This window comes from Eubalaena glacialis, chromosome 7 (assembly GCF_028564815.1).
Source record: "Eubalaena glacialis isolate mEubGla1 chromosome 7, mEubGla1.1.hap2.+ XY, whole genome shotgun sequence".
NCBI lineage: Eukaryota > Metazoa > Chordata > Mammalia > Artiodactyla > Balaenidae > Eubalaena > Eubalaena glacialis.
Window position 1 is genome coordinate 34,757,644 of NC_083722.1, and position 275,183 is coordinate 35,032,826.

Genomic DNA, 275,183 nt, shown 5'->3' on the forward strand with positions numbered 1-275,183 from the left:
AAAGGAAGGGCCAGGGTCACAGCTAACCTGGAACAGGCGTGCTGCAGGTCACAGAAAGTTGAGGGTGCAGGCTGCTGGGAGGGGTGTGTTCATTGTTACTCTGGTTTCATTTCCCAGGAAGGCAGAAACTGTACCTAAACAAAGCTTGGAAACTCCCGGAGCATCAGGCACAGCACAGGACACATCACTATGTGTCAATGAGTGATTGGATACCACTGGGTGACCTTGGGTAAGTCCATTTCCTTCTTGGGCCTCAGTTTCCACATCAGTAGGATAGAGAAGGAGTGTTAGAAATAGATGCCACTTGAGTTCATTTCCAAACTTAAGAATCTGTTGTTTTATGAATGAATGATACTCAAAGACCTTCCCTCTGACTCTTAATCTCATTTTTCGTCTTATGTTCCATCCACACGTTCCAGGATTTGATGTTCGAACCATCCGATCCTTTCCTGCTCCTTCACTGTCCCTCCATCATTGTCCCTACCCCAATGTCCTAACCCCTTAATTCTGCTAAATCTAGTCCTTCTCTAATATCCTGGAATCTGTTAGTCAAACTAGAGCTCCCCAGCTATGGCTGGGGTCGGCGGCGGGATGCTGTGGCCCTCCCCTCTGTGCTATGTGCACAGTTATACACCTAGACCCATCTGCAAAATGCAATGAGCCAAAAGTCCCAAGAGGAACTCCAGCTCTTGTCTGAGTTAATAGGAGAGGGGATGAGAATAGACGGCCTGAATTTCAATCACAATATGATTATTGGACTTTTTGAAATTTTGCTGAGTTTTTTTTTTACCTGGTTGGCTTGATATCACTAACCAAATGCTTGTCTCACAAATCGGCTTTGGCTGCAATTCAAATTTAATTACATTCTAGCTAAGTAAAAGCAAGAAAGAAAGCAAGAGAGAAAGAGAGAGAGGAGGGAAAATATAACTTATGTTTATAGACCAGACAACTTGATCCTAAATCTTTAAATCTCCCCAAGTGCAACAGTCAATGGGAGCCAGACACAGATGGGTCAGTCCTGAGATAGAAATGAAGCAATAACAAGCGTCTTGTAATTTGAAGCTAGTGAACACTGCATGCCAAGGCTGGGAGAAAATTGGGAAGTTGGCAGAGTTGGCTCAAGTGCTCCAGCTACCTAGTTCTGTACCTGGGGGTGCCTCTTTATTCTCCATTTAGCTACCTTCTAAGGCACTCAGGCTTTTCCCTTGTGTCCCTTCTCATATTCTCCTATCAGAAAACTCATTGACACTAAAGTATAAATGACTAATGATAACTTGCCTTTTCCCTGCCTAGAATTGTATTTTACAAAGAATAAAACAAGGACAAACAGACAAATACACATACAAGCACCTAAAAATCAAATGAAAAAGCTTAACTGGCAAATAAACAAGTGTGTGTTGAATGGCCATAAGACTAGGTATTAGGTAACTACAGATGCATAACGTATGGAATGTTAGTATAGGAAGGTAAGAGGAAGGTGGGGAATGGAGTTAAGGGTGACTCAAATTCTTTGCTATAGAAAATAAGAGGAAAAAAAGCTACCTTTGGAGAAAAGTGTGATAATTTCTGTGGAGGATAGGATGAGTTTGAGGTGCTTGTGAGCATCCAATGAAGGTGTTCATAAGGACTTTGGATATTCGTGTCTGGCTCAGAGGACAGGGCTGTGCTGGGCCATGCATTTGGGAGCAATGAACTCGTGGGGGAGAAGCCCAGGAGCGTGGGTGGGTTTACCCAGCTAATTAATTAATTAATTATTAATAAATAAATAAATTAATTAATTTAAAAAAATTTTTAAAAGTGCTCAAGAGACTGAGAAGGTGTGATCCAAGAGGGAGGGGAAAAACCACTGCAGTCACAAATTTCAAGGAAGAAAAATGATTTTTTTTTTTTTTTAATTAACTTCTTATGTTTACTTTTTATTGACTGGCTCTCATTCTCTACATAAGCTCTTACAGACGGGGATTTTTGTTTTCATATACTGCTGTATCTATCTATTTATTTATTTATTTATTATTTTTGGCTGTGTTGGGTCTTCGTTTCTGTGCGAGGGCTTTCTCTAATTGCGGCAAGCGGGGGCCACTCCTCATCGCGGTGCGCAGGCCTCTCACTATCGCGGCCTCTCTTGTTGCGGAGCACAGGCTCCAGATGCACAGGCTCAGCAATTGTGGCTCACGGGCCTAGTTGCTCCGCGGCATGTGGGATCTTCCCAGACCAGGGCTCGAACCCGTGTCCCCTGCATTGGCAGGCAGATTCTCAACCACTGCGCCACCAGGGAAGCCCTGAAAAATGATTTTTAACGTACTCAAAAATGTGAATTGGTAAGGAAAAACTAAGTAAGAAAAGGATTGCAGGGGAGGGGTCTACTGGACATCGCAATTATGAGGTCATTTTTGTCCTAAACAAAGGTGGTTTTAGTGAAGTGATTTAGCGAAAGCCCATAGTGCAATGGGTTGTGGGATGATTGGAGTGAGAGAAATGTATGTTACTTTTTAAAGAAAATTTGGCGTTTAAAGTAAGGTGAGAGAGGAGATGATTAGTTAGATGGAGACTTTATAAAATGACAGAAACTTGAACCTGCTTCTGTGCTGAGAAGTGAGACTCAGTAGAAGGGAGAGGTAGATGGGGAGAGTGCCTTAGTGATGGGAAAAGTTCCTTAGAGAGGTTGAAGGAGAAAGGCCCTACATCACGCATAGAAGGGTTTTCCTTGGGCAGAAGAAGGAAACTTCCTCCTTTATGAGAGAAAGAAAGAAGGAACGGGTAATCTTGAGGGCAGGTGGAGTTTTAATGGGGTTGAGGGAATCCGTTCCTGATAGTCCGATTGTTCATTGTTACCAGGGAAGTGTTGTCATCTACTGAGAGGAAATTGGGGAAGTTTAAAGGTCTTCAGAAAAGTTGAGGAAGGGTAGAACAGCCACCATAGAGAGTGAAAAAAGGAGATCACCCAAGCCCTAGTCCCAAGGGGGAGAAGGGGCTAGATTGAGACATGAGATCCAAACTCTGGCCCAAGCTCAGTATGCACATTTTCTCCCCAGGGCTCAGCAGCAGAGGTATAGGGGAAGATGGTTGGATGGACCAAAGATGAAGGATTTCAGAATGCATCTGGCAGACTGCCAAGGAGAGGAGGATGCTGGAGATTCTGGAAAGAGGTGGCGGATATGATCCTCTTGAAACCATGCAGCGTGCGCACGTGTGTGTGTGTGTGTGTGTGTGTGTGTGTGTGTGTAGGGCAATGTTGCAAGACTGGTGAAGGAAATACATTTGTATTTGTGGAGTGGCTTGTTGTTTACCCCCATGTAGACTGACCACAGGGCATCCTTAACCCTAGGCTGGCTACCTCCTGACTTTTCTCCCTACGTTCTCCACCTTTCTGCCTCTTGCCTCATTCAGCAGGGCTCAACGTGATTACAAGAGCACACCTGCAACCCCTTCCCCTACCCAAATGGCTTTGAATTCAATCTACACTCAAAATAGAAATTATTTTGTATTACATGCTATTTGGAATTCTATGAGCTTCCTCTTCCCTTCCATTGACAGAGGTAATCAAAGCCAAGTTATATTTGATCTTCTTAAATAGCAGGTATAGTCATGCCATTGGAGCACTCCCATCCACCCTCTGGGTCTCACATCTCCCCCCTGTACCACAAGGGAGGTAAAATAAGTGATCACAAAGCTCCTGTTCAGCTCTGATGATGGTCTGAGCCTCTAGCCTCCAGCAGCCCAGTTCAGCTCAACACAGGCCAACCCAGCTTCCAGCACCAAGGCCAGCATTCAGCAGCGCCAGTGGCTGCTTGAAAAGGGCATACAGCAGCCTGCCAGGACACAGACACAAAGCTTGTTTTAACTTCTGTGGTTCTAAAGTCTCAGGAGAACTGTATAATTAACCTGGGTCGAGGCTGCAGATTCCTGCTGCACATAGCTAGCCAGAGAGGTAGAATGGTGTGAACTGTTGACAAAGTTCAGGGGTGAATCATAATGAGATTTATGGACTGCAGGTTTTTCTGCACTCATTCGCTCTTTCCCTACCATCCTTACTCCTCTTCCCAACCAGTTCTGCCAGTTCCTGGTGGTGTATTCACAGTGATATACGGCTGCCTGGTATGTGGCTGCCAGGGGTTGCAGGAGGGGAATCTCAGAATGGAATGGGAGCTGGACTAAGAGTTGGAGACATCTGTGGCTACAGCCCACCTCTACCAGGTGTGCCCTGTGCAGGTCGCCTCCCTCTCTGGGACTTAATTTAGTCATGAGATGGCTGAGCCAGATGACCTCTAAGATTCCAAGCTGATTGTCTTAGCTTGGCTTCCCCGAGAAGCAGACACTGAGTCTAGGATTCAAGAGCAAGTAGTGTATTTGGGAGGTGAGCCCAGGAAGTACCAGTGGCAGAATCAGGAAGTGAGACAGGGAAAGAAGCCAACACAAGGTCTGTATGAACAGTTTACCACTGTGGTAACTGGGGTTCAATCCCACTGGGAACTTTTGGGAGATGGTGTAGGACACATGTTCCAGTGCTGTCCCTCATGAGACGTGACAAGGTAATTGATCACAAAATTCAAATTTGTCATTGATTGTACACCTCTCTCAGGGTGTTAACTCCTTAGCATTTACAGCCTTCTCTGCGGGGCAGGTGGGGTGGGGTGGGGGGAAGCATGTTCTCGCTGCTAGAGAAAGTCCTCAGGCAAGGAGATGCAGATGTTCGCAATAAGAAACTCTCAGCACAGAACCACTGAGTGCTAAGGGGATATGAGCAGGACACTGACAGCATTTGCCATGCATATTTAACGTCCTTAAAATTCTACGACTTCCTTTGGCCAAACCAAGAGTGAGAAGAACCATTCATCTTGGAAGAACTAGTAGGGAAAGTGTTCTTCTTTTCACTTGGAATGACTCTAAAGATGAAAGCTAAAAGCTCACGCAGTCTGAGACTCTTTCCTGGATGAAGAAGGCTGATCGCCTGCGTTATAGTCACAGGCCAACTAGTTACTATGGGCAAATTATTCAGCCTTTGTGAACTTCAACTTCCACACCTGCAAAGAAGGAACACTAATACCTTGATGGGTTGTTATGATAATTAAATGCAGGGGGCAACTGGGCAAGAGAATGGCTGGGTTGGGCTGGAGCTGAGGGAACTGATGGGAACACGTCCAATTCCTCCAGTAGATTGTCCATTAGTCCACGTTACAGCATAGGGAGTGGTCTAGGATACTGCAGCTAGATCTGAACCAGCTACTACATCTAAGGAGACCAATGTGATGGTGGGACATGACAGTGGGCATTTGTGGTAATGGGGGTCACTGAGTTCTGTGGGGCGCATACTCTTGGCTCTAGATGAGACTTCTGCTTTGGAGTATCAGACATCAGACCAGATAGGCTGATATGGGAAACAGGGCTTAGACTGAGGCAGAAAGAACCATGCAAGTTGAGAAGCATGTTCCAGGACAGTCCTGGCAAGAAAGCCAAACGTAAGACATGGTCTGGGGAAAAGAACTGGGGAAACCCCTATGCTATGTGTGTAGGGCACACATCGGAAACTTTGCTTATAACTGAGCAGCCACAGAAATATTCATTCCAAACCTTACTTTTTGGAAGCAGGAATGTGGCATTAAAAACACAGCCATCATTGGTGAAAACTGGCATGACTTAAAAATCAGGTTCGTTCAAGGGAGTAACACAATGACTTTGTTTGAAAAAAAAAACCCGTCAGAATAGGGATAAAGGTTTCTTGTGCCTTCTAATCACATGCGTGGACTTGTGTGAACTTTGAGAAACTGGTGGCTTGCATGGAAGGGCCTAGAAGAGGGTCTCCATCAGAGTGATGTCTTGGATGAAAGGGAATGGTTTGGGTATTTGGAAATGGATATGTCTGTAGACTGCACAGTACTGATAACGATGTCCAAAGCATCAGGTCCATGAGAAGAGAGAAGAGAAGAACAGTAATGGGATACCAAGTGGTAGGTTAGCAAAAGAGTAAACTCGAGACAAACAATAGGGTGGAGGATGGAAGGACTCGGTATTTGCCGAGGAGTGAAGGAGTCTTGTGCATAGACCTCTGGACAAGAAGGCGCTGTGACCAATGCTGAGCCAGTTTGGCTGCAGTTACTGTTAAGGCCTTTGATTGTTACCTGAGTCCTGCTTTGCCAATCCTACCTCCTCAGCACCAAGCTAGCCCAAGCGTCATTGTGCTGGGGTCAAACCTCATTCCACCCTCACCATAATTTGTTGTGGTGAACAATCCAACTCCATCTCTTCAAGGACCTCCCTCATTAGCAGCAACTACAAAACCTCCCTCAGCACAGATGGCATCTGGCAGCTAGGGACAAGGAATGGAGTTAGGGGAAAAAAGAGGCTCTTTTTTGGGGAGTGGGGGGCATCAAAATGGAGACACGTGGATAAGAAAGGAGTGAGGGAGAACCTTGGAAAAAGAGGAATACAAAGAGAAGAGGATACACGGGAAGACTGTGATGCAGAAGACTAAGTGGAGGAAGCTCTTTCAGCAAGTCAGGTGTCCCCTGAGCTTCCACGATGAACGAGCAAAGCAATTGTCACTTTACTTGGCGGCGTGCTATGCACCACACAGATGGACAACTGTCCATGACACTGAGGAAACTGTGCATGAAGAACGCATGCAGCAGGCCCGTGAGAGTGACACACTGCCCACAGGTGACAGCCATCTGCCCCCCTGTATGAGCACACAGCCTGAGCCTGCGCACCTGGGCTGCTACTGCTCTCAGCTGCACACCCTGACGGGGGCCCTTTTCACTTGGTATTACAGTTAGCTGTCTGCCTGTCTGTCTTCCCTGTGAGAGTAGGACCTCTTTGAGAGAAACTGCTTTGTCTTACAGATTGTTTATCTTTCTTCGAGAAAACTAAGGTTTCCCCGGAACAGAATGAGTACTTTTAAAGTCTGGGTAATAAATAAGTTATTTTTGCACAGGATGCCTGGGGGTGTGTGTGTGTATGTTGCACAGATGTGAGGGTGGGGGATGTGAGGGCAGAGAAGTCATGGTGGGGAGATGGGAAAATCAGAACATCAGAGAGGTACTCCAAAAGCAATATTTTGCAAACTCCTCTGCGCTAATGCCTGCGGAAGAGGCTACCAAGATGCATGTTAAAAATAAACATTCTTGGGCTTCCCTGGTGGCGCAGTGGTTGAGAGTCTGCCTGCCAATGCAGGGGACACGGGTTCGAGCCCTGGTCTGGGAAGATCCCACATGCCGCGGAGCTACTAGGCCTGTGAGCCACAACTGCTGAGCCTGCGCGTCTGGAGCCTGTGCTCCGCAACAAGAGAGGCCGCGATAGTGAGAGGCCCGCGCACCGCGATGAGGAGTGGCCCCCGCTTGCCGCAACTGGAGAAAGCCCTCGCGCAGAAACGAAGACCCAACACAGCCAAAAATAGATAAATAAATAAATTAAAAATAAACAAATTAAAAATAAACATTCTTCTCAGCCTATCCCAAGCCTACAGAATCGGAACTCCACAGCTGGGTCTGAGAATGTACATTTTTAATCTCCCTCCACAGGTGGTACTTCCCCATTGCGCGTGCAGCCTTCGTGGTCCAGGTGATGCTGTTCCTCAGAGACGTCCTTATGCTTCCCGAAGCGCGCAGCGCGCTGTCCAGCACCTCGTGCTCTTGAAGCACGCCAGCCTGCGTCTGGGCGAACTGCCGTGTCCGGCACTGCGGTGAATTCAGCGACGGTGGGCGGCCCGCAGTGCAACCTGCTGCAGTGCCCGCCTGCAGTGCCCCCCCCACCCCGCCCCGCCCGCGCCCCGTCCCCTGCACCCGGCGGCCCGCCAATCCTGCTGCAGCCGCAGCGCGGGGCTTTCTCCCGCGCGGTGCTTCATCCAACTTCAGGCTGGTTATAAATGGCTATTGTGCAGAGATGGTGGCCTTTCATCCTCAAATCTCCTTCTTTGAGCTAGGAGAAATGGCTGGTCTTTCTCTGCTGTCCCTCAAACCTCCAACTGATTTCCTGGCCTCAGCAACAGGCCCCAGCCTTCTGTTTCTATTAGCATCCCTCTCACTTGATTGGGAGCCAAGCTTATAGGGGGTAATGTTAGATAAATGCCAAGTCTCCAGAGGCTTCAAATGGTGGTAGGACAGGTACTGGAGAAAAGAACTCAGTGTGTTGAAAAGAATGACAGCCAAAGAATCCCATTTAATTTGATGGCGCGATGAATATTGAAAGTTTTATAAAGAAATACAGGAAGGCAATCAGGCTTATTCAGGCGTGTGCTCCGGGGAACAGGGTACACTCCCCATGCGTTGGCAATATGGGGATGGGAGTTGAGGATGAGGGTGGGGTGGAGGACACACATAAATAGTCCATATTCTTCCCATTCTTTGTATTTGAGGTGAAAAAGACCTTACTAGTACAGTTCAAGGAGAAGCAGAGGGGAAAAATCCTCCCAGATAATTATCATAGCATACTGACACCCTAAACAGTTCCTTTTTAAAACGGAATTTCTAATATCATCCCTTTGGAGATTAAAATATTGAGACGTGAATCCCTTGGCAAATGATTCAGGAACCATACACGCTGTGATAAAGGCACCTGCCACAGAAACAGGAGGGGGCATAAATCTCCTACCGTGTGTGTGAAATGCCTAATGATGCCACCCCTCTGGCAGAGCGGGGTCATCAGAAACCTCCAAATGGCCACTCTGAGGGCAGTTAATTCGTTATAGACATGTACCAGATATTTCCGTTTTGTATCAGCCATTATGTCAAATCCTAGTATCAGAGACCTAGGGTGAGATACAACCCCTGCCTTCAAAGAGCTTCGAGTCCTCTTGGAGAGACAGATATGTGTGCACAGGATACTATAGTGCTAGTCTTGCACAGAGCAAAGAGGACAAGCTAAGGGGTTATGGGGCAGGGAGTGGGGACTCTATCAATGCTGATTGTGAGGACAGGGGAAGACTTCATATTAGTCACTGTAGCAGTTGCTATCATTGCCCTGCCGTTATCTCTTGAGCATTCACCTTTATACCACTAAATTGCTACTATAAATGACTGAAAATTTATGCCTGAGGGTTTTTCCTGGCCAAGGGAACCAGTTGTGTTGGAGAGTTAATGTCCCTGGAAGGCCTCAGGCAATGATATGCAGCAAGTAGGTGGATAAATACCCCACTCCCTCACCCCTGGAGGGGACAATTCAGAGTGTGCGTCACACTGTATCCCAGAGATCCCCAGTGGAATGAGCTCCAACGGAAAGTACTTGCTTTATTGGGTTACTCCCCTTTCTTTCTTCACTTCTCACCCCGCCCCCCCACTGACATTTTCTAGGTCACCTCCCAAATAAAATACTTGTACTGAAATTCCTACTGAAGGTCTGTTTCTGGAGGAACCCAAACTAGCTCAATTCCAATGGCTGACTTTTATTAAAAGTCACCCATGCCCAGCACTGTGCTGGCTTTTATGCTATTTCTAATCCTTATAATAATCCTGAAAAGTAAGAATTATTGTTTCCACTTTACAGATGAAGAAACTGAGTCCCAAGTGGTGAAAAATGGCTTTTTCAAAGTCACAGAAAAAGCTAGAGACCTTGAGCAAATTAAGTTCTAAGACTCATCAGGCATTGTTCTTTTTCTTCCTAGAACCACACCCAAGGTGAAGGGAACAAGGATCCCTTTGAAAGTGTGATAAATATGATAGCCTCTCTCTCAGGGAAAAAGAACAAAAAAGCCACATGCACATACATGTGAAATTAACTGTGCAAATTCTAACCCTTAGAATCCCCATGGGCTCCAGATTAAGAAATTATATTAAGGAATAAGACTTTCAAAAAACAGGGGACAAAATATATTCCTGGGGATTTGGGGAGGTGGGAAAACTATGAAGAGGATATAGTCTAGGAGGGAGTAGTGGGGAGAATGGATAACAAACATATCACAGTTTGATCAGTCAGTGGAACCCATGGGGTACAGAAGAAGATGTTAACTTCGGGAGGTGGGGGTAAGGATAGTGCTCTGGCTGAGTGAAAGTTGGGAAGGAATATTTGGGGGAATAGCCCATGATCCCAATAGAATTCAGAGCCCCGAGGAGGGTGTGAGAGTTCCTCTCTAGCCTCAACTATGGATTCTTATGCTGAGTTGTTCACTCCCTGATTTCTCAGTTATTTGACCTCAGAACTCCCCATCCCAAGCCCTTCATCTCCTCTTTACTCCAGCCATCCATATCATATGCCCAGTTACATCCTGGGCTTTCCAACAGGTAAAACTGTCTCATCTGGAAAACAGAAACCACCTTAGGTATTTCAAACAGAGGGGAATTCAATACAGGGAATGTGTGTCAAAGGAGTTTGTTGGATTTTAAAAGCAAGAAAGAGAAGATGCTATTACCCAGAGGTTGGTAACTTCATGAAGCCATTAGTGCTCATAGAGCTGAAAGAATGAAAAGGGGAAGGTGTCCAGATCCCAGGATCCTGCACTCCCTGACATGAGTGGAACCACTGCTGAAACCTAGGATCTCACATCCCTGCTAATGCTGTTACCACAAGCAGAAAAGAGCTTCCACCTTCTTTGTGCATTCTAATCTCACTTGAGTGCTTCCCATCAGTGGATTCGATGCAGAATCTAGCTGGCAAGGGAGTCTTGGAAATGAGTTTTTCAGGTGTCCAAACCCCTGTGGTACAGGGGAGGGTATGATAGAGCAGGTATGGGTCTCCTGCCAACAGGCACCATTCAGCACAGTCCCCCAAATCTGGAACTTCATTTTCTCCTTTGTTCTTGGCCACATGTTCTTATCCATCTTTCACTTTATGTCTATTGAACCCCAGTTCCCCTTCAGAGCAAGCCCATCCCACTCCCCACCAATAACCCCTGCCTATCTTCACTATCCTGCTTACCTAGGACTTCACAATCCATCTTTCACAAGGACTCCAAGTTCACTGCACACTCAGTATGTCCCTACTCCCTCCTGACTACCCAAAATCCTAGAGCACAAACATCCTGGTTCTTTCTGTTGTTCTCAGGTTGACAAATGGCAGGACAAAGTCCCATGACCTGCCTGAGTTTCCATCACAGCTTAATGAAAACAATGGGCATTGCTTCTGCCTGAAATACTCATATTCATCCCCTGACAGACTTCCAGTCTCATCCCCAGGGGGCTGCTCCAACCTTCCTCTCCCCTCAAATTCCACTTCCTCTCTCTGTACCACTCAACTTGCAAGATCCAGACCACATATCACTTCCTTCCAGACCACATATCACTTCCTTCCACCTCAAAATATCTGTCATCTCCTTTCCTTTGTTCCTTTCCTCTGGTCTCTGCAGAAGAAGGACCCCTTCCTCTTTCTAGGGTTCATGCCTGAACGCTTCCTGCCCCTCCCCTCCCCTCCCTTCCCCTCCCCTCCCCTCCCCTCCGCTCCCCTCCCCTCCTCTCCCCTTCCCTCCCCTGGAAGATCTCTTCTTGTTTTCTTTGTACGCTGGCTGCTTCACTCTGGCTTACACCCAAGTGTTTCCCACCCCCAATAAACTCTTTCCTCCACTCTGATTTCTCCTGAGCTTCCATCCCACCTTCCACCCTCCTTTCACAGCTAAACTTCTTGAAAAAGTATTATACGCTCACCGCCTCTACTTCCTCACCTCCCACTCAGTCCCAACCACTAGCAATCTGGTTTCCACACCCATAACACTGCAGAAATTGCTCTCTTAAAGGCCACAATGACCTCCGAATCACCAAGCCGGATAGCTCTGCTTTATCAGTCACCATCCTCCCAGACCTACTCCTCTGCCAGGTCAAATACACTATTTAACCAAATTCTAAGCCAGTGGTCCCAGCTGGTGTGTCACGGCACAGGGGTGTGCTGGAGATTGGTCACAGGCAGGCCTGGGATGTACCATTCAGCCATAGGGGTAATGAAAATATAGAAATATTTTCAAACCACTGCCAGAGTCCCCCATGTGTCTCTTTCTACCACCTTGCTGCCCAAGCCCCTGCTCTAGGACCCCAAGATGACCCTCCTCATTATGTAACAGAATGATGTTTGGTGTGGTAGGGGGCTTCTGCTCTTATTAGTGGGTATCTGGGTATACCTGTTGTTAGATCTTTTTCAGTGTCATCCCTGTTTAATGCTGTGCTGAGATATTGATTACTGGGACTAGCCACGTAGAGTCAGGGGAGTCTGGAGGGCAAGTTGTCCCCGGGGAAAATCAGCCTCTCTACTGACCCTCCTCCATGTGCTATACAGATATTTTCTATGTGAGCCCTGGCATGGGGAAATTGGGTAGCAAAGCTCCAAGCCCCCTCCCCTTCCTTGATTCCCATGATAAGAGCCTGTTCTTCTACCCCTCTGTGGGCTGCTTCTCTGTCTCCTTGTCTGGCTTCTCTAACAAGGTGACCCTGGACAAGCTACTTAATCTTGTTGAGCCTCAGTCTCCTTATCCATAAAACGGGGCCAACCAATTTCTGCTTTGCAGGGAGGATCATGGGTAATATGTGTAAAATGGCTAGTGCAGGGCCACAGGTGGAGTAAAGCCCAATAAGTGTAGGTTCCTAACCTCCACCTCCTTCTCACTCTATGCTTTCTCCCCTGGGGACTTCCTCCATTCCCATGACCTTCCACCTCCACTCTACCCTTATTTCTTCCTGACCCACTTATTCAATTAGGTCCTGAACAAGAGGACCTGGGTATCCCCAAGCTCTCAATCTCCAGACATGCAATGTGGAACTCATCATTCCCCATCTCCCCTCCCACTTTCTCCCATCTTCCCAGTATCTCTCAAGGACACCGACCATCCTTCTAGCTAAGTAGGCTTCGTAACATGAAGTGGGCTTTGACCACAATCATCTTCTTCCTCAGACCTCACAGCTAGGCATCTCTGAGGTCTGGTCCATTCTACTTCTCACATCCACCCCCTTTTATTGTCACTACTATAGACTTCATTGTGATGGTTTTTCCCCCTACCTGGACTATTTCAATACATTTATACATGCTTTTCTTTTATTCGAGTACTTCTCCCAGCAGTTTAACCACCAAACCCCTACATAGATCTATTCAAAGCACTTCAGTGTTACACAGTTATTTGCACAAAGGAACCTGGACCCAAGGCAGCGCCAAACTATTCTGTTCTTTTATTTCTCACTATGTTCTTGAATAATAATAATAGTAATGACAACTAACATTTCTTGAAAATTTACTATGTGCCACTTTATCTAATATTCTAAAGTCATTTATGTCATTTAATCCTCTCATCCAGACTGTGTTATTGTCACTATTATTAATCTCACTTTACTGATGAAGAGATGGAACTGCAGAGAGGCTCAGCAACTAGCCTAAGGTAACTTCTCTTACAGGTGGGGGACTTGAATTTAAACTGAGAGTCTGTATCCAACGCCTACATTTCTAACCACCATTCCTTCTTCTGTCCTTGCTTTGGTGACACAAGAAAACTCCCCATGCCTGCACACCCACTTTACTGTCCTGCCTCCTTGCTGTCACCTGTACTTTTAACCCCACCTGGACTGCCAGTTTCTCTCATCTCTTTACTCACCAAAATGCTGTTCATCCTTCAAGTGTCATTCAAATTTTAATGCCTCCTTGAAGTCTTGTCTGATTTTCTTGCTTGGAAGTGATCTCTCTATTCTGTAAATACAAAATTTTCCCAAACTTTTTATTTTTACCTAATTCCTTTATATTATAGTCATTTGCTAAACTAGAGCATAAGATGGGGCCACAGCTGATTTTTCCTTTAATCAGTCTCTGCATTTTTCACATGAAGCTTACAAAGGCAGTTTTATTAGATGAAATTGAATTATTGTCCTGCTTGGGACCAAGAATGGGTTGGTTTCTGCTCCGCTCTCCGAGTCCCTTTGAAAGAAAAGCCAAAGGCTTGATTAAGGAATGGAAAGAATTCTGTAGTCAGTCAATTCCTGCTGTGATAAATCTCTTGGGTGAAGGATGGTGAGGCAGGGATATAAATGACTATGGCTGTGCTTCCAGGTCGACTGGATTATAAAACAAACTGCATACTTATGACTATATGATCCAAACAATACATAAAAGAAGGCAGGGAGAGGTGAAGGAAGGCACTATGAGTTGGTATGAAAGGAGGGAATCTGCCTATCCATTTTGAGAGTGACAAAATGAATGAATGACAAAATGAATCCCTGCCTTGATTCTCCTTAAACAAGTTTACTTCACAACCAGTCACTTCGGGCGCAAGCTCTGGAGTTAGGGTGCCGGGGTTAGGAGTTTGGCTCTGTTACTCACCAACTCTCTGACCTAGCAAGTTACTCAGCCTCTCTATGCCTTAGTTTCCATATGTGTAAAATGAAGACAGTAATAGTACCTGCCTCAGAGGGTTTTGTGGGAATTAAATAAAATGGCCATTGTCCAGGGTGCAGAGGAGTGGCTGACACACGTGTGCCCTAAATGTTGCCTAGCACCCTTACTGGTATGTGCCTGATGGCAAGAGAGGAGACTGGCATCAGCAAGGTGGTCTGGTGAAGCACTGGGGGTGCTGCGACAGGTTACTGGGTGGAGCTAAGAGCTATGGTCCTTCCCAGATCCTCCTGGGCACCTACCCCAGCCCACAGTGTTATTCTGCTTCAATACCACCCTCAAGATTTGGGGATTCCCTGGCAGGAGGCAAAAGCCAGGGAAGTCATTGGCATCTGTTGCCTTAAGTCCTGCTCCTGATGGCTGATTCCTTTATTGCTCTTCACTGGCATCCTAGAGACCATTTAGCTCCAACTCTCTCTCTTTAAAGATGGAGAAGGTAAGGTCCAGAGAGAGGAAGGGTTGCCCAAGGTCACATTAAAGAGCCAGAATCCAGATCCTGTATCTTCCCCTCTGGTGCTCTTTCAACCACCCTACCCCACAATTCCAGGGTCTCCTAACTCTGTGCATTTGCCAGGGTGCTTCTCTCAAGCTGCAAAATATCCACCAAGTTGGCCCTAGTTGCCTTGGCCTTCTCTTCACTGGATGTCTACTGCACTTCAGGCGTACTTGGTAACTCACCACTTAGTGGCATCCAGGCTAGTATTAGAGAGGCTGCCTCATACACAGGGAGGAGCCTGGGATGTGGAGTCCGAAGACTGGGTTTGAAATCCAGTGCCATCCAACAAGAGCTCCAAACTCTTGGAGCAGCCATGTCTTTGTTTGTGAAACAGGGGTAATGATCTCTTGCCTGCGACTGCTATGACAAATTAGTGGGGCGGCATTTGCAAATGTTCTTTATAGACTGCAAGGCGCTGTGCTGATGTCAGTTTGTGTTCTTTCTCTCCAGAAAGAGACTCTGCCTTCTTCCTCCCTGTTTTCTCCCCTGCAGAGTGCTAGGTGGTATGCAGAAGATGCACAGTAAAGACTTCCTTGTTGATTGAATGTGGTCTTTCAGGATTGTCTGACATTTTGATGCATCAGGAACCCAACCCCAGACCTGGTACTGGGGCAAGAGAGTAAAGCTGTGAAGGGAACCCATGGGGCCTGGGGGAGGGGGAGAGACAAACAGAGGACTTGATGATGAAAAGCAAACTGGATTTAGAAAACAAACTCCAGCTAATGGCTGTAGGTGGTGTTAGTGGTTCTGTTAAGGAATTTGGGAATACATATGCATACTAATAGGAATTTATTTTGACTGCTTCTTACTCCAGCATTTGGGAAGGGAGGAGGGGTAGAGGGCACTGCAGGATTAAAAGACACTGGACCTGTATCTCTAGAAAGTACACTCTGGGGCTAGGCTCCTGAGGAAACTTTGCAAGTTCTACAAGGCCTGTGGGATAAACTGGGATCAGGCTGGCTGTTAGTCCTGTTGGAAGCAGAGAGAATGGGGCTAAGGATTTAGGAATGGCTCCTAGCTTCTAGCCATGCAGTAGACTCAGTGGAGGGAGGTCCCAAGGCCTTATGAGACCGTGCCCTAGGATCTCTCCGATTCCTGTGGTCCATAGAATCAGTCTTCAGGCCATGATGTGCCAAGGGGGACTCTAAGAAGCATCTAGTGCATTCCTGGGATTATAGACTGTTCTTTTATGGAGCAGCCTCGACAGTCTCCACCCTGTGATTCCATATCCTCAGGCACCTGGCTCTGACCTGTCAGCTCCCTGAACCCCTCACTGCTTTTTACACCCATTCCCTCTCTTTTTCATACTCAGTGGATACAGAGAGGCTCCTCATTGTCTTTTGCACAGGGGTCCTTCTATTGGTTATGAAGGCCCAGGCCGACTCGGCCTTCTCTTCCTCAGGCTGAATGCCTCTCCGCCTCCAGCCCCTCCCAAGAACTCTGCCATCCCATTGAGCAAGCGGGTATTGGGAGCCAACCACAAGTAGGGGGAAGGGGATTGGTGACTATGGTTCAGCCAGAAAGCCAGACAACAGGGTGAAGCCGGTCAGGAGTGCCCAGGAGAGCAGGGGAAGATGAGTCATGATGGCGGGCAAGGGGAGCTTGAGCTTTCTCCACATTGGGGTATTGCAGTCATCCCAATACCCCAAGGATGCAGCGTTGCCTGATGTGCAGTGTGAAGCACAAGGCACAATCATTCTCTGCCGCATAGAGACATGAAAAGGTGTGTGAAAACAGTCTTAAGCACCTGCTGGGAGCTCTCTGGGAAATCATTTATCTGCCCTGCACTTTAGTGCCTTGGCTCTAAAACTGAAACAAAGAAGTATGTACAAAAAGCCTTGAAAATGTTCATACCCTTCTGCCCAGTGATTCTACTTCAGGGAATCTAGCCCAAGCAAAGAAGCAAGAATGCAGGCAAAGACTTAGGTACAAAGATGTTCATCACAGGGTTATTTAGAAAAGTGAACTTGTGAAATCCAGAAGAATCCCAGTGCCCACCATTAGAATGGATTGTATACGAGCTTTCTCTCCTCGCTGTACCTCTCTCTCTCTCTCCCTCTCCCCCCAACCCCACCTCTCTCTCTCTCTCTCATGCAGGATGATAGTAGCACCTCTTTGGGAAGCCCCGGCCCACCTCTGTGGTCAGCAGTCAGTAAAAGCAGCCAGACAGCTAGGACAGCATTGCCCCTACCCAGGCCTTCTGGGCTTGCTCAAGGAAACAAGAAATCCACCATCCTTCACCTTTCCGTTACTGAAGTGTGGATTATCTTCTGGGGATTTTCTACCATGAATGGTGGCTGCAGACTGGTTTTCTCTTGGCCTCCCGAGGAGCATCTGGGTCCCCACCTTTCTCCATCTGCCAAAGTCACTCAGGGGTTCCTAGAGCTGGACAGGCCCTTAAAGCACACAGGCCAGCTCCTTTGAGGGGATGGGAATTGTCACATTGCTTGTTAGTACAAAGCCATGGTGAACATCCAGGCCACCTGACTCCTAGCCCAGTGCTGAGTGCTCAGGTGAGGCAAATAGTATTCAAAAAATAAGCCAGTTGTCCTCAGAATTACCCAAAGTGCAAGAAATGATCCAGGTCCTGGCTCTTCATGGGATATCCATTCCCTTCTCTGAGCTGGGACAACTTCTTGATGGGGTATTGGGTTCCCTTTGGAGGAGGGACTCGGCTATCTCTCCAGCATCCCTGGCCTTCATGCCATCCTAACGCCTTATTGGTTTCTGAGTGCAGCTCCATCTCTGCTCTGGTGCCAGCTTCATCCTATCCCTGCCACTAGATTCTGGTCCTCTCATGGGTGACTCTGGTGTAAGGAGATAATCTAGCCTGATGCCCCTGACCCTTGGGGGCAATTCAGAGACTTGAATCTGGGCTATAGCTCCTCCTTCCACTCTTGACCCCTCCCCTTGGAGTCCCCACCTATGGAATGCAAAACCAAAGGGTTAGCGAGGAAGAAAACCCTCTTCCTGCTGATCTTCCCCACTTCACCCCTTCCCCTACCTTCACGTCCTCCTGTTTCTACCCCCACCTCCTTCTTCTCACCTCCTCCTTCCTTCTTCCTTTCCTCATTTCTCCTCCCTTCCTCTATCCCCACCCCCTGCTTCAGCCCCTCTTTTCTTGTGTCAACCCACTCTGATGTACCTTGAATTTCATCCTGGCCATGCTCTTTTCCCCTCAGGCTTTCTAGAGTCCCCCCAGGGAAGGACTTGTCTTTCAGGGTCTGCAGAACACTGATCTAGCAGTTTCCCTGAGCGTACATGGGGAGGGTGCCCACCACATGGGGGTCTAGGTGCCTGGGCTTCAGCAGATTTTCACCCATTTATATGCACACAGAGAGGAGGCAGGGTTTTATATTACAGATTTATGCAGCTGAGCCAATCCTGTGGCTGCAGAGACACATCCATATGCCACATGTGCCTCCCTGTGGGTATCTGGGACAGGTGCATGGGAGGTGTAGCCAGTAGGAGAGAAGAGATGGATTGAGACATTCTCCCTGGATTTAGCAGCTGGAGTACAAGCAGGAATCTCAAACTTTCAGTTCCTTCAGTGGGAAAGGTACCCGTACCTCTTGGGAAGCCCAGTAAGGCAGAGCTTGGTCCTACCTTCCCAAGAACTGGTTGCTGATCCCAGTGGGCAGAGAGGAAAACCAAAGTTAGATGAGACCCCTGCCAGGCCCAGATCTTCTGATGCTAAGTCCACAGTAGTGTTGGAGTGGGGACTCAACTATGTGCCACGTGCCTCGGACAAGTCGCTTTACTCTTCGGAGCCTCAGTTTCCTCACACGTCAAATGAGGGTCGCTGGGAGGATCAAACAAGGGAAGGCGACGTGCAAACAGTTGGCGCCACTGCACACTTCACGGATTCTGGCGATACTCACGAAAAGTCTAAGCGTGCGTGCGCATGCGCCGGGCGCTCATTTGTCCTGGGTCGCCTCGCTAGGGTGTCGGAATCAGAACCGGGCCAGGGCTGGGTGGACGCGAGCCTCCCAGCCCCCACCCCCAGCACAGGGCCGGCGCTGTGGGGTTTTTCTCCGGCAGGCGGCGGGCTGAAGGCTGCACGGCGCGCTCTGCACGTGAGGCGGCAGCACCGGCTCCGGCCGCAGCGCGCAGCCCGGGCCACCCGGCTAGCCTGGCGCAGTGGCTGCCCGCGCCGCTGGGCCGCCGAGTCCGCCCTGTCGGCTCCCGGAGCGCGAGGCCCGCCTGCCGCCCTCCCCGGCCCCGCGCCGCCCCTCCGTGCGGGCCCGGCTGGCCAGCGGCTGCCCTCGCGCCACCCCCGCGGGGCCCCCGAGCCCTCCGGTTCCGGCGGCCGGGTGGGTCGGCGCGGAAGGGGGTGCGCCTCGCGGCTGGCCCGAGGCTGGCTCCCGGCTCCTGCAGCTCCGCCGGCCGCCTTTGGGGGCGGCCTCGCCGGGGAGCTCGGAGGAGACGGTGCGCACAGCCCGGGGTTCCGGGCGCCTCCGGCCGCTGGGCTCTCTCTGCCGCCGGCCTCGCGCGGCCGCAGCAGCCGGTCCGGCTCCCTCCCGGCTCCATGCGTGCGATCGCCGAGCGTGTGTGTGTGTGACGGGGGCGCGCGTGTGCGCGCGCGCGCGCGTGTGGGGCAGTGTGCTTGCGGGGCGTGCGGGGGGAGTGTGTTTGTGTGCGTGTGGGTGTGAGTGCCTGGCTCGTTCTCGCTGAGACACACACTCTCTCTTCCTCTCCCTCTGTCTCTCTCTCTCACGCACAAACCGGCTGGCTCGTCTGAACTTGAAGACGCCCCACATTCCAAGATGCCCGAGGTTCCTGGGGATGCCCGGGGTTCTTCGATCTGGAAAATCCTACCGGCGTCCTCCTAGGGAGGGATTATCTGGGTTTTTTTGCTTTTTTAAATCTGGAAGAGAACAAGTTGTGCTTTTTCCTCCCTTCTTCTTGCTAAATGCCGTGGATATAACTGAATAAACCGCTCAGGGCTCTCCCCGCGTGGACGTCCGAGGCCACCATCTGCCTACGTTCGCCGGAGCCGGAGGGCTTAGCTCGAGCCGGTCTTGGGCAGGGAAGGATGCGTGGCCGAGCCAGGGAGCCCGGGCGCCCTGCGGAGCCGGCCTCGGTGCCTTCCAGCCGGGGGTAGATGCTGCCTCGCCCAGGTGAGTGGTCGCCGCCGCTGCGTCTCAGCGATCTGGGTGTCCGCGGGAGCTCGGCGCTGCGCTGAAAGCACCGGGGGAGCCGGGAACTTTGCATCCCTTTCTTTTTCACTTGAGGACTTCCTCACCCGGGCAGTCATATGAATACCCTCTTCTCTTTTCGCCCATCCTTGTCGCGGGAGGTTTCCTTTTCTTTATTTCCTTTTTTTTTTTTTTCCGATAGTGGGGGGCGAGGAGCGGGGAGCGGGTCAGTGTGAGGCCAGAGAGCAAGAGGGAGAGACGGGAGCCGCAGGTAGACGGAAACGTTGAAACAGCAGGAGAACTTTGCCACCAGACCACTCTGTTGCATCTCTCCACATGCGAAGCCTGGCTAGAGCGATTGCTGGGGGCTGGGTCGGACGCCAGGGCTCCCTGCGCTCTGTGGGCTGGGTGGGGTGGGGTAGAGCCCGGTGCGGAAGGTTGACTCAGTGCTGATGGAGGGAAGGAAGGCATCATTGCAGTTTCGGGAGGCAGGCAGGTAGGGCAACCTCAGGGGCCCTGTCCTGTCTTCAGGTAGAAGGCAGGGAGATCAGGGAGATTGTGCGCGTGCAGCTTGGGGCATCAGAATGGCATGATGAAGCAATATGGAAACTGGCATTAGCCGTGCCTAGCTGGTAGGTCTATCTCCCACCCAGCCCTGCCCTGGTTCTAAGGTTGGCCTGGGCAGGGAGGAGGGAAAGCAGTGGACAGCTGCTTGGAGGCCGGCAGTGCCTTGCTCTGCACAGACCCTAGGGGACGACAGGGAGGTGTCCTGCCCATCTTTCCTTCACCCCAGTACAAAGGACATAGGCAGCGAGTTCGAGGGAGACAGAGCTCCTGAAAGCCAGAAACTGAAAGAGAAATAGGAGGGAGCCTGAGCAGAGACCGCAAAGGGACTGAGCCAGGCCAACACCAAGTGCCTGCTGAGATGTCCTCAGACAGTCAGAAACCCGCGGGGAGAGGGCGCTTGTCAGAGCCCGCATTCCGAGCTGGAGTTACAGGCACGGCTGTAGATGCTGACCCTCTGCCCCGCCACTGTGGAGTGTGTGTACGTGTCAGTGTGATTGTATGTGTGTGCATGCATGTGTCAGGGAGGGGGGGGCCTCTGTGGCTGCAATGGGCTGATTGGTCTTGTGGGGCTGGGGGAGGGGGCGGCTTCAGGAAATTGACCCCCTGTGGCTGGGGAGGAGCAAAGCGAGGCAGGAAACTGCCAGCTGTGAAGTTCCCAGGGACCAGGCTGAGAGGTTCTTGTTGGGCTGTTGTACGTGGATGGGGGCCAGCTTGGAACTCACGGTGGGGAGACCCAGGTGGGGAGATTGTGGGGAGACTGGGAGTACAGATCCCGGGTCTTGGGGTTGTGTGCTGGGCTGGTCGCTGCCCTCTACGAAGAGCTTTATGCAGCAGCTTGCAGTGGAGCCCAGCTGGCTGTGGGACTCGCTTGTGGGGTGCCTTGGGGGCTGAAGGGAATCAGGATTGTGCAGGGAGGACTCGGAAGCTCACGAGGGCCTGCACTTGGAGCCGGCAGCCTCTGCAGACCACACCAGCTGCCTCGGCCCTTCGGCTGACGCTGGAATGTCGTCTCTCCCTTCTGACTCTGGCTAGGGGTGCGGAGTTCCATCTCTCTCCTCTGGCTCCTCACATGCTTCTGTTCAGGCCCCCTGCCCAGCCCTCAGTTTAGAGCTTCTGGTCTAATTCCTGCCCAGGAATGTAATTACTTATCTTCCGCCCTTGCCCTGGGAATACAAACAGCCAACTTGGCATTTCTGTTTCACCCTCTGGCGGTGCTTCTCTGGGTGGTGGGCTCCCAGCTCCATCCCCTGTTGGGCTAGACCGGGTACCTGGCTGCCTGCTCTGGGGCTCAGGCTCCCAGCTTCTCTGAGATGCCAGTTCCTTTCCCAGGCCCCGAAATCTGAGAAGTTGGGGAGTGTGGCCTGAGAGAGGGTGAGCAGGGAGCTTCCAGGAGGCGAGACTGAGGAGGAGATGGAGGGTGGAAAGGGTGGGAGATGCAGACGAGGTAGGTGGGGCCACTGGGAGAATCAGGCAGCCTTTTGGCCACCCAAGCCCTGGTTTGGCTACAGTGGAAATCGCTTTTGTGTCTTGGCTGCAGCTCTGAAGTAAAATCAAGGATCCAGGGGGGTTTTGGCCTCCAAGTGTCAGGAATGTCAAGTCTCTCTAGCCTGTGGGGTGGAGTAGTTCTCTTTCAGAAAGTCCCCTGTCTTGAAGTGGAGATGAGTACAATATTGGTGTCTGGCGGTTTTCTATTCTGATGGGGGAGGCTTCTAGACTGAGAGCAGAGATGTAGAGCAGAAAACAACCAGAGATAGCCGAATGGAATGGGACCCTGGACAAAAGCAAGAACGATTTGGGTGTTTTGCAATTTTATTTTGAGTACAGTTAGAGTTTTAGGGTCCAACTTATTTGAAGGGATAGAGTTGTCATATACAGGCATACCTTGGAGATATTGCAGGTTCAGTTACGGACCACTGCAATAAAGCATATATCACAATACAGTGAGTGAAACGAATTTTTTGGTTTCCCAGTGCATATAAAACTTATATTTACATTATATTGTAGTCTATTGAGTGTACAAGAGCATTATATCTAAAAAAAACCCAATGTAATACCTTAATTAAAAAATACTTTGTTGCTAAAAATTCTAACCACCCTCTGAGCCTTCAGAAAGTCATAGTAGTAACATCAAAGATCACTGATTACAGATGACCATAACAAATACAATAAAAATGAAAATGTTTGAAATACTGCAGAGTTACCAAAATGTGACACAGAGACACGAAGTGAACGAATGCTGTTGGAAAAATGCTGTTGCCAATATACTTGCTCGATGCAAGGTTGCCACAAACCTTCAATTGGTGAAAAGCACAATGTCTATGAAGGGCAATAAAATGAAGCACGATAAAACAAGGTGTGCCTGTAATGGAATGGAACCTACACTTGAAAGGCCTGGGTTCAAATTCTGGCTCTGCCACATCTTTGTTGGTTAAGCACTGGAGCCTCTGTGCTCTCCTCCGGTGACAGAAAATAATAGTATATGCCTTGCAGATGTGTATGACCCCATATTTGTCTCAGTGCTCCCCAAACTCCTTTGCAGATCTGGAGGAGTGTTTGGGTGGAGGCGGAAGGTTTGGAGAGAGGGAGGGGCCCTCAGAGACATGGAGGATAGTGTCCCCAGCCTCCCCCGCCACGTAACTGCCAGGAGGGTTTGATGCCATCACATGTAAGCTGATCATTAAAAGACTCCAGGAAGCCCTCCAAGAAAACTTCGGGAATTGATATTCGAGAAGCAGGTTTCACCTCTGGGGCTGTGGCACCTGCTTCCCTCCCTCCCTCTTGTTTGCTTTGAATTTTTACAGCCATGCACATTTACTCAGGATGCTTGGACTCTGTGTTTTACAAGTGTCATCTATCACCCTTTGCTACCACAAGCTTGTGTGTGAAATATCTTCCAGAATCCAACCCCTGCCTTTCCTTCCCTGACTCTGCCTCTTGCTGCCCCAAGAGTGGCCTCACAGGGCTGGTGTCAGGCCCAGGCTAAGTGAATGGACACAGCTCCTGCTGGGGTCTGTGCAGGGCCTGTGATTGGACCTGGGTCCCGTGTGTGGAGTTGGGTGGCACATCCAGTCGGGAAGAGGGGCTCGAACCCAGACATGTATTTAGTGGGATCTGACTAATGAATCACCGGAACAGGAGTGGAGAGGTAGTCTAACCATCATGGTCAGGCCTAAGAAAAGGTATATTCAGGGAGCAGGAAGTCAGGTCTGGAGATAGGGACCAGGGAGAATAGCCATGTTCAGTATGCTCAGGGTGAGGGCAATCAGGATGGCTTCTTGGAGGAGGTGAGGATTTCAGGAACAGCAAAAGCCCATTGAAGTCCATAGAAGGCAGATTTTGTCTTCTTGTAAATTCTCAGAGGTCACTGGGAATTTGGGGAGTTTCGGGCATGGGGTACTGAACAAGTAGAATGAATGTTCTGAGAAATTTCTTAGGCTCTCAGGACCAGCTCCTTCAAACAATTTCTTGTTTGCTTATTATGCGCCAGGCACAGTGCTAAGAGCTTCACATTATTATCTCATTGAATTCTCCCAATCCTGTGAAATGGCCACTGTTGTTACCTCCACTTTACAGATGGGAAAACCGAAGTTCAGAGAAGTTGGGTGCCTGCCAGTTAGCTAGTAAGTGGCAGAGCTGTCACTCAGTTCTCATGTCTGTGTGAATTCAAAGCCCACACTCTTAACTCCTCTGTACTGCCTCTGTCCCAAGGTGAGGATCAGTAGGCACCATGGGTCAGCACCTCTGGAAGCCCTGCTGTCCTCCTGGCCTGACTGAGGAGGAGACTTCAGAGCCTCCATCACAGAGCCCTGCGGAGCTCAGCGTTCTCATGGGCGTCCCTGCCTGCCTTTCTCGCTCACACCTGCCTGTTTAAAACTTCCCATCAGACAGTCAGCATTGTCCTCCTGGGCAGGAGGGAAGATGGGATAGTAGGCTGAACACTGGACCATGAGTCAGGAGACCCGACTCTATCATGTGTGACTTGGGTTGGGAGCCCCTGAGGCCTGGTTTCTTTACTGATAAGTCAGGATGCTAATGTTGACTTCCCAACATTGATATAAGGGCAGGCCTGTGTGAATGCGCTTCATGCACTGAGCAAGCCCTTTAGCACTCAACCCCTTCCTAATTGTGACCCCTTCCTAATTTAGACCGAGTAACTAAAGTGTCAACGGCAATAATGCCCAGATATGAGGGCATTACATGTGGGCTTTAATGTATCAGTTTCATGTGGGACTGGAGTTCCCCAATAAGATAACAGGACAGGCAGGTAGACACTGTGCCTTCCGGGAAAAGGGATGCTACAGAACCTGCAGAGGAGGGGTCTTTGGTCCAGATAATTGGGAGGGATTGGTGGCAGGCAGCTAGGAAGGGACACACTGATACATATATCATTTACTTTTGTAATCAGGTGCCATTATTGAAGCTTTGGCACCAGAGAGGGTGGAGGGCATTAGCCTTCAGCTGGTATTTCTCAATCCTTCTTTCATTATTGCCCTCTCGCAGGAAATTTTTAGACACAATTTTTTATAATTGCACCCCCATGAAATTTTAATACCACAGATATACGTATATCTGTTTATGTACTGTAGGTACAGCTGTGCTTTGTATACAAAAAGAGTAAGCTGCTTTCTCACCCCCTCCCAATAACAAATTTTTGTCCCCTTGGGGGCGCTGTTGCCACCATTGCGAATGCAGGTTTTAGGGCTAACGGACTAGGATTAGAAAAAGAGGTAGATTGAGGCCGGGAGAATCCAGGAGACGGTGAGGATAGGTTCACCTCGGCATGTCGCTGCCAAGAGTGTGGTCCATGAGCCAGTAGCATCAGCATCACCTGGAAGCAGGCTAGTGATGCAAAACCCCATCCCACCCCAGACCTCCTGTATAGGCATCTCCATTTTATCAAGATGGGAGGTAGGGGAAGGGTTGGAGGCATGGTCCTGGAATACAAGGCTAGTCTGTGAACAGAAGGTCAAAGGAAAAGGCACGAGAAGCCAGCTCGTTAAGCTGAGTGCTGATGCACCAAGCACGTTTAAGCAGTGACACTATCTACCTGTGTTGTGATCTATTGCTCTTTATTTTTTTCCCGGTGATTCCTTGCATTGTAGCTGCAAGTTATGTAGAAGGTGTGGAGGTCCCGTGGAGGAGACGCAAGGCTGTGTATGGCCTTGCTTCTGCGCAACAGAAGGCCAAGCATCTAATTTGGACAGATCTGGGTCTGCTTTCTTGAATATCCCCAAGGGCCAAGGCTAATGGGGACCAGACCAACCCGAGAGACAGACTAGAACTGTAGACACAAGACTTAGGTGTTAAACTGTGTCAAGCTGGATTAAATAGCAAAACTGAGCTCTTGTAATTTTTCAACCTGCTTGGGGTTGTCTGCATGGAGTCTCGGTCTCCTTGCCGCAGTCCTGTATTTACAGGGCAGCCCCGAAACAAATCCCAAAGTTGGGCTCTTTAGAACTCTATGCATTTACAGTCAGCCCTCCTTATCTGTGGATTCTGCATCTGTGGATTCAATCAAAATTTTTCAGAAAAAAACAAATCTCAGAAAGTTCCAAACAGCAAAGCTTGAATTTGCCATGTGTTGGCAACTATTTACATAGCATTTACAATGTATTTACAATGATTTACAATGATTCACATTGTAGTAGGTATTATAAGTAATCTAGGGGTGATTGTAAAGTATATGGGAGGATGTGCATACGTTAGGTGCAAATACTATGCCATTTTATAAAGAGATTAGAACATCCATGGATTTTGGTATCTATGGGGGTCCTGGGTACTGGGGAGACAACTGTGCATGCCATACGTTAACTCACTCACAGCAGACACAGCATGGGAAGCAAAACGCTGAGTCTCTCTTAACTCATTTTCCCTCTGTATTTCCCTTCTGGGCCATCTCCCCTCAACACCCCACTTCGGTCTAGGCCAATACAGGGAGGTCTTCCCTTTCGCCTTAACTCAGGTCTCTAATAAAACTTCACAGGGATGCAAAATCTATTTGGTCCTCCCATCTCCCCTCCCTAAGACTTACTTTCTACTCTTTTTCCCCAAAGCTAGCACTCTCCTTCCTAGTTACCCTTCCTGATCTATTCCCCTGTTAAGGCAGCTTTAGTCAAATAAGCTGGGGGTGGGGATTTACTATGATCCCCAACTAATATTGGGAGTCTGTGCAGGCTCGTACTTCACACTAGTAGTAAACTAGGTCTTGCTGTTACATGACTCTCTCTGGTCACCCAAATGAATGACATATGGTCACTCAGCCTGCAGGACTTGGAGGAGCTTAGGGAGTGAGCTGGGCTCAGGTTCCGGCTTGGGTCTCAGTACCTGATGAGAAAGAGATGTGGGAGCTCCCCCTGGGTGATGGCAATGGAGGTGAAGGCATGCTTGGCTTTCTGAGCTCCTGGAAACCCTTGGAAATGCCCAACAAGGGCCATAAGATGAGGTCCAGTCATTCTAAAAAGGTATTTAAGATTCCTGGATGAGCAAGTTGATCCTTTGATTCAGTGTTGCCCTGTAATGAAGCCACTATAATACCCAGATAAATCTTCCTGGGGCAGGAGGGAGGGAGGATGGATGGCAACTTAAAGTCAAGGAGGTAAAAGGTTAGAGGTCGTCGTACAGCACAAGGCAACAGGTCCTGGAGGACTCACTGGGGTGCAGGGGAACCTGGAATAAGTTCTCTTTCAGCTTTGTCTGGAACTCACCAAGTGATCCACGCGCTAGGTGATGGAGCTGCACTGGAGCCCTCTGTCCTTCTCTGCTGGGACATGTGTGCACTCATGTGGCTGTTTGGTGATCATTCCTTCCTGGCTCTCGGTCTGCTCTCAGGAGCTTTGATTCACAGCAAACCTCCTGCAATTGAGAAATTCCACCCTAGGTCAGCCCCACCCCGGGACGTTCCAGCCCCAATTCTGCCTCGCTTCCACCGAGGTCTCCACCTAGGTGCGGGAGAAGATTGGACCGTTTCTGCCCTCACAGGGTGGAGGAAGCCCTGTCATGGCCATTTTTCCTGATGCTTGTTAAGGATCAAAGTGTGGTCATCATGATTTGCTGGCATCATTTTCATGGTCTCAGTCCACTCCACCTCTTGAGGCCATAAGTTCCGTACTTTGCTGCCCGTGTGGGAGTGAAGCGTCCTTTTACTTGTTCTAAAGTGTTCCCTCCACCCCATCAAGCTTTAAAGCCAGGAGAGCCTGTGTGTTTAGGATTTGGTGATCAAGCCCATGGTCCTTCATCCATCTCTTTCGTGACTAGCTGGTCAGCAGTCCTCACCGATTCAGTTTAATTCAACAAGCATTTATTGAGCGCCTACTGTGCACCACCCCGCAGGCCAGATGCTACAAAGACGAATCATCTCTCCGGTCTGTGTGTGCACACAGCCCTCCACCACCCCGATCATTTGATTTCTACTCCTGTATGTTTTCCAGCCCTGCCTGTGGACTCCAGGACTAGGTGGAGGTGGGAGTTGGGGTGGGGATTCCCAGCTCTGGCTTGTTTCTAGTGCCTTCCCTCACCTGCATTCCCATACAAGTGTGTGTGTGTGTGTTTGCTCAGGACTCAGCTAAAGGTCACACACAATTAACTACGTGATGTAAAGCCGACGATAGTGGTGATGATGGTGGTGGTGGAAGGGTGATGAGGAGGACCACTTAAGAAATGCACTCTCAAGCTGCTTTCCCAATTCCCTCCCTGCCCCACTACTTAGCTGACATCTTACCATCTCACCCAAATGCAAACTGACTGGATGAAGAGATTTGGGGGTTGTGGTCCCAGTTTAGGGGCAGCTGACCCTAAAGGAACCGCTTAATCTTCCTCCTGGCCTGGTTACGTGCGTCACAGGGGCTGAGCTGGGAGAAGGGGAACTAAGGAGAGAGTCTAGAATAGACATAAATCCCAGCCCCTCTGTCTAGTCACAGTTTCTAAGCACATGACACATGAGGGCCGTCACACTGGGGGCAGGACGGTTTCCCAGGCCTTAGATGGGCAATAATCTGGGCAGGGGGCTGCTGGCACAGAGAGGTCGCAAGTGAGCAAGGCAGGCTCCTTACTCTTGAGAAACCTTCCTCGGATGGGGAAAGGCCCGCTTTTTGTCCTTGGGAAGTTTAGGTCTAAGAGGAGGATGGAGGAGAGAAACATGCACATTATCCGGGAATGCTTAGGCACTGAAATATGTGGATGCAGATCCTTCTTATGTAGGGAGTGTGTGTGCACTGGACCCTCATTCCTAGGGCTTACACTGTGTTCTCTCTTCCTGGTCATGTGAGCAGATTACTCTCTCTCTGCCTTGGTTTCCTCATCTGCAAAATGGGGATAATAATAGTACCCATGGCATAGGGTTGTTAGGAGAATTCAGTGAATTGCTATAAGCGAGGTGCTGGGAGCAATGGCTGGTACGTGGTGAATGCTGTGTAATGTGTGCTGTTATTATTCGTGGTAGATAGACCAGTGGCATTTTCCTAAGCGAGGAGAGGAATGACCGTGGACCGGCTTAACTGATGGTCCTTTCCAACAACCACCCCCTAAATCGTATAGCACCTTGGGGAATTTCATAATACTCTCCACATGCTCTCATTGGACCCTTTGGACAATCCTACCAGGCAGGCAGGAAGGACAGATGTTATGATTATACCCATTATACATGAGAGGAAGCTGAGGCACTTAGAGGTCACTAAGTGGTTCCTGGTCCAGTTGGGTTCTTATTACACCTTACAACTACACTGTGTTCAACTGAGGGGTTGGGGGAATTTTGTGGAGGGGTTAGGTGAACATGGCTAATGGGTTCGGGATTGGACCTCCCACGTGGGCCTTATTCATGTAGGGGTCAGATCATTGGAGAAATATGCCACAGTGTGGGAGGGCGTTCATGGCATGTTCCAGATCAGCGTGCCTAGGCTGGATCTACAGGGCGCGTCACAGGGGAAAGCGCGACACGGTATCTCAGGGGATGGGAGTTAGTGGCAGGGCCACAGAACATGTTGCTTTGGGTCCTTCTGAAACCATTGTGCATGCCCTGGATGGGGTTGGGGGTGGGAAGGTGCTGGGGGCCCTAAGGAGGTGGGTGTAGAGCCTGGATTGGGGAACACCTTCTGTCAGGGAAGGAGGCATCTGATTCAGCCTGGTCTCTATGTGGAGAGAAGGCCAGAAAGAAACATCTCCCTGGGCCATGATTCCTGCCCACCCCCCAACACCCATTCCCCAGGGCTGATTCTGGTGGTGGGAAGAGGGACCTCCTGGCTCTTTTGGTTTGAAGAAGCTGGAAAAGCATCTGGGGCAAAAAAAATGGGCCTTGGGCCAGGACACAGAAGAGGGCATGAGACCTCCAGCAGGGAGAAAGCAGATCCAGAGGAATGCTGGGGGGTGGGGGCAGGGTTTCAGGAACTGGGGGCATCGGGTCCAGGAGTGGATTACGGGGTCAGTGTCTAGGTGTGACATGGGGTGATGATGGAGGGAGGGTGTGTAACCACAGGGAGGGGACAGGAGTCAGGGAGGTGGTGGAGCCACAGGAGGAGAGCTGGGATGGGAGCTAACTGGGGCCTGGACCTCCGGGTCACTCCTAGCACAAAGCCAGGCTGCCTGGAAACCAAGCCCCATCCCATTCCTCCTTTCTCTAGGGGAGAGGTCTAGGCTCCAAGCTCATTTCCAGGACTTTGAGATCAGCCTGTTCCATAAATCTCGGGCCGAGTGAATATGGCACATAATTGGGAGGCACTGCAGGTACAAGTGGCCCCAGACAGGGGGAGAGAGCAATGGCACATGAGTTACAGGGGAGGCTGGCAGGGCGCTGGTGGCTGGCCCAGCTTGGGGTGTGAGTTATCTCGGGTCGGGCCACCCTGCCATGCTGCTGCTCTGTGGCGCCGGGCTGATATTTACTGTATATTGGTTTTTAAATTACAGAACGGCATCAATTCCCTGCTCTTGAAGTTCAGCCCTCACTCGCTGTTCCTGTCTCGCTTGGCCTTTCTCTGCCTCTCCTCCTCTTTCTCCATCTGTCTTGTCTCTCTCTCAATTCAGTTTTTAATGCAGAGTATTATCTTACATTGTATCATGTTACCCCATAGTACTGTGTTTCTATTACCTTATATTTATTAGAGTATGCATTATTTTCATCCCTTTCACATATACAGCGCTTGATGGTTTTTAAAGCTCGACTCACGGCCATGTTTATCTACTTTGGATCCCATGACAGTGAGGAAGTAGGGCAAGCAGAGTTGTCTCCATTTATAGGTGAGGAAATGGGCTCAAAGAGGCTAATGGAATGACCAGGTCATGTTGGATTGAATTATATTATATTATACCATCAGAATAATAGCTACTGGGTATTGAATGCTTATAGTGGGCCCAACACTGTTCCAATGTAAGCTTTTTGTACTCATTTTATCCCCACGTTAGTTCTGTGGGGCGGGTACTTATTAGTTCATTTTACAGGTGAGGAAAAAGGCCCAGAGAAGTTAAGTTGCTTGCCTGAGGTCACACAGCAAGTAAGAGGGCAGAGGTTGCATGTGAACCCAGGGAGCCTGGCTCCTGAGCCCACACTCTTATCTACGATTCAATCTATCACATGCCGTGACAGGTAGTAGGGGTGAGAGGGTAGGGATAGAGGTGGGATGGCTTCCTGGTATACGAGAGGCTTTCTTATTCTTGTACACCTTCAATTTCTAGAATAGTTTTCCTGCACCCAAGGGAAAGGCTTGGGGGACCTCGTGGCAGCTGGACATGCCCCTAGAGTGGGGTTTAAGCTGTAATCACAGGCAAAGCTGCTTGGAGCTAGGCCTGGCTCCCAGGGGCCCAGCAGGTCAGCAGGCATCAGAGGAGGAGCTGGCGGTGCCTGGGGGCCCCACGTCTTCTGCTGGGTGCAGCCCCTTCCTTCCCTGGGGAACCCCTGCTGAGCATTGCCTCCCTGGGGTCGTGGTGAGTACGAAATGAGTGAACATCTATGAAGTGATACAGCATATGGCGTAATTTACATTCATTCTCCCATTTCGTTCCCCTACTATCTTTGCAAAGTAGGTATTACCTCCCTTTGTGCTGATGTGAAAACTGAAGCTCAGAATAGCAGTGGGATTTGCTCTGGGTCTCAGTTGACCAGCTGACCCTGTTTGGGTCTGAGGGGATTCCTGGGATGCAGGACTTTACGTTTTGAAACCAGGGAAGTCCCAGGCCAACTGGGATGAGTCCCAGGTCATACAGACACTGCATGGCTGAGCCAGGATTTGACCCCAGTCATGTCTGATTCCCACTCCATGCCCTTACCCACCACTCTAGACTCCCTTGGGGATGCTGCCTCTCTTAGCTGCCCACATTTGCTGAGCCCTGGCTGGCTTTAGAGATGCTGTCTGACTTCATCCTCACAGAACCTTGTGCAGTAAACATTCTTATCCAGAGTTTACCAAAGAGGAAACTGAGACACAGAGAGGTGAAGTAACTCGCTTGGGGTCACCCAGACAGGAGATGGGGATTTGTACCTGGCTATCTGGCACCAGTGCCCCACACTCCTGGTCACTTTGCTACGGCTCCCCTTGTATCTCTTCCCAGTTCCCTCCACCTTCATGGTCTCATTTCCTCATCCTAGTAGCTTGTGGAGTAGACAGGACAGGTACTTTTATCCCTGAGTACAGGTCAGAAAATGGGAGCTCAGAGAAGCCAAGTTACTTAGCTGATGGCACAGAGCTCATAAGTGACAAAAGCAGGAAAGGTTTTGCCAGGGGTTCCCAGCTGGTACTTCCCACTGTGCTTTCCTTGTTCGGTAACTGGGAGGAGGTCCCCGGCCCAGCCCAGCCCAGTCCTGTTCAAGCTCCTAGAGGCCTGAGGTCTCAGTCATCACTGGGTCCCCTGTGCAGAGGCTGGTTTCTGGGCTTGGGCTCTGGGTTGTCATCCTCTGATCCTCTCTCAGCAGGTAGAGGAGGGACCTGGCTGCAATGGATACACCTGCTGGCCTCACAGCTCCTCTCCTCCCACTGGCTGGGGACTGAATGCAGAACGGGCTGCATTTTCCTGGGAGGGCAGTAAAGGCTCTGTTAATGCCAGGCTTCCTTCTCAGGCAACGAAATAAAAGAGTTGGGAAGGACAGTGACAAGAGTCTATAAATTCTGAATGATGTTCAGGAAAGTAGCCTGGCCCCCAGGGCCCATAAAACCCAGGCAGCTGCTGGGTCGAGGGTGATTTATGGGCCCCTGCGTCTGCCACAGGGTCACCTATACATCACGCTTCCCACTTGTAAGGTACTTTTCTTTTTAACCTCCAAACTCTTTTCAGGGTTCTTGGCATTTCATGGTTGTCCTCAAGCCACTCATAGAGATGAATTACTCCCCATTTAACAGATGTGGAAACTGAGGCATAGAGTGTGTTGATGAATAGCCCAGGCTCGCATAGGGACCCAAGTCCCTTGAGTCTGTCCTGGGAAGTTCTCACTAACATTTATACTGATTAGACACTTACTACCTGCCAGGAATTGTTCTAAGCACTTTACACTTGTTAACTCATTTAATCTCGCCACAACCCTAGGACATAGGATTATTGTTGTCACTGTCATTTCTATTTTATAGGGAGGAGACTAGGCAGAGAGAGTTTAAGTCGCTTGCCAAGGACCACAGAGCTGGGAAGTTGCAGGACTGTAATTTGGACCTGCATGCTTAACCATCACGCCATTAGCAAAACGTCAAAGCAGAAAGGCCTGTGATGGTGAGCAGTGGCTACTGCCATCCCTGGGCGACCCGGCTGGCTGCCTCTTCTCAGGAGACGGGTGGGCCCCTCTGTTCCAGGTGCTCTGGGCTCTGCGCAGCTTCAACACAGCCAGATTAAGACATTCCTAAAGGAGCAGTGAGGGCAGGCAGGGGCTGTGAAGGCCGGTGGAGAAGCGGCCGGTGGAGAAAACCCTGGGCTGGGGGTCCGGAAACCTGAGTCCTGGCCAGCTTAGCCACCAACTGGCCATGTGACCTAGGTGACCCCTCTGAGCCTCCTGCCCTTTGCCTCTGCCCTCCTCTGATTTGACAGAGCATCTCTTGGTTTTGGGGGCCCACCTGGTGGTGGCAATGGCAGCAGAAGTAGGACCACAGAAGCCCCAACGCCAGGCCTGGCCCTACCTTCACTGTCAGAAACCCAGAGCAGCAGTGGGTGCCCAGACTTGCAGCTAAATGCCTGAGCTATTTAAAGCGTCAGTCACCACCGGGAATCTCGAGGTTCCACCGTTTCAGTTGGGCACTGGGCTGTGGTCACCTCCCTCCCCGTTGCCCTGCCTAATGGGGTTTGCTGGGGGTGGGGGAAGGGATGGGGCTTGGCTGCTGAAAATTGTTACAGCTCTACCACTGCTTTCCCGTCAGAGGCGGGTGCTCAGCCATGAGGGTGGGCTGAGGGGCTCTGCTGGGGACAGAGGCGGTGCCACATCCCTTTCTTCTGGCCAAGGTCTGTGAAACCCCCAGATCGATGGAGGAGAAAGCAGGCAGAGGGACCTCTCCTAGTTTCCTCCCTCTGAAATTCTTCAGGAAGCTGCCAGCCTGCCAGGCTTTCATTCAACTTTCTTGTGGATGACGGATGTTTACCAAGCACGTAGTATCGGTCAGTGGCTGGGTTTCAGAGGCCAATTAGATTGGTCTCTGCCCTCAAGGTGCTCCCAGTCTGGGAGGGGAGGCCGAGAGGCAAACGGCCAATTACAACACAGTGTGATGGTGCTACAATTGGAGGTGAGGAACTGAGGGAGCCTCGTGGAGGAGTTGATTCTCTCCAGCTCCACAGCAGGTGCCTCTCGCTAAATGGCTGCATTGGGTGCCTCCAGCCCACCCTCAGGTGGACACTGTGTGCCCTGCTGAAGACCTCATTCCTCTTCTTAGGTGGCTTGCAGAGGCACTGCCCCTTCAGCTTCTTTACTTGACTGTGCCCTCTCCCCACCCCGACCACTGGACTTCCACAGTTCCTAGAACACATCATGTTCTCTGGCCCCCTGCCTGGAACACCATGTCCCACACTCTGCCTGGTCCTTCTCATCCTTCGGGGCTCAGCTTAAATATTGCTCTTGGGGATGGCCTGACCACCCAGTCTAAAGTCAGCCCCTCGCTGCTGTCACTCAGGCAGCTTTTTTTCCCCCATATCCCTCTTTCTACTCTATTTGCTCATTTGTTTGTCGCTTCACTCTTGCAGCCTGTGAACGATGTGAGGACAGGAATTAAAAGCACAGACTGTTGCTCAGACTGCCTGCCTGCAAGTCCTGCAGCAATGCTCACCAGCTGTGTGACCCTGGGAAAGTCATTTCCCCTCTCTGTGCCCCAGGGGGGTAATAATAGTACCTACTCCATCGAGGTGTTGTTCCGGTTTAATGAGTTAATATACATAAAGCACTTGGGGCAACGTCTGGCATATGTCAGGTGCTCAATAAATATTAGCTATCATTATTATTTTTATATCCAGTGATTAAAATAGTGCCCAACTCAATAAGTATTTGATGATTAAATGAGACACCTGGGCTGAATCTTCAAGGGAGTAGGTTAGGGTTGCTTCTGGGTCCTAGATGCACACTGAGATCACCTGGGCGGTGGGGGGCGGGGGGGGCTTTAAAAACCAGTGGTGCCTGGGCCGCAATCCCAGGAGAGTCTGATTTAATTATTCTGGGTGTGGCCTGGGCATTGGAGTTTTTAAAGCTCTCCTGGGATTCTGATTCCAGGGTTGAGAACCATGGAGATGGCACTCACAACACCAAGAAAATCATGCAGCTGGAAGGCCTCGATGAAGGATGTCCTTGAAGAGGGAGCAGAGAGAGTGAGGCCAGGGCAGGGGAGTTGAATGGTAGCACAGAAAGGCAGGGCCAAGCCAGGAAGGGCCCCTACGTGCCCTGCTGAGGAGCTTAGGCTTTGTGGGGAAGTCAGTGGGGAGACTGGAAGGCTTTTAAGCTGGGAATGACATGGTCCGATTTGCCTTTAAGGAAATTGGCCTGGGTGGCTGTGTGGAGGAAGGATTACTGTGAATGAAATTGAAGGCTCGGAGATCAGAGGACAGAAGCCCTTCTGCCACCACAAGAGCAGTTCAGGACCTGGTTCAGACAGAGAAGGCGACTGGCTTGTTCCCTGTTTAATTACTTAATCCTCCTTGGCATGTCTGATCAGTGAAAGCTGGACAGTGCAGGATTCCTCCTTGCCACTCTGCCCCCAGCTGCATTTGAAACCCCTGTCACTCTAGGCTGATGTAAACCCTATCTTGTCCTGACCACAGAAGGGCTTTTCTGCCTGAGTTCTAAGCCAGGCTCCCAAGCTGCAGCAAAAATTCTCTATTCCACAGCCCTCTGGCCCTTGAGCTGGTTGTTTCAAGCTGGAAATCCCTCCCAGGTCCACTTCCTCATCTATGATGTCCTCCAGCTTGTGACCTAAATGTACGGATTTTCTCCAGGTTCCAGGCCGGTCCACCCTTGAAGCAACAGGCTCCCATCCCCAAGCCCTTCTCTCCCAGCAACAGCTGGAGTGTTTTCTTCATCTTTCCCTGCACCTGGTTTGTAGGTGAGAGTCGCACTTTCTGACTCCCAGGTCCCCAGCCACCAAGCTATTTCCATCTCATTGTTCAATCGTCCTAGATGTGGATGTGGGTCCAAGTGCTGCCTTTGAATGGCAGGGCTCTTGACAAAGTGACCCACGTCCTTCCCACCGTACTGCACTGTATACCACCCCTTAGAGGCAGTATAGATGCATGCTTCAACCTGCCTCTGTTACTTACGGGCTGTGTGATCTTGGGCAAGTCATTTGACCTCCTTGTGCCTTAGTTTCCTTATCTGTAAAATGGGGGTGAAAACTCAGAGACATTTACTTAGTCCAGTGCCACCAGTGATGGCCATGGGTTTGGATTGGCCATCTAATTCCGAGGATACAGTGGGCTTTATTTTACACCTTGTTTCTTAGCATTAGGGGAGCATTCAGGACAGAACAGGAAATAAAGCACACAAAGCATCTTCATTTTCATCTCATGGGGAGGTCCAGCACCTGCTCACCTAAACAACTTTTTGGCCCCTTGCTCGCACGGGGCACATCGGCTGCTGTGGATAAGAGCTGAGATGCATGGTGTGTCTCCTTGGTACAGAGAAGCTGAAGCCTCAATTTCCTGCCATCTGTACACCATTTTAGAGACCCAAGGCCTTCCTGCCAGCTCACGGTTCCCCACAGATAGGGGTTTCACGGCACACAGGGCAGACACCGCAGAGCACATGTGCCTTAACTGTTCTGTGGGGGGCCAGCCTGGGCCATTTCCCCAGGGCGTCCTAGGCCAGCCCAGGCTGCGTCAAGCCTTGACTCAGTTTCTCATATGAGGGGACAGTCAGTAGACTGCTGTCAACTAACAAAGGCAAAGACTGGATTTATAAGAGAGAGGAGAAGGAAGGGAGAAGCTGCAGACCATCTGGGAACAGTGAATCTTGTTTTTACATTTGGGGGAGGGGGTGAACTGATCAGCTGGCAGCTGGCAGTTGGTCTGGGCATTTCTGTTCTTGAGTGGCTGTCTAGGGGCATCAAAGAACACAATGGAGTTGTTAGGGACTTTCCAGAGGAATCTCAGGAGTTCTCCTGGGGGTAAAATCTCAGTAGGATGCCTGCCAGGGCCACCTCACCAGCACCTCTGCCTTAGCTAGGCCAGGTCTGCACCTTCCCCCTCAGAATTCCTCAGCAAGGGGCTGCTGTGGGGTTAAATGGGTCAGTGCATGCAAATTCCTCCAAAAAGTGAAGAGTAAGTGTTCATATTGGAAATAAGTTCACAGTGAATGTCTAGTAAGTTCTAACTACTAGTGCTTTCCTTCTCTGGGTTCCATCTGTTGGCCTCTCCAGCTGGCATTGCCTAGTGTCCCATCTCTCTTCTGGAACTGAGATTAGGAAGGGGAGAGGAGGAAGTTGGGGACCCAGAGAGGAAGCCAAGAACCAAGACAGCTTTGGAATAGTTGGTTTTAAGCGATAAAGTGGTGAGGTTGCTCCCCTCGGGCCCTTTAGGGTCTGGGGTTGAGGGGGGTATCTTTTTTCTTCTTTTAGCCAAGGCAGTATCAATCAGAAATGCCCCCATCATTCATAATTCCATCCTATTGGCTGGGATCCAGCTGTGTCCACCATTTTGTTTTTTTCTCAGCTGTGAAAGATAAGTAGAAGCCCAGAGAAAGCATGTCTTGTCCTGTCATCCATAAAGACCCTGGTAGCAGGAGGCTGTTCCCTTCCTGAGTGGCTTCCCTCTCTACTTCCTTTTCTCCAGGAAGCCAAGTGGGCTGAGGGACGGAGTCTCAGAGGCTGACTTGGATCCTGGCTGTCCCAGGGGCTTGCAGTATGATCAAGAGGGTCTCCTCTCTGGCCCTCTTCTGTTTCCTCATCTTTAACACTGGGAGACGGAAGAGCTACAGACATAATATCCTAAGGACTCTAGGGAAATGGGCCTGCCTCTTTCAACTTGAAGCCTACTCTTTGTGTTTGTCTTTAAGGCTGCTCTCAAAGGTCATCATCCCAAGGTTTGGCTGGAATATAAGTGTTAGGGGTCTTACAGTGATTTGTCTTGGGGTCCCAATCCTCTTCCAGATGGTCCTGGCTGTTATACATCCTGCCTCAGGGCAGGAAGAGCAGTGCGCCCTCTACTATGGGCTGAGAACTTTTGTTTTAGAGATGTGGGAAGGCTAGAAACTCCGCATCAGTCATAAGGCTTTTATTTGAACGGACGTGTGCCATGATGATGTGTTTCTGAGTCTGTGTCTCAAATCATCAGAGCTTTGATGGCAGGGCTGTCTGCCTCCATCATTGCACACAGCACCCGCTCAGCCACACACGAGGAGGGGATGCTTTATGAAGATTCATGCTTCTGTGATGGTGAGGACTGCAGTGGTGGTGGGGATGGATGTGGAGGAGGTTGGGGTGATTGTGTGGATGCAGGGTATGACTACAATGATGGTGAAGATGGTTGTCGAGGTCATGGTGTAGGGAAAGGCTGGGGAGACAGGGCATCATAGGCAGGTAAGAAGTATTTTTGCTAGTGGCAATGGAAGGGCATTGAAGGACTATTATTATTTTTATTGAAGTATCGTTGATTTACAATGTTGTGTTAATTTCTGCTGTACAGCAAAGTGATTCAGTTATACATATATATACATTCTTTTCATATTATTTTCCATTATGGTTTATCATAGGATTTTGAATATAGTTCTCTGTGCTATACAGTAGGACCTTGTTGTTTATCCATTCTATATTTAATAGGAAGGATATATATTGAAGGATTATAATTTAAAGGATGGGGAACCAGATTTATGTTTTGAAAAGCTTGCTTTAATTGCATGGTGGAAAACTACTTGGAAGATGGCAAGATTGAATGGATGTAGACCAGTTAAGAGGCTATTGGAATAGTCCAGGAGAGAGAGAATGGTGGCTTGGATTGGGGTGATAGAGGTGGGATGGAGAGAAGTGGGCAGAAGCTGGAGCTACTTAGGTGGTAAAATCAATGGGACTTGGTGATGATTAGCTAATACCTTGATCAGACTGCGGGAGCCGTGAGTGCAAAGGGTGAGAAGAGTTCATCTTATTGAAGATGAACCTTAAGTTTCTGGCTTGGGCAACTGGATGGATCATTAGAATGTAAGCTGCATGAGGGCAGGGACTTTGTTGTGTCCACCTGTATGCCCAGGCTCTCAAGCAGCAGCTGGTGCGTGGTAGACCCTTAGGGTATGTTGGTTGGATGACTGTTGCTGTTGACTCTTGGTTCTGATCACGATGGACACAGTATATTACAATTTTTGGTTTCCATGCCCATGTCCTCCACTGGACACCAAACAGTCTGGGAGCTGGCCCACAAATGGTTAATAGTTACAGAGCTGAACCTCAGACTCTGATGAACCCGAATTTAAATCCCAGGACCTTCCTTTACTGGCTGAATGATTTGGGGAAAGTTACTTAACTTCCCCGAGTCTCAGTATATTCACCTCTAAGATGGGGATAAAAAGAGTGCTTATCTCACAAGGTTGTTATATTGATTACATGAGGTAATATAATGCTGTAAAGCACTAAGCCCAGTTCCTGGACCATGGTTGTTGGTGGTAGTCATTTAAGAAAAATGAATCATCTGTATCTTGCATCCAGCACCATGCCAGCACGCAGAGGGTGTGTCTGCGGGGTGACAGTGAGGAAAGGAGTGGAGGCGGGGAAGCTATTGAAGACTTCGGGGACAGGGCTGGGGAGAATGGGAGATGATGCTTCCACATGCATCCTGTCACTTCCACCCTCATTTCCATTCTTGCTTCTCAGCAGTCCAGGAGATGAGACTGCAACGTAGCCCCCAAGGCTCATGGCAGGCCCTTGGTGCCGACGGGGAAAGCAGAATGCCTGGGGACTCAGCTGCTCCCACATCTACCTTTGCTTCAGCTGAATTCCAGCTTAGTCACAAAGAAGTGTGTTTTAAAAATAGCAACAGGTGATGTTCATCCAGATGGAAGCCCCTAAAAACCTCTGCTCCCTAATGGTCTTTGCTCCATGGTAAGTGACTGTGGATTGACAGGGGGCCCCCGGCAGCCGCTGCTCTCTGTGCCTTTCCTCCCTTTGATGGGAAAGTGAGGTCTCAGCAAGCCTGAGGACCCTGGAGGGCCTCCCAGAGAAGGAGGGGGAGGGAGCTCACTGGCCCAGCAGCTGCCCCTGCTGCCGTCCTCATGTGTCCACACTGGAGAGAGAGCGAGATATGAGTCACAGACACTGAGCTACTGGCTGGATGCAGAGAGGCAAATATTTTGAGAGCAGGACAGAGAGGCACCCGTCCACACCTGGGTCATCTGTGGGTACTGTGTATGTGTGTAGGGAGGGGTTTCTGCACGTGGTGCCCTTTGAGCCATCTGTCAGCTTAGAGTCAACCCTCAGGAAGATGTGGGTGGGACCAGAAGCCGCACTTGGTCAAAATCTGGACTCGGGCCTTAGGGAGACACCCATGTGACACACTCCTGCACAGACAGAGGCATAGGTCCTGACCATCACATCCTCTGTGGCCAGCCCTGCCCTCAGACTCACCTGCAGCCCCTTGAGGGGCACAGCCATGGGCAAGCCCCACATTGGGCCTCTTAGAATAATGCAGTGTGTGTGCGTGTGTGTGTATACACCCACGCGCACGCAAGTGCCTTTACATGTACAATGGAGCCTCAACAGTCAATTTCTAAGGAAGTCTTCACTTCCAAGTGGTGACAGAAATAGACTGCGTTTCTTTTGAGAGCTTTCTCTAGCTGGTTAATACAATATGTGTGTGATGGCAGGACCAGGAGGCCCCATTCCCGCTGCTTCTCCAGTGGCTAAGGTCCTTCAACTTGGGGGCAGCAGAGGGAGACTCCAGCAAGCTCTGCCTCTGGCTGGAACCACAGGGTCCTGGCTTAGTGGCCCGCTCTCCAGGCGGACCCCGTTTCCTGTTGGGGATGTGAAATTGGAAATCTTGTCTCTTCTCAGGCCCTTTTTCCCTCTTCCTTTTGTACCCCTTCCCTGGCACTCGCTGGGCCAGTTCCTAGTTTTTTCCACTCTTCCAACCCCAGGAAGCCCCCCAGTGCTCTCCAGTTCTGAATATGAGATATACATCCCTCCTGTGTCCCCTCTGGTGCCCTGTACTTCCCCAATCCCAGCACTACGATGCTGCCATGCCTCCTTCTGCCTTCCCTTAATTCCCACCTCCAGGAAGCCTTCTGAGATTGCTCCAGCTCCGCCTTGCCCACAGCACCCACCTCATTCACCATGTGTACCCTCCTCCGCCTCTCATCGTATGTTCATTTTTAAATGCTCTTTCTCTTTGTCACCGTCCTCATGCTCTAGCTGGGCTGTCATCCTCATTCATTCATTCATTCATTCTTCAGATACTCATTGAACTTCTTGTCTGCTATGACTAGGCCCTGGGGCCATGGAGGTGAGGAAGACTGACGGTTTTCTGCTTTGGGACTCCTTGACTCCAGGTCAGCAGGTGGAGGAGGGGGGATACCCGGGGTTCCCTGAAACCTGAGGTTGCAGAACAGCATGGGGAGGCCTCACTGGGGACGGGGGTGTCACCTGGAACCCGGGAAAGTGAGCAGTCTGGGTGGGCCACCCTGGCCTGCCACAGCCCACCCCCTTCCTCCAGCCCCTCTGGAGCTTTTCCTCGTTGGAATTCCCTCCTCATCCCACCCTCCCATCAGGGCCAAGTGTGGGAAAGGCGGGGCTCTAGTTTTTCTAGTATCTGAAATGGCCGTGCCTCTCCCTTTCCCTCATTTCTGAGCGGCCTCTTGTCAACCCCTTGAGCGAAGGTGCCTTCTTGTGGAGGTCCAAGGAGAGAATTAACAGTGGATGCAGCTGCTCCCGGGAAGCCCCTGAGCGGGCAGCGTCTACAGCAGCCAGCCCGCAGCAGGGGAGAGGACACTGCCTACGGCGTAATGTGCCAGCCCCCCTGGGCAGGCCTGGGCAGCAGTGGGAGCAGTGCCCATGGGGAGGTTGTAGGAGACATGGGTTCTACCCCGGGCAGCCCCAAGCCAGCCATCGGCCTCCCTCTGCAGGGGCGTCAGGTTCCCCAACTACAAAATGAGGGTCGCTGCTAAAGCTCCCTGGGGCCCCTTCCTGCAGGCCAGCTCTCCTGCAGCCATACAAACCTTGTCCTTTACTTTCTGTTCCTCTGAAGGCAGGGGGGCTGACTGCAGAGAGCTTCCAGGGGGCTGTCCCAGCTGCCCTTTCCCTAGGACCTGAGCTCCCGGCACCACCTCATGGTCTGGTGGCTGTGTGTCCCTGAGGTTCCGTTGAACATGCCTCCCTGCTGAACATGCCCTGCTGTGACACCTAGGTAGAGGATAGCTCCACACTAAGTCTAATCAATGATACCCCAATAAAATTTTTTTAGAAAAACACGTTATTTGTAAAAATGAGAATGGAAGTGTCCAAGAATAGGGGAAAGGATGTATTATGGATGGAAACAAGATAGAAGACTTAGAAAACTATTAAAAGTATTTTTAAAGAAAAAAAAAAGAGTCTGTTCAAAACATCTCTTCCACAGACGGACACACCACATAATTGCTGAATCAAATTATAGGGAGGGAGGCAGAAGTCAATTAGGTAGATTTGGTAGATTTGGGGGTGGTCTAGGTCACCTACATTAGTGGCTTTCAAACTTTTTTTGACTGGAACCCACAGGAAGAAATATATTTTACATCACAACCTAGTAGGTACATTTGACACATACAAATACCCAATGTGTGTATAATGGAAATTATAATGGAAACAAAGATATTGTGAAACAATATCCTTACTAAGTACAGTACTCCTATTCTCTTCTTTCCTCTTCTCTTCTCTTCTTTTTTTCTCTTCTCTTCCATCTAATCCTACCTTATCCTGTTCTCTTCTGTTCTACTAAGCATGCTGGTCATGATCTATTGCTTTGATTCCATCACCCACCAATGGGGTCATGAACTGCAATTTGATAAACACTGATCTGGAGTGATTGGGCAGATCTGCTGTGATGGGTACAGGGAGCTTCTGTCTGTTCCAATGTGTGTTAGTAAGAGCAGCTTTCCTCCTGGAGCATCTTCCAGCTGGCCAATCCAGAGGACTTTCACTCAGCAGCATGCCAGCAAATGCAGACCCTTTCCCTGTGGGAGTGAGGCATGCCCTCCGCCTGCCATCCCTGCCCCTATATTTCCCTGGTGCTGCCAAGGTATTTCTGAATATGTGAGGGTCCCTGGCCTCACAAGGGCTCCCCTGCTCAGGGATAGTGCCTGATGCATCACAGCATCCTGGCCTGGTCATGGGAAGAGCCTGTAGAGCCTGGAGTACGTGATCTCTGAAAGGTGGGAGGTGGCGAAGGCTGGAGACTTGTCCCAGACTCAGTGGGAGGGGGGGCCTCCTGGACTGGATTCCATTCAGTCCAAAAACACTCATTTAGTATTTTCTGTGTCCCCCGCGCTGTAATACATTAAGGCCACAGAAATGAAGAGATCTCTCAACAAATGTTTACTGAGCTTCCTCTGAGCACTTGGCCCAGGGCTAGCGGAGACAATGCTGAAATGAAGGAGATGCAGTCCTGCTCTCCAGGAGCTCGTATCTGGGGGAGGCGTGTGTGGACAGATGGTTAAAACTGTCCTTGGCTTTGGGATGGCCAACTCAGGACTGAGCCTGGGAAGTGGAAGAGGGAGGAAGGCCGGCCCTTGTGTACCAGCTGCTCCCCCATGAGTGGGATGTGGAAGAATGGCAGAGAAGGAGAAATGAGAATTTGTGAACAGAACTGGGGGAGACTGTCCAGGATGGGGAGGTGGGGGTCTGCAGCGTGGGAGAGGCGGAGTCAATGCGGCTTAATTTGGGGAGGGTGCTGGGCAGGGGTGGAGGGGTAGGTTTGAGTCACATCCCTCCTGGCCCTTGTGGGATCTCTGATCCCTTGCTAATCTCAGAGCCTGGATGACTTCTCGGGGTCAAAAGGCAGGTAATTACAGGTGGGACCAAGTAACCCCCTCAGGGGTTACTCCCTCTCACCCTCCCCTCCCTCCACCCCTCCCCCAGCCAGTGCCAGGCTCAGACAGGCTCCCCTGCTCAGGCCTGGAACAGTCCCAGCCAGACCCAGACCGGGGATTCCCAGGATGCGGGAGTGTTGCATCCAATGCCTGGCTGTGATCTAGGCAGGATTTACGAAAGCGGGAGTCATAAACTAAATTCAAGTAACGTCTCAAACAGTGACATCGGGCAATAGACTGAGCATTGGAGGCAGAGTAATGGCTTTACTTAGGAGCCCTGATTTACGGCATCATCAGGAAGCCTCGAGGCCCTGCTCTTCGCCAGAGGAGCATTTAGAGGCTGACCCCTCCCCACCGGCCGCCAGGCTCCCGTTCTGCACAGGATAAAGGCAGGAGAGCAGAGCAGCACTGCCTCACCCCTACTCACCCCCAACACAATCAGCAGCTTCGTCTCACCATCCTGACATGCTTCTCTGCTGCGATCCGCACCCCAGCATATGCTCCTTGCCCAGCCCCCCATTAATACTCATTGTTGTCAGAAATCACTCCTGTGGGTGCCTTCTCCTGATGCTGGCACACCTGTCGGGGTGTGCTGCTTGCACCCTCTGTCTTCCCCCACAGTTCAGGGTCAGGGTGAAGCCCGGCCTGCGGACCCTGAGCTGCCTCTGACCGCTGTGGACCTTGGGCAGGTTACGTAGCTTCCCCGTGCCTCCGTTTCCTCACCTGCATGACATCACCCACCTCATAGTGCGTTCTGTGGGGATTAAATGACAGGATGCAAGGAAAGTGCTTGGAAGAGCAGAGGGGGAGCTCTGAGTAATAGGAATAGGAGCTGATAATAATAACAATAATAATTATTATTATTATTGAATGATTCTAACATAAGTATAGTCCTCGCCTTCCCCACTAAACCCCAAACTCCACAAAGTCAGGAACCCTCTTTACTATCAGATAGAAGGCATCTCCTCCCACTCTGCCCGCCCCCCCCCGCCCCCCGCCTTCCTGTGACCCACTGGCCTCTTGCATTCAGCTCACTGATGGTCTAAGTCCCATAGGAGCCATGTGGCCACACCCTTTTCCCACCCCCTGTGCAGTGCCATCCTTGCAGACTCTGGCAGTGGGGCTGGAGAATAGAGTGGCGGGTCCTTCGCAGAGAGCACTGGCCGAGCCCTGCAACCATCCAGGTGAAGGAATTCCTGGCTCTTCCTCCACTGCCATGAACCAGTGGCCAGAAGAGAATCCATGCACTGTCCACTTGGGCGTGCAGAGGGTGTGGGCTGGGAATTTCCTCCTGTTACCAGGCTCCCCCGGGCGTGCCGCTCCTGCCTGGCTCCATGGACAAGCTGGGCTGAAGGAGGTGTGGTGTTGGAGGATCCCTCTGGGTCATCAGAACAGCTTCCCTGGGGACTTCGCTTGCTCAGGCTGGGGAGCACCAGAAAGCACCCATTAGCCAGAAGGCACCTCTTCTCCTCTCCTTTTCCCCTTCTCGTGGGGAGTCAGCAGGCACGGGGCACCCCATCAGGGATCTCCACCGCTCAGTACTGGACTCTGTTACTTCTTTCAGGTAAATGGGCAAGCAAATCCTTACCCAAAGTATAGAAACCAGGTAACAGCAAAACCACTGGGCATTCATTTAGAAAAGGCTTCCATGCAATGAAATAACATTATTATCATCAACACCAATTGTAATGATCACTCATATAGCACTTACTACATGCCAAGTTCTGTTCTAAACACTTTGTAAATACTCATTTAAATCTCTCAGAGATCTTATGAAGTAGGTGCTGCTCTCATTGCAATTTTATAGTTGCAGCACAGAAAGGGTAAGTAACTTGCCCGAGGTCACACAGCAGAGCCAGGATCTGCATACTTAATCATGGGTGTGTAGCACCTCTGCTGCCCCAGTTTCTTTCCCTGGGCACACCTCACTCTCATCTTTACTTGTAGATGTCCTGCTGGACCCTCAAGGCCGAGTCCTGTCCCTGACCCCAAGGCCTCCATGGACCCCTGCCTCTGGATCTTGTCTCTTTGTGGCTCTCCGGGGTGAAGGCCAGTAGTGGCAGCTTTGACCCCGCCACTGTCTCCACCATCCTTGCCCCTTCTCTGAACCACTGCACCTCTGCTTCCCGCCCTTTTCTGCCCTTTCCCTGTCATTTCTGTGAGACAGTCAGGACATCACTTCCATCGGCCAGATGTCAGTGCTTTGAGGGCAGGCTTATGTTCTCCAAAGGTCAGACATGTGCTGGACCTGTGGGGGCCTTGCCCCTGAGTGAAGGAGAGTCTGATGAATCATGGGCATCCTCTGTTGTGAGCTCACAGCCATCCCATCTTAAATCCTTCAGGGGTGCTAGGCTGGGGGGCCTGCACAGAATGAAGTGGTAGCATGATGGCAGAAAGGCTGTGAGGCATGCCAATGGGGGAAGGCCACCCAGGGGGGCACTGGCAGTTGAGTGTTGATTATGATCCTGGTTATTATTATGTCCCTTTGTCTTAAGGAGCTCTTGTCAGAGGTGACATAGATTAGGCAAAATTGAAGAATTCCTTGAGCTGGATTTGTATCTTAGGCGCTCTCAGCATCGGTGGCCATGGCCTCAGGAATTCTGGGAGTGGGCCAAACTTGGGATGACTCAGACAGGGAGACAGGAGTCCAAGAAATCAGCCATTCAGAAGAGGGCCCAGGGCATTAGTAGGGGAGTGTGTGTGTGTGTGTGTGTGTGTGTGTGTGTGTGTGAGAGAAAGAGAGAGAGAGAGAAAGCCACTGGGTCCTAGCTCCCTCTATATCACTAACCATCTGTGTGACCTTGTGCCCACCACCTCAGCTGGAAAACCATCCTGAGGATGAGAAGTGTGCTTTCTGAAGGCTGTAATGGTGGAATGTCCTGCAGAGTCAGGGTGTGGATGAGTGTCCTGGAGAAGGATCACATTCCAGGTATCTCTCCCCTCCCCTCCCCCTGCCCTTTCAGAAGAGCACGTGGCCTCCCTCCTTCCATCCTCACCGCTCTGCACCTTCAGGGCAGCTTCAGATCACATTAATCCTTTCAGGCAGAATGGCTCTGGCCCTGGGGTGAGAGGGGCCTGCTAGGGTGTCAGCATCCAGCCTCGGAGGGCCCTCTGATGGCTGTGGCTCCTCCCAGGCTCTCCAGACCCCAAGTTACAGCCACTGGGCCAATTCTAGACCCACCAGCTGGTGGGGCCCTTCCCTGGTGGCTCAGGTGGGCGGGGTGGGTGGAGCTTGAGGAGGGCAGGTCTGCTGACAGCGAGGGTCACGGTGCCCAGAACATGCTTGGTGCAGAGACTGGAACAGAGTACGTTCTCAGTGTATTATTATTGTTAAGGTTACCCTGTTTTTATTATACCCTGTGTCTTGTTCTTAGGGAGCTCCCAGTCTAAGGTGACACAGATGTAGGCAAAGAAGAAAGATGTAGCGCAGTAAAACAATTGTAGTTTCTAGGTAGGAAACTATATGGGCAAGATGGACGTCAGGGATACGTATAGGTGGGGTGGGTGCTCAGTGGTGGGCGTTCCAAGTCAGGGTAGAGAGGGTTGGACCAGAATCACCACTGCCTCTCATCTATTCCATGCAAGAAGGCTTCCTGTGGGAGGGGAGGTTTCTGAAGCCCTTTGGAGGAGGGAGAGAAACTGGCTGGAGAAAATGGGTGAGTACAAGGATGTGGGGCTGTGAGTACAAGTAAAGGATGTCTCTCACAAAGCCAGGAGCTACAGACTGCTTCCCCTGCCCCCTGGAGCAGGGCTGTGAGGAAGGGGCTCTGCATGTAGCTCTTATCTCCCGGATGGGGCCCCGACAGCGCATCAGTGCATCAGTTGGCTGCCACCCGTCCCTCTGTGATCAATACTCTGAGAAAGATTTCCTGCATCCTGCCGGCTCAGCTTCACGTGCGGAGGGGAGAGAAAGAGCAGGGAGGGTCTCCTGTCCTAACCGGCGGTGAGCTCATCTCCGCCAGCCTCCCCTCACCCCCTGCCCCAGGTGGAGATGCAGGCAGGAGGGGGCCCCCAGCAGAGTGCCTTCCATTGTCCTAGCCTTTCTAAGGCTGGCAAAGACAATGCCTTACATTCCTGGGGAAAAGAGAATGGGGGAAGTTATTTAATCAACTGTAAAGAGAAGGATGGAGTTATGTTAGATGTCAGGAAGAACTTTCCACCAGCAGGCAAGGAAAAGGCCTTTCTTATACGTAATAATTAATTATACATTATTGAAAATGGCTTTGTTAGAAACAGAATGTCGGCCTCACCTCCTGCTTCTGCTGTGGAGACCACTGTGCTCGTAGGTTGATTTACTGTGGGGTGACTTTGAACCAAGAAACTGGCTGGGGGCAGAAATAAAAGATAGGTGGAAGATATGTAGGTGAAAGGGCAAGAGTGATTTTTTTTCAGAGAGAAGGAGGGAAGGAGGGAGGAGGAGGAGAGAGAGAGATTGAGATTGAGAGATTGAAAAACAAAAGTATACAAAGCAAGCAGTGTTTGAGACTTTGGGCCAATCATCTGACCTCTTTGGGCCTCAGTTTGCTCATCTGTAAAAGGGGGCCCCATTTTAGCTTAGTCAGTGGTTCTGTGAAGCTGTGATTATGATTTGACAACCATTTGTTGGGTCCACTTTACCTTGAATTCATGATTGCTCTTGGGAAACAGGCAAGGAAAAGAGTAAAAATAACTACCTATATTTCTTTGGGACCTTTCTGTTTCCTGTCAGTTTGTCCATCCAAGCTACCTCCTATCATCTTGTCTCTCCACCCATCATCTCTGTATCTCTCCATCCATTCACACCCTCCCTCTGCCCCATTCATCCACCCACCCATCTGTCTACTTCATTCATCCGTCAGTCCACGCATCTCTCTCTCTGTCTTAAATTCTAGCTTACTCCTAGGTGGAACAAAGGTAGGGAAGACAGCGTTTTAGAAGGCCCAAGAAGAAAGACCCCGAGGAAGGTGTGAAATTAGTGCATTAGACAGAAGCCTCCAGAAGTGAGGTGATCTCATAAACTGAATCCCGGTCCACTCACATGTTCCTACCCAGACCTCTGGGCAGCCTCTGGGCAGCCCGTTCTTCTACAAACTCTCCGCTTTGCTTTCATGTTTCCCATAGACCATTCTTCTCCCTCTTAGGAGGGGATGGGGATAAGGGCAAGGAGCCTGTACCCAGTAAGGAAGCCCTGACTCTCAGGTGGTCGGAATGGAGGGACCAGTCAGTGGAGGGACCCAGGTGGGTAGGTAGGAGGGAAGAAGAGGGGGAGTTGAAAGGTGATTCCTTTTCTGAAGACCTTGAAAAGTCGGCTAAGAGAGGAGAGCCCTGCTAGAAGCCATGGGAGAGACAAAGGACACCTGTGCCCTTGAACAACACTATCCAGGGTGGATGGACCTCCATGGCCCAGAGAATTAACTAACTTGTTGAATAGCTGAGTATATTAATGCACTGATTAAGTATGGGGTTTTTACTGATTAAGATCAATGAGAACTGGATAAGAGCACTCCAGCACAGAATTATTCTAGTAAAGAAAACTCCAGAGTACATGATAGGAGCTGGTTTTATTTTATTTTTTAAGGGTATTTATGAACAAAGATTGGAAGGATTACACAAATATAAAAAAAATAGTTGCTGGGCTAGGGTGATTAGAGTATGAGTATTTTTCTTCCTTTCCTTTTCTAGAAACCTTTTTAATGATATTGCTGTTATAATGAAAGTTTGTTTTTAAGTGAGAAAGACAAGAAAAATAGGTTTTGGGACTTTAGCGACCTATGTTTTACATTTGAATTATCTAATGTCTTTAGCTATAAGTAGATCTTCTTTTACATGGTGTGTATGGTACTTCTCTGGGATTTTACTTTTTCTTTTCTTTTTTTTTTTTTTTTTATTACTTATTTATTTACTTCTGGCTGTGTTGGGTCTTCGTTTCTGTGTGAGGGCTTTCTCTAGTTGCGGTGAGCGGGGGCCACTCTTCATCGCGGTGCGCGGGCCTCTCACTGTTGCGGCCTCTCTTGTTGCGGAGCACAGGCTCCAGATGCGCAGGCTCAGTAATTGTGGCTCACGGGCCTAGTTGCTCCGCGGCATGTGGGATCTTCCCAGACCAGGGCTCGAACCCGTGTCCCCTGCATTGGCAGGCAGATTCTCAACCACTGCGCCACCAGGGAAGCCCGATTTTACTTTTTCAAGTCCAGCGTGGTTGTGTCTGCTCAGCTACCTCTGTAAGAAGTTCCAATTTCCACAGGTAATGGGGAGCGGATGCAAGACAATATTTTAATACAGAGACCTTTGCTACTCAAACTGTGGTCCATGGAGCATTGGCATCACCTGGGAACTAGTTAGAAGGGATAATTCTTGGGTCCTACCCCAGACCTATGAAATTTGAATTGGCATTTTAACAAGATCCTCAGGTAATGTGTATGCACCTTCAGATTTGAGAACCACTGTTCTAGAAGAGTGGTTCTCAAGCTTGAGCATACATCAAGATCACCTGGAGAGCTTGGTAAGACCAGGATTGCGGGGCCCACTTCAGAGCTTCTGATTCAGCAGGTCTGGGTGGAACCCAAGAGAAGTTGCATTTCTTATGCGTTCCCTGGTGAGGCTGATACTGCAGGTTGGAGCTCAAACTTTGAGAACCACTGTTCTCAGGATGGAGTAACATGTTACGGCCCCCAGTGAGGGAACAGTGCAGGAACTAGTGTGCCCTTCACCTGTGTAAATGGAGTGTCATACCTGTGGGACTTGGGTGGGTCTTGTCTTTTCTTTTGGCTTCAATTTCCTCATCAGTTAAGTGGGCGAATTGGACGTGTTGGACTAGAATCTTCCTTCCACCTCTGCTCTTTCTTAATATTTGATTCTATCACATTTGCATGTAGAAGCTGATCAGAATAATTATTTTTATAAGGCATTCTGCTGTTCGTATGGAGAATGCTCTGCTAATTCTTCAGCCACCCTCCTGAATTGCTAGGTTGACTGACTGCTTGTGTACAATCTTGGCATCATGGCCTCTATAGTTCCGTCTCGGAATCAGCCCTCAACAGCCACTTCTCCTCCCGTGTTTAATGGTTGTCGTATTTATTGATTCATTCAACATGTATTTATCAATCACGATCTAGGCTCCTGCCAGCGGGTTAGGTGCTATGATGGAATCCAAAGAAGTGAATTAAGCTCAACAGATTCAGGAGTAGACAGAGCAGGCCGTGGGCTCAATTTCTCATTGTGCGTCTATGTCTTGTCCTCTGTGTGCTGGCCTTGTTTTCCTTCGCCGACTTCCTTCCTGGCCTCACATCTGCATCCTTTGCTTTCTTGAAGAATGCAGGTTTCTGGAGGGCAAAGACCATGCCTCTGTTGTTCACTGTAGGATCTGCCATTGCCTAGAACGGTGTCTGGCACGCAGATGGCCTCCGTGATTACCTGTTACTGAGTGCTGTGTCCCTGAGAGTTACTCTGAATGGACAGATCTGGATCACAGTTTCCTCAGGAACTTGTCTCTGCGGCTCCGGTCATGAACCATCACTAACCGTCCTAGTCACGTACATGCCCCACCCTGGAGCTGGAAATTGAGTCAGCCTCCCCAGACCCACAGGAGGTCCTAATAGAATTTGGGAGCTTTAATGATGGATCCTTGGAAGGCAACCGTGAATGTCCACTGCAGTCCACCTGTTTGGCTGCAACACATACTCTTGTACCACCTGTACGCTTTTCAAAACACCCACCTACATACAATGCACTCACCTGTGCCCAGAGCAAGGCATTGTGAGATTTCACCCAGCTGCTGCTTACAGCTCCTGGTCATCCATCTTTCAGTGTTCACTGTCTTCTGCATTTAGTCCAGAGAAGACTGCTGCTGTTTCAGGCCCCGATTTGTTAAATGGAAAGCTATCTATGTCTCAACACACCCAGTATGCACTAGTGGAGACAGATTATGAGAATTGCAAAAATAAACAAATTAAGCAAACAAAAACATACCCCTTCCATTTGGAAAACAGTGAAATTGGAAAGCCACATTGCTGGCATTGGTATGTGGTCCATAGCACCTTCTTCTGGCAGTGTGCGCCTTCCTCGCTTAGCCAGTCATGGGTGGGAGGCTTTCCCTGGTTCATTGTCCTCTCTAGACCCCTCTGAGGTGGACATTGCAGAGGACCTCTCTTTTCTACTATTTTAGCGGTTGCCTCCTATTGGCTGAGGCTGGGAACTTGGGCACTGCCTTAGGGTTTAAGCAATCAAAGGCCACTGTCAGCCAGACTTGACAATGTAACTCTCTCTAAAGACTTTAGATTTCCAGTCTGTTTACTTCCCAGTCAATGCCATGTGCCAATAACAGCAGCCAAGAGATATTGCTGAGTAAGTCTTAAGTCTGAGAATTGTCTCCTAGCAACAGACCTCCTTGCTCTGCTCATTCCCTAGCCCTTAATTTCATAGCTTCTGCCTCCACACTGTACCTCCTGGGGGCCTCTTCCTTGGGAGAGGAAGGCGCTACTGATCTGCCCTTTGCTCACTGCCTACACCTCAGCTGCATCCTTACAACAGAAGAGATTGTCCTCATTGCCAGGAGGGGAGTTTATTTCAAAAGATGTTGTGTGTGGTTCAGGGATTCAGACTTCCTGTGGATCCCAATCTTATGTTCCACTATGGTTCCTACACTTACCTTTGCTCACACACAACAGCATCACTTTTCCATCCCTGGCAGGCTCCAGATTACCATCATCTCAAGAAAATTTGGATGATAAACCACAGGTGGCAATGATAGCTTCTCTTAGCAAAGCCATATTTTCTTTTTTCTCTGCTCTCAGAGGGTCACCTGGAACCAAAGTTTGTCTTTGTATTGTGGGACTCCACTTTTTATTGAAGGCCACAAGAAGCAGTCAGTATATTCCAGAATACTACATTTTTCTCACCCGCCATAGCCTTATCGGGCACACAGTCTGCGACCCCAGGAGATTGAGGCAAGGCTTTAACCACCCTCCTTGTTGTTACATATCAAGTGCTGACAATTTGCCAGATTGGGGAATGATAGCCCCACTGCTTCCCCAGTTGACATCATTGTGCCAATTTTAAAAAGTCTCCCTTCTTCTCAAGTCATTCTACTGCCATTTGCCAGAAAGACGTCTTGTGAAGATACAGATCTATGATGACTATGAAGGTCAGTGATGCCCCAGGGTTGTGAAGGGCTTTGTCCATGGTGGTCCTGGGATGGCCACATCTTTGTTGCTTGCCAGCACATCTATTTGGCATGGTGTAAACACCCTGCCTGACACTGTAGGATCAATTATGTCAACATCCCACTTCCGGTAGCAAAGTCTCAATCCACTAGATGCAATTGATTACAAGTAGACAAAAACCCAATTTGATCTGACTTCTAAAAATGAAGGTTATTGGCTTGTGTAACAAGAAAGCTGGATTCACCAGAGTTTGGCTCATTTCCCCAGTCTCTGTGAGTTGGCTTTATCCTCAGGATGCCTTCCTTGTGGTAGGAAGATGGCTGCAGCATGTGTAGTCTGCATGTCCACAGGTCAGGCCATCTAGAAGGAGAGAGAACACATTCTCCCAACAATCTTGGGAGGAATTCTTTTTTTTTTTTTTTTCTTTTCTTATTTTACCTTATTTTAATCTAGATCTAATTGACATAAAACATTGTACAACCTAATGATTTGATATACGTATATATCATGAAATGATTACCACACTAAGTTTAGTGAACATCTATCATCACACAGTTATATAATTTTTTTCTTGTGATAACTTTAAATATTTGCTCTCTTAACTTTCAAATATATAATACTGTTAAATATAGTCATCATGCTATACATACCATCCCCAGGGCTTATCCTATACTGGATGTTCATACCTTTTGACCACCTTTAAATATTGCACCCACTCCCCACTCCCCACTCCCCACCTCTGGCAACCACCAATCTGTTCTCTGTATAATTAGTTCTTTTTATTTTTTCAAAAATAGGTTCCACATATAAGTGAGATCATACAGTAATTGTCTTTCTCTGATTTATTTCACTTAGCACAATGCCCTCAAGGTCCCTGTATGTTGTTACAAATGGCAGGATTTCTTTTCTTTTTTATGGCTGAATAATATTCCAGGATGTATATATACCACATTTTCTTTATCCATTTATCTCTCAATGGACACTTAGGTTGTTTCCATGTCTGCGTTATTGTAAATAATGCTGCAATGAACATAGGGATGTGTATATTGTTCTGAGTTAGTAATTTCCTTTCCTTCAGATAAATACAGAAGTAGAATTGCTGGATGATATGTTAGTTCTATTTTTTGAAACATTTTTTGAGGAACCTCCATACTGTTTTCCATAGTGGCTGCACCAATTTACATTCCCACCAACCATACAAAAGGGTTCCCATTCCTCCATGTCCTTAACACCACTTCTTATTTCTTGTCTTTTTGATGATAGCCATTCTAACAGGTGTGAGGTGATCTCTCACTGTGATTTTACCTTGCATTTCCCTGATGATTAGTGATGTTGAGCATCTTTTAATGTGTCTGTTAGTCATCTGTATGTCTTCTTTGCAAAAATGTCTATGTAGGTCTTCTGGCCATTTTTTAATCAGGTTTTTTGATTTTGAATTGTATGAGTTCTTTGTATATTTTGGATATTAACCCCTTATAGGTATATCATTTGCACATATCTTCTCCCATTCAATAGGCTGCCTTTTCATTTTGTTGATAGCTTCCTTCACTGTGCAAAGCTTTTTAGTTTGATGCAGTTCCATTTATTTTTGCCTTTGTTTCCTTGGGAGGAGTTCTGAGTCCCACTCTGACTGCACCTGCTGGAGCCATATGGTCCTCTCATAACCAATCACTGTGGCCTCTGGAATTAAATGTACCGATTGGCACTGGGAGGGGGTGGAATCTACTTCACAGAACCACATAGCTCCCCAAACTGAAATCAAGGGTTTGGGGGAAGATAGCCATACATGCTCCTGATATAAATATAACACTAATAATGCTGATGGCTATCATTTATTCTGCTTTGTGCACTGGATCAAAATAACCTATAAAGTGGGTAGTATTTTTATCCCTAATTTTACTCCCATATAAAAATAGATGAGAAAACTGAAGTTCTTACCTAAGTCACAGGACTGGTAGGTATTAGAAGAAGATTTGCTCTAAAGTCTGCCAGACTTCAGTGAAAATGATGCTTTCCGGCTTCATATAGTTGAAGTCATCTGTCGGTCAGGTCCTATCAGGAAACAGATGGCACACTCTCATGGGTTGTTCAAAAAGGAGCTATTTCTAAAGATGCAGGCATGGCATTGGGGAGCCACAGGGATAATGCAGTATCATAGGGCTAGTTACAGTGGGGAGCTGTTAGCACCCCTAAACTTGAAGGGATAAAGGGTCGGGGTAGTTCCTGAAACCCAGAGAGTGTGTGACCTTTGCTTGAAGGTCACAACCAGACTCACTGGAGGGGTTGGGGGTGGGGATAAATAGCCCAAATCCACTCTCCCTTTCCTCTCCCATCTCCTGCTGGTCCTCCCAATTGACCTGCCCCAAGCAGAAGCAGAAAGCATGATGGCCATTGATTTCGGACCCACAGATCAGCTTCCTGGGCAGCAATCAGGGTGAAGAAGCCTGGACGGTTGATCTGGAGGGGAAACAAACGATTCTCAGCACAGGAGCACTGAGACATAACAAGCTAAATAAGAGGTATTATGGGGCGGGAGAGTCACCATAGTTTTGGGCCGTTTACTGACATGAATCAAGATTTACTTTATTGCCAGTTTTACAGCAGAAATACACTCTTAAATCAGTAAAATATAAGAGCTGCAGTTTATTGAACACCTACTTTACCAAGTACTTTATATATGTTATTTCAAATCCCCTCAGTAACTCTAAAAAGAAGATACTGTTATGAGGCTTGTTTGACAAATAGGGAAGCGAAGTCTCGGAGAGGTTAAATAGGTGTTGTAGAAGGTAAGAGCAAGGGCTGGGGAGGCTGACTGCCTGAGTTCAAATCTTAACTCTACCACTTACTCACTCTGTGACTCTGTGCCTCAGTTTCCTCATCTGAAAAATGGGATAACAGTACTACCTGCCACACAGGGTAGTGAAAGTATATGCATAACACTTGGAACAGTGCCTGGAACAGAGTAAATGCTCAATAAACATGAGCTTGTACTATCCGCCCAGTGCCTCAAGTTGCATGATTTGGAAGCTGCAGAGGTGGGGTTTGAATCCAGACTCCAAAGCCAGTGAGTGGCACTTTATCATCTGGTCCATATCACAGAGTTGGTCAAGCCAATGAGGGCATGTCATAAGGGGCTCCCATGGGCTCCCCACCAGCACTGGCCAGGAGGTGGTTTATGCACTTGGGCTTGGCTACTCATTTCTGCTCCTACTGAATCAGGGTCTAGCAGTCAGGGGGTTTACAGAGGCTGCAGGAAGACTCGGGGTCAGTATCAGCAGGTCACTGGGGTTGATCACTCCACCTTCTTCCCAGAAAGGAAGAGTTACAATGCACAGGGTTTGGCCCAAACCCTTTGGAACGTGTCATACCTTTAAGACCGAGTGGACACACCTGATCCGTATTTTCAGCTGTGTTCCAGGCCGTCTCTGCACTGTCTGTCCTGTGCTGCCTGCCAGCAAAACCACCTGTCACCCACTGCCTGTGGGCTGCTGAGCTGAACTCTCTTTACCTGCTGTCTCTCAGTCCCCTGCCCCAGCCAAGCTGCAGTCCTCAAAATCAGCCACTGGGATTCTCTGGAGCCCCTACCCTGTCTGTTCCTTAGTGCAGGGCAGAACCCACAGAAGCCGCTTGACTACAACCTGTTAGTTGATACCCTGCATGGAAATATTCTCATTCCCTAAGTGGTTATTGCATGCTTTCCTGGACAGCCATGTGTCTAGGACCTGAAGATACAACACTGAAAGAACAGTTAAAAAAGAAACAGTTAAAAATAGTCCCTGCCCTCATGGAGCTTCCATTTGAAAATAACTTTCTACTCACAGGCCAAAGGATGTCTGCGGCCTTTGGAATTGTGCTGTAGTCATCATTTCAGCTCAAGATACCGGGTCCTGGGCCTTCCCGCCTCCCCGCTAGCCCTCTGCATCTTTCCTCTTTCTCCCCGTTTACCTCTTGCCTCCTCTCCCCCCACCTCCCTCTTCCTCTCTTCCACCTTCTCAGTCTCCGCCCCCTCCCTCCTCTCCCACCCCCTCCTCCCTCTCCTCCCCCAGGGGCCTCCTGTGTCTCCTCCTCCCCTCCCCCACCCCCTCCTGTCTCCACCACCACAGATGGTCACCCACTTAACATGCTCCCGCCATTGCCCCAGTGCCTGGGTGTGGGAGATGGGGGAATGCAAATCATTCAATCAATGAATGTGTTTTCAGTGAAGGTGGCTCGTGCCCTGCCCCTTGTTGACCAACAGCACATTGTTGCAGCCCCACGAGCCTGCGGAGCCTGGCTCTGCAGTAGGAATGAGTGAGTGGGCTTGCTAGGTGCCTTGTTATCTGGTCAGTTTCCAAGAGGAGAAAATAATAATACCGTGTATTAAGCTCTCACTATGTACCTTGCTCCGTGCTAAGCATTTTGCATGAGTTAGCTTGTTGGATCCCACAACAATTCCATAAGATAGGCTCTCCTGTTACCCTCGATTTACAATGCAGAAACCCTGGCTCAGAGATGAGGAGTGACTGACCCTGGGGCATCTGCTCCTAACTGGGAAAGCAGGATTTGAATTCGGGGTGCTGTGCTTCCAACCACCATCCCAGGCTGCCCCCTCCATATCCTAACTCGTCACTGCTGCAAAAGGCCCTGCCACCCATTTGCTCTATCCTCCTCCCTAGAAAGATGCAGCTTTGGGGTCCAAGAGGGAAGGCAATTTGCCATGGGGCCAGTACTGAGCTGGGACTTGCTGTTCCTGGCCAGTACCGTGAACATGCAGGGTACCCTCAGTTCTGCAGGAACTGGGGCGCTGGGCCATCCCTGAACCTGCCGGGCTGTTTAGGGAAGAGTAGGGAGGGGGCAGGTGGTTGTCGCTCACCCTCCTTTGAGCCTGGGCTGGTTTTCTTCCTTCTCCTCCATCACAAGAGGGCACCGGGGCCAGTGACTCCGCAGCGTTCTCCAGCTCACACGTTCTGAATCGAGGGTTTGAGACAGGGAGGTCTGGGCTCCCAGACCTCTGGGGAGACAAGGGCGTGCGGCCCTGCAGGAAACACTGGGTTATACGTGGCTGTTGACTCAAATGCACGTGGAAATGCTCAACTGCAGGACTGCCACGCCTGGGGTTTTTATGGCAGCTTCAAGTCGATGCTGAAAGTTTGTGCTAAATTAAAAAAAAAGCAAGAGGTCTGAAACCATCAGCCTCACGTGGGACTTTCAGGTCTGGCGTTAGTGGGGGCGGATGAGACACTCTGAAGACTTTGGTGGGTTGGGCAGGTCGCTGTGCTTGCAGACCAGGTTGGAAGAGCACTTCCAGGCTTGGGTAGGACTGGCGAATTGTGCCCTCCTGTGAGAGCCTCTGGATGGCCCACAGTCTCGGGGTGGGGATTGTGGTAGCAGGTGGGGATGGTCCATACCAGCCATCGGAAGGAAGCTGGGGGTCAGCAGGGTGCTTCCCCAGGGTGGGACGAGGACGGGGTGAGCATGCCAGGCCCAGGGGCCTCTGTGGCTGATGAGCTGGGCATTTAGAACCGGCCACAGGCATTTGCTTCACCGAGGACAAGTTCAGGAGGTGATGGGAGCGTGGCATTTCACGAGAGCAAGAAATGGAGAGAATGGGAAGAGATGAAAACCCAGGTCATATCCCTCTTCAGCTCACCTCTAGGATGCCTGGCTCTTTGCTGATACAAAAGATGCCCAAGCAAGGGAAGCCCCCAGTGCTTGCAGCTGTTTCCTGCTGAGGACTTGACCCATAATTATAATCCCTTTTCTTTGATTTTCTCTGTGAAAACAGCAACATTCCGGCTAGACTTTGAGCTGAAAAAAAGCACCCTGCAGAGCTTAAGAGATTTATAAACACGGTGAAAAATCAGTCTTGTTTTCCCACAGCTTGTTTCCCTAGGTGAGTGGAGGGAGGAGGGGAGAGAGGACAGCAAGGCTAGGATGGGGGGAGTCAGGAGTAGGAGTGGGGGGGATACAGCTGTGCAGGACACCTGGGTTTGCAGGGACCAGAGCTGAATGGAAGCCAAGAATATGACTCAGCTCCCAAAAACCTAGCCAGTCATCTCTGGTGGCAGTGAGAAACGTACATACATACATAGGTGTGTGTACGTATAATATGCAGGTGCCCCAGGCTTCAATCTGAAGGCTTTATGGGACTGGTGTAACCAGAGAAGCCAGAATGAGAGGGATGATTGTCCCTCTGGACTCCGTGCTGACAAGGAGGGACTGCATAAGCCAGGGAGATGTCCACCTGTTGGAGGGGAAACAGATGTATAGTCTTTTCAATGTGCTGATGATGTCTGAAGGTCCATCATTCAAGATTAATTCAGAGTGTCCCAGCTTTTGGGGGCTGGCAGGGGCTCCACAAGTCATCAGACCCAACCACTTACTTTGGAAATGGTTTGCTGCCCATTTTGTGGGTAAGTCATGTAAGTGACTGGATGGGGGACCGGGAATTAGCACCCTGATCCGTAGCCCCCGTTCACTTTGCAACCCTGCCTTTGTCTATAGGGTGCTTTGGTGTTAGGTGCCCTTGGGGAAAATGTGGATATGTGGCTTTGGGGAGTCACAGCTCCTGCTGCATCCACAGAGACCTAGGGGACTCCTCCCAGGCAGGAAGAGCAGCTGGGGGTGCCCAGCCCTCTGGGGACAGGCTCAAGGTAGGTGCCTGAGGGACCCGAGTTCTGTCTGGAGCTAGGAGGGCCAGGGGTACCAAGGCGAGTGTCACCTGTGGGAAGAGACAAGGCGTGGTCAGAGTTGGGGGCAGAGCTGGATACAGAGGAGACGATGAAGAGGTCTTTTTAACATCTTACTTCTCTGCCCCCAGCCAGGCTCAGGGGCCAGGTGGTGCAGGTGTCCTGGGCGGAGAGTGAGGAAGGCTGCTGGCTGAGGCCGGGGTGCGGGGCCTGGAGGCTCAGTGCTCCACACCTGTTTGCAGAGCCTCTGAAAGTCCCTCCCCGGCTGCTGGGTTGCGATATGCAGTGCCTCCTGCCCACCCATCCGCCTGCCTGCCCCGTTCCTTCCTCCTCCCAGCCAGCACTGCCTGGGCCACATCCTTAATGACCCTCTGCTGCGGCCGAGCCTCTCGGGGCTCAGGTTTCCTAATTGGGAAACTCACAGCCTGCATCTCAGGAAAAGGCAATCACCCAGGGGCCTAGGAAGTTCATGGTGGAGTGTGTGGGCTTCCTCCTGGGCCAGTGCTCTCTCTCCTCGTGTTAGAATTGATGGGAGCACGCCTGCAGCAAGCATCCAGCCCGAAGCAGCAGCCTGCCTGGAGATGGAGTGTGTGCGTGTGTGTGTGTACACGTGTGCATGTGTGTGTTTGAAGGACCAAGTCTCTCCACATGAGCAAAAGTCTGTGTGTTGAAGTCCCTGCAGGTGGCTGGGATGACAGGCACCCTGGGCGTGGTGGTGTGTACCTGCGCGTAGCACTGCTTTGTGTATGTGCTTGCGGGCATTCTCGGCTGCGTGTTTGTGTCTCTGTAGATACGTGTGCCTCTCTGGCTTCCATGTACAGGTGGGGGTGAGCTTCTGGGTGCCCGTGTGGCACTCTGCATACTGCTGTGGTGTCCGATGGGAGCCCATGTTTGAATAACATTATGAGAATCTCTCTATGGGCCGGAAGCCCACTGTTGGGCGTGTGTCTATAGGGGGTGGCGCTGGAGGACTGGGGGGGCCGTGGCTGCCCTGGCCAAGGCCCATGTCCAGACGAGCCCTGTTTCCCAGCATCCTCTGCAAGTGAGACCATCCCTATTCACAGCGGCTGAGACCTGTCACCTACATCTGTGGTCAGCGTGTCTGGGACTTTGCCAGTGAGCTCAGTGTCTGCCCTGCAGCCTGAGCTTTCTCTCTGCCCTCTTCACTCTCTGGTTGGACAGGGGTGGCTCCTGAGGGCTCCCCCATGCCATCTGCACCAAGTGTCTGCCCCTGTCATTGCCCCCACCTCACCACATTCTCAGGGACCCTATCACTTCTTGACACCTCAGTGGAAGTGGGAGGTATGGTGAACAAAGACCTCAGCGAGTCCCCAGCTGTCCTCCAGGGGACACATTCTGCCTCGGGGTTCAGCTATGTGCTCCTTGAGGGCAGGGTCCGGCACAGATAGGTCCTTTGGGGAACATGAGGTAAATGAATGAATGGACAGGTGTTACAGACACACACAGGTGCTCAGGGAGGTGTCATCTGGCAGCGGTTGAGCTGGGAGATTATTTGGGGTACCCCCCTGTGCAATAGCATTAGTGGGGAGAGTCCACGCTGGACAGAACCATCCCAGGCTGAAGTGGCCACTCATCACAGGAAGCTTGGAGCCTGCCGCTGGCCGGCCAGGGAAGGACCAGGACCTGATGCTTCTACCGGCAACACGGGTCGCTGGTGGCAGAGTTAGGGCGCACGCATCCTGTGTCTGTGGCAGGTCTGGGTGCACGCAGTCCTGCTGCTGCAGGATAGGGTGGGGTGGAGGAGCAAGCCTCCAGGACATAGCTTAGGCGCCAGGCTCGAAGGCACCCCCCCCTCCTTTCCTGGGGAGAAATCTCTTACCCTCCTGATCCCAGTGGCCTCCTGCAGCCCCAGACAGGCCCCTTCTGGCCCCAAGAGGAAGCTGGAGAAGGACTTTATTTGCCAACTGCCCTCTTCCATCATGGAGAGGTTTGCCTTCCTGGGCACCACAGACCCCTGCTGTGCCCCTCAGGCCTCTGGAGGTCGAGTTGTCTATGTGTCCCCAGGACAGCACGCCATCTCCACCACCAGGATGATCTGCCCTCCAGGGAGGGAGGAAAGAAACATACATCTCTGCAGACGGTGCGGCCTCGCTCTGCGCTTCCCTTTCATAATGAAAATACCACTGTGGTGTTCCGCTCCCAACAATATCTTGGCAGAGGCAGCTGGCAGCCCCTCGGGCGACATCCTCCTCCCCCACACTGCCAGTCACAGCAGATCCACAAAGAAAACCACAGCATCCCGGACCGCTCTGGCTCTCTCCTCCTCCCTGGCCAAGGCACCTGGAGATGCTCCAGGCCTCTGTGCTGTTGGGGAGGGAGTAGGCAGACCCCAACTAAGGGTCTGGTGCTGGGGGTCCGGAGGGAAGAGGCTCTGATGCTTTACAAAAGCTTGTGATCCAGAGGGGAGCTTAGGTCCCACCTGTTCATTCTCCAGATGGAACACCTGCAACCCGGAGGAGGGATGGGCTGGCCCAAGGTCACCCGGCAAGCTCATGAGCATCCACACGTATACAGAACTTATTAAGTGCCAGGGACTGTTCTGAACGTTTTGTTCGTAGTAACACTATCAGGCGTGGGGTAGTATTTTCCGCATGTACCTGATGAGGAAACTGAGGCACAGAGGCTTTTCCAAGCTCGCGCGGCTAGGCAGGGTAGAGCTGGTATTGAACCAAGTCAAATTCAGCATCTGTTCACTCAGTTGCTGTGCTCCACGGTCTGTGGCCACGCTAGGAAGATGACCCTGACTCCTCCTGGTCTAGCACTCTTTCTGCACTGGGGGAGATGTGCCAGATTTCAAGTGTTACAGTGTCTGTCCTCTCCTGCTAGCTCACGATATCCCAGAGAGGGTGATGGAGGAGGGAGGGGAGGAGTGAGTATTAGCCAGTCCTGGCCACAGGTGGCGAAACTGAGTCAGGAATTGCCGTACCCACAGTGAATAGGGCAGGGGCCACGATCAAACACTGAGACCCCAGCCTCCCACCCATTTAAGCCTCTCTACCCTACACAGGAGTTTAGAGCTCCCTTTATTCTTTGCTCAAGACACAAAGACACACCAACCGATCATCTTGGGCTCCCCAGTGCCACGGGGCCCGCGAATCCTGTGCCAGTGAAGGCAGGTACAGTCTCTGTGTGGGGAGTCTGTGCGGGTGGGGTTGTGCCTCCCCCGTGGAACCCTAAACGGAAGCTCCGGAGGGCAGCGATTCTGTTTTGTTCCCTACTGTATCCTCGGCTCCTAGAACTGCACCTGCCACAGGATGGGTGCGCCCACGCTGTATTTACTGAATAAATGAACGAATCGAACCTGAAGCTTCCCCGAGCTGCTGAGTGGCTGTTGCTTCCATCAGTGAGAACGCCCCGTCTTTATTCATTCCTCTGTTCGCCAAACTGTTAGTACTGGCTTAACGCTGAACCCTTGTCAGTGGCTGTCAGGGAAGAAATATCAAAATGATTAAAGTTGGGGAAATGGTACCTCTGGGGCAGTGTTGACAGGATGGGGGTCAGTGACCCCCCCAGAAGGGAAGGCAACCTCAGCTCTGTTGAGGAAAGCTTGAGATATCTGTGCTAACAGCTGTTTATCAGCTTCTGCCCTCTGTTCCTCAGGTCTGGTCCCGGGAGGGGGGGAAGAGGGAGGGAAAGATGTCTCACTCTACAGGAGGGGTGATGGGTTTGGGGCTGGGGAGGGGTAGAGGGTGGGGTGAGTATCAGGCTGTCAGCTGCCCTGTGTCGCTAGAGATGGAAGAGACTGGAAAGAGTCTCAGACTGCCCCCAACCACAGGGAGTGAGTGCCGGGCAGGAACAGGGTTAAGTGCACGCCTTGGCCGCAAAATTTAAGGGGATGCTACAGGTAACAGATGAAAAATCTTTTAATGCAATATTTCTAAAAAAAAAAAAGAATGCATGCAGACATTTATGACGAACAAAAAAAGACGGGATCCGATACTATGTTTGCAGGACTTTCCTTGCTCGCTCCCTTCCCACTAGCCCCTGTCTCGGGCCTGACTCAGAACGGGTGTCACGGAATGGGGGGGCTAGGGTGGGGGTAGGGTTGTCACCTGGGTCAGAGACGGGTGTGGATGGGGATGGGGTAGGATGTGTCTTGGGAGGTGTCACTAGAGAGCTGTGATTTGAGGGGGGAGGTGATTGGGGTTTGTGGCGAATGGGGTGTCATCCTGAGAGGTTGTGAGCGGTGAGAAGAATATAGTGGCCGATTTGCCTGGTGCTGGAAAGGAGGGAAAGAGGGCCGTGGGTGTGAATGTTTCTCTTAAGCCAGCCAATCTCTAATTGGACCCATTGTGTTTATGGTAATTCACATTGGGGTGCAGGAATCCTGAGCTGGGGTGAGGCCGCCTTCTCCTCTGGAATGAGCTGTCAGCGGAAGGCAGTGGGTAGCTGGGGGCCACGCAGAGGGGAGTGCGGAACAGACATCTGGGAGTAGGGGCAGCTGGGGCTTCCCATCACCCCATTCAGCCCCAACCCCCTTTCCTTCCTTCTATGGCAGACCCTCACTTCCTGCCCCTCCCTAGAGCATCGGATGCCCAGGGCTCAAATAATTGTTTCTCCTGTTACCCTTTCTCAAAGAGTAACAAAGTAGCAAAGAGTAGCAAAGAGAGAACTGGAAAAGGCAGCTCCTCCTCTTAGCACCCAGGGCACAGAGTGGAGAGACCCGTGGTGGTGAGAAGGCTCCTGGGGATTCCCTCCCCTCCTAATCATCAAGCCTGACCAAGGTGAAGCTGGAGCCACAGGGAAGATGATGATGAGGCACAAGAGAGGGGGCTCCATGGGCCTGCAGGCCCCCATCAGACTCTGGGAGGTCCTAGGGTCTCGTATTTGCAGCTGGAGGGTTGTAGGAGTTGGGATGGGTAGTGTGGCCCAGCCCCTCCCCATGACCTCGGATGGGTGTCCATCTTTAACACTGAAGGAGTCCCCCTTTGTTCCTAACTCTACGCCCAGGCACTGGGGACGGGATGACACATGATACCAAGTCCCTGCCCCTGTAATGGAGCTTGTGGGTCAAGTGGGGAGGTGGCTCCCCCACATAGATGGGAATCAACCCCATCAGGTGTGGCTCAGGACCAGGGGGGAGGTGAAGGTGATGGGAGTCAAAGGGGGGCTGGACAGTCAGGGATGCTTCCTGGAGGAGGGGGCACTTGAGATGGGCCTTGCTTTCAGCTCTGCCCCTCAGTTCCCATGGCACTTGCTCCTTGGGAATTTCCTTGTTTGGGTTTCCATTCTTGGGGCTTTTTCTGGCCACATTATGTGTGACATGGTGAGGGGTACGACATAGAACCCATGGTTTTGCCCTGGTTGTGGCCCCAGGAGTGATGGGATGTGTACCCAGGGGATGTTTCTACTGGAAGATTCATTTCACAAATATTCCTGAGGACTATGTACCAGGCACTGTTCTCAGTGTTTAGGTTACTGTCGTATTGGACCTTATATGTCTAGGGCGATGAGCCTCTGCTCTGTGCTTCAGATAATGCTAGGAGGTGCCCTAGCAATAGCAGTCTTCAAGGTAGTGAGCTCCCAGTCCCTGGAAGTAATTAAGCAAAAAATGGATAACCACACTGTCAGATCCCCTCTGTCCAAATTCCAGCCGTGCCATGTGCTAGCTGTATAACTTTTGGCGGTAACTTATATTCTCTGTGCCTCAGTTTCGTCATCTGAGGAATAGGAATAATAATAATACTTACCTCCTAATATTGTGATGTTTAAGAAAGTTTATACATGGAAGGTCATGAAAACAGTGCCTGATACAAGTTAAGTACTCAATAAATGGTGCCTTTATACTAATAGTGGCAATTACTGGTATGATTATCCTCTAGGGAGTTCTCTTTCCCTGGGGACAGATGAGATTCAAGGCCTCAAAGGCTCCATCAGATCTGAGTCCCTGGCTTCTTAACTGCCCTCCACCTGGCAGGGCTTCGCCTGGGCACCTACGCTCTGAGATGACGGGCTTCTGGTTCTGTAGCGGAGGCTGCATCCTGGACAGAGCCCCTCCAGGCCAGCCCTCCTCCTGCTCTGTGGGACAGGTCTGGATCTCCCCAGGTGTTACCTACCTCCCAGTGGTTCCCAGTTGAGAGCAAGCTCCTCTTCATCTTCCCTGTACCTCTGTTTATCTAAACATAGACACAGGCCCTTCAGTTTCATCACTCTGGTTCTTTTCATTTACATAATTCAGTGCAGCTGAGGAAAACTCCATGTACCCATCTCATCATTCTGTTTAGTTCTGAACAAAGTCACATTCTGACCTCGGGGTATTGTTAATATCTATGTAAATTCCCTGGGTATCACTTTGGGAAAGGCAATACTTTGACTCTTCTCACACTAGAAGCTTTATGAAAGTAGAGGTTATTCCTTCTCCCTCAAGCTACATCTGAGGTTCCCCGAGGACAGGGCTGTGTCTCCCCTCAAGACTGGGGCTCCCTGAGGACGGGGCCGTGTCTCCCCTCAGACTGGGGCTCCCTGAGGATGGGGCCGTGTCTCCCCTCAGACCCGGGCTCCCTGAGGACGGGGCTGTGTCTCCCCTCAGACCGGGGCTCCCTGAGGATGGGGCTGCGTCTCCCCTCAGACTGGGGCTCCCTGAAGGCAGGCTGTGCCTGTGTGAGACTCCTTTTCAGCCTTCTCCCCACCTCACATGATCCTTTCCAGGTCTCTTTTCTGTGCTGCTTCTGCTTGAAGAGTTGCCTCTGGTGACTGGTCACACGCAGCTGGCACCTGACAGCCTCATTTGCTTCCATCTCTCCCCTACTCCCGGATCCTGGGCCTGTATAGTGTCTTCCTAGCATCCCAGCTCGGGTCAGACCATCTGCCTGTGCATCGCTGAGCCAGCTGCAAAACCAGGTCACCCTCCCTCTCCTTGTCTTTCTTGTCCCTTTTCCCTAATTGAATTATTTTTCCTCTGCATTGTGCATGTCAGATGACGCATCAACAGATGCAGGTTCTCTACACTCGCTGGAAACCCTGAGCGCAGTGATGAGATGGGCATAATGAGAGCTTTGATGCATAATCAGCAAAGTGCAGGGCCTTCGCACCTTCCTGCCCCCTCCTCCCCGCCTGCACCGCCACCACTGCTGGCTGCGGGGCTTCACGTGTGCTAACAGTTCTCGACGCGGGGCTGCAGGCGAGCCGGGGTAGGGCCCTGGCTCACAAGGCTGCCACTTGCTGCGGGGGTGACCGGATGGGGGAGGACAGGTCCAGGTGGTTAATGGAGTCACGTCAAAGCTGATGTCTGAGTGGCGCCGTGGGGATGTCTCCCCACCCCAGGTGGTTCCTGTCCGTCGCCAGGACACCAGAGCAGTGGCAGGGACAGTCCAGACCCCACTCCTCCCTCCTCTTTGGAACTTTGTGTCCAGGTCACAGCCTTGCCTTCTGGCTGCCCTAAGCCCTCCCCGAGCGTCCACGACACAGCTGTCCATCTGCTAACTTGGGGTGAACCATCATGATCGTCCTGATAATGATACTAATCACGCTGTCTAGTTGTAAATGCTCTCATGCCTGCCCAAGGGCACTCCCTGTCATCATCGCGTCTGACAGGCAGGGTGGCTGAGACTCAGTGATGTGGAGAGGTTTGTTTTATGATCACACAGCATGGTGACAGCACCAAGGCCCCTCTCCCTTCGGCCCCATTTTGCTTTCGGGGGTGACTGAGACCCAAGGCCTGACCCTTGGTAGCCCCAGGGAGATGATTGGAAGCCTGGGCTTTGGAGTCAGACAAACCTCGGTCCAAATCCCAGCCCTGCCATTCTCCGTCGTTGGCCTTGGGTAAGTTGCTTCATTGCCCTGAGCCTTGGGCACCTCATCTGTGAAATGGGGTAGTGGGCCTCTCGCCCAGGAATTTTAGAAGCAGCATGCAGGGTGCCTGGCACTTAGGAAGTGCTCAGTAAGTGGCATCTGTCCTGGTCTTGTCTGAGAGCTCCATTGCCCCTTCCTCTCCCTCCCAGAAAGGTGGCCCATAGCCTGTGCCCAGGGTCCCAAGGAGAGTGACCACAGAGGAGAGGAAGAGAATGAGTCCAGATGCTAGCAATAGCATTCCCAATGCATATCAGGCTCTTATTCTGTGCCAGGCAATGCCCTAAGCTCTTTACATGCACCTTCTCAGTAAATTCTCATAACATCTTTATGAAGTATCTATTGTTATGAAGCTCACTTTCCAGGAGGGGGGACTGAGGCACAGCGAAGTTACACAGTTGACTTCAGAGCCTGCCCGTCTCACAGTGCCTCACCCAGGGTCCACGGGGACAAGGTGACAGAGCTAACACTGGGCCTTGGGCCTCCCAACCCCCTCGACTGTTTAGAAAGTGGTTCAGGGCTCAGGCTCTGCAGCTCAGACTGCCTGGTCCATGCCATTTACCAGTTGTGTGACCATGGGCAAGCTCCTTAGTCCCTCTGTGCCTCAATTTTCTCATCTGGAAAATGAGGATGATAGTTGTAAGAATACTTATGATGTGAAACTTAAACGAGCTAGTCTATGGAAGGAAGTTAAAACAGTGCCTGATGGATTCTAAGTGCTCAGTGAATGTGGCTATTCATCATATTAGTGTAATAACAGTAGCATCATATTCGTGTAATAACATTAGCACAATGGTCCTGTGCCGATCCTGCATCTACCTTGCCTTCTCACTCCTTTTCACTCCTTCCTCAGTACAGGCCATCCTGAGGTCCACACCTTGGCTTCCAAATCCCCCTTTCCTCCACAACATGCTTCTTATGATTTAGCAACCCAGCCCCCTTTTCTGTGGGTGCAGGGCTTGTCTCCTTCATTAGGACATCAGGTTCCTACACCCAGGGGATGCATCTCCCCTTTATTTTTTGTCCAAAGAAGGGATGTTTTGTCCTTTGCTTTTGGGGCATTTGGTGCAGGCTGGCTGACCTGATGCCATCTAGGAAGTTGTACTTTGGTTTGGTTGGAGTGACCCAACCAAAGTACAGCTTGGTGTGTGTGTGTGTGTGTGTGTGTGGAGCAATAGAGCAGTAAAGTAGCAAACGTCCCACTCATAATACTTTTTAGAGCAGGAAACAGAAAAAAATTCAGTTGGTACAACAAGTAATAGAAAATATATTTTGGTTCTGTATTTTGTAGAGAAAGAGAGAGGAAGGAGAAAGAAAAGACAAGGATACAGAGAGAGGGAGAAAGAGAAGGGGGAGGAGAGAAGGAGAGAGAGAGAGAGAGAGGAAAACAAAATAGAGACCCAGTGGGTGAACCAAGAAAATGGTCACTAAGACATCCCAAGATGTTCTGAGAAATATCCTCCTCTTGTGGGAGCCTAAGACCCTGCCACTAAAGACCTTTAAAGGTTCTGTTGCATTTTTACAATCATAGGCAGCCTCTCACCTCTCGGTACTTGACCTGCGGTCCCGGTGAATTAAGCTGAGGACTTGATTAAGCCTGAAGGCTGGAGGCCTTCATTACTGTCTTGCTGTTATCATTCTTCTTTTTTTTTTTTTTTTGTTCGTTCATATGGTAGATCTATTTTTAGTCTTTTTTGTAAACATCTTTATTGGAGTATAATTGCTTTACAATGGTGTGTTAGTTTCTGCTGTATAACAAAATGAATCAGCTATATGTATACATATATCCCCATCTCCTCCCTCTTGCGTCTCCCTCCCACCCTCCCTATCCCACCCCTCTAGGTGGTCACAAAGCACCGAGCTGATCTCCCTGGGCTACGAAGCTGCTTCCCACTAGCTATCTATTTTACATTTGGTAGTGTATATATGTCCATGCTACTCTTTCACGTCGTCCCAGCTTACCCTTCCCCCTCCCCGTGTCCTCAAGTCCATTCTCTACGGCTGCGTCTTTATTCCAAAAATAATAATAATAATGGTGCTGTTATTATTCTTGCGTTGTGCTCAATACCCACCTGCCGGGGCTTAAGGTACAAAATTGACAGGGTTCCGCCCTTAATGAGCTCCCAGCCCAGTTGAAGAGACAGACAGGTAAATAATGATTATAATAAAAGTCAGGCTGCTATAATTACTATAATAAAAGTTCAGATAAACCACACAGAGGATAGATTAATTAATTCTAACTGGGAAATCTGGAACTGCTTTGTAAGGAATAACTGATGGGGCATCTTGGAGGAGGAGCAGGGTTTCTGTAGCCAGGGCGGAGGCAGCGGGGGTGGGATGGATTTTGCATCAGACAACTTAGATTTAATCTCTAACTGTGCCACTTCCTAGTTGTGTGCTTTTGGGCGGGTGACTTTACTTCTCTGTGCCTGTTTCTTCATCTACGAAGTGAGAATAACGGTCTATATCTCATAAGGCTATTGCAGTAAGAGATAAAGTCTGTGACTGTCTTATGAAATGTCCACTGTTGAACAAAAGTGAAAAATAATACTGGAGGGGCCTGGTTGTCATAAGGTGACTGTGACCACCAGGTACATTACCCTGATGTAAGACTACAAGCCTGGTGGCTGCATAGAGCTGGAGGCTGGGCAGCATTTGCCCACAGCAGTCCAGATTTCCTGGCCCTTGGGTACAAGAGGATATACAGCTGGCTAGGAGACCACCTGAGCAGGGTGGGGATTTTCTTTGGCCTTTGAAAAGCCAAAACTGGCCCTTTTGTAGGAGATGGGGAACTTTATGTACCTATGGCAGCTTGGATGGTTTGAGAAGTGTGTCAGCTTCTGTCCTGTTGCAGCTGGGCACAAACTACAAATCAGTCATATCACGATGGATGCCCCTTGCCCTGGCAATGGCCACGTCCACCCCTCCTAGCCACTTGGGAATGAACAAGGCAGTCAGTTCCTTCTTGGGTGGGTGAAGTGAGCTGCCATGAACTGGAGGTCCATCCCTGCCATCTCTGGGATCTGATGACCCCCAGGTAGGACTACACTGCTGCCTGCCTAAAACTATCCCCAAAGGGGAAAAGAATTTCAGGCCAAGGGAAGAGCACCTACCTGGCACATGGTGGGTATGCAGTAATACTTGGGCGACTCCATGGCTATGCGGTGGGCAGCCGTCTCTGGTCGGGGGGGTCACTAGGGGAGCTTCAGGGGATGAGATTGGAAGAGTAGGTGGGGCCGGAATGAGAAGTGGATCATCACATGTGCACTGAGCACAGAGATGCTCCAGGAGCTGTGCAGGTGCTGTGCAGAGACACGGCACTTGCCCACAAGGTGTCCACAAGTTCCGGCATGGCCACTTTGCTTTAGGCCCTGAGGACTGTTGGGGACCTTGAGCAGAAGGTAGCCGTGATGGGTGTGGAGGACATCCTGCTGAGATGTGGAGGATGGGGTGGGGGAGGAGGGCCCAGTTCAGGACTGGAATAGGGGATAGTCCAGCCAGGAGAGAAGGAGGACAGAATTAAGGGGATGGCAGTAGGGCTGGAGAGGATGGTAGGGATTAAAAAGCTATTGCATAAGAAGAACCAGTAGGATTCAGAGCCCATGGGAAGCAGCCTCAGAAACAAAAAACTGGCACACAGATAAGACAGCTGTAAATGCTCCTTGGAGACAAGGGAGAAGGAGGAAGGAGTCAAAAACAGCTTCAAGGGCAACTGAAATTCTTCTGTGCTGCTGGAAGGAAGGAGGCCATGTCAGGGCAGACGCTTAGAAAACCACTGGGCAGGATTGACTCCAGCTGTCTCTATGCAGAGTCTGTGACCTGGGAACTCCCTCCTAGATGTACACGCAGCAGAAACGCACACATATGCCCCCGAAAGATGTGTTCTCGGGTGCTCACAGCAGCGCCTTATATCCACAAGAGCCCCAGCGGGACGCTGCCCTTTAAAGGCTCACCAGCAGAGGAGAAGAGACGTGACTCAAAGAACACTGCCCGGTAAAGCATGAGAGTCTAAAATCACAGCACACGCTGCGTGACGATCTCATGAACAAAGTCTCCTGAACATGTGAAAAAAGCCAGACATAAAAGAATACAGACTGCACGATCCCATTGATATAAATTACAAAAACAGATGATGTATCTGTGGTGATACAAATCCGAACGATAGTCACTCGTGTCGGGGTGGGGCTTCTGCGGGGCTGGGTTTGTTCCCTTTCTTGATCTGAGGGCTGCTTCCACGTGTGTGTTTATTTCGTGGAAATTCATTGAGCTTATAATATGGAACTTTTCTGTATGCATCTTATATTTCCACAAACAACTTTTTTTTTTTTTTTTTTTTTGGCCGTGCCGCACGGCTTGCGGGATCTCAGTTCCCCAACCAGGAATCAAACCTGGGAGCCCAGCAGGCAGTGAAAGTGCGGAGCCCTTACCACCGGACCACCCGGGAATTCTCGCCACAAACAACTTTTAAAAAACATTCCCCTTCCCCATCTCCCCCAAAAGGACTGAGGTTTGGAGCAACCAGGAAAACAGTGATGAGAGTAACCAAGGCCCAGGAACAGGTAGCAGCAGGGCTGAAGCAGAAGAGACTTTGGTTTGGATTAGGTTGACTTTAGGGCGCCTGAGGGGCAGTAGTGGGAAGCCGAGAACTGGGACCCAGGCTGGGAGAGGAGGTGGATGTCTGGCAGTCTGGGGCGTGTGGAAGCAAGGGCAGGTCACCCGGGTGGAGCACAGACAGTGAGGAAAGAAGCCTGCAGAGAAAATCGGGTGCAGGGAACGCCAGGGTTCAGGGACAAGTAGAGGGGAGAATTTCAAAGGCAGCTGGGAAGGGGTGGCCAGAAAGAGAGGCTCAAACCCAGAAGGAGGGGTGGGATTCATGCAGAACATGGTCAGTAGGGTCACATGTTGGCAGAGAGGTCAAACCTGGTCGTTCTGACCATCCCCGCTGCCACCACCGCCTCCTGTTTCCTCCACCCCTACTACCTGCCTCCAAGTCTTTTCTCTCATGGTGAGCTACTTAGTCAGTTACCCACCCCCCCCCGACCCCGTTCTGAACATCACTGCCCACCCCCACCAACTTAACTTGGGCCCTTTTGCGTTCTTGGAACTGCTCCTGAGCCAGAGCTCGCCTATCCTCTGCCTGTGCAATCGATGGTTCCAACCCAAATGTGGAACTTTCCGTTTATCTCTCTTAGACTTCATCTGTCTGTCTAAGCCGCAGAGGAGAGTGGAGGAGGGTGAGGCGTGGATGTTGGTGGCCCAGAGTCCAGGGTCTGCGTGGAGCAGGCAGCTGGCATCCCAAAGAGACGGCCTGTCTGTGCTTCAGTTCCTTCTGTATCGCCTGCCCGGGCCTGCCGTTTCCCCATGTCACAGCAGGCATGTTGCCTAATTCATTCCCCCATAGGGGCCACATGTAACTTCTAACCAGGGAAAAGGGGAAGGTATGCAAGCAAGTAAAAACTTGTGCTTCTATTTGGGTGTCTGCAAGATGAAATTAGGTAGTTCAAAAAAACAACCACAAGAACCCTCCAATTTCAATAATAATAATAGCTACCATCTTTTGAACCTTACTGTGTGTCAGCATGCACGTATGTGATCTGATTGAATTGTCAGATTTACCCTGTGGGGTGTGTGCAATGATTACTCCCACTTTATGGCTGGGGAAATTGAGGCACAGAGAGGTTCACTACCTTGCCCAGAGTCACTCAGCTAGTAAGTGACAGAGCTGGGATTTGAATCCAGGCAGCTCATACTCTCCACCGTATTTCATGAAATATTTCTAGTGATGAGAACACAGGGAGCTGTGGCAGAAGCTATGCATAATCTAAATCCATAGACAACCCTCAGGCCCTTTATTTTGGGTTTAAAATGCAGTGCTTGAAGGCTTAGCAACAAATTTATTTCCTTTCTATATTCCATTTGGTTTAAGCAAATATTAAAGTGAGTTACATTTCCCTTAAGCCCACGTTGACTAACTGCAGGAAACAATGTGGATAGTAGGGTAGGCAGCTGGGTCTACAAATTTAGGTGAGCACTAAATATCACACTTTCTTGATTTTATTTCCATTGCCGTAAAACTGACCCTGAGTCCTCACCTCACACCTTCTATTGATGTGGAATTTCAGTTTCTATCATGATCGGGACTTCTCATTCCTACTCAGCCCAGGGTTGTGCAAAGGTCCTGGGGTCCTTTGAAGTGCTGGCTGACCTCCCATCTCTTCTCAGCACCTTCAGAGCTGCTCTGATTTTCCTGCTCCCCTTTAGAACACCTCAAATAATTTCCTCACCAAATTTACACTTTTTTTTTTCTAAAAAAGACAAAAGGGGCCATGACCTCAAGCATCTTTTATTTTCCATCCTGAGAACATCCTTGAGGCCTGGAAAAAAAAGAAGGAGATAGGGAGAGTTAAGACAAATTAGAACATGTGTGTCCGTGGGGACGTCCCTGCCTGCTGGAGGAGCAGGAGCTGCCCATGCACTGACTTCCCCAGACGCGCCAACGAACTGAGCCCAGTTGATGTCCTGGGGCGGTGGGAATAGGGGTGCCGGTGTGACTAGTTGGAGTGACCATTCTAGGAGGCTTCCTTAGAGAATCCGAGGGGACCTCGGGTGAGGATCAGACAGCCCAGAAGACTGCCCCTTGGAAGAGTGAAGGAAGGTGTATTAGGCTGAGCCCAGGGCCCCCAGCCTCTGGAATGAGCCATGCCTCCTGGCTTTGATGGGGTTCCACCTTGGAACCCCCAGTAGAGCAGCAGCAGGGCAGGCAGGAGGCATCTATTTCCCCCACAGAGGGGATCCCAGAGAAAAGTATGGAAGACAGAAGCATGGGCTCCCAACATCTGAGCGCTAGAGGGCTTTAGGGTCAGCTAGGTAAGCCTCCTCATGTTAAAGAACAGGTCTGTCTTTAAGAGCTGGGAAAGGTGTGCCTTCCCACTGGGTTCCTCTGTTGGGCTCATGTACCCACAAGGGTACCTGGAGTGCCTGCACATCCAGGAATTCCTGCCTTCAGCCTTGTCTCCCTGGCACAGCTGTGCAGCCCCACCTCAGCAAGTTGCCAGGGGGAAGATGGGTTCGTAGGTTGGCAATAGAAAATTAAAGGTTTCCTTTAAGATACCCCTTTAAAAAAAACAACTACGATATGCTATAGGGGCTATTTGAGCTCTGGCACCAGAGAAAACTGGGTTTGAATCCCAGCTCTGGCCCTAACCAGCTGTGTGACCTTAGGCAAGTTTCTTAACCTCTCTGAGACTCCATATTCTCCTCTATTATTCGGAATAACAACAGCCACTTCATAGGATTATATGATTTTGTGTGTTTAAAGCACTTGCAGTTAGTAACTTCATATTGTAGCTATTAGAGTTACAATTATTATTATGTCTGGTAGAAGGAGGTTTCTCCATCTCCTTTACATGACCCAAACTACAAACTGAACTTGGCCCCAAATCTAGGCTATAACTATGTAGTTTCAAATGCCTTAGCATGTTTTTGTTTTAATTAATTTAAAAACAGCATTATTAAGCAACCATGAATGGGTAGAATAATTTATATTATATCATTTTCAAACTCTTCTCAAGTTCAATATGGTACCTTTCTCCTTAATCACTTATATACTCACTATATCTCTAGCCAGGCATATATCCATTCTCTTTCTAAATGATCTGGAGTCTGGCTTTAATCTTCTTTCAGATTGACATATCATCTGTAGTGGCTCAGGCCTTTTCCTTCCGTAACTGGAGTCTCAGGGCACTGGAAAGAGTCCAGGCCTTGTGGTTAGACAGACCTGCTTTCCAGTTCTGCCTCTGCCAGTTGCTAGCTGTGTGGCTTTAGATGAATCTCTTAACTTCTCTGAGCCTCACTATCTCCATGTGTATAATATATGATGGGCCCAATTGAATAAAATAAAATCTGCAAGCCTCTGGTTTAGAATAAATATCAGTGGATGTTAGTCTCCTTCTTGTCCCTTTCCGTTCTTTCATCTTCATGCTTTTAGCTGTCCTGGAACATTGCCTTGTTGGAGAGGAGACCAGAAGAGGAGGCTTAACCTGACTGTGGCTCTAGGCTCTTCCTTTAGAAAGCTTCTGGAGAACTGCTCTCCAGTGCAGAGAAGGTCAATTTCCATTTCACTTTTAAGGGCAAGTGAAATACCCATCTTCCAGAAGAATTTCTAGAAGCACTGCAGGCAAACTATAACTGGTCCTGCATTCAGGGCCACTTCCCTTAGTCACCATTGGTCGTACAGCCACTAATGAACTTCCACTTGCAAATCCAGTTTCCGCCCTCAGTGGCACTTCTTAATACAAAACGTTTGGTTTTTCCTCTTGATGGAGATATAATGGGTTTCATCAAAACCCTGCTCGCCCTACCTTCCTGCAGCCCCTCCTTGCCGGGAACACATCACTTAATGCTGATGTTGAAGGAAACGGGATCTGGTAGATCTGCAGACCACTGGGGCCGGATCCTTGCCTTTGGTTACTGCTGTGGGGATCTGTAGGCTCTCAAAGATGATTCCTGTGGGAGAGGAACCCTGAATCTTTAATGGCAGGATATAAGGCAGGGAGGATGATGGACAGGGAAGATATATGGGGGTGTCCTTCTCAGCCCTTTTCAGGTCATCCAGCTTAGGCCTTTACCGACCCTGCCTAAGGATGGACCTGGCACTAGACAGACCTGGCTTTGAACCTGGCTGTGCCCTCGCCTGGGTATGTGATGCTGTGAATGCTGCTTCACCTCCCGGTCTCAATCTGCCAAGCCCCCAGTGTAGAAGAAACATCAATGGACGTTCATCTCTTTCTTGTCCCTCTCTACCAAATTTTATAGATTTCATCTATAAAGCATCGGCTGAGAGTGGTTCTTGAAGCTTGGGATTGAGGAGGTGGTGAATGTACAGGGAGAAGAGGGGCAGGAGAAGGGTGAGCGGGGAGGGATCTTCTGGCACATCTGATGGCTCCACACATTCATCTTCTGAGTACTGGGTGCTCTGGGGGCTGCCGATGGCATGGGAAGAGCTGACCTTGCCCTCACAATGGACAGGAGAGGTCAGACATGGAGAAAAATAAATGGAGAGAGAACACCTAGCTAACGTGACGAACTGATGTGCTAAAGATGGGCGGTCCACATATATACGTTAATATACGATATTCTAGAAAAATGGTACAGATGAACTGGTTTGCAAGGCAGAAATAGAGACACAGATGTAGAGAACAAATGTATGGACACCAAGGGGGGGGTGGGATGAATTGGGAGATTGGGATTGACATATATACACTAATATGTATAAAATAGATAACTAATAAGAACCTGCTGTATAAAAAAATAAAATAAAATAAAATTCAATAAAAAAAAAAAAAAAAGACGGGCGGTCATGCAATCCAGGCATGATGCTTTCCTGACGGGACAGGCTGGAGAAAGCTATCATTTTCTGGCTTTGCTAAGGTTTGTTTTGTGGCCCCTTTGAGGAATATTATAAAAGGGGTTTAATTTGGCTTCCATGGCTTGGAATGACCTTTTCTGCTCACTGGGAAAAGGCCATATTATGGTTTTGAGGCTAACTCTTGATGGCGCTGCCTGGAGTCAAACCCTGGCCCTGCCTGTCTGCACCTGTCTAGTAGGTAACCTCTCTGAAGAAGCATCGTTTTCAGCATCTGCACAGCAGGACAACAGCAGGCCCTCACCGCAGAGGATGCCCCGCAAGCCGTGCTCAGAGCAGCGCCTGGCACACAGAGGATGGAAACATTGCTGTTATTAAATCAGGAACGTATTGGGGGCTGGGACCTTTGATCCCTCCCTCTTCCCAGAATGGGTCCGTGCATGCATACTCAGTGTCCGCGCTGGCTAAAGATGGTGACTTTTAGCTGGTCCTTGGAGGGGGTAAATTTCAACACACAGAGATGGAGAGGGGAGAAATGCGTGGGTGGGGAGACTGTGTAAGGTGTGGTCTTGCGGGCAAAGTTCCGGGGTGAGAGGGAGGCAAGATTGTGCAGGAAGTAACAGCAAGGGCCTCTGGCTGGAGGCCTGGCAGTGTCCGAAGGCTAGAGGAGCAGGTGGGCTTCCTGGAGGAGATGAGATGGGTCAACTGGCATAAGGGAAAAGTGAGAGGAAGGTGGGGCAAGAGGAAGGAAGAGCCAAGGGGCAGAGGGTGGGCAGGAGCCGGTGTAAATCTCAGTTCCCCCTGCTCATAAAGTTCTGCAGATGTGTATTTCTGTCAGTTTTATATTAACATTTACATAACAAGTAGATTGAGAGATTGCATTATTTACATATACATGGAGGCCGGCTGGAACTGGGGATCCTTGTGCCTGTACATGACGTTTTATTGATTAATAAATTAGACACAGATCAGGCACAAATCAAATCTATCCATTTCAGACACCCATCAGGTGCAAATGAATGTAAATTGGTGGCTTCATTTACATACGGAAAACAAACCATTTAGTCGTCATAGGCACCCTTGAGAGGCTGTAATTTGCCTTGTGGAGCCAGCCTGAAGCAGGGCCGCCCCTACGCTCCGGTGATTTCTGAGTCTGGAAAAGAAGCACAGTGCCAGACAGGGTGGGACCCGTGGCCTGGGGACTGCTTCTGTCTTCAGCTTCCCGTCCACAGTCACCAGAATGGTCCCAGTGGGGTCAGTGGAGCTGAGCCGGGGCCATTTGCCTTGTCACAGAGTCCAGTGGCCAGAAATGGAGGACATCTTGAAGTCCATCTACACCAGCGCTGTGTTTTATAGAAAATGAACTGAAGTCCAGAGAGGGAAAGTGACTTGCCTAAGGTCACACAGCCAGGTGGGTGCAGTGCAAGACTAGAACCCCGTTCTCCCTACCCCAAGTACAGTACTTTATCTCTGATGCCACAATGGTTCTTTCTAATAGGAAAGAAAGGAACAGGGTCTGGAGCTTCTGGAACCATTGGCCCCTGACTCCGTCTCCGGGCTCAGGGCTTAGGAGTCGGGGTTCAGGATGAGGATGGGCTGGAGCTGCTACTATTGGGATGAACTTGTTCAGAAGTCTATATCATAGCCTGATTTCAGGGTGCCTGGAGGCCCCTCACCCCTGGGAATATCTCCTCCACCATCCCTCTGACTCCCCAAACTCCTTTAAGGACAGAAAGCGTTTTCATTTCATAAGAAAAGACACAGTCTAAAGGCTGGCTGGGTTGTGGGGAGACGGTGAGCAGGAGAGCCTTGGTCCCCTGCCTGGGTAAGCCAGGCCCCAGGAAGGATGGAAAAGGTGCCAAAGGGGGGAATACCAGAGGCCAAGCTCCGCCTACTTCACAATCAAAGAGAGAGGAGGGCTGCAGGTGTGTGCACATGTGGTAGGGTTTGGAGGTGTGATTCAGGGCAGAGGGAGGTGGCTGACCCATGATATGAGTTACCAGGACCAGAGCAGGTATCCAGCCGATCTGTCTTGCTATGGACAGGGGGATAGCTGAGTTGACCCCAGTGGGATTTTTCTTTGTTTTGAAATCTGCATGTGTTTTTGGCACGTTAGGGTATCAGTGTTGGGAGGATATTTTTTTTAAATTTTCTTTCTCTTGTGTGCTAAGAAAACAGGCAGAGGGGACATCATCCCCAGGTTTCCTGTACCCCTATTTATTGCTCATGATTGTAAGTAAAACAATGTGTGGTTATCCGGAACTGTGGGAAGTGACGCGAAGCCTGGGCTGGCCTTCCCAGCCCCTCTTCCTGCTTCATCCTCTTCATCTCCTTCATCCTACAATAACAGTGGGAAGACCCTTTCTGAGCCCCAGTTTGTGTCTAACCAACTCTGTGACCTGGGGCCAGGCAACTCACCTTTCCATGCTGTCCTAGAGACAGGAAGTACCGGAGCTCAGACAAGGCCACAGGTTTTGCCTCCCTGCCCTACTGGGGGCAGTCACGTGACTGCCCGGGGCCCTGGGTGTCCTACGTGGCCTCTCCAGCAAGCTTCCTCTGCTCCCTGGGAAACAGGGCTGACAAAGAGCTTAGCTCTCAGCACCTGGTCCCGGGCTGGCACACAGGAGGCGCACAGTGGACTGAACTATTATTCACAGTGTCTCTGGTAAAAGAAAGTCTTGTCGTGCCAACTTTCAAAGATTTTTGGTAATAAAGCACCTGAAGCCGCTTCAGCGCTAAAAGCAAGGGGAGTGGGGCACTGCTTTGGTTTAATGACTCTGTGATTATCCTTCTCTGCTTAGAGCAGTAGGGCTGAGGCCTCTGGTCAGGGCTCAGGCTGAACCCTTGTAAAACACGCTCTTGGTGAGTTCAGGGATGATGCCATCAAGGAGCTGTCTGAAGGGGCAGAACTGGAGGTCAGAGTCCTCAGTGGGCATTCAGAGGGAGGATGAGGAGGGGTTCAAATTCACCAATATTGAGCATTTATTGAGTGCCTACTGTGTGCTGGGCATTTGCACAGATATTATCACACTTGTCACCCTGGCCTTCAAAAGGTCCCTTGAGCCTCTGAAGCCATAAGGGCCACTGTGACGAAAGTGGTAACAGGTGTGTAAAAACTCACACCTGTGGAGACTTGCTAGGTCCTTGTGCACCTTGACGTGCTTGGTCTCTCCAGTGTCACTCTGACAGCAGCTTCGTTAGCCAATCCTGTGCCCACTTTCCCCTTGCACGCATCCAATGGGATGCCCACCCTGACACTCAGCTCCAGCTCCCAGCCCATCACACAAAGCATAGCGAAGCAAACAGGAGGCAGGAGGCAGATAAAGCATCAGATGCTTTGGTCCGCTACTCTCTCTTTTTCCTTTAAACACTCTGGGTTCCCATGTGGATGCTGCTGCCTTTCTAAGCCAGTGGTTTTCAAACTGTAGTGCTCATAGGACTCCTGGGGCTCGCCCTCAGGAGCTCTGAAGTAGTGAAGGACAGGGGCCCAGGAATTCCCATGCAGGTAGAAAATGACCTTCACATAGTCCCCTTGCCAGCCCCGTTTGCTTGGGTTTCACTCCAATACCAGCAGTGAAGTGGGTCGCCTATAGCTTTAGCTGGTGAGCAGGGGAGGCGGGGAGGGCGGTAGTCTTCGTAGGGACACTTGCAGCCAGGACCTCCCTGTTTCACCTCCTCGCTCCCCACACATCCCTTCTCAGCTCCCCCGTGAGATTCGGGGCAAGGTCTCAGATGCCTCAGGTGGTGGGCTGGGCTCTTGGCCTTATCTTCCAGCAAAACAGGCTGGACTGTCAGCCCTCTGGCTCTGCACCCTCTCTGAGCACCACATTCCCTTGGTTGTGGCCCCCACGCCCCCGTGACTCCACCTCCCTGGGCGCCCTCTAGACCCAGCCTGACTTGTACCTGGGCTCACCCCTCCTCCCAGAGTGGGCAGTTGGGCCACGGTTGCCAGTGAGTTTTTCCACGTGTCTCCCTGCACCAGGGTGGGCTGCCCCAGCTCCCTGCCGCACCCTCCCCCCAGGGTCTCCCAGCATGCCTTGCAGCTGGCAGCACCCACCACCCACTACATCTCGCTCTGCCATGAGGCCCCATCTGCTCCTGGAGGCTGCGGGATTGGCTGAGGAGCACAGTAGAGCCCCATAAAAACTCCCTCCCTTCTTTACGGTCTTGTGGGTGTGGCCTTCATCCCTGACACTCTCCCCAGCCTGCCCATTTCACACATGAAAAAACCTGGGCTGTGGGACAGTGGAACACGCCTTGTCTCAAACCCCACAGCGAGTTCAGTCTCATGAAGGGACCACGCTTGGGAAGGGGTGGAACTTTGCTAGCAGCCCTTCTGGAAGCTGTTTCCAGCTTCCCCAGCCCAGGAGGCCCCTCCCCTCTTCATCAGTGGCTTTATTCCTTTCCATCCGGGGGAAGTAAGAGATTGATAGGAAGAGGTGCCCGCCTGTGATTCAGCACAGCCGAACTTCCCTGTCCAGCACCTCCCTCCCCCGGCCCTCCCTGCCAAGACATCCCTCAGCCTCCACGTCCCTCAAGGGCAGAGCCCCAGAGCATCTTGTTGCTGTTTTGCAAATCTCGAGTGATAATTATATGTATAAAATTCGACTGCTTAAACCGTTCAGGATTAATCGACACCAACACACAGAAATGTGCCTTGCCTGTAATTAGCCATTCCCTGGCAAATGCAATTTGTAAAATAGCACTTGATTTTAATAACAGGCTGTTAGTATTAGAACGCTGTGCCCATTTTATTTCAAATTGTCAGAGAAGCCCCCTCCTTCTGGTGCCCCTGCCTCTGATCACAGGTGCCTTGGGCTCCGAGATCCTGGTTGGGAGCCCTGACGCCCCCTAAGAAGGGTGTCTATTGGTGTCCGCCGTCCAGGCCCTTCTAAGCATCTCCCACCCACCCCCCATCCCCTCAGGGTGCACCAAGATCTCAGCTGCTGACAGAGTAGAGGTGAGAATCCCAGCCCTTCTCATCAGACTACTTCTCCCCTCTTTCCTCTCTTCTCCCCTCTACTCCGCATCCCCCCACGCACTTTCCTGCCTACTCCTTTCCCTCTGGCTCCGAGGTCCTCCCTGACTCAAGTTCTGTCTCTCCCCAGCTGGACAGCTGGGGTGACAGCGGCTGCACATCTTTGAAGGCCTCACTGTCTGTCTGTCCCCACCTCCCTCCGCTCCTCACTGCCTTTCTAATTGCTTCTCCCTCCTGGTCTCTGTTGTTTCCATGCTGGCTGCAGGCAGAGGGGGCCGGGCTCAGGTGTGGTGGCTGCCTGCCCCTCCCTCCCCCTGCTGCTCCCCCGCCTCCGGAGGCCCCTCTCCTGGTGGGCACTGCTGTGTCAGCACAGAGCCAGCTGCCTGTCGTCGTAGTGCATGGACAGCACGGCCATTAGAGAGACCTTCTTGGTGGGGGGGCGAAGGCCAAGCCGCCTCTTGGTGGGTCAGAGAAACGGCCGGGTGATGGGGTAGGATCCAAGGCACAAGGAAGGTGTCCCTCTTGCAATGGAAGCATACCCCAGCTGTCTCTTCTTCCCCCCACCCCCGGAACTGACCCTCCTCCCATTTTCCCACAACCTCCCAACCCAGTTGCCCAAGCTGGAGATCAGGGCATCATCCTTGACTCCTCCCCACTGCCCTTCCCTCTTTAGTCCATTTCCAAAATCTGCCTGTTGTCCCTCCGTGCTCCCCGCTCCACCCCCTCCATCACTGCTCTAAGTCACAACTGCTGCAGTGTCTCCTCTTGGCTGGCCTTCCTGCTTCCTGCTAAGCAGTTCTCCTCATGGCTGCCAGAAGGTTCTGTCTAAAAACACAGGCGGGTCTCATTGCCACACTACTTAAAATCCTTTAAGGGGTCTCCATCACCTCAGCATAAGACCCAACTCCTCCACCTGGCCCTCCTGCCTTTGCAGCCTCATCTGCTACTCTGTCCCACATGCCCTTTCTACTCCAGACATGCCAGTCTGTTCCCAGGACCACCATACTTTTGTGTATGCTGTTCCCTCTGCCTGGAATGCCCTTCCCTATCTCTTCTCATCTGAAAAATTCCAGTGCCTAGAACAGTGCTTGGCACACAGTATGTGCTCGATTAGTATTTGTGAATGACTGATAGACCTTACTCATCATCTAGCCCCAGTTCAAATGTCTCCTCCTCCGGGAAGCCTTTTCTACCTGCCCTAGACTTATCTGCATCTCCTGTGTGTTATTAGGACACCGTTTATGTATCCCTTTTCCTACCAGAAATGAAAGCAGACCTATTGTATCTGTCAGCTGTTGCTGAGTAACAAGCCACACTCAAAGCCAGTGGCTAAAAGCAGCAATGTTAAGCTGGGCTGGAGTAGCTCTGCTCCCATGTCTCTCATCCTTTTCCTGGGACCAGCACCTAGCTCAGGCATATTCTCAGCATGGCAGTGGCAGAAGTGCAAGAAGGCAAGAGGAACTGTAAGCCCTCTTGAAGCCTAGCCTTGGAACTGAAACAGTATCACGCCACCCTGTTCTACTGGCCAAAGCAAGTCGAATAGCCACATTAAAGTCAAGAGTGGGGCAATATACGTACCCCTTTGTGGGAAGCACTTCAAAGTCTTATAGCAAAGAACATGAGTACGGGGGATTGGGTGGGCAGATTTGGGGCCCCATCAGTGTTTGAATCCCTGTTACCCTTCTTATCAGTATAGACAAGTCATTTCACCTGTCTGAACCTCAGTTTCCTTATTTTTCATAGGTTGTTACGAGAATTAGAAGAATTCATTCATTCATTTACTCAGTGCATATTTATTGAGCACCTACTGTGTGTCAAACACTGTTCTAAGTACAGTGGGGTCGTCAGTGAAAGACATTAGAAAATGATGCCCATGCCTTTCATTGAGCATTTACTAAGTGCTTACCCTAGAGTGGGCTCGGGTTGTATTGGGCCAGGTGTCTGCCCCCATTTGACATCTGCACTCAGTAGATCACCTAGGGAGGCCAGAAGAATAGGAAAGTGAGCTTGGCAAGTTATTTAATTTGCTGGGCATCAGTTTCTCCCTCTGGAAAGTGGGATTATAATAACACTTGCTTCATAGAGGTATTGGAAGAATTCATCAAATAAACAATATTTATTGGTCATCAAGTATGTGCCAGGCACTGAAGAGAGAGCAGGGAACAAAATAAAATCAGCACAGGATCAAATAAGGTACTACATGAAAACGCTTAGCACAAGACTGAGTTCATAGCACACACTAACTGTTCACAATTGTTCCTGTTGCCATCTAGTCCAGTTCTGTCATTTGACTGATGAAGAAACTGAGGCCCAGAGAGAGTGAGGCATTAACCCAAGTCACACAACGAAGACAGGATCGGGACTAGAAACCAGGTTGCCTGATGCCCAAGCGGGGCTCTTTGTATTTCACCACCCACTTCTACTTGGAAAGGGGTCAACTGGGAGATGAGTTGGCACAAAGGGGGTGGGAGGTGGGGGAAAGACCAGCCTGATCCACCCTTGCTCTCCTCTCGGCACTTGATTGAGTGAGGCAATTTCTGTTGTTATCACACAGTTGTATGCACTAATGGAGCAGAGATAATCCCCAAGTACAGCTAATCCCATAAACCATTCTCCCCAGCCCTGTGGCACTGTGCCACTGTGTGTGTACTGCTGCTTGATGTGTGTGTGCGAGGGGAAGTCGCTTACTGACCCCCTAATTAGGCTTTGCACATAGTGGTATTGAAATGAGCCTCCTTCTTGCAAGTGCACCTGCACAGGGGGTGGGGAGGCATCCTTGGCAGGGGATCCTGGTTGGGATAATGGTGCCCAAGATGAGCAGGGAGATCCACGTGGAGAGCTGGCTCTTCGGGTAGAAGGGAGTTTAAGAACTTTCTCTGCCCTTGTCCAGGGTCTGTAGCAGAGAGCAGGGCCTGACACTCTGCCCCGACTGAAACTCAAATGGGACAGTGTGAGTTTTGGCTTAAGAATCTGAGACTGGGGTCAGTGGGAAGGTGGGTACTTTAGGAGGCATTGGCCTCCCCATCCTGAGATTTCTGAGTCTTGAAGGACCTGGGTCCTCTACCTCAGAACCAAACCTTCATTCCCCCTACATCACAAGGTGGGGATAACATGGTCCTTCTACCTGCTACCGAGGTCTTGCAGACCACCTGTCAATTCAATTGAATAGGTTTAGGTTGGGACTTTGGGCACTCGGTAGTCTGGGGGTCTGGAGGGAGGGGGATGAGAGGAGTGGGGCCAGTTCTCTTATCAGAACACCTGGGTGACCAAGTCCTTTTGTCACAGGCGGGGCTGTCCTTCCCAGCAAGTGATGATTTCTAGAGCTAGAATATAAGCCCTGTGCAAGCAGGCACTTCTTTCTGGCTTATTCACAGTGTACACCCCGAGCGCCCAGAACAGGGCCTGGTGCACAGCGGCTGCACAGTAACAAATAGTTGAGGAAGGAGTGAAGAGCCCATCACAGAAGAGCACGAAAGGGCCCTTTTCCTGCCCTTTCCTCAATGACGAGACCCAGAGGGATAGAGGTGTCTTCCCAAGGCTCAGACTGGGTTCTCACCCACCCCTGGCCACTCGGGAGTGACTGTTCCTCTCCTGGCCACCCCTTAATCTTCCAGGAACCTGGAGATTTGAGTGGGAACAGCCTACGACTAGCATGGAGGGTGTGTGAAAGACAGCTGTGGGAGGGAGAGGTCAGGGAGGCCTGGACCGGCACGTATCAGCAAGATGGTAGGCAGATGCTGTGGAAGAAGCCCTTTAGTGGGTAATTTCCTAATTAGGAAAACAAGTGGCATCGACCAGTGATTCCCACACATTAGATCATGTGACCCCTTCTCGCTGCCCCATGGCGGCGTGTGTGCCGAGCTTCCCCTGTGCCTCCAGATGGAAGAAAGCCGCATCCTTTTGTTCACCAAGCATCCTTGTTCCTGTTTCTCTGTGAATATTTTGGTCCCTGTTTGGTGACCCTTCCAGGCCTGACTTGGTGTAAATGATTTTGGTGCAAATACTGACAAGGGCTCAGGATTATACAGCATCTGTGGGGACCTCCAGAACCCTCACAAGAAGTGGATGGAACAAGGCCATGCATCTCCTCCAATGCTTGGGAAAACCAGACTCACACCAGGCTGTGTCCAGCTCCCCCAGCCAGGAAGAGCTGGGTTTCTTAGTTCGCGTTCCCCAGAAGCAGACCCTGAGACAAGGATATGCGTGTAAGCAGTTTATTCGGGAGGTTGGCTCAGGAAACACTGATGGGTGGTGAGGGTGGAGGATGGCGAGACAGGGTAGGGAATGCAGCCAAGAAGGGTAGGGTTTGTAAGTCACTTACCCCTGGTGCCAACTGCAGCTTAATCCTGCTGGGGAATCCAGGAATCCAGCAAAGACGTAAGCCTCAGGATTGCACTGTCTGGGTGGTGAGTGAGCTGGGGTATTTATACCCTACTCCAGCAGGCATTGGTTGAGGACCTCTTTTTTTTTTTTTTTTTTTAATTTTTAATTTATTTATTTCTGGCTGTGTTGGGTCTTCGTTTCTGTGCGAGGGCTTTCTCTAGTTGCGGCAAGTGGGGGCCACTCTTCATCGCGGTGCGCGGTCCTCTCACTATCGCGGCGCGCGGTCCTCTCACTATCGCGGCCTCTCTTGTTGCGGAGCACAGGCTCCAGACGCGCAGGCTCAGTAATTGTGGCTCACGGGCCCATTTGCTCCGCGGCACGTAGGATCTTCCCAGACCAGGGCTCGAACCCGTGTCCCCTGCATTGGCAGGCAGATTCTCAACCACTGCGCCACCAGGGAAGCCCCCTGAGGACCTCTTGCATTGGGGATGGAGAGTGTTAATTCCCTGGCACTCTGGGCTTACCATGTGGGCAGGCTAAGTGGCTTTGGTACAAGAGAAGCCCTCAGGGAGCAAGATGCAGTTGGGCACTGTCGTGGAAAGGGCAAGGTCAGGGCAGCGTGATGTCTGCAGCACGGAGCTTTGGATCTCATTGAGTGAGACCCGCACCCCCACCCCACCACCCTCAACTAGTGCTTTTTGCAACAAATCTCACTGAACCACATGTTCTGCTCTTTTTTTTCTTTTTTTTTTCTGGAGCTGGTGTTTGCAGGGACCAGATCAGCACACAGTTTCCAATCTGGAGGTCTTTTCAACAGGCAGGTGAGGAAGGAGATACTAGCTCAATGTGTATGAAATTCCTCAGTGGCTTCCCCAAGCATCTCCCCGGGTCCCCTTCCCCCCTTCACTCAGTGTGTGTTCCAAAAAAGCAAGCTCGTTTTAGCATGTGTCTGAGGGAGGCCAAATTAGGAAGGTAAGGCTGAAGTAAAAATAAACTCACTTAAGCATACCAAGAATAAATGGCTTTTGGATTATCTGCTGTTTTGGATTATGCTATCTCTGTAGAGAGTGACCATGACTGCTGCGTTCATCTGCTGCAGGCGAGCAGGCTGGAGGCTGCCCAGATGGCCACCAGAGTGGGGCTGCCATTGAGGAGTTCTAGAAATGGACCTTCAGCCAGCGGCAGGATGGGGATGGGCTCCATGAGGAAACACACACACTCTGACAAATGGGGACTGTTTGGTAGCATTTGCCCCAGTCTGCTATTTCTCCAGGAGGTTCATAGGTATTATGATGGTGTGGGGAGAGACAGATGAAAAAGAGTTGTGTGGTCAAGTCAGTTTGAAAATGCTGGAATTGACAAGGTTGAAAGTTTATTTACTGCAGACCTTCTCCGATCCTTTACAATCCAAATCAGCCTTGTGATTTTCCAAAAAAGGAATGTGGTATATATAAATATAAACGTTTATATATATTTTGTTTGTTTGTTTTTGCCAAAACACTATGGATCATGAAACCCTTTCTTTCATGTAGAGTTCTTAGGACTTGTGTGAGTGCCCTATGGAACGTTCTTTGGGAATGCCATTTGGCATTTTTCCAGAGCTTTATCATACCCCATTCTCATCAAATCCTATTAAAAACAGGACACAGGACTGCATCGCTTCTCAGCTTCAGATCCTCAAGTTTCCCCAAGCCTGTTGGGCGATGCTCAGACTATCTTAGCCTGGTATCCTGGACCCTCATGACCTGGCCACTGTTTACCTCTCCCATCTCCGCTCTGGCCAGGCCCTCTACTCCTGGTAGGTCCTCAGGGTGGCTCTGAGCTTGCAGACTCCCAGACCTTTGCACATAGTGCTCCCTCTGTTGGGAGGGTCTTCCCTCTAACCCCCTTCTGCTTGGTGAGCTCCTGTTCATGTCTCAAGACTCAGCCCAGCCATCACTTTGGGGAAGTTTTCCTTGATCTTGTCACCAGCTAATGAGGCCTTCCTGATCATTCTTAAAACCACAGCCCCTGCCCCCAGAGTGACCTATTCCCCTCCCCCACTTTATTTCCCTCCTTGACTCTTATCACCTTTGCACAGACTGTGCCATTACCTTATTTGTTTTGTTTATCAGGTGTGATCTCTCTCTCACCTCCAGGATGTCGGCTTCAGGAGTCATGGATCACGGTCCGGTCCGTGCTGTTCTCTATTCACAGGGCCTCGCGCGTAGTAGATGCTCAGAAATATTTGTTAAATGACAGGATATGGTAAGCACTTCCCCAGCTGTTCTGCCTTAATCACTTCAATGCACAGTTGTTATACAATACTCGGGCTTGCAGACAAATAATTGCCACAGCTCCCTGGCTTCTCCGGGGCACCTGCTCTGAGCCCCGCTGCTGCATCCCAGCAGTTAATAAGTCCCTGCCACTACTGACATGCTGAACAATGGCTGTGATAAGCATCAGTCTTGATTTTTATAAACAGAGAAGCCAGCTCTCCTCCTGGCTGAGCTGGGAGACAGGGGACTGGATCTTGTGACCCCTGACCTTGTTCAGCTCAGGGCCTCTCTCTTTGTTTCTCTCTCATCTCCCTGGCTGACTGTTGTCCCACCACGTGAGCACGCTGCTACAGTTGATTTCTTCCTGGGCAGAAAGCTGCAGGCATTTTCTCTCCCTATGGGCTCTGCGTAAAGGGTGGGGTCCTGGCATACTCCAGGTGGGTCTTTCCTGACCCAGTGTGGCTCGGAAAGTGGGTCCAGGAAGCTGTGGGGCAATGATGAGGTCTCAGGAGGGATCCAGGGTCTGTTCTGTGCATTTTCAGTGCACCAAGGGGGAGAAACCAACAGGGCTGAACTGGGCCGAGAACCAGGAGTAGGGACCTGGTCTAGGGGTGCAGACAGTCTCTGCCACCAGGGAGATATTGAAGGAGATATGACAATATTTCATGGAATCTAAGACTCCTTTGATTAGAAGATGGACTGTTATTTTTCGTATGACTAAGAAAGTCACGTCGCTGCTGATTAAACTCGGACATGGCATTGATTGTAAGATGCATTCCAATTTCAGAGATGTTAAAATAAACATCTCCGGATTGATGAAATGGGGCACTGCTGTCCACGGGAAATGGGGGTGGCAGGAGGTTAAGTGCCCACCTGGGCATAAAAGGAGGAAGACTTGAGGTCTTGGGTTTTGCAGGAGGCACAGAGAGTTTGTTCTAATCTTCCCAGTCTCCCTGAAAGAAAAGTATGCAGGAGAGATCACGTCTGCTGACAGGGGACTGGAGACTTTGGTTAGTGCGCACAGGAAGCTGGGAGGGTTGGGGGAGTTCTGTGCCTTCATGATCTGGCTCCTAAGGGTCCAGAAGTCTGACATCAGCCAGAGTCCTCTTCCCTTTAGGGCCCAGTTGACTCAGGGGTTCCAAAGTGACTCTTAAAGGCCCCTCACCCACCCACTCTGCCCATCTCCTGTGTAGCCACCCCCCTCCTCCTTTCTCTCTGTCTCCACTTGTCCTTCCTTCCTGCCAGCGACAGTTACAATTATTTGAAACCTATACCCTTGTATTTCTCCTTTATAGAAACCCCTGCCTCTGGCTGGAAAGGATCATCGTATTAAAACCTTGGATCACGGTATCAGCCGTCCTTGCATCCCCTCATCCCCCTTCTCCTCTGCCAGGAGCTGGCCGCGTCACCACTGCCCCACGCCCGGTTCTCACAGTCACCCTCTCAGTGGCCTCTTCCTCTCCCATCTGCCCCATGTGCTTCCTGGAACACGCATCATTCCTCTTCTTGAAACCCCGCAGCCCCTCCCTGCTGCCCTAGCATCTCACAGACAGGAAGGAGGCTTGGGGCAGGACGCACGCTCCAGAGCCCGATGGCCTGGGTTCGAGTCCCCTCGCCCCTTATGAGTTGTATAACTCGGGTCAAGTTACCAACCCTCCCGCCTCCCCTACTTCCTGTGGATAACACGGCCACATTCCATCAAGGCTAAGATCTTTATTTTAACATCTCTGAAACTGGAACACCTCCTACAATCCATGACATGTCAAAGTTTAAATAGCAGCGAGATTTCTTTCTTGGGGATACCAAAATTAACAGTCCATTTTCTAATCTAAAGAGTCTTAGATTCAATGAAACGTTGTAATGTCTGCTTCAAGGGTTGTGAGGATTAAATTAGCTAACACGTGGAAAATTCTTAGCACAGTCCCTGGCACATGGTACGTGCCCCCCAAATGTTGTTGTTATTATTATTGGCACAAGAGTAAACTCCATCTGACCTTCGCGTTTTCTTCAAGGTCTCCCCTCGTTGTCCCCACTAGTGGGCACGATGACTCTGCCCTCTGTGCCCTCCTGCACCAGGTCCCCTTTGCCCATCTCCCCCCGGTCTCACCTCTTCCCCCGTGCTCTGGGATGCCCACTCGCCTCCTGCTCACTTATATTAATTAGCTCTGCCCTTCCTTCTTGCAAAAAGGGAATCCTGGCTACACTTGGGCTGGCCTTCTCTGATCTGTAGTTGGCCCCATCCCGTCCAGTGTTAACCTAGGTGTTTGGAAAGCTTTCCTCTATTTCTGCCGTGTGAATCTCATCTTCCTGATGCTCCTTGGAGCTGAGAGCCCTGTCATTGACATACACTTACTCCCGAACTCTGCCTGCCACCAGGCCGGGCATGAATAGACCATCAGCGCGGCTGCCCAATCTGAAAGAGAACCTCTGTCTACCCTTGACCTTGCTTTCATTTCCTGCAGCACGTTGACCTGCCTGGCATTCTGGGCATGTGTCTGTGGGTTTATTATTGGCTTCTCATGCTAGACTGTGAACTCCCTGCGGCAGTGGCCTGACTGTCTACTCATCATTGTGCCCCGGCACCCAGCCCGAGGCCTGGCATCATGCAGTTGCTCAATAAATGTTCGTGGGATCCGTAAGCACTTCTTTACTTACTGATTGGGGAGTGCAAATGTTTGCAGAATTGATACGCATATTCTTATCTTCTGACTGGTTTGTTGATCCCCTGAGGGGAGAGGGTTTGGGGGCAGAGGTAGGACTGGTGACTCAGCTTCTCGAGGACTGAGGCTCGTGTGTCAGGACAGAGACGGGGGCTCCTGAAAACCGTTGGGACCTCCAGCTTCGCCTGGCTTGATGCTATTCTCATTTTATCTTTACAAAATCCCTTCCTGGTAGATAAGGAAAGTGAGGGCTGGGAAGTCAAAATATGTGCTCTAGGTATGCGGCTTCCAAACTTCTTTGACCACGTGCCACGGTAATGCATGCAATTCACATCTCACGTGTACACTCGCCTCCTACTCCGTGGAGGACGCTTTATTTTCTGTGCCATTTTATTCCACCCTCTGCTCTTTCATTGTGTTTTAATGCCAGACACAACCCACTACACTGAGTTTATGACCCACAAATAGGTCATGACCCACACTCTGGGAAACATGGCCCAGTGTCCCTGAGCTACCTCGTGTGGAGGGTGACCGTCAACTCAGGCTTGCTGGACACAAAGCCTGTGCTCTTTCCAGTGGGCAGTCCCTCCTGGGAGACCAGGGACAGAAACTCACGCTTATTAAGAGAGCAAGATTATTCTTAGAAAGGAGGGGGGATGTTCCATCAGAGCTGGGGAAGGAAGTTCTGTGGGTGTAACGTTCCTGTCTGGGTCATTCAAGAACAGAGAGCCTGCTTTGCCTGTGGTAGGCACTCTAAAATGTTTGTTGACCAAATGAGTGAGTGAATAACCCTCCCCACGCCTCCAGTGCAGACCCTGCGGGTGGAGGGAGAATGTGGCACACTGGTTGCCGTGGTCCTTAGAAGGAGGGCATTTCAAAGTCCTGGGGTGGAAGGAGACCGGAAATCATCTTGATCACCCATCATGTCACGGCTGTGGGAACTGAGGTCCGGAGAGGAGCCGTGGCCTATCCGAGATCATGCTCGGGTCACTAGCAGGGCCGGAGCTGGGAGCTACCGTGTGCTGGCTCTCAGGCTGGTGCTGAGACGGTGTGGTGAATGGGGAGAGTCCAGACTTTAGGGTCTGGAACACGGTGCTTTTGCCATTACTCTTCCTATTATAGCGGCATCTTTGAGCATTTGTGGGGCACTAACTTCATGCCAAGCATGGCTTTAAATGCCTTACAAACATTAAGCCCTTTACTCCTCAGTCCAAACCTAGAAGCTAGGTGCCATTATAAAGCCTGTTTTCCAGGGAGGAAACTGAGGCACAGAGGAGTAAAGTGGCTTGCTCAAGGTTGCGCACTAGTTCGTGGTGAGGTAGAGATTTAAACTCATGCTGCTGGAGGCTTGGTGGGGCGAGCAGAGCCTCTCCGGGCACAGGAAAAATACCCGGGTCCTCTTGAGTGGATCCCCCTCCCACACTGTAGGTCAGACCCCTCCAGAAACCTCCATTCCTACCGCATGTACTAGCTGCAAAGGGAGAGGGTGCATGGCTGATGGTGCAGCTAAAAGTAGGAGGCTGTGGGGTGGCAGAGAGGGGGCCCTCGAATGGGGCAGGGCAGGATGGTGGGGCAGAAGACCCAAGCCTGGCTCCACCCCTTCCCCTGTGGTGTGTCCCTGGGCAGGAAAAACAATAGCTGTTAAAATTTATAGAGTGGTACTAGGTGCCAGCACTGTGCACGCATTATCGGATCCAAGACTCGGAGGAAGTGGGGACTCAGAGGGTGGGAAACTAGCCCCAAGTAACAGCTGGGGAAGGGACAGAGCCAGGTTTGGGCACCAACTTGACCCGACTCCTGAGCCTCTGCTTTCACCCCCGGTGCTGTACTGCAGTTTAGTGGCCTGATCCACACCCCAGCTTCCTCATCTTTCCAGTGGGGAGAAAGGCTCCCACCTTGAAGACTGTTATGATAGCCATCAGGTGTCTGGCTCGTAAAAGGCCCTTATTCATCTTGCTGTCGTCATGGCATCAGAACCAGCATGCCTGGCTCTGAGTTGTGGCTCGAGGTTTAATCAGATTCAGATAGAATCTGGAACTTTTCAGGGCCTGCGCGTTTCCTGAGTAGATCATTAAGCGTCTAGAGGCAAGACCAAAAAGACAAGTCAAAACAAAACAAGATGGCGCCAGCACTTCTGGGCAGGTGCAACGTGCCAGCCACTGGGTGAGGCACTTTCTCCTTTAAGTCCTCATTTCCTCTTCAGAGCGATAAGTGAGAAGCATCGTTCTGCCCAATTTTCAGATGAGAAAACTAAGGTTTAGAGGGTCTCAAGAAACTGCTCAGCCCTAAGAGAGGCCGTTTGGTGTTAAGGCCAAGAGCGGGAACTCTTTGAGGACCCCTTCCCCAGCTGGCTGTGTCACTTACCTTCTCTGAGATGGAGCCAGTCTCAGCAAACCGTCGTCAAGATTAAAGGAGATGCCGTGTGCTCAGGGTTTAGTACGTGTCTGACACAGAGCAAGTACTCAGTAAACGGTAGTAATCAAAATCCCATCCATGTTTCATTAGGGTACAGAAGACGGGGGGGGGGGCGGAGAAATCCCTCTTTAGATAATGAACTAAACCGAGCAATGTGAGTCTGACTCAGGGAATAGTTGGACGCATTGGTAAGCGATTATTAAGAGCCTACCGTGTGTGGGATGAGTCCATGCTCTTTGGGTCTAGCAGAGATGCTAAGCCAAACCAAGTAGGCATCAAACCCTGGCTACTGGCTCCAAATTCAGGGCTCAGGGTGTCCCCCCAACACAGGGAGCTGACACGAATCATTACCATTTAGACACCATCAACGGTCTTGTCAATGCCAGACTTTCTAAATGAATAGTGGTACCTTATCTGTTGAGTGTTTTATACTTGGAAAACAATGTACCCCTTCAAAGTATAAAACTTAAAAGTTCTGTGGTCTTTTCCTTTCAGATTTACATCCCCGCCAGACAGAGTAAGGACAGTTAGTCCTATCTGGCATCTGAGAAAGCTGAGGCTGAGAGAGTAGAAGTGAGTCTCCCAAATTCTTGAGGCCGGTCGCTGGGAGTGTGGGGGGCAAGCACTCTGATTTCCGGATCAAAGACTCCTCACTGCCCCATCCTGGTCTTCTTCTCAAAGGGAGGCATGGCTGACCCCAGCTTTGGGGTCGGTGACATCTTGGAAGAGGCATCTTCTAGTAGGGCTGGGACAGCATGACTCAACAATTCGCTGCGAACTGTCTGTTTTGCAGGACATTTAGGAACTGGCTTGGGGGTCCGCTAGCGTGCTGGCACCTTCCCAGAGACCAGACACACCTTGCTTGCAATCCCGAACACCAACTGAATGAAATGCCCGCTAAGCTCGAAGAACAGTTCTGGCCTCTCCTCTTGTCTTAGCTTCATAATTTTAGAATATAGGGGATGCAGGTTTAGGCTCCAGTGCACACTGTTTCTGGGGATATCTTTTTTTAAATAGTTCCATTCATGCTTCAGACAGCCAGCAGATTCATTCTGGTCAGAACTCTGCCTTCAGTTCAAGTTCCGGTGCACATCTCTGCGTGAAAAGAGAACGAAAATGGATCTAGATAGTTTTTATTCTACCTGGCAATTGGCTAGATAAAACCGTGGTGGACCGACAGTGTCCGTGGAACACATCTTATCCTCAGAGAGAGGAGGCTGGGTTTCCAAGCCCATTCTGCAGCCGAATACTTGTGTGGCCTTGAGTCAGGCATCTTGCCTTCATCCCGTCTCTGCACAGGATGCCCTCCAAGGTTCCCTGTGGCCCTGGTGTTGTAGAAATGCACACAGTTCTAAGCAGCATCCAGGCCCCTGGAAAGATGTGGGCCCTTCGTTGGGGGCCCCTCAGAGCTCAGGCCCAGCATGCAGGATCCTGGATGTTGAGATGGGGAATGACTTGGGGCCATTTGCTCCCGTGGCCATTTGGCTACTCCCTTTAAGGTCTGGGTCACTTGGGCCCCCTCACATATCTATGCATCTTGGGGCTCCCTGGAGAGTCACAGCTGGGACCCCTAATCCTCGTTAGGATGCATGAAGTTAAGACAGAGGGGGGGCGGGGAAGATGGATGATCCCTGTGCAAGATGAAGCCCACAGCCAGCCCCACTGAGGGCCACCCTGGAGGCCACCAGCCCAGGCCGCCTAGCCCGGTGATTCCATAACAGCACCTTGTCAATCAGGACCCCAGGGCATGCTACGTTCTCTTCCTTCTTCCCACCCAGGCAAGGGGAGGCTTTTGTGTGGCAACTTCCTGATTTCACATTTTAATTTTCAAAAAGGAAATAAATTCTCTCCAGACATAGCTGTAATTGACTTTGGAGTTGTGACTTTATCATGCAAATGGTTATTTGTGGACTTTTAGAAACCCGCGTCATGGAGCGAAATTACATATTTAGAGACTTCCGAAGCCATGGATTAAGGTCCCAACAGATCCTAATGATTCTGTAGGTGCCATTAGGGTATAACGTGAAAATGCATATTTAGAGGATGATTAAAAAGCAAATGAGCACGCGCGGTGAAATTCCTTGTGGAAAGTGGTGATTAGACTCACTGTGAGGCTATTTTCTCATGTTAGGGAACTCACTGACCACCCCTTGCCCTGCCCCCTGCCCCGCAGAGCCCTGGGAGGCTCTGCTGATAGGTTATAAACAACCACAGACACGCCTGAAGAAGGAGAGATGCCTGTCCCTTGCAGAAGGAGCCTGCTGGCCGCTTCACTGCAGCCACCAGAGAGCTCTGGGACTGTCCTCAAAGATCCAGGAGCATTTTCTGCCCGTACATCCTCTCCCTCCACCCTGGGCCACCATGATGTCACATACCCTGGAAACAGTACAGTGTGAAATCCCTTTGGCAGTAAGTGAGGGGCTCCCCCATCCAGGTCGGGAGGGCAGTTTGTAGGAGCTTTAGTCCTGAGTAAGGTTTGAGACCCTGGTTTAACGTCTAATGTGTGTGTGTGTGTATGAGATTTTGCTTTTTTTCACTTAACATTTTATGATGTTTATTTTCCCGTGACTCTAAATATTTTTTAAAATATCATTTTTAATAGTTGCACCTATATTATTAGTAACTTCTAGTCAGTAGAGTAATTTTTGCTCAGTGCAGAAAAGGCAAAAACCCTTACAGAAAAGTACAAAGGAAACAAACAACCACTGCCCATAATTCACATTTTCAAGGATAACGCAGTTGATATTTTTGTATATGTCCTTCACATACATGCTCTTTGCAAACCTGTAGAGATTACTTTTTGTTGCTATCAGGCTGTCCGTAGTCCTGATGGCCCACTGTTTTCCTGAGCGGTGTAGTGATTATTCCCCAGTATTGGGGAATATTTTTGTACTCATTGTTCTCAATAGCTGCAGTCCAGTGTGCTGTCTGGATTATTCACTCGATGCCTGATGGTTGGACCTCTAAGTTCCTTCCATTTTTTTTGTCATTATAAACAACACTGTGATGAACATCCTTGTGTGAAAATCCTTGTGTGCAGCCATGATTTTCTCCTTGTACATTGCTGCTTTCACTCTCCTCCAAAGTATTTAAGGAAGGGATCTTTCACAAAGGTGTGGGCAGACTTGACAGATCAACAAGGATGTCAGGCACCCAAAGACTAGCAGTGATAGGAGGCCATTAGTTACCTACCCCCAGCTGGACGTGATCAGGAGAGGAAACTGAAGTGAGGGGCTGAAGCCAGACGGAGTGTGGGCAGAAGTATCCAGCCTCGCTCTCCTCCTGTCCTCTCATTGGCCAAACCCAAGTGGAAATAGAGGGAAAGGGGTCTGGGGGATACAGTCTATAGAAGCCAGGCTCCTGGAGCACAAAGCTGGGTGAGGAAGGCTGCAGAGAGGATGCAGGGGCAAGCAGAATAGTCAGCTCAGCAGTGGCCTCTAGGCCCCAGTAGGGGAGGGCTCCACCCTCCATCCAACCCAAAGACTGGGAGCTAGATGCCACAGTCTGGAGAGAAGGGATAAGGATAAGGATGGGAGGATGACAAGAGCCGACATCCTCTGAGGCCTCACCGGGGCCTCCACTGGACCCCTGCACGCAGACTATTCACATAGTGAGGGTTAAACAAGGCTACATATCATACATTAAACTATTCTACAATACATACTTCATCATTATCATCCTCACAAAAGCCCTGAGGCACAGAGAGGTTTAAAAAAAGTCTTGCTCCTACAGCTAGGAGAAGGCAGAGCTGGGAACAAAATCTGGGTCAGTGGCTCCAAATCCACCACCCTGGACCCACTATGGGACCAGCGGCTCACTGGTCTCAGGCGGAACTGGCTGCAGACCCAGCTTTCTGACCATCTCTCTGCCTACTCTTTCTGCGGCCACTCTCTCCAGCAGGCGGATCAAGAGAAACCACACATACACTGCAACCTGGAGAGGAGCCCCACAAAGTCCTAAATCCACTCCAACTGTATTTTCTCTCTATGCCTTGGAAAATAAAAACTGCTGAGTGCCTGCTGTTTTCCTTGCAACTTTGTAGCAGAAATCTTCTCCTGGGCTCTGACCCTGGGAGTCAGCTTTCAGCCCAAAGCACATTTTTACTGCCAAGTTATTTCTGATTCTTTAAAAGCAAAAGCAGAAGCAAAAAAAAAAAAAAAAAAAAAAAGTCTGGAAGGAGCAGGCTCTGTTGTAATGCAACGTCTCAGCAAAAACCCCCAGCCTCTGGGCCGGTGCTTGGCTCCTGTCCTGACGGCGGGGCTGGGAGACGTCTCGAGCAGCAAGGGGAGAGCTCAAGGCTGCAGGCAGCCCCTGGTGCTATCATTTCAGGGACGGGAAAGGGAGGAGGGGAGAAGATGACGTGAGGTTGGAGGACAGGAACACACAGCCAGGGAGAGGAATGGACAATTTACAGATCTGACTTTGGACTTGGAAGAGCCCCACTCCTCATTCTGAGTGAGCTGCCTCCTGGGGCATCCTAAAAATGCCTTGACTCTGGATTTGTATTTAAACTCACCAAGAGCCGTGCATATGTGCACATACGTGCGTGCATGCAGGGTCCATGTGAAGTTGTTGGGCCCGTGTTTGTGACTATGCCTTTATGGGAGTGTCATGAGGGCGGGTACCATATTGGTTTTGAGATACCCACCTGCATCTCTTCAGCACCAAGCATGCTTCCTGGAACGAAGCAGGTACTCAATACATTGTTTGTTTGGAGTCACTCTGAGCACCTACATGTATGTGAATAGTCTGCGTGCAGGGTTCGAGGGGACATGTCTGTGCATCTCTGTGGATAGTGCCCCAGAATGTCACCTCCCCAAGGACAGGGATCTTGGTCGGCTTCATTCACCGACATACCCCAGTGCTGTGCTACGTCTAGCAATACCGCAGTGCTGTGTGCATCTGCATGTCTGTGTGGGGTCCTCAGTTGGCCTATGAGTGAAAGAAATGGGTGAGAATGAGTATCTTTGGATATCGAGGTGCCTGGGAGTATCCGGGTTGGATGTATCTGCATCTGGGAGCAAGTGTACATGCTTGTTTGTTATGGGAAAAGACCTAAGTGTAGATCGCGACATGGTTGGTGACTAGAAGCAGAAACACCAGAGAAATATCTAGAAATATCTTTATAAATATGTCACGCTCCTCTCTCATAGGCTCTGGCCTCTTTGCCCATGGCACTTCACGTGTCTGGATTCAGGTCTTAATTGTAGACTCTTCAGCCACAAATGCAGCTTAGATTCAGGTGATGAAGGACCTGAAGGCAGGAAACCGGACTGCTCAGCACAGACACTCGTTACTTACCTCTCTGGCCGTGACCACGCTTCCGGCTCTTTCTTGTCTCCCATTTACACTTTGTTTCCCTGTTCAGTCTCTCCAGGCTTCCCTGATGCTCTGGAAGAGTCTTTAGTGTGGACCCAGTTCTGTACACACACTGTCATCTGGTCTCTGTCCCCTCTGGACAGTCTGGACTTTGTCCCCCTTGCCTTGCTCCTCCAGTCTCCACCACACCCTCCCAGGCCCCGGGTCCCTCGGCACCCCGGTGGGCACCTCAATAAGTGATTATCTCCTTCCTCAAGGTCAGCTCCATCTCAGGATTCCCCCCCAACAGTAAGGATGATAAATGGCTGTTGTGGTCCAAGACTGGCGAGGTGACATTTCTCTAGCCTTCCAAGAATTCCCTGTGTGCCCACTGTTGTCCCGATCTTTTTTTTTTTTTTTTTTTTTGATCATCCTAGCTTCCTGGGGAGCCCAAGGCCTTCTCTGCAAAGGCCATGCATCAATCCTGAGGAAGACAGGAAGGCAGGGTGGAGGTGGGAGTGTGTAACAGAAAATCTAGGGCATCTGCTCTGCAGTCTCCTCCATGCAGACGTGGAAACTGAGGCATTGTCAGACACTCAGCTTCCTCTTCTCTCCCCTTCCTTGTCCTAGTGTAAGTGCATTCTTTTCTGTTTCACTGTGCATTCTGCGTAGCACAAAGGACTTCACAGATGCTAATGTGGTAATGAGTGACTCCCAGAAAGGGAGAAAATAAAGCCACCAGACAGGTTTGGAAGCAGGTGTCTGGGTCGGGGTGGGGGGGGCCAGGAAAGACCAGCAAAGTCCTGGGGACGATCAGGGATTGATGCGGACAGCAGGTAGAGTCCAGCGGGCTTGGAGGAGATGCTGGAACAGAGAGGTGCTGAGTCCTCAGTAGGTGGGAACTGGGGAGCAGTCTGCTTATCAGGGTCAGGGTTAGGGACATCCAGAGGAACTGCCGAGGGCGCTCTCAGGCTGGGACAAAGAGCAGAAGCAAAGGTGAAAACAAAAGCACAGACTTCTGAGCTAGACAGGCAGGTGGGCTTGGGCCCAGAGGGGTCTCACTTTGGGGTGCTATAAACTCTTCTCTGTTGCAAGCCCGTTTCTGCTGAGTCAGGTAGGGGACTGAAGCCTCTGCATGGTGCTTTACAGATTGTAAAGCTCTGTCACATCCAATAACCTTATACCAGCCCCTGGAGGCACATCAGGTATTAGAACTCTTACATTATAAATTGAGAAGGCACAGAGTGATTAACTGGCGTTTTAAGGACATTCAGCAAGGAATTGACGATCTGGGGCTATCAGGTCAATTAATAAGCACCTACTGTGTGCCTGATGCTTTTTAGGTACTGGGATTAGAGCCAGGAACCACATAGATGGAATCCCTGCCCTCAAGGATCTTATATTCCAGAGGGAGGAAGCAGAGAATCACACACAAACTCATCAGTAAGATGCTTTTAAGTACCTTTGAACAAGATGAAATAGGTTAATGTAAGGGAGGGTGGCAGTACAGTGGGCTTGGGGTTGGGGCCCTGTGACCAGGGTGATCAGGGGTGGCCTCTCAGAGGAGGTGGCACATGAAATGAGATCTGAATGATGAGGAGTGGGTGTGTGAAGACTGGGGCGGGGAGAAGAAGGGTCCGAGCAGAAGGGATAAGTGTAAAGATCTCAAGACTGGGATGAGCTGCAGCCAGGGAGTCTGGAGCTTCCTGTCCAAGAGCAGGGCTGGGGGAAGATGCGGCTGGAGGGGTAGGCAGGAGCCGGACCACACAGGGCCCGGTAGGCTGCAGTGAGGCTTTTATCTCCTGTATAGCAGAAACCTCTGAAAGGTTTTAAAACAGTGGGCTGACCTGACCTGATTCTGGTTTAGATAGATCCTTCCAGCTGCTCTGTGGAGGACAGATTGGAGGCGGGCCAGAACTACAGGATGGAGATAAATTAGAGGATAAATGTAGTGATCCAGGCGAGAGATGATGGTGACTTGGGCCAGGAAGTAGCAGTGGAGGTGGTAAGAAAGGATCAGATTCAGGATACATTTTGGAAGTTCAACCAACAAGATTCAGTGATGGGTGGGATATCAGGTGTAAGGGAAAGAGGAATCAAGAGAAGTTAGGTGGGTGTATGGTGGGGCATTTTAGAGATGGGGAAGGCTCCAAGGAGGGCAGGTTTGGAGTTGGAAGAGGGAGTTTACTGTTCTGTTTTCGTTCAAGATGCCAAATAGACATCCAAGTGGAGATGGCAAGTTGGTAGCAGGATGTGCAATTCTGGCAGATTCCAGGGGAAAGGTCTGGGCTGGAGGTAAAATTTCAAGAGTCTTCATCAAATAGAAGGTGTTGGAAGTTGTACAACTGGATATGATGATCTGGGAAGAGAGTGTAGACTTAGGAGAGAAGAGGACTGAAGGACAGAGCTGGGGCAATATGATGACTAGAGGCTTGGGAGCTGGCAGAGAAGACTGAGAAGTTGCAACATGTGAGTTTGGGGATAAACCAAGGGAAGATGAGATGGGGTCATCAAATGCCAAGGAGAGATGGGGTAAGGAGAAAACAGAGGATAGGCTGTTGGCTTTGAGACATTGGGAAGTCATTGGTGACCTTGACCAAAACCTCTTCCATGGAGATGTGGGGTTGAAAGCCCAAGTTGAGCAGTGGGGGTGAAGCAGTAGAGACAGTTAGCTAGTAAACCTTTAGCTGGGGGTGGGGAGCAGGACAAGGAAATAGAGGGGCTAAAAAGCAATGTGGAGTCAAGGGAATGATTTTTTTCTTTAAAGATGCGAACTAGTAAGACATGGCTGTTGACTGGGTTGATACAAATAGAGACAGTGCTGATGCAGGGGACAGAGGGAATCATTGCAGGAGAATCTTTGAGAAGATGAAACCAGATGGGATCCTGTTCATAGGTGGAGGGCTTGGTCCTAGAAATCAATGGGATATATACTTTTTCATTTTAACAAAAAGGGAAGCAGGGAATGTGAGGACGGACGTAGGTAGGTGGGTGACGTATGGGTAGGAAGAAGAGACAGGTCTTTGATGTCATTGATTTCTCTATGAAGTACACATCAAAGCCATCATCTGGAGAGGGTGTCAAGCAGAGATGATCATTTGAGAGATGAGGGAAATTTTTGAAATAATTTTCTTGGAGAGTTGGAAAGTAGATTTACTAGGAAAGTATAGAAACGTTACGTGGCAGAGTTCAATATTCTACAGAGAGAATTCCTAGAGGACAGTTGGCCAATGGGGTGCAGGTGCTGAACAAGTGGATGGTGGGGTTTAGCTAGGGTAGGGGTTTCTCCAGATGAGTATGAAGGAGGGAGAGGGGGCCAAGGACATCAAGAGTGCTAGGAAGGGGATGGTTTGGGGGCTGAAATCTGGGCTGAGTGATGAATGGATTGGGAGGTCTCAGTAGGTGGGAGTATTGTTAGCACAGGGGTAGTGGAATATTATAGGGGACGAAGTTAGACATGGGATCCTTGAAGTCAAGCATTCAGGGGTGAGGGAGTTATTGGTGATGATGAGGTCTAGAGTGTGACCATGCGTGTGGAAAGTGGAGAAGAAGGGCAGGAAAAGACCTTTGGTACTGGGGGGGGGGGGTGGGGGGAGCGGGGTGGTCAATGAACCGAGAGGCCAGGGTGTGGCACAGATCATCTGAGGGATACTAAAGGCGTTGAGAATGACTGCAGGAACGGTGGTGGAGAGGGAAAGAGAGAGACAGAGAGCTAAGTGCTCAGGTCATCAACTGGTGACTAATCCTTAATTCTTGAATTTCAAAGTCATCTAGTGAAGTGGTTTTAAAACAATGTGTCAAACTCTCAACTCTTGTTTACAGGAAGCATTCTGAGGCAGCTTGAAACAAATAGCAGAAGTGAAAGCATATCTACTATTGGAAAGGGGGTAGGGGAAACGGAGCCCCTTATTCTCATCTCCACTCTGAGGGGCCTTTTATTCTCATCTCCACTCTGAGGGGCCTTTGGGCGGGCTCCATGGAACCTTCCAGGGCACACGGTTAGAAAACCACTGATTTAATCCAATGCCGCTTATTTTTCGATTGAGGAGCAGGAGTGCTACTTATCCAAGGTCACCCTGGTAGTTAGGAACAGAGGCAAGAATGGAGTCCAGGCTTCCTGTCTCCCACTGGACCTGGGTTCCATAACTACTCCAAACCTGTTTTCCTATTCTGTGCTGTTTTCCCCTGAGGCTCCTAAAAATCTGTGCTGTAAACACAAGACTGACAACAGCAGTAGCAGGAAGCTCCCTAGCCTGTCCCTAGGGAGGTCCATTTCATTCTGTCTGGCCTTTTCCAGAACTATAGGACAACACTGTCCTATTACAGTAGGAGGCTAGGCTTAGGTGAAAGCCAGGCTGGGATGGCTGAGGGACTCACCCAGCTACAGGGTCTGCCCTTGGGGGTCCAGATCAGGGTCCAGAGATTAACTGCAACCTGGGACTTGACCATTTCTGGCCTCTTAGAGCCTTGGCCGGACATGGGTGAGGTCAGGACCCAGCTAAGTGGACTGACCAAGTTAGACATCAGCGTGGCTGAGAGGTGGAAGCCAGCGGCAAGGCAGTGGGACAGAAACCAGACCCCAAGAGATGGAGGAGGGTCAGGAGGAGGGGAAGAGACAAAGTTGGAGGGCTTTCAGAGATGCTGGAGAGCACAGGGGCTTTTCATAGGTCCCATGGGGCTTACTGGTAAGTGAGGTGCTGGATAGGACTGTATATCAGGGAGCATGTCCAGCCCCGTATGTCATGAGGGACATGGAGGCCGAGGGCAGTACTCAAGGCCAGCTGGGCATCGCTTCATGATTTTGAGCCATCTGTCCATGCACAGGTGACCCACCCAGCCTGGGATGTAGGAAATAGTGTCTGTGCCCCAGATGAGTCAGGGTACAAGTCAGGACTCCAAATACAGCAGAGCACCCACCAGAGAAACATGCAGAAGGCCTTGGCGGGCGGACAGGAGCAGGGGGCACTCTTTCCCCTGACCCCAGCCTTAGTTCAGGCCCAGTGCCCAGAGGACTCTAGGGTGTCCCCTCTGCCCTGAAGCCCTTCCCTCAATGTCAGCAAGACCCAGCTCCCTCACATGTCCCCTCCTAAGAGAGGGCTTCCCTGACTGCCCCCAGGCCTCATTCCTTTTTCCCCTCCCAGCCTTTAACCTGCTCTCTGTTCCTGGAAGCACATACTACGACCTGACATCTTAGAATGTACGTATTTACTGTTACTGTCTACCTTGCACACTGGCAGTGGACTGAAAGCCCCCAAGGCTGGAATTGGGTTTCCCTGTCATCCACATCCCAGGACGAGGGGCTGGCTCAGCAGTGAGTTGGGAGGGGTGCCCCTGTGGCCCCTCTCCTGCTTCTCCATCCCCAAGGGCACAGTTGAGTTGTGGGCATCCCTGCTCTAAATGCCTCACTGCCCTGTAGAGCTGTGTCTGGGTCTAGGTCTGCAGGGAGGCTGACCTCACTGTCCTGGCCCATCCAGCCCCTCCTGCCTGGGGGTCCTGTCCCTCCCAGCAGAGGAGGGGGCCCTGGCTGCCATGCTGTGATGGTCACCCCCTCCCTGGGAACAGGCCCTTACCTGAGGACGGGTGAGCAGCGCTGGGCCCCTGGAAACCCCAGGCTGGTTGTATCAAGGCCGATAAGCCTCAGTAAGTGGCTCTAAAGATAATCAATTGTTTTCATTCTGAGTGAAATAACCGGCTCCAAGGAGCCTCTATTTAAAAACTGCACACATACACTAGATCCATCTTTTGTTAAATTGTTGCGCATGCTGATCTGATTTGTCCTGGCATCTTCAATGTGCTTCCCGCTCAGTGCCAGATATGGGGCTGGGAGGGGAGCTGGACCAGGATGGATGGAGCAGAGGGGAGCTGCGGACTGGGGGTGGGCAGCTGAGCAGGAAGGAGAGGAGGGTCTAGAACAGACAAGGTGGGGGGAACCTCACCTCCCAGCTTTACCCACCTTTGGGACTCAGGTGAGGGCTCCTGTGGGAAATCCTTCCCTAATTGTCCTCCTCCTACTCTGATCCAGGAGAATTAGTGGCCTGGCTGGAAGGGACTTCAAACCACAGGGTTGGAACCCTGGATTTTCCAGAGAGGAAAATAGAGACTCAGAGAGGGTAAGTTGCTTACCCAAAGTCACACAGCAAAACAGTGGCAGAGTAGGGTCAGGGCCTGGGACGCCAGAGGCCCACCTGGTATTCTTTCTAGGCACTGCTGGGGAGGGAATCTTCTCTCTTCCACAAGGTGTTGGCCTTGACAAGGGCTGGGCACATCCTTCTCCTTCCCTGCCCTCTAAGCACACTCTGAGATGGGCCCCCAGCGAACATTGTTAAATGAGTGAAGAGGAGTCCATGGGGTCCCAGGGAGGGAGAGGGGATATTTTGGGGATGGAATGGAACAGATTGAATAGACGAGGCCCCAGAGAAAGGGTGAGCAGCAATCTTTGACCACATAAGGCAGATCATGCCCTCCCCTGCTCCAGATCCTGCCGTGGTTCCCCAGTTCAGTCAGAGTAAAAGCCAAGGTCCTTCCAATGGCCCACAAGGCCCTATGTGATCCCATGCTGACGTCGTTGCTACTCCTCTCCGCTCTCACCACCCTATGGCCACGTTGGTCCCCTTCCTGTCCCTCCTGCCTGCCGGGCTTGCTCCCCCATTTTACAGGTGAGAGCCATAGACTCTGAAGGAGTCAAGGCCATGAGGCATCACTTAAGGCTGAGCGAGATGGCAGCCAGGGAAGGTGGGAGGTCAGGCAGGATGCCAGGGAGGGCAGGTGGGCAGCAGACAGGGCCTAACACCTGTTCTCTGAGCCAGGGAGCAGGTCTCCTGCAGCGGGATCCTCTGGTGTCCCTGTCCTGGCAGGGCCAACCTGAGGGGTGGCTGCTGAGGGACCCCACAGCAGCAGCCAGGGCGAGCTCCAGAAGGACAGCCAGGAACAGGCAGTGTGGACAGGGGTCGTCAGGCTGAGAAGGGCCACAGTAGCAATTTTTTCATGTGACTGTCTTGAGAGTGACTTGGGACTCAGTCCCAATGAGGGGCACTTCTCAGAGGAGCTGCCAGTGACCTGTGGGAGCGTGGGGACTCCGGGGGTGTCTGTGATTGAACCCTGAGTCTGGGATGCAGCCGCTCCTCTCTCCACGGGGCAGCTGCGGCCGCTCTGCCCCTCTTCCGTCCCTCCACGCCGGTGCTGGCCTGAGGCACGGACGTGGCCATAAATAATAGTAATCACGAGAGAGTCCGTTCCAAGCAAGATGATTTTATGAAATTACATTTTTGAAAAGGTTAATTCTTCTATCTTCCCACTTGTACTCCAATCTGGAGAGGAAAATGTGGATTAATTGGTCCCATTTCCTCCCAGGCCTCCGTGGAACCCTGACAAGATGTTTGCTTCCGCCGGGGCCTGACGTCCCCTGCAGGCTTGCCGGAAGCAGCAGACGCTGGGCCCTGCTTCCTTCTGGAGCTGGCTGACCTCCCCGTCCTGGGGCAAGCAGCGGCCCTCCCTCTGCGGCCCACGCCATCCGGGACCAAGGGGTTGGCGTAAAGTCCAGCGGGCCGATCCACAGCTTGCCTGGGAAGTCCTGGCAGACGGAGTGGCAGGCGGGATGGGAGAGGATACCCGGAGAGGCCAAGGGGAAGTGGGCTCGGAGGGCAGCGTGCAGGAGGAGCAGATGGGGGTGAGGTGGTACAAGTGGGGACTGGAGCGGGGGCCCCCAGGCATATGTATGGAGTGGGCAGGATGGGTGAGTCAGAGAGAGGAAGTGAATGGAGACAGAATGACAGACGTGAGGGAGGAGCTGGTGGGCTGGCGGTCTCTCTGGTCTCTATTTTGCACCTTTTCATTGTTATTTTTCCCTAAATCAGGCAGAGGACAGACCCTGAGGGAAGGCATTTACCTCAACAGGAGGCGAGGAGAAGGGGGGAGGAGTGTTTCTACAGCTCTAAGTGTCACATGAGTCCCTCCCCCCACGTCTGCTCATTGCCTCCGCAGGGCAGCCCTCATCCGTCTCCCCACTGTCTCGCCAGCAGGAAGAATTGGAGGGTCTAGAACAGACAAGGCCGGCGTGGGGGGGGAACCTCACCTCCCAGCTTCACCCACCTTTGGGACTCAGGTGAGGGCTCCTGTGAGAAATCCTGCCTTAATTCTCCTCCTCCTCCTCTGATCCAAGAGAATTAGTGGCCTGGCTGGAAGGGACCTCAGACCACAGGGTCTAAACCGTTGATTTTCCAGAGAGGAAAAGAGAGACTCAGAGAGGGTAAGCTGCTTACCCAAAGTCACACAGCAAAGTAGTGGCAGAGTAGGGTCAGGGCCTGGGACGCCAGAGGCCCACCTGGTATTCTTTCTAGGCACTGCTGGGGAGGGAATCTTCTCTCTTCCTTGAGGTGGTGGCCTTGACAAAGGCAGGGGCACATCTTTCTCCTTTCCTGCCGTCCAGGCACATTCTGAGATGGGCACCCAGTGAACATTGTTACATGAGTGAAGAGGGGTCCATGGGTCCCAGGCAGTGCCTGTCTGAGATGGCGCAGCTAAGGAGTGGCAGAGCCGGGGACACAATGCAGACTCGCTGATGCCACCCCGGCTGAGCCATCTCAGACAGGCACGGCCCCACTCTGGGCCTCAGTTTCCACATCTGTGAAGTTAAGAGGTCGGGCAAGCTTATTCCAGACCCCCTTCCAGCTCTGCAGCGTGGAGATTATTTGACTGGAGTCCTGAGGAAAGGGGTTTGCTCCACTGTCTTGTTGTATTAAGGCTTCATGTTGGCAGGAGATCGTCAGTGGTTTTCAAGTACAGTAAAGTGGACCAGCAGGGCCCAAAGAGGGCAGTGGGGTGGAGGCAGGTTGTGCGGGGTGTCTGTCTCTGGCTGTGCTGTGAGGCGTGTCTGTGTGGGGGGCGGTTAGGGCTCGGGTTATGCCTGTATCTGTACAAGGTACAAGTTTACATCAGGCTGTGTGCTCTGTGCTGTGTGCAGTGTTTACCCCAACACCTTGAGGACAAAATAAAAGTGACCATAATTAATTCAGCGCTCCTCCAGCGGGTGCTTTTTGTATGGCTGAGTCAGTTCCCCTCCTTGGGTTTGCTCCTAACATGTCACACTTTGCAGGATGATCCCTAATCCTAGTCATCCCTAACCCACCACCCTGAAGCCCTGGGGGGGATACAGAGTGGACCTGCCCTCAAGGAGGCAGAGAAGGCGAGACACCTTCATACCAGGAGTGATGCACCTTCAGACCAGACCTGGGGACTTGTGCCATAACTAGAGTTACCCCAATGTGCAGTGGGTACAGGGAGGAGGCATTAAATCTACCTGATTGTTGTAGCGATCAGGGAGGGCTTCCTGGAGGAGGAGACATCGAAACAGATCAGTTATACTCTAAGGGCCATGGGAGGCTGGGCAAATGGCTCAGTCAAGGGATAGAGTGGTGGGCGGGTGCCCAGGGTGTGTGGGGACAGGTGGAGGGTTTGTCTGTTGTATGGCTGTGACTCAGTTGGTCTGAGAAGAGAGAGGTGAGGAAGGCTTCTACAGGAAGTGAGGCTTAAAGGAGAGGTGGATTTGTTTCAGTGGAGGAGATGACGCCCTGGCAGAGGTGTCAGGGAGGAGCAAGGCAGAGGGAATGGAGGACAGGTATGGATGGGGAGGGGACAGGCCAGCGGCCAGCACAGTGGGCCCCTGCTGCCTGGTGGTCCAGGAGAAGGAAAGTCTGGGCAGGAGAGAAGAGTCAGGCTCCCTGGAACCCTCTCCTTAGGGGCTCCTGACAGGGCCAAGCCACCTATTTCCTGGTGTAAGTCCCCTCCTGACAGGCGCTCTCCCTGTTTATTCCTGTTCAAAGAGCAGGGAACACCTATGTCCCTCCCAGGAGCCTATTTATTCTGCTTTCTCATTTTCCAATCCAGTGATTGTACGGCTTTTTATCGTTTGGTTTCATCCTCCCAACAACAAGAGGAGCCATTCCCTCTGCTTCTTGACCCCAGGCTGGGGAGGAACTGGGGACCACTGCTGTGACTGGGGGCCTGGGGCCTGCTATGCAGAGCCCTTAACCGTGCACCACCCTCCGCTCCAGGCCATTCCAGGCTGGCATTGGTGCTCATATCAGAGTTGCTGCTGTAGGGCGAGGGGGTGCAGAAGGTGGGTGGCTCCCATTGGCTTGTAGCCCGGGGGACGGGCATAAAGAAGTAGTGCGGGTAGGTTGAGGGGAGAGAGGAGCAGAGGTCAGAGAAGCAGGGAGTTGGGAGCACAGAGTAGGGCTCCCAGTGGGGCAGTGGACGGTGGGCCTGGGAGCTTCCTTTGGTTTGCTCCTATCATGTATCTTTCCACATTTCTGAGAGGGGTCTCTAATCCTAGCCATTCCCTAATCCACCACCCTTGGATTTGCTGGTAAAACCCAGTGACTTCTCACCATCTATGTCTGGGTTCCTTGGGCTCCCAGCCATCCTCTCACCTCCATCTTTCCAAAAGTAAGAGGTCCTGCATCTTTCACAGTGATCTGCCTACTTCCCCTCCTTTCTGTTGACTTTCTTGGGATACGTTCATGGTGCCCAGATGGAAGGACAGGCTCCATGGGGTTGCCGTTTCCTGAGATGAGGTAGGCTGCAGGAACGGTGGGCTCCAGGGGAAGCAGCAAGAGCTTGCCTGTGGCCCTGTTAGGTCTGAGATGCCTGTTAGACACCCCAGTGGAGATGTCCTGAGAGTCAGATTGTGAGTCTAGAGCTCAAGGTGAAGTCAAAGCTGGGGACTCAGGGGGACTCATCAGCATACAATGATATTTCCCCAAGGAAAAAGGAAGAAGGAAAAGAAAGGGCCAGGAAGGGCCTGGAACACTTCAGTGCTTTGCTGAAAGAACCAGCAGAAGAGACCGAGCAGGACAGGCCAGAGAGGAAGGGGAAACCAGGAGCATGTGGCATCCCTTTCCAGTGTCTTCCTATTGTGGCTGCACCCTGGTGGTTCTCAGGCCACTTCACACAGTGGGCTCGTGTCCTTAGGGAACAGACCAGAAAGAACAAAGATTGAATCAGAATCCCAGTCCCAGCCCTTCCCAGCTATGTGGCCTTGGGCAAACTTACTTTGCCCCTCTGAATCATACTTCACCCTGCATGCAGAAAATTCAGTAAAACCGATGTGTTTTATTTACCTGGCACCTAATAGCCACTCCATAAATGTCAGTTCTCCTGCCCCTCCTTACTCATCCTAAAATAAAACCACCATAGTGTGCATCGTCTCAGAAGGAAGTCCTGTAGAATTTGAGATATTGGTCTTTAAATACACTATCTTACACTTGCCCACACCGAAGCTCATCTGTCGCTTTTCTGCCCACTCACACACACCCTTGTGGGATTCTGTAGTGTATCCCCATTGGCTTGACATTTCACTTCCCCCAAAAAACTTAGTGCCATTTGCAGATCTCCAGCTCTCACTGTGTACTCCTTCTTCCAGATGATACATTAAAATTTCAAATGAGACTCACTGTCATAACGGTAGGGTGCCTCTGTTGGCCATTCTCCCCCCAGAGAAGAACCCAGCACATCTTCCAACTTCCTGCCCATTTCTAACCCAGGAACAGTGCCTCTGAGATGCCCTCCCGCCATCCCGGGGGACCCCCCTCTGTAAGCCCGAATCAATCCACCACAAGGGCTCGCTACCTGCTAATTCCCCAAGGAGCCCTTGTGCTTTGGGGCTCAGGGGTCTTGCTGTTTATAGAGATGCGTCCAATTCTTCTTACAGGGTCAGAAAGTGAAACTCCTTAGTCCATGGGTCCCCAGTCTCTTCTAAGATTACTCTTGTGGGGGTTATGGTCCTACCCCCAGTGGGTTCTACTCTCTGTCTATGCAGCCGGCACAATCCGCCCCACCAACCCCACCATCTCTGTTCACACCAGCTCCCGCCGCCTCCACCTGCATCTTTGGCTTAAGGGCCTTCTCTGGCTGCTGGAGCACGCTCTGCCCAGTCAAGTGTCTAGGGGATTTCACTGCTGGAGCTGTTCTCAAACACTGACTTTTGGGCACTCCTATCCCAGCACCCTCACCCCTCAGCAGGGAGAACCCTGACGTGGGTCCTCTGAGTTGCCCAGAGGTCCCGGTGGGACTGAGCTCCATTGCTTACCCTTGTAACTTGCTTGATAACACACTTATTTTGACTGCCTTCTGTTCTCCATCTCATTTCCCCTGCACCCCTCCCAGTGTTTTCAGGGACCACCTCCCAAGTAAACTATGTGCCCTCAAATCCTTGTCTCAGGGTCTCCCGGGGGAACTTAAACCAAGACACTCGGGCTCATCGGCCCATGATTACTAAGAGTCCTTGGGCTGCAGCTGGCCTGATTCACCCTGTATTCTTTTGGGGGTTGGAAGTCCAGCCCCTGGGTGTACTCCACATCAAGAGTTCTCCCCAGCATTGGTCAGCAGCCTGGCCTGGTCCAAGACCTTGCAGGATCCTGGGCCAGAAACTTCTCCTCTGGGTCAGGGCATTTCGAGCATGGATGTCGATGCTGGAAGAGTGTATCTTGTCACCATCTGCACTGTCTGCTGATTTATCTCTGTCTAGGGGAGGGGGCCCAGCTGCAGACAGCACACATACTGAGTAAATTCCTAATGAACTGATTACTCAGCTTAGCATTTTAACTGCAGCATTAAGCGTCCTCTCACCCTCATAAACATGTTGAACTACTGAAGGGATTATGGCTTCCAGGCTGGCCACCCTGTCACTGGGAAAAATTCATCTTGAGATTTAATCAAATCCAAAACCACAAACTGCAGTAGAGAAGGGGCTTTTTCTCTCCATGATGCCCAGGAGTTGGCAGGGAATTCATAGATTCCTCCAACTTGGGAGTGACCTTGAGATGTCACCTGGTTCATCCTCCTATGTCTGAATGCACACAGACCCTCTTGGCCTGATGCATGAGATCTTTTCTAGAAATGACCTGTCTGAGAAATACCCCTTTTATAGCTAGAAGAGTAAACCCAAGAGGAAGTAAGTTGTTGATGATCTTTCCTGAACAAGGTTGGAGTGCAATGCGGAAAGATGTGGGGTTCTTACCTATTCTTGGCCTCTTTTGTGAGTGTTTGACTGTGACTCTCAGGTCCTCATCTGGGGGCTTTTCTACTAGCCAAGACTACATCTGGACTTGCACTGTGTCTTCCCTGAGCTTTCTCACCTCTCCTGAACTTTGCCAGCTTCTATGGGATCAGACTGCGTAGTGAGTGTGGATGGCAGAGCCCTTCTTCACAGCTCTCACCTGGCCGTGCTTGTCAATGTGTGAGGGTTGGAGGGGTCTAAGGACCGCATTCCTCCAAGGAAGGGACCAGGTGTCACACTTCGTGGCTCAGAGGTGTGGTACTCCATGGCTCAGAGCTCATGGTCTTAGTTTGAAGGTGCTCACGGCCAGGCCTGTATGACTGGTAGGCAGCAGCTAAGAACAATTGTGTGATGTCTATTTCCTGAAGGAGAGATCCCAGAAGAAGGCCTTGGGAGTGGGCCATGTGAGGCTCTGGGGAGCCCTAGACCCTTGGCTCTCAAAGTCTGCTCTTAGGATGCAATCCTGAGTCATCTAGGCCCTCACCACTCCCAAGTAATCTCCAGACAGATAGAAATACAGCATCTCAGACCCCACCTGGATCTTCTGAATCAACAACTGCTCTTTTCTGGAGACCCCAGGTGGTCAGTGTGTGCATTTAATTGTGTGCAGCTCTGGCCCAGCCATCTAGAGAGGCGGCTAGGAGAAACTGCTTTGGGACTCAGAAAGTGGGGGGCAGGATCTGGCAAGGAGAGCCCTCCCTCCCCAGTTTGGGCCTGCAGTGGAGCAGGTGAGAATTAGAAGTGGCCAATAGCCAGAGAGCTAAGAAAAAACTGATGAGCAGCAACTGGACAGAGCCCTCCGGAGATGAGAGCTCTCAGCCAGCCCTGTTCCTCGACCTGTCACCACACTCTGTCCCTGTCAGGGCCTGCTGTCTGCCTGCTAGTAAATCCTTGCTCCTGGAATGAGATCATTTCCTTGACAGTGGGGAGGCAGCTGGCGCAGCCTCGCTGCTGAGAAGAGGTGGAGAGGCAGGTAGCCGGCCCCTGGCCCTACAGAGCTGCCACGGGCTGGCAGGATGGTAAAGGTTTTGCCAAAGGAGACTGAGAATTCTGCCCACTGTGCATGCAGAGATGGCCTCGCTCCTGGCGGGAGAGTGGACGGAGATGGCCACGCTCTCTGCGTGGGGCACGCTGACAGGCTCTGGAGGAGGCTGGTGGGATAGACTCTGTGGGTGACCTTAAACTTGAGCCAAGGATACTTTCAGGGATTCAGATGCTCCTTGGGAGTATCTGGGATATAATGGCAGGACCTAACTTCGACCTGACAAAAGGAAGGGCGGGAAGATGCTGCTTGTGCCTCTGAGCTGCCGGATCCCCTCTTCCTTCTTCCCTCTCATGTCCTGCGCTGTAGAATTGCAGCTCCTTCCTCGTTTCCTGCCACTGCTTGTTTTCTCTGGGCATGCAGTGGGGATGGCAATAGTAAATGCACATAGGGGCGGTGTGACAATTACATGAGCTGATTCATGGAAAGCTCCTCAAATAGAGTCTGGCACATTGTGAGTGCTGAATAAATGGTGTCCACCGTCATTGTTCTTGTGTTCTCACTGGCTTCCCATCGGAGGCCAAGGCTGTCCCTTCTGGAGGCTGAGCATCTCCCACCCCCACCTTCCCCAAGAAGCCCTATGACCCCAGGAAGAATGGATGACCTGCAGGCTGGAAGCTGACTGCATTAGCTATAATGCCTGGGGAGGAAGGGGTGGAGAGGAGACAGAGCAAGGAGGGCAGTGGAGAAGAGAGAAGAGCAAAGTGGGTTCATGGAGACAGAAGATGGAGGGGCAGGGGCGGGAGGGACGGAAACAATGGGAAACAGAGGAGGGAAGGAGCATTGCTCTAGCATCTGTTGTGTCTCTGGGATTTGCACACATTTCTCATTTACGCCCCACAGCAACCCTTAAGGTACGTCTTAACTACCCTTTGTGGATGGAGAAAGTGAGGCTCTGAGAGGTGAAATACCTTGGCCGGGATCAAGCCAATCAGTTTTCACAGGTTCTTTCTTCTTGACTACACTGGAGCCATCTGGGCTTTGGTGGAAGAAGAGAGATCCCAAAGGACGGAGGAGAGGCCGGGGGAACAGAGGGCACGGAGGTTGCAGCAGGGACAGGGAGCTGGCAGCAGAGTGTACCCGGCCCCTTGGGCAGCTCAGTCATGTCTGGGCGTCCCTGGCAGGCCTCTGCCACCCAGGAGCTCATTAGTGTCACTTACCTACCTGTGCTCTTGGTTCTTCTGAAGTCCTCTCCACCCCAGCCTGAGCCATCACCCACTCCACCCGTGGCACCTGAGCCAGCCTCCCCAGGAGGAATAGGAGGCTGGGCCTGGGGACCTGTGAGGGCAGAGATGGGCAGGGTGAGGGGGGGCAGAAGGGGGGTTCAGTGGGGGAGGCCGTTGGAGGGAGCTGAGCCCTGACCTCAGAGAAGCTGGCAGGTGTCACCATGGCAACCACAGACAGGCGACATCTTTGAAAAAGAAAAAAGACAACAAGTTTGGAGATTTTATTTGCTGTCTTTGCATCCTTCGGCAGGAGAAGTGGGGACCTTGGGGAGTGCTGGAGAAGGCTGAGCAGGTGGGTGGGTGAGTGTCAGAGGTAAGATCCCTCTGAGGAGAGAATGTGGTTTGATCCCTGAGGAAGGCTCCTCCATGTGGGCCTCAGCACCCCAGGCCTTGGCATCCTCTCCTGATGCTGGTCCAGCTAAATCTGCCTCCCAGATTCTGTTTTGAGAACTGGGGACTCCTTGGGGCTTGTCATCTGGGTCTGGCCAAGTGACCCACAGAGAAACCCTCTTCAGACTTGGGCCCACTAGAAAGAAGCAATTTCAGAAACCAAGATTTTCCCCGTCCTGTTCTCCCCATTCCAGCCTAAAAGTATGTCCTTCATCTACACGGCGCTTGACATGCATCCAAGAGGCACAGGGAATAAAAGTTCAGATCCCAGAGTCATACTGCCTGGCTCCACAGCCCCAATGTCCCTTCTAGCTGCTTGGGCAAGCTGGTTAACTATGGTGCCTCAGTTTCCCCACTGTGAAGCAGAGACAATAATAATATCCACCTCACTGGGTTGTTGGAAGGACTTAATGAGTTAGTGTAAGTAAAACACTTAGAAGAGTGTCATGGGTCTGGCGTAGGTCTGCAGGGTTTCTGTAGTCTCCAGCCTTTGGACTGTGGAACTGAGGCTTTGAATGGCTGGGTTGTGGGACTGAGCTCCTAGCCACCCCCATCTCCTGCCCCCCGGGAATAGGGACCTCTCAGACCTGGGCCCAGGGAGCCCCCAGCCTACTCCCCAGGTATGTGGAAGACAGAAGAGGAGAGCCCCCTCTTCTCAGGCCTGCTTCTCCAGGTACCCTGGGCCTGGCTATGCACCCAGATTCCCTGGACCTCAGTTTCTCCAAGCTGCTTGCCATCCCTGCCATTTCTACAATTCTGAGCAAGAAAAACAAGCAAACCCAAAACAAGCTGATTTTGATCCTTGGGAGGACCTGTCTGCATTGACAAGAGTCTGAATCAGACACTGCTTTTCAATAAGTAGTTTCCTTCCATCCAAACCCAAGCCTGAACAGACCTAGACACTTGTCAGGGGCCTGTTAGCTATTGGTGACTCACTCAAATTAGCATGGCAGTTGCAAATAACACATAAGTGCTCTAGAAAGGTTCTTTATGGATGTTTTCCCCAGAACTTTTTTTTAACCTTCTCTCCAGATGTATAGGTGACATTATTTTAGGCTCCATCTCAGTTACTATGAATTTCGGAGTAATTAGGCTTTGCAGTAAGTGCCCAGTCAGCAGTCTGATATTCCTATAAACCGCAAATAATGACACTTGGTGAGTGTTTATGTCCCACTAGGCCCCTTCTGAGACTTGGTGATATACATTATCAATAATTCCCAATCACAACTCTGCAGGGTGGACTGTCTTATCCTTATTTCCAGGGGTGGAATGTGAGGCCCAGAGGTCATGGACTCATTCAAGGCCACACGGTGACCTGGTCAAAGAGTCAGGCTTCAAATCTAAGAACACTCGGCTCTAAGACGTTCAGGCCCTAGGACGTGATCCCTGACTTACAGGCAGCCTAGATGGTGATTAGAACTGATCACCCACAAGACAAGAGGGACCGAATCCCAGCTTTCCCAGAATCTAGCTGTGTGAAATCACTTTTCAGGCCTCCATTTCCTCATCTGAAAAACAGAGATCATACTGCTAATCCGGTGCTGTTAAAAGCACTACTTACAACATCCAGGACACGGAAGCAACCTAAATGTCCAACCACAGAGGAATGGATGAAGAAGATGTGGCACATATAGACAATGGAATATTACTCAGCCATGAAAAGGAACGAAATTGGGTCATTTGTAGAGATGTGGATGGACCTAGAGTCTGTCAAACAGAGTGAAGTAAGCCAGAAAGAGAAAAACAAATATCGTATATTAACTCATATATGAGGAATCTAGAAAAATGGTACAGATGAACCTATTTGCAGGGCAGGAATAGAGACGTAGACGTAGAGAACGGACAGGTGGACGCAGTGCGGGAAGGGGAGGGGGGACGAATTGGGAGATTAGGACTGACATATATACACTACCGTGCGTAAAATAGATAGCTAGCGGGAACATGATATAAAGCACAGGAAGCTCAGCTCTGTGCTCTGTGACGACCTAGATGGGTGGGATGCGGGGGGCGGGGGAGGGAAGCCCAAGAGGGAGGGGATATAGGTGAACCAACATATAGTTGGTTCACTTCATTGTACAGCAGAAACTAATACAACATTGTAAAGGCAATTATACTCCAAAAAGACCCAAAACACTCACATTGGAATTGTACGTAAAGTCTTGAGGGAAAATAAACATCAGCCTGGAATTCTAGAAAAAAAAAAAAAAGTAAATGAGTTCATATATGCAAGGCTCTTAAAACAAAGCCTGGTACACAGTAAGCACTAATCTAGCGTTTACTTTTATCCTTTCTACTAGCCCCTGAGGCTTCCATATATGGACCTGTAAAAGGGGAGGAGATGCGTGTCTCTACCCAAACATCGATTTTCAAGAGTCCTTGAGGTTTTCCTAGAAGCAGGCCTTTAAAAAAAAATTCACAGGTTTTACGCTCAAACTATTTTCCCAGACTAATTTCACAGCAGCACAGATTCTTAGGGCTGGCAGGGCCTCACCTAGTGGAGGAAAGAAGGACTATGGAGCCAGATGCACTTGAGTTAGCATTCAGGCTCTACCCTTCACAAAAGTGGGATCCTGGCACATTCTTCATCCTCCCAGGCGCCCAGGGCTTTCTAGGGAGGCTCTGTGGTGAGGACAGAGAGCCAGCAGCCCCTACCCCGGGCCGGGCCTGCCACTGACTTGGCTGGGTTCCTGCTGTGCGTCTCAGCTTCCTTACCTGTGAATCGAGGACCTTGCTCCGTATGGTTTTAACAACACATACTCAGATTTATGTCCCCCCAATCCACGGTGCCTCTCAGAATCCTGGGTGGCAGCACCAGATGCTCATAGCAGGAAGGAGTCAGGAGAGAGCTCCTAGAAATTCCAGAAAGTGAGAGCTGGAGGGGATCTTTAAAAGTTACTTAGTACACTTCCCATTTTGCCAGTGAGAAAACTGAGGCCCAAGTGTGGGGGAAGTGCCTTGTGTGATGTCAGAGCTGGGACGAGAGAACCCGTGTGTCCTGTCTTGCAGGCCCAGCGCCCTTGACACTGTAGCCGCTGTGTCAGGAGTGTGAAGCCTGACCCCCCTCCTCTGGGTTTTTACCACTTGTCAGCTTGAGGAAAGAGAATCTTCTCAAGTGCGCTTTAGCACAAAGATAGAGACACATGTCCTATTAAGTGTAATGATGGTGATGATGACGATGATAGCTGTAATTTATTGCGTGCTAGTGCCTGGCATTGTTCTAAGTGCTTTATATTTATCTAATCCTGTGAGGGGGGAACCATCCTCATCCCCCTTTACAATGAGAAAGCTGAGGCCCAGAGAAGGTAAGCAGTTTGCCGGAGGTTTCCCAGCTGGTACGTGTAGGAATTTGGTTTTGAGCCAGGCAAAATTCTAGAGTCTGCCCTTCAACTATTTGTCTATACTGACTTCTTGGAATGTAATATTTCTACATCTCCAGTCTGTAGATGCTCGGGGAAGGGAATGGTGCTGGATTTGATGCAGTTTAACTCATCAGTAGATTTGTTGAAACCTACTATATGATCAGAAGGATAGCCAAAAACAGTGACTGGTTCTTAATTAAGTGTATCAGTATAAAGTAAATTTCAGATCTGGCCTCTCACATACTACACAGGTGCATGTGCACACATATACATACACATACGCTCACCACACATACACACACGCATGCATTAGAAAAGGCTGAGAGCTTGGTCAAGCAGAAAGTATACTGAATTCAGAGAACCAGAGCTCCTAGTTCAAGTCCTGGCCCCATGCTGTCCAGTCGAGGGATGCTCAGCAAGTTAATTTGCCTACCCTGTGAGAGATGAGGCTGTGTCTATATCATTTGCTCCAGAATTTCCATTTTTCTCACTCAACAGATGATTAGATTATTTCCTCACTTCTGCTTTCTAGCTGTGTGACCATTGGCAAGTTACTCAACCTCTCTGTTCCTCTGTTTCTCCCATCTGTAAAATAAGGATAATAATTGTACCTACTCATAGGACTGTTGCAAGGATTAAATGAATTGATATGGGTAAAGGACATAGAACTTAGCAAACAGTAAATATGCACAAATGTTAACCTTGATCGTGGTGATAATGGTGACAATATGATTTATTACTTTTTGCCTATAAAATGGGCCAATAATAGCATTTGCCTCCTAGGGTTATTCTGTGGACCAAGTAAGAGTATGAGGATCCACAAAGTATAGGTTCAGCCCCCCCACTCATGTCTCGGATCAGGGACAGGAGAAGGAAGGGTGTGCAGGGTACCAGGACACACTGTCCCTCCACCCAGGAGGAAGAGGAGGGGGCAGGGTGGGCCCTAGCCTGGAGTCTAGCATGGCAGCGGACAGGACACTTTGTCCCCTTATGTCAGCTTATGCCTGTGGCTTCCTGCCCTGATGCTGCCACTTTGCATGTGTGACCCAAGCTATCTCTTTAATTGTCACGCGGAGGAGGAGAAGCCGCAAACAGGTTTACGATATTCACGGTTTGCTGCATCTGTTACATTCCATGTGCATGTAAACTACTTCTTGTGGCATTGTCTGAGGAATTAAACATCTCTCCTTCCTGGGCTTGGAGAGGAGCGTTGGGTCCCCAAAGTGGGGTGTGGGTGTCATCTCCTGGGCCTCTTAGATCAAGTGCTCTGGAGGGGATGGGGAATGAAGAGTGTGCAGCCACAGCTTGGGGGTCTGTTTACTGGGAGGACATGACAGGACGTGCCCAAAGCTGGCCACTTAGAGGCTGGGGAGATGTTACCCAGGGAGACAGAGCAGAAACACCTCTGCAGCATGGGTGCTGGGAAAAGGCACGCTGCACACCATCCCCAAGACTCACTGGTCCCCTAGTGAGAGTCCTTCTGCCCTGCCCACCACTGAATCATTTGTTGAAAGGACCTACTTATCAACTCAGCTGTGCCATCCTCTAGCTGAGTGACCTTGTAGAAGACGCTCAACCTCTCTGGACCACAGACAATGGAGAAAACCATGTTGAAGGCAGGCAGCCGAATCACACTGTCCAGTGTAAACTCTTCCCAGCCAACCTTCAAGCAGATCCCCTTGGCTTAGGAAATGAGCCAAAAGATAGACATCGTGAGAACAGAAGGGGACCCTTTTGATGAGAAAATCCACCAGCAAGATGAGTGCTATTCACCCCACTGATAATTGGAATCACCTGAAGAGTCTTTTTAAAAATACCAAAAATACTGATGCTGGGTGGGTTCCATTACTGGGATTTTTGATGTAATTGATCTGCTGGAAGCCCAGGCATTGGAATTTTATAAAAGCTTCACATACGTCTGATGTGCAACCAGGGCTGAGAACTGTAGATATGACCTAGATAATCCATTCCCCAATGATCAAGAGTTGAAGGTGATTTTAATTAATGAAGAAGATAGGAAGAGATTTTGGGGAACCAGATGTCTAGGCCTTTTGGCGTCCAGACCTGAGACATTCCTCGGGGTCCAGCCCAGGTAGGCTGGAAACAGGATGCTGCTCCTGACTCTGCTTCCCACTGAGCATGGGCTGGGGCCAGGGTGGAAAACATCCATCAGGTCACCAACGACTCCTGAGGCCTGGGCTGAGCCCTGCTGTCAGGAGAGCCCCAGAGTGGTGGGAAAACAGCCCCATAAAGGATGACGAGGGAGTGGTGTGATCTCTCCTCTAGTGGGTTGTGCACTGGGAACGAGGGAGAGTAGGAAAGGGGAGAAATGGATTCTCTCTGGGAAGGTAAAGGAGGGCTTCTGGAGGCAGGAGACTTGAGTTGAGGCTTTGAAGGATGTATACAAGTTTGCCAGGTGGAAAGCAGGGGAGGTAGCAACATTCCCCAGCAGGGAATGGAAAACAGCGAGTACTTCGGCATGTCTGGCCCAGGGGCTGCTCCCGTTCATGGGGCTCCCTGTGTGCCCAGCTCTGTACCAGGCTTTGTTGGTGTAGCTGGGGGGTGGTTCCCACAGGAGAACATGGGCCCACCCTTAATACTTACAGTGAGGCTGGGAGACACAAAGTTCAAAGGGAATTTCTAGATGGTTCCATACAAAGAGAATTCCTAGTGGGGGCTCCTAATAGGTTTGGGTTATCAAGGAAGGCTGCTTGGAGGAGGTGAGTCTGGAGAAGTGTACAGCACACAGGAGGCAGGTAATATCTCAGGGGACTGCAGTAGCTATGGGCGGGGGCTAAAGGCTTGCATATTTGATGATCCAGCCCCTGACATGGCCTAGGGTATGGGTGGGGCAGGGAAACCCCTGTGATTGAGGTCCAGGGAGGTGCCCTGGGTGGAGCCACACCAGGCCAGGCTGGGACAGGGCAGTAAGTAGTCCCAGAAGCCACGTTGGGCCAATTAGACCCATTCTCAAATTTAGGATTGAAGAAAATATTTTAATGTTTAATCAAGTCTGGATTATATTCCTCGTTATACCAATGCAATCATAAAATATAATTTTTAATATCTTTTTGTGAAGGAAGGAGCCCAGGAAGGCAAACATGCCTAGGGTTCAGAAAGGTCACAATGCTGCCCTGGGGCAGCCTGCTTGGCTGGAATTCTACATCCCGAGATCCTCTTCTGAGCCCTACCTTTGATTAGCTGTGTGTTCTGGGGCAAATCACCAATCCTCTTTGAACCTCAGTTTTCCCTTTTGTAACCCAGGAACAATAGACCCATCTAACAGGCAGCACCCTCCAGGGGGTGCCATCGACCTGGGATCCATAGAGAAAAGTGCCCCTGGAATGTGCAACAGGACAGAAGGGGCCACAAGAGTGAAGACTTGAAATAAGAGGCGTGAAACTGCTTTTTAAAAAAGCATCTCTGAGGAGATCCTTAGTTTTGGCACTTGGGGAAGGGATCAAGGGCCCCTCTCTCGGCCTCACTATCCCCATTCCCTACACGTGCCATCAAATCTTCCCAATGAAACAAAGAGAACCACTCGGTTGTCAGTGCTGATAATACCCTTTCTCTGCACAACCTACAGAGCTCTCTGTGCACCCCATCTGTGCACGCTCCTTGCCCCCTTGTGCCACCCCGCGAGCCCCGAGGCCCGGGACCCCGCTCTGTCCATCCCTACCCCTCGTCCCCTGCACACAGCTCTGCATCATGCCAGAGCCAGCACTGGGGAGAGGCAGCCGGTGCTTGTCTCTGATACTGAGTGGAATCCCCAAATCCTTCTTCTCCACTTTCCCTCCAGGGACCCGCTGGGCTCATATCCTGGTCTCTTCCCTGCGATGCTCTTTTGGTCCAGCTGACCTCTGAGAGCAGTACAGCTACAGCAGTCAGTCAAATGCAGTCTCACAGTCTCAGAGGAGGTACTGGGATCCCCAGCCCAGCCCAGCCCAGACCCTGTCTTCTGGCAAACTCTGGGGGTTATGCCGACCTCTGGTGGCCCCTCTTCCGTGTATGGGATGCAAGTGGCAACCCCAGTCTCCAGCAACCATGAGAGTGGGTGCAGCCCCGGCTGTCCCCACTAGCCGCCATCCTGCCTCAGTGGTTGATGTGGCACAATACTCATCTTCCTCCAAGACCCAGGAGCGCACAGGGTCTTCTAGCATCACCTTCTCTACGCAAGGAGCATGAAGAATGCATAGTGGATTGAATAGTGGCCCCCCAAAAATAAGTGCACCCAGGACCTCAGAGATGATAAGTATCTTGAAATGAAATCATCCTGGATTAAGGTGGGCCCTAGTCCCCAGATGGGTGTCCTCATAAGAGACAAAAAAGGCATCATGTCACCACGCTTCATAAGACAAAAGGGGCACAGAGAAGACCTCCACGTGAAGACGGAGGCAGAGATTGGAGCGATGCAGCCACAAGCTAAGGAAGGCCAAGGATTTTGAGGAGCCCCCAGAAGCTGGCAGAGGCAAGGTAGGATTCTTCCCAAGAGCCTTCAGAGGGTGCAGGGTGCTGCCGACACGTTGATTTCAGACTTCTGGCCTCCGGAACTGAGAGAGAATCAATTTCTGTTTTAAACCACCCAGTCTGTGGCCATTTGTTAAGGCCGCCCCAGGAAACTACTTCAGAAGAGTCATGCTTTACCTGCATGTGCCCTGCTCTCCCTTTTCCAGTCTCCCTCATTACACCGATCCCGTCCCACTGGCCTGCCTGAAGACCCCATGTCTAGATTACCAACAACCATAAGACCATCTTGCATTTATTGAGTGCCTGCTGTGTGCCAGAGAGTATCTGGGTGTTGCATCCCAACGAGCGAGAAGGACATGTGTGAGAGGCAGTGTGTGATAGTGCTTAAGGCCACGGTGGATCTGCGGGACCGCTTTATAGTCATATATCCTTGGGCAGGTGATTTAACCACTCAGTGCCTCAGTCTCCTCATCAATTAAATGGGGGTGATAACAGCAATGCCCACCTTCGGGGTTGTCAGGAGGATTAAATGAATCAGCCATATATAACACCCTTGAAACCATGCCTGGGACTCAGCAAGTCTTGGCTACTATCTATCATTTCCCCATGGCTCAGGTGAGGAAATGGAAGCCCAGGTGGGTTATGTCACTTTCCTAACCCAGCTAAGCAGATGGCCTGGTTGGGATTTAAGCTCAGGTTTTTCTGACTTTGAAGCAGAGATGCTTTCTAGTCTGACAGACACTGTCTCCTTTTCAGGAGCTTCCTGGAGACTTGACATTTAAGCTGAGGGGAGGCATGATGTTACCTGCGATGCTTAACAGGACTTCTTGTCAAGGGGTGGCAGCTGGGGGTGCTTGTCAGTTTAGAACCATCACTCCTGGCCAACACCTGGCAGAGAACAGAGCCTTGGAGCTGGGCTGGGCCCAGGAGGTCACCTTTTTTGAGGAGAAAGAAGGTAGACTGGAGACATGGAACTGGGAAGACGAGGTGTGAGCTGGCCTTGGGAAGACAGGGGGAGCCAGACGCAGAGGGGCAGGGATGGGCCAGGCATGCGTTGTGTTCCTCTGATGGCACAGGAGGGCCTCTGCGCCAGCATCTTACCCAATGAGACCTGTTTCCATAACAGCCTGAGAAACAGATGCTTAAGAACTGCTGGGGGGATGCAGCCCAGAGTGAGGAAAGGGTGTGAACACCAGGGTGGAAAGAGACAGGAGATTCCAGGCCAAGGAGAATCACAGTCGTAGGAAGTTGAGAGTCAATGAAAATGAGGTTTGGGGAATGAATGACATGGTTCTGGGCTGTCAGGCCGCCAAGGTAACTGAAGGTGGGGATGACAGCCACAGGCAGAGGAGAGGCCAAGGGGGAAAATACAATATCGTTGTCTTCAATGATGCTCGGAGTCATGACACATCCAGGGCTCCTCATAGGATCTCCTTGGAACCACAGGATGCAGTTTCTTGAGTGATTCATACCAACATCAGCATCAGGAGGAGGGAAATGCGTTGTGCTGCCAGGCTTTCTGAGGAATGATGCTACGGGTTCAGAGCAGGTAAATCTGGAGCTTTATGGGGACAGAGGAGGTACTCAGCCGACCATTTCCCAAGGTCATTTGGCAGGACTCCTGGGAATCCTTATTGGACTAAAAAAGACCACAGTGCCCCCCTGCCCCGCTCCCCATGCCCTCAAGTCCTCCCCCTTCTGTTGAGTTGCTGCTGTGGGGAACAGGTCGGGTCTTCAGATGCCAACTCAACTGGCAAACAAGTGAAAAGTTCGGGCAGGCAGTGGTTGCTCTCTCATTGTGAGAATAAGTCCCCAGATTCCTGGCTTTCACAAAGCCCTGCCTGCTAGGTCCCTGACTTGGTGGAATCGATCAGTTGTTTTGACCTAGAGACACCTATCCAGCTCTGGGAGGAGAGGAAACAACAGAAACTGAAGGGGCGGGGGGAGGGGGGAGGGAAGATGGAGAGCAGAGATGGGGGTGGGGAGGGCAGGGGGGAGGTGGGGGAGATCCAAGCTTTTTTTTATAACCACATTGTCTTTATCCTCTGTGCACACACAAGGGAGCTTATCATCAAGACCCCTATGTGTGGGGGGGGATGCATGCGTTTGGACAGGTTATTGGGTCCCTGTGACCATGCCACCAGATGTGGGATACTTGGGGATATAAGGTTCACTAAATTACTGTGAATAAGTGGGCCTCACTGCTTCTGGGCACTTGGGCACACTCTTGCCAGCCTTGCTTGCAGGCATGGGGTCCCCTGTTGACCTTCTTCCTACGAGCAAGTCTGTTCTGGCTGTGGGTGCGTGACAAGCCATCTCACAGAGGGCATCTCTTGATGTGATACAGAATGAATCAGCAGTCTTGTGAAGGGGGTGCTGTTATTTTCATGCCCATTCTACAGCAGGGAGCTTCAGTGAGCTGCCCCAGGCCACACTGCTGTTAATAACAGAGCAGGGATTTGAATCAGGGCCAACTGCCTCCAGTCTATGCTCTGGACTCCACACCATGCCACCTCCACAGGGCAGCTCAGGTGTATCAGGAAGAGATTTTAGCAGTCAGAGTAACATCCTTTACAGAGGTCCCCACGGCAGCATCCCTGAATCACGACAGTCCAGTTTGAACACATCCAATGATGGGCTGCTTGTTACTTTGACAGGAGGCCAGACCCATCTCCCAGGAGTTTGAGTTTTTGGAAAATTCATTGGGTTGTTGAGCCCCAAACTTGCCTCGCTGTCCCTTCCTGCCCTGGCTGAAGTTCCAGAGCCACTGAGAAGTCCATCCCTTTGGCCTGATACCCCTCGGATATTTGCAGGCCAGCCCCATGCCTTCACCTGCAGACTCGGATTGCACAAGCAGGGTCCCCTGGCCCCTCAGCTCTTCCTCCTTTTTGGCCATCAGCTCCCACACCCGTCACCCGTCAGGCCCGGTTCTGCTGGACACGCTCTGGTTTGCCCACATTCTTCCCAGCCCGCTGTCCTCAGGCTTAGGGACACTTTGGGTGTGACGTGCCACTCCTGGTCCTCGGCCTCCTCTGTAGAAGGAGAGGTTGGCTCAGGTGGCCCTGATGTTATCTCCAGCTCTGACACTCCAAGTGGTACCCGGGGCGCATGCCCCACCCCCTGTCCTGTCTCCTGCCTCTCATGTTCCGCCCCCCTCCTGGTGCTCCCTGAAGTGGGGCCCAGGCCTGGAGGTCGCCTATGTCAGAGCTGAACAGTCAGAGCAACGGGAGGTGATGTGAGGACCAAAGCAGGAGGAGGCTGCGGATCCTGAGACGGGGGGAGATGGGATGGGGTTGGGGGTCATCACACAGGCTGCTCAGTCTTCCAAATTTCTCTCTCTCTCCCTCTCAGGGAATTCCTCTAAGAGCAGGCAAGAAACAGCCTCTTTTCTTTTTTTTTTTGTGGCCGTACTGTGAGGCATGTGGGATCTTAGTTCCCCGACCAGGGATTGAACCCATGCCCCCTGAAATGCGAGCGTGGAGTCTTAACCACTGGACCGCCAGGGAAGCCCCCAAACAGCCTCTTAACTCACTGGATACGTGGAAAACACTTAGAGCAATTTCATTGTTGGTTTCTGTTGCATGGGGGGTGCAGCGGGGAGGGGTGCTGTGTTTTTTCGATGCACGCCCACCCCATGATCGCCCCTTTCCCAAATGGGCATGCCTCAGGGGACCAAGGTGGCTGGGGCAGGGAAGTCCTAGGTGGGATTCCACAGGGAAACTAGGGATGTATGACAGGTGAGGACACTAAGGCCCAGGCACATGCTTCGGGTGCCAAGGGCCCCAGTGTCCCCCAGTGTGATTGTTTAGAGAGAAACCTCTGCCGGTGAGAATTCAAACGGAAGGGGCTGGCTCTGAGGTTACAAGTCTGTCCCTCTGCCCCAGGCAGATGGACACTGGCTGGCAGGGACCCAGCTGCAAGGATGACTAACTCCCAGCGTTAACCAGAGGGATAAGTGAAGGGACGGTTTACAGAGGTGTGGGCAGGGCAGCGGACCCACCAGGGCTGGTACACTCCCGGCAAAACAAGGCAGGGAACGAACGGTTACCAGCCCTGGGGACTGCAGAGCCAGGGGAGGGAACACAGGGAACACTGAGAGCTGCAGCCGGGGAGAGGGACTGTCCCACAAGAGCCGTAGCCTTAGGACACAGCCACTGCCAGAACGGCCACGAATCCGGCGCCACGGCAGGGTGGTGGAAGAAATACCACACCTCACTCTCCAGTCTCCTGTTGGTGTCCCCCCGGTGACCAAACCCAAGAAAGCCAGAGGAAAGGGAAGTCTGAGAAACGCAGTTGGTTGGGACCAGACCCAGGGGTCAGAGGGGGAAGAGAATGGATTGGAGATGGGGTGGATTCACGGAGAATAAACAGCATGAACACCAGTGGTGATGGTTGTATTCGTTTCCTCTGGTTGCCGTAACAAATGACCACAAACTGGGTGGCTTAAAACAATGGGAATGTATTCTCTTACAGTTCTGGAGGCCACAGGTCTGAAATGAAGGCTGTGGTGTGGTGCCCCCTCCAGTGGCTCTGGGGGACAATCCTTCCTCCCTCTTTTGGCTTCTGGTGGCTCCGGGTGTTCCTTGGCTGTGGCAGGAATATTCCAGTCTCTGCCTCTGTCTTCACATGGCCTTCCCTGCTATGTCTTTTTATCTCCTCTACTGTCTCTTAGAAGGACACTTGTCATTGGATTTGGGGTCCAGGATGACCTCATCACCTTAACTGAATTACATCTTCAAAGACCTTTTTCCCAAACAAGGCAGCACTCACAGTTTCCGGGAGTTAGGAGGTAGACTTATCTTTTGGGGGAGGGTGGACCATTCAACCCACTTTAATGGTCATCTCGGGTGAGCTCCTGTCCTTTCTCGATGTCCCCTACACGTGTCACCTCAGTGCATTTCAAAACTGGCCAGGAAGGAAGAAAGGGCTGTTGTTATTTCCAGTTTAGAGATGAAGCCAAAGAAGGGAAGAGATGAGAGGATTCGAGTAAGAGGTAGAGGCGGGATGGGAGCCGGGGGTGTAGCTTTCCTGTGCCACGTGCTCCTGCTCCACCCCCCAACCCAACAGGCACAGATCAGCCCCCTCCTGGCTCCTCAGCACTCTGTCCACTCTCCTCTTAGTATGGTTTTCACTCTGTAGTTTTTTCCTCTTTGGACTTCAGGTGCCCAGACCTGAAGTTGAGTCTCATGTCTCACTGGTTTTCTATGAACCACTTTTATCTAGCTATTTCGTTAGTTTTCTTTAGTAATGGAGAGTATGCACTAACTCATCAACAAAGAAACAGCTTGACCATAACCTACATCTGGGCCCAGTCCCTGCATCCCACACCCCCAGATCCCTCCAAATCTGAATCTCCCCATCACTCTGAATGCTGGCCATTTCCCTTTGCTCTCCTTTCTATGTGGTTTTATTGCATGTCTTTCTTATCATTTTTTTTCTTAAATGATGATAGTTTCAAGCATATAGAAAAGTGTAGAAAGTAGTGTATTGATACCTGCCTTGCTGTGTGTTAAATGCAGCCAGTAATCGTTGAACACCAAATTTGGGGCTGAACTCCGTGCCAGGCACAGGTCACAGAGATGGCCAAAGCAAGCCCGACAGCCGGCGAGGTTGGAACATGTAAACAGGGCATTATGGGATCTCTCGGTGCTTGGGGTAGGGAGGAAGGTCAGTGGGAGGAGGACTTGTTCCCTTATCTGTTTCTGACACTGGGTGGGAATTGCTGGAAGGCAGAGACCAGATTCATAAAGTTCGTCTCTGAAGCCCCACTGTCTGGCTGAGAGCAAGTGCTCACTAAACACTGATAGAATTAATGACAAGGTTTTTTGGAATAGACGCTAAACCTCCCATTCTAGGTCAGCAGGGCCTGCAGTCCACTAAAGAAAGTCATGAGCGAGGCTTGGGGTTGGATGGATGGAGGGGTTTGCAAGGCAGCCCCACGCACATCCGATTCAGGGAAATCATTCCCTAATGAGCCCATTATATCCCTTTCCACATGGTGACATTTGCACTGGCTTGTGACAGATGCTCTCTAAGTGTGTTCTAATCCTCTCACTAGGAGTTCCCTCAGGCCAGGGTTTGGGGATCTGAGGTCAGGGGCTGAGTGTCCTGCATCAGATTTGGAGATTCGTAAAGCAGAGGCTGTCTACTCCCATTAGATTGGGGCCACCTGCGGCAGGGACTGTGCCTCCTCCATCATGATGGGAGATGCCATAAGTCAGGTCTGTCTCCCCTCTCAGACCGGGGCATCCTGAGTTTCAGGTGTCTTTCATCTGATAGATCTTCCTGAAATCGGAGGTTGTTTTCCTCCTTTGACTGGGAGTCCCCTGAAGACAGAGGCTGTATCTCCCCCATCAGACTGGACCATCCCTGAGGCTGGGGTGGCTTTTTTCCCATCAGAAGCTCCTGCAGTCAGAGCTGTCTCCTTGCCATTGTGCAGGAGAGAGGGCACACGTTCCCTATGTGCTTCCAGAGAGCAGAGCCAGGCCCCTGCCTCCTGCCCCTGAGATGTCCTTGAGCAGTGAGAGACCTCTCTGAGAGGTTTTCCTTGTTTTCTCTTCTTACCTCCCAGTCTGGAGATAACTCACCTAAAAAAATCCCTGTTGCATCACTCTGAACTTTGCCAGGAGTCACTCACCATGTCCCCCAGACACCGTGTCTCCAGCTCTGAGCAGCTGAGATGTGAGTGTGGCCGGACTGCAGGGGGGTGCGGTTGCAGGAGGGGATGTCACGTCCTGTAATCCAGGCCTTGGCTCCAGCCCAGAGCCTGCTACAGTATCCACGGGCTGAGTCCAGCCTCTGGGAACATGGGCAGCTGAGCCTGCCCCAAGATGGGATCTAGAGGAAGCTCTTCCCCTTCGCTCACCGACTGATATCAAAGAAAGGACACCAGGGACCTTGGAGGGGGGCAGAGGGGAAGGGGAGAGGGCCTTATTTTTGGACCATACACATCATCATCATCATCACCTCATTCAAATTTCTAAATACTGAGATAAGTAAAACATACACTGTCTTCATTTTGCAGATGAGAAAATTAAGGTAGAGAGAGGAGTGGCTTGCCTGGGGTGATCTGAGTAGGGGTACAGAAGCAGAAGTGGGTCAGAGTACATTCTACCTATAAATCTCATGCTGTGCCCAGCCTAAGACCCTGTGGCTTGCCCTCCAGAAGGAGCGATCCTGGTAGATTCTTGAGTGGGGTCCTCTCCTCTCTGTCCGTATCACCTCATGGTGAAGACACCCATTCATCCAGGGTTTTGTTAGATGTGTGACCAGTGGGTGTCTTTCAGGTGGGTGCCCTGTCTCCCCCCCCCCCTCCCTGCCCCCATTATATCAGGATCTCCTTGAAGATAGGGCTGAATCTCTGCCCTCAGACTGGGAGCTCTCCAGGGCAGAGCTCTGTTTCCTCCTTCTGGCCCATCCCCTAGCGGAGGCAGTAGTTGCACCGGGAAGACCTTTGCTTAGTGCATGTATAGGTTCTCCCCCTCTTCCCCCTCTCTGGCCCTGTTGCCTGCTCCCTGGGGTGATCCTGTCATCTTGTCTTAAGGTCATAAAAGCTCCAAACTTCAGATTTGAATGGGCCTGCAAAGGTCATCCCATTTATTCTATCTCCTGGATTCTCTGCAAAGAACATCCCTCTATCCCACGTGCTTGGTGGCTAAAGAGAGACAGTTAGCTGGAGTCTGACTTCTCCTGCTGCACCACTTTCCCCTCCTTTCTGTACACTGGGTAAAAGCCCTGGTACACCCCTGGTAGGGCCTTTAGAGCATTGCACTTCTCCACCACCACCCTGTTCTCCAGCTACTGTCCTCCCCATCCTTTGCTTCAGGTGAAAGCTTCTTATTTCCCATGGGCACCCTTCTGAGGGAAGCCGGGGATGAGTGGGAGGTCACTGCCACCCTTCTCTGGGTGGCCCTTCTCAGCCCACTGCTGCTCTACCTGCCCTCCCTCCCCTCTGTTCCGTCCCATCCAGCACAGCTCTCCCTTTGAGCCACTGCTGGGCTTCCCCTAATCCCTGGTAACTGCGGGATGTCTCTTAACTCTCCAAATTCCCACAAATTTGATCATCCTGGGAACTTAATTGGCCCAAAATTCCTAAAGCTGTCAGGTATCAGATCTGGGTCAAATCCTGGGTCAGGAGAGCCCAGGCCTTTTTGGTCAAGTAACACTAGTTCTTTCAATTAATTAATATCTTATGTTGGGTCCCCTTAGAAGCAAACCCAGGTGAGGATTTGAGGGTAAGTAGAATATTTGGGGGTGAACTCAGCAAGCATGAGTAGAGAAGTAGGGAAGTGAGAACAGGAAGTGCAGGAAGCCGATATGGGGTGTGTTAATGAGCAAATTACTGATTTGAACAACTGGGACTCAGTCCCACTGGGGACCTCTAGGAGTGCATTAGTTTCCTGTTGCTGCTGTAACAAATACCACAAACTTAGTGGCTTAAAAGAACAAATTTATTATCTTATAGTTCTATAGTTCAGAAGTCCACAATTGGTCAGACACAGCTGAAATCAAGGTATTGGCAATGCTGCCTTTCTTGAGGCTCGAGGGCAGAATCCACTTCTTTGCCCTTTCCAGCTTCTAGAGGCTGCCCACATTCATTGGCTTATGGCCTCATCCTTCAAAGGCAGCCATAGCAGGTTTTTTTCACATTGCATCACTCTGCCCTCTTCTGCCTCCCTCTTCCACATTTAAGGGCCATTTTGATTACATTGGGGCCACCAGGATATTCCAGGATTATTTCTATTTTAAGGTCAGCTGATTAGCCACCTTAATTACACCTGCAATCTTAATTCCCCTTTGCCACATTACCTAACATATTCACAGGGTTAGGATGTGGACATCTTTGAGGGGCCATTATTCTGCCTACCAAAGGAAATTGTATAGGTCACACTTCAGAGTTGTCCCACCCAAGGGGTGAGAAAGCCAGGGTATTTATCCACCATTTCCCATTCAAGATTGGTTGCAGGGGGAAGTAATTTCTCAGCATTTCTGGCCTGTCTGCCCTAGCCCAGTGAGCTCCTATGGCCAGAGAAAGCCTTTAGATAGAGTCACAGATGCTTGGAGTGTGAAGCCATCAGCATGCATGGGAATGGTGAACCCTGAGGAGATATGGGCCACTTACCAACAGAGTCTGCTACAATTAATTCATCTATTTCTTCATCAATAATGTGAATGTCTGGTTTGGCCAGGTCTTTACCAGGTCCCAGTGAGAGAATGATGAAATTGATGCCAGAACTTACTCTAGAACAGTGGTCCCCAACATTTTTGGCACCAGGGACCGGAATGTTTGTTTCATGGAAGACAGTTTTTCCATGGACATGAGGGGCGGGGGATGGTTCAGGCGGTAATGCGAGCGATGGGGAGTGATGGGGAGCCGCAGATGAAGCCTCGCTCACTCACCTGCTGCTCACCTCCTGCTGTGCGGCCCGGTTCCTAACAGGCAGAGGACCGCTACCGGTTGGTGGCCCGGGGGTTGGGGACCCCTGCTCTAGAAGGTTTCACAGTATAGTGGAGGGGAGAGACACATAAGAGATGATTATATTGCAATGTGGTCAGTGTAGCATAGGGACATGAGCTGGAAGTTTACGTGGTCTGGAGTGGGGATAAGAAGTAGATCAGAGAAGGCATCCTGCAGTGCTAAAGCCTGAGTTCACACTGAAGGACATTTAGGAGATGGCCAGACCACAGGGGCAGGTCACTGTTCCCGACGGAGGAGATGGCACAAGCAAATACACCAGGGCAAGCAATGGTGTGATACATGCAGGGAGGATGGAGTGGAGTAAGTAGCCTGGCTTAAAACACTGCGCGGGGAACTGTGAGAACTCCTCTGTAGAGCTAGGGGGTGTGGTCGTGGGGCATTAGCGCCTGCGAGAAGAGGTTTGAACACCATCTTGCAGCAAATGGGAAGCCATTGAAGGTTTTGAGGCAGGAAGGGGTGTAGCCAGATGAGCATCCTTGGTAGGTCCCTCTGTTCCTGGTGTGGAAAGTGGGTTTGAGGTAGCGGGACCGGAAGCAGGGGAGATTAGTGAAGCGCTATTGCAATGGTCCAGGGGAGAGACGAAGAGCCTCCAAATTAGGATTCTGGTTACAGAGGTAGAAAGGCATATGTCGGTATTCCAAGGCCAGCTCTGTTTGTAGATAAAATATTATTTAGGATGAAGTATGACTTTGACTTACAGAAAATCCAAATTGGACATTAAAAGTTTATTCCATTTTACATAAAAGCCCAGCTAGGCAGCCTGGCCTCCTTCCACCTTGTTGCCCTGCTGGCTATGGCCTCCATTTCCAAACTCACATCCTGGTCCAAGATGGCCAGTGCAACTCCAGCCACCACATCTACATTCCAGGCAGCAGGAAGGAGAAGAGGGAAAGGTCAAAACCTTCTATGATTCTGACACTAATTCCCATGTGTGTTGTTTCCCCACTCCACCAAGCAGTTCTCCAAGACCAGCTGTGTGTCCTATAGCTCAACTCAATTCTGACGCGATCTACCTGGAGACAGTGTCAGATCCTACAGGTTAAGAACTCAGTCCCACAAGACTGGCCCCCACCTTCAGACATCAGTTGCAAGTCCAGTTTGTCTTCTATGCTTCTGAGTAACTGACTATAGATCAGAGGTTCCCCATGACCCTCTCCTCGGGTTTGATTAATTTGCTAGAACAGCTCACAGAACTGAGAGAGACATTCTACTTACTAGCTCACTGGTTTGTTATAGAAAAGATATAACTCAGGAACAGTCAGTTGAAAGAGATGCACAGGGCAAGGCATGTAGGAAGGGGCATAGAGCTTCCATGCCCTGCCCAGGTGTGCCACTCTCCTGGCACCTCCAGGTGTTCACCACCCCGGAAGTACTCCAAACCATTTTTAATGAGGATTCGTCATAGACACATGAATGATTAATCTTTGGCGATTGGTGATTGATTCAGCCTCTCTCCCCTCCCAGGAGGTCAGGAGGGTAGAACTGAAAGTTCCAACCTTCTAACTAAGTGGTTCACTCCCCTAGCAACCAGCCCCTACCCTTAGGTGTTTTCCAAAAATCACCATTAACGTAGCAAAGGATACCTTTATGGCTCTCATCACAGGAAGTTACAAAGGGTTTTAGGAGCTCTGTGCCAGGACTAGGATGAAAACCAAATTATATTCTAATAAGAGTATATCACAACTGCCTGTAAGGACACTTCTTGTAAGTCGCATATACCTCTGCCCCTTACACCTCTTTGGCCAGAACTTAGTCCTGTGGCCACACCTAGTTGCAAGAAGAGCTTGGAAATGCTGTCTTCCTTCTGGAAGCCATATGCCCAGCCACAAAAGAAGGGCACAGTGGACCCTGGAGACAACTGGTCGTGATGAGGTAATGGTGGACATGTGTATTGTGGCCAGACTGGCCTGGCTTCCATTCTTTGTTACCTTGGACCCTTCCTCCGAACCTTGGTGCCCTCATCCATAAACAGAGATTTAGGACTCTTGTAAAGATTCGATGAAGTAACAGACGCAAAAACTTTATAAACTGTCGAGTGCTATCACTTGTGAGGTATCCCTGTGGTTGTATTCATTGTGGCCCCATTGATGAGTTGGAATTGCTTTACAAGGATGTCAGTAAAAAAGCTTGGGATGGAGGAAGGAAAAGAGTAATGTGGTGGCAGGGCTTCTTCCGACAGAGAGGGCTTAGGGCAGGAAGGCTGTGAATCGAGTACTGAGGGCACCTGTGGGGTGTCCTGGAATGAGATCCACGTATCTCTGAAGGAGACATCTTCAGCCAAAGCCCAGTGGTTGTACCTGGAATCGGGCAAGAGCATATGGAGGCACTTGGATAGGTTCCTTCATAATCCAGCCATCTTCAGGGCCTCCCCCATCAGTCTGAGCCTATACCAAGCTTCTGTCCTGGGACCAAGACAAAGTGAAGATTCCTTGCTTAGGCCCTGTTTTTCTCTTCATTGGCAAATTAAATCATTTTTTGGTTTAGCTGAGGTGTTCCTTATAGTAATTATTGCTCTATCAGTAAACGGAAAGGTTTTAATTCCACAAGGGTGCATGCAAATCGCGCATTTTGCATTTGCTCAGCCTTAATCAATGCTGTAACAGAATTAAGAGGTCCCAGCAAGCCTTGTGATCTTACCTAAGCTAATAAAGAATGAGCCTACATAATTACACGTAAGACCTTAGCTAATGCACTTGTCGATAACTGGTGACCACATTTTTCTGTCTTGTATCAAATTTTCTCTAGTTTATTCAGATATTGACTAAAAGCATGTGGTTTTTAGAGGCAGGGCCAGTCTATCATTGCTACTACCATTTAAGGTTTTTATGTCATCTTCTTTCATGTCACCCTAATTACATTAAATTTCAACCTCAAGCCCGGTCATCAGTAATCTCCATCCTCTCTCCTGCTTGCTTTTCCTCAGCACTTACCACCTTCTAGTATGCTCTTTATTTTATTTGTTTATCTCATTTATTCTCTGTCTCTCCTCTGTTGTTGTTGTTTTTGTTTTGTCTTATTTGTTCATTGCTGTGTCCTCAGAGCCTAGAACAGTGCCTGGCACATGGTAGAAACTCTATAAATTATTTGCTACTGGAAGGAATGAACCACCTGATACGATTGTTGTATACTCAGTGGGCATAATTTCTAACGTCACTTTTGGTTCTAAAATTCTGTGTTTCCAGATGCTTGGTATATAGTGTATGCTTGCCCCGGCTGGTTGATTAAATAAATGGATGAATCAAATGTTACATTACAATGATGGAAAATAATGTCATGTTCCATCCAATAGCCTCCCCTCCCCACCTGGTGTTCCGCAGACCCAGCTGGCCAGAAGGAGGGAGGCATGGAGAACAAGCATATATTCTCTTCCCTTATCTCTCCAGCACACGGCCAATTTTTAAAATAGCATTTAATGACCATTGCATAAAGATGTCACTGCGTCAGTGCTGTCCCCAAGCAGCTGGGAGACTGTGAAGCCCTCGTGTCTTTCTGTGACATCCCTCCCAGGGACCACAGAGGGGGCCTCCTGGCCCAGCTCACCTATTTCATTTGTAACCCAACTCCCAGGATAGGGTATTCTGCTAACTACACGGTCTCCCTTATCAGTCTCTCCTATGGTAATGCTCTTGCTACACAAGCCAGACAATTAGAGGTAATTGGGATAATCAGCATTTATTATGGCAATTTGCATTTTTCTACAGCAGGCAGTACAGAATTTACCACCAGGCTTGGGAATGTGCTTTTTGGATCTGCGCTGAATTTGGCTCTCCATTCTGAAGCACTTTTTAGAGCCCACAGGATTTGTCCCTCCTTTGCTCACATGATGTCCTAAGGGCTGCATTAGGTGTGAATCTTCCCAGCCAATCAAAGCGGAACATGCAAATTAGGGTCTGGGAATTAGGGAAGCCTCACTTCCATCATCTGGAGCCTGGGGAAGAATCTACTGCCTGGAAGGAGCCCTGGGTCTGTGGCCAGACCCCTGGTGACCGATTTTTTGCTACATTGACCAGATGTTTGACTTAATTGACAGAATTGTTTCGCGGTCTCAGCTGAGTAACTCAAAGCTCAAGCCTGCTGTCATGTGATGGCTCTCCACACATAAGCCCAGGGGGCTTCTGAACACAGGGGTGCCTGTTCCTGTCTGCAGCCACCTCCTGTGGTATGGATATTTCCATTGTGCCAGCTTCTTGGGTACCCACTTTTCCCTCTCATGAATGAAGGCAGCGTTGTGCAGTGATCATAACAGTCAGCTCTCCACTGCAGCTTCCTGGCTTGAAATCTCTTCTCCACCAGTTGTTAGCTGGGTGACCATGAGTTCCTTAATCTCTTGGTGCTGCAGTTTCCTTGTCCTTAAAGTGGAGGTAACAATAGTACCTGACTCTAGGGTTGGCATAAGAATCAAGTGAGATCATGTCCCCTAGAAGAAAGCAGGAGACAGACATTAGATGTTCTCATTAAAAGATCCTCTCTCCAGCTACTCCACAAGCCTTCATTATGCATCTTCACCAACCCATCTACAAGGTACAAAGTTCCAAGTGTCCCCAAGGAAGCACAGATAAAAATGCTTTAGCTGATTGGAGAAGTCAGCGATTGATCTGGGTGTGGACAACATGCAGGTTTTTCGAAGGGAAGAGGTAGCATTTGTTCTGGGCCCTAAAAGACTGATAAGATAGGACCTGCAGAGAGGAGATGGAGGCCATTAAGAAGCAGGAAAAGGTGGGCTATGGATTAAGAGATGTTCACGGCAAAGGGCACATGTTTGTATCTGTACTTGAAATATCTCTATTTACATAAAAAGACAGTGTTTTCAATTGCACTGCAATTCACAAGGCAGTTATACATTACTCACAGGCTACCCAAGCCTCTTGACTCTACTCCATCACCCCCTGGGCAGGGATACCAGGGGGACCTGTCATCCCCTTCCATGGCAGCTCCTCTGGTCTAAGACTTTATTCCTATGCCAGTCCCATCATAGAGTTTGTCCACTTTGTTGAGAATGTGGCAGCCAAGCTGGAGAGACAATTTCCTTGGATTATTGGGGAAAGGGAGGAGTGTTAGATGGTGGGGGTAATAGATTGCTAGACCCTTCAGAGCCCCCAACCTGCCTGCCTAGGAGAAGGACCTGGCTTTCCTTCTTAGGGAGGAAGTGATCTTTAGCCAGTCTCATAAATAAGAAAGATTGCTTTTGTTGCAGTTGGTCCTATGGGTTCTTGGAAAGCATATGTGAAATAAACCAAAACGTTCGCTGCAGCCTCTTTTTATCCAGCGTATCAGTTAGTATAAATGGGAAGTTGCTATAACAGAGTCCTGAGAGAGTGGCTTAAAAAAGATGAAGGTATGTTTTACTCTCACATAACAGTCTAGCTGGTTCAGGCTGGTGGGACCACTGTGATTGACAGAGCATTCAGACCCAGGTTCCTTTCGTCTTGTGCCTCAGCTCTCCCCTGGGCATTGTGCTCATCTGCATGGTGGGAGCTGGGTGGCTGGCACATTTGCTTTCCAACATGTGGGAACTGGAAAGAGAAGCTGAGTATAAAGGCTATTCTTTAAAACAAGGGATGCAGGAGTTGCACTCGTCGCTTCTGCACGCTTTCTTTGGAAAACACAAGATCACATTGTCACACCTAACCCTAGGAGGGCCTGGGAAGTAGTCTCTGGCTGCTACTTTGTGCCCAGTGGAGCCCTGGGGAAGGGATGGGGTCTGTTAGCATAAGGAATCAGAGTGCTTAGTGTTTCTGCTCTGACTGTTGAGGAAGTAGAGGCAGCTGAGAGTTATTTCATGTTGCTCTGGACCATCACCTCCCAGGACTTAGAACCCAATTATGCAGACAGCAGTGGACAGCTGTGGAACTGAGCACTAAAAGGAATGTGTGTTGCTGTTTTCTGGGCCCTCTGGGCTTTTGCTGCTCTTAAGCAGTACCTCATTTCACGAGAATGTCCACCACCCAGCCCTCCTCGCCTCCTGCACCAGGGCCATCTCTGGTTACATGGAGGAACAGCACCAAGCGTCAACAAAACCTCCATTCCAGTGAACTGCCCATTCCCTGATCTGTCCTGACATCGATTCATGTTTGCAAAGCAGTTGTCTGTGGTTTCATCTGTTCCTCATGGCTACCCTAGGATGAAGGCTGGCAGGTTTTCTCCACATCATCAAAGAGAAGACAGGCTCAGTGAAGTTATGTGATATATTAGCTAGGATAAGCTAGTTATGCTTTAATAACAAGCAGCCCCAATCTCAGTACATAACATAGGTTTACTTCTCACCCACATGAAGTAAAAGGTGCCTGAGTGACTCTTCATGGCAACTGACCTCCATGTGGTTCTCAGAGATCCAGGCTGATGATGGCTCCGTCTTCTTGTAGCTTCATCATCTGGAACATGTAACCCCCTTGGTCCTCATGGTACGGCAAGAGAGAGACTAGAATCGTGTCTGATGATGACACACAGTCTGCTCACATTCCGTTGGCCAGACGTAGTCACAGAACTCACAGACCTGCAAGGGGGCCGGGTCGAGGAGCGTTGTCTGGAAGCGGGGAGACGTGGGTGTTGGTGAACACTAGACATATTGACCACAAATGTTTTGCTCAAGATCCCATGGCAGATAATGGCACCTTAAGCTTTTTTAAGAGTTTTCTCATTTCTGATGTAACCCTAGTCTGACAATAAGGCAAGCTCCACTTACTCTTCCCTGGGAATAACAACAAATAGTTGCAAATAATTACCTTTGTGACTGATAAGATAGTCATCTGGGGGAGAAAAGGCTAATCCCATACCCAGAAACTCCTTGTAGATGCTGGGCTTTCTTGCAAATTAGGCAGCTTACTTATATTTCAAGGCCTCAAATCCACATAATTACAATCCCTTTTTTGGGTTAGGGCCGTGGGAAAACCCTCTTAAAATACACACTTTCTCTTGGCTTGGAGACAGGCATGTACAGCCAACATTATTCATTCATACCTCCATATGGCCATGGTATTCTTAGTGGGCAGAGTCTGGGAGTAAGAACAGGTAGGGGAAGAGGGGGAGGAGAAGGGGGGAAGAGGGGGAGGAGAAAGAGGAAAGGGGAGGAGGTGCAGGGGGGAGAGTGTGGGATGCCTAGAGGGGAGGGATGATGACCAGCCTAATCTTTCACTGAGTAAAATGCCGAAGAGCTATATGGTTGACCTGTTACTGGTTAGAGAAAAGCATGTACAGGGTGAGAGGGACTCTGGTGCCATTTTTCCCAGGTGCCAAAATTCCTCTAAGTAAGTATGAGTAGGGCTGCCTTTGAGGCTTGTTCGTGTGGCCTCGACCCAAGGAACACAGCTGCTCTTTCTTCATTCTTCTCTTTTCTGGGAGGGAGCCATGAGCCTTGGGTCCTGGACAGCCATTTAATAACTGTGTAACTATGGAGAGGCTTCCAATCTCTGTTTTCATTTTCTTCATTTGTAAAATAGAGATGAAAATATTCTCTCCAGGGATCTTGGAGAATCAAACATGCAAACAAATATACAAGTTTTGTTAACTATAAAGGGCTGTGCAAACTAAGGGGTTACCACTGTGCTATTGTCATCATCACCACCATCATTACCATCATCACCATCATCATCATCATCATTGTTATTTTATTCCCATACATGAGAGCAGAAGATACAAAGATAACAGCAATTATAAGTATCCAGAGTGACTACGGAATCTGGCTAATTCTGGCTTAGTAAACAAATCTCATTGGCATGCCTGGATCTGGTTTCTCTCAGTCTCTCTTTCCTCGATCCACTTCCCTCTGGTGCAGTGTCTTTCTCCTCTGGCTGTCTGTGCAGTTAGCTGCCTCTTCCTTTTAGTCTGAAGTGAAACCACACTTCTGGATATCTGTATTCGTAGTATATCGCTGCATAACAAATGACCACAGATGTTGTGGCTTAAACAACACAGGTGTATTGCCTCGCTGTGTCTGTAGATCCTCTGCTCAGGGTCTCACGTGGCTGAAATCAAGGCATTCTTACCTGGAGGCTCAGCTAGGGAGATATCCACTCCTAAGCTCTTTCAGATTGCCAGCAGAGTTCAGTTCCCTGTGGTTATAGAACTGAGGCCCCTGCTCTCTTTTTGGTTGTCAACTGGGGGCCTCCCTTAGCTCCTAGAGGCTGCCCACTGTTCCCTGCCACACGGCCCTTCCACAGCGTAGTAGTTTGCACCTTCAAGGCCAGCAGGAGAAATCCCTCTGATCTTAGGAAGGGCTGAGTCCCTTTTAAGGGCTCACCTGATTAACTCAGGCCCATGCAGGATAATCTCCCTTTTGATTAACTCAAAGTCAGTTGATTAGGGACCTTCTTTAGTAACATCCACAAAACTTTTATGTCATATAATGTAATGTAATCACAGGAGTAATATGCCATCATATTCACAAGTCCCCACATCCCACTTCCTCACTCTCAAAGGGAAGGGATTCTACAAGAGGTGGCCTTTTAGGGGCCATCTTGGAATTCTTCCTACCACGGTATCCAAGAGGTCTCAGATCAAGCTGAATTCTAGTCTAATAAAGGTTGAGTCTCCTTTTGTCCCCTAAATTTGAAAGATACAAAGAGACCTAGAAACAAGTAATTGTCAGCATGGTTATCTTAGCCTGGGGATCCTAGAAATGAGAGCCTGGGGTGAAGATTAAATACTGATGCTTATTTGGGAGGTACAGTCCCAGGGCAGTGAGAGTGAGGGAGAAGGGGAGGAAGGCAGGGAAGGATGGGAGGCACGGCATGGTGATGGGTCACTGTCATTGCGATGGCCACTGCTTCACAACAAGCCACAAGGAGGCATCAGATGAACCTGCTCAGCTGAGCAAAAATTCTCTGGACAGGTTGTATGGAGAATCCACACTTTGGAAGGAAGACGCCATAGAGGAAGCTAGCTGCCTGGCTTTCTCCTGTCTCCATTGGCCCCTTTGGGGACCTGCTCTAGAAGCCAGATCCCATGCCTTGGTATGTGGGGTCTTGTTCCAGGCCATGCTTGTCTTCATGGAAGTGTTCTGCCATGGCGGCCACTGAGATGGAGCAAGCGGCTAATGATCTGGGAGCCAGGTGAGGCCAGGAGATCATGGTGTGTTTGGTAGGGTGACACACACGAATCCTGTGGTGATGCAGAGGCAACCACTCATAGAGGAATGAGAACAAGGGCAACAGAGAGCTCCTGCTGTGGTCCAAGTGGGGGAAATGGCTCAAAGGCAGGAACAGTAGGAATATGGGGGCGAGGGGGGGGAAAGCAAGACATTTTCATTTATTTAAGGTATTTATAACTACTTTTTTATTATGGAGGTAGTGCCTTTAAATAAAGAATGGAAACAGTAAAAAAGTGTGAATGGTAAAATGAAAGTCTTTTTTATGGCCCAGATTTCCAGGTACAGTTCCCAGAGAAACCACAATTTTTCTGTGTTCTTCCAAATATTGTCTGGCTTATAAATCAAAGATAGATGAGATAGATAGATAGATAGATAGATAGATAGATAGATAGATAAAGTGTGTATCCTTTTGGGGGGTACATATAGGATCTGACGATACATTAGGTTTTGGCAACTCAGCATTTCAAATATGGATATGCTATAGGTGAATACTTAAATTATATGCAGTCTTTGTCTATTGTAAACAATGCTGTAATGAAATCCTCGTACCTACTTCTTTGTGCATATGGGCAAGTATCTGTGTAGAATTAACTTCCTAGATGTGGACTAGTGGATGCAATTTGAATTTCTGTAGTTATTGCCAAAGTGTCTCCTAATTTGCACACCCTCTCCTCGCTACCCCAACAGTATTTGGTTGTACTTGTTTGCCTATAGCCCCACCAGCACTGGGTATTAACAGTCTTTACCACCCTCTCAATAAAAAATATTGAGATGTTTTCATTTGCATTTCCTTAATTACGAATAAGGTTGAGTATATTAGACATTGAGGGAGTTTTTGTTTTAAAGATATTTTTTTGATGTGGACCATTTTTAAAGTCTTTATTGAATTCTGTTACAATATTGCTTCTGTTTTACGTTTTGGTTTTTTGGCCATGAGGCATGTGGGATCTTAGCTCCCTAACCAGGGATCGAACCCACACCCCCTGCATTGGTAGGCAAAGTCTTAACCACTGGACCTCCAGGGAAGTCCTGAGGGAGTTTTAACGTAATGAAGGTCTGACTTTTTACCTGCCTACTGGATCTGGCAGTCCATCCTCTTGGTCTGGAGCATCCCAGCTGAACGGGGTCACTTCTAACAGGATGAGATGGAGCAGAGAGATAGTCCAGCACAAAAGCTCATGGGGACTGAGGGTTAACCTGAATCAGGGAGAGGCTGGTAGATGTTTGAACCCAATGCATGATGGATGGGGATGGACTTTTACACGCCTGTTGACTTTGAGCTTTGGCATGTCTGTGAGAACCTTGAAATTAGTTTGCTGTAAAGGATAGTCAGTATGAGTGACTTTCTGATCCTGGGCACAAAGCATGCACCCAGCAAATCAGAGACCCTGTGAGGGATCTGTGAGTAAAACTCCAAACCTTCCTGCAAAACATCCAGTCCTGACCACACTTCCCTTGGGGAAATGCCTTTGGGGAAAAAGGAAGGATTTTTGAACCCAGAGGGAAGAAACATCTGGACATCAAAGCCAACTCAAGGGAAGTTGTGTGTGTCTGTGAATGTCTGGGGGGGGGGAACGGTGCGGGGGGCTTCCACCATTGGAGGAGTTATGGTGGGAGTGGCTTTGCTAAGGGTGGTGGCTGTCGGGGTGTTGGGGTGATGCTCTTTATAGGGATGCTTCCCTCTTAGATCCTTAAAGCTAGAGAGAGCTGAGACTTCCTGCATCCATCCTCCACAGTAGGATATAGATGAGCATATCAGTGCCAGCCAGTCACATCCCCCTTTCTCCACAATAGCATTGCCACATCCTCACTCTCTAACTCTCCTTTTCCCTTCTTCCTTTTCCCTCCAGCCTCTTGACACAATCAGTGACTTTCCCAGGGTAAGAGTTCCTTACAGGACACACATAGGGAAGCACTGCTGATTGCTTACTGGAGCGAGCTGGGGCCTCCACCTGCAGTGGTGATCAGAGTGGAGCAGGGCCGTAGACCATCCCCCACGGGGAAGAAATCACCTACTGCTTCATCTCCTACACTTGGCAACAGGTCACTCTTATTCTGCATAAGTAACTTACGCTACAACCCAGCATCTTGCCCTAGGGGGCTGGTGTGTGTGTTTCCAAAGTTCCATGTATTCATTTATATTCTCTCCCTCTCTGGCCCCTCTTCCGCTCTCCTTCCCTCCCTCTTCCCTTCCTTCCTCCCTTCTTCCTCCCCTTTCCCTCTCCATCTTTCTCTCACACTCCCTCCCTCTCTCTATGTGTGTTTCCCTTCCCATGTGATAAGGAGGTGTGGGGGAGAAGGATAATTCCATTTGTTCACACAGTTGTCTTCAGGGAACCTTGCTGATGTCATCACTCATCTCCCTCCTGTTAGTGGATCTGTGCGGCTCCTCTCAGAGCCCTGTCACCATCTGTAAGGTCTTCTGGACCTGATGGAACAGTCAGGTGGGTCTAGTCCCTCAGTTCTTCTAGGTTTTGATGTAGAGAATTTAGGGAGGGTTGTGCTCACACACCACAGACCCATAGACCGAAGGGCACTTCTCTCTCCCACACTCAAGATGCCCTGGGGTAAGAGTTCACCTGGGCTCAGAACTCACCAGTGTGGACAGTGACATTATAATCCTGACTGGTGACACCACTGGCTGTTGTGGCTTTGACAGCTCATGTGGTTAATTCTGGATCATTGTCAGCTTGGGATGCTAACGGTATCACAGGAGCAGACTGATGGCATGGTGGACCCAGGATTGGGAGGCCTTGGACTTATGATGTTGACCAGCCATGACTCTGGCCTTGAGGCCAGCTGATACCATGGATGTTAAGCGGGCTGACCTAGAGAAACTCCCACCTGCATTGTCACATTACACAGCAAATCTGGTATGTGCCTCACCCTTTGTTCCTGGAAGACTTTCACCGTGGAGGTAAGATTGAACACTTTAGAAGTCCTCCCAGAGTCTTCCACCAGTGCCCCTGTCCTCTTTCCTGTGCCTCTGTTTCTCCTCGTGTGGAAAGGAAGATAATGGTAATCCTAATGGTGACCTGGAGTATCCATAATGTCATTTTCACTGGTAGAGGTATCCTTGGAAGTGACAAGATGAAGGAGTGATGGTTCCTGGAAGATTGTCCACCAGCAGCCTGTGGCGTTCTTGCTCATTCCTAATCTGTAATCATCTGTCTGCAGCCAAAGTGGTCCAGGCCCAGGGGCACATCCCCACAAGGCCTTCCTCTTGTACTTTGGGATCCCTTACAGGGGGTTTCTTGCCTCCTCTGGTCACACAGAGCTACACGTGAGACGAGGGAGTGGAGGAGAGCTTGCATGTTTTGAACAAGGCAAGGCTCACAGAAGGATGCTACTTGGCACTCTGGTTCCTTCTTATAATTGTCAGGAAACCAGGATCAACACAGTGCCACTGAATTCTGCTAATGAAATGTCTGCTCTCCCGAACACAGGTCTCATGGCCAGCCCAGAGAGATGCTCATTAAGTGAAAGGGCTGATAATTCAATCACTGCCGGGCTGGGCATAAGCAGAGGTTGCTGCTTCCCTGGGAAAGAGCTTGCCCTACTCCCCCCCACCAATGCCCTTTCTCTACCTCCTGCCCCACCCCCTCGAGCTGGGGCTGGGGATGGTTTAGTCTCTCCAAATCAGGTCTCAGGAATTAGAGCTTGTGCAGGAACAGCCGCATCTAGAAATCTCCAGCCTGTCTCCATGGAGTGTATTCATTCAGACAAGTAATGGTTTGACATCCAGCAAGGGCTTCTTGCCAGCTTCTAGAATAGGGGTTCAATTTGGGGGCAAATAACCTCTACCTTGCAGAATCTGATGGAGGCTGTGGACATTCCTGCCAGAAAAATGCTTGACCACACAAAATTCAGCACACGATTCCAATAAGTTCATAGACCCCAGAAACCCTTCCTGTGCCGCTGGGTTACATCACATGTGTCCAGCTCCACGGGTGCACTTCCTTCCAGTTTTGGGGGAAACAATGGTAGTAAAGCTAATAGTAATGTGGGTGGAGATGCCTCGGTGATCTCTTTGAGTTGAATGCCACCTTCAACCCACATCTGTGCACGTCTAAATGTTGTCCATCCTGCAGGCCTCATGGCAAAGCCTCTGAAATTCATCCCTGGTTCTCCTTCCCTCTTCTTTGTCTGAGAACATTGTACCCCTAACGACGATGACCATTTTCTTCTTACACTATATGTTTATACGCCTTCTGTCCTCTCTACGGGAGACTTGTTCCCAGGAGGTGGGGACCAGCCATATTTGTTTCATCTTTGGTTGCCCCTCAGCACCTTTTGTAGAGTCTTTTCTATGTAGCCAGTTCTCAGTATATGTTTTCTGGATGCATGGATGGATGATGAATGCGTGTCCTCCCTTGGGGACTGCCCACATGTCTAACCAGCCTTCCTACAGTAGGATGAAGCTGGACATTGACAAACACGGCCCACTTGGCCTTCCTTGCAGGCTTCCAACACAGTTGCATCTCCCACATGCACCCACTCAGGGACACGGAGAAGGCTGTCCCCGAGAGGAGACGTTCCTCCCTTCTTCCCATGCAGCAGTCTCAGGATTCTTTGACATTTAACTCCAGTGCAATTTGTTTGTTTTCACCCGAGTTGAAAATACCAACAAATGTCACCCGCCTTCGTTCCCCTGTCCTACTAACATGTGACTTTGATGGGCCAGGATCCAGCAACACTAATGAGCATCTCAGGTCTTCCTGAATTAGCAAGGGGATGCAGAGCTCTGCGTAGGCAAGGGGTGGGTGTGGAGGTGGGTCCAGCAAGAGAAGGGTGAGCACAGAGTTAGGCATGGGGGCAGGGATGCCTGCCAAGGCCAGTGGTAGAGCAAGGAGGTCGGGGAGGAAAGTCCTTTCACCAGCACCATCAAAGGGAAAGATGGCTCGATAGTCCTATGCCTCTCACTGTTCGAAAGGACTTCTCCACATTGCCCTGAAGGTTGTCTGGTTGTTCCCTGCATCTGGGCCAGCTCCTGCCTGCCATGTACCTTTCTCAGGGATGGAGCTTGGATACCACCTTATACTTTTTGGAAATTATATCAGAAATTGATTTCATTGTGAGTGATAAAAAACAAAGACTTTTTTTTCTCTCTCATGTAGAAAGTACAGGCAATAAGGTCTATATTCAAGTGAACAGCATTGTAACAATGTCAAGTTCCTGCTTTGATAATGTACTATAGGTATATGAGATGTTATCATGGGGGAAAGTGGGGTGAAGAGTCTATGGGAATTCTTACTATTTTTGAAACTTCTTATGAGTCTTAAACTATTTTTTTAAGTTATAATTAAAACAAAAACAAAAACTTCAGGGATTCCAGGACTATATGGTGGTGCTATGATCACCAGGTGCCCAGGTTCCTTCTGTTTTGTCATTTTGTATCCTCAAACACATGGCTACCAGTTCGTGGACCAAGATAGCTGTGCAAGTTCTGTCCATGCATCAACATTCCAGTTATTAGGAAAGAGGGAGGGGCAAAGAAGGGTGCATCCTTTCTTAAAGGACACCTGTAGGGTATCACATACTAGTGTTTTACTTATAGCCCATTGGCTAAAACTTAGTCATATGACCACACCTAGGTACAAGGGAGGCTGGGAAATGTAGTCTTTATACTGCATGGCTTTGTGGCCAAATAACACTTGGGGCTTCTTACTGGGGAAAAGGGGAGAATGGATATTAGAGAACAACCAGGGGACTCTGTACTGTCACACCATGGAGGAAGTGCACAACGCTGGGAGTCAAGGAAGGGCTGGCTGATTTGATTGCCCTCCCAACTCTCCAACATGACTTCTCCGCTACTCCTCCACTCAACTACAGCAGGAAGTTGCCCTGTTTCCTTCCTTTAGCAAAGTAGACTGAGTCCTCCTTCACTCGTCTAGGGAGCCTCCATCCAATGTCCTTGTCTCTGTGTGGGAACTTAAGCCAGAGGCATTCGTCCTTTCTGGCTCTGCTTTATGTCAAAAGGCAGGAGGCAGTTATGTGATGTGAATTAGGAGAAACAATTAGACTCTCCCAGCCTTGCAGTCTCTCCAAACACCGTTCCCACAAATCAGGGGATAATGCCTAAAATTTCATTAGGGACCCTGTTCCTTGGTTAAGCAGTGCAGAATTCTCAGTTAACCTAATCAGCCATTAATATTTTAACCATTGATTAATATTTTAACCATTTATTTGATCTTTGAAAGTGTGGCAGCAAGACTAGGATTAGGAAATGTTACGTCTGGAAGAGGATCCAGAGATCGCCTCGCTCCCAAACTCCCTTCCCGTGTACACTGGAGGCAACCGAGGGTGGTAGGAGAGATGTAGACAGCTGTGGTCACACTGTGGCGGGGGCAGCTTCCTCTCAGCTTCAACTTCACTCTGATCTCCTGATTATCAGAATAATGAGTTTTTTCACCCTACCTGAGGCTGGTTGAGTTAGGGTCTCAAGGGGAGCATTTGCTTGCTGAGACTAAACCCTGGGGGTTGCAGGAGAAACATAAAACTCACTGCCTCGACCGAGCGCTGATTTGCTTTTCCCATTCATAGCAGGAAGGTGTGAGTCCCTTCCCCCAAGTCGGCAACCCCCCTGAATCCTGAGGCCAAGTGATGGTGCGAGTCGAAGAGCGATTCACAGTCCCCCACTGGGACCAGTGTGAAGGACACCACTCAGGAGCAACCAGCCCTCTGATCTCTCACCTGCTTGTGCTTTAACTCTGGGAGCACTCTGACCTTTGACACATCAGGGCGGAGAACCCCACCCCGAAATTCTAGGGTGAGCTCCCCATTCTCTCTCAGTTAAATGTTTGATAATAAAGTGACTCTGCCTACTGTTTGGCTAGAGCCCCTGTACATTTTGTTGATTGGCTCTCCTGGAGAGCTAGGTGAGTCCTAGGGTCCTGAGACTGACAATATTGACAAAACACTCGGACAGCCCAGAGGGACCAGTGGTCACTGACTAGGAGGGGGACCCTGGGCAAGTCACCTAAACACCTCTCTGAGCCTCACTTGCCTCATCTGTAAAATAGGGATAATTACCACACCCACTACATAGGGTGGGTGGGAGGATGAAAGGGTTAAAGCATGAAATGATGGGCATGAAATTAACACTCAGCAAGTGTTCACCATTAGATGGTGATAGATGATGATGACGATGATGACGTCATCTACATTTCAAGGGCTAAAAAGTAAGAATTATTGAAATCAAATTCAAGTCTTTGGCCTTCTGAGAAGTTCACAGAAAAATAGAGGTTTAAGGACACACTTTCTCAAGACTCTCTAATCACAGGTCCCCAGTTAGTTCAGGTGGAAGAAGGCATTACCAGACAGTGACAGCTGTGCCTATGGCAGTGCTTTAGCCAAGTTTGGGAAAAGAAGAGAGACTGAAGGTGAGGCTTCACAGAGGAGAGGTGGCTTGCTGAGGCCATGGGCAGGGCCAGGATGGGACCCAGGTCACAGAACGCCTACACCAGTCTCTTCCTGCTGTATTAGTCAGTCCCTGGGAGCCAGGGTGCTCCCATTCCAACATGAAGAAAGACAACATTAGGAATGCAGAGGGCAAATCCCAGGGTAATGGAGCCTGATGTTTGTAATAAAAATTTAAATGTGCCATCCTGGTGGCAATGGTGACTTTTATCTGATCAGCCTGTCAGCGCTTACAAAGGCTGGGCTGTGTAAATGGCAAAAGCAAATTGAATTCATATTTACTGCCCTTGATTCTGTGGGGTTTATTGTTTCCAGTGGATTCATCTCTCTCTCCTCTTTCTCCTCTTCCTCCTTTTTCCTCCCTGTTCTTCTTACACTTACAAGTGGTTTTATTATCCAACAACTCACCGGGAGAGTTGACAAGAGAGAAGGCTGCTCTCTCTGTGTGCAGATTATTTTCCAACCACTCCTGCAAGTGAACTCTCCACCTCTATCTCCCCTGCCCTGTGCCCTGGGAGGCTGGCCTGTGTGGACCGCTTCCTGCAGGCTCCTTTGTCCTCTACCTTCCTGGGTTTGGCGGCTGGGAGGCCCAGGAGGAGGTGAGAGGCAGGATGAGAGAGAGGGGACTGTCTCCTTGGCCAGCTCCCTCCCAGGCTGCAGATGGTCAGTGGGTTGTATCCATCCCTATCCCGCTCCCGCGTCTGTAACACTGCGTGGGTTCTGGGAACTGCCCTCTGCCTTCAACCCTTCAGGCCTAGGGATGAAAGGGTTTGAAAAGCCTCCCTCTGTTGCCAGCCCCTGGGGGCCACAGCACCCCTCTTGGGTTCCCCGAACCCTGCCCACACCTCTGTAAATAGTCTAAACTTCCTTCAGGTGTCCCTTCAGTTCTTTCATCTGTTCCTCCCTGACTGATGATGTTTCTCTGTCCCTTCTGTCCAGAATTGGGAGGACACAAGAAGATACTTTTTACCAAGTGGGAGGAAGCGCGGGGCGCTGGAGCTAGAGCTGGTCTGTGAAGAGGAGTTTGCCTGGGCGTAGAGCGGGCACCAGGCCTGGCACCCTGCACCCCACCCCCGAGGGGCTGGGCAGCCCTGCCTCACCACCCCTCCTGCCCCTTCAGTGCTGCTCAGCCGGGGCATGCGACATGGGACAGCGTGTCAGGGGACCCCACAGATAGGCCTTTTCCCTAGTGTGACTTATTCGCATGACTTATGTCTGCTGAGGGAATTTGTGGGAGCTCCATAAAACAGCAAAGGTAGCCCCGACCGAAAAGTCTTCCTGCTTTCGTGTGTCACCTTGTAAGTCTAGGTTGGCCAACAGGTGATGAGGATTCTGTTTCAAGGCCAAGGAAAGACCTGACCTTGGAGGTGCAACATGGGAATCTTTGTCTGTAACTGTCCCCCACTGCAGGAGCGCCCTCCCCGCCACCCACAAACAGGCAAATAAACTCCCATCAAGCCCATCTGATTGTCTAAATTCTTTTTGTTTTAATAATCAGAGGTGTTACTAGGAGTCCAAGATTATATATGCCATGCTTGATGTTGCGCCAGATGCATAATAACAGGGAAGGGTAATAACCACAGGCCTGTGCAACGCGACATCGCCCTTCTCAGAGCAGCCTGTGAGCTTCAGTGATATTACGCTGGGGGCAGCCCCTGCTGAGGCCCAGCTGTGGACTTGCGGGGAACGGCTGCTTCAGGGAGGCCTGGCCCTCACCTGGGCTTCCCACGGTGGGGTAAGCAGAGGGGGCTGTGAGGAGCAGGAGGACACTGCGAATATTAGCCTCAGATCCCACAGGAAGAACTGTGGGCAGGCGCTAGCCACAGCCCCGCCCTCGGGGAGCCCCGGTCTGAGGGGAGACACGGCCCCGCCCTCAGGAGGCCCCGGTCTGAGGGGAGACGCGGCCCCGCCCTCGGGAAGCCCCGGTCTGAGGGGAGACGCGGCCCCGCCCTCGGGGAGCCCCGGTCTGAGGGGAGACGCGGCCCCGTCCTCGGGGAGCCCCGGTCTGAGGGGAGAGACGGCCCCGTCCTCGGGGAGCCCCGGTCTGGGGGAGACGCGGCCCCGCCCTCGGGGAGCCCCCGGTCTGAGGGGAGACGCGGCCCCGCCCTCGGGGAGGCCCCGGTCTGAGGGGAGACGCGGCCCCGCCCTCGGGGAGCCCCGGTCTGAGGGGAGACGCGGCCCCGCCCTCGGGGAGCCCCGGTCTGCTGAGGGAGATCCAGCCCCTACCTCTGTTGACCTTCAAGTCTGATATCCTGGTCAGATGTTAACACATAATTAATTTCTCTAGCTGGACTAAACTTCAGCGCTATCCAGCCATTGCCTAGCCTGTAGCCTGGTTGGCTTGAAGAAGAAAAGCCAATTTTAATTTTAGCCTGAGCCAAACATAATGAGGAGAGTAAATCACAGAGTGAACATTCCCCAGCCGAGTGGAAATGAGTTTTGGATTTTCTGCCGCTTTGAATTACCCACCCCCCTTCTCCCTTCCTCACCGGGGTCCTAGAGGGGACCACACGCTCTGCTTGCTCCCTTGAGCGTGGGGACCAGAGAGGGGCCAGGGGTGCTTGGTGGCGGGTGCTGTGTGGTTTAGAGCAGGCGAAGATGAAAGCGCTAAAATGGCGAAGACGGGGTCCTTGGCTGTGAATCTGCTGGGGAAGACTCTGGGAGAGGCAGAAAGGACCAGAAAGGCCGAGTCCAGTGCAGACGCCTCCCTGTGTATCCACACTCTCCGCATTCCACCTCTGAGGTAAGAAGGCGGTGGTCTACCCAGCCGCCCAGAGCTGGAGCCTCGCCTGCTTGAGGCTTCAGGTGATAGAATCTAAAAGAAGCTTGGAACGGGGCTTATTGCAGAGAAAAGTCTTGAAAGTCATGACCGAATCGAAGCAGAAATCTCTGTGTGTGAAAGCTGAGCCCTCACACGCTCACAGCTGAGGGCTGGCGTGGAGGCCGATGGGCGGAAAGAGGCCGGAAGGCCGGGGCCTGAACCGATGCTGAGAGCTGCCAGCCCCGCAGGCCGTCCGTGTCCCCTAAGCAGGGACAGATCACAGGCGACCATGGAGATTAACGCACTTGCAGTTGACAACACAGCCACAGCGTTTGTTCCCATCAAAGCTGAGCAAATCAGCTTGCCTCCCCTCCCTCACACACCCTCCACGCACAGGCAGCCCCGTGCGCAGCCAGGCCCTCCTTCCCCCACACAGCCCGCCAGTCACCACACCCGCGGGTCCCCCAGTCACCGCCTCCATCTGTGCGGCGCCCCCTCGCTCACCCACGAAGGCGCCTCCGGGCACACTCAGTCAGGTCGCCTGCCCCCTCGCACACACACCCTCCACTCGTGCTCCACGCCCATCCGTACACGGGCCTGCCTCATTCACACGCGAACGCTCATCTGGCTCACACGTATCTCAAGACAGAAGAGGGCTAGTGTTCCACAGCCCTGGTTGTGAATACATTGGGTAGAAGCCACTTTCCATTCAACTCTCAATACCTATCATTAGTGTGGGAACTAAGGTCTCTTGCCTTCAATAAGCGGCCTGTTTGTGTCAGTCATTGACGAGAATGTGCGTGGCTTTCCGATCATGTTTGATTCCCACGTATCTGACGTTTCCACAATGGCCCAGGCTCAGCGGGTACCTTATAGCATGAGAGTTGTACAGAAGTGTGCCCTGGGCTGGATTCCCCAGAAGTGGACTTGAAACAAGGACTTGAGTGTAAGTGGCTTATTTGGCCCGTGATCGCAGGACCTCCAGGAAGAGGAAGAGGGGTGGGAGGTGACGTGGGGGGGGGGGGAAGGCAGCCAGTAACAGGGTGTGTTAGAAGCAGGTGCCTGCGAAGGGCCACTGCGGCTCAGTCTCACTGGGGACCCGTAGGAGACTGTGCACAGCATGCTTCGGAATCGTTCCACCCAACCGGCGAGGAAGCTGAGGTCTTTATCTTCCACCCCCCTTACTAGCCTTGGTTGGGGGCCTGTTCTCCAGGGCATGAATGCGCCAGCCTGGCTGGCCTGCCCCAGACGGGGGCGAGCACACTCCTGCAGTAAGAGGGCGTGTACAGGGTCGAAGGTGCCAAGGTGTACGGCTATTCCTGCTGGAGCTCTCATTCATTCATTCGGTCATTCATTCATTCATTCTCTCCTCAAACATGTCCCTGGTGCCTGCTCTGTGCCAAGTCCTGGGCTTGCTACTGGGGATTCAGAGCTGAACAAAATACAGTCCCTGCCAAGAAGGAGTTCCCAGATGAATAGGGTAGAAAACAGGGAAACACATAATTACACTGCAACACAATCAAAGCTATTGTGGATGCGTTAACACGGAGGCATCGTGCTGTCACTGAGAGCAGACAGGAAGCAGTTCTGAGCTTAATAACTTACTTAGGATAACAACTGCTTACCTTGCACAATAGAAGTTTAAACAGAGCCTAAGTGGGCTCATTCTGCCCTTGGATGTTTTAGACTTCGTTTCCCTTTTCTTTCCTGTTAACCTCTGCTATCTAAGACCAGCCTTTTCAGCTAGTTTATGAAGAAGTCCCAGGATTTGGGACGTGGCCTCTGTCTCCCCGGCTTTGCCTGGGGACGGCACAGGGAATGTTTTTGCCCATCCTGTGTGGGTGTCTTTCTGCAGCCACGGAGCTAGGACCTTCCAAGGGCAGGCTTTCTGGCTTTCTCTGTCTCTGTCTCTCGGTCTCTCTCTCCTTCTCTCCCTCTCCCTTCAAACTAGAAGCTGTGACTCCAACATCAACATAGAAGCTGCCTGTGGTCAAAAGCTATGCCTCCCCCCCATCAGACTGGGAGCTCTCTGAGGTCAGGAGCTATCTCCCTCTCCAACACAGTCATTGAACTTGCCCCCATCCCCTCTTTCTCGAGATTCTAGAAGGATTCCTGTGCAAAGCAGCATCAGGGAGGGGGATGGAGAAAATCAGTTCTCTGATGCTAACTCATTTCTCTTACCCTTAGAAGAGGCCCCAGACTGTTACTTCCTAAGGGCCTGAGAGGTGGAGGTGCTGGCGATGGGGCAAGGATAGGGGCTGGAAGCCTGAAACTGGAACCACGCACCGGGCGGGAGGCAGGGTCGCCACCTGACAACTCCTAGATCAGAGAAGCAGCCCCTTCAGGAAACCCATGTCTGGAAATCAAGTTTCCTTTTCCGGTCCCCTGGCTCCCGTGCAGGTCCCTTCAGGGCTCGCCTTGAGTGGTGCGATTTATGGGGAGCAGCAAGTACTCTGAGAGGGCAAGTCTGGAAAGAAGACGCAGGCGGCTGCCTCTCCTGGCAGATAAGAACCCCTCCCCCTCTTATTAATTCACACTTTCCTGTCGGCCCGGAGCACCCTGGAGGGGCCATTTCTTTTTACCTGAAGCAGAGACAGGCATCTTACTTGATTTACAGGCTCCAGGGGCGGGTGGCTCCTCGGCTGGTTGCTAAGGTATCTTTTAAATGGAAATCAGGGTGGAGAGATATCACATATATCCTGCCAGCCATCTGCTAAATGTTGCCTCTTCTGTCTGGAACAGCTCGAGGTGGTTCTGGCAGGAAGGCAGGGCCAGGGGCTGGGGGAAGGGCGAGGAAAGTCTGTGGTCTCCACATCAAGTGAAGGAACAGGAACTTTCCTTTTGTGCTGCCATGTCTGCCGTGTCCCTTAGTTTTCCCCTTTCTGTCCTCATCGTTCTTTTTTTCCTTTGGTTTTAAATATAAAATCCCATCTGGAGATTCTGATTACAAACCACCAGCCTAGTTCCACAACTCTATATTCATTGCCAGTATATTTAATTGTGTGCGTGCGTGAGTGTGTATGTGTGTGACTCACTACCATCGGGCCTGACAGGTGGGTCTTTCTGAGCCAATTAGGCCTCAGCTTCTGAGAACACCAGCAGCGTTCCTTCCAGGCCCATCCCCAAGCAGGAAACACAAGTGCCCAAATTTAGTTGAACAGCTGGGTTGTCACAGGTTACTAAGCAATCTCATGGTAGAGGCAGCCGGTTTCTATGTACACCAGGCACATGGAAGCCTCTAGAGGGGCCTCTTCTACTCTCAGGGCGGCCTGGAGTCAGACTATCCTGAGTTCAAATCATGATTCTTCTCAGGGGAGATGGGAGAGTTTGGGCAGGTCCAAGTCTCTTTGAACCTCACTTCCTGGTGGTTAAGACAGGGGTAGCAATACTCAGGCCATGAGGTACGGTAGATCAGGTTGCTCACTGCACAAGGCTGTTCAGCTAAGGACTCCAGACGCCCAGTGGGGACATCTCTTTCCAATTACACCAGAGCATCTTAATGGACTAGTGGCAGCACTCGCCTTGCAGAGTTGTTGTGAAAACCGCGTCCAGAAACCTAGGGAGGAAGGGAGGAGAACTGTTCCTACCCTGGGTAAACCCCCAGAGACATGCTGATTCTCCCAGGCACTGCAGGGCCAGGGGAGACTGTTTCTCTTCCTCTCCAGCTCATCGCCTGGTCTCTCTGGCAACTTCCCTGACTTGCCCCTCCCCTCCCCCCCAGTCCTAGCTCATAGACATTCTGAGCAGACAAGCTCTTGCTCCTTTGCGGATGGATTCCTCCCATGAAGGCTGATTCTGACATTTGATACCAGCATCCATTTCATAGCCTCGCTTCTGATCCCCACGCACCTCTCTCAGCTTTGGCCCCTCCTGCCTGCTTTCATCTGCTTCTTTGTTCCTGATACCAGCCTTCTACTCCTAATCCGCCACCTCTCCGTGGTCCCCTCCACCACCTACACCATTCCGAGATGCTTAGAGGGACCTGGGTTGCTCCTTCTAGCATTTGTTCAAATCTCCGCTCAAAAGAGAGATCCTCCCCACCCCCCCAGGTGTGCACTAGTTGCCTGTCATCTACCCCGTTCCCCTCACCTCCCTCCCAACTTGGGGTTTAAGCTGCTTTTTGTTGGCTATAAGAGTAATAAGTGACGGTTCTCAGAATACAATTTTAATTAAGATTCAATAGTCACTTCTCTGTCAGTAAGCTCCCATGCTGATTACTTAAAAAATATTTACCCAGCTCTATTATGTCACAGATTTGAATTCATCAGATGTTTGTTAATCCTCAACAAACTCTTTTTTTAAATGTGGTTTGTTTAGCATAATTTACAGGGGCAAAACTGTTTGAAACCATGGGCCCCATGCAGGGTGTGCATCCCAAAGTGTCCGGATCGTTCCTGCTTGCTGCCACTGCTGACACTCTCTGCCGGAGGGCAGGCGACAGAGGCAGGGATGGAAAGGCCCAAGGATGCCGTAGGACAGGGCAGTCATTCCATATCGCACTGATGCCGCCCATGCTGGTCAGCCTTCCAGGACACAGGGCAGGGTCAGAGAGGGAGGAGAAAGAGGATCTGGAGGGACAGTGGAAGATACCCCCACAGGCCACCAACAGCCTCGGCTCTGGACTCAGATGCACTTGACAATGATTATTACCATTTCCTGTGTGTGCAGCGATGGGAAGATGTTGGAAAGTGCTGCTGAGCCTTAGAAACTGCGGTGTTTACTGACAAGAGCTCATGAGGAGGATGCCCTTCTCAAGGGGCCAGAGGCTTTCAGAACCCTACCCCCCCCCATAAACATACACATGCACATAGACACAGGCACGCGTGCACACAGCCACCTCCAGCTTAACTAGCAAGGGACCTCCTTGGGGGTGGCTATCCCTGTGTCCCCAGTGGGTGTAGGAGATACCACTCACCTCTCCTTGAGCAGATGAAATGGCCAGAGACCTCTGACCTCCCTGACTCTATGACCACCATGAGCCATATGCTTGAAAGCACACGGATGGCTGGCGGAAGATACTTCTGAAGCTTCTGCGTGACCAGGCCACTCCATGAAGATGGTTTTCTCAGCTGATTAGCCAAGTGAGCCCTGGACAGAGCTGATACAGAACTCAGAACCTCAGTGACAATGCCAGAAGCTCCCTTGGCTCAGCACCATATTTTATTCATTCACTCATTCGATACTGATAGGGCACTTACTACAAGTCGGCTGTGGTACTGGGTGCTGGGATACAGTGATGGGTGGACAGGGTAGATAAATTCCCTGCCTTGTGGAGTTTCCAGTCTAGGGAGACAGATGTGTAAGTGATTAAGGAATTGTATAAGTGTGGTGAGCAATATGTAGGACAAGTATAGGGTGCTAAGGGGCCCATAGCAGGAAGGTCTGTTTTGGTCTAGGTTTTGGAGAGGCTTCCTGGAACAGGTGCCATTTAAGCTGAGCCTGGAGGTGCACTAGGAGCTTGGTCAGGCAGGAGTGGAGGCGGGGGAGAAGCCGGGAAGAGAGCAGGGCTTGGAGGAAGTCCCGGAGGAAGATCAAGCCTGGCAATTATAAGTGAGAGAGGTTGAGCATAGTCGAAGCAAGAAGAACAAAGGAAGAAAGAGTCGTGAGAAAGAAGTGGAGAAATGGGCAGAACCAGCTCTTGCAAAGACTTGTCCTTGTGCTAAACATAAGAAGAGGGTCAAGGCAGATGGAAAAGATTCCTGTTTGCTTTATCAGGACCCAGCTAAGTATGGACCTAAAAGGCCATGCATTTGGGCATGGAGAAGGTGGCACAAAAGCTTCCACATGTAGACACCTCTGGGATGGATGTGCCTGGTGGGACCTGGGTCAGGGCAGGCTGGTACCCCTCAAGGAGAAGATAGGCGAGAGCAGGGACTGGATGGGTGGGCTTTTGCTCATGGGAGCTCAGAGCAGAGCTGCATGGAAGTAGGCACGTTGACAAAGGCTTTTAATGAGGGTGACCATAATGAAGAAGATGTAAAGAAAAGAAAATCCTCTGGAACAGAGGTAAGCAAACTTTTTCTATAAAGGGCAAGACAGCAAATATTTTAGGCTTTTGCTGGCCACATTCTGTCTGCTGCAACTACTTACTTCCACCATTGTAGCGTGAAAAAAGACATAGACCATATGCAAACATGAGCATGGCCCTGTTCTAATAAAACTTTATTTACAAATACAGGTGGCAGGCTGGATTTGGCCCTTGGGCTACAGTTAGCTAACACCTGCTCTAACAGTGCTGTCCATTGTGGAAGCCCATAGTCACATAAGGCTATTGAGCACTTGAAAAGTGCTCTAAGTGTTAAATACACTTGGATTTTGAAGACTTAGTACAAATAAAAGAATGTTGAACATCTCCTTCATAATTGTTTGTATTGATTACATGTTGAAATACTATTTTGGATATAGTGGGTTAAGTAAAATACATGATCAAAATTGATTTCACTTGTTTCTTTTCACTTTTTTAATATGGCCTTGTAATTTAATATGTAATTTAAAATTATATTCGTGGCTCGTATTATGTTTCTATTGGACAGTGCTGTTAGGAATAACACTCACTACAGATAAAATGCAGAGTAAATCTCACCCTGAAGGGTTTCAGGTGGTAGATTTACCCTTAAAGAGACACAATGATGGAACTCAAATCTCCACAATAAAGTCATATCTGATTGGAATAGGTTTTTAAATTTACTATGTATCTTTTTTTTTATCAGCTAGTTGTTTTGTCTGCATCTGTGCTCCTTAAACTGGGAGCAATAGAGCTCTACTTCCTCAAGGCATTAATAGTTGTTGTGCAAAAAAATAGGAGTATATTTAGCTTAAAAAAAGGAGCAATGCAGAATTAAACATTAATTCAAATTTCTTTACTGCCACAGAATTTCTCAACCCTTCTACGAACTTGCTAGTGCATAGAGAGCTTTTGCAAGGGTGAGCAAGAGTGGGCTGTGCTTCCCAATTCAGTGGCCTTAGGAGCCTTCCTTGCAGAACCCTAATTAGCACTCCTAGAAGGCAAATCGAGAGCTGTTGGTCTGCGTGATGCTACACAGCCAGTGTGCAATGATTTTCCAAAGGTCCAACTCAGTTGATGTTCTTAGTACTACATAAATAGAGCCACATGGAATAATGATGAAACTGTAAGATTTGGAGATTCAAAGACCTGATCCAAAGCCCTGTTCCCTCCTTCCCTGGACAGTCATTCTCACAAAAGCACCTACTATGTGACAGGCAGTGCTATAGGCCTTTTATTCAGTGGTGAATAAAAACAAGCCCCAACTGTTTGGGGCTTTTTTGCCAGTGCAGAAGACAAACAATAACAAGACACGTAGGTGAAGCATACAGTAACTTAGATAGTGATCAATTCCAAGGCGAAAATGCAGAGCAAGGAAGAGGGATGTGCACAGAGGGTAGGGCCTTGGTGAGAAGGTGACTTTTGCATAAGGACCTGAAGGAGGCTCTTAGGCCATGGACAAGTCCTCATCTATATACACAGATAAGCCCTTCCCTGTGAAGGGTGTTCCTGAAGCCCAGATGTGGTGATGTATATGAAGGTCCAGGCAGGGGACCCAGCACATACTAAGTGCTCAGAAGAAGTCCATGCCTTGGCTTCCCATCCCACCCCCTTCTTCACCTCCCTGAACTCCCAGAGATTCACCCACTATGTGGATTCTCCATGGTGAAGAACTTACCCAAAGCCAGTTCGCCACTAACCCTGGCATCTCCCAGCGACAACTTTCTCCTTGTCCATGTTCTTGTCCTTAGGGAATGCTGGTCCAATTTGATTTCATGCTGAGCCTAATCCAATTAAGGAGGCAAAACCGCTTCAAAATACAGACATAAAACACTTTTCAAATCCAATGATTATTAGATGAACCACTGGTATGGAATTATCCATCCATGCATCCATCCAACAAATATTTATTGAGCATCTACTATGTTCCAGGCACTGTGCTAGATGTGCAGGTTATAGCAATTAACAAAATAGACAAAAGTACCTGCCCTCATGGAACTGACATTCTAGTGAGGGAGACAGAAAATATTCCATAAACATAATTAATAAGTAATTAAATAGTCTGTTCCAAGGTGATAAGAGCTAAGGAGAAAGGAAAAAGTAGAAATGTATTGGAGGGACTGGTTGAAGAGATTACACCTGCGTGAGCAGATGCTACTCTACTGCTCCCCAAGGCAGGGGGTGGGTGTGAGGGAGGAAGCTCTGGGCCAGGGCTTTAGGAAGTCGCCTCCTGACCCTGACCTTGTGTCCCTCCCTTCCAGGCGCCGCGGCCTGAGTGACCGGACCATGGAGACCCTGCTTGGTGGCCTGCTGGCGTTTGGCATGGCGTTTGCCGTGGTCGATGCCTGCCCCAAGTACTGTGTCTGCCAGAACCTGTCTGAGTCACTGGGGACCCTGTGCCCCTCCAAGGGGCTGCTCTTCGTACCCCCTGACATCGACCGGCGGACGGTGGAGCTGCGTCTGGGCGGCAACTTTATCATCCACATCGGCCGCCAGGACTTCGCCAACATGACGGGGCTGGTGGACCTGACACTGTCCAGGAACACCATCAGCCACATCCAGCCCTTCTCCTTCCTAGACCTCGAGAGCCTGCGCTCCCTGCACCTCGACAGCAACCGGCTGCCCAGCCTCGGGGAGGACACCCTGCGGGGCCTGGTCAACCTGCAGCACCTCATTGTGAACAACAACCAGCTGGGAGGCATCGCAGACGAGGCCTTCGAGGACTTCCTGCTGACGCTGGAGGATCTGGACCTCTCCTACAACAACCTCCACGGCCTGCCCTGGGGCTCCGTGCGGCGCATGGTCAACCTGCACCAGCTGAGCCTGGACCACAACCTGCTGGACCACATCACCGAGGGCACCTTCGCCGACCTGCAGAAACTGGCCCGCCTGGACCTCACCTCCAACCGGCTGCAGAAGCTGCCCCCGGACCCCATCTTCGCCCACTCCCAGGCCTCTGCCCTGACGGCCACGCCCTTCGCTCCACCCCTGTCCTTTAGTTTTGGGGGAAACCCACTGCACTGTAACTGCGAGCTTCTCTGGCTGCGGAGGCTCGAGCGGGACGATGACCTGGAGACTTGTGGCTCCCCGGGGGGCCTCAAGGGCCGTTACTTCTGGCACGTGCGCGAGGAGGAGTTTGTGTGCGAACCGCCTCTCATCACCCAGCACACGCACAAGCTGCTGGTCCTGGAGGGCCAGGCGGCCACACTCAAGTGCAAGGCCATCGGGGACCCCAGCCCCCTCATCCACTGGGTGGCCCCCGATGACCGCCTGGTGGGGAACTCCTCCAGGACTGCCGTGTATGACAACGGCACCCTGGACATCCTCATCACCACGTCTCAGGACAGCGGCGCCTTCACCTGCATCGCTGCCAACGCCGCCGGGGAGGCCACGGCCACAGTGGAGGTCTCCATTGTCCAGCTGCCACACCTCAGCAATAGCACCAGCCGCATGGTGTCCCCCAAGTCCCGCCTCTCGGACATCACTGGCTCCAGCAAGACCAGCCGGGGAGGTGGAGGTAGTGGGGGCGGGGAGCCTCCCAAAAGCCCCCCGGAACAGGCTGTGCTGGTGTCCGATGTGACCACCACCTCGGCCCTGGTCAAGTGGTCGGTCAGCAAGTCCGCCCCCCGGGTGAAGATGTACCAGCTGCAGTACAACTGCTCCGACGATGAGGTACTGATTTACAGGTGAGCCCAGGACTGCGGCAACACAGGGAGGTGTCTGGCTGGGTCAGGAGGAAATGATGGGGAGGGTTTTGAGCTGTTCCCACCTATGCCCCACCTCCCCAGAGGTGTCTGTGGGATTCTGGGGACAAACTGCACCATTTGTGCAGGTGAGAGGAAGTAGAATGAACATTACCTACAAGTTTAAGGAGAGGGGACCCCACATGGGCAGCCCAGAGAGATGTGTATGTCGGAGGACCGTACCTCCCAGGGCCGTGACTGTGGTAGGTGGTCTCGTGGCTGTGAGCCTCAGAACTTTCTGTTTTGAGCCTCAGATGGAGGGCACACAATAACAATGATCAGAACTCTTGGCCAAAGAATCTGACTCCTCCAAGGAGGGATGAATCTGACCTTCACCTGGACTTGTAGGCAGTCACGGTTAAGGTCAGGAGGTGTAAAATTCAGATTATCACTCTGCCACTTGCTAGTCATTTAATTCTCTTGCCCTGCCTCAGTTGTCCTCATCTATAAAATGGGGATAATCTGCACCTGACTTGGTCAGCAGGTAATTGAACTCAACTCAAACTGGCTGAAAAAAAGAAAAAGGGAGAGGTAATGTGTTGGCTCATGTAATTGAAAACTCGGGGACCTGCCTCAGGTAGATCAAAGGCCCCACAAACATCCTGCATTCTCAGTTTCTTAGCTTCCCTAAGTTTCATTTTTCTTTTGGTTTGGCTTCACCCTCAGACAGCCTCTTTCCTCTGGGCAGCCCTAGAAGGAGAAGAGCGTCCATGTCCCAGTTGGTCCCGCAGAAGCCCTGGATGAGCTCTGATTAACCAGAGCAGGTCATGTGAGCCTACTGAATATTAGAGGTGGGGTCATCCTGCCCACCTGTCCTGACCACTCTGGGTGTCAGTCTCCTCATCTGGAAATGGAGACATTGATGTTCATCTCCTTCTGTGATAATCAAAGGGCCATTTCCTAGGCTGATAGAAAGGGAGATTAAGACTGAAAAGCTGCAACAGAATTGCCTAAATTTTTCGGAGGGAGGGAGGCGCCCACAGATGATGGGTCCAGGCCGAAGGGTCGGGGGCTGGTCACAGGTGTGTTTCCTTCTTGGCCAGCCTCAGCTTGTGTTAAACATGACAGACATGGCCTAGAATCTTACAGCTCAAGGAATGCATGGTTTCTTTTGAAATCCTGTGTGTTTTATTGTATGCATTTAAAATGATTATTCTGAGAGGGGATCCCATATACTTCGCCAGACAGCTGAAGCGTCCATGGTACAAGAGAGGTCAAGAACCTTGATCTGTCAATGAGGTTTCTTCCAGCTCTGACTTTCTCAGTTGATGAATCAGTCTCTGGATGGGAAGGCATGGGGAAAGGAAGGCATTTATTCACCAAACGGAGTCCATGAGATGGAGGGTGGGTGCCCCATGGAAGCAGCTGGAGCCAAGGAACCTCCCTTACCTGGCGTCATATGTGCGGCTTGTCTGGAGAGCAGCTTCATTCTCAGGATGTAGAGAAAACAGCATTAGAACTTAACTGAAGTATATGCATGTCATATATATATATATGAAATTAAACAATATATGTTATGTATTCATATATATATGAAATTAAACAATCTGCATATATATTTTTCCTACTTATAAAAGTAATAGTCTTTGTAGAAAATTTGGAACATAAACAAAATGATAAAGAGAGAGAAGAAAATGACCTGTAATCCCACCACTCAAAATTAACCAGGAGCATTTATTTGGCCTCTAAGTTTTTTTTTTTTTTTTTTTTTAATTAATTTATTTATTTATATTTATTTTTGGCTGTGTTGGGTCTTCGTTTCTGTGCAAGAGCTTTCTCTAGTTGCGGCAAGCTGGGGCCACTCTTCATCGCGGTGCGCGGGCCTCTCACTGTCGCGGCCTCTCCTGTTGCGGAGCACAGGCTCCAGACGCGCAGACTCAGTAGTTGTGGCTCACGGGCGCAGTTGCTCCACGGCATGTGGGATCTTCCCAGACCAGGGCTCGAACCTGTGTCCCCTGCGTTGGCAGGCAGATTCTCAACCACTGCGCCACCAGGGAAGCCCCGGCCTCTAAGTTTTATTTCAGTTCAAAACAATACTTACGATCAATCTAGTGTGTCCTTTTGTTTCTTAATTCTTTCCACTCAGCATTGTAGCTTGCTTAGATCCCATGGTATTAAAATACTTTTCATTTGGCTATACCGTAATTTATTTAATCAGTCTTCTATTGTTGGACATTTAGGTTGTTTCCATTTTTCAGTATTAAAAGTAATGCAGCAAAGAAAAAAAAGTAATGCAGCAATGGATATATCTTTGTACATAAATACATTTGTGCAACTTCAGTGATTTCCTTAGCATATTTTCTTAGGGGTTGAATTACTGGTTTCACGGGGAAATTATAACCTTTATACATTGCATATAAACATTTATTTATCCTCTCACCAGTGGAGGGTGACAGTGCCCATTTTGACCGCACCCTTGCCAATTATAGAATATATAATTTCTTTCATTTTTGCCAATCTCATAGGTGAAAAATGGACCTTGTTTTAATTTGCATTTCTTTGATACCTTGTGAGGTTGACCTTTTGAAAATAAGTATATTTCTTCACTTGTGAATTTATTATATGGTTTTGACTTTGATATAAAGTGTAAAGGCAAAAAGCTACCAGCTCTGAGGCTTGCAAAGGCACAGGATGAAGGGACATGCAGTTTGTGAGGGGGAGATACTGGCATCAAGGTGGCAGGAAGCCAAGGTTGCCAAGATGGCACCCCTCCCTGGGGGTCTCAGAAACCCTCCGAGGGCCACGGGAGGGGTCGGAGGTATGCTTCTGAAGTCACTCAAAGCTGAATTCAAAGTGCTTTTATTTGGTGATTGAGATCCTGGAGACACTAGCTTTATAGATAGAAATATAGGCACACCTCAGAGATATTTTGGGTTGGGTTCCAGATCACGGCAATAAAGTGAATATTGCAATAAAGCGAGCCACATGAATTTTTTTGGTTTCCCAGTGCATATAAAAGTTATGCTTACACTATACTGTAGTCTATTAAGTGTACAACAGCATTATGTCTAAAAAAAGTACAAACTTTAATTAAAAAATATTTTATTGCTAAAAAATGCCAACCATCATCTGAGCATTCAGTGGGTCATAGTAGTAATGTCAAAGATCACTGATCACAGACACCATAACAAATATAATAATAATGAAAATGTTTGAAATTTTGCGAGAATTACCAAAATGTGACACAGAGATATGAAGTGAGCAAATGCTGTTAGAAAAATATCCCCTATAGAATTCCTCAATGCAGCGTTGCCCCAAATCTTCAATTTGTAAAAAACAATATTTGCAAAGTGCAATAAAGCAACGTGCAATAAAATGAAGTAAATGGAAACATCAGAAATCTTAGGGAAAAAATGCAGATTTCCCCTTATTGTGGTCTTGAAGATTAGAAGAGAAGCAGCATGGAAAGCTCTCCAAACAGTGCAGGCACGTAATAGTAAGTGTTCAAGGAATACAAATTATTATTATTATTGTTATTAGCAATAGTGATGGTTGTAGTAACAGTAATGGTGAGAATTGAGACCATTATCTTGTCTGCCATCCTGGGCGAGCAACGGGAAGAGTATGGTTAGATATGCAATTCAGTCTTTAAGAAGTTAGATTTCCAAAATATAGAGAAAAAGGACAGCATGAGTCTGTAGCCAGATAATAGTAACAGCAATCACCAGACAACATTATTGCCAGCTTACTGTGGGTTTCAAGGTAGCTTTCCAAGAAGTAAATATCTCATTTAAATCTCCTGGACATATCAAGAAATATAAAAGACCAAGAGAATTAAAACTCTCCCAAGGTTGTGCAGCCAGAACGAGGCAGGACTGATCTGAACACAGGCCTCTGGTTTCAGTGCCTAGACTTAGCCACCACGGCTGTGCTGCCCTCACCCTAACAGTGAAGCTGGCTGTTAGGACAAATGGGAGGCTCCAAGAAGGATACAGTGGATTTTTAGAAAGCAAATTGTCCCCATAAGAAAGAAGAGACACCAGTGGGCTGCACAGTGGCTCTGTGACACGCTCGGCCTTCAACAGGGATGTGTACAAAAGAGGGGCAGAAAGGCTTCTATCCAAAGATGAATATTAAAGAGGAGCACACACTGTACAGAGGGCAGGGCTTTTAATCTATGTTCATAGCAGGAAGGACAAATGTGCTGGTTAGGAAGGAGGCTGCAGGGAGACTAGACAAGAGCCACAGGCAAAGCCACACAGTTTCCAATTGGCCTCCACCTTCCCCGGCAAGAACAGGGCCAGCAATAATGGTACACATCTGCGCTGAGAGCTTACTTGAACCGGGCACTATTCTGAGGGCTCTATGTGTACTAACTCACTGAGTTTTCTCAAAACCCCAGGAGGTGAGAACTATTGTTATTCCACTTCCCATATAAGAAACTTGCCCAAGGTGTTACATGGAAAGTAGCAGAGACAGAACTGGAATCCAGGCAACATGGGAAGGGCAAGACCAATACTCAAGGAGGAAACCAAGGCCAACAGAGACACATCACACGTACCCCAAGGGTCACATCCCAGGACTAGAGGACACTAGCTGAGTTTCCCAAGCCCATGGGGGTGGGCCTGAGACAACATGGACAGAAAGAGAAGTGCCCAAAATGGGAAAAGGGTGGATAGTCTGCTTTTGAAGACTAGACCCCATAAAGCATAGGATGCTAGGCTGGGCAGAATTGCTTAACAGATGGCTATAAGCCCTTGGCAAAGAATGCTGATTGCCAGGACCCAGCATGGGTTCCCAGGGGACAAATCCTGCCCAAGTATTCAGCTGTCTTCAGGGGACACTATGACCCAGTATTTCTTTCTTTTTTTTTTAATTGAAGTATAGTTGATGTACAATATTACATAATTTACAGGTGTACAACATAGTGATTCACAATTTTTAAAGGTTATATTCCATTTATAGTTTCTACAAAATACTGGCTATATTCCCTGTGTTGTACAATATATCATTGTAGCTTATTTGCTTTAAACATAATAGTTTGTACTTCTTAATCTCCTACCCCAATCTTGCCCCTCCCACCCACTGGTAACCACTAGTTTGTTCTCTATATCTGTGAGTCTGTTTCTTTTTTGTTATATTCACTAGTTTGTGACCCAGTAGTTCTTTTAATCTGCCTCCTTGTCATTCACGAGGGCAGCCCTCCTCAATGACATCCCTCCTGACACAGGATTCTCCACGAGACCCCACCCCTATGCATCTCCACGGGGGAAGTGGGCCAGAACCTCTGGGGTGATAGATGCTGTTGGAAAACGTCCTAGGAGTTTCCACTGGCTGTGACTCACTGCCGTAAACAGAGCACATCACAGTTGTAAAGGACACTTGACAAAATCTCACCCTGTGTTTGGGCCAAAATGGAGACGTGTGAACTGGTGAAGTGGACTTGTAACTGGTCAAGTAATCAGGTTGCTTAACAAATTGATGTGAGCATGGGAGAAAGCCTCTGCCTTGTGCCCATACCTGCTCCCATTCTGTACTGCTCAGTATGTTTTCTTATTGACATGGATAATGACACAGAAAATATGTATTCTCTTTCGGTTCAAAAACTCAACTGCATGAGTTCAAGGTGAGATACTTCTGGCTTGACTGGAATTTTGTGTGGCATCGGCTCAGAGTTTTAGCTGATCTCAAGGACATCATGGCCGCAAAGTGATGGAGCTGCCAAAAGACTCCTGTAATTTTGGGTTGTGTTAGCAGAGGTGAAGTGCTCAGATCATGGGAGGTTACGATTTTAATCACTGAATCATTCAAGCTGGTCGGAGTGGAGCTGTAACACGTTTAATACAGGATGACAGAGTCTCAAGAGATTATCTTTACCAATGGCAATATATCCAGAGATCCGTTGATGAGAATGGGATTCTAGAATCTTGTGAGATGGGCAGAGGTTACCTTGGAGATGACAGGATTTGGGAAAGGAGTCATATATCCCTTAATTTATTCAAAGAATGTATGAGTAGGAGAGAGGAACACACACACACAAAAGCAGGCACAGACCCATTACAATAAAAAAATTCCAATAGCAGCGTCTGTACCTACCTCATTGCTCTCCATCTGGCTGCAAAATGATTTGGCTTGTCTTTCTTCCTCTCTAGCATGTGCTATTCATACCTACTCATCTCTGTATCCCCAGCTCCTAGTAAGTCCTGGCCCACCACAGCTATTGAGTCAACACCTGGTGAACTGAACGGAATGGAAATGAACATCAGAACTGCCCAACAGCAGAATAAACAAGGGCTGCCATAAGGTAGTGAGCTGCCCGTACTGGAAGTGTTCAAGCAGAACCAGGCTAACTCCATGCCAGGGATGCCGAGTGGTCAGCCTAACTGTAACATTTGACTTAAGTGAGCCCACCCTGATGGTCTATGGCTCTGTTTTCTTATTACCCCATGATCAAGACAATATGGTTATCACACTTGCTAAATCCACCTGCTTTTGCCAGTTGGGGCCACATGGCATCTTGCCTCCCAGGTTTAGGGTGCCCTGTCTCATAGGGGTTTAAGCCCTGGGGCCTGAGGCCACAGACAGGGACCTTGGTGGAGGCTCAATTGTCCAGCCAGATTGGACACGTCATTGACAGGTCACCATTGACCAACACCATGGGCCTACAGAAGCCCTGGGGGCTGTGAGTTGTGTCTGAAACATCAGGTTCTATTCTATATACCAGGAAGGGGGAGCAGAGGCATGGCTAATTCCAAGCCATGGATAACTCAGGATTTGAATTTGGCTATGAAATAGTGTCTCGCTTTTATTTTTTTAAATCAGATAATTAGCTCCCTAATTATCTAATGGTTTTTGCTGACTTCCCAAGCCATTTGCCTTCCCTGAGTACACACGGCTGAGCCCTGCCGGCAGCCCTGGGTCATGCTGGACACGTACAGTCCACGAGTGGGGCCTGGCCTGTTTCCCGTGTGACTGGGGAGGGCCAGCTCCCCCATCTGTCTGCCCCAGGGCCTGCCCTTTCAGGAAGTGGCTAGCATTAATGGGGGCAGTGTCAGGGGGGTGGGGAGGAGTCATTGAGGGGAAGAGGAAGGATGGTGAGAGGGGAGTCAGAAAGAAGGGGGCCTCCCCTCTCCCATGAGAAAGCAGAAGCCCATTCCAGGTCTGCCTCATCCCCCACATGACATGGTAAGTTAAGTGCCCTGCATGTCATTAGCAGCCCAAATGACATTCACAAACAATTGCCTCCAGGCATGATGTTGGAACAGTCCCCAGGAGGGCGAGCGGAACAGCCAGCATACTTCTATAGCACAGTGTGGAATTAGCCAGGATGCAGCCTTGTCTTTGTGCAGCTTATTCTACTGTCATCGTCTCCGTGTAGAAAAAGTGAGGGGTTATGAGGCAAGAGACCTGAAGGTGGTAGAAGATAGTAGCCATTCCATGCCCCGCCCCCCCCAATTATCTTCAGACCCCCCTTTCCATGCCATATTCGTCCTTGATTGTCAGACATACTCCCCACCTTGGGGGAGACTGAACCACCGCACAGAGTTTTGCAGGGCTGGGGTTGGGGCATTGTTTTTTTTTACTGTTGCTCTGTTTCCCATCTGGGGAAAGAATAAAATGGCAGATTCAGCCAGTTTCTACGCCATCAGGATCTTATGAATCAACACCTCAGTTGGTCCCCCCTACCCCATGAAAATGTAGCCCTCTCCACCTTGGGGTGGAGGGAAATTTACTGATGAACCTGGGATCTTGTGGATATGGGGAGAAACTGCTAGGGACAGGTGCTCCCTAAAGGAAGAGTCATGCCATATGCAAAACCTGACACCTATGCAGGGGGACTGTTCTTTGACTCAGCTGCTTCTTTGACATCTCAGCTTCTCCTGAAACAGTGGATTGAACCCTGACAGGCAGAGGAAAAAAGGTGTAAAGGAGGAAATTGGGGTGGGTGGGGCAGAAAGATCCCCAGCAACTCCCTGGTCAGAGCCAGATCAGCCTGCCTTGGGTTTTATATTTTTCTAAATTTCTTTTACATTGCTTGACAATTGAAATCTGATGTCCACAAGCGGAGATGGACAGGACAAATATTATACCCATTTTATAGATGGTGAAACTAAGTCTTTAATGAATTGAGTGGATTTCCCAAGGTTCCACAAAGCAAAGACTAGAAATGTGGTGGCCTACATCCAATGCCAGGTACCATGCTGTGGGGCATATCTCACTGATATCTCAAGGAGTTTTCCTTAAGGCTGGAGACTTGGGCTGAGGGGCACCAAGTATAACTTCTTTTTCTCGGAAGGATGGGGTTACCCACTGGGAGTCTGCTGAGATTTTCTCTTCCAGCTTTAGTTGCTTTCCCCACATTTCTAAGGCCTAGCCGTGGCAATTAGGATGAATAGAAAACTTAACCTAATGAGATTTAAGTTCATAAGGGTTTATGTCTCTTGTGTAAGAGAAGTCCAGTGGAAGAGAGTTTAGCCTGGGTTTCTGGGAAGCATGGCCACCAAGGGCCCAGCTCCTACCTCTCTGATCTGCCATCCTCAGCACATAGTTTCTGTCCTTAAGGTTCCCTCATGGTGCAAAATAGCTGCTGGCACTCTAGCTTTCACATCTCCTTTCTATACAGCAGGAAAGATAAAAAGCAGAAGGGCCAGAGGGCAAAGGGGAGGAGGTTCTCTGAAGCTCTACCCAATAACTTCTGCTTATATCTCTTTTGGCCACACATGTCTGCAAGGGAGGCTGGGAAATGTAGTTTTTAAAAACTAGGCACAATGCACTGCCAGTAATATAGAGACGACAAAGAGGCAGCTAGCACTTCTAGAACCTGAGTTTGCACCCTAACTCTACCATTTACTAGTCTTGGGATCATGGGCAAAACACTGCATCACTGTCAGTCTCTCTTTTCTTGTCTGTAAAATGGGAACAGAGATTCCTTTCTGCATATGTTATATAGACAGTGGCATGAACTGAATGAGATCACCTATTTGAAAGTGCATCTTTCATAGTCAACTGTGAAGTACAGGATACGTATCATTACTTATTGTTATTAGGAGCCTGTCCACTTTCCTTTCTTAGCCCCCTCTTTTTGTCCCTGTTCTCCAGGCTTCTTCTTGTGGCTCCATTCTTCAAAACCTTACTCTAAGAGATCTGTAAACTGGGAAAACAATCTGATAGAGTTTTAAGAGATCAAGGTATAAGGTGTCACCCCTTTCAGAAATCTTTGCAGTTCAATTGGAAACTCTGAAAGACCCAAAGCAGTGAATCTCTAATGGTGGAATTTCAAAACCCACAGCAAGTTTGTGCATAGGAGAGAAATTTTTCAGGGGTGCCTTCCAAGAGCATCTCAAATCATATCACCACTTTATCATCCTGCCCCTCCTGCTCTGCACAAGAAGATGACTCCACTCAGATTCAAAAACCTTCAGGGCACCTGTTCAGAAGTGACTAAATTCTCTACTTGTCATTCCTTCTTTATTCTCAAAAAGTTCTGTCTGAAGACATCTTCGAAGGGAGAAATAATTAGCAGGAGTAAAGGGAGTAGAATTGTGCATCCAGTCTACCTTTCTTTTGGAATGTGGCTTTTCCCCCTCTAGTAAGTGAGAACCAGAGAACCAGTCCCTTGTTAATTTTATATACATTTGGTTGGTTTGGGGGTGGGGGTGGGGATATTACTTATTTCTCACAAGGAAATTACCAAAGAAGGTTTATAGAGGGAGGGGTTAGGCTTGAGGAGTGTATGGGACTTGGGGATCATGCTGGTGGTGGCAGCCATCAGAATGACACCAAACACAAACACTCATCTGACAACTAGAATTTCCCCCAAACATGTTCACAGCAGCCAGCTCCTTTCAGCCTCATAATAGCTCCAGGAGAACTGTGGGTGGGGGAAGTGTGAAACCCAGGCATTCTGACCTGGAGCCTGAGGTTTCCCACCACCCCAGTGTTCCCCAAGCCTAGCTGTGCACCGGAATCCATGGGGAGCTGTATCCTCTCTCCAAGGGATCCTGAGTCAGCTTGGGGTGGGGCCCAGGCATCCGTGTCGTTAAAGCTCCCCCAGTGACTCTGATGTGTGTTCAGCATTGGGCTGTTGTACCTAGGGAATGGGCGGTACTGGTGGGCAGAGCTGCTGTAAATCCCACGGCTGGGGTTTGGTCTCTGAACTTCTGGTGAGGGAAGAAGTCAGGAGACCTGGGTTCCCATCCCGCTCTACCTTGCCCTGGTCATCTCACCACTCTGAGACTTTGCTTCATCTATAACATTGAAATACAAACCCCTTCAAATGAGGTTATCTCCAAAGAGAGAAAGTTATGTGAAACATTTAGGAAACAAAAGCATCTTGTGCATTTCAGTTGCTGGAGTCATTTTTCTCACCCCTCAGCTGAGGCTTAGTGATTAATACCACGAGGATCGAATCCAGGGCTCCAGATGTGGTCTCTTATCCCCCTCCCTTTCCTTCTCTGAGCCTCAGGCTTCTCATCTGCAGAATGGGGATGATAATAACTCACAAGGATGTTGTGAAATGATAAAAGATGTAAGACGTGAAGAAGAGCATCTTCAGATAGTGTGAAGTGCTTCTCGTACCAAAGATCTGACTGTAGTGGTTTGACAAAATTGGGGGTTTGTTTCTGTCATGTAATGGAATTCCAGAGGGATATAGCTCAGGGCTGGTATGGGAGTTCCATGGACCTCAGGGACTGAAGCTCCTTCTTAGGTCAGTTGCAGTCTTTAACATGTGGCTCACTGACCCTTCCCCCTGGGACTTCCTCAGGTGTGCCCAGCCCACAGGGAGGGCAGCTGAAGTGCAGGAGAGTTGACGTCCCCAGGAGCAGCCCCACCCTATGCAAGAGGGAGTTGGAGGATTAACACCCCAGCTTCCTCCCCCAGGGGGAAAGAAGGACAGCTGAGGCATGTTCTGTGCTGTCTCCCAGAGGGTCCCAGTAGGACTGAGCCCAGATTGCTCACAAGGGTAAGTTGCTTAGCGAAACAGCCTGTTTGGACTTTCTTCCCCATTCCAGAGAATCCTGGGCCCACTTCCCAAATAAACTACTGGCACTCAAATCTTCATCTTAGAGTCTGCTCCCGGGAAAGCCCAACTAAGACAGGTACCAAGCTTCTGGATGAGTCAGCCCCTTTAAAGAGTCCCCCAGAAGTCCCACCCAATGACTCCTGCTTCCATCTCATTGTATTTCCTCAGTCCACGTCAGAGCCTGAGAAAGTTGGTCATTTGTTCAGGCATGTTGCTTTCCCAAATAAAATCAGGGCTCTGCAGGGGAGTTAGAAGAAGAGGATGGATGTTGGGCAGAAGTGCAACCGCCACAGAGCCGTATGGGCGAAAGCGTCCGTGTCATCCACGTCTCTTGGCACCTGCCCACAAAATCCCGGGAGCCAGTAGCCAGCGTGTAGTTTAGCTGAGGCCAGCCTGGGAAGGAAGTTGATCTGGGCTGATTTTCTGCCACTCTGTGAGTGCTCTTTTCTCATCTCTAGAGACACTGAGACAGAGAGAGAAGCCGAGAGGGATGTCTGAGTCCTTGCCAATTAGGCCTGTGGTCTGGCATGTGTGTGTGTGACGAGAGTGGGCACCCCGTAGGTGACAGAAGGGTTCCAAACGTGAAGTCAGATTAATGCCCATCATCTTCAGAGCCTCAGAGGTGGTGGGGGGTGGTGAGCCAGCAGAATCACACAAAATCACAGACTGTGATATGCCAGCCCAAGGTGAAAGCAGGGCCATGGAGACATGCAACACGCATGAACAAGCTCATTAACTATTTACAAAAGAGAGCTATTTCTAGCTGGGGTGGAAAGCCCAGCCCAAAGATGGGCTCCCACTTGTGCTGTGGCTGCAGGGCTGATGCTGTGGGTGGGAGTACTGGTCCAGATGTGGGAACTAACTGCTGTTGCATCGTCAAGAAGGTACTTGTTCAGAAATTAAACATCACACGGAACTATAAGACACTTAACCTTCTAACCAGGTAATTAGTTAGTGATGATACTAAGTTAAGGGGCATTTCAGTTTAGTAATTAGCCACCTGAAAGGTGAAAATGTAAATGAACTTGCTTGGTGAACTTGATCTGCTTGAGCTTTTTCATGAGCTAATGGAAGTGCATTCACATGCCTGGGTTGGAGGGGGTGCATTCTGTGGCTGGATGGGGCAGAGCTTCTGGGAGCAGGTGGAGTGAGGTATAAGCTGTGTCCTGGGGGGTAGGTGGGATTTAGAAGGAAGAGGGGAGGGGTTAGCTGTTTTAGGTGGAAGCAATAAAGAGGCCGAGGCAGGAATGATCAGGCCTGGTCAAGGACCCCTGAGAGCCCCGGTGTATTAGTCAGTGTCACCACAATAATGCTGTGTGACAAACAAGTTCAGAATCTATGTGGCATACAACCTATTGAATCTTCTTACTTGTGGGTCTGCAGGTTGGTTGGAGTTCACCTGGTCTCAGCTGTGCTGGGCTCCAGGCTCAGGGTCTGGTTTAGATCTTCCCTGTGTATCTCATTCTGGAGCCCAGGTAGGGTGTAGTGGCCATCCAGAGTATGTTCTTCTCATGGTGAAAGCAGAAATGCAAGTGGGCAGGTGAAGAAGCAAATGTCAAGCCTCTGCTGGCATTACGTCTGCTAAATCCCATGGGCCAAAGCAAGTTACAAGGCCAAGCAGGGCATGCATATCACCCGTCAGGCCACAGCAAGGCTGTGGAGGTTTTATCTTATTAAAGAGAAGTGAAGAAACAGGTCCAACAGCTCAATCTACCACACCTGGCTTACCTGGTGGAATGGCTGTCTCTAGTGCAGTGGTTCTCAGACTTGAGCACGCATCAGAATCACCTGGCAGACTTGTTAGCACACTGATACAGGGGCCAACCCCCCTGAGCTCCTGACTCATTTGGTCTGGAGTGGGGTCGGAGAATCTGCAGTTCTAATGCATTCCCCCAGTGATGCTGAGCTGTCCATCTGGGGGCCACTCTTTGAGACCCTCTGGTCTAGGGAAATAATAAGACGTTTGTTCAGAGAGGATGGAAGAGGGCAGACAGAGGGTGGCCTTGAGTGTCACACACAATAGCTATATTTACTGAGCCCTTACTACATTCTAGGTATTGTTTTAAAGATGTGCTGTGTAATTTATTCTCTTATTTGGTACATTAACCCTGTGAGGTATGATATTGCCATTTGACAGATGAAGACTCTGAGCCATAGGGAGGTGACATGACTTACAAGGTCCCCCAGCTTGGAGGTGGTGGAGCTGGAGTTTGTAGCCAGTGCTCTGTCCTGACTTCAGGATTTCTCCTGTTGGCAGTGGGGAACCATGGTCAAGTTCTGAGGGGAGAAATGACCTGTGGTGGAGAAACTCTGGATTTGGAACTGGATAGTCTAGGCACAAACCACACTTTGACTTTTGGTATGTAGACTATTATTTATTCAATCAGTAAATACTTATTTTGTGTCTGCTTTGGGGTAGAATTTAGTCAAGACCATAGGGTTAGAGCAAGATAGGCAAAGTCCTTGTCTACAAGGAGCTTACATTCTTATGGAGGAGAGGGATGAAAAAATTTAAATGTGCACTAGGAAGAAAAATAAGTAGTGTAAGGAGACAGAGACTGGGGAGCTGCTGTTTTATATGGGTGGTCAGAGATGGCCTCTCTAAAGAGTGAACTTGGAACAGAGACCTGAATGGAGTGAGAGGAAGAGCCACGCAGTGGAAACAGCAAGTGCAAAGGCCTTTAGGGTAGGAGCTGGAGACGTAGCAAGACTCCAGTGAGCCTGGAGGAAGGGTGACAGTGAATGAGGTTAGAGAACTGGATGGGGCTGCATCATGTAGGGTCTCATAGGCCATGGCGAGGCCTTGGAATTTATCTGGAATGGGATGGGAGCCATTGGGTGGTTGAACACTGGAGAGTGGCATGATGTGACTAAGAAAGAAGATTCTGGCAGCTGGGTGGAAAAGAGACTATAGGGGGCAGGGGTGGAAGCAGGGAGACCAGGTACAGGATGGTTGCAGGGGTCTTAGCTATGTCTTGAGACACTCCTGCTCCTTAATGTCAACATCCATAAAATGGGGGGAAGGACCCCTTCCACCAAAATTTCCCGTTTGGGCTTGTTATGACGGTGGAGGGAGGTCAGGGCGTGGGCACGTGAGTGAGCAGGAAATACTCAGGTAGGGAACAAAGTGGCATTTTGTGATGATTTTTCTGGCAGACTCCTTGGGGCTGCATCTCCCTGGCCCGGGAACCTCCCTGAGGCCCAACCCACAGCCACAGCGGAGAGGAGTTTCCCATCTCCCCCTCCAGAGCATCACAGCTCACCCATCACTGTCCCAGCTCCTCAGTCATCACCCCCCTCCCCCCAAGTCCTCTCACTCTGATAGGGAGTAATTATTTATGTTCTTGTTTAATTAGCTCATTAGACATGCGCTGCAGTATTTCTGAGAATAAATCTCCCTCTCTAGTGGCTCTTAAGAGCGTTTTTTGCTGGTGCCTGGCTGCAACAATTGGGGTGGCATTTGTGGGTGTGAGGGTGGCCAGTGGTCAGGGGCTGGGTGACCTGTGTTCTGTCTCCTGGGGTGTGTGTGTGGACAGGTGCGGAGGCTGCTGAGGTCCTGGGCATGGAGACAGGATCTTAGAAGCTGAGATGGTGGCGGCAGCCGGCACTGAACACCAGAGAGATATTTTTACCACCCGTCAGAATGCCACCGTTTATGAGCCAGTGCCAGGGGCTGGTTCCCAAGGCTGCTTTTCCGCCAAGCTTTGACTGTTGATCTAAAGAAGGTCTGAGTGGAACAGGGAGGCTTTGAAAATTCCCAGGTTGGCTAGGCTGGTGTTCAGCAGTCCTTTCCCTCAGGCAGGGGGGCTGGAAAGAAGCTTCTGTCCTGCAGCAGAAGTGAGTGGGTGGAAGCTACCTTCCTGAGGTCGGGAAAGGAGTGCCCAGGTCCAGACCCAAACTCCAGTCTCCCTCGTCCTGCCTAGAGTGGGCCTAGGAATGGAATCCCATCCAAAAATACTGCCTTCACAAAAGATCAGAAGATCTGAAATCCCACCATTAGAGATGTGTTTCTTTGCATTTGTCATGGGAGATACTCAAGTGGTTTCCTCTGGGACTGGCCAACAGAGGATGCAGACATGATGGAGGGCACAGTGGAGGCTCTAACAGGAGGAGGGAGAGGGGGTCAGGAAGGGGTCATCAGGCATCCTCAAAGCCTAGTTCCCTTGTGTGGACACATTGCCAAGGGCTTGAGAGAGCTCAGGGAGAGGGAGGAAAAGCGAAGGTCTGGGGACCAATTCAGCTGTTCATTTGTTAAAACTCTCTTGTGACTCTGTTCTTCCATCTTTAAAATGGGCCTAGTTCTTGCTACTCTCATAGACTGAAAAAAGTCCAGCGTGAAAAGGGGGCAGTTCAAAGTCATCCAGGCCAGCCCTCTCCTTTGTTCATGAATCCTTATGATGCCCACCACCCTTCCTACTGATCACCCCCACCTCCTTGGGATGCTGACTGGCCCCACGTGGGGATAACTTCCAGACACAGGAACCTGCCCTCTTTTTTATTCAAGAGCCCAGACCACTGCTGGGTGCCTTTAAGCTAAGAAGTTTTTTCTTACAGGCCCCAAACTCCATCTCCCTCTACCTCCTAGCCTTAGATTCTGTCTTCATTCTCATCAGGAATAAAACTCATTCTTCTTTCATAATATGTCTATTTATTTTTTGCAGATAATTCTCATGGTTCACCTAGTGCTATTTGTTTCAGATGCAACGTCTTCCCTCCCTGCCACCGTCCATTTTTGCCTTTTACTTTTAGTCATTCAAGAGGTATTTATGATGCTGGGTCTGGGCCACTCACGGGGAAGACAGCTGAGAATGGGACACCCCTGCCCTCCTGCAGCTCGCATTTCCCAGGGAGACAGGCATTAAAGGACTAGGTACTTGTGTAGTCACTGATTCAGATACTACAGCTGTCACAAGCTGTGTGAGCCTATGAGAGCCTGGGGCGGTCAGGAAAGGCTTCCTGGAGGAGGTGACCCAGAAGGTCAAGTAGGAGGGCAATCAGTGAAGAGACGTGGGAGGTATTACAGGTAAAGGGCTATCATGTTTGTCCCTGGAGCAGGAAGGGACCTGGGGTGTGTCCTGTGGCACATCTCCTGGTTCCTTGCCTCAGACGTGTACCAGGTCGTGCCATCCCTCTGCATGTGTGGGATCCAGCGGTGCGCAGTATGCTGGATGTGGCCTGACCAGAGCAAAGTGGACTGGGGCAGTTCCTCATGAGCCAGGGGTGCCCCTCATCTAAAGGCAGCCTCAGCCCCACTGGCCTCCTCTGGTCCAAGTCCCACACTGAAAGGGTGGCCCTAACAAAGCCACTCCCCTCACGTGTTCTGAGGCCATCACGCCCCCTTCTCCCTAGGCTCTTCCCAAGATGAAGTGGCCCAGCCCTGTGTGGCAACCTGGTGGGTATGCGGGGGTTATAAGTGAGGTTACTGTTTGGACATCACAGCAAACATCCTGGGGTCCTCTAGTTCAAGCCTTCTTGCTGGCTCATGATCTGCCATAAAACATTTTAAAAATTTACTCATCTCGTTTTATATGTGTTTTTATGTTGCAAGGCCCTTTATAAACTTGGTTGGAGGTTGGTGGATTATAAATCACAAAACCAATTGATGGGGCTTAGGTCAAAAGTGCCAAGTGATTGCAGATGGTTTCTCCTCCGGTAATGGTGATGATAATAAGAGCCGACCTTTCTGAGAAATGATTACGTGCCAGGTGCTCTTCTAAGTGGTTTCCATTTATTGGCTCATTTAATTCTTGCAACATCTCCATGAGATGTTATTATCCTGATGAGAAAACTGAGGCCCGAAGAGGTTAAGAAGCTTACCCAAGGTGTCCCCCTGGGATTTGAACCCAGGTGGGCTGGCTCTAGAGTCCGCACCTCGAGGCCTTGATAATACACATTTAGCATTTGAGTGCTTGCTCTGTGCTTCTCCCCCGCATCGAGCATGCGCACAACCCCTGGGAGACAGCTGGGACTATTATGGGTGCTTTGCAGGGTAGGAATCTCTGGGATCAGAGAGGGTAAGTAAGCTGCCCAAGTTCTCCCAGCTTGGAAGTGGCAGAGCCAGAATTCAAACCCAGGTTGGCTGTGCTCCAGAGAGCTCCTGACCCCTCCTTTTCCTCCCAGGACATGAGTTAGGATGGAAAGGAGCAAGATGGTACCTTAGGGTCACAGGTGGTGTGTTCAAAATAGAGGCCAGTGACTGCATTTCCTTTCTAGACTGTCTAGCCGCCCCTTCCCAGCCACCTAATCTATTAGCGAACCCAGACCAGCAGCCCGTGTCACTCAGACCACCATGAGGAAGCAGGGGAAGTATGAACCAGACCATCCCATCCCACCCACCACCCACACATAAGGAGGAAACGAGAGGAAAGAGGCGGGTGCTGCAGGGATGGGTCTCCGTTAGACAAGTGGAAGAACTTCCAGGAGTGCTGGTGGTGTCTGACAAGCAAAACCAGGTTTCTCTGAAAGCAGGAGGCCTCGGCTGCCGGAAGGGCCTGGAGGGTTCCATCTGAGGCAGGCAGGCTGATGCCTTTTCGTCCCTTCTCCATGCTGAGAAAACTGATGGCCGTGCCCTTGGCGTTCTAATGTGTGACTTGCCCTTTGAACCGTGGCTGCTCGGCCTTCCCATGGCTGCCTCCTCCCAGGACTGAAATGAAATCCGGGTCATGGGTTCAACCTTAGTGATGGGGGGGTGCTCAGGGGAGAGGGGGGAGATTTATGGCTTGGTCTCTGCCCTCAATAAGCCATGGTCCCCCAGAGCCACCGTGGCTGCTGCTTCCTCAGCCAAGCAAGGCCCAGGCCCAGTGCCTAGGGGCAGGGGGAGCGTGGGGCTGGGAGGTGGTGCCATGAATCTCTGACAGCCATGGGGCTCCCTGGCTCACAGACAGCCAGTGGAGGGAGCAGCCGATAGATCGCAGCTGGGCTGTTGACCTTGAGTCTTAAGCGAAGTGAAGAATAAAAGGTCATATTTATTCCATCAGAGCCACGGGAGCTGTGAAATATCGGAGTGTGAATAAAGACGGTGATAAATCACTCACCACCGTTGGGGACTTGGCTGATCTGTCTTCTGGCCCCATCACCCACTGGCCAAGCTGGGGCTCAGTGTGCTCAGAGAAGGAGAGAAAATAAGAGATGGGGATTCCAGGGGACCCCAAACGGAATAGAGAATCACAGAGATTCGTAGGTTCCTGGAATGTAAGATGTCCTTCACCTCAAATGTCACCGCTAAAGGAGGTTATCCCTGACCAGCCCACATGGAGCTGAGTCTGCCCACCCCACGCCCAAACCCTTTCACCTTCTCTTAATCTGCTATGCTTTTTCTTTTTCCCATAGCACACTCCACTTTCTAACATAGTACATAATTTACCAATTGTGTTAATCATTTACTGTCCACCCTCCCCCCGCCCAGAATGTCAACTTCACGGGACAAGGACTTGTGTCCTGTGCTTACTGCTGTATCCCCTCTAGCAGCACTGGCACATAACAGGTGCTCCATAAAAATCGGATGAACAGAAGAGTCTGGAAAGACTTTAGCAATGGTCTAATCCCAACCCCTTACCGGGGAAGAGCAGAGACTCAGATTGGGGATGGGACGTACCCCAGGTCATCCAGCCTATCAGGGGTTGCAGAGCTGGGAGAAGAATCTGGGCACCCGACTCCTGGGCTCAGGTGCCGCGTAGTCCAAGCTGCTATCACACCCAACAAAGGAAGTGCTTGTTAGTCACATGCTATTAACTACCTATAGGACCTGGGAGCTATGCAGCCCAGGGTGGGGCAGGCTGGGGTCTTGCTTGCTTCCTCCTTTGATAAAAAACAAACAAAAAACAACAACAAAACCCGAACAGATAGTAAATTTACTGGTAACTAACTTCCTAACCCAAAGAGGGCCCAAAAATACGGGTTCCATGACTGGAAGAGATCAGGGAATTTTCCTTCCTGGGAATTTTTAAGGGGTGGGGTGGGAGTGAAGCGAGAAGGGTTTATTAAGCACCTTCACCCCTGTGTGACTGCCGGTGTGCTGGATCCCTCACATGGATCACTCACTCAATTCCACCTCCCAAGCAGTAATGGAGTGTAGTAACAGCAGCTAACATGTATTAAGCTGTGTGCCGAGCACTGTTCTCAGTGCTTTAAGTATTCATTCATTTAATCTGCCCAACAACTCTCTGAAGTGGCTAGCTTCTCTTATTGTCCCCGTGTTACAAATGAGAAACTAGAGGCAAATACGCCATCAAATAAATGCTACTGTTCTGGGTGCTCGGGATGCATCAGTGAACAGAAATCCTGGAGATCCTCATCCTCGTGGGGGAAACGGGCAACAAGCACGATAAGTGGGCAAATTATAGAGGTGAGGGGAGAAAATCAGTGTTACGCAAAAAGGAACCTGCAGAGCAGGGTAAGGGGCTGGGGGAGGGGGTGGGCAAATTGCAATATTAAATAGGGTGGCCCGGCGGGCCTCACTGAGAAGGTGAGACAGGACCAAGACTTGAAGGAGGTGAGCCAAACAGAGGTCTACGGGAAGGGCATTTCAGGCAGAGGGACCAGCCGGGGCGAGGCCTCAAGGCTGGAGCATGTCTGAGGAGCAACGGGGGCCAGGGTGGCCACAGCAGCGGGAGAGAGCGAGGGGCAGAGTCCAGGAGACGGGGCAGGGAGGTAGTGGGGCCAGACCACGAGGAGCCTTGCGGGCCCCTGGAGGGTGTTTTCTCCAGGCTCTGACTCATTCAAATGTTCACCTCCTTTAAATGTTCACAGAGGCTCACAGCCTCAAGCCAACACCCTCCTCTCATCTACTCACACACCAATGATGCTTCTACTCTGGTCAGTAGACACACACACACACTCAACACACCTACACACATACACACCAGTCAGTGGACACACACACACAGCTCCCCCGCCGGGCTTCAGCCTCCATCCCACCTGTGTGGGTGGGAGAGGGGCAGGCCACTCACCCGCCTTTTGCCCCCTCTGCAGCCCAGGGACACCCCTCCCAGCCTGGACCAGAAGAGGGAGGAAAGCGAACCAATTTCTGGAGCCTCAGACCCATGCACCCCAATATACAGTGCTGGAGAGACCACCAGAAAGTTACAGATGTAAGTCTGTGATTTACTCACATTAGATTTACTCACATGATTACTTCCATACTAAGATCACACACCCACAGGGCCATCCTCCAGGGACCTTGAAGCACATTTAGGGGCTCATTGTCCCCACAGGAGCTGCTGCCCCAGGCTTGGGGAGGGGAGGGGGAGGGGGAGGGCAACAATACTGCTTTCAGTTATTCCCAGTTAAAACCAGGACGATGCACCTCTAGGCCAGGCCAGCCTCACCTGAAAACTCCTGACAAATGAAGGAATTCCACAGTGAAGCTTACCTTCCCACTCAGCACAAAGTGCCAACCCCCAGGCAACCCACCATTCCCCCCAGATAGTTCACCTTCGCCACTGCCAGAGGTCCTTCTGGGAGATGGGTGGGTTGGATGGTGTTAGTATTCTCTATGAAAACTATGATGATAGATAGATAGATAGATAGATAGATAGATAGATAGATAGATAGATAGATAGATAGATAGACGATAGATAGATAGATATGGACAGATGATAGATAGATGATAGATGATAAAGTAGGTAAGCATTCACTAGATACATATATGATCTATTGAGTATATATCATATGCCAGTGCTTTCCATACTTTAGTTCTAATCCTCATATGACCCTGCAAATTAGGTTTGCAGACTGCTTTTACAAACAAGACTGAAGTTCTGGGAAGTTAAGTACTGGGGTAAAGATTATGCAGCCCATAAGTTATGAGTCAGGATTTAAGCCCAGAGCCCCGGTCACTCTGTCGTCAAATCCCATGCGCGCTCAGAATTGGGGACCTGGTGCCCGAACTCCCACAGCTCTTTGATGGCTGTGCCTCGCCTTCCCTCCTCCTGCCTCTCCCTTGCTCCTGTCGCCCCTCTCCTGGTGATATTCTTGTGGAATTCTAGAATGTCAGAATTGGACATTGAAGCACAGAGGAGGAAAGTGACTTGCCCAAGGTCACACAGCAATTCCATGAGACAGCCAGGGTTAGAGCCTTGTCCATCCAGCTGAACTTGAGACTATTTGGTGGGTGGGGACAGCTGTGCTCCTCCATCCACTTGACTGGACAGAGTGACCTCCCCACTGCCCAATGAGGTCTCACTTCAGAGGTTGTTTCTCTCCTGACCTGATTCGTCCCATCCCAGCCAGCCTGCTTGTTAGAGGCGGAGGTGTCCAGGGCAGGATCAGCAGAAACACAGGCTGGAGAAGTGCTAAGCGGGCTCCTCCAGACCACCAGCTGGAAAGGGCGTCTCTCCTCGGGGTGAGGCAGCAGGCACTCTGGCGCTGCAGCTTAGCGAGCCGGAAGTCGGACAGGCCTCTTAGTCGTGGAGTCCAGCCTCCAGGCATGCAGCTTTGGAGCAGCCCTCAGGGAGGTGCCTGTCAGTTTCTCAGTCACTCATTCATGCAGGGGTTCTGAGGGTCTCCATTATAAAAAATGACACCTCAACTTTGTGAGCACTTTACCAAGTGCATCCAAGGAGCTTGGTAGGTTTTCCCAACAATCTCCTGGTTCAAGATCCCTCAACTAGCAGCTGTCAGGGCTAGGATTTGAACTTGATCTTCAGACACCTAATCCAAGTATCATCATGGCTGCTTTTGTTTTTCAATAAATTCTGAGGTTTATTTAAGAAACAGCACAGAGAATCACTTATTGCCAAGTTACTAAAGGTAATACTGATTACTGCTATTTTTAAAAAAATTTTTATTGGAGTATAGTTGATTTAAAATGTTGTGTTAGTTTCTACTGATGGCTGCTTTTTATTGCACAAATATAGCCTATGCACTGTACTCAGTACTGAACAAATATCACTGTATTTAAGTTTCACAAAGATGCCATAGGATCAATACTATTAACCCATTTTGCAGGCAAGAAAACTGAGTGAGGCTCAGAGATATGAAGTGACTTACCTACATTGCACAGTCAGTAAGCTTTTTACACCATAGCACAAACTTACCTGGGGGGTGATAAAGTTGCCTTCTTCAAGGAGCTTCTGATCTGACAGAGGGAGGGGATTAGAACTGGGGGAAAAGGCAGGGCCCCAAAACCCATCCATGAGATGACTGAGGACTTCATGTCATCTTGACTTTTTCTGTCAAGGGTCATCACTGACGTCACCATTGTCATTCAAACAAAACCTTGTGTTTGCTGTTCCCTGATTTATTGCCAGGAGTCATGCCAAATGTTTGACACACTTTACCTCATTTAATCCTGACACTATTCCTACAAAGCAGGTACTAGCATTCTATGTAACTAAGACAGAGAGGGTTAGATAATCTGCCTCAGGTCACACAACTAGTCAGTCAGTGGCAGAGTGAGATTTGAACCCAGATCCAGCTGACAGCGCAGCGGATGCTGGGAACCACCATGCTTTATCTTCTGCAACCTCTTTGCATGCATTTGGAGTGTGCCAAGTTCTGCCCTGGAGCTGCCTTGTTCTTCAACAACAGGACAGATGTAAAAGAACAAGCAGATGGCCAGGGGGCCACTCTGCCCCACCCTATGCCCTCCCCAGACCTGACTGGGCCAACCAAGCCTGGCAACAACAGAACCACAAGGTCCCTGCCGGTGGTGACTGCACCTGAGTGTGCATCAGCCACACTGAAGTGACAAATGACACCAACAAACTCTCCTCTTCCTGCCCACCTGGCAGCGTTTGCTTTGTGATAGCATCTTTTTGGCCACTTTGTTATTGTGCTAAAATATACATAACATAAAATTTACCATTTTAACCATTTTTAAGTGTACAGTGCATGGGCCATAAGTATATTCACACTTGTGTGCAATCATCACCACCATCCATCTTCATAACTTTTTCATCATCGCAGACTGAAACTCTGTACCTATCCGATGCTAACTGCTCATTTCCTCCTCCCCCTGGCAAACACTCTTCTACTTTCAGTCTATGAATTTGACCACTCTGGTACCTCATATAAGGGGAAACACACAATATTTGTCCTTTTGCTTCCGGCTTATTTCACTTAGCATAATGTCCTCAAGATTATCCAAGCTGTAACATGTGTCAGAATTTCATACAAGTATGGAATGCTTCACGAATTTGCATGTCATCCTTGGGCAAGGACCGTACTAATCTCTTCTACATCATTCCAATTTGAGTATATGTGCAGCTGAAGTGAGCACCATCATAGCAGTTTTAAGGAGTTGGTGCCACAGGTGACTTTGCCCCTGCATGGTGCCCCTGGGAAATTATGGATCTGCTAACTGGGCAGAGTTGTCTGATCAGGTACATCACTGGGTGGCACCGACTTGGCGTCTGCTGGTGGTTCTAGCGCGTACGGAGGCGGCTGGTGGGGAATCTTCATTTTGTTCACTCCTGTGTTTACAACGAGGTATAATTGGTCTGACACCTTCTGCATTTCTTCTGTAAGTGATGAATTGTTATTGAGCAAGCTTTTCTCAGCTCCTTGAGGAGATAAATGGCAACAATCGTGGCCATCGTCGTCGTCACTGGAGTACTGAATGGCCCTGGGAAGGGAGAGGAGAGGGCAGTCATGTTTTCCCCAGAACACTTAATGTCTCGCATTCAGCACAGGAGGTTGGGACCGCTAGTCCCATTTCACACATGAGCAAATTGGGTTCAGAGAGAGGAAAAACTGACCCCGAGTCACACCGTTGGTCAGGGGCAGAACCAGCCTTCGAAGAGAGATTTCTGTCAGATCCCAAAGCCCACATTTTTTTTTTTCCTGTGATGTGCCCACCCAATCCTTGGGGGTTGGGAGCTAAGGACAATTAGAGGCAGGAAAAAGTTCCACATCCATAGAAACTTGGATGAGGAGAAACAGAGAGAGAGATAAAGATATATATAGAGAGAAAAAGGCCTGATGTGGGGAGGGGACCTCGCCTGGGTCGGCTCAGCCCACGATGGTAGAAACGATGCTTTAGGGGACAGAATGGGAGCAACGTGGCTTAATTGCAGCCCTGGGGAAATCACAGGGTGTTTCCATTAGCCACCTGGTCAGTGTGAGCCACCGAGGCGATGCAGCTTCCAGAAAGTCCCGTGTTGTCTTGGGTGGGGGGCCTCAAGAGAAGCAGGATGTCTGGTTGGGGGAACGTGACTCTGTTCTCTGGTTCAGACCCCGCCTACCGCCCCCATACACACAGAGGAGGGCCAAAGACAGATTGGCGTGTGATCAGTGAGGAGCAGCTGCGAGGCAAGCTGGAAAGCGTGTCCCGAAAAGATGGTGGGAAGGAATGGAAATGTTCGCTCTGGAGAAGTGGAAACTCAAGGGTGGGTGAGGGAGCTGGTGCACAATTTGGGAAGCGCTGAAATGTGTTCAAGAAAGAAACACCCTGTCCCGGGTGTCTCTGTGGGGTTGAGTTGGGGCCGGTGGGACCAAGCAGCAGCTGTCAGACCATAGCAACATGAGCAGGGATGCTGAGCAGCTCGGAGATGTGCGAAGCTGGGGGATGGGGGGCTGCCTGGCGTGTCCCTGGAAGTGTGTGAGTGGAGCGCTGACAGCCAGGGGGTCTATGGGCCCCCTCAACCCGGCTTTCCTGTGGTCTGTGAGTGGAGATGGCACAGGGAGAACTAGAAAGAGCTGGCATCATCTTGGTGGGTCAGCCAGAGAAGTGCTAGGCTGGAGGGCAGGCTGGGGCCAGCAGCAGAGACAGACCGCCAGAGCTCAGCTGTCTGGCCCCTGAGCTGGGCTGTGTACCTGCCTCACTAGCCGGTATTTAATCTAACCTCATGCTGCAGGATTCATCTCCATCCTTGTTGGGGCCAGATGACTCCCTCAGTCAGAATCACTACATATGCTAAGCTCGTGATGGACCAGGCATGGTTTAAATTACAGGCACTGACTCATTTTGTCCTCAGAGCAACTCTGTGAGGAAGGCCCTATCATCTGTCCCCCTTTACAGAGAGGTTAAGTGGCTTGCCCAAGGTCACACAGCCGGTAAGCGATGGCACTGGGCTTTGGACCCTGGTGGTCCAGTCCCAGGCTCACATTCTCACTCCCGGCTTTATCCCCTTGATGAAGGAGCACCATGGAACAGGATGGAACTTGCTCCCTGATACTGTCGTCCCAGCCAAACATGGGGGCTGGCGATTTCCCAAACCCTTGCCAGGCAACTTGATCTGTCACATTTCCCGAGTCAGGGAGCAAAGGCAGGGCCTCCCCAGGTCAGATCCTCACCTGTCACCAGGTAAGCCCTTACTCTGGGGAGATGAGTGAAGAGGCAGCCTGCTGGGGCTTGGCTCACTTTGGTTGAATTTCCAGTAATCCCTTCATTCACTCAGCCAGGGCTGGACTAACATTGTCACCACATTTCTTCTGGAAAAGACTTTTGGAGTCACACGCAGGGGGGAACATGTCCTGCTGCTGTGAGTGTTGAAGCCACGATGTCTCCTATCAGCCCAGCCAGGATCCAGGTGCTGCTCACGTCTCCCAGGGTCTCGCTTGCATGAGATTTGCCAGCCACACACCCTCGAGGCCTGGATTTCCACTATCAGAGATACATTACTTCTAGTTCAGCATCACCCACCCTTTATATAACAAACCCTCCAGTGGAGTTTACTGTGTGCCCGACACTGACCCAGGCTCCTTATGAGTCATGACTCATTCAAACCTCATAATAACCCTATAGAGCAGAGATTATAAATGTCCTATTTTTTCCAGAAATAGGATATTTCTAGGAAACTAAGGCACAGACAGGTAAAGGAATGGCCCACAGTAAGTGATTACTGCTAGGAAGAGGCAGAACCAGCGTTTGACCCCAGCAGTCTAGCTCGAGACTCTGTGCTCCTCACCACTGCCCTCTGCCGCCTCTCTTTCTAATGGTCACTATTCCTGAGAGGGGTGACATTCATCATGGTGATTGGATTTATCAGGGAGTTTTCTTAATAGAGACTTACACAACAGAAGTACAAGGGTAACTAGTAGATGGGAAGTGGAAGAGCAGGAACAGGGTATAGCAACGGAGGACCAGAGGGGCCCAAAGCCTCAGTTTGGCCCAGGGCTGGCCCAGCCTGTGGACCGTGGGTAAAGGGAGGTGGTACTGCCACAGGACAGGGTCTTGGGAAGGGTCTGGACCACAGGCTGAGTGGGAGGTGGAGAGTCAGAGCACTCCTGGGGGGCAGACGAGCTTGAGTCAGGCCTGGGGGAGCGCCAGAGAGACCCCACTGAACTTGGAGGCCCCAGGAGTCAAGGGAAGCTGGAAGAACCAAAAAGAAGGGATGAAGCTGTCCAGCGTCATGGAGAGAACGCCTAGGGAGACAGAGAGCGCAGAGGCCCGGACTGAAGCCTTCAAGACCAATTGTCCTGGTGCGGGAGCTGTCCCTGAGCTGGACAAGCCTCCCCGGCCTGGCCCATCTGTTTGGGGCGCCAGGACTCACATAGCAAATGGCAGGATTCCTACCACCTGCCAGAGGGCATAACAAGAGCCCCGGCCAGTAGAACTCTGAGATGGTGGGCTGCCCCCCAGCTGCGCTGTCCAGTGTGGCAGCCGCTGGCCACATGTGGCTACTGAGCCCTTGAAGTGTGCCTAACGTGACTGAGGAACTGAGTTTTTAATTTCATTTAAATTTAATTAGCTTGAAGTTCAATTTAAAAGGCCACGTATGGCTACTGTATTGGACAGTGCCGATACAGAACATTCATTTCATTCACCTGCCCTACAGACTGTTTTTGAGGGCCTACTATGTGCCGAGTGTTGTTCTAGAGGCTGGGGAAACATCAGGGAACAAAGCAGACAAAAAAGCCTCCTCTTAGGAGTGGAAGGAGAGAGAGAGAGAGAATTAACAGGAGGCCTAGTAAATAAGCAAATGATAGTGTCTGTCAAGCAATAAAAGTGTAATGGGAAAAGATGGAGCAGAGTAAGGGGCTGGGGGGTCAAGGTAAAGATGGGGGAAGCCCTCAATGTTAAACGGGACGGTCAGAGGAGGTGACATTGGAGCAGAATTGAAAGAGGTGAGGCAGAGAGCATATGGACATCTGGAGAAAGAGCATCCAGGCAAGGGCAACAGGCGGTGCAAAGACCCTGTGGCAGGAGCACCCTTGGCAACACCCTGAGGAACAGCAGGGAGGCCAGGTGACTGGTGCGGAGTGAGCAGGGTAAGTAGGAGGAGGGGAACTCGGAGGGGTGAGAGGCAGGTCACAAGGGGTCTGGGGGCCACGTCAGGACTTTGACTACGTGGGACAGGCCTCATTGGGGGCATTAAGCAGAGGAAGGACTTGATCTGATCTGGGTTTTAACAGGATCCCTCTGGCTGCTTGTAGAGGAGAGGTGGGGGGAGGGGAGCAAGAGAGTTCATCCAGAGGCCAATGCAACCAAGAGTTTTGATCCCCACCCTGCCTGCCTTTTCTGAGGGCTGTGGGAATGGATATTGGGGTTCTCTGCCTCAGAATCTCAGTCATGTTGAATGTGCCTCCTTTAATTGCTGATGGGGCAAAGTCATTGCCAATAAGACAGAGTGTCTCAGGGCACCCAGGGGAGCCCCATGTTCTCAGGAGGGGCACAGGCAGTAGGGCAGCGGCAGAGCCTGGCCCCCGGCCCCTGGCCTGTCTCAGAAGTTAATGAGAGGCTCCTGATTCTTGGAGCCCTCACTGAGTCACGCCAGCTCTATGGTAATCCTGCTCTGAAGAGCAGCCATGGGCCTTCCCCTGTTATCACTCAGGGCCGTGCATTCAGGGAAGGCCAGCATCTGGCACCAAAACCAGAAGAGGGGATTCTACCACTTGTACTAGTATTTCCAGTACTTCTCTCTAACGGCTGTCTGATCCTGAGACTAGAAACAACAAATATAAAACAGATCCATAGCACTCTGTCCCACTGAGTTTGAACACAGCCTCAGAATCCTTCTCAAAACTGGCACCCAGCAAATCCTCAGAGTTGGCACACAAGACACAATGTGTTTGCAAGGCCTCTAGAACCTGGCTCCTGGCTACTACCTTGGTGACTTCATTTCCTACCACTCTCCCTTTCCCTCACTCTGTTTCTGTCATACCGGCCTCCTCATGGCTCCTGCCTCAGGGCCATTGCACTGGCAGCTCCCTCTGTGGGAAAACTGCCCACAGACATCCACATAGCTCCCTCACTTCCTTCAGACCTCCCATGAGCATTCAGAAGTAGCAAAACAACCCTCATGGGACTCTCATCTCTACCCCTAATTAGCTATGGGGGGAATTCAGTTAATACCTGTCTCTAAAATGGGGAGCATAATTCCGAAAGGTACTTCCCAGGGTTATCAAGAGCATTTATTGAAATAATGTGACAGTGCTGGCTTCAAATCTTGGCTAGGCACAAACATTCTCTCTATGAGACCTTGGGCAAATCACTTAACTTCTCTGAGCCTTGATTTCTTCTTCTGTAAAATGGGGATAATAATAGTACCTCCCTCGTAGAGTTGCTGTGAGGATTAAATTAGTTAATACAGGTAGAGTACTCAGAACACTGCTTGACATATAGTGTGTTCAATAAATGCTAGCTGCCTTTGTAGTAATATATGTTTCTGGTTTTGGTTTTTAATTGCTGTCACATAGTTACCCTGACTCTGAGACTTGCTTCCTGCGATGATCTGATTCTGCTCAATTCAGTTCAAGGTAATACAGTGTAGGGAAGACCACGCTTGGTGGCCTGGCAGCCCTGGCTAACAACGCTGGCTCAGCCGCCTTCCAGCTGTGTGACCTTGAGCAGGTGACCGATCTGCCTGAGCCTCAGTTTCTTCATCTATAGTGTGGGGATAATTATTCCTACCTCATAGAGTCTGTGTGCAGAATCAGAGACCCAGCCTGTCAAGTGCCGGGCTTATAGTACGTACTCAATGAATCGTACGCCAGATAGAACCAGCCACGTCTCCTCTGCTCCCTTGCAGTTGTGCAGGAAAGCAAACAGGCCCCTTTGGGGCTGGCAGGTAGAGGGAGAGGCTGGGGAGCCAGGCTGCTTGCCTTGGTTTACTGAGTCCCTTTCATGTGCCCTGAGATGTCATGGCCGGCCAGAGAGGTTGGCAGGCTGGTGATTCTGTGACGAGCCAGTAATGAGGGTGCAGAGCCGGGGAAGTGGAGTGAGGGCAGCTTGACATGGTGTCTCCAAATTAGTGCTGGGGCTCAGCAGGCAGCCCGTGCATCATCGATGGGGGAGGGGAAGAGGAGAGCACCTAAAAGTGGTGATGCTGGGAGCTGAGGGGGATGGAGGCTGGAGGTAAAAGAGGTGGCGTTTGCTGACAGTTCCAGGAAGGCAAGAATCGCATTTCTTGTGTAGACACCAGCACCGACTTCTTCCTCTTACACAAAGACACACGCACCTCTTCAATCACCCCCACACACACTCACGCCCTCTTTTTCTCTGTCACACCTGCACATAACAGACTTCTCAAGTTCACCTCATCCTATCTGCAGGGGCCTGGATTAGCCAGGAGAGGCCAACTACCACAGCAAATGGATGCAAATGCATAAAGGCCCAAACATGGCAGAATTTGCTTTCTCGCTCTCCTGAGAGTCCAGGGCGGTTTACTGGCTTAGTCAGGAGGCCTTCCTCACGTGGAGACTCAGACACATGGTCTCCAGCATCCCTCGGGTGGGCCTTGTTGTCATCTGCCTGGCCAAGGCTGATCACTGCACCCAGGGTCCAGCCAGCAGAGGGGAAGGAGAGTCAGGCAAGTACTCCCGCTCTTGTAAGGCCTGGCGCAGAGGTACACACACTGCTGCCACCATATTCCATTGGCCAGAACTCGCCACCTGGACACCACTAAGTGCACAGTTGGCTGGGGAATGCGGTCTGGACTGAGCCCACGAAAGGGGGACAGTAGACTTTGGTGGTCAGCTCATAGGCTTTGCCCTGAGGCCCAGATGGAGACTCTAAGAACCTCTCCCGTCTCCGTTCCCAGATGCCCCAAATAGTAGCTTTAATGGCAGCAGTTAGGAAAGAGCAAACTTGGTCTGCAAGTGTCTCTGGGAGAGGTTACATGGGAAGTCCCCTCAGAAGTGTTAGGGAACATGTGGAGCCTCTGGGGGGCTGGGTGGAAGAGGGACAGAGCAGTGACCAACATTGTCTGGAACTAGAACCTTTGTGTACTATATACAAGTGAACACCTATACACACACACACACGCACACACATGCTCACAAATACCCACACAGCCGGCTCTCAAATGATAGACACGCAGATGCCCCCCACACATCGTTTCACACACATGCACGCACATTCATCTGCACTCACACACCCCAACACGTATCTACATGCAAGTCCATAAAGATTGTCAGGGGTGTGCTTCAAAGATGTAGAAAACGCCTCTCCCGAGAGATCCTCAGGACCAGGCAGTGTCTAAAGGTCACCAGCTATCGTATTTAACTAAGAATCCCTCACATTTGTACAAGCCTTAATATTTAACAAAGCAGTCTTTCATTCACTGCTCAACTATAGGGTAAATATTTACTCAGCAGTGACGCAAGGCAAGATATGATGATTGGCAACAGAGATGCAAAGGTGAAGACACAGCCCATGTCCTCCGGGGAGACACAGGCATCCACCGAGAAGGGCTCTAGCAGAGGAAGGCAGGGGGGCTGTGGGAGCAGAGAAAAGAGGTTGGGTCAGAGGTGACGTTGAGTCAGGCCTCGAAGGATGAGGTCACCAGGTGGAGAAAGATAAGTGGTTTCTAGGAAGAGGGGCTGCTCTACGCAAAGGCGTAAGGTGGTAGATTTGGGGAGTGATGAGTGATGCCGAGAAGGTGGCAAAGTGCTTCCTCCAGCTGGGGTTCTACTAGATAAGATGTGCTACTGCTGACATCAAGTAATGATAGTTTTTTCCCAAAGTGCAAGGAAAAAATAAGTTTTTCCTTCTTGTCGTGTAAATTATATGTCCTGTGTCACCTAGGATTCAGGAAGGAGAAAAAAACACAAAGAACACTCTAGATAGAAGAGGGAATTCAGTACTGGGGTTGGGTTACAGGTGATGGGATTGTTGAGGGGTCAGCATCACAGAGATTAGCTGCAGCAGGAAGCCACTGCCACCACCCACCCCGCCCAAGGATGGAGGTAATGGAGGAGATGGTTTGATCGGAGCCTAAGATCCAGGTCTCTCTGGCAGGAGGTAGAGCCCCTGGAGCTGGGATCACAGAGGAGGCTCAGGAGCTGAGAGGGAGACACCACTTAAAGCAGAAAAAGGAAGAAATACCTGGCTTCTCCCCTCCTCCCACCCTCCAGTCTTCCTCTGGGGCCTCCAGTGGCCAGCTCTCCCTGGGAGGCAAAGGAGCCTGGGAACAGGCAAGGGAGCCTGGGAAATGTAGTTCCTCGTTGTCCATGGGAGGGCAAGTGAAAGGGAAGACACACCTGAGAGCCAATAGCAGAATAACCAGTATGCTCCCGTGTGATTTCTTCTTAAACCTCTGCTATCAGCTGTAGAAATCAGCTGTAGATTTGTTTGCTAGTGTTAAACTGTTAGTAGTAGTAATAGTGGGGTCTGCTTCCCAGGATAAGATGGGTAAACACTGAGATGATTTCTGGGCTCGGAGTCCGTCTCCTGTGCCCTGGGATTGTGGTGAAGTTTAAATGCAATATTGAATGTGGAAACCCTTGTCACATACCAAGTGTTCAATAAAGCAGCCAGCCCGCCCCCTCCTCCATGGATATGCTCTTCCATCGCTCACAACCCAGAGAGGTGGCGCAACAAGGTGGGTCAGAGTCGACAGGAGCCGGACTGCCTGGGATTGAATGCCAGCTCTGCCATGTTACATCTGCTAATACCTCTGCAGAGCAAGGGTCACGACAGTGGCTGCTTCAGAGAGTTGCCGTAGGGCGAAGTGAGTTTATAGAAGTAGGACACCGAAAACAGAGCCTGGCACACACTTGCCATTAAGTGTTTGCTCTACTATTGTCACCGTTCTGGGTGTGCACAGCTCCTGCCCCTCCAACTCACATCACTTCCCTGAGGGGGGAGGAAGTGGGCCCGTGAAGCCCTGGGCTCTGCACAGCAGTTGGCCCAGCAGAACTGAGGTCCTGCTGGTGGAGGAGCGTGAGCCTCAATGGGCTCTGAATATTGCTCCAGGGAAGGGGGTGGCTGACCTGCCACAGGCCCGGGGCGGGGGGTGCAGTTTTCACTGAGATGAGGAAAAACATCCAAGTTTGTGGAAAGGCACAAGACTAGACTGTGGATCTAGAAGCTAGTGTTAAAGCCCCAACTGCCTCATCTTGGCAGTCCCAGCTGTGTGACCTGAGGCAAATCACTTAGCCTCTCTGAGCCTTGGCCATTCCTCCTCTGTGACATGAGGACACAGCATTACCATGATGCCCAGGTGAGACAGATAGACCTAAAGGGCTGGCTTGCAGGGCGCATGCTGCATCTGGGCCCCGACCTCCTCCACCCGCCTCTTCTGCCCCATGCACTGTAGCTATGGGTTGGGGATGGGGACGGGGGCAGAGGACTCAATTTCTTCCATGTGGCTTCCCCAGCAGCAGTGCGGGCCAAGAGTGAGGTGGGAGGCAGCAGCCTCCAGGGCTGCCCACTGACGGGTTGTCAATACCTGCCTGTCAGTCCCAGCCTCCGTGCGCAGTTCCTAGGTGGAAGTGTTCAGGCTCCAGTATTTCATATTTGAGATCTCAATTAAGCTGCCTGGCTCTGGGTGTGAGGGATTGACAGGCATGGATGGCACCCTGGATTAGTAGGGGACAGGAAAACGGAGGGCTCTTTGAGAGTGGAGGGCGATGGGGGAACTGCAGAGAGAGATGTGGCACCTTCAGGCCGAGGTATTTCTACAGGAGTGTTTATGGGGTGAGACAGGTGTCATTTCTAGGGACCCCCACCAGGAGGCATGATACTTGCACAAAGGCCTTAGAGATCATGGTTTGCATCCATGCTTCCTGAAGGTCCAGGCAGAAGGGGCCCAGGCTATGGTGGACGGGCCCCAGTGGGGGGAGACTGCTGCCCCCTCAGACCCTCCCTTAAGGTGAGAGACCAGTCAAGGCCTCCCCAACCAGTGATACCCTTTCCCAGGTGTCTTTGGATGCGCCTGGCCTGCTGTGGCAGTGATGGAGGACCCGTCCCCTCCCTCTGAGAAACAGTTGCCCACCATTCTTCAACATTGCACCATGCCCTTCCCCTCCAAGCAACACCCCCCCTCCCACCTCCAGTTTTCTTCTGCTTAGACTCCAGTCTGCACCAGCAAGCGTTCTCCCTTCTGAGGCATGAGAAAGTCATGTGGAGATGAGGATGGAGTTGGTCCCTGAGGGCAGGACCTTGTCTGTGACTCAGTACAGCACCAGGCTCAGAACAAGCCTCAGTCAATGCTGAGGAATCTCCCAGGACAGACAAGGGGTGGACCCAGCCTCTGGGAGGGTGCTGAGGGGCCAGGGCCGACCTTACTCTCACCCCCACTGCCCAGAGACCCAGAGACTATTTGCAGCAGACAAGGCAGAAGTGGGGAGGTGGGGAGTCCCTTTTGTTCAGTTTTTGCTTCTTCACACCTTTAATCTCTCTGCCTCTCCTGTCCCTCCCTCTGCCCCTCCCCGTGTGCTTCCTCTCTCCTCTCTGCTGAATCTCTCCCCTTTCTTCCCTGAACCTCTATCTCTAACCAATTTCCACTGTCTCTACTGTCAACTATCCCCCCGTCTCATTCCCTTCTTTTATTTCCACATCTTCTGGGTTGTTCCCTGCACCTGATCGCCGATGTCTTTCTCTGTGTACCTGCTTCTGGCACTTCCACCCTCCACCCCGGAATATTTCTCTCTCGTTTCCCTTTTCACCCCAACCTGTCTCTGTTCTCTCACCCGGGTCCCCCTCCTCCCCCTCCCCTCTGTCTCCCCGTCTCTCCCTTTTCCTGTCTCTCCACCTGTCACCCTCTTCTGCTCTGCCTCATTCTCTCTGTGTCCCTGCACCTGTGGCTCTCTCTCCCTCTCCATCTCTCCTGTCTCTGTCACCCTCTCTCTTTTTTCTACTTCTCCTCTGTCCCCCCATCACCCTACTGTCCCTCACCATCCCTCCCCCTCTATGCCCACCCACCCCCCGCAGGATGATCCCAGCCTCCAACAAGACCTTCGTGGTCAACAACCTGGTGTCAGGGACTGGCTACGACCTGTGCGTACTGGCCATGTGGGATGACACGGCCACCACGCTCACGGCCACCAACATCGTGGGCTGTGCCCAGTTCTTCACCAAGGCCGACTACCCGCAGTGCCAGTCCCTGCACAGCCAGATCCTGGGTGGCACCATGATCCTGGTCATCGGCGGCATCATCGTGGCCACGCTGCTGGTCTTCATCGTCATCCTCATGGTGCGCTACAAGGTCTGCAACCAGGAGGGCGCCGGGAAGCCGGCGGCCACCGTCAGCAACGTGCACTCACAGACCAATGGGGCCCAGCCCCCCGCATTGGGCAGTGCACCCAGCGGGGCCCCCGCACCCGGGCCGCCCAAGGTGGTTGTGCGCCACGAGCTCATGGACTTCAGCGCCGGCCTGGCCCGAGGCAGCGACTCCTCTTCCTCCAGTTCCCTGGGCATGGGGGAGGCTGCAGGGCTGGGACGGGGCCCCTGGAGGCTCCCACCCCCCGCCCCCCGCCCCAAGCCCAACCTTGATCGCCTGATGGGGGCCTTCGCCTCCTTGGACCTCAAAAGTCAGAGAAAGGAGGAGCTGCTGGACTCCAGGACTCCAGGCGGGAGAGGGTCTGGGACATCGGCCAGGGGCCACCCCTCGGACCGAGAGCCATTGCTGGGGCCGCCCGCGGCCCGGGCCAGGAGCCTGCTCCCCTTGCCCCTGGAGGGCAAGGCCAAACGCAGTCACTCCTTTGACATGGGGGACTTTGCGGCTGCGGCTGCGGGAGGGGTCACCCCTGGTGGCTACAGCCCCCCTCGGAGGGTCTCGAACATCTGGACAAAGCGCAGCCTCTCTGTCAACGGCATGCTCTTGCCCTTTGAGGAGAGTGACCTGGCGGGGGCCCGGGGAACTTTTGGCAGCTCCGAGTGGGTGATGGAGAGCACAGTGTAGGCCTGGTGGGGGGGTGGGGTGGGCATCCTCCCTCCCACCCGGTCAGGGTGAGAGAAGAGGAAAGCATCTTTACCCACAAGTCTTTGTGGTGTTTCCATGGTGATGTTTACATCCAGGGACAGTTTTGTCTCCCTGTCAATGGCCTCCCCTCCCCACCACACCACTCACACTACCTTCCCAGGCCAGTCCCCCACCGCCCATCGGGCTGTGCTCAGGGAAAGCAGACTCGATGGCTCAAATGTCAGACTAAGACCTGAGTGTTTGGAAAGGTGGGGCTCCTGCCTTTCTAATCACAAATGTAGCCTATAAGCAAGCGGCTTTGCATTGCTGATGGTTCCGGTGTTGTTTTTATTTCTTAATTTATTTCTTCCACTTCCCCGACTCCTCCTCTTCAGTGACACGGATAACGGAGAGTTTACTCTACGCGCGAAAGCGGGTTCCCAGCAGCCCTGGTGGTGGGCGATCATTGCCAATTGAGAAGAGCAGGGAATAATTTGGGTTGCACATTTGTTTGGGGGAAGACTGGAGTCCCCCGCCCAGACGCCTCATTATTCCCAAGAGTCCCCACACTTGGGAGGGATGAGTGACCTCCCCCATCCCTGGCCCAGCTTCCTCTGCTTCTCAAACACCCATCACATCAGCTTAAACTAGAAGGGTAACTTCCAGAATTCTACGTGCGGGAGAGGGAGAAGGGTTTTTATGAGACACAAGGGCATAAGGGATGTTAACTTTTGGAGTTGCTTTGGGATTTTTGCCTCTTTTGGGGGAAGCTGGGACAGGGAGTCCCCATGGACATGGGGTGGGGGGGGCAAGAGGGCTTCTCTTAATTAAGGAGAGCAGAGTGGGGTGGCAGAAGGAGCACTGGACACAGGATCCAAAGCTCTGAGTTTGGGTTCCAGAGCCACCACCGAATAACCAGCTAAACACAGTGGGCAAGACCCTTTCTCTCTTTGGACCTCAGGCTCCTAATTCATAAAATACTGCGATCATACCAAGTCTCCAATTCCCTTCCAGCTCGAAGGACTAAGGACTCTTCATGACTAAATGAACTGTAGGGTTTGAAGCTTGAAGAGGTGTTTGCGATCATCTCATCCTTAACCCACTCTTCCCTTCCCCCAAGGGTCTAAAGGACTTGCCCAAGGTCACATAGTGCATTAGTGACCAAGTCAGGGCAGGGCCCAAGGCCACTTACCTCCTGGGGGTGGTGCTTGAAATCCATTACCCTGTCTTCACCGTAGCTAGGGTGTTTCTATGTCCAAAGTCTGTCCCTTGTTTGTTCCTGAAGAAGGTGGCTCAGGGTGGGACATGGGGACACGGGGGATGCCTTCCATGGATGCCGTTCACGAGGAGGATCCATCATGGAAATGACAGGATGGCGACGGGAGGGGCACACGGGCTCCTTTCCATCTAGGGATTGACCCCCACACTCCCAGACAGTGGCCAGAGGGGGCAGACGAGACGTGGCGGGGGAGAAAAGGCTTTGGAAGCATCTGAAGGTCTTTCCCCGCATCTCTGTCTCTCCTGGTCCCTGTCTGTTCCAGGTCTCTCCTCATTGTCAACGCACTACCTCTCCCCACCTCATTTTTTCCTCTCTTGAGCATCTGCCATAGATCTCTAGCCTGTGTCTCTTGTTCTCCCTCCTTCTGCCACTTGCTGACTACACAGCCTACAAAGCATATAGATGAGTCCATTTGGGGCTGAAACGTTCTAATGGGCTCAGACCTGGAGCTGAGCTGGTGGCCCCCAACCCTGCCCAGAACACACAGGGAGAGGGCGGGGAGCTGTCTATGCAGGACTGCCTTCTGGCTCCTCCCAGGAGCCTCCAAATCCCATGCCTTCGTCCTCCTCCCCCTCTTCCTTTCTCTCCTCGCCTTCCCTCTACTCTCCTGTCTTCATTCTTTTTCTCCTGGTGCCTCTCTGCCTCCCCCAGTCCCTTTCTGGTCCTGACCAGGACATTAACAGACCAGGCCATTAACAGACCAGGCCAGTCTCTTCCTGAGACCACAAGCTAACTTTCAGCCTGGGTGCCAGAGCACATGCTTTCTGCAGTCATGAGGGCGCCCCTAGCCTCGGTGACTTGAAATTTCTCCCATCCTCCCTCTTTCTCGGACCCGTTTTCCTCCACTCCTTTTTCCCTCTGCACTTTCTCACTAAGCCTTTCTAAATGTAGCCATTGAGGAAGTGACCCCAAATACCACCTCTCTTTTTGCCTTTGGGTTCAGATGCCCAGAGGGAAAGTGGTGGACATCGGAACGCGGGGGGGTGGGGGGAATCAACTGTCTGTCCTCATCAGCGGCTCCGAGCTCTGTCGTTACATGGTATGTACTCACGCTTGTGTTTGTCAGGTTTCTGACTTGGAGTTTTGGAAAGTGACATCCCTGTGGGCAGAATACAAATGCCAATCTTCTCTTTTGCTAAAAAAAAAAAAAAAAAAAATGTACAGTAAAATGTACAGTTTTAAAAACAACAACGGATCACACTTCTTGGGAGAGAGAAAAAAAAGAACATTCCTGTGTCTGTGAATGTCTGTTGTTTATTTCTCTGGAAACGCTGTGGTTTTCTGAAGGTGGCTTTGAGGTGGCATTTTCCCTTACACCTGTGTTTGGTACCGCCTAGTGAGAGCCTGCTTCCTGCCAAGTTCACGTATAAGATGGGAGCCTTCTGAAATAAGAGAGAATGGGGCCGCCCTCCTGGAGTAAAGGTCAGTAGAGGGTCTGGAATTAAGCTCCAGGCTAAGAAGGAATAGTCCATCCCCGGCTACAACCTGATCCCTCCATTCTGTCGCCTTCCAGCCCTGCCTCCTTTTCCCCGGATGGCCACTACCGCACGTAGCCACTAGGGGAGCCCGAGTACCTTCCACCCACTTTGAGCCCAAGGTGGCATTTTTTCAAAAGGGTCTTTTACTGGGGAACCAGGACAACAAACCAAAGCACAGACCCACGGTAGAGAAACAAATGAGCTTCTGGAACACAGCTTCCTGACCCTATCTTCCTCTAGTGTCTAGGTCAGTACTGTCCAAGAGGAATAAAGTGTGAACCTCACTGTAATTCTAAATTTTCTAGTAGCCCATTAAATCAAGTATAAAGAAACAGGTGAAATTAATTTAACAATATAGTTTATTTAGCCAAATATATAAAAATATTTTCATTTCAACGTATAATCACTATAAAATGATTAATAAGATATTTTACTCTTTTTATTGTACAAAGTGTTGGGAATCATGTGTGTTTCACATGGCACATCTCAGTTCAGACCAGCTGCCTTTAAAGTGCTTGAGAGCCACATGGGGCTGGTACAGTGCAGCTCTACACATACAACCACTGACTTGCAAGCACAGCTTCTGACAGGGGAAGGAAGCTAACAGTTACTGAGCACCTACAGTTCCAGGTCCTGTGTTGCTCTTCACACGCACGTCTCGCTGAATCCTCACTGCAGCCTCTCAAGGTAACTATTATTATGCCAGTTTTACAAATGAAGGGGCTGAGGCTCAGAGGGCTTAAGTTACTTGCCCAAGGTCACACATGGCTGCAAGCCTTAGCTCTTCGCATGACATCACACGGCCTCCCCTATCCTTTCTTCCTCCCTTCAACTCATTCGTTACAGACTGTATTTTATACTGACTGAAGTACTCAAACTTACAGCCTGATCTGGAAACCCTGGGTTTGGCCCGAAGGTCTGCTAAAATTCTCAGAGTGTTGACTCCAGGCAAGGGCCCCTTGGTTAAGTGGTTTCCTCTGACCCCTGCATTAGCCTTTCTGGCCCTTTTTGGCTTGTAACACATTCCCATCCCAGGAAAATTCCCCTGATCATCCCTTCTCCTGGCCTGGTGGCCTCTAGAGGTCCCTTGTTTAATAGCTTTCCAACCTCCAGCCTCATCTGGCCCCCTCTGCCCTGAAAACCTGTAACTTTGTACCCTTAAGACAGAAAACCTCACACAGCTCACTCTAATGTCCAAACCCATCTTCTCGCCTCTTCCTAACTCAAAACTTTTGTCCCTATCAGGAGAGATGCTTGCCTACCCAGATCCTCTTTCCTGACAGAGAGAAGCCTTTAGCTCTCTGATCTCTCACAGAAGAGAGGTAGCTGATACACTCTGAGCCTGGCTGAATTACTGAGTTTCTGGCAAGTGTTCGACCCCCTCTCCCCAAGTTCTTGATAATGACACATCCCTCAGATTCCCCTCAAAGGAGATTTTTTTCATTTTTGCCATGATTACAGCATTGAAATTCCAAAATAACCTAGACTCATTTTTTTTTTTCTTTTTAAGGGATATCATTTCTAACCAGGTAAGAGGAAGGTCACTGTCTCAGATGGCCCCTTCCCAAATGGATAGTAACTTTTCTCCCAGAGTCTGCGGGTATAGACTTTTCATAAGTACAGCCTGAGTACTTCCGTGTCTTCTGTTCTCTGTTCTCAGTGTGTCTGCAGTAAAGGTCTCAGGGCTTCAGCAAACTGGGTGGGGTTTCCTCTGTTCTTGCAGCCATGGGGGTTTGCAAACGGCTGCTGGTAAAATAGACACACTTATTCAAAACAAAAGACTGTCGGCAGGCAGCAGTCAAAACCTGAACACACAATTTTATACAGCACACCCAGATCCCAAACCCAGCAACGTTCCGTGTGATGCAGTTGGCAGCAGGAAAAGTTCGTTGTGACAAGAAGGCTTCTCACAGGTAAACACCTGACGCTTCTACTTTTGCGTAATAGAATCAGACCCATCTAGGTTGCTCTGCAAACATCTCAAAGGAACACTGCCCCCTTCTCAGTTTAAAAATATCTACTTGTGCTTTCAGGCTTTAAACCAAAGATCTTATTTTCTCAGCTTATTTCATTATCTTATTTCAGGTCCCCCAACTCACAGCCAGTGAATGTTTACAAGGCTCATGGGTTTCCCTTCCCTGCAGCCTCTGGCAGAAGGAAATTGATATGCTTCCCAACAGACCAAAGAGGGGAGCTGAGCTTTACCTCTGCAGCTATCCTGTGATCCCCGTCCTGGCCATTCAGCATCTTCCCACAGGTGCAACAGCCATGTCCTCATTTGGGACAACGTTTGGCATCTTTCTTCTGCTCGCTGACTCTGGGGAAATGGGCCCAGATTGCAGGCTCTTGTCTGGTTATTTTCCTGTTTTTGTTGGGATAACTGATCTGATCCCTTTAGCCAACAGTCAAATGTAGTCCGAGTGACTCAGAGCCAGCATACTCTCCACCATTTTGTGCTGGAGTCTCTCTGGGGCTGCAGCAAGGAAGATCTCACTAGCCAGCCCCTTTCTGAGATGTCAGTGTCTCGCGCAGTTACCCACTTGATTCCCTACTGATGAGGGGGTGAATCTGGCATTACACCCATCTCCATGGGATCACCAAGCCCATCTGGTCCGCAGCCAGTCAGCCTACTGACCAGCCTCCCACAGCCCTGGGCCCCTCCGTCCAGGCTGCCCATCTGCTTAGGTGATGATGATCATACCCCCTCTTCTTTTGCCGCCTCCTCTGTAACATGTGTTCATTGGTGCTCCCTGGCACACCCAGCAACGACTCCAGCATTTATATGTTTTGCAAGGGTGAGTTTTCTTTCCTTTGAATGGCCAGTGCTATCTCCGAGATGTCCCCTGTTCCCCAAACCGTGGTTACCTCTGTCAGCTGACCTTCCTGAGACCATTCCCACTATCCCATGAGACAAAACCTCAGAGCCCCACACCTGTCCCCTCAGTCGCTGACTTGGCATGTCCTGGTAACAAGCAAGTATCTTGCTCACCATTTGAGAAGGAATATTACCGAGAAGAAGAGAATTAAGCCCTCATTTACATCCAGTAATCTTGAATGTTCCCCTCCTGGGTTCTCTGTCATACTTTTTCCCACATATTCCTTTGGGGAATCTCTCAAGGATATGATCCTGCCTGTCTACCAAGGATGGCCTCGTTGCCTTACCTACCCTGACTAATTATGAGAAAGTTCTTATCCCTTCATTAGGTTGACACAAGGTTGGCATTTTCCGAGTGGATGTTGAACTGCAAAATTAAATTGATAACAGCTGTTCATTGAGTTTCCTATGTGCCATGCACTATTCTAAGAGCTTGCTATAGATCATTTCACTTTATCATCAAAACGATTCAATCAAGTGGGTATCATTATCATCCCCACCAGGGAAGCTAAGGTAGAGAGGGGTTAAATAACTTGCCCAAGGTCACACAGCTAGTGAGTGGCAGAGCTGGGTAAACACTCAATAAATTGATTTACACTGAAGTTACTAACAGAACTGCACAGACCATTAGAAATGCAGAGCTGGCTGGGTTTCAGGTCAAAGGCCTGAGTCCTGGTATATAAACCTTGAATTTGAGAAAACAGTCCAGCAGAAAAAATGAGAGAGTTGGAGAAATCAGTGCTGTGTGTTTTCGGCATGCATTTGCTGACCTACTGTGTGCCCTGCACTGTGCCCGGTATCGAGAGAAATCGAAATAAAAGTGAAGGACACTGGGCACGCACTGGAGGGCCTTACACACTTCCGAGGGGCAGGGACATTAGCTGGTTTCTAGATCTCTGGTTTTACAAAGATGGCCTGTTTTCACTCGTCTTAAGATAACCTATAGCTCTGAAGAACCCACTATCCAGGAGGAGACGGATGGGTGGATGGATTGGCCAGAAGCCCACGTGGCACCTCTGGCTGGAAGAATTCACTAGATTTTAATTTCCAAAGGGACCAGCATGGCAAAGTGACTGGCTTTGGGTCAGACGGGCCCAGCCAGGCCTGGAATCCTGTACTGGACAAGCAGGGACAGAGGAGACAATTCTAGCTGCCCAGGAGCTTCTGAGGTGGGTGGGAGGGGGGACGAGACAACAAAGCAGTCCTGGAAGAGGGCAGGAGGGGCAGTTGCAAAGAACTGGAGGGTCCTGAGTAGCCCAAGGCAGGTGCAGTTGCTCCTGGTGGGGAGGGGCCATCCAGTGGGAGGAGCTGGATTCAGAGCCTATTTCTTGGCCTGAGTTTCCTTTCCTGTAAAATATCAATGGTAAGCATCAACTTCAGTAAGTATGCCTGAGGAGTTACCATTTAGTTATATAGATCACACATCAGGTTGGAAAAGGCATAGTGATAAAAGTCATTATTATTGATGGTATGCATCATTGAAAACATTATTATAAATTACAGCATATTAGTGATAATAATAGGTATCTCAAGTTCACCGAATCCCAGGACTCACAGAGTTATTAGAGGTCATCCACTCTAGCCTCCCTCAGTGGGTATTAGAATCCCCTGTTCAATATCCATGAAAACTGTTATTAATCTTACTACAGGCAAGATCGTGCAGGAGGAATTTGAGAATTTACCCAGGCAGGCTGTGGCTCCCTGTACTCCAATCAGACCAGTGCCGGATGGTTATGTTTCCGTATTCCTGGTGGGCCCTTGCAGAACCATTATTCCTGCCTTCACGAGAAATCCAGAGCCCAGAGAGAAAGCAGCTTTCAGAGACTGCTGTGGCCAAACCACAGGTAGGTAGGAAACCAGGTACAGAGCCAGGGCCCTGCCTGGGAAAATCTGCGGAGGGGCTGTTCCCCTGCTGAGTCAACGCTGGTCATGACATTGAGAGAAGGAAGGAGGTAGGAAAGGGGCAGAAAGCACATGGTAGCCTCTGCAGCCCCTGATACTCCTTTGTGTTCTGAGATCCACTGTCCCAGCAGCTAGAAGGACCTGGAAGATTCCAGACCTCTCCCCTGGGTTCCCTCACTCATCGGTTCCCCAATCCCTGCTCACACTTCACCCTTGTCTCACATCTGGCATAGTGAGGAAAATCTAACAACCAGGGCTCTGGAATGACACAAATGCTGCCACTAAAAATCTCCCATTGGCTTTTCTTTATTCCTTTGGGTTAAAAGACTTTTTCCCTTCTACAATGTAAATACCCATGGGAAGACTCTGCCAGGTGCCAGGTAAGCCATCCAGGGAGAGGCCGGCTCTGTTCAAGGATGTAGAGTGGGCCAGAGGGTCCCCACTTGAGTCCGGCGGCGAGCACTTTCCGAGGGGTGGTGGGGTGACCCCAGGCAGCCTCTCCTTAACATCCAGGTCTCCTGTAGCACAAGCAACATCCACCTGCCTGAGGAGGGAAGATTAAGATTGGCTCCCAGCTGGGTTTTTACTTCTGAAGCAGCACGTTAGTCCCAACTTGACTGAAGAAAGAACGTTAGAGAAATATTTCACTCCATCTGGAGGTCAGAGGGGGCAGGCTAGAGTGTGCATAGCTGGACAGGCCCCTTGGGAGAGCTGATGGTGCACAGGTGCTTCAGGAAGGGCAGCAGGACACGATGCTGGGGATTAGGTGACCCCCACACACCGAGAGCTTGGCTTCCATGTCGAGAGTAAATGGAGACAACTGTGGGTCACCCCAGAGGTCTGGGAGGAGGTGGGGAGGACCTCAACAGCAATCAAGGGGCCAAATTCTTTCTTGATCTTCACACTTTCAAGCGTTCTGATGAGATTCTACCTTCTGAGGAATCCTGCAAACAGCTGTAGCTTAGTTCAGCCCTGACCTGTTAGGGAAGCAGAGGCTGGGACTTTTCTCTTGAGCTCTAGGGCCTTCCACCTCCCTAAGATTTCTGGAAAGTGCGGCTTTGCGCCAGGCATGAAAAAGCAAGATCCTCTTGTCTGAACCCCTCCATCTTCGGTTTGGAGTAAAGAACAAGATGGAGTGGGCCCAGGCAAGAGTATCCATATTCCAGGGGTGGTCAACCAAGTTTCCTTCCCTACCTCCAACTTGTCTGCAGAATCATGAGGGATGAAACATAACTGGAGACATTTAAGATACACAGTCGGCAGCAGAGTTAGACTGTACAGCATCTCACTATTACAAATAAATTCTTTCACATGGATTATCATTCCTTCCATTCCTTACCTAAAAACTCCAATTTACACATTACTGCTTTCCCCACTTTATAGATTTTCCAAATTGAGGATGAAAGTTGTCCATTTCCCCCCAAGTTCTTATAGAGCTTATAAAGCCGAAGTGGGTCTCAAACTTTGTATCTTCTGACCCCACAACTGGAGTTCTCTTCATGCCACACCACTGACACTCAGCCGTTACAGTGCTGGCTGCCACAATAGGTAGGAAGGCAGCCAGAGGTAGGAAAGACAGTAGCCCCACAAGCAGGTCTTGGAGAGGCAGACAAAGGCTATAGGACCCTGGAAAGTTGAGAGATAGGGCTGAGAAGGGCAGCTCTGCCAGGGATTCTCTGTGGACATGAGGCTCTCTCAGCCCTCCAGGGCCAGTCCAGCTGGGACAGGGGTTAGACACCATCGTCCACTGTGGGCTAAGCAAAAAAGAAGGGACGTGAGACGGGTCCAGGCAAGGACGAGTAGGGCAGGGATGAGGGGCAGGACCAGAAGAGCTTTTGGGAGGACACAGCTGCGCAGGTCCGAGGTGTGGATCCAGCCTGTGTGCCGTCCACATCTAGAAGAGGGGGAAGGAGCAGAGGACAGGGCTCGGGCTCCACATGGAGTGTCCTTGAGGGCCCTCAACCTAGTGAAGCCAGAAGGCTAGCAGGGCCCATCCGGGAGTTGAGGTCGTTTTCAGGATTCGAGTGACTGTACTGTATGCTCTGAGGCTCTAGTTCCTCAAAGGAACTAGTCCGGCAAAGGCTCTTGACCCCATGTAGGAAGAGAGAAGCACATTGGAAAATCGTGGCTATGTCTACACCTGCATTTCAAGGCCTAGTGAAGGAAGGAAGGGCTGGCTTCTCCATGAATACTGGAGGCTTCGGGGCACAGCCCCACCATCAAGTCCACTTGTCCCTTCCAGGTCTCCACGAGGGGATGGCTGGAGACTAAATGAGTGGAGAATGATGGAAGTCAATGAGCCCCAGGCCTTTCAGATTGTTCCAGGTGCACTGACCTGTCACACCCAGTCTCCGGGGGACGGGCTGTTGCACAGAAGGATGGAAGGCTTTCAGAAAGTTTTATGGTATCTGGGTTGGTCTTGAACCAGCTACGGGAGGGAGGACTTGGGACTCTTTCCTTTTGGTTGTGATACACCATAAATAGGCAAGCTCTTGACAGAATACAAAGGACTGTCCAAGCAGGAGAGAGGGAACTAGTGTTATTTACCAAACAGTGTAGTAAGCACCTCATAAATGGGTTAGATCACCCATTTTCTCACTGAGAAAACAGACACGCAGACAGGTGTTAATGACTTGCTGCCAGGTCTTACAACTAGTTAGGGGGAGGGCTAGGTAATCACTTGAAAACTGGAGTTGCCCCAAAGTAACCTATGGAACAGCAAAGGACATTAGAATTTCAGCAAATTTTCTGGAAGGTGAGCAATGAGGGTTAAGAGCAAATGTAACATTAAAAAGCAGAAGACATGGAGAAATGGATTAAGCAAATATCTAGTGACTTCTCTGTGCCTGTCCCAGTGCCTCCTAAGAGTCCTTAAACTTTGTCCTGACAAACTGAGCGTTAAATAATGGCCAGATGCCTGTTTTCTTTTTTGTTTTCACTTTCCAAAGTGTGAGGGTTGGAGAGAGGGGAGGAGTAATATAGCAACAACAAGGCAAGTGCACTGCATACCCCCTCGCTCAAGGGAGTTGGGTCTTTTTCCCGTTTCAGTATCTTCATCTGTAAAATAGCATAGTATCTCTTTACCTCCAACGATTTTTGTGTTTGTAAATCACAGAGCTCTATACAGTACAAATAACCCATAGGATTTGAGAAGTCACCAATTCATGATGAGTAATGACATGGATCAATGATAACACTGTTATAAATTACAGGACATTAGTGATTATTATATGTATATCAGGCCCAGAGTCTTAGGGCTGGAAAGATCAGAGGTCTCCAAATAAGCCCTCCTCCATGCACCAATATCCCTGCCAGGTGGTATCATGATTATAAATGAGTCCATACCTTTAATTCCGAAGTCCACCAAGGAAGAGAATAGATGAAGAACACATGAAGAACTCATGCCCTGTGCGTCAATGAGCTCCAGGTTTGTACGGACTCCACCATTACTGCTCCTTAGAAGGCCCCCAGAGTCATAACAGAAGACAACTCCCAGAATATTCTGTGGTCTCACCACTGGGGTAGAAGAGAACAGAACCAGGGCCCCAGATGGGGAGTCTTAGGGATGTCTGTTCTCTTGCCAAATCAGCTCTGGTCTCCATGGCACACAGGGAAAACAGGTAGGGGAGAGGGGCAGGGGCACCGGGCAACCTCTGAGGCCCCAGTAAGCTGATGTTTTGTGTTCTGGGACTTTCACTCCCAACTGTGGGATCCAGGAAAGTTGCCCCCCACCTCTCAGGTGCACAGCACAGGCCGATGATGCATACCTGTACTCCTCCATTCCCACTCTAATGAGGACAACAGCCCCCTCCATGCCCTCCCACCTGTGATTTGTTCCAATTCTCCCTTTATCCTCAATCAAGGACTAAAAGAACAAAGTTATAAAAATAGTAACTAATAAAATTCCAGGACCTCAATATGAATCACTGTTTACCCGCTCCTACACCCTTCCTCGTGACCTGACATTCTGGTGGATAAATTTGTTCCTTTAGTTCCTGCCCTATTACAACGCAAATGCTCGGCAAACTCTGCCAGGTGTCTGGTAAACCAGCTGGTGCCAGGTCCCTAGATGAGACAGTGATGAGTTTTATTCAAAGGGGGGGTGGGAGGGCCAGGGGTGCCCATTTTAACAGCCCTCCCACCTGCCCCTCTTTGCATTTCCCTGTGGCACAAACACAATCCACCTGGTTTGGGTGGGAAGCATAGGAAGGATCCCTCTGAGTCCTCACTTCCAAATCAGCACACTGACCACAAGCCAGTGGTCGAGAAGGACATGAAGCCTTTATTAAACTTTTCCACTCGACCCGTGGTGTGAGAGGCCCAAAAGGGGGGCCTAGCTGACTGACCAGGCCCCTTGAGCCCCACAGGCCTCCTGCATGGAAGGGCAGTTTTGAGGAACAACGTAATGCACAAAAGAGGGAGAATATACTTGTGTGAAGAGTCAAGTTTCCATGTTGATGGTAAATGGAAAAGCCTTGGGGTCAGAGTGGAGCTCTGGGACAAAAAGGGAAAAGAAGAGTGAGGAAGGCAAGGGGCCCTGCCCAGCCCTCGCCACTGAGGGTCATGGGAACCTTGGCCTTGGAGGGAACCATAACCCTGAAGGGTCGGTTTTTTTCCTGCTGCCTGAAATTCACGTCTCCTCCCTGAAGGTAGAGTACTGGATATCTGGAGGGGAAGGGGTGGGAGTGGTGCCGGGAACAAAAGTCGGGGTCCTACTAGCAGCTCCTTTTCCAGACGGCTAATGCCACAGCAAAGGCTGGGAAGGAAGGAGCCTGGGAAGGTCCACTGGAGCGGGGACTCCTGAAGGGTGCTTCCTAGTTCCTAGAAGATGGCGGGGTGGGCAAAAGGGCTGCCTCCATGCTCTTTGTTACGGCTTGACTGACCCATCCTGTGGAAGTAAAAAGGCAATCAGAAGAAACTTGGTACATAGAAAGGCAGCAGCTGGGTGGCGGGGAGTGGGAAGAACAGAGTTAAAATCACAATAAGTCATTTGTAGCACATCCATTTTCAAAAGACACTCACATAAATCACTCCCATTCTCACCAAGATTCTGAATTAGCATTATGATTTTGTCACTTTCCAGGTGAGAGCACATACCCATGAAGGGTTTAGTGTATTTCCCATGATCACACAGAGCTTAGAGGGGCGTCTTTGGACTTGAAACTGAGATCCCTGACCCCCCAGGTCTCCAGTTTGTCCACCCCAACCCTTCACGAGTCACAGCAGGAAGGGAGTTGAGAAATGAGACTAAGAAGCCAGGAAAAATACCCTCAAACCCGGAAAGAGAGGCCTGGTAGAAGCCGGCAGAGCGCAGAGCAGGGCACACAGGAATGGGCTGGGAGGTCACTCTGCCAGGCACGTACTTGTCCCCGGAGTCCCAGTGTCTTTCATGGCATTCAGGTGGCTCTCCTCCTTGGGATGGGAGACTGGAATCCTTCCTCCATGAGAGAGGCAATAAGAGATAAAGGGAGAAAAGAGCAGAGAAATGTTCTGGTGAGGCCAGAGGCCAGGGGGAGGGGGCTTGGGAGGGGCTTCAGGGCCCTGCCAACCACCGCCCACCTCCTGGCGGGACAGGAGCACCAGGCCCCAAGGACGGCAGGACTGTGGCCCCAGGGGACCCTCCGGCTACAACTTCTGCAACCAACCTGGGTTGAGGGAGAGGGTGCCCAGTTCTCCACATCCTGGGCCTCAAGGGTTTTCCTGCATCCTTATAGCAGTCCTGATCTTCCTGGAGGGGGGGATCCCCAAAAGCCTGTTCCTCAACTAAGCGCCATCGCAGGGAAAATGCGCAAGGTGCTTCCCGAAATTAACTGCTCCCAACTGCTTCTCCTCCAGCCGTTGGCCACGCCCATCACCCCACCCTCCCACCAAGCCTCCTCCAATCAGAGGCCCTCCTCCCTCTGCCCACCCCCTGCGGTGTGTAGGGGGGAAGCGGAGGATGGCCTCGCGCCTTCTAGAACGTTCCAGAGCCTTTGACTGGTCCTACACCAGCAGTCCCAAGGCAGGAGTAGGGGGAGAGGCCGCCTGGACTCCGTGGAGTTTGGGGGCTTCTAGGGAACCTCTGAGTCTTGGATGGGCCAAGCATGTGAGAAGGAGTTGGGGGTGTGGGAGGAGACGGGAGCCCTCAGACCGTCCAGAATGTAGATAGACTGCAGTCTGGCCTCTGAGGGCAGTGGCCCTCGCTTTATATTTAGCAGACCATCAAACCACATTGATAATGTGATGGCTGTGATCCCAGAGTCCTCACTTCCATTTTACCTCAGAGAAAAGCACCATCCGGAAGTCATTTACCTTGAGGCCTCATAAGAGTTAGGGGCAGAGCTGCAATTCAGACCCCCCTAATGACAACTTCCGACCTTTTCCCACCAACCAAAGGCCTCTCACTATAGAGGAAGCTTTACCCAGTCTCAGCTAGCCGTTGGGGACCCAGACCCTTATAAGACGGTTTACCATTATCCCCTGCTTCCTTTTGTCCCTGCCGCAGGACCTCGGGGACCCGGGTTCTCACTCAGAGCCTTGGCATCAAGGATCCAGCCAATGGGAGAGGGTTGCTGAGCAGATGAGGATGCCCCTGACCAATGAGAATAGGAAAATGTCTTAGAGGCCAGTTGGAGGAGGCCCATGTGTAAATATTCACTGGGCACTTATTTTGAAAGACTCAGTCCTGAAAAGTTCAAAATCCATCATTGTATTTGAGCATCCCGTATTACTTCTTTAAAAATTGAAATAGGGAGTTCCCTGGTGGTCTAGTGGTTAGGATTTGGAGCTTTCACTGCAGAGGCCGGAGTTCAATCCCTGGTGGGGGAACTGAGATCCCATTTTAAAAAAAAAAAAATTGAAATAGAATTTCACATAAAGTTTATCACTTTAACCATTTTTAAAAGTACGATTCGGTGGCTTCACAACGTTGTGCAACCATTACCACTATTCCAGAACATTTTGTCACACACCATCCCCACAACCCGGGGAGTCCCATACACATTAAGCAGTTAATCCCCATTCTCACGTCCCCTTTGCCTCTGGCAACCACTAATCAGGTTTCTGCTTTGAAGATTTGCCTATTCTAGATGTTCTATGTAAATGGAATCACACAGTATATAACCTTTTGTGTCTGGCTTCTTTTAGCATAATGTTTTCAAGGTTTATCGATGTTGTAGCACGCATCAGTACTTCATTCTTTATAAGGCTAAATAATATTCCACTGCACAGATATACCATATTTTCTTTATCCATTCATGTTGATGGACATTTGGATTGTTTCCACCTTTCGGTTATGAATAATTCTGCTATAAACATTTGTGTACACGTGTTTTTTGTTTGAGCATCTGTTTTCAGTTCTCTCGGATATATACCTAGGAGTGGAACTGCTGGGTCATATGATAAGTCTATATTTAACTTTTTGAGGAACTGCCAACATGCAATTGATGTACCATTTTGCATTCTTACCAGCAATATATGAGGGTTCCAGTTTTTCTACACCTTCATCAACACTTTTTACTTTTATTAAAAAAAAATTATAGCCATCTTAGTAGGCGTGAATGGCATCTCACTGTAGTTTTGATTTGCATGTCCCTTGTTCTTTGACTTTTCTGAACGAGTTTTGGAAAGTTTGTATCCTTTGTTATGTGTGGTCATTAAAGTCTGTTCTGTTAGATTAATGCTCAGTTAGTGGTTCAAGAGAAATTTCCTTATGCTCTTAGAACTAAAAGAAAAAAATCCCCCAGTCTTTGCAGATGGACTCTGCGTGTGCGTGTGCATGTGCGTGTGTGTGTGTGTGTGTGTGTGTGTGTGTGTTGGGACATGCATTCCAACACTCAGCCAAGCAGACTACAACTCCCCCTAAGCCTTCACTCCCTGCTCCTGCAGAGCCTGAATTCAGCCAGAGGTAAGAGCCTAGGGCCTTCTCAGGTCTTTTCTGAGCATGTGCCCAGCCCTGAATAGGTGCATGGCCTTCTAGATTCCCAGAAATATGTGACTGCTTTTCAAAATCCTTATTCCCCAAATCATCTCATTTCCCAGCCTTTCCTCCCAAACTTTTAGGTTAGTCTATGGTTTTCCCCAACTGTTATTCCCAGTCTCAGGAAGCAAAAGCTAATACATTTGCCTTTAAATGTTTTGAACAAATTTTCCCTGGGTAGCTACTTCAACCCTGGGAATGTTCTGAGTGAGGTGAAATAAAGCAAGCCATTTGAGAGGGTTCTTCAAGGAGCCACCAGACGGGTCAAAAAAAAAAAACCACATTTGTTTGAGAATAAAGTCTGTTCTGCTCCCTCTGGTTCCAGGTACATACTAGGAATGCCAGCTGTTGTCTTCATGCCACTGCAAGCTGGGAAGTGGGAGATGGTATCAGGGTAAGTTAAAATGTCACAAAGCTCCCTTATCTAGACTCATCTGGTTTTTTTTTTTTTTCTTAATCAATTAATCATTTCTCTGCTTGTGGTAAATTTTGATTTGATTCCAGAGTTTTGAAAAAAGTTGATTCTCACAGCTTTTGCCAGTTTACTTATTGCTTTTGTGGAGAACAAACTTTTGGAGTTTGTTCCTACTGCACAATTTTTGCGGATGTCACTCTCCTCATATCCCTTTGAAGTAAATACTTATTAGGAGCTAAGTTCCTGAGAGGTTCAGTAACTTGCCTATGTTGTATCAAGGAACACTAAGAACAAGGATTTGACTCATGTGACTCTAGAGCTATAATTTTAACCAATTATACATTTATTCATTAACTGAAGAATATCTATTTTACATCTACGAAATGCTAGGTACAGTTCTAGAAACAGGATTACCTCGTTGTACAAAATTGCAAATGTTCCTGTCCCTGAGAACTTGTATTTTTATGGAGGGAGATTCATGATAAACATACTATATATTTGATATTAGAACTTAAGTGTTATGGAATATAGAAATTGGAGTACTTAATGGGTATAAAGGCTGCTATAGGAGAGGTGTGGATACAGTTTTTTAACATTTATTTTGTTTTAGTTGCCAGTTTATAGAAAAGTTCCAAGAATAGTACATGAATTCCTGTATTTGCTTACTTAGATCTATTCATGGTTAACATTTTGCTATATTTGCTTTATCATTCTCTCTCTCTCTCTCTCTCATTTACTAGTAATTTACATTTCATCATGCCTATTTACCCTTCCATAGTTATTTTTTTCCTAAGTAGAAGGAAATTCTGTTGTATGAGCTCGGTGTCATTAACAATCAGGAAAGTTAACATCTATACAATACTAGTATTTAATCAACAATTTATATTCTAATTTCTTCTATTATTCAAGTAGTGTCCTTTGTACCAGTTATGTTTTCCAGTCTGGAATTCAATTCAGCATCATTCTGCATTTAATTGTCATGTCTCTTTAATCTGGAACAGTTCCCTCTTCTTTTGTATTGTATTACATGTGGATTGGATTCAGTTAGTACATCCTTGGCAAAAACTCTAAGTGAATTTTGTCCTTGTCAGTGAAATACATAGGGGGCCATGATGTTGGTTTGTCCCATTATTGATTAGGCTAATGTTCATCACTTCATCAAAATGTTTTTAAGCCAGATTTCACCATTGTAAAGTTGTTACTTTTTTATTTTGTAATTAGTAAGTAATTTGTTGGAAGATACTTAGAGATGATGTAAATATCTTTTCCCTCATGTTGATTCAATTTTATTCTTTGAATATGTGAAATATTAACATGATTCGAAATTTCAAACCATATAAAATGTATAATCAGTGAATTTTTACTCAATCCCCTACTCTTTCCACCCACTTTATTTGCATATATGTGTGGAAAGTAGGCACATTTTTTAAAACTTTCCTATATATCAATGGTTATTTCTTCCTTGTCAATTCTTATTATATAAATTCATGTTTTCTTATTTTATTCTAAATTAGATAAGCTACTATTTTGTCTCTATCAGTCAGTTTCCAAAAACACCCTGGGATTATAATTTATAGTTTAAATTTACTACTTTCCTGTTCTCTGTCTCAACTATTTACGTACTTAGCTTTATTATTTTCTTCCTTGTGTTTTTTTTGGGGGGAATTCCTTCTTTTGGTTTTTGAGGTGAAATTTTAATTATATTATTTTTATTCTTCCATTTTTAGAGATATAGGTGTTTATGACCATAATTTTTCTCTGATCTCTGCTTCAAATATGTCTTATAAATAGGATATTTAGTGCTTTGATTATCCTTTTTTTCCAGAATTCTCTAATTCCTGTTGGTATTTTTGTTCTCACCTAAGAATTGTTTAATAAAAGATTGTTTTTCAATTACAGTTGGAAGGACATCTTAAAAATATTTTTCCATCTGAAAGTCTTTTCTTAATAGCTTTGTGGAGATATAATTGACATACAATAAATTGCATGTATTTAAAGTACATACAATTTTATAAGTTCTGACAATTTTAAACACCAGTGATATTATCACCATTACAATCAAGGTAGTGAACAATTAAATTCAAGTTTCTTTTTATCCCTTTGTAATCTCTCTCACCCTTCATTCCCCTCAAGCAACCACTGACCTGCTTTGTCACTGTAGATTAGTTTGCCTTTCATGGAATTTTATATAAATGGAATCATGCAGTATGTACTCTTTTATTATCTGGCTTCTTTGACTCAGCATAATTATTTTGAGACTCATCCATGTTTTAGTGTTCATTTCTTCTTATTGCAGAATAGAATTCCATTGTAAATATGTACAATTTGTTTATCTATCAGTATTTATCAACTGATGATGAACATTTGTGTTGTTTCCAGTTTAGTTAATACAAATAAAGCTGCTATGAACATTAGTGTACATTTGTAAGGACATATGCTTTCATTCTCTTGGATAAATACCTAGGAATAGAATGACTGGATCATATGATGTGTGTATATTTTAAGAAACTGCCAAACTATTTTCCAAAGTGATCGTGGTTTTTATGTTCCCTAGAGCAGTATATGAGAGATTCAGTTCCTCCGCATCCCACCAACACTTAACATAATCAGTTTTTAAAATTTTAGCCATTGTAAAATGTGTGTAGTAGTATCTCACTGTGGTTTTAATTTGCATTTCTTTAATAACTACTGATGTTGAGTATCTTTTCATATGCTTTTTTGCCACCCATATATCTTCTTTGGTGGAATGCCTGTTCAAACCTTTTGCCCATTTTCTTATAGATTTGTATGGTTTATTTTTATTAAGTTTTGAGAGTTTTTATATATTCTGTGTATAAATCCTTTGTCAGAACTATAATTCACAAATATTTTATCCTAGTCTGTAGCTTGTCTTTTCATTCTCTTAGGAGTATAAGAAAGAGGGGCTGTTTTGAATTCTGATGAAATACAATTTATAAATTTGTTCTCTTATGGGTCATGATTTTGATATCCTATCTGAAAAATCTTTGCCTAACCAAAGGTTGCAAATGCTTTCTCCTATGTTTTCTTTAGAAGTTTTATGCTTTTAGATTTTACATTTAGGTGTGCAATCTATTTCAACCTAATTTTGTTATATGATGCAAGGTATATCAGAAAATTATTATATTTTTACATACAGATATTGTTTTTCCAGGACCATTTCTTGAAAAGGCTATCTTTTCTCTACTGAATTGTCATTGTACCTATGTCAAAAGTAATTTGTCCATGTATATGTGGGCTTATCTCTAGACTTTCTCTTCTGTTCCACTGATTTATTTGCCTATGTTTATTCCAATCCTGCACTATCTTGATTGCCATAACTTTATAATAAATCTTGAAATGAGGTAGCATTAATCTACCAACTTTGTTCTTCTTTTCAAAGTTGTTTTGGCTATTCTGGGTTCTTTAATTCCCATGTGAACTTCAAAGTCAGCTTGTCAATTTTTACAAAAACAAAAAACCCAACTCTGCTGACATTTTGATTGGAATTGCTTTCAATCTAATGGTAAATTTGAGAATTCACATCTTAACAATATTGAGTCTTCTAAATAATGAACATGATGTATCTCTTCATATACTTAAGTCTATTTTAACTTGCGTCAGCAATGATTTATAGGCTTCAGTATACAGGTCTTGGCCACTTTTGTCAGATTTATTTCTAAATAACTCACATTTTTGATGCTATTGTAAATGGTCTTTATTTAATTTCAATGTTCTATTGTTCATTACTAATATATAGAAATAAAATTGATTTTTGTCTACTATCTTGTATCATGCAAACTTGCTAAACTTACTTATTAGTTCTAGTAACTGTTTTTGTGGATTCCATAGAATTTTCTACATAGAAAATAATGCCGTCTGCAAATACAGACAGTTTTATTTCTTTATTTATAACCTGGATGCTTTTTAGTTTTCTTCTTTGCCTTACTGCTCTGATTAGAGCCTTCAATAAATATTTAACAGAAATGATAAAAGCCAACCTCCTTATCTTGTTTCCTTCTTTTCAGGGGAAAGCATTTAGTTATTCACTATTAAGTGTGATTATATTTGTAGGTTTTCCAAAGATATTCTTTATCAGGTTGAGGAAGTTCCCTTCCATTCTTACTTTGCTTAGAGTTTTTATCAGGAATGGATGTTTGATTTTTTTCCAAGTGATTTTCTGAATCCATAGATATGATCATAACTTTTACTTTTTAGTTTCTTAATATGGTAAATTACACTGATTGATTATTTTAAATGTTAAACCAAACTTGAATTCCTGGGATAAATCCCACTTGGTCATACATATTATTATTTTAATATTTTGCTGAATTTGATTTGCTAAAATTTTATTAATAATTTTTGCATCTATGTTTATGACAGATATTAGTCTTTAGTTTTATTTTCTTATAATGTCCTTGCCTGGTTTTGTTATCAAGGTTATACTGGCCTCATAAGATGAGTTGGGTAATATTCCCAACTCATTCTTCATTATTCTTTCTAATGTTCTGGAAAAGTTGGTATTGAATTGGTATTATCTCCTCTCTGAGTGTCGATAGAATTCACCAGTGAACTCACCTAGGTCCAAAGGATTTTTATTTGAAGGTTTCTAATTATAAGCTAAAATTTTAAAATAGCTCAGGTTATCTATTTCTTCTTGCACAAGTTTTGGGAGTTTGTGTCTTTCAGTGAATTTCTCCACTTTAGTAAGTTGTCAAATTATTTGGCATAAAATTGTTCAAAATATTCTGCTATTACCTTTTTAATACCCATAGAATCTGTAATAATGTCACTTCTGTTATTTTTGATATTGATAATTTGTGTTTCATCTGTTTTTTCTTCATTAGTCTAGCTGGGAGTTTACTGATGCGAGGCTATTCTTTTCTAATTTGGGTGTTTCTCTAGTGCTATAAATTTCCCTTTGGATAATGCTTCAGCAGCATCCCACAAATTTTGATAATTTTTTGCTTTCATTTTTATTCAATTCAAAATACTTTCATTATCTTTTATGATTTCTTCTTTGATCTGTGGCTTATTTAGAAGTATGTTGTTCATTTCCAGATATACAGGGATTTTCAATTTTTCTGTTTCTGATTTCTGCTTTAACTCCATTGTGTTCAGAAAATATATTTTGTATGACATGAATCTTTTTAAATGTATTGAGACTTGTTTTATGGCTCAGAATATCTTGGTAAATGTTTCATGTTTACTTGAGAAGAATATATATTCTGCTGTTCTTGGATGGAGGATGATAAACGTCAATTAGGTCAAGGTGATTTATTGTGTTCAAATCTCCTATATCTTTACTGACTTTCTGTCTCTGTTGTATCATTTATTGAGAGAGTGGTACTAAAACTTTCAACTATAATTGTGGACTTGTCTATCAGTTTTTATTTCATATATTTTGCAACTCAGTTATTGGGTACATAGACATTTAGGATTTTTATGACCTCTAATTTAGCATATGAAATTACGTTCCTTATCCTTGGTAGTAGTCTTTGTTCTAAAATCTACTTTGTGTTATATTAATATAGCCATTCCAGCTTTCATGTGATTAGTCATAGCACAGTATATCTTTTCTCATTCCTTTACCTTATTTGTGTCTTTATATTTAAAGTGAGTCTTGTGTAGTCAACAATAGTGGGGATTGCTTTTTCATCCATTTTAAAAATCTCTGCCTTTTTATTGGGGTGTTTAGACCATTTCCATTAATGTGATTATTGATATAAAGTTTAAATATGTCCAAAAAAAGTCATCTTGCAGTCTGTTTTCTATTTGTCCCATATATCCTTGATTTTTCTTTTCTTTTCTTGCTTTCTTTTTAATTAATTGAATTTTTACTCCATTTTCCTCTCCTTCAGTGGCTTATGACCTATAACTCTTTGTTTTGCTATTTTAGTGGTTGCTTTAGGACTTACGGTATACATCATTAACTCATCACAACCTAAGTCAAGTGATTTTATACTACCTCATATATATTATAAGAAACTCTCAGTAGCATATTTCCATTTATCTCCTTGCAGCCTTTATGCTATCTCTGTCATAGAGTTCACTTTTACATATGTTATAAACTCCACACTACAGTGGAGTTTTTTTCTTAAATGTTATTATCTTTCAAAGAGATTTAGATAATAAGAAAAAAAATTATATATGTATCCACATAGCTACCATTTTCAGTGTCCTTCATTTCTTTGTGTAATTTTGTATTTCCATCTGGTATCCTTTTCTTCTGCCTGAAGGACTTCTTTTAACAAATCTTATAGTGTGGTCCTGCAGGGCATGAATTCTTTCAGTTCTTGCATGCTAAAAAATTATTTATTTGCATTAGTTTTTGAAAGATAGTTTCACTGGGTATTGAATTCTAGCTTGACAGTTTACTCCTTTCAGTACTTTAAAGATGCTGCTTCAGTCTTTTTGCTTGTATTGTTTCCAACTAGAAATCTGCTAGCATCCTTGTCTTTGTTCCTCTGTATGTAAGGCATCTTTTTCTCTGGTTGTTTTTAAGCTTTTCTCTTTATCATTGGTTTTGAGTAATTTTATTATGATTTGGCTTAGTGTCATTGCTTTGTGTTTATTGTGCTTGGGGTTTGTTGACCTTCTTGGGTCTGTAGATTAATATTTTTTAATCATATTTTTAATATTTTAAGCCAATATTTTTTCAGACTTTTTTGGTCTCTCTCTATCTTATTCTTTGGGGACTCCAATTACAGGTATAATAGGCAGCATGAAGTTGTCCTACAGCTCACTGATACTCTTTTCATTTTGTTTTCTTATTATGTTTTCTCTGGGTGTTTCATTTTAGGTCATTTCTATTGCTATGTCTTAAAAATTCACTAATCTTCTCTAATGTCTAATCTGTGTTAATCCCACCCATTGTATTTTTCAAGTCAAGCCTTGTAGTTTTCCTCTCTAGAAGTTCAGTTTGGGTCTTTTCTGCATCTTCTATGTCTCTGTACTAACTTTTGAACATATAGATTATGGTTATAATAACTGTTTTAATGTCTTTGTTAATTCTAACATTTGTGGCCAGTTCTGGTTGGTTTTAATTAATTGATTTTTCTCCTCATTATGGGTTATATTTTCCTGTTTCTTTGTACACCAGGTAATTTTTTATTAGATGCCAGACATTAGGAATTTTAGTTTACTGGGTTTTGAATATTTCTGTATTCCTATAAATATTCCTGAGCTTTGTTCTGGGATGCAGTTAAGTTACCTGGAAACTGTTCAATCCTTTCAGGTCTTTTTTTTTTTTTTTTTTTTTTTAATATTTTAAATTTGAAAGAGCTCATTAATTTTTTTTAATTAATTAATTAATTAATTTATTTTTGGCTGTGTTGGGTCTTCATTTCTGTGCGAGGGCTTTCTCTAGTTGCGGCAAGTGGGGGCCACTCTTCATCGCGGTGCGCGGGCCTCTCACTATCGCGGCCTCTCTTGTTGCGGAGCATAGGCTCCAGACGCGCAGGTTCAGTAGTTGTGGCTCATGGGCCCAGTTGCTCCGCGGCATGTGGGATCTTCCCAGACCAGGGCTCGAACCCGTGTCCCCTGCATTGGCAGGCGGATTCTCAACCACTGCACCACCAGAGAAGCCCTCCTTTCAGGTCTTGGTTTAAAGATTTGTCAGATAGAGCCATTGCAATGTTTAGTCTAGGGCTAATTATTCCCCACTTTTGAAGCAAGATCCTTCTGAGTACTCTGTATAATTTACATGAATTATGAGGTTTTCCAGTTCAGCTAGTTGGAGCAGACACTACTCTAGGTTCTGTGAGAGTATCCGGCAGTGTTTCTTCTTATCCTTTTTTTTAAAAATAAATTTATTTATTTATTTATTTTTGGCTGCGTTTGGTCTTCATTGCTGCGCATGGGCTTCTCTAGTTGTGGTGAGCGGGGGCTACTCTTCGTTGCAGTGTGCGGGTTTCTCATTGCAGTGGCTTCTCTTGTTGGGAGCACAGGCTGTAGGTGCGCAGGCTTCAGTAGTTGTGGCACTCGGGTTTCAGTAGTTGTGGCTCACAGGCTCTAGAGCACAGGCTTAGTTGCTCCACGGCCTGTAGGATCTTCCCAGACCAGGGCTCAAACCCGTGTCCCCTGCATTGGCAGGTGGATTCTTAACCACTGCGCCACCAGGGAAGTCCCTCTTCTTATCCTTTTAGGAGGTTCTTTCTGCAGCTTTGGGTAGTGCTGTGGTATGAATGTTTGCGTCTGCCCCACTCCCCACAAATTCTTATGTTGAAATCCTAGCCTCCATAGGTGATGGTATTAGTAAGTGGGGCATTTGGGAGGTGCTTAAGTCTTAAGGATGGAACCCTCACGAATGAGATTAGTGCCTTATTAAAGAGGCTCCACAGAGCTTCCTAGCCCCTCCCACCATGTGAGGATACAATGAGAAGTCTGGGACCAGGGAAGCGCTCTCACTGGACCATGCTGGCACCCAGATCTCCGACTTCCAGCCTCCAGAACTGTGAGAAATAAAGTTCTGTTGTTTATAAGCTTCCCAGTCTTTGGTATTTTGTTATAGCGACCCAAATGGACTAAGACAGCTACTTTCCTTACATGTATGTGCTTATCAGCATTTTGTTGAGTATTTGAGGGGGACCCTCTGCAACTGTCCTCTCTCTGGTACTCTGTTCTGTGAACTCTGGCTACCTTGATCTCCTCAGACTCTCAGCTTCTCGAATCAGGGAGTCCACTGGGCTCTGCCTGGCTTTTCCCCCCCTGTGCTGTGGCCTGGAAACTCTCTCCAGGCACCAAGCTGATGGAATTGTAGAACTCATCTCATTTTGTTTCCCAATTCTTCAGGATCACAGTCCTTCATGGTTTGATGTCTGGTATCTTGAAAACCATCTTTTCATATATTTTGTTCAGATTTTTTGTTGTTGTTTTAAGTGGGAGAGTCAAGTCAGTCCCTTTCTCTCCATCTTTGGAAGGGCATTTAAAATTTTTTCTTTTTATTTCTACTTTTACTGCATGTGATCAGAGAATTCTGTTTGTAATATTTCTACTATGGAACTTACTTATGTTTCCTTTGTGATATAATATATGATCAATTTCAATGAATATTTCATGTCTGCTTGAGAAGAAAGTATATTTTTTCCTAAAGGGTGCAGCATTTAATACATATTTATGAAATCTAATTTATGATTCATGTTGGTTAAGTCTTCCCTATTCATACTTATTTTTTGTTCATGTGCCCTTCTCATTCTGAGAGTGCTGTGTAAAACTCTCTTATTATTGTTTCTATCTATGTCTCCTTGCATTGCTGTAATTTCTATTTTACAAATAGGTTGTTTCTTTGTAATCTGGTACATAGATATTAATAACTGATCTATTTTATTGTATTATAGATTGTGCCTTTTTACAGTATAATGTTTTTATTTGTTGTTTGATATTTTTGGCTTAAATTCTACATTATCTAATATTAGGCTTGCTACCCTTGCTTTAGAGTTGTTCTATTTAGCTGGCATAACTTTTCCCATCCTCTTTCAATTTTTTAGCCTTTGCATTACTTTGTTTTAAGTGTTTCTCCTGTATATGGAAGAGACTGGAGTTTTCCTTTGCAAGATATTTTGAAAATCTATTTCTTTTACTAGGCAAGTTAGTCTCCTTTACTTTTATTGATATGACTAATATATTGGGTGTAAATTCCTTACAACATTTTGTGTTATAGTTAGTCCATGTATTATGTTATATTTATTTTGTTTCCTTCTCTATGTCTCCTTTGTTCTTAAAAAATTGCTTTGATATTTATAAAAGTGTACATTTTGTTCTGGTAGTTACCTTTGCATTGATATCTTTTAAGATATCCTCATTCTCCTTTTTCCTTACTTAACCTTATACTATCTGGATAGTCAATTCTAAATGGTATCATTTGATTCCTACCTGTTCCCTATGCAAAAATGATCTTATTCTGCTTTCCACTGTCTTCCTTCTTAGCTCAAATTTCAAGTTGCATTTTTTTTCTACTTTATCAGAACATATGACATTTACAAAGTATTTTCCACCTTTGTTCATGAAATTTTAGATCTACATGCTTTAAATACACTTTAAATACATTACATCCTCCATCATTCTTTTGCCAAAGCTTCCCCCGTCATCTCTTGATTGGATAGAATTCATCCTCTAGCAGGTTATCCATGAAGGGCTCATTTGCACAGATTCTTTTACTCTTTGCGTATATAGTTTATTTTTCTATAGTCTTGATAATTAGATGATGGCTTTGTTGCATATAAAGTCCTTGGCTCACAATTTGTTTCCTTTCTTTTGGTTACCTGAAAATAATGTTCCATTCTTGCCTTGCTTTGCAGGTTGCTCTTAAATATCCTGATGCCAGTATAATTTTCATACTCTTGTAGGTATTATGAGTATTGTGCCTGGAGTCCTTGAGTATGGTTTCTTTGTCTTTAAAGTCTAATCATTTTTTAGGCTGTGTCTCTGAGTTGATCATTCTCAATTTTCCCAGACACATGGTTAGCTCTTACATAAATTTAGGCTTTCTCTTATTTCTATAAAGGATTCTTAAATTTTATTTTAAAAATATTAGTTCTATTCCATTGTTCCCTCCAACTCTCAGGTCACCAGTGTTCTTGAACATGAGAGAAGGGGTGGAATATAGCAGAAAAGTGGAGGGGCTGAATTTAGATAGGAGCACAGATAGTCCATTTTTGTAATGGGAAGGAAAGCAGGGGCTGTGGACCTGGATGCTGACAGGTGGTACCTAAGGAGATGCTCTTCTAATGGCTTTGGCATTCTCAGTGGTAAGAAGCAAGATCTAAGCTAACTCTCTAATTCCTCCCACATGAAAAAGGGTAAGGGTTGATTGAATTTGCCAAATTTAAATTTGTGGTCTGAATGCAAATCATTTACCATAATCTGTGAATGATATTCTAGAAGGACCTCAGAGAACAATCAGTCCCTGACCCTTCTACCGAGGAAGGAAGTAGAGCACCCAGAGCTACTTCCTTCTGGAATGTGTTCATGTCCAAAGCAACTGAAAATGGCATTGATGGGGGATGCAAACCGAGAGAGAAGCCAGACAATCTGGAGGACTGTGTGTGGGAGGTGGTGGAGACCTGCCCTGTATTGCTTTAGGAGCAGTGAGAGAAAGCACAGATGTAGACTTTGAGTATAAGAAAGAACTTTCAAGGACTGGGTGAGGCCGTTGTGTGAGGTGGTGAATCCTCTCTCCCCAGGAGTATGCATTAAGTGGCTGAATATCATGTCAGGGATGTTGAGCTGGAGATTCCTGGGTCAGCAGGGTGATTGCCAAACGGTCTTCAGAGCAACGCCAAGTTGACCGTTCATCTTCTCTCTCCATCTGAACGCCCACTGTCAATAGCTCTTGTCCACACTACCTTCAACATATCAATATATTAAGAACCCAACCATTTCTAACTTCCTCCATCTGAATCGCCCTGGACCAATCCACGGTTTTCTCTCTCCTGAATTATTTCGTGGTCTTCTAGATGATTCCTCTGCTTCCCTCTTGGCCCCCCACTCTCCTGCCCAAATCTATTCTCAAAAGAGCAGTCAACTGATCCTTTAAAAAAAATTTTTAAAGACTTTTTTTTATGTGGACCATTTTTAAAGTCTTTATTGAATTTGTTACAATATTGCTTCTGTTTTACGTTTTGGTTTTTTGGCCGCGAGGCATGTGGGATCTTAGCTCCCCCACCAGGGATCGAACCCGCACCCCCTGCATTGGAAGGCGGAGTCTTAACCACTGGACCGCCAGGGAAGTCCCATCCTTTTAAATTAGAAGTCAGGCAACGCCACTTCTCCGTGTCAAACTCTCTGTTCCCCAGCGTCCTAACAATGACCTACATGGTTACATGTGACCTGCCCCACCCCCACCAACCTCTGACCTCATCCTCAACAGCGCCCCTCCTTGCCCTGTGCTCCCCGCTTACACAGGCCCCCTGGCTGTTCCTCAGACCTGCCGAACGGACACGCTTTCTCTGTCTTCAGAGGGCCCTGACAGTTTCTTCTTCCTGGAATACTTCTGCCTCAGATATTTAGAGAACTCACTTTTTTCTACTTTCTCCTTAGATTTCATTACCTATTCAAAGAGGCTCTGCCTGTCCACGCTTTGTAAAAAAAAAAGCACTCCCATCCTTTTACCTTCTTTTATTTTTCACAATAGTACTTATCGCCTACATATGATATATTTAATTATTTGTTTATATTCTGACTGCCTTGCCTGACAGTGGCTTTGTCTGTTTCTTCATTGCTGAATTCTCGGTGTCTAGAAGGGGCCCAGCACAGAACTGGTGCTCAAGAAATATTTGTGAGAGGAATGAATAAGTGAATAGGTGTGATTGTGTTTTCATGGGGATGGAGGACAATGTGACAGTCAGCCAGGACTTGTCTCCTTCTTCCTGGAGAGAGGAGAAGGACCACGTGTTTTATAACCTGATGGGGCTTTAAAATCTTACTGTGTTCCAGTTCCAGGAGAGATGCAGTAAACACATGGCAGCCTCTGTCTCCCACAGACTATAAACCTGAGCAGAGTGTACGGTACAGCTATTTGAAGTCTCTGAACAGTAAGTACCAGCAAGTGAATTGGGGGGTAAGAGGCACCAGTATTCCAAGTACCACTGAACTGGTGGTGAATTGAGCCTATTTTTTCCTTGGGCCTCCCCTGAGCAGAACTCAGCACAACCTGAAACCCGGAAGTGAGTGCTTGGTGCAGAGACACAGAGAGAGAGATACAGAAGAGACCCCCTGGTTCTGGTTAGAGCAGTGAAAGAGGGGACTCCTAAAACTCAGAACATGGGGAGGCACCCCTGATTTTTCCTTTCTTTTTTCTCCACACTCATGTCCCAGCCACTAGGGAGTCCATGGCAGGAGTGGGAGTGGCAGCCAATGTGTTTGTCAACATACAAAGGCAGGGGCCAGCCCTCTGAGGAAGGGGAGCCTGTGCTCTGGCCTCAGGGTGCTCTTTCTTCCTGCTTTGGGGGCTGTGTCTGCACCTCAGGGCTCCTGATACCTATCACTTTTACCTGTCAGTTTTTAACCTGGATCGGTGCGTGTGGGGATACACACGTTCTTGGGGACACAACAGCTGTCGCATCTGGGACAAGTTAAGAAGCCTGGCTCCAGACTCCCCTGTAAATATTCTGTGGCCGAGCTCTACCCATCGCCCCAACCCAGGTCCTGACCTCAAATGAGCTGAGCCCAGCCCACTGGACCAAAGTGCAGAGGGAGGAAATAATGAGCCATCGGTCTTTTAAAAACCGTCATGATCCTGGGTCAGCTGTGACTCCTGGGTATGGGGAGTGGGGCTAAGCTGGAGGTCAGGGAAAGGGGAGCAGAGGAGGAACGCCAAGATCTAGCCTTCCGGAATGTTCCAAAGGGCACTTGGATGGGCCAAGCCCTGGCATCTGTGATGAAAGACAGAAGCCCAAGAGGTGGGGCCCCTGCTGACCTTCCTTGACTGTTCTGAGGCTCCATGAAGAGGAAAGTTCTTAACAATGCAGAAAGGACTTTATGAGTAGAGAAGGGAGAAGCTTGTGTTTCTTTGCACATGTGCTCTGCCAGTTAATCCTCACTAAGCCCGTGACATGGGGTAGGATATCCATGTTCCAAATGAGCAAACTGAGGCACAGAGAGTTAAACAAACCTCTATGTCCAAGGTCACAGTCCTGGGGAGTGACAGGGCTGAGGAAGCCTTCAATAAAGACATTTTCCTGTGCTGGAATTGATATGAAACCCAGACAGTTCCTTAATTCCTAAAGTCCTGACTCCTAACACCTGGGCCGTGAACTTTAAGAAGACAGAGGCCAGCGGCACTGTGCAGAGACTGGAAATCAGAACAATTCACATTCAGTGACTTGCTGAGTACACGATGCTCTGCCCCTCGTGGTGAGATGTGAAAGCACTTAGGCCCAGGCCCATGAGGTCTTCACAAGTCTCCCTAAGGAACCGACTCTGGTTGACAAGGACAGGTGTGCTTCTTGTGCAGCCCTCTCTGGTCCCCTTGTATCAGGAATGCCTGGCCTGGGCAAGGATGGACTGGCCAGAGGACCGCCTGGTGCAAGGTGGCTCTCAGCTGAGGATTCATGGCACTCTTCGAGGTCTGCAGACCCGCGTGCCTCACTTATCAGAGAAAGCGACTGAGGCCTTCGAAGGGGAAGAGATTTGCTCTGAGTCCAACCAGGAGTCAGTTAAGACTGATGGTTGTTTCTGAGGAAGAGGAGGCCTGAGGGAGCAAACTCTGGCATTAAAGTCTGGGGGGACGTGGTCCTGTGGGCTTGTGGGGGGGAGCAGACAGTGGGCCAAAGGACAGTGGGCAGGAGAGAACAGTGAGGGGACTCCCGTCTCTTCATGAGTAAGGGGGGAGCCTTTAGTTTTCAGCCTCAGTTCTTTAATTGGTAAAATGACTACAGAGGAAGATCGAGCTCAGGCAGCTGTGCATTTATAAACTGAGAAGCACTGAGTAGTTAAATCCATAACACCCAGAACTGGAGAAATGGAAGGCTAACAGTCTCCATCATATTTATAATATGTACCATGAACACACTGTGATTAGTTACATCATATTAATGACAGTATTGGGTATATTGGGTTCTAGAATCACTGGACTGGCACGGTAAGTGCCTCAGAGGCCATCTAGCTTAGTCTCCCTTATCTGATATTAGAATTCTCTGATCCATATTTGTGCCAAGGAGTACTGATACCATCCTAACAATGGGCATGTTGTATTTCAGAATTCACCCAGGGACCAGGAAAGGAGGTCTGTGCCGAACCCCCTCCAGGCAGCCCTGGTCAACCAGATCCATTCTCTTGTCCTCTTGGACCCTGAGCACAGACAGATTCGGCATCCAGGGTGGTCTGTCGTCACCATCTGAACAAGAAAACCGGCTCTGGGTGAGGACTTGGACTGGAACACTTTCTGTGGTGTTTGCCATCCTCTCACCCCAGGAAGGGAAGAAAAAAAGGGCAGATGGGCACAGGGGGTGGGGATGGTGGCCCACTCCCCCAGACTCAGAAGGAAATGGGCCCCCCTGTCCCAGTATCAACTAAAAGTTCCCAAAGAGCTCCTGATATCACTCCAGAGTACACATCACAAGCGCAGGGCCCCGATTCCCTGTGAGTCACATCTCCCCAGATGTGGTCAGCATTGCTGCCACATTCATCTGTCACCTAGGAGTCATCGTTTCACACAGTTGTTCCTTAGCAATCACCAAGAAACCACAGCGGTGAAGAACACTGCCCCACCCTGCCCCCAGCCTTGCCCAGTACCTGGCACTGGTGGGGAGCCCATTCCTTCATGTTAACAGAACACCCTCCACAAAATGTAACCACACGCAGGAAGGTGATCCCACTCCTCCAAGTGATGCAGGCTCTGCTCTAGAGCTGTTGAGGCCACAGAAAGTGATCACTACTCGAGGGGCGGGGGAGTCCCTCGAGTAGTGGGTAGTGAGGCAGCCAGGGACCAGGGCCCTTTCCCTGTAATTCTCATCTCTCTTCTTTCCCAAACTCAGTCCACCTGTTGGGGTAGAAGGTAAAGGTAGACTCTTGTCCTAACTTCATCACTCCATGCACCACCTCAAACAGTAAAGAATAAGGTATAAAACACTCTCTTAAAGGAACCTGTTCATCCCAGCCTGATGCAAGAGGGACTCTATTGGAGCCTGGGTGATGGTGGGGCCCCTCGGCCGTGGGTGAAGCAGACGTTCTGGTGTCGGCTTCGAGGCAGGCTGGGGGTGCGCCAGGACACTTGGCCGAGGAGCAGAGACCTGGCCATGTGAAGACTTGACTTCACTCGGATGTAAGTGGAGGGGCAGAGTGGAGCTGTGGTCAGGGAGGGGAGGTGGGGGAGCAGGGATGATGGGAGGGGCCATGTTTTCCTCGTACTAGGATTCCAGCTCACATCCCAGTCTTGCCTTCTGAGCAGTCCTGAGAACCCTCACCCGAGAAAGGAGGAGGGGCTCAAGAGAGGCTTTGGGGCGGGCCTGCCAACAGCACATCCCCTGCCTGGGTAGGGAGACCCAAGGTGGAGCCTTGGGCAATAGCAGAGGGCAATGGAAGGTGGTCCCTGGAGGAGGCTCCTTGCCAGCTCCCCAGACCCTGGGTAAACCAGTGGGGATAAGGGAGAGGGCAGCCTGTTCCAATGTCCATTGATCAACTGAGCCCTGGCCTGTGGGGCAGCTGGTGCCAGCATGGGGAGTTCCCAGGGGGGTGGTGGGAGTTCCACTGGAGGTAGGAGTGGAGAAGACAGTTGTCTCGGGCAGTTCAAGATGATAGAAAGCAATAACAAATTTTGACCACATCTTCTCATAGGAAAGGCCAACTTACACTCTCCAAAGAGAGTCCAGAGAAGAGAGAATCAGGGTGGATGTCCACATGCCTCTTTGTTGTTTTGGTTGACACACTGTGCTGGGTGCCTTACTGTCCTTTCTCATTTCATCTTCATAACAACTCTCTGAAGAGGGCATTATTGTCCCATTTTATAGACGAGGTCCCTTGCTGGTGGGTGTGGGGCAGGATGATTGTTGTTGATGCTCTGATAGGGAGAATCTTGGGCCACAAGAGTGGGTACCCTCTGCACCGTCCCTGCGTCCAGCCACCTACTTCTAGCCAAGGCTTCCTGGCTCCCTGACAGTCCAGGGGGAACATCACGTGGAGGGTAGGGACACCAGGACCCCCAGAGGCCAGAGTGACCAAAAGACAAGGACATGGGGCATGTTGGCCCCACGGGCAGGGTGGAGTACAGAGGTGCACACCTGGGCTTGCTAAATGTCTCTGGGCTCTGCATGCCCCCTGCTGTGGAGAGCTTTGCCCAGCCCTTCCCATTCAGTACAGGACTCCTGGGACATTCTATGAGGAAGCAGAGGCTTTGGGCATCTGCCAGGTCAAGGAGGACTAATCCTGCCTCATGCCACTCATGGTGGTTTTGGAGTTTTCTCCCCCCTCTATATCCACGCCTCCATTCTGGGAAGGCATTGTATTTAACGTACTGGCCTTCAACCATACAGTAGACGGGGGTTGGGTATTCTCCTCCTACTGTATGAATCACCGCACACATAAACAAGGGCTTGGAGCAGCACTGAAATTGGCAAGGCCTGAGTGCCACAGAACAAGGGTCACATCCGCCGGAGTTTGGCGGTACCTCCGTAGACCACACACACGGGTGTGTGATCCTACGTTTCCCAAACACCTGTTGTCCAGAACAGATATGCCCCAGCTTGGGTCAGGCCCTGGGTCAGAACATTCATAAGCTTAGGTCCCTGCTGGCCTCTCTCCCCCCATCTCCTTGTCAGAGTAGAGATGGCATCCCCTCCCCCCAGACTGCTCCTGGGCAGGGAGTGGTCAGGTGGGGGGCAGGGAGCTGGGGGGAGGGGTGCCCCTTCCATCCTACCTGATCTCAGACCTTCCTCCTCAGGGCCCAACGCCTGGCCCGGCTATATTTAGAAGCTCAACTCAGTAACTAGAGCGACTGGACCACCGCAGCTCCTGTCCCCACCCCTTCAAAGGACTCTGGAGGGGCCAATTCCTCACACCTTTTAATCAAGTCTTCCATTTCTCCAGGCAACCAACAAAAGGCCTGGGCCAGGTGGTGGAGATGCTTGGGCTCCAACACAGGGGTTCTCTTTTCTGTTCTGCATTCTTCCAGGCTGGGTAATTACAGATCAGTCCTCAGAGGCATTCTGTTTCTTAGCATCGGCTGCCAGAAAGCCCATTTATGTTAAGCTGGTCTCACCACTTCTAGCTGGTGCTACACTGCAGAGCACTATCTCACACACACGGCCATCTGTGGGCCGCGCCTCACGTGGACGCCTTCGTGGGCACACTCTAGTCCGCAGCAGTGTGCACCCGCTACGTGCCAGGCCAAGCTGGTCCAGGTGCAGGGCGCACCGTGGTGAAGTAGAGGGCCAGATCACTGTGTCTGTGGACTTTACGTCTCAGTGGCAGAAACAGTAAACCAAGAAGTAAGACCGTGTAAGGTAGTGAGAAATGCTGAAGGAAATACAGCACATCTATGTGTAGTAAGTAACGGGTAAGGGGGGTGGCTATGGTGACAGCTTCAGATAGTGTCATCGGGCTGAGCCTGTCCCAGGAGACATGAAAGTCTGAAGGCCAAGCATTTCAGGCAAAGGGACAGCAAAGACAGAAGCCTTGTGTGGGAATGAACATGGTGTGTTTGTAGCTGGACAGCAGTAGCAGGGCTGGGGTGAGGAGGGATGGTAGGATCTGAGGTCAGAGATGTCAGCAAGGGCCAGGTCTGAAGGGTTCAAGAAGTCAGACCTTGGACTCTGCAGTCACATTTCCTGGGCCCAGTTCCCTCCTGGGCTGCTTACTAGCTGTGTGACCTTGAGCAAATTATTTAACCACTCTGGGTCTCTGAGGAGGTAATGACAGAACTTCCTTCTGAGTTGTTGTGATGATCAAATAAGTTAACATATGTAAAGAGCTTAGAACCCTGCCTGGCACGTAGTAGGTGCCATGTGCATATGTGTCAGCTATTCTTTTTTAATAAGCGTTTGCTCTTATGATCAGCCTTATTGTTATTACAGAAAAGGAGCTTAGATTTTAAGAGGTGTGTGTGTTTCTCTGTTGGGACAAGTTCTGGACTGGAAATTAGGAGAGAAATGAATCTTACTCCTTGTTCTGACTTCACGTCCCTGGGTGTCCAGCCCCTCTAAGGGGAACCAGAACAGTCCTGTGGGACCCGCAGTAAGCAGTTGACACAGGAGTTGGTTCTGAAGGGTGAGGTCTTAATAAAAAGGTAAGGTTTTTACCCAGGGAGTGAGTTTTAATCTCATCAAGGGAGTGTCATAGGCTAGCTCACACTCAAAGGACACATCTGTCACCTGGAGCAGGGAGAGGAGGAGGGCAGAGAAATGAGGGGGCAGGCCCAAGCCTGGAGGAGACCGGACAGCAAGGCTACTTCCCAGGAGCCTTCTTTATTGCTTTTGGCCTCACCAGGTACTGTGGAGATGGCTGGGATAACGGCATTAAAGGCCCAAGGTCAGGTGGGCACTGGGCTTGCGACAGGCCACTGCCTCATTTTTTTCATCTGTCAAAGGAGGGAGTTGGTAGAGACGGTTAATAAGCTCTTTTCTAGCTGTCCCCCTCAAAACACTCATGGGAGGCTCAACCACTGCGGGGGTCAGTGGGGGAGCCTCTTTGAAGATGAGCCGTGGGTCAGGGTTTGTTTTCCTCTTTGCCAGCTGGAGCAGGAACTGGTGTGTGGATCCGGCTAGGTGTGTAGCCGGTCATCAGAAGTGCCTGCCCCTTCCCCGACTAGATGACCAGAGGCGCTGACACGTTCTGCTTATTTACAAACACACATTCGCACCTCTACAATGCATGGGCTTCTGAAAATGTGCAGGTAAGTCAAATTTTTGTAAATCAAATTCTATTCAATGTGGTTTGGTTGCTTACTGTTTAAAGCAGCCCTGTTGCAAAACCTCTTGTGAAGTAAATAGCTCTCCCTCCATAAATATCAATGTTCATATTCAGGCTTTCAAAGTATGGGAGCCCCATCTGTTCAAATGTGCCTGTGTGTGTGTGTCCCTGGGTGTGTGTGTGTGTGTGTGTGCCTTTGTGTGTGTGTGCGTTGGCATTCACTCTGGCACATAAAAGGATCCAGGAATGCAAATTGTTTCTTTCTCTCCACGGCTTTGTTGTGATATGTTGCTGGAAAAAGACACACTGTTCCAGCAAAGGGCAGCCCTTGAGTGGCTCAGATCTCTATCTGAGCTTGCAGCCTATCCTTCCTGGCGTCTGACTGTGGCTCCCCAGGGGCATACCCATAGGGCGGCCACCTCCGGGTGAGGCACAAAGGGAACTTAATCATTTGGGAAAAATGAAAAACCTGCCTTGGCCTGGCATGGGACAGGGAAGGAGAGGCAGATGTGGGAGAAGGGGGTGACTGGGGATCCTCCTGGAATTCGTTCACCAGATTGCATTCTACAATCAGTTATTCATCAGAGGACATCCAGGGAGCCACTGCTGTTTGCTTCCTGTTTGTCCACAAGACCAGCACGGTGGCCCTAACGGTTGTGTATTTCCGTGCCCCTGGTAAATTCACGCCGCCTCCCTCGGCATGGCCCCTTGTCTCACCACCCCACACTGCTGAACTCTGTGAGGAGAAGGGTCCCCCTTGCTCCCCAGCCTTCCGCAAGCTAGAGCAGGGGCCAGCCGAGGAGACTCTGGAAAGCCTCTTCATCATTTATTTATGGTCCCTGGCCTCATCCCTGAAATAATTAGGGTTGGATATTTTCATATCATGCAATTAATTGCCATCTGCGCTGCTTAACAAGTCAGGCCACTGGGTAGCGATCCTGGAGGTCCAGGAGGATGGTAGATGGATGGTGTTGGCTGCCACAGCCTGGGGGCAGGGAGGGGGAAAGGCTGTGGGTTGCGGGCGGGGCCGGGGCTCAGGTTCACGGGGAAAGTGGTAAGAACCTGCTTCTCCTCTGGGAGAAGGAGAGGGAGACAGATCCTGGCAGAAAGCTAGGTTCTCACCACAACAGACACCCCAGGAACTATCTTAAGGACGTGAAGATTTCAGATCAGAAGCCCTGTGTTCTAGCCCTTCTGGTTCCCCAGAAGAGGGGTCTTTGTTGGGATCCCCGAGTCTGTGCGATTTGTTGAGGGAGTGCTCTCAGGAGAAGCTGTGAGGGAGTGAGGGGAGCAGGAGGAGAAGAATCTAGGCCAAGAAGTCACTTCAGGTGAGGCTAAGCCACAGCTTGACCCACGAGGAGCTCTGGAGCTGAATAGCATGTGGAGTTGTCCCACATTAAGAAAAAGGGGCTGCCTTTAGTCCCTACCCAGTGTCATTAGCCAAGGGCTGTTCCCAGGGCAGGGGCATATGATGGAGGCCTTAACCTCCTGGCTGTCTCCCAGGGAAGTGGCTCCTGTTGGCTAAGGACGATCTGCTGGACAAGGGCACATTGTAAGCCATTAGCAGCCAACACCGCAGCAGCTTGGGGCAGGTGCTTGACAGGTGAAGGAGATCTGGGTGGGGCACCAGGGGCATCTGATACATCCTTCCATGCTGAGGCTTGGACCAGCCGCTCTGAGGTCCAGTTCCCTCCCATGTGGAAGAGGATTGCTGTCTTGTAGTGCAGAAGGGTAACAAATTGATGGAGCGTGCTGGAAGGCATCTTTTAGCTGTGATGTGCTCTGTAAATACCCGATAGTATTACTGCACATAACCCCGTGCTGTTTAGGGAAGAAGGGCCCGGATTTAACTTTGCATGGGGCTGGAGTACACAGACCAACGCTTGGCTGGATTTATACGGCTTCTCTCGTTCCCCTCTCCCCTGGCCCGGGCTCCCTCCGTTAGACAGACCTTCCTTTGGGAAGGTATTATCCTTGGGGATAACTTACAAAGTGGAGAGGCTTAATTTCCAGCTCTCATTTGTAGATTCACAGATACTAGTGTAAGACCGTTTTCAGGCCGTCTTAGACTAGAACAAGGGAGAGGCGTGAGGGCCAAGCAGACAGGCTCGGGCTTCCACCTAGGGGACTGCAGGAGGGCCTCTTCCCATCCTCACCTATTCTGGGGCAGGTTGACATGGAGGCTAGAAAGGGCTGAGCACTCAGGCTGGTGACAGTGGCCCTCTGTCACCCAGAGAATAATGAGTTCAAGGGCAGCACTCCCTCCCTGCCCCCGCTGAACCCCCTTCTTCCCTTGCCCCTGCCCCAGCTCATAGGAAAAGGAGGGGCCCCCGCCAAAGGTGGCCCCTGTGGGGTGAGCGAGGTTGCCTCTGTCCAGGGCGCACCCCAGGAGAAGTGATCACTGGGGGAGGCAGGGGAGGGGGCTGGGGGGACAGCCCTCCATTGTGACAGGTCCTAGGGAGACAGGCAGCTCCTGGGAGCCCAGCCAGGCCTTTGGAGTGAGGTGGGGGAGGGGACGCTGGTCAACAGAGCCCTCTGATGTGCCTGGGGCTGAGTGTGGCCTGGAGACAGCAAGTGTGAACAGCGTCAGGGTCAGAAAGGCTGACTGCTGTCTGTCAGGCCTTCAAGGGAGAGAAAACAATGACATTCTGGTGCCCTTTCCTCCTCAGGAAGGGACTGCAGTGCCTCAGCACCCCCATCGCCTCCCTCCCCCGTGCTGGGCCCTGGTTCTTGGGGTGTCCTGCCTTGGTGCCCCCTCGTGATGTCAGATGTCACCCTGCCAAGAGCCCCACCTAGGCTCTTGGGTGTGCCCCATCTCCCAGGGTTGGGGAGGACTGAAAAATCCAGAAAATGCCTGGGCTTGGGGAAAATGCATGTTCGTTGTCATTAGTGGGAATGGGGGATTATTTCTGGGGAAACAACTCGATTCTACCTTACAGGGCATAAGCACAGTGTGTGTGTGTGTGTGTGTGTGTGTGTGTGTGTGTGTATGTGTGTGTGTGTGTGTGTGTGTGTTGGGGCCTAGGATGCACTGTCCCCCAGCTCAAGAATAGATGCCTACATGGAGCAGACAGATCCAGACTCATCAAGGACCAGTCTGACTTAGGAAAGCTTTGGTTTCACTTTTGCTCACTCAGCACGAGGCTGGGCTCTGTGCACCAAGGTGGGGAGGAGAGGTGGGCCAGGCAGAGCCCCTGCCTCAGGGCCCGCAGAGTAGATTTACTCAGAGGAATAATGTGGGGTGGGGGTGGGGGGGTCAGACCTAGGGGATCAGAGAAGGGAGGCAGTGCAGAGTCCACCAAAGTGGTCAGGGAAGGCTGCATGGAGGAGGTGGGGTTTGAAAGAAGTGCAGAACTTGAACTGGGGAAGAAGAGGAAAGAGAGGGTGAATAGGGAGGGTAGCTGTGCCAGCTAAGTACAGGGGCAGGAAGAAGAGAGGGAGCTTGGCTGGAAGAATATCTTGCCAGAATCATCATCATCATGGAACTAATACTAACTGAACACCTACTATGTTCCAGGCACCATCCTCAGAGCTTTCCATATTAACTCATTTAATCCTCACAATGACCCCATGAAGTAGGTACTATTATTCCCATTTTAGGGAGGAAGAAACTGAGGCCCAGAGAGGTTAAGTAATGGGTACAAGGACATTCAGCCAGTGAGTGGCAGCATCAGGATTTAAACCCAAGTAGCCTTGGTCTGGAGCCTCTACTCCTAATCAGTAAGCCTTTCTATACAAGCTAGCACACATTGAGTGCTTACTATGTGCCAGGTACCATCCTGAGCGTTTTATTCATGGAAGCCTCACTGTTAAGCCCATTTTACAGATGAGAAAACTGAGACCCAGAAAGTTTCACATGAGATTACTCAGGGTTACACAGAGATCATTGGAGCCTGCACTGGACCCCAGGCCATCTGAGTCCTTAGTGACCCCATGACACCTCCACATGGAGCAGGTGGGGAGGTGGTGTGGGTGAAGGCTTTGCCCCCCAGCACTGGGAGCCCTTGGGTGATTTGATCACCGGGAGGATGCACACAGCTGGGTCGTTTGTCGACGGGCTGCTTGTTAGGAGTGGGTGGGAGACTCAGCCTAGAGACAAGCTTATTATGGACACGGGAAGCCCTTTCTGGAAACTCCACTCACCCAGTAGGTGGGGCGAGTTTTCTAGCTGGGCAGAGAGGCTCTCTCTCCTCTGTCCCCTAACTCGGTCCGCACTCCCTGGGAGCCTTCCGAGGCTGGGACAGGGGCAGAGCCTGCCTCCTCTGTGGCTCCTGTGGCCTAGTTTCCAGGCAGCCTCCAGGTACTGGGGCCTGGCAGGCAGGTTATAAATATCCCCGAGTGACAGTGAGACCTTCACTCTGACGCTGATGTGGATTAAGCTGGATGTGCAGCCTCAAGGTCATCGGCATGGCTGTGGCATCCGCTGCTCTAGGAGGTCTAGTTGAGGCTGGTGCCAAGGTGGCAATGGCAGGGGAGCAGGGCCCTGAGCCCCCAGGTCTGGCCCAGCTCAGACTTTCCTACTATGTGGGCAAAGTTCTTTACTCCTGCTCTTACCTGCTCTAAATCTCCCCCCACTGCCAGCTTCCTCTGCCCTCCCTCCAGCCTGCCCTCAGCAGGTTTTCTTAACCCAGTCTTGGCCTATAGGCCCTCAAACCACAGGCCTTGGTTAAGGGGATGGGTTGTCAGGTAGGGGAATGGATTGGTGGGCAGATGGGTTGTCAGGTGGGGGATGGGTTATCAGGTGGGGGGATGGGTTGTCAGGAGGGATAGGTTATCAGGTGAGGGGGTGGGTTGCCGGGGGGGGGATGTGTTGTCAGGTGGGGGGGATGGGTTGTCAACTGGAGGCAGTTCCTGGCTTTCTGCCCACCTTCTCTTCAGCCGCACCTCCTTCCCCAGCACCTCTTGTCCCCCACCCCTTTCTGGGTGGAGCGGGCCAGTGCCTCTGTGTTGACTCAGCAAAGTTGTGCCCAGCTCCCTGGGGATCTTGCACGTGCGTGCGTGCGTGTGTATGTGTGTGTATGGCCAAGTCTACTCTGTTTATAAAAACAATATTTAGAAATCTCAGAGTCTCACAGCCAGTCAGGACGTAAAGGATGAATTTATTCTGAGACTGAGGCTCGGAGAAGGCACATGATGTGTGCACAGCTAAAGCCCAGGCTTTCTGAACTCTGACTCCCAGCCCAGTGCTCTCCAGGGACAGTCTGCCTTTGGATTTGGGTCCATGTCAAGGGAGCCCCAAGAGGGCCCAGGGACCTAGGTTGGGGTTAAGGGGACCTGGGCTCAAGGAGCTGGGTGTGGGGTGGGGATGGATGGGCTGACGTCACGAGCATGTGACGTCATGGAGAAGCTGCAGGTGTTTGGAGAAACAGCAGCAGAGGCTCTCAGCATGGTCCGGGGGGACCACCAGCTGGACTCAGCGACCCAACTGATGTGGACGCTGGAGGAAAGATGGTAGAAATTCCAGCAGATCCTTTCAAAGACAACCTAGCACTGCCCTTGTTCAGAGACCAAGGGTCCTTCCCTCCTCCAGAGGGTTGAAAGGAACGGGAAAGCAAATCCAGACCACAGCTTACCCGGAGCCTGAGGGCCGAGCTGGGTCAGGTTGCGTAGACAGTTCCAGGACATCCGGGGGAGGATGTAATGCCCAATGAGCAGCCCCCCTCAAGAAGGCTGAACGCATGTCAGGAACATTTCCTGGGAACTTGCCCAGGCTGCGCTGGCCATTCAGGGCTCACCTCTACCATCTCACCGCCTCTGGGAAGCCCAGAAGCCGGCCAGCCGGGAAGGAGGAGGTGCTGCAGGGGCTCGGGTGGCTCGGAGGTGAGGGCAGGCCCCTGGCCTGGCACGCCTGCCCCACCGAGGCCTGCACCCAAGGGGAAGAGGAGGCTGAAGGGGCCCCCAGGGAGTCAAGTGCCTCCCAGCCCCACGTCTGAGCACACCACTTCCCTGTCCCCAGATACCTCCTCCCCAGGGCAGGGCAGGTGAAGGATTAACGTGGAAGCACAGGGCTCTGCTCCCCACTCTGGCCTGGCTTGATGGGTGCTGGGTGGGCTTTTCCTTCCTCCTTTCAGTTTAAGCTGGTAACTGTCATGCCGCTCCGATATTGTCTGCTGACATTTAGGTCCCAACGCTTCCTAAACATGGAAAGGACAAGATTGACCCCAGCTTGTGCTGCAGGGAGGTGGCCACAGAGGTGGAGGGCCTTCCTAGCAGCATGAGGGACACTGGCCTCTCTCGGGCTTCCTTTGAGAGGAGAAGGGAGGAGAGACTTTCTTCACTGGTTGAGGAGACTTAGAGCCGCCCTGGGTTGGTCTGAAGGCAGAGGGGGTACTTGCTGCTACCCGATTCGTGCTCCATCCTCAGCCAGGATCCCACCACTGCAGCCACCTTTATCTCACAGGTGGCAAATTGGGGACCCATAACCAGGTGCTTGCTTTGGCCAACATAGTGTTTCACGATTTTGAATTTGAATGCTGTGCTAATTCTTTCTGGTTCCCATCACTCCCTGTTATCCAACTTACTACTCTAAACCTTTACTTTACCTGCTTGCTTACCTCGTGAATGATGCCATTTCCAAACTTCTTGTAAATGCAGGTGGCCCTGGGAAAGGGAGAACCTAATTCCCATGAGTTACACCTCATGGGAACTAATTTTTTCACAGCCATCCTCCAATAACCAGTTGACTAGGGTTCTGGGGGGTTGGGGGTGGGCTGGGGTCATTTTGGAGCCTGGGGCACTGACCTGGACTTGAGCAGGCAGCAGAAGGGAGAGGTGGGCCGGGGCAGGGAAAGGTGGGAGGTTTTTGGGCAGCTTCACCATTTTTCCAGGGTGGGTCTCATGGGACGGCTTCCAGCCACCATTTTTTAAGCCCCCATCATGAGCCAGGGATGGTGCTGGATGCCTCAGAGACATTATTTAAGCCAATTGTCCCCACATCACAGATGGGAAAACTGAGAATCGGAGAGGAGGAGTCACAGTGGACAGGAAGCCGTGGGGGTCTTGCTTGCTCTGCATGGCACTGGGGTGACACGTTACCTTCATATGGCAGCGGCCCTTTCACTGATTCATCAAAGGTGGATTCATGGAACGCCCCCCGACTCACCAGGATCCAGGCTGCATACAGTCCAGGCCCCTGGCCAGTTCCCAGGCTGACAGGAGAGGCAAGATGAACAAGTTGGAATCACCTAACTCTTGGAAGGGGTACTGGAAGACTGCTACACCACTGCCACCAGCAAAACAACCAGCAGCGTTTCCCAAGGGCTCATGGGGCACCAGTCTGTCCTAGGGCTTCACAGGTGTTAACCCTCTCAACAGCCCGACCAAGTAGGTACTCTCACCACCTCCATTTTAGACAACTAACTGGTCTCAGAGAGGTTAAGTAATTGACCCAGTGCCACACAGCTAACGAGTACAGGCCAGGGTTTCTTACCACGACATCACCTAACAGAAGTAGGAATAAAGTGCTGCAGAAGTGCAGAAGATTGGACAACCACACAGAGAATCCACTGGCTGCTCACAACGGGCCCACATGCAAGACAGTTAACGGAGACCTGGGGCAGGTAAGTGACTGGCCCAAGTCACTCAGCAAGCAGAGAGTGGAGCTGGGTTTTCACCCCGGGTGTCACGCCTCAGAGATTTTGTTCATCCCTTTACCTTTACCTGGGAAGGACTCCTTGGTGATAGGAAGGAGGTGATGAGAAATGCATCCTTAGAAATTCTTAGAAGAGGAGGCGTCCTTAGAAATTCTCAGCTCCGAGGCAGAGCTTCCATAATTCCGTTTATGAAGTGCTGGGCCTACTGACCTCGGTCTGTTGGAGGGGCTCTGCTAGCAGGTTCCATCCCCCATTTGAGATGCGCAGCCTGCCTCTGACTGAGCCGTCTGAGCTTCTCAATCCCCAGGAGTGTTTCCGTCTCATGGATGAGAGCCTCCAACATCTGTACCTGTCGGGCGACAAATCCAGACACACGCTCCCTGTCTGGTTAGAGATGCCTCAGGCCCTATTAGGCCCATGAACTTGCCTGCTGCTCACAGATCCCTTTAGCTGAAAGCCCCAAAAATAGAAGGAAATGGGAAACAATTCATGACGGGAAGTCGCCTGCTGATGCGTTGTGAAGGGTCTGGGGTACAGACATGGGGGAGTGGGCAGAAGACAGCTCCCACCACCTGGGTGACACCTGGGTAGAATGAATGACCACCTGGTGCAAGGCAAGGGGTCCCATGCCCTCCCATCCCTGGTCCCTATTTGGTGCTTGAAATCCCAGCACAAGTATCTTCCACCTCTGGGGAGTCCAGCGGGGAGTGTTCTTGTCTTTTATGGCCCTGCACCAAGCTAGGCGGGGAGGGAACACGGGCAGCCGATGGGCAGAAGTATCGTGAGAGCAGGTTGGCAATGTGAGGTGTGCACAGCCAGGCTGCCCTGCTTCATGCCTTCGGGTCCGATTCTTTTCCCTCACTTTGGGTACCTTTTTTGCCAGCAAACACACCTGGGGAAGGGACACCCCTGCCATTCCCATCCATTAGCCCTTCTCCAGCTCGACCGGACAGCTCCCAGGCAGGTGAGCTACAGGTGGAAAGACGCCAAGGGTCCATCTTCCCTGCTTCCCGGCAGGGCTCTGTCGTGCCTGGATTCAGCCACTTCATCCTTACTGACTGTCTGATCACAGATGCCTCAGCTCCCCTGCAATACCTTCACATACCTTCCGCGGTGACGGATGATGGGACACATTCACATCTGTTCCCCAGGGCAGTGCCTTCCTGAGTGCAGGAAGCGTGTCTGCTATACTCCTTTGGCCCTCCATGCGCCGAGCACTGGAATACATGTCGGGGATTAATTCAGTGAGTGGTCCCTCTGGTCACTGCTGCTCTCCACTCCTGCACTTAGCCACCCCTCAGCAGCACTTGAGGACGTCGGCATGCTTTCTGGTCACCCGCAGCTCTTGAACACCCTTGCCCTGTTTGGGAATTTCCCACTCTGGGAGTCCTACCTCTTGGGGTGAGAAACCAGACTTTCTTCCCAGCCTCTGCAACATCCAGGACACAGGCATGTACCTGGACTCTGCCAAAGGGACGGCCCTGTAGGAGGCTTCGGCTTGAGACAAGCATGCAGGCACAGGTGCCAGGCAGTGGCTGTTTCCTGCTCAGAGCCGGGGCAGAGCCATCTGGCTTTGGGGGAAGCAATGGTGGAGGTCCAGGACCCAGCACCTTGAATCAGCACCATAATACATGTGCCCAATCGTGCAGCTGTGGGGTCTTGGTGAGAGCAGAGCCGAGGGGTGGGTTGGGCATCATTCCTGACTGTGTGACTTCCCCCAGAGTCTGAGTCTGGCTCCCCCAAAGATTTGATATCTTCTTTTTCTGCTTAAACTAACCAGAGTAGATTTGCACACACCCTGACTGATACAGCACTCCCTGGAGTAGGTCTGAGGTCTGTGTCAATAGTGTGTGAGGGTGTGTGTGTACACACATGCATGCACAGCGGTGAGTGACATACAGCTCCTGCCCTCAAGCTTACAAGCTAAAAAGTAATGGTGGTGATGACAGTGAAACTGTGTGTTGACAGGAAGGCAGCACGGTCCAAGCAGGAGGAGGTGGGTGACTGTGACCAAGACTCAGCGGAACTCTGCAGGGCAACCTGCAGGGCTGCCCATCTGGAAATGAACGGAAGGGGGAGTGATCGGGACAGAGATGCCGTAGTACCTACAGCAGGAGACGGGGCACTGGGCCACCAGCTGCCTTCCTCAAACAGGACTCGGTCCCACCAGAAGACTCCTTCCCAGCTCCCAGGTCCAGACTCTCTGGTGGATGCAGCTGTGCCTGCTGCCCACAGAGCTGCTCCCCCAGGTGCTCAGCCAGGCCTTTGTCCTCATCAGGGAGCTGAGCAGGGATGTAGGACCCAGGATGTAGGTCCAGGATGTAGGACCCTGACTTTCTCAACTCAGGGCCCCAGTGGACAGAGTTCCCTTGGTGGCCTCTCAATGAAGCACCATAATTACCCATCATGGGCTCTCCCAGCTCTGAAACACATGCCTGATGAGGCCCCTCCCTGCCTCTCCCACCCCCGCCTCCGCTGTCTCCCTGTCCCCTCTTACCTCCGTCTCTCTAGCCTCCCCTGCACGTATCCCACGCCAGCCCCCCCTTTCTCCCTCCCCTTTCTTCCCTTTCTCCCTTCCCGATCCCCCACCTCTTAGCCACTTGTCCACCACCTACGTTCTCTCCACCTTGACCCCCAACCTCTCCTCCTCTTCCCTCGCCCGCCATCCTTTCCCGGGAGCCCTGCCGGCCTCACCTGCCTCTCCTGTGGTCCGGCTCCGTGAATTCTAGGGCAGACGGCACAGCAGGTCGAATTGGCATCCCCTTCTCCTCACAGGAGACATATCACAGTCCTCAGGGGACGTATCAAACTCTCCCATGTGCTGGGGAACCCGACAATGTACAATGGACAGTTCAAGGGAAGGAAGAGAGGGGAACAGTGGACCCTGGGAGATTCAACTTCAGGAGACCGGGTCCCTCTCCTCCAGGACAGGGAGCAGGGATTCCGGTGTAGAGGCCGGGGGATAAGGGCCAAGAAGGGCTGTGGGGAGAGGCTCCCACCCTTGACTCAGAGCGTGTCTGCCTTCCTCTTTCTCTTTCCATCTCTCTGTTCTCTGCTTCTGTCTCTCTGTCTCTGAGCCTCTCTTGGTCTCTTGTGTCTCTGGCTCTGTGCAGTGTAGAGGGTGAGTTGGAATAACTTCGCAGCATTAACCGCTGCTTCTGTGCAGGAGAACGTTATCTTAATTGAGTCTCAGCTCATTCACAGCCACTCCACCGTCATAAATAATGGATGTCCAAATGGACTGTAAACCAGAAGGACTCAACAATGCCACATGATGCGATTGCCACCAGCCTCTGCCTTCTGCAAGGAACCCAGCATCCCTCTTAGTAATGCATGGTCCAAGCCTGCCACAGCCAGATGCCCAGAGATTCCCCATGAGGAGCCACGTTATGCTGGGGACCAAAGTGAAGCCGTGGAGAAGAATTGGAAAATTGCCCCCCACCAGATCCTTCCAGGGTGCGGGCAGTGAGTGCCCCACAGAGCAATATGAATGGCTCAGGTCTTCAGACCACCTTGTTTATGACAACCTCATTGAAACACTGAAACTGACCCCTACTCTCTCTCCTACTTGCACCAGCAGATGGTCTTTTGGTTTGTGGCTTTAAACCTGGGGTATAAATCCTGTGACTGTCTGCTCACTAGGTCCCTGATGACTTCACCATTCTCTGTGTATAGAACAAGCTGCTGTTTAGAGAGTCTGAAGCTATTTAACACACTTGTACTGTTTGCAGAACCTCCTTCTGTTTGTAGAGCCTGCCAACCATTGCAGGATGAAGGTTATTTGCAGACCAATGCTGTTGGCTTACTTCTGGCCCCAGGATTCACAGTCAGTGCCTCTGGTCCCACATAGAGGATTCCCAAATCCCAGTTCCCACTCTCTGGCTGCTCTGCCTGCCCCCAGGGTCTTCAACTGTGACCCATGGACCACCCATGTCAAAGTATCCCTCACTCACCATCCCCCTGTGTTACAGCTGTGCTCAGAAATGTTCTCTGATAATGGGTCTGAAAAATGAACTTCAGACCTTGAGGTTTCTGGGGTGGAGGTGTGAGGGGGGGGACCTGCGGTGCTGCTCAACAGTGCCTGGTGGGCGGTGTCCTCAATGCCCGGGGGCTTGCTTTTAAAGCTCTGGACAAACACAAGGTATTAATAAATCTCAGTGTCTGCTTTCTTCTAACACATTCTTGTTGGTTTTGTTTTGGATGCCCGTGGGGTGGATGATGAGAAGCAAGCTGTGGTTGTTTAGTGGTTTTTAACTTTAATAGCTTTGGTAATGTAGCTAAAGCCTGTTCAACTTCTGTTGTTACTGGTACCCAAATGCTTCAGGCAAATCATTCCCTGGTCTTCTGGTTATCTCCCCAATGGGCCAAACTGGAAGCACACAGGTCCCTGAGATATTTGAGGTCCTCTGAGGGCCAGGGGATGGCCCCTCTGTGACCAGAGTCCAAAGGGATTGCTTTGTTCAGTGATGGCTGATCTGAGCCTCCTGACGGGATAGGCTTCCCTTGGTTCCTCTCAATGCCCATGGGCTCACTGGTCATAGACAGGTTTTGAGATTGCCACCACACTGATTAATGATGTTACTAATAACAGCACTCATACAACCCTGTGCAGGAAACAGCATTGTCACAAACGTTACAGCACGAAATGCTCATGAAACAGTCGAGGACAATGAACTTCAGAGACGTGTGATGACTTCTCCAAAGGGCAAACCTCAAGTCTGCCAACTCCACACTCAGTGTTCTCTCTCTGCTGGGGGTTCCTCATCTGGTTCTGTCCTCATGGAGCCTTTGTTCTAGCTGAGGAGGAGACAGGCAAGTGAGTCAAAATAAAATAAATGAAAAGGGCACTGCTTGGTTGTGAGAAGTGACATGAGGGAAATAGAGGATGAGGGGACACTGAGAGACGGGTGGGAGGTGGGGAAGGTCTCCCCCCTACCCCCCCCCCCCCGCCCCGTGTAGGTGACGTGAAAGAGAATCTCCCTCCTCCATCAGACTGGGAGCTCCCTGAAGGAAGATGCTGTGTCTCCCCCATCAGACTTGGAGATCCAAAAGGGAAGGCACTGTAAGTCCTGCACTGGGTCTAGTAGGTGCCATGGTGGGTAGGGATATTCAGCCACTCTGTTGTCTTGAAATATTGACGAGTCTGAAACGTTCTTTAATTTGGGGTCCTTCACTCAGTTGTTTAACAAATACCTTCCCACTCCTGGCATGTCTGGCCTCAAAACTCTGATCTTTCCTACCCTTCCAAAAAGGGTTCCATCCCTTTTCAGTCCTACAATTTCTTCCCCAGCATCATATTCTAAGAATAAAGAATATGGGCTAAAGCTAGACAGACTTCCATGCCCTCTGGCCCCTCAGCCCAGTGCCCCCTCCTCCCACCCACAAGCACCATGCTTTAGAAAGCTCCAGCATCCTGGCCCATTTCCCCTTCACAGCTGAGCATGTAACCAAAATTGACTGTTGTAATGGCAAACTAAATGATGCCCTAATACCCAGATCCATCTTCCTGTAAAATAACTCATTATTCAGGCTCCAATTGCAGGGGATGGAATTAAGACAAGAACAGTTAAAGGAGGAACTGCAGTACCAGGTAGCGTTTGGGAAACGCAGGGGAGGTGCCGGCGAGGAGGACGTGAGGGAGCGGGCCGGGCCTGCAGGGAGGGCCCCAGGCTGGGCTTTGCGGGAAGGAGTGTCAAGTCAACCATTCCCCCCTTCTCCTTGAGAGGAAAGGGGGTGCCACCTTTGCAGTAAAAAAACCAGGCAGAGCCAGCTACAAGCTACAGGGTTCCAACAGGAGTCACTTTGTTCCTGTCGGCAGTGCTGAGGCCAGAACAGGTGGCTCTGAGCAGACAGCGAGCCCCAGAGAAAAGGGCAGGTCCACGACTTCTGGCACGAGGCTTAATCTCAGAGAAGGGACTGGGGCCTCTAAAGATCACTCCAGGGAGAACAATGAAAACAGCCTTTATGCACATGGGAGCCAGTAGAGGAGAGAATGTGGGTGGAGGAGAGGTGACCTTGCCCACATGAGCGGTGGAGACAAGACCTTGTCTGGGAACCCCTGGACACAAGGGGTCAGCCTTCCTCCCCACCGCCATCTGTTCTTATGTTGGTGGGGCAAGAGCCAGAGGTCACAAGGGTCTCCAGAGAAACCAGAAGTGGTGATGTTGGAACAACTCTTCCCTCCTGATACAATTCATTCATTCATTCATTCATTCATTTATTCATTCAACAAACACCCCATGGTCTCCCACTACATGTCCACCAGTCTGCCTCTGGGGATGCCATAGGGAAAAGAACATTGGGCTGGGAGTTGGGAAGCCCGGGTTCAATTCCCAGCTCTGGGACAAACTGGCCATGTGACCGTGAGACAGTGTCCTCTGTTTTCTGGACCTTGGTGTCCTCATCTGAAAAGTGAGGAGGCTGGAACAGAGAGGGGGCAGCAGGGTCCCATCCAGCCCTGACGCCTGAGTGTCCGCATGGCTGAGAGTGGGCAGGCTCTTCACAAGAAGACTGAAGCTCTGTGGGAGTCTGGAGCAGGAAGAGGGTGCACTTTGGGGTGGGAAGCCCAGGAAAAGGGTGCCAGTGCCTGTTGGAAGGCTGGAGCAGGAAAGGCTGATAAAGAAAGAAAGAGCAAGAGAGAGTGTATGAGATGGAAAGAGAGAGAAGGACGGCAGAATGAACGACAGAGAGACAGACAGACAGACAGAGACAGAAAGAGAGCCAAAGAGAGAGACAGAGGGAGACAGAAGGAGGAGGAGAGAGAATGGGAGAGATGCTCATCTGAAAAATGAGGAAATAACTTAGCTCCACTCAGGTCTATTCAACACATTCTTAGTGGAGCATCTTCCACTTGCCAGACACCATCCTAAGTACAGAGGAACAAAGACTAATAAGACAGTTGCCACCTGCCATCAAAGAACCATCAATGATCATATGATAATGTGAAAAGTGAGCAAAATGGCAAAATGTTGACCATGTCAGAGTCTCTCTTGCAAGAGGAACTTAATCTGGAATTCATGGACAATAGTAATAACTAACACTTATTCTGGGTTCTTACTGACTAACACAACCTTTACAGTAACCTTATGAGGCAGGTATAAACTACCACCTCTTTTATAGGTGAGGAAACTGAGGCACAGAGCGGTTAAGCAATTTCCCCAAGGTTGTGCAGTCCGTAAGTGGTACAGCCAGGATTCGAACCAGAGCAGCCTGGTCTCCCAGCCTGTGCTTCACCATCACCCTCTACGGACAGTCTAGGAAGCTTGGTATGGAAAAATAGAAAGTGCCCTTCTCCAGCCTCAGGTAAGGTGGAAGCATGTGAGTGCCATCTCATGGTCCAAAATGTCTGCTAGAGCTCCAGCCTTTGCATCCGTGTTCCAACTAGTAAGTAAGAGAAAAGAAATTAAGAAAATTGTGCCTTCTCTTTTTTAGGAAGGCTTCACAGAAGACCCACACAACGCTTCTACTTAGATTTCATTAGCCAGAATCTAGTCATATGGACATACGTGACTACTAGGGAGGATGGGAGTATAGTTTTATATGTAAGCTGAGTTTTAAGCCCTGTACTCAGCTAAGGGATTTGTTGCTACAAAAGAGGGGGAAAATGGATATTTTGTAGACACTTAGCAGTCTTTGCCATTTTCTCTTGACTTTAAATATGCTGATATTCAGGACGATAGAAATTATCATCCGGGAGGTGGGGTCCTGGCATAAGCATCTAAGGACAGAATCCCAAGTTTCTAGAATTGTCTAAACTGGGGGAAGCTGAAGATGTGGTCAATGGCATGAGGCAGGAGCTCCAAGGGTGTGACGTGATAGCCGTGCTGCCCGCCAGGACCCTCCAACTTCCTGTGCCCTGGGCCTGAGGCAGGCCCAAACCTCAGGGGCTAAGTTCCCCAGCTGTAGGGTTTGGGAGACAGGAAACAGGGAGTGAGGCAGCTCATTACATCAGGCACATGGCCTGGGAGAGAGGGGACAAATGGAAAATATCAGGTGCCTGGACGAAAGACAGAAAAGTCTGGACTCCTCATCAGGCAGAGGCTGACTCACAGCCCCAGGGTGGGTCGCCACAGAAAGCAGAGCTGGGCCATTCTTGAGGAATGGTAGGAGGGGCATCCTGGGAGCTGGCTAATAGCAAGTCCCACCCCCTGCAATGGAAATAGTATTCTAAACAGAACAAAGCTTGGGAGGCAAAACAAAGCTATTCCGCTGAATAAATGTTCTACATTAAAGCAGCCAGAATAGCGATGAATTAAACATCAAGTCTGAATGAAGGGAAAAAGCTGTGATTTATAGTTGCTTCAGGCAAGAGGCAGCCTGGGAGAGAGGTTGTGGCTCCATTAGGGACCAGGTTTCCCCACAGAGCTGTGGAAGCACGGAGAGGAGATGTGGGCTGCCTTCAGTGTGGGGAGACTGGGATGGAGTCTTCTAGAAAAGCAGGCAGCCTGGGGAGATGAAAGGAACGTGCTCCAGGAGGTCCAGCTGCATCTTAGCTCTGTGTGACCTTGGCGAAGTCACTTGGTGTCTCTGACTTCCTTGGCCCACTTGTCTGATGGAGAAGATGACACCTGTCTCCTCTCACTCGGTTCTTGGGAGGACAAAGGGTTTTGCGAACGTGATGTGCTGTCATTACTTCTTGGTCCCAGCATCGCTGCGAAGGCCGTGATGACAGCAGTGCTGAGCGTCCTGGTTTCCCTTAGGTGATCAGTGTTTGAGGGGGAAGAAGGCAGTAAGGGATAGAACAAGATGTGTTGACAAGTGCTGGGAAATGCTGCTTAGGAGGTGCCCGTCAGAACAGCTTCGTGGAGTCAGACGGGCTCACCTTCCTGCCGGCAGTGGAGTGTAGTGGTTGAGATCCTGGGGGCCTGGCTTGGAGTCCCAGCTCACCTACATGTTAGCATGTGACCTCAGGCAAGTTAGGGAACTTCTCTGCACTTCAGTTTCTTCCTTGTAAGGTCAGTATAGTCATGGTACCTCATTGCGCAGTGTCCTTGTGAGGATTAAATGAGTTAATACAAGTAAAACCCTTGCAGTGTTGCCTGGCACGTAGATGCTTCCCTGTAATTGCTAGCTCTTATTAAGTTTCTAATACTGAGCACATCAACGAAACATCTAGAAAAGAAGCCATGGGCTGGCTTTACAGGCTCCAGAACACTGCCAAAGCCATGCTACTCATACTTTGCTCTGCACAGGAGTCCCTTGGGGATCTTGTTAAATTGCAAGTTCTGATTCAGCAGGTCTGCGGTGAGGCCTGAGATTCTGCATTTCTAACTAGTGCCTGGGGAAGCTGGGACCACACGTTGAGTAGCGAGAGGCTAAGGGATGCTCCTGGTTGAATCCCCACGACTCACGCCTCCTCAGGTCCGGATGTAGGGCTATTTCAGGAGGCTGTTGGGTCAGCAGGTCTGCACTGCTGCACTCCACCCCCATCTCCCGCCTGAAAGCTCTCTTCCTGAAAGAAGGAATCATCGATATACATGAGGGATGAGTCTTGATTTTCAACTGACAGGACTTTATCAGCTCACAGAAAACCACCCAAAAAGCTCAGGCAATCTGTCTCGCTGGGATATTCCTGATCTATTGCAAATGACACAGAAATCCATTCCTAAAAATTCCCAGCAGCTGACGATGGTGCTGAGGCTGCTGGGAGAAAAGTGGTGAGTGGGCAGGTGTAGCTGTGGGCAAGTCCCCACTGGACGCCTGGATCCTGGGGTGCTGACAACCCTGTCTCTTGTGGGCTGTGTGCCTGGGGCAACTAACATTCCCTGAGCCCGGCTTCCTCAGCGATAAGTGGGGACCACAAGAGCCCCTGCTTTATAGGGCAGTGTGTACGGGTATGAAAAGTTGTCCAAGACTGACGGTTAAGTGAAGAAAGCAAATTGCAGAAACAATTATTTTAATTGTTAATTTCAATTCCATTAAAAATGGACAATAATATATATTTGCAAACTCATGCAAAAGTCTAGAAGAAAATATACCCCAAGTAGTAGTTATCTTGGGGAGGGAGAGGAGGGATTAGGGGGGGCCTTTTACTGTCAATATTGTGAATTTCTATATTGTTTGATTTTTTAAAAAATGAGCATGCATTACTTTTATAGTCAGAAAACACCCATTTAAAAAAAAAAATCTGCTTACAAATGGCCAGCCTTATAGGCCACTGTGGAGAGAGAACATTTGGCACTGTCCCTTCTTCTGGCCAGCACAGACCATAGGATCCAGGGTCTTCTAGAAGGGCTGGATGAGAGTTTTGCCTTGTCACTCACTAGCTGTCAAACTTGGGCAGGTTCCTACATCTACTGAGCCTTAGGTTCCTTATCAGCAAACTGAAAATGATAATAATACCTAAACCAGGAAATCAGCATCCCGAGCACCAGTGAGGACAGAGTGACACCACTCCCCCGCCCCAGGAGGAAGAGGAGGGGGAGGAGGAGGGGGAGGAGGGGGAGGAGGGGGAGGGTAGGATTACGGGAGGGTCTGGGAACCCCACTAAGCTCGACACAATTGGTGTTTCCTCTGCCTAGCAAGGAAAGGAACAGATCCTGTTGCACAGACTACGGCATAGCTCTAATTACCCTACAGTCCAGTATGAAAACTTTCATGCCGCAGAGCCTCTGCTCATGCTGTTCCTGCTCCCTGGGCTGCCCTTCCCTCCTTCACCAGGCTACCTCTTGCACACCCTTCAAGACTTGGCTCCTCCAGGAATCTTTCCTGAGCCCCCTGCTGCAGCTGGGGGGCAGGGGGCCCTCTTAGGTGTTCCCTCAAAAGGCTACATTTCTGTATCTCCCTAGGCTACCCCTCTGCGTAGTAATTACTTGTTTCCTTGTTTGTTTCCTTTTTAGGACTGAGAAGTGGGCAGGTGTGGGTCTTATTCACTTTTTAATCCCTGGCATCTGGCACAGGGCCGGGCACGTATTTTTATCTATCTTTCAGCCTTTTACACCTTTTGATTTAAGCCCTTTAGAATATCCTGATATTTCCTAGTTGTGCCAATGCGAATCCTTCTGTCCTATAAAGAAGGGGGACTAGGAGAGGGCCAGATTGCTAGGGCGGTGATGGCATGGTGCCCTCTTGTGGCCAGGTGCAGGGGCGGCTGCAGCATTAGGGCAGAGGAAAGGGTAGGGGTCAGGTGGGACTGGGGTGCTCGGTAAGACCAATGACGGTCCCTAGGAGCAAGTAAGTGAGTGGGGAGGAGGGGGGTCGTTGTATTAGCCCTTTCTGCCTCCATAGACCCAAATAGGGCCTGTGGTTTGGCTTATAAAGCATTAGCAAAGCAAGAGGAAGCCCAGAGACTGTCCCCCTGTGGAGAGAAAGAGGCAGCCACGTGGAGGTGCCTCAGGGCAGTGCTGAGGGCAGGAAGATGGAGCAAAGATCCCACCGGTGCGTTGCTGGGAGAGAGACTGAGTGTCTCCTGCTCAGACGTTGCCGTAGGCCTGAGAAGAACAGAGAGGCCCTTCGGCTAGGGGAACTGGATCCGTTTTCTCTTGCAGGAAATTCATGTTCGAAAGCCCCTTGCTCCTCCCAGCACCCTTCCAGCACCCTTCCAGTCCTGACATCCGGGGATACATGGGGCTTCCTCACTTCTCCGTGACCCTTTCTCTAAAGCCTGTCCCAGGGCTATGGTTAGAACATGTGAACTGCTCCAACAGATATAAGACATTTCCTAGGGCGATAGCCATGCAGGATAAAACTGAGGCGGAAAGTGTCAAATACCAAACTGCTGAAACAATGCTCTTCAGGCCATGTGAGGAATTTCCAAACCCACAGAAGTCATCTGGTCCAGCCCCCTGCCTCAGATACATAAACCAGAGTAGGCATACGCTGGTCAGTCTCCTCTTCTTTCTTGTCATGTGACACCAGTGGCATTATCAGACCTCTCTCGTCTTTCCTCTAGGACCTCACATTTCCCAGTCGTCCTTTGTGCCTGGCCCTTTATGGGACCAGGGAGGGGCCCACTGAGGCATGCTGAGAAGAGGGACCGCCAAGGGAGGTGATGACTTCACCAGAAGCCCAACCACCTCCTCCAACGTATCACTTCCCTTTTAACTGAGGTTTGCTGACTGAAGTCTAACTTGAGTCTTTCTTGCTTTATGAACCCAGGTCCCCTAGTTCTGCCCCCCTGAGCTAGAGAGGTGCCCATTAACCTCCGCCTTCCTCCCCCAGCCCCATTTAACTCCCACCCACCCTCTAGGCTTTTCCTACAAGTTCTATTTTTTCCCCAACTTTTCATCATTTCTCCTATTGGCTCTGGCTCCCCTCCAGAACCTCCAAATCCTTCTTAAATGTGACAGCTAAAATAAGATGCCGGGAGAAGGCCAAGTGCAGTGGGATGATCGCACCCTGTCTTGCATGTGCTGCTTCCTCCTTCCTGGGCCCTGTCCCAGTGGTGGAGGCTGGCCCTTCACTGAGGATATTATCAGGCTTGTGGTCCCCTACGATCCTGGGTCCCCTTGGGTTTTCTTCTTGCCTCCTCCTGGATTGGCGGGGCTTGTGCTTAACTTCTGAAAGCCTTGCCTTGTATTTCACCTGTCCTGAATGGATTGTTTTTCTAATCCATCCAGCTTCTCCTGAGTTATATTCTGGCTCCCTTCGACTGAGTGTTTTCCTTCTACTGCTCCAGTGTAAGCCAAGTTCTAGTTCTGGTCTTGCTTTTATTCATTTTTTATTCACTTATCCATTTAGTCTACAGCTACTTTTCCCCTTTGCACCAGCCACTCTGCTAGCTTGGGGATAACGTCATGCCTAAGGCAGTCCCTGGCCTCCGTGGAGACCAGAGTCTCAACGAGGACCACTGAAATGGAACCAGGACTGCCCTTGTGGAAAGCCTGCAGAAGCATGTAAGAGGGGGCCTGATATAATGGGAGGACTTGTTATAGCATATAGCAACTGTATTGCAGTAATGTCAAGTATGCTGTGGCTTAAAAAAAAATCAGAAAACAAACAAACAAAAAGCCCTTGAAATCTCAGTATCTTAATGCAATAAAGATTTTCTCACATACAGGTTCCATTGTGGGTTGTGTGACTCCCTGGGGCAGCCATCCTCTCTACAGGGATCATGGCTGCTTCTATCTTGTGGTGTCGTGTTCAATACGTGCCAGCTTCCAGGTGACTGTGGCAGAAAGAGAAGAACCGGGAACCTCACACCTGCTTTTAAGTGCCTTGGATTGGAAGAGACCCACAAGGCTCCTGCCCACACGCCATTGGCTGGTTCTGGTCACATGGCCCCAGCTTAGGTGCAGGGGAGCCTGGGAGACACAGCCTTGCCGTGTGCTCGGACAGAGGACACAGACCGGTGAACACGCAGCGTTGTCTCTCCCGCAGGGACTCACGTGGCCGGAGCCCAGAAAGAGAAGCTCGGTGAGTCAGCATCACCACAGTCAACCCTTTCTTGTCAGCCACCTGCCTTCAAAGCAGATCTTGGTTGGTCCTAAAGAAGAGGGCCAGAGCCAGAGGCCTGATATGTCCCACCCAGGGAAGGCCCACGATGGGGTCCCAGCCTTGTGGCGGTCAGCGTAGGCCTTGGCCCAGACCCGAACTAGCCGTGGGGCCTTGGCTAAGTGGCCTCACAGCCGGTACAGGGTGGTCTGGCGATCCCACTGTGTTGGTCTCGTGCCTGTTGCCCTCAGTCCTCTCCCTGCCCTTGATCTGCCTTCCCCAGACTCTGAGTCAGCTGGGTTTCATCTCCCCAGCAGGGAGCACAGGATCAGGAAGGAAGCAGCCGGGTCTGGGTCCCTCTCTCCCTGCCTGGGGCAGCTGTGGCCCAGCTCTGGCTCTAGAGGCCATCTGGTCCCAGCTGTCCCGGTGGCTCCAGCTCCCAGGCTCTGCCAACACCCCCTCTCCCTTCTCTCTCTCTCTCTCTCTCTCTCTCTCTCTCTAACCTGAGAACTGGCAGTGGCTTCTCAAGGTTGCTAATTTCTAAGTTACTTTGGTGCCCTATTTGGCTCTTGACTCCTCCAATATCTGCATGACCAGGCCCCTGCGTTACATTCCCTCCATTGTGTACTTGAATTTATTTCTGTTTTCCTGTTTAGATCCTGACTTATACTCCATCTACTTGGCAGGAACCTGGCCAAGTTGGGGGCAGGGGAGGGAAGGGAGTGGGTGTTAAGTGAGATAGCATGAAAAAGAGAAATCAAGTACAAATGATGGGCCTATCCCCTCTTTGCGGTCTCCAACATAGACCTTTGCCCTCCCAAAGGCTGTGTCCTCCGAACTGGTCCCAGGCAATAGAAGGTGGGGCAGGGGAGTAAACATGCATTAGAACAAGCTCCGACTGATGCCATCCTGGGCTGGTGCCGAAGCAAAGGGATAAATAGGCAGAGCTGAACCCTCCAAGTTAGAACAGAATTTTCCAGGCGCTTCCTGCAGGCAAGGCCTGTGTTGTCCCATCCATCCCGAAGCCCTGTGCTGGGAAAGCTCGTGGGGAAGACGTTCGGCTGCAGGCAGGGCCTTGCGGCATCACATAGATCACCCCCAGGAAGGCGACCAGCTTCTCAGCCAACGGGCTGGGCAAACTCTGCCATCCATCCTGGCCTAGCTCACAGTGGCCCTGGCTGTGCAGGCAGCAGACAGCCTGAGTTCTCTGTATGCAGAAGAACATCTCCAAGGCGGGGAAATAAATAAAATCAGAAACCATCAATAAACCCACTGGCCTCACCGGAGGTGAACAAGCAGCCCCCTGGGGAGCTGGGCTCCGCTTCCAAGGAGGTGATTAAATTCTAAACGAACCCAGCACCGTCCCCCAGAAAGGCCAGGACCCTGGGGCTGTGGGACAGGGATAAGAATACAAAATATTTTTAAAAACTGAGGGATTTTAGAGTGAGAGTCAGAACTTTAAAATTGCAGGGGACCTTCCAGGTGGCTCTCAGCCCTGGATGCACATTAGGATCACCTGCAGGGCATTTAAAAAAAGAGATAGAGAGAAAAGCCAGGCTCCTCCCCTCCACAGCCCCTGAAGATGCTGACTCAGTAAGGCTGGATGGGGCCTGAGCTGCTCAGATGAAGAGCTCCTGAACTGCCCTGCAGTCCAGAAGCTTCAAGCTCCACTGACAAGGAACTCAGGGGTTCTGAGAGCGGGCCCAGTCAATCAAATCATGCAGCTCTTTTCCCAATGCACAGAAAAAATCAGGCTAATGAAGAAAATGTTCTGTATTTAAGGTTTGTCCCCACCCCCCATAAATGTTTCCTCTCCTTTTGGCACCTGATGCTGTATGCCTGCCAGTAACCAGTGAGAAGCCAGTATGAATGAGAAATCTCAGAAGCCACTGATCACACCTACTTTGATGATTTTTTTCGGTGGGGAGTAAGCACATGTGCTTAAGCTTGTGTTTCTGTATTGTGTTTCTAGCACAAATATAGTTTTGTATATATATATATAGTTTTCTATATATATATAGTTTTGTGTATATATATATATATATATATATATATATATATATATATATAGGGTAGCACTTCTAGGCAGTGTAAGCTCTGGATAACAAAATCAGTAGTAGTTCCCTCAAATATTCTTTAGAAGAAAGTGGGTTAGGTGTAAATAAATACAACTCCATCTTTTGACCATCCTCAAGGTGTTCACAACTTAAGTGATACAACCCTCCTAGAGGTCAAGACACAATCCCAGAACTAGTCTACCAGCGGGTGAATGTCAACCCCACTGCTAATTAGACAAGTGACCTTGAATAAGGTAACTAACATCCCTGTACCTTAGTTTCCCCACATGGGAAAGAGGGATAATAAATGGTACCCACCTCACGTGGTTGTTCTGAGGACTAAATAAGTCTGTGTATTTAAAACTCTTTGAGCAGCACCTGGCGCTTAGTAATGCTATTAGCTAAATACATTTTAGGACTCAGTGGGGGTGTGGGATAGCAGCGTTAGTATCTTTAGAGAGGATGCTTCTGTCAAAGAAATGGTCCTTTACCCATTCTTTTTTTTTTAAACTTAATTTTTTAAGAACAGTTTTAGGTTCACAGCAAAATTGAAGGGAAGGTACGGAGATTTACCACATACCCACTCCCACATGTGCACAGCCTCGCCATTATCAAGATCACCCACCTGAGTCATACATTTGTTGCAACCAATGAACTTATACTGACACGTCATTATCACCTAAAGTCCATGGTTTATCTTAGGGTTCTCTCTTGGTGTTGTACATTCTATGGGTTTGGACAAATGTATGATGACATGTATCCATCATTATGGAATCACACAAAGCATTTTCACTGCCCTAAAAATCCTCTGTGCTCTGCCTCTTCATCCCTCCCTCCCCTCTAACTCCCTGGCAACCGCTGATCTTTTTATTATCTCCATAGTTTTGCCTTTTCCAGAATGTCATAAAGTTGGAATCGTACAGTAGGGAGCCTTTTCAGATTGGCGTCTTTCACTTAGTGATATGCATTTAAGGTTCCTCCATGTCTTTTCATGACTTGAGAGCTCATTTCTTTTTAGCACTGAATAATATTTCATTGTCTAGATGTACCAGTTTACTTATCCATTCACCTTCTGAAGGACATCTTGGTTGCTACTGAAGGACACCAATTATGAATAAAGCTGCTAGAAATGTTCATGTGCAGACTTTTATACGGACATAAGTTTTCAGTTCCTGTGGGTAAGTACCAAGGAGCACAATTGCTGGATCATATGGTTGGAGTAGGTTTAGTTTTGTAAGAAACCACCAAGCTGTCTTCCAAAGAGGCCGTACCATTTTGCATTCCCACCAGCAGTGAAGGAGAGTTCCTGTTGCTCCACATCCTCACCAGCGTTCAGTATTGTCAGTGTTCTGGATTTTGACCATTCTAATAGGTGTGCAGTAGTATCTTGTTGTTTTAATTTGCATTTCCTTGATGACACATAAGGCGGAGCATATTTTCATTTTTATTTGCCATCTGTATATCTTCTTTGGTGAGACATCTATTAAGGTCTTTGGCCCATTTTTTAGTTGGGTTGTTTGCTTACTTTTTGAGTTTTAAGAGTTCTTTGTACATTGTGGAAGCAGTCTCTTATGAGATGTGTCTTTTATAATTATTTTCTCCCTGTCTGTGGCTTGTCTTCTCATTCTCTTGACATAATTTTTTAACCACACAATAATACATGAATTGTTCTCCTTTTTAAAAATCCAGACAGTATAGCAGTATATACAATGAAAAAGTAACAGTGCCTCTTGGGACCCATCCCACCCCAATGCCACTTCTTCCCGGAGAGAGATCCACTGCTCTCCAAACAGTTTGAGTTCTGCTAAGTATTTTTCCTGGGAATCCACAGGTAATTAAGGCACAGATCCTACTCTCTAGGGACTGACAGTCTGGGAAGGCAGACAGACAAGAAAATAAAACAGTAGAGGGTGGTGACTGGAAGAAGGCAACTAAGAGGAAGAAGCACGCATAGTGTTTCCAGCATTACCTGTGAGGAAGGTGCCAGGTAAGGAGCTAGAGCAGTGGTTCTCAAAGTGTGGACCTCAGGCCGGCAGCATCGGCCCCAACATCACATGGAAGCTTGTTAGAAAGGAGATTCTCAGGCCCACCCAGACCTGCCAAACAGAAGCTCTGGGGTGGGGCCCAGCGATCTGAGTTTTTCCCAGCCCTCCAGGGGACTCTGATGTGCCCTGAAGGTTGAGAATCGCTGCCCTGGAAGAACTCATCTAAGCTCCCTCCCTGAGATTCCCTGTCCTCTCCCCTGTAAACCAAGAGGGGCTGAGGACAAAATGGGCATGGAGCTGCCCAGGGAGATGATGCTGTGGCCTTGAGCTCCTCACAGGATCAGCAAGTGGAGAAGCGACTGAAGGGCGCAGAGCTGCCTGCTGGGTAGGGGTGGGGGGCGAGAGGCATCACTTTACGCTTTAGCCCTTTGCCCTCTGGACCTGACCCTTTCCTGGGAGACACGTCTCAGCCCTGCCCTTTGCTTAGGAAAGTGTCACTACACACCACATAACGGATTCCTCTGGAGGACTCAGCAAAGTGCACACACCATCCATAATGAAAGAGCCCATTTCCTGTGCGAGTCGGGTGGGAGTCGACAGATTAGCCCCGGTAATGGAGTTAAAATCAAGCTCATTTGTTTGCAGGATTATTGGGAGGTCAGGGTCCCTTCACGCGGAGCAGGGAAGGCAGCAGCCTGTTCTGTTGGTTGAGAGTCACGTTGTGTGTGGCCTGGGCTCTCTTGTGTAAGTGTATTTTCATGTAGACATTCTTAGGAGAGAAGGAGGAACACAAATGCCTTGTTCCAGAGCCTGACTGGGTATAGTCAGGGCTGGGACCCTTCAGCCTCTTGTTTTCCACCTCTGCCCCCTCCCAGGACCCAGTTCTGGCCCAAGCCCCAGCCTGGTCGGGGACAGGGAGCTCTGCTAGTTTCTCAAGGTGAATTAATGATTTCTTCTTTCAAAATTCACCTACTCCTGGACTCCCATGTGTTAAGATCACAAAAGAACCCCAATACCTGAGCCATGACTGGAGAAGCTGCACTGGAGGTTTCCAGGTTGACTGGAAGGGATGTAGTCTTGGTAACACGGGTGGGCCAACCCGCACAGAACACAGTCAAGGGTTGGGCTGGACTTGCAAGGCCCTGGCTAGCGGCGTCAGCCAGGCTCCAGGGAGGAGGGTCCAAGGGCTCAGACCCCCGCTGCTCCTTCCTGGGAGAGCCCAGGTTTCAGGTGAGCACGTGCTCTTCCTCGCTGGGAAAGTTACCCCCTGCCTTTGCTGAAAATCTTATAGTTCCAACACCTACTTTGGATAAAATCCGAACCACTCATTGCCACCCACAGGCCCCCGAGCACCTTGCCCCTGCCTGGGTGTCTGGGTCTATCCATTGCCAACCCATCCCATGCCCCTCAGCTGTTCCCAGACCATCCTCTGCCTTTGCACTCTGACCCATGGTGTACAAATGTGACCTCCTTTTGGGAGCCCTCCCTGAGGGGTCAGGAGGACTTTCTTCCCCTCCTGTGTGTCCCGCCGGCACCATAGTTCCATCATTTCTCCTGCAGGACTTCTCACACCCTTTGGTAATGATTTGTCTGCAAGCCTGAGTCCTACAGCAGGCTGTGGGCTCCTGGCAGGAGTGTGGGTGTTCTCCTGTACATCTATGTCTCCCCGCGGCTTACACACTGGGGCACCCATGGGAGATGCCAAATGAACAAGGGACTGAAGAGGCTCAGCCTCCAGGAAGCCCCGTGGAGCTTGGGAGACCATGGGTTCCCCAGGGATCCAGTCCCTCCAAGGGCAGCCATGTTCTTCTCCTAGCAGGGCCCACTTTCATCACCAGAATGCCTTTTTTTCCTCCCAAAATACTAAAGCAGAAACTGTAGGGAAGGAAACGTGTAGAAGACACTAGATGACTTTCCTTATTGTCTCTAAGCCAGGCATCCCTAGAGAGGTCAGAGCCCACTCCCTACTCCTCCCACCTGCCAGCTGGCTCTCTGAAATAGGCAGGTCTAATTTTATAGCCAGAAGGAGGCTACAAGGATGGTAAACTCCCGCCTCAGGGACTTTAATACCCTTGCATCTTGAAGGATCAGTCTCCTTCCCAGAGAGCAGGGCCTCAGAACCCAGAGCCAAGACCATCTTCAGGCATGGGTGGAGGAGAGTGTTGGCTGCAGTCTGACGAGGGAGGGAAGCTGTCTCAGGAGGTGGCAGCATCTCCCTTCTCCCTTAAATACATCCCTGCCCACTGACAGCCATGCGGCTCAAAGGCCCACCATGAGCACTTCACTCCTGGGGGGCTTAGTTTAGACCCTAGAATTCAAATGTCCCTGTGAGGGTTAATAACAAGCCATTATCAGTATATCTTCAGGGATAGTTACTTCAACAGACAATGAGAACTGTCTTAGTCTGCTGTGGCTGCCATAACAAAATACCATAGACCGGGTGGCATAAGCGTTAAGAATTTATTTCTCACAGTTCTGGAAGCTAGACGTTCAAGACCAGGGTGCCAGCATGGTTGGGTTCTAGAAAGGGCCCTCTTCCTAGCTTGCAGACAGCCTCTTTCTTGCTGTGTCCTCACAAGGCAAAAAGAGAGCTCTTACCATCTCTTTTTCTTGTGAAGACACTGATCCCATCTCAAGGGCTCCACCCTCATGACCTAATTACCCCCAAAAGGCCCTACCTGCAAATACCATCCCATTAGGGCTTCAATATATGAATTTGGTGGGGACACAAATATTCAATCCATAGCATTCCAGCCCTGGCCCCCCAAATTCGTGTCCTTCTCTCATAAAAGATACATTCATTCCACTCCAACGGCTCTCAAAAGCCTTAACTAATTCCAGCATCAAGTCTAAGTCTAAAGCCAAAAGTCTCATCTAAATACCAGATATGGGTGAGACTCAGGTAGGGTTCATTCTGAGGCAAAATTCCGCTCCAGCTGTGAACCTGTGAATCCAGACAGGTTATGTGCTTCCAGACAAAAGATAGGCATCTCCATTCCAAAATGGAGAAACAGAAAAGAAAAAAGGAGTAATAAGTCCCAAGCAAGTCAAAACTTAGCAAGGGAAACTCCACTAGATCTTCAGTCTTAAGAATAATCCTTTTTGGTTCAATGCTCTGCCTTCCAGACCCACTGGACCAGGGGTCCCTTCTCTGCATCTCTGCTGAGTGGGCGGTCACATCCCTAACACTCTGGGCAGCCCTGGCCCCTAGGCTTTAGTCAGGGGCTGTCTGGCCCCTGAACAGAGGGTCCTGATGACCTCTGAATTGCCTTTGGGGTCTATCTTCCCTTTTCTTAAAGAATAGCACCTGCTGCAGTCAAACAGCTCTGTGATCCAGCCCTGAAGTCTCATCTAAGAGGTCCAGCAGTTTTCCTTCATTTCACCCTGTTTTCTCTGTCCCCTTTAGTTCAAGCTGGCAGTGTCATTATATACAGTAAGCCCTCCACACCTGCAGGTTCCACATCTGTGGATTCAACCAGCCACGGATCAAAAATATTCAAAAACAAGTTCCAGAAAGTTCCAAAAAGCAAAACTTGAATTTCCCACATGCGGGCAATTCTTTACATACCATTTACATTGTATTTACAACTATTTACATAGCATTTACATTGTATTAGGTATTATAAGTAATCTAGAGATGATTTAAAGTATATGGGAGGATGTGCGCAGGTTATGTGCAAATACGATGCAATTTTATATAAGAAATTTGAACATCCTTGAATTTTGTTATCTGTGAGGTTCCTGGAACCAGTGTCATCCCCCGAGTTGTACCAATGATGTCCTTATCAAATCCTGTTCAGCCACACCCTTTGTGTTCATTTCAGATCAAGCTATCTCATTTTTTGCAATACAGATAGGCTGACAATTTTCCAAATCTTCAAGCTCTGGTTCCTTTTTGCTTAACAACTGCTTCTTCAATACATCTCTCTTCTTTTGTGCTTTACTATATGTAGTCAGGAGGGAAGCAAAGCACTCCTTCAATGCTTTGCTTAGAAATCTCCCCAGCTAAGTATTCAATTTCATCCCTCAAAAGTTCTACTTTCCACAAAACACTAGAGACGGTTCAGCCAAGTTCTTTGTCACATTAAAACAGGGATCGTGCCTTTCCTCTAGTTTCCAATAACATGTTCCTCAATTCCATCTAAGGTCTCACCAGAATCCCCTTTAAGGTCCTTATTTCTAGAATGCATCTTAAGACTCCTCAGTCTCTACCCATTACCCAGTTCCAAAGTCACTTCCACATTTTTAGGTATTTGTGACAGCAGCACCCCACTTCTTGGTACTAAAATCTGCCTTACTCAGCTTGGGCTGCCGTAGCAAAATACCACAGACTGAGTGGTTTAAACAGTAGAAAGGTATTTCACAGGAGGCTGGAAATCCAAGATCAGGATGCTAGCTTGGTTGGCTCCTGGTGAGGGCCCTCTTTCTGGCTTGCAGATGGCCACCTTCTTACTGTGTCCTCACATGGCAGAGGGAGAAACCTGGTGCCTCCTCCTCTTTTTATGAAGGCACTAATCCCATCATGAGCCCCCCTCCCCCTGCCCCTCATCTAAGCCTAATTCTCTCCCAAAGCCTCAAACATATGAATTTTCATGGGGTGGGGATGGGGCACAATTTAGTCCATAGCAAGAGTAATGCCCTGCACGAATGAAGGAGCTAACTTAAGCCTCCTGGCTAGAAAAATAAGGCAAACCTCCTATATTCTCATACTGCCTCATATCCTGGAAGCAGGGATATATATGGTTGTTCACGTTGTGCACTGCACAACCCTACTGGTTACCAGTCACATTAGAGACCTTGTGGCTTTGAAAGCTTAATATGACCATTTTTTATGCCAGATGGCTGTGATGTCTCTTGTCCTAAGGAAATCAGTATATTATGATAAATTTCCAATGTAAGGCAGTAAAATCTCTTGAGGAAGGATTCCTTTTTTGTCATTCATGAGACGGCACCGTGTAAACTAGATTAGCCCTTCTGCAAAGTCTACTTTTGATCTCTAACTCAAGATAACCCTATGAATGGGTATTTGGGGTCCATTTTGCTGGTAAGGAAGTTGACATGGGCAAGATCAAAGTCATCCAGTGGGTAAGTAAGGAACTAGCCAACCTGCAAAGCAAGCCCAAAACAGACCCCCTTTCCCGCTGCGTCTGGACGTGGCCCTGTGTCTGGTTCCAGTGCCTTCTACGAAGATGTTTCTATTGATGCTCCTCCTTCAGGGCAAGTGTGGAAGGACTGATCTCCCCACATCCTGCCTCTGCCAGGCAGCCCCTCCCCAGCTCCTCCAGGGAGCTCCAGCTCCTCCTGGCCACACGAGGGCCACACGAGGGCTCAGGAGGATCATGTGCTGGGAGCTGGCATTCCCAACCCCAACTCACCCTGATGGTTGAGCCCAGGAAAGGAGGAGGCCCCTTTGGAACTTCTGGGTTTTCTTTTTTGGAATTTGGGAACTGGGTGAAGGGGAGGGTGGAACCCCAGAGTGGTCTGCTGAGTGAGGTCTCACTAAAGCACCTGTAGGGAGATACACTGAGAAATGAATACAGTTGGAAACCTAGATGGGAAAACCCCAGGTTCTGTTCGGAATAAATGAATGAACAATGAAATGAATGCAAATTAAAGAACAATGCAAATTTGAAGTGTTTGGCACTTCAATCAAACCTGAGCATAGTTGTTTTTTAAATGGAGGTGTGGCATATATACAGTAGAGTACACAGATCTTAAGTGTACAGCTTGTTGCCTTCTTATCTATGGATACACCCAAGTAACCACAGTTTCCCAGCATGCCCTCCGGCTTCCTGGTGCCTCTTCCCAGTCTCTACCCCACCCCAGAGGTAACTGCTATTTGATCCCTGTCACCAAGATTGGCTTTGCTTGTTCTTGAACTTCTATAAATGCACTGCATACAGTATGTTTTCTTTTGTGTCTGGCTTCTAACAAAACGTCTCTTCATGCGTGTTAACAAGTTTGTTTGTTTTCTGTGCCAGGGAGTATTCCACGTTCAAATATGCCACAAATTATGTATCCATTCCATTGTTGATGACATTGGCTTGTTTCTAGTTTGGGGCTGAATGAAGTTGCTGGAAACATTCTTATGTATGTTGTCTGATGGACATAAGCCCTTACCTCTCCAGGGTCAAAACCCAGCGGTGGAATTGCTGGGGCTCAGAGAGGGTTTCACGGTCTAGTTAGGTTATATGGGGAGTAGGTCAGAGAGCCTTGTTTCAGGTGCTCCACCACCGTTTGACCTTGGGTTACCCACTTGTCCTTTCTGGGCCTCAGTGGGACTAAGAACCCCTCAAGTGTTCAATATAAGACTTAAAAGAGATGATATTTGTCAAGCACCTTGTATGGTGCTTAGCATGTTTAAGAAAGTGATAGTTCCTGTCTACTTCACTCCCCATCCACATTTCACTAACCTCAGCCCAGTCTCCCTTCAGGAAAAGAGTAGCTTAAAATCTCTACCAGTGCTCATCCCCCATAAGCTAGGTGAGGCGTGTAGGTGAAGCATATAGGGACAAAGCCGTCCCTTGTACTAGAATGATCTGCCCTCTGTGGTGGACGCGATGGTTCTTCTGCCCACAACAGTATCCTCGTCTTCTGGAAATGCGCCTGTGAATCACGTGGTTCTGGTGAGGACTACCAATCATGGACCCCCTTCCTGCCCCATACCCCCAACTCCAGCTCCATCCATCAGCCTAGGATGGATCCCATGACACAGGCCTGGCCAGTCAGAACCCTTCCTGGGGATTTTCAAATAAGATCTCAGAAGAGAGAGCCCTTTCCTCTCTCTGGTCACAAAGTTTCCAGATGGAGGTGAGTTCAGAGCTGGTTATTGATCAGTTCTGCAACAATTCCCTACCCTCCACCTACAATGTGAAGAAAAAAGGTCAGTGAGATTAGAGTTTAGGCAGAAAAAACCTGGGAAGCAGAGGAGGGGGAGGGAAAGGGACAGAGCTGCTGGTTCCAAGTGCTCCTGAAGCCAGCTTCTTAGCCAGCCTTCCAAGTTATTCAGTCATCTGAGACAATAAATCTCCCATTCTTTTTAAGCAAATTTGAGTTAGGTTTCTGTCACTTGCTCCCTTTATAGTTCTGACAAATATACCCTATATGAACCTTTGGTTCAGACCAAAGGCGCTTCAGGGTCTCCCCTAATCTTTCTCAGGATACATCTACTTGGCCCTTCTCTTTGCACCAAATTATCACAAGCATATTCTTTGCTTGTGAAGCCAAGGCTGGTGGGCACTTATTAAGCATACACCTGGTGTGCCCCAGCCCTGGTGTGGGCTCTGAGTTCATGGAGGCAAGTGGATGTCCTGGCCCCTGACCTTGGGCTTTGCAACATCCTGCACAATTTCTTATAATTGCTCTCTGATTTATACTCCTCTCCTTGGCATGGTATTGACAAACCAAAGATTTGATAGATTCTCTCCAGGTCATCTATTTAAGGTATCCCCAGTTAATGCAGGAAAGAAATCGTGTTCAGTTTTCAAGTGATCAAACTCCAGCCACATTTTATTTATTTTCAGCAACATACCCAGAGACTTGAATAGCTGCCCTGGCCTGAGCTGGGGAGTGGACTCCTTGGCCCCAGGAAGATCAGCCCTGCTTGACTGCTGCCTTCCTAGGTGGTCTCTGAAAACCCTAACATTGTGTTACCAGGAGCAGTAGGTGTGTAGTGAGAGAGCAAGACACCTTGACTCTGAAGTCAAAGACCAAAGTGGATTCAGGAAGGAGGGAGGAGAGTTCTGTCTGTCTGTGCCCCAGTGCCTGAGGGGCACCCTGGTCCATTAAACCAGCTGCCTGACATGCCCCCTGTGAGAGCAATGCCCGACGCTGGCTGTGATAGATCACATCATTTGGCCACAATTCTTTACTTCTCCCTGTATTCATACCCTTTGTTGTATGTTCTCACCTGGTGGAGTGAAATTCATCCCTTGACTCTCAGCTTGTCATGTGACTGGCTGTGTCCAGTGAAATATTCGTGGGTGAGACACTGCCTAGGCTTGAAAAAAATGCTCTCTTGAAAACACGCCCAGGCCAGCCTGCTGGGGGATGAGAGACACATGGAAGAGAGCCAAGTTAGCCCGGTCCTCCTAGCCAGGGCCAGCCTGTGTCAGCCAAAAGCCAGCTCACCTCCAGACACTTGAGCAAATCCAGCTGAGGCCAGAAGAACCACACAGCTGAGCCCAGACTAGATCACGGACTGTTTAAATGTTCATGGTTTAAAGCCAGTAAGTTTGGTGGTAGCAACATATAACTCATACACCTGCTATAATGCAGAGATTGTCAAACCAGACATGTGCAGATTAACCAGGTAGATAAAAATGCTGAACCACTGAAAGATCCACTGAGTTAGTTACGATATTTGAAGCGAAAAGAGTTTTTTGAGAATTGCTTCTTAGGGCCTTAGGGCCTATAAATGTTAACCACTTGTTATCGGGTTGAGGAATGTACTTTAAGGAAAGGTAAAATTCAATCATAATTAACTTATTGATATGGCAGGGAGAGCTGCCAAAGCATTTAGAAAACAGTTTTAGTTGTTAGTCCCATGAAATATGTTTCTTGAAATGGGTACAAACCCACAATTTTTCTTTTCCATAAAAATGTTTATTTCCTTTGTTGTTTTAACGCCTCCATTTTTAGGGCCCCCTTCTTCTCCAGAGGTACACAGTGCCCTAAGGATGTCTTTGGGACCTCTGGTAAGAAAAGAAACAGGAAAACTAACTCAGATCAAAATGTGGCAGATTTTTGCACATTGGGGCACTGGAATGAGAGTGAAACTTGAAGCAGACTTTCTTTCAAAATACTTCTACTATTAGAAGAGAGGAAATGTAGACCTCAGGGGACCTGAAAAGAGCCAAATGTGGCCATGGTGACATGTCCTTGAAGATTCATATTTGACCTAATACAGACATACCTCAGAGATACTATGGGTTAGGTTCCAGACCATAGCAATCAAGCGAGTCACACACATTTTTGGGTTTCCCAGTGCATAAAAGTTATGTTTATATTATACTGTAGTCTACTAAGTGTGCAATAGCAATATGTCTAAAAAAATGCATACCTTAATTTTAAAATACCCTATTGCTAAAAAATGCTACCCATCATCTGAGCCTTCAGCAAGTCGTAATCTTTTTGCTGGTGGAGGGTTTGAAATATTGAGATAATTACCAAAATGCGACACAGAGAAACGAAGTGAGCAGATGCAATTGGAAACTGGCACTGATTGATAGACTTGCTTAAAACAGGATCACCACCAACCTACGATTTGTAAAAAATGCAATATATGTGAAGCACAATAAAGTGAAGTGCAATAAGGTGAGGTCAACCTGTAAATCCATGTGAAATTTGCCAGTGATTCCAAATTGGTGGTAACCCCAGGAGCCTTGCAGAAACAAACACAAATCTTTTCTGGAGAACACATTTTATTTTTCTTTTTATCGAAGTATAGTTGTTTTACAATGTTGTGTTAATTTCTGCTGTACAGCAAAGTGGTTCAGTTATACATATATAAACATTCTTTTGATATTCTTTTCTATTATAGTTTATCATAGGATATTGAGTATAGTTCCCTGTGCTGTACAGTATAGGACCTTGTTGTTTATCCATCTTATATATAATAGTTTGCATCTGCTAATCCCAACCTCCCACTCCATCCCTCCCCTAACCCCCTTCCCCTTGGCAACCACAAATCTGTTCTCTATGTCTATGAGTCTGTTTCTGTTTCACAGATAGGTTCATTTATGTCATATTTTAGATTCCACGTAAAAGTGGTATCGTATGGTATTTGTCTTTCTCTTTCTGACTTCACTTAGTATGATAATCTCCAGTTGCATCCATGTTGCTGCAAATGGCATCATTTCATTCTTTTTTATGGCTGAGTAGTATTCCACTGCATATATGTACCATCCTCTTTATCCATTCATCTGTCGATGGACATTTAGATTGTTTTCATGTCTTGGCTATTGTGAATAGTGCTGCTATGAACATAGAGGTGCATGTATCTTTTTGAATTATAGTTTTGTCCCTATATATGCCCAGGAGTGGGATTGCTGGATCATATGGTAATTCTATTTTTAGTTTTGCGAGGAACCTCCATACTGTTTTCCATAGTGGCTGTATCAACTTACATTCCCACCAACAGTGTAGGAGGGTTCCCTTTTCTCCACACCCTCTCCAGCATTTGTTATTTGTAGACTTTTTAATAATGACCATTCTGACCAGTGTGAAGAACACACTTTAAATACAGCTCTTGAAGTATTCTCACAGATAAAAATTGCAAATAACTTGGAGCTCACAATTTAAAACCACCAAATACACAAGGAAACAAGCCACCATGAGCAAGAGTTATGAGAAACAATAAATTGAAGGATCAGATTCCCCCAAATGGGAACTACTGTAATCATCTGACACCCAGTACAAAAGTAGTAAGTTTGATATGTTTAAAGAATGAAAAGGAGATTGAAAGGATGGTGAAGCAAAGAAGAGCTATCAAAATTGACCAGTTTGCAAAAGAACTAAATATAACTTCCATAAGTGAAATAAAAGAGGTGAAATTTAAAACTCAATAGGAGGGGCAAATAGCAGAGTGACGCATTGCTGAAGTGAGAATTTGTGCACTAGAAAATAGATGGCAATTGACCCCACTGTCTAGGAAACTCAGTCCTTGTAGTGAAGAGACTGGATCTCAGTTGCTGGGAGGATGGCTGGCAGCTGGACCAGTCTGGTGGTGCCCTGTTCCCTGCAGTGAGATGGGCAGATGGAAAAGCATCAGCCATCACTTTCTCTATTAGGGAGACAGGAATTGTGGGAACAGAGAAGCACAGGGAGGTCCCTATAGTAAACCCAGTAGTAAAATAAGCTGCATCAGGGATGACCACCCAGAGTCACAAAATGCTTCAAAAGGCAGTCACAGCAGGTGTTCTGGTTGTCTGTTGCTATGTAACAAGCCGCCCCAAAATTTAAGAGCTTAAAACAACAATAATCATTTATTTTGCTCAGGACTCGGCCACTTGGGCAGGGCTGGGTGGGGACAGCTTGCCTCTGCTCTCCATTGCATTAGCTGGGTTACTCAAGTAGGTGCTAGAGGATAGCTTTCAAAGTGACACACACCCACCCCCAGGTGCTAGTTGGTGCTGTCAGCTAGGAGACATGGGTCTCTCCAACAGTTATTTGGGCTTCCTCACAACATGGTGGCTGAGTCCCTGAAGAGAAGGCAGATGTGCATGATAATTTTTTTTCTTTTTTTGGCCACACCACGCAGCTTGCGAGATCTTAACTCCCCAACCAGGGACTGAACCCACAGCAGTAAAAGCGCTTCATCCTAACCACTGGGCCACCAGGGAATTCCCTGCATGATATTTTTATTATTTGGCTTCTGAAGCCACATGGTGTCACCCTTCAGCTACACTCTGTTGGTTGAGGCAGTCCCAAAGATCTTCCCTGGTTCAAGGAGTGGGGGGAGTAGGAAGTTTCTAGAAGAACATGTGGCGTGAGAAGTACTGTTGCACCATCTTTGGGAAATGCAATCTGCCACAGGTGATGCCAATCCAGGTGATGGCAATCCAGGATCAGGTGATGGTTGGAGACCTAGGCAGGCAGCCCACCCAGCTGTCATCACTGGGCTGGGATTTGGTGGCAGAATTACAACCCCTGGAGGGGGTAGTAGACAAGAGCAGGGCCAAACCTGGGAGGTTATTAGCAGATGGCATAACAGAGTGGTTAAGAGTACAAATTCTAGAGCCTGTGTTTGAGTCCTGGCTTCACCAATTAGTAGTTTATGATCTTGGACAAGGAAATTAACCCCTCTTTGCCTCAGTTTCCCCATCTTTTCACTACTTATCTGACAGGTTTGTTGTGAGGCTTCGGCGAGTTCATATAGGTAAAGAGCTTAGAACGGTGCCTGGCGCCCAGCAAGTGCTATCTAAGGCTAAGCTAATACTGCTAATAGGCTGTTTCTCGGAAAAAGCGCTAGGAACAAAACAGGGAACCAAACAGCCAAATGGTGTGTTTTTCTGAGCTTGGAAGTGAGGCAAACTTCCAGAAATGAGGACCTCCAGTAATGAGAGGATGCTCCTGGGGGGAGGAGGGGCCTGAGGCAGATCCTTGATGCAGCGAGGAAGGTGTCCTGGAGTGGCGAGAATTGTCTCTCAGCCCTGGCCTGGAGGCCTTGCTGGGCTCAGAGGCAATGTCAAGTTCAAACACTACAAAATTCTCTGCAGTGCTTTTCAAGCAGTAAAAATAGTCAGGAGTCCTGAGGCTACTCAGAAATAGAACAACTGTTTTCTCTTTAACGAGCCGCCATACACGGTGTTTAATGAAAAGTGCAGGGGCGGGCGAGAATGTGGACCCAAGGAGCTTGGAGGGCCGTGGCTGCAGGAGTGTGTTTGTCAGGGCTGGGGGGACCCTCAGAGGCCCGGCACAGCCGCACCCCTACCCCAGCTCCTCTCAGGCAGGCCCCGTGGCTGCCTCCACGTTCCCCATGGATCCTCATTATTATTCTTACCCTGGTCATCATGGTGAAGAGTCGCGCTCTACCTGCGTCAAATATCTGTGGGGCAAATAGGGCAAATTACTTTACCCCAGTTTCCCCATCTAGAAAGTGAGGATAAATGAGTCGTCCTTCACAGGGCTGTCACTAGATCAAGCAAGATACATACTGGAGGTGCCGGACACTTGTCCACCCCACCCCGCCCCTTGGCATCCCTGGTCAGAGCGATTGAGGTGGCTCTTGATGCTTTCAAGGTTGCGGGCATCGAATTCCAAGCCGTGTTCTGTGAGGTGCTCTTTGATAAAGGGGTTCCAAAGTCAAATAAGTTTGGAACCTGCTGTGCTCTCCGTATGCTCCTCCCCACTTGCAGGGTTGCGATGCCCGTGGGTATTTTAAAGGTTCTGAGAAGTCCTGGTATAAACAATCCTGCCATGTTTAGCATTTTCTAAAATCTCTCACCATGGAAACTCTGGTTCATACGAATTTTTCTTTATTTGTTTCACCCATTAGCGTCATGGGGCATGGTCTCTAGGAGACACCAGGGTGGCAGCAATCACATGTGCAAAATCACTTAATTTCTCTGAACTCATTTCTCATCTGAAAAATGAGGGTAACAAACACCTGCCTTGCAGGTTGCTATGAAGATTAGAGGTCAGTGTACACAAAACACCTAGCCCCGGGGCCAGGCACTCAACGGATGGGCAATAAGTTGAAGCCGCTGTGACTTAGGCAGAGCCACAGGCGCAGGGAATGACACTGAGGGACGCAGGTACTAAAGGTGAGAACTGAGGCAGGGGCTTGAGCATGAAGGGCCAGACCAGCACAGGCTGGCTGGGGCTGAGCCTAGGGGTCCAACATGGTAATTATTCCCAGCACAAGGGGCATCGCTGGGCCTGCGGGAGAGGGACATGAGGCCTTGCCAGGGGCTTGGAGGACTGTTGGGCACAGGGGTGGGTAAGGGAGTCATTATTAACTCCTTCATTCCCCAAACATTTACTGAGCACCTACTGCATGCATGCCAGGCACTCTTAGTGAGAGAGGATAAGTCAGTGGACAAGACAAAGTTCCTGCCCTCGTGGAGCTTACCCTATCAACAAATAAACTAATAATGTTTTAGGTGATGATAAGGGCTGCAAAAAGTAAAGCCAGGTAGAGGGTAGAATGATGGGTGGGTGTTATTTTAAGTAAGGTGGTCAGAGAAAGCCTCTGTGAGGAGGTGATGTGAGCAGAAAGTGGAAAGAAGCAAGTGATTTCAAACTCACTGACTCAGCGTCATCATCGTGGTCATCAATAAATCATCATCCTAAGTCCCCCCAGCCACCTCCGTATCCTTATTGGCTGGGCTAAGTGCTCTCAGGATCTGCTTTCCTTCCCGGGGTGCAGTTCCAAGGATGACCACAAGGTGGAGGAGTGACTCTAACCCGGTCCAGGGGCTGTGAGCTTGCTGATGAATCCAGAAGACCTGAATCCAAAGCCCCCATCCCTAGAATCCTATCAAGGTTGAGAGTAATCGCAAGCTGTCTTCAGCCACAGGAATCCCATATAATTGGGTTGTAAACTCGACCGTTGGTGTGGTGGGAGTCTTTGGCTATCTGCCACCTAGTGACTAGAGGCTTGGGGGAGGGAAAAGGAAAGCCCCCAAGGAACTTCCAGGGAAGCTGAGGGAGGGAGGGGCTGACAGGCCCCCAGCACAGGTTCCAGGGGGTCCCAGGGCTGGGGGTGGCACAGTCACCAGGAGAGCAGTTCCAGCTGGGACTTTTCCTCTTTCATCTGCCTCTAGCTGTGGGGAAGGCAGGAAGCGGAGAGGGAACTGGTTCTAAAAGCCAAGCCCCGCGTTCAGCACGACCAATCTGGAGCGAGTAACAACCTACCTGTGTGTGGTTTATGCCCATCTAGCTGCTCCTATAAAATCCATCTTAGCGTTGGGACAGGGCAGCTGTGAGCTTGCTGGCTGCCGGCCCCGTTTCTGGGGAAGAGGGACCTGCTCAGACCCCCCACCCCCCGTTATGCCCTGGTAGCTGCAGGACAGTCCCTGGTGGCAAAACTGCCACGACCCCCTGTTTGGAGTCTTCCCTGAGTGCCCACTGAAAAGGGGTGAGCTGGCTTGCTCCCCTGGGTGGCCAGGACCCCCCGCTCTTCCTCCTTGTCAGGAGGATTGATTACCCTCCCAGACTCATTCCAGCGGGGCGGAATTGCAGGGTTTCCAATTTTCCTAGCATTTTGCTCCCCAATAACATGTGAACAGATGCTGCAAGTTTCTCTCCGAGGATTCCCAGGTAGGGAGGGAAGAATTTTCTCCGTGAGGTTCTTTGCTTTTCTCTGGGAGGAGAAAATCCATTTCACGTTGCTCTGTGATTTCACTAACCCGTAAATGCACGGCTGAGGGCTCTGGGTGTAGTTCCACCTGTGCCCTGACTCCCTCTGTCTGCAAATGGGGCAAATAATACTTACCTGGTAGGGTCATCTGGTCAACTCAATATGCTAACACATGTCTAACAGCACCTGGCACCTCATCAGGGTTCAATAAGTAGTCTAGTGTATCTTTTATGTCTAAATAGCCTAAATAAGGGCCCACTACGTATTCATATCCATGAGCTTGTTTATTCCACAGAGAAACCTGGTTTGGTGCATTTCTCCTTTTTTTTTTTCTTATTAATTTTTTTTCCACAAGAAATATTTGCAAACATTCTCCTAGTAGCAGAGTTAAGCACTGCTTCAGTATTTGGAGTAAAATACAAATGTCTTCCCTGACCACCCGCTCAGGGGACCCCCTGCCCCCCAACTCCACCCCCATACAACACGTTCACCAGAGGTAACTTCTGGGGTAAGTTTGGTACTTACCCTTCCAGACTTTAAAGATATACACTTGTGTTTTACAATACAGTCCTTGGAGATGTAAAATTCAGATCTTTGTCAACATTGGGTAAAGATTCCCCTTTGAATAAGCTTCCGGAGAGGGTGCAGACCAGCTGTTTCTCCCGGGCAGTGTTTAGCTCCCTATCAACACTCGTCAGTGTGCTCAGAGCATGTGAGCTTTATTAAAATAAACCTTCAGAGGGGGCTTGGCAACACTCTGCAAATAATTACCATTAAGGTCTAGAAAGTCACAGAGGTATATGCCTGGGGTTCTCTAACTCACTTTTCTACTAAATGACCTTGGCCTCTGTTCCAAGTTCTGATCAGGGGATGAGGCTGCTGATTCCCAGCACATGATTCTTCAGGCCATTTTCTGCCCAGCTGAGCAGCCAAGCACAGAGCACGTGCCTGGCCTACACGAGGGCAGGTCAGGCCTCAGGTCTGGGTTTCGAGCTCTGTTCGGTCAGGGAGGACAGTGTCCCCTGGACACTAGGGAGCCTTAAGGCCAGAAGTGGGCCCCTACCCACCCACCTTCCCCAGCCATCCTGGGGCTGGAAGCATAGCGCTTACTGGCCGGGTCTGTAGGGCACTCCTCACTGGCTACCCACCCACTACTCACGCCAGCTATAGGGCGGGTACAGCCATTAGAACCCTCCTTTGTAGACAAAGAAACTGAGCCTAGAGAAGCAAGGAGCAAGAACACACAGCTAGACAGGGGCAGTGGCCACGTTGGTGGGTTGAAACCGCAGTTTCAACACAGAGGCTCGTTCTTCTATTTTCTTTCACTTGTTTATTCCTTCATTTTTTTGTACACAAGAAATATGTGAGTACATTCTGCTTACATGTAAGATAAAAATGAAATTCTTTCAGTCCCCAATAGTCCCCCTTCCCATTGGTGAGCACCAGCATTTGTCAAGTGTGTCCTTCCAGGCCTTTTTTCTACACGCACACACACACACACAGTTGATATTTTGAAAATATAAAAGAGATTATACTATACAAACATTTCTATGACCTTTTTTCCCTTAATGTGTTTCTCTTCAGGTTCATGTATTTAGACCTATCTTCTTTTTTAAATGGCCGTACTGTTCCATAAAGGCTATATCATAATTTCACTCCACCTCTACTAATGTTCAGTTAACTCTCTGTAGAATGCAGATAATAATAGTACCTGCCACACAGGATTATTGTGAGATTAAATGAGATAATACATGCAAATTTCTTAGAATCAATCCTGGCACATACGTGCGCACGCACACACACAGACAAAACTATTAGCTCTCATGATCTTTACCAACATTCTAATCACTATTATTGATGGATATTAATTAACATTATTTCCCATCTTTCCTATTATAAGGAATGCTACAATGAAGATTTTACGTGTGAATTTGCCTATGGAGTATTTTTCTGGAATGCTGGGTGAGCAGTTTGAAGGGTGGTAGGAGAGAGAGGTCGGGATATTTCTTCCCTGGTTCAGCCCCATGTCTCCGAAGTTGACATTGTTCTAAGACTACAGCTCCCCCAGGGCAGCCCCTCTGCATGCCTCACCTCTCGTGGGACTGAAGTCCGTTTAGCCCGTGAGTGGTGACAGCCTCTTACGCTGGCTGGCCTCTGAGGGCCTCTCCATCCCTTGCTTATTCCCTTAACCCTGTTCACCCCCCATAAGCTGATCCTTTATGTAATTGCCATCATTTGAACCATCTGGGGGTGAACTCTGTTTTCTGTCTGGGCTCTGTATGACACCCTAGCCTTTTGCTTGTTGTAAATTGCCTATTCATATTCTTTACGCATTTTTATAGCACTGCCTTTATGATTATTTATAAAAACTCTTCAAATAGTATAAATATTAGTATTTTGTTAAATATGATATAAATATTTTATCTTAGCTCTTAAGAAATTTTTAAAATGTAATACATGCTTGTAGTAAAAAAAAAAAATCCAACAGTACAGAAGGGTATAAAATGATAAAATGAGAATCAGAAGTCCCCAGAATGAGAGGCCTTCCTGTAAAATCTGTGAATGTGCACAGCACGGAATGTTGACACGTGAAGGAAGGTGTGATGGTGTGAGGCTAACACCTACATCCCAGAAGTCTTAGGAAATTTTTCTCCCAGGGCACCATTCCGGTTCCAGCCAGGGGTAAACATCACCCCTGCAGCCACTCTCCACGCTGGGGCCTGGGGGCAGCTGACTGCACAGCTGTTCTGTAGACAGTCTCCCAACTAATCACCTTGACTCTGACCCGCCTTCCTCTTCTGGCCCCGCATTTGTCGGCTGCAAGAGAAGAAGGAGTCTCTCCCTTCCTGCTGTCCTTCTAAGACCTGGTGAGTTTGGCGGGTTGCCTCTCTGCTCTGGGTTCTCCCCTGATCTGACTCAATCACTCCCTGCTCTCCTCTCAGACCTCTGGTCCATGGGTGGCCCCCTCCTGTCTTGCAGGGGATGGATACACTCCCTTTGGACCGTCTTTACTGCCATTTCAGTGGGAAGGGGTAATGGTTACGCTTGTCCTATGCTGGAAGCCTGTGGTGACTTGAACCACAGGAAACAATTGTTGCAGCTCCTGGGGGAGGTGGCTTGATGGGACAGCCCATGAAGCCACCTCCAGCCTGGACCGCTAGCCCTTCCTGCTGCCCCCTCCCCCCACACAGGTGCACACGCCCACCTTGCCTGCTCTTGGTCTCTCCAATACCTGCCGGTTAGAGCCTCTGCCTCCTGCCATAAAAGTAGTTAAGTTCAGGAGTAGGCATCAGACTGTCTATCCTGTCACCTCCCTCCGAGGGCCCTTCCCCACCTCTAGTGCCCAGTTTGAGGTCCTTCCCAGGCCTTCTCATCCTCTCTGCTGGAGCCCAGCGCCCACCCCTCTCCCCCTGAGACCCCTTCCTGCCCCAGTTCCCTAACCGGTCAGCAAAACTGCAGCCCACTGCCTGATTTGGTAAATAAAGTTTTATATCATGTCTGTGGCTGCTTTCAAGCCAAAAAGAAAGAGTCCAGTAGTTGTGACAGAGATCATAGTATACCCAAGACCTACGATATTTACTGTGTGGCCCTTCGCAGACCAAGTTTGCCCACCCCTGCTCTAGGCATTCTGCCTTCAAGTGTTCGGAAGGAGGGGAAGTCGTTGGTGACCTCCTGCCCTGGACCTTGTGAGGTGGTCAGTGGCTCCTGCAGGAAAAAGAAGGCTTGACTCTTGCACCCTCCCCCTGGTGGTTGCAGTGATCTTCAGCCTTGCACAGGCTCCGCTGTGACCTGACCTCTGGGCACGGAGTGCACCCCATGGCTGGAGGGCAGCACACAGCCTGGGACACCAGGCAGATAGTTAGAAGAAGACGGGACCCCCACTCCCCACCCTTTAGGAGGCAATAAAGTTTACCTGGAGGTGGCGCCGGTGAGTGGGGAAAACAAACCAGGTCTGTTGTAGAACAGCATGTGCCAGCCATGCCCTGGTGCCTGGTGGCCCAGCCACACGACCTTGGGCAGGGCTGGGTGTGGAGGGAGCGTGAGATGGGGCAGTAGAGGTTTCAGGAAGGTGCATCTCAGGCAACTTGGGGAACTTGGAGCTCATTCCTGGAGCTCCCAGAATGCCACTCCCCTGAGGAGTCATAGCATCACAAGATTGGCCTGTACCTAACTCCCGCTGCCCTCAGCCAGCCACGGGACTCTCCCATGTTGCCTTCTTCACCCCTGTCCTGCCCTGGCACCCCACTTAACCATGAGGTAATGCTTTGGAAACTTCTAGTTCTACCACCTATGGAAGCTGTTCTTTTCAAGGTCACCGTTGTCCTCTATGT

At 49.6% G+C, this 275,183-nt stretch overlaps 1 protein-coding gene and 1 non-coding gene across 2 annotated transcripts; one reads left to right on the forward strand and one right to left on the reverse strand.

Annotated features, from left to right (window-relative positions):
- Positions 1–19,708: 19,708 nt before the first annotated feature.
- On the forward strand, positions 19,709–196,158 carry LRFN2 (leucine rich repeat and fibronectin type III domain containing 2). Its single transcript, XM_061195087.1, has 3 exons — positions 19,709–19,896; positions 159,345–160,769; positions 194,828–196,158. Exons 2-3 carry the CDS (start codon positions 159,370–159,372, stop codon positions 195,795–195,797), a joined length of 2,370 nt encoding a protein of 789 aa, XP_061051070.1. The 5' UTR covers positions 19,709–19,896; positions 159,345–159,369; the 3' UTR covers positions 195,798–196,158.
- Positions 183,903–184,009, reverse strand: LOC133095793 (U6 spliceosomal RNA). Its single transcript, XR_009701657.1, has one exon. It is a non-coding gene; the product is annotated as a U6 spliceosomal RNA (small nuclear RNA).
- Positions 196,159–275,183: the final 79,025 nt, after the last annotated feature.

What these genes read in the sequence shown, in the direction of transcription:
- LRFN2 (XM_061195087.1), top strand. Translation starts at nt 159,370, where the DNA reads ATGGAGACCCTGCTTGGTGGCCTGCTGGCGTTTGGCATGGCGTTTGCC. An exon ending in GATGAGGTACTGATTTACAG is followed by an intron (nt 160,770 to 194,827) that starts GTGAGCCCAGGA and finishes CACCCCCCGCAG; the next exon opens with GATGATCCCAGCCTCCAACA.